The sequence below is a fragment of the Tursiops truncatus genome, chromosome 1 (genome assembly GCF_011762595.2).
Source record: "Tursiops truncatus isolate mTurTru1 chromosome 1, mTurTru1.mat.Y, whole genome shotgun sequence".
Taxonomy (NCBI): Eukaryota; Metazoa; Chordata; class Mammalia; order Artiodactyla; family Delphinidae; genus Tursiops; species Tursiops truncatus.
The window spans coordinates 2,833,094-3,092,284 of NC_047034.1; the positions used below are offsets into that span (position 1 = coordinate 2,833,094).

General features: G+C 37.5%; 2 long non-coding RNA genes across 7 annotated transcripts; one reads left to right on the plus strand and one right to left on the minus strand.

Moving 5' to 3' along the window:
* Positions 1-61,839: 61,839 nt before the first annotated feature.
* Positions 61,840-243,244, minus strand: LOC117309746 (uncharacterized). Of its 2 annotated transcripts, none has more exons than XR_004524059.2 (5): positions 243,106-243,244; positions 214,322-214,443; positions 186,883-186,977; positions 65,647-65,757; positions 61,840-64,371 (listed from the first exon to the last, which is right to left on the minus strand). It is a non-coding gene; the product is annotated as an uncharacterized lncRNA (long non-coding RNA). The 2 variants fall into 2 exon arrangements; XR_012329806.1 differs by lacking the exon at positions 243,106-243,244 and adding an exon at positions 221,908-222,259.
* On the plus strand, positions 122,025-139,383 carry LOC117309705 (uncharacterized). 5 transcript variants are annotated; one of them, XR_012329803.1, is made up of 6 exons: positions 122,032-122,158; positions 126,671-126,831; positions 130,474-130,610; positions 131,651-131,877; positions 132,349-132,468; positions 134,717-139,383. It is a non-coding gene; the product is annotated as an uncharacterized lncRNA (long non-coding RNA). The 5 variants fall into 5 exon arrangements; XR_004524047.2 differs by lacking the exon at positions 130,474-130,610 and adding an exon at positions 123,229-123,443 and having other exon boundaries at positions 122,035-122,158; positions 134,717-139,381; XR_004524041.2 differs by lacking the exon at positions 130,474-130,610 and having other exon boundaries at positions 122,033-122,158; positions 134,717-139,380.
* Positions 243,245-259,191: the final 15,947 nt, after the last annotated feature.

Below are 259,191 nucleotides of genomic sequence, written 5' to 3' on the forward strand. Positions count from 1 at the left end.
TGGCCTTTTGTCATCCCATTAACTATCTTCTCTCAGTTCATGGTGTTGATATTTTTCATTACTTGTTATTTCAGTGTCAGTGATAGGTTGCCTAACCAAAGCATTAAGATGTTAAGAAACATCTTCCTAGAGGACTAAAGTCCTAAAGTCCTAGAGGACTTTATAATGCAGTGTTTCAAATGTCCTAGTAAAACTCCATACCTTACCTCTATTGAGTTTGATATTTACCAACATTGCTTTTTCCCAACTTAAAGTCTATGAATGTTTGGTAAGTTTTGTATTTTAAAATTTCACTGCACTTTCTAATTTCTCATCCATCCCCTTTGTTCAAGGTTTTACCATGTTTTTCAATAATGATCTGATTCCTTTTGGAGAACCTAAAAAGTAACAAGGGCAGGCAAATTATATCAATGAAAGCTAGTGAGAGCTCTCCAAAAGCAATGTGAAAATATTTAGTGAGGTTTTTTTGGCCAATATAAAAGTAATGTGCATAAATAAATTGCCCTTAGACAAATCATCTTTGCCCATCTAGACATGGCACAGGCATATACATCAGGATGAATCAGATATCAAAACACTGCTAAGAATTGTACCTTGTAGTATAAGTCATCTGCCCCTTTCCCACCTCCACTACATTCCAAATCATTTCTAGTGTTGTATTATCTAATACACTTGTGATACACACACCAGAAAGAACTTCTGACTGCTTACCAGGTCCCGTGCAGCAGATTCAAAGATAAATGAGACACCCAAGTTGGCCCAACAATTTAATTCTCAGTCCTCACCTTTCCTGGCTGCTCAGTAGCCTGTCACAGTGACCACTCCACTTTCGAGACATGGCTTCTGTACACCACACTTTCTTTTTTTGTTGTTCTTGTTGTTTTTTAATTGAATTATGGTTGATTTACAATGCTGTGTTATTTTCTGGTGTACATCAAAGATATATATCTGCTTTTTATATTCTTTTCCATTATAGCTTATTATAAGATATTTAATACAGTTCTCTGTACTATACAGTAGGTCTTTGTTGTTTATCATTTTTATATAAAGTAGTGTGTATATGTTAATCCCAACCTCCTAATTTATTCCTCCCTCCCACCTTTCCCCTTTGGTAACCATAAGTTTGTTTTCTATGTCTGTGAGCCTGTGAATTGGAACATGAATTGTGTTTCAATAAATTTTCTTAAATTTACCAAGGTTTGCTTTGTGGTCCAGCATGTGATCTATCTAGGAGAATGTTCCATGTGCACTTGAGAAGAATGTGTATTCTGCTGCTTTTGGATGGAATGTTCTATAAATATCAATTAAGTTAATCTGTTCTAATGTGTCACTTAAGGCCTGTGTTTCTTTATTTTCTGTCTGGACAATCTGTCCACTGATGTAAGTGGGGTGTTAAAGTCCCCTACTATTATTGTGTTACTGTCAGTTTCTCCTTTTATGGCTATTAGCATTTGCCTTACATATTAAGGTGCTCCTATGTTGGGTATGTGTATATTTATGATTGATATATCTTCTTCTTGGATTGATCCCTTGATCATTATGTACTGTCCTTCTTTGTCTCTTGTAACAGTCTGTATTTTAAAGTCTATTTTTTCTGATATGAGTATTGCTACTCCAGCTTTCTTTTGATTTCCATTTGCATGGAATACCTTTTTCCATCCCCTCACTTTCAGTCTGTATGTGTGTCTCTAGGTCTGAAGTTGGTCTCTTGTAGACAGCATATATGTGGGTCTTGTTTACGTAACCATTCAAGCCAGTCTTTGTCTTTTGGTTGGAGCATTTGATCCATTTACACTTAAGGTAATTATCAACATGTATGTTCCTATTTCCGTCTTTTTTTTTTTTTTTTTTGTCCATGCTGCACAGCATGCAGGATCTTAGTTGCCTGAACCCATGTCCCCTGCAGTGGAAGCATGGAGTCTTAACCACTGGACCACCAGGGAAGTCCCCTTGTTTCCATCTTGTTAATGTTTTTGGATTTGTTTTTGTAGATCTTTTTTCTTCCCATCCTCTTTTGTTCTCTTCCTTGTGATTTAATGACTATCTTTAGTGTTGTGTTTGGATTCATTTTTCTTCTTTGTTGATTGTTTTAAGTTGCTGATCTTTTAATTTCAAATGCATTTCAAATATCCTGCTTTTGTACTCTTTTCCACTCATGGTTACTGGTTTTAGATATTTGTTTGCGGATGATTTCCTACCTTTATTGTAATTTGCCTTTACTGGTGAGAGTTCCCATTTCTTAATTTTCTTGTTTCTAGTTGTGGCCTTTCCTTTTCTGCCTACAGAATTTCCTTTAGCATTTGCTGTAAACCTGGTTTAGTGGTGCTGAATTCTTTTAGCTTTTACTCTTCTGTAAAGCTTTTGATTTCTCTGTCAAATATAAATGAGAGCGTTGCTGGGTAGAGTATTCTTGGTTGTAGATTTTTCCCTTCTTCACTTTAGATGTATCATATCACTCCTTTCTGGCCTGCAGAGTGTCTGCCGAAAAATCAGCTGATATCCTTATGGGGATTCACTTGAATGTTATTTGTTACTTTCCTCTTGTTACTTTTAATATTTTTACCTTATCTTTAATTTTTCTCAGTTTGATTACTATGTGTCTCAGCATGTTCCTCTTTGGGTTGATCCTGTATGGGACTCTCTGTGCTTCTTGGACTTGGGTGATTGTTTCCTTTCTCATGTCAGGGAAGTTTTCAGCTATTATCTCTTCAAATATCTTCTCAGACCCTTTCTCTCTCCCTTCTCCATCTAGGACCCCTATAATGCAAATGTTGGTATGTTTGACATTGTCCCAGTGGTCTCAGACTATCTTAATTTCTTTTCATTCTTTTTTCTGTTCTATGGCAGTGATTTCCACCACTCTGTCTTCCAGCTCACTTATCCATTCTTCTGCCTCATTTATTCTGCTATTGATTCCTTCTAGTGTGATTTTCATTTCAGTTATTATATTGTTACTCTCTGTTTGGTTGTTCTTTATATTTTCTAGCTCTTTGTTAAACATTACTTTTATCTTCTTGGTCTGTGTCTCCATTCTTTTTTGAGTTCTTGGATCATCTTTACAATCATTACTCTGAACTCTTTCTTGGGTAGATTGCCTATCTCCATGTCACTTAGTTGTTCTTCTGCCATTTTACCTTGTTCCTTCATCTGGAACATGTTCCTCTGCTGTCTCATTTTGTCTAAATTTCTACTTGTACTTTTACAAATGTGGAAGATTAGTTATGTTTCTTAGTTTTGGAGAAGCAGCCCTCTGTAGGGCACATTCTATGTGTCCCAGCAGTACACTCTCCCCTCATCATCCAAGGGCCAGGGACCAGCTGATCCCAGGGTAAGTTCTAATCTGTGTTTGCAGTCTAAGTTCTAATCTGTGTTCTGCAGGCTGCAGGATTATAGTTCCTCTTGCTTCTGATGTCTACCCCCTGGTGGCTGAGGCTGGTCTAGAGACTTGTGCAGGCTTCCTGGTGGGAGGGTCCAGTGCCTGCACACTGATGGATGGAGCTGAGTCTTGTCCCTCTGGTGGGCAAGACGCTGTCAAGGGGTGTGTTTAGAGGTGACTGTGGGCTCAGGAAGACTTTAAGCTTCCTGTCTGCTGATAGGTGGGGCTATGTTTCTGCCCTGTTGGTTGTTTGGCATGAGGCAACCCAGCACTGGAGCCTACAAGCTGTTGGGTGGGGCCAGGTCTTGGTGCCAAAATGATGGCTTCCAGGAGAGCTCACACTGATGAATATTCCCTGGGACCTCTGCCACCAGTGTCCTTGTCTCCACAGTGAGCCACAGCTGTCCCTGCCTCCCCAGGAAACACTGCAAGACCCGCAGTTAGGTCTGGCCCAGGCTCCTAGGTAGTCACTGCTTTTTCCCTTGGGTCCTGGTGTGCACAAGACCTTGTGTGCACCCTCCAAGAATGGAGTCTCTGTTTCCCTCAGTTCTGTGGACTTCCTGCAATCAAGCCCCACTGGGAGCTCTGAGGACTCGTCCTCCTGATGCCAAACTCCCAGCCTGGGGAAGCTGACATGAGACTCAGAACTCTCACTCTTGTGGGAGAACTTCTGTGATATAATTGTTCTCCAGTTTGTGGGTCGCCCACCTGGGAGGTATGGGATTTGTCTATATCACAAGTGCACCCCTCCTACCATCACACTGGGTTTCTTCTTTATGTCTGTAGATGTAGAATATATTTTCTGGTAGGTTCCAGTCATTCTATTGCTGGTTGTTCAGCAGTTAGTTGTGATTTTAGTGTGCTTGTGAGAGGAGGTGAGCTTAGGGTCCTTCTCTTCCACCATCTTGTCTCCCTTTAGTTTTCTTTGTGTATTATTTTTCATACAGTTGTTTATTTTACTTACCAAGTTTGTTCTTTCAGTGGCTCTAGTCATAGATGGCTCCAAGTATAGAGAAGTTTCACTATAATGGAAAAATGTGGATTATTACTATGGAAAAGGTCTTATGGGCATAACACGGAGCTAGAATTCAAAGTTTAAGATCACTTTTCTATTCCTCTTTTTTATGCATTTAACAATGTGTTTTAATCTCACTTTTCCATAAATAAAGTGGAAAAAATACTGAGTAACCTGGACACTGAAAAAATAATTTAGAAATGGCTTGAAAATATAGTTTGCTGCATAAAGCTAACATTTAAAACATTTTTAAATAAAAAGAAATGGGCATTTTTGAATAAATCTATTTTTCACTCCGTCTGTCAAAAATGGTCACATGTCATACCCACAAATAACCTTATTTAAAGAATACCCTGGAATTGCTACAAGTTCACTGAGGAGCAGTTGGGTGACAAAATTGAGTGTAAAGTATAAACATGTTTTCAATTTGAAACTGGCCTGGAAAATGACATTAGTGACACTTCCAGTGGCCTGAAATATTTCATCAATGTGAGGTAGAGCTAAATTTTACAAAGTTGTCAGAGTCTGCCAAGAAATACAAGGGAAGAGCAATTAATAGAATTGCAAATCCAAGGTAATTTGCTAATTTTAGTGTTGAAGTAAATTTCTCAATTTCCTTAATATGAAAAAGTATTTTAAAGAAACTGTAATAAGCTTGCATGAAGATTACAGCATATATGGAAAAGTGGTTTATGGGACAATAATTACCTAATAAGCTGCCTTCTTTAGGGTATTATTGTGGAATTTGGTTAATGAGAAGCCTATGCCATATTAGATATCACAGAGAGGTTGGGTTGTCTTGCCATAGTCCTAATCCAAATCTCAATAAAGGCAGCCATGTTTAACCCTTTTGTAAGTGTTTTCTATGTCTTTTATAAATACGTATATTGGGTTAAAGAGCAGTATGATGTTAGGAAGACTAAATTGATTATTTCATGGTGGATTTCACAGGTCTGTTGTTATATTTTGCAGTGTGTCGGAATGAGTCAGAACTGGGCTCATATGGAGAAGTCTGTTTGTCACCATCCAGGGGAATAAACCACAGAAAATATATTTTTAAAATATTTTTTTATTGAAGTATAGTTGCTTTACAAAGTTGTGCCAATCTCTGCTGTACAGCAAAGTGGCTCAGTTATACACATATAGACATTCTTTAAAAAATATTCTTTTCCATTATAGTTTATCACAGGAAACTGAATATAGTTCCCTGTGCTCTACAGTAACACCTTGTTGTTTATCCATCCTATATATACTGGTTTGCATCTGCTAATCCCAGTCCTTCCGGTTCTTCCCTCCCCGCTCCCCCTCTCCCTTGGCAACCACAAGTCGGTTCTCTATGTCTGTGAGTCTCTTTCTGTTTTGTAGATAGGTTCATCTGTGCCATATTTTAGATTCCATATATAAATTGTATCATATGGTATTTGTCTTTCTGACTTACTTCACTTAGTATGACTTACTTCACTTAGTATGATAATCTCTAGTTGCATCCATGTTGCTGCAAATGGCATTATTCCATTCTATGGCTGAGTAATATTCCATTGTCTATATGTAACAGATCTTCTTTATCCATTCATCTGTCCATGGGCATTTAGGTTGTTTCCATGTCTTGGCTATTCTGAATAGTGCTGCTATGAACATAGGGGTGCATGTATCTTTTTGAATTATAGTTTTGTCTGGGTACATGCCCAGGAGTGGAATTGCTGTATCATATGGTAATTCTTTTTTTAGTTCAGAAACTGTTTTATTCATTCATCTAGGGAGCACCCATCTTTGAGGGATTAATTCATTCTTTACCAGTAGATAAAAGATTGCTAGAAAAGCTAATAGACTAATATCTTCTCTGTTTTCCTTACCTGAAATTACATAGTAATTTGGAAGCTAAACAGGGAAAACTTCTTTGGCAATGAGGGTTGCTAAATGTTGGAAGGCACAGGCCATCTTGGTGTCCTTCCTGGAGATCTCTTAAACATGGGAGGAAGATGAATTATCTAGGGTGATTATGGACAAACCCATTTCCAACAGGAGGATGAATCATCATGGCCTTTCGTGGGGAATTGCTATGAGGAGATTACTGTGGATGGCATCTATCAATACCTATCACTGCTTTTACTGTCGCTCCTCCAATCATCACTCTATTAGACCTTAATACAGTTTTTTTTCCTTGCCTTTTGATAGAATAGGAACTCATTGGAGTGAAGATTTAAAAAGCAAATTTATCATATAAAATCTGACATTTCTATATTCATTTAAAAATAGTTTTTATATAGTTATTTATTTTTATTTATCAAGTTTGTTCTTTCAGTGGCTCAAGCTATAGACATATACTGGGAAAAACCCTTGTAGATTTTCTGAATCAATGAAGGTTTAGTATTCTGTTTTCATGATTATTTAGTACCCCACCACAAATCAGAGCAATGAGTCTCCCACCTTCAATACATCTTGATTAAATTGAAATAAATTAATAATTTGCTCTGTTTAGCATGTCATAGTAAAAAAGAGTTTCAATTACCTTTTATAAAAGTTAATGTTTAATAGAAATATGAAATTCACAATCCCCATTAATTGAATTTCAAGAGCCATATGAATATCTTGGCATTTTTTATCATCTGTTTTATGAATCCTCTTTTCTCTATGACTTGATTTATAATGAGATTACAGAATCTCCAGAAACCTTTGTAAATATCTGCTCTTCCAAGACAAGTTAGACTCATGAATTTAGCTACTAGGAGCTTTTTTTTTTTTATGTGCATTTCAAAGGCAGCATGAGTGAAATATGTTTTGTGTGGAATGGTAAATACTATGCTTATTAACAAAGATATCAAAGGGTTTTAACAAATACACATCTTGTCTTTGAATAATTTTAGATCTACAAAAAAGTTTTGGAGAAAGTGCAGAGAGTTCCCATACAACCTTCACCCAGTTTTCCTTGTTAACATCCTGTGATACCCTGGCATGTTTGGAAAAATTAAGAAACCAGCATTTGTACATTCCATTAACTGAATTCCAGACTCTTCAAATTTCTCCAGTTTTTTCACTAATATCCTTTCCCCATGATTTTATCTGTGATACCACATTGCATTTAGACAGAATTTTCATTAAAATAAAATTTTAGAATTAGGAACAAATGTCTGCTTTCCATAAAGAGTGCATTGTGTGTATGTAACCCCAGATCCAAGTCCAAGTGGAGGAAGAATACCTGTTCCTGTGAGAGGTAGCCTTGGAGGAAACGACTTGTACTGACTGTGAGATAATTTTAAACCTTTTTCTGGCTTTCCTTATTTCATTCATGTAAGTGAGCAGGAAGAAGAAGCTGCACACACGAGTGACTCTCTGAAGCCCTGAACTCTATCCCTCTTCTCCCATCCCTAATAACCCAGTAAACATTCTAACATTTTAAATTATTTTTCCATCGCCTATCCTCTCTAATCTGTAGTTTTCAAGAAGGTTCTTGCTGGAATATTGGTGGACTGCTCTAAAAGGGCATTAAACTGGTCCCCTATTAAACAAAGCTCAAGATATGCATGTTAGCAGTTCTTTTTGTGTCAGAATACTTTTTTTAGGCAGTGGAGTTCGGTAATGGCTTCTGGAAACTTCTGGAAAAAAAACCCATTCTTAAAAATTTCTAAATCATTTTTTCTTTTATTGCTACTACATTATACGCTGAAATAGAGGTTATTTTCTTCTCCCAAAATATTTTCTGGAAAGGATATGACTCTCTGGCATTCTGCAAAAGTGTCAAGGTTGTCTGACAGTTGTGTGAGAAACTTCCTTGTACTGGACTTTGGAGAAAGGACTGATCCACCAGCAAAGTTTTAAACTCAGGTGACAGTAGAAGAAGACAGCATTGCAAAAAGAATTACTTTGCAGGCTATTAGAGAATATCCTTAGAAGCTGTTTTCTTCACTTCTGAGTTAGATTTTCTGATAAATAAATCTATAGATATAGATCAAAAAATTTAAAGGCACATTTTTAAACACATAAAAATGAAGATAAAATTTAAAAGCTTAAGTTAATATTATTGATTTGAATAAGCAGTTTTATCATATAAGAATTAAAATTATATGTTCTAGAATCATATCAGAAACCTTATAGAATGTATATACTACCTTTGAATGATTTAACAGCATTTTTTTTCTGTAGGTCTTAAATATAGATATTTTGGAACAATACCATTATTTTAATATATTAGAATATGCAGTGAAATAAAACTGGGAATTTTATAAGGCTATACTCTGCTTATGTTGTATTTCTATAAGAGCTTCAATCTTACACATTTTTGAGAGAGATATTAGGATGTACCCTTGTTTTACTGAATTCATGCTGAGCTACGTGTAAGTTATTTCCAAACCAGTTTGTTCTTGGTCTCTTTGGTGCCTACCTAGCAGTTTATATTGACTTGCTGCCAACGCGGATTTGAGGTTGGCTGGTATTCTGAGACCTACCCCTGTACTTGGATTACAGCTTATAGAGAACCCCCAGCTCAGAGTCACTGGTGTTGTCTCCAGCCCTCATTCCTGGTACCCCACCCCTTTACTGCCCAGCATCCTGACATTTTGGTACTGATGCTCATTGCCTGAGTAACTGTTCTTCTTGTTTAAAGTCTACATTCATCAACCATTCCTAGATTCTGACCCAAGAGACCAATAGACCCTTCTTCCCTAAATAGAGCTGTACCCTCTGCCTGCTTGAACCTAAGCTACTACTCTGTCCTGTGGACTATAATCTCTTAATTAACATGTCTGAAAAAAACTAATTGGGCCCCTATCTTGCCTCTCTTAGCTCTCTTATATCTATTTTGTTCAATTCTTTTCCTAAGAAATTTTTTTTAATATTCTCTCTATAGTCCAGACACCTTGCTAATATTGATTACTGAATAACTTTTTTAAAAACAATTTTTTGTTGGAGTACAGTTGATTAACAATGTTGTATTAGTTTCAGGTGTACAGCACAGTGAATCAGTTATACATGTATCCACTCTTTTTTTGGATTCTTTTCCCTTATTGTGTTCAATTCTTGAGCCCCTACTGTGAGTCAGGAATTGGGTAGATATTATTGGGAACAAAGAAAAAGGCTCAGTTCCTGCACTCCTGTAGCTCTACTGGTGGGAATAAAAGACATGTAAATAGATTATTGTTTGGATGTGTCGTGAGAGCTCAGGGAGTTTTCCTGAACTCAACTCAAGTTGAGTCTGGAAGGATGGGATCTTCCTGGCTGCTGGGGGACATGGCAGAGACACACAGGTGTGAACCAATATGGCGTCCATGAGAATGAATAATGTTATTACTAGAGTGTGTTTAAACGCTTTGTTTGCTACCTCCCATTCCATGGTGTGACGTGGCAGAGAAATCAATATGTCAGGGCTCCAGGGAGGTTAATTCAATATTAAATCAAGGGATTTAGCAAATTGAAAGTACTGAACTCTATCTTGAGTTGCGGCTTAATTAGTTTGCTGTGTTCCCGGGGAGAACTGGGGTGAAACAAAAATCATCTTAGAGAGACAGTTTTGTTCCTCATTATGGTAAAAACTCACGGATTTAACTGAGATTCAACTAAAATTCATAAGGGTCTGCTATGGACCCAGATCTCATCATGACCAGTAGAATCCATTTTTGAACAGAAGTAATTGATCCTTACAGTTATTGAACGTATAACCTTGTCAATAGCAGGGTAGGTGGATAAACATTTTGGGATAAATAAATTTCTATTCAGTGATATACATTTTTCTTGAGTTGGATCCAATGAGGGAGGCAAATAAGACATTGCCACTGCCCTCAAAAAGTTATAGAAGATGGGAATTCCCTGGTGGTGCTGTTGTTAGGAGTCTGCCTGCCAATGCAGGGGACATGGGTTGGAGCCCTGGAGGATCCCACATGCCGTGGAGCAACTAAGCCCGTGTGCCACATCTACTAAGCCTGCACTCTAGAGCCTGTGAGCCACAACTACTGAGCCAGTATGCCACAACTACTGAAACCTGCATGCCTAGAGCCTGTGCTCAGCAACAAGAGAAGCCACCGCAATGAGAGGCCCGCACACTGCAATGAAGAGTAGCCCCCACTCGCTGCAACTAGGGAAAGCCCACGTGCAGCAACAAAGACCCAATGCAGCCAAAAATATAAAACAAATAAATAAATAAATTTTAAATTATTATAGAAGTTAAAGTCATTCAGTGCTAAATTGTGTAGTTGAAGGATGTAGTGGGAAATCTCCCAGCTGGAGTTAAGGGACATGCATTCTCTTTCTGGGTCACTTGTCATCTTGAGGGGTTCCTGCCACCTCATCTGTAAAATGTAAAATTTGTGTGATATTTTAAGTTCTTATCCAGCTTTAAAGTGCAGTGATTTTTAGAAAGTCTATACAAGAATTCTGGGTGTGGGTCTGGATATCCCAGTGTGTGGAGGGAGCCCGGTGGATCTGCAAGGGGATCCATCTGGTCTAGTACCTCTCCTTTCTGATGTCTGTAATAAGCATATGGTTTTTCTTTTTTGACATCTTTCTTGGAATATAATTGCTTTACAATGGTGTGTTAGTTTCTGCTGTATAACAAAGTGAATCAACTATACATACACATATACATATATCCCCATATCTCCTCCCTCTTGCGTCTCCCTCCCACCCTCCCTATCCCACCCCTCTAGGTGGTCACAAAGCACCAAGCTGATCTCCCTGTGCTATGCGGCTGCTTCCCACTAGCTATCTATTTTACACTTGGTAGTGTATATATGTCCATGCCACTCTCCCACTTCGTCCCAGCTTACCCTTCTCATTCCCTGAAGCATATGGTTTTATACCATACAAGACTCTTGATATGGAGGAGGAGATAAGTGAGGAGAAATGCTGTACATGTTAGTCAGACTCTACAGACAGGATTTGTTTGGACTCAGATACAGATGATTGCATTAATCATATTTTCCAGTTATGGAAAATTATCATAATTCTGTATAAGGATCCTCCCTTCCTTCTTTTTTATACCCACTTCCTACTTTTATTTTCCTCCCCTTCCCCATAGACAACTTTCTGTAGTGTTTAATGTGGCTGTTTTTGTTTGCCATCGTTGTTCCCAAATGGATACCGTGGTTTTGTGAGCCTCTATTTTTAACTTATGAAAATGGCGTTGCATTATTTATTTCATTCTGATAATTCCCCCCATATGTATGTATAAGATCTATTTATGTTAATATATGTACTTCTAATTTGTTGTTTAAATGAATGTGTGCATCCACTGTATTTTTCCTATTCACTCTCGTATCCCAATAGATACTCAAATTGCCATCAATTTCCTGACTCCCAATTTCCATGGAAATAGCTATCCCTGAAAGGACCTATATGGGATATATATGTATTTGTGTGTGTGTGTGGCATGTTTATATAATTGAAACCGAAGGGCTGTGTGGAATGTGTGTAATTTAAGTGCTCCCAGACTGTTCTCTAGAAAAGTTATACCATTCTGCACTCTCCCCATACCTCTGTATCTCTCTTTACTTAGCATTATCAGCTCTCCATTTTTGTTTTTGTCTAATAGGTGTAAAGTGCTTTCTCCTTGTTTTTACCAGCCAGGTCTGCAAGGGCCCTGACAGAAGAGTGGCAATAGTTGACCCAGCTGCCTCTCATTCTAATTTCCCTGAGGATGTCTCTCCTCTCATTCTGTGTGGCCATCAGAGAGGGGTGTGGTGTGGGAGGATTCTCTTTCTCTGGGCTCTGTCCCCTCACAAGCTTATTTGGGGGTGATTATGGCTTGCAGAGCATGGCTAGGAATCGCCCAGATGCTCTGGTTGAGTCATCATAGGCTACTCTTTGCCAGGCTGGTGTCACGTGCATAACACCTCCATAAAACCTCAGCGGCTGGTGAACTCTCTTCTGGGGACTTAGGTTAGTAATCAGAGCCGGAAATTCTGAGGAGACCTGGTGCTGAGTTTGGACCTGTCTGCAATAGGCCTCGGTGTTGTATGTTTCTCTAGTCACAGCTTAACTGCTTCTAGCACTACCTCTGCATCTGGGGTATCTGCTGTTCTAAACGCATCTTCAGGTGGAGAGTGTGTATGGGGATTCACGGGTGGAACATTCTGGTTATTTTCTCTCTAAAATCAGGGCGAACACCTGGTTTCCTTCTACTTGATCATGAAAAAAAATAAAAACAAAGGAGCAAATAGAATGGAGGATGGAGCCGTGGCTTGGGAAATGGAAACTGAACCTGGAATAATAGGATTTGATTCTTGGAACTATGTTGGGGAATCAAGTTTCGTGAGCCTAAGTATGAAGCATCATAAAACTGTGGAAGAAAACTCTAGGAACTAGAATTCGCCTCTTCTTTCTGTTGGATCTCCTTTCTGTTGATTTTGCTTTTGTGAGCCAGAAGTTTCAAAAGACGTTATGGGATCGTTGCAGACAGTGAGAGTGGAGAACTAGTCTTAACGACTGCCGAAGCTGGTCCTGTGATCAACTTTCAGAAATGGTGATGCTTTGCCATCATTCTCTAACTGTGGCAGATACTGTGGCTCCAGAAGCAGGATACAGATTCTCCACACGGGAGACTCATAATCAGCCCACAGTTAGTGTCCTTCACATAACACTCAGTAAATGGACTCTGAATAATTTGATTAATTCTTCTGACATTTGGAACTTGCCCTGGATCACATTTTTTCCTCCTGATAGAGAACAGAGTCTCTCTCAGGTGAAACCCTGATGTCTTCTGGACATGCTGGGGGTTAACTGCTCCTGCAACCCCTCTTTTCCTGACCAGAGACCATCTTGCTCTTTTACTGCCCTGCTATGTTCAGGCAGGGAAAGCTTTTCTCCAAAAGACCTACCTATGTTTCTGTTCTGAAATGAGGGATGGATGTTATGATGAAGAGAGGGAAAAATGCTTTTGGGGCTAAATTAGCTTATGCTGCCAGATACAATTTTATGTATTTGTATAGCTACTTCCCTTACCCTTTATCCTCTAAAGCCCCTTGCCCTTGCTTTCTCTATCAAATAAAAGCAATCACATCTGGTTCATACTTTAGAGTTAATACAAGTCATTTCATGTGCAATATCTCATTTAATTTCAACCTTTCTTGACATGTCCATGAACATATGTAAACAATGAAAATGTTTCAAGCATAAAGATGAGGAGTTCAATCACCCCAAGTCTGACTGACTACGTGACCAACATCTGGCACTAGGGCTAACCCTTGGAAAAATGATAAAGTGAATCAAGTTTGTCTTCTGCATTCTCCCACCTTGTTCAGCGTTTCTTTTCCTGATGAAGCCAAATCTCCCTGGCCTAACGAAGGGTTTTCACTTGGCCTCTGATCACTGGGGTTTCTCTCTGTGGGCTGCCTCCCCAAGGCAGCCCACTTCTCACTGAGTTTCTTTCTCTCTTACTCATCAGATGTATATGCCTAACATTTTCTCTCCTTAATCTCTTCTTGGCTCATGGCTTATCGCAGTAAACTCTCAAAGGATATTTGCATCTTGAAGGGGAAATCTCAGAGATAATGTCTTAACATGAAGACATCAACCAGTAATGGTAGAATTGCAGATAGAGTGACAGATATAATTTAGAAACAGAGAGTCCTCAAATCACAGCAGGTGGGCGACTGTCAAGGCACCCAATGGGAGGAGTCACTTCATGGAAGGCATGGCATTGAGAAAATACCTGCATTGTCCGTCGAATCCTTTACTTTTCACACACAGGTTTCAAAATCCTACAGATGGGTATGATATGCCTGTTATTTATCATTTTTACCTGAATAATAAGCTTTCAGGATCAGCTCGCTGCCACTGGCAAAGAAGCGTTTAAAAGATGCTTTGGGAGATGGTCATGATACTTGTTTTGGAATACTAAGTCTTTCCACTGAGGAAAGTTAAGTTGCTGAATTTAGAGATAGAAATGTATTTACCATTGATAATCCCTTCCCAGAATAAAGTAGAAAAAAATGTTTCGCCTTTGCCTAAATTAATTGGGGGGAACGCACAGACAACCTGATCCAAATTCTCTCACTTTACAGATGAGGAGACGGAGGAGGAAGCAGCCAAGTCACCTGCAGGTGAGCCCTGGCCCTGGGACCGGAGCCAGGTGTCCTTCCTCCTCGTTCAAAACTCCTGTGCAGTACGGTTTCCTGCCCATTGTCAACCACGACAGTGGTCGGGATGAAGAGTGGACGGTCTCCCGCAGGCCTGCTCACCTACACCCTGGACGGCCCACACCCACTGTAAGCTCAGTGTGTACCACCTCTGCTCTCTCTACTTGAAGCCCTGCAATTCGATTTCCTTCCTTCTGTCCTTAGCTCAAATGATCTGAATTAGGTGCTCTGTGTACTCCACCTTCTCATTCTAAGGACAAAACAGAGCACTTTGCACACAGAAGAACATAGTGAACACTTTTTATATAAACGTTTAAATAATAACATTTATGTATCCTTGGGTCAGAGACCATGATTTATGCTATATGCCCACTACTTTATCCTTAGGTGCTAGTGTTTAATAACTATTTGTGGGATGAATGAATAAATAAGTAGATGAATAAAACAAGGTATGTAAACTATCCCCACTTTCCTAATAATTCGGAACCCCGCCGAAGTGACATTTACAAATTATTGTTCATCCTTCATAGAGTCGTGTTTGGTGGTATTTTTTTTTAACATCTTTTTTGGAGTATAATTGCTTTACAATGGTGTGTTAGTTTCTGCTGTATAACAAAGTGAATCAGCTATATGTATACGTATATCCCCATATACCCTCCCTCTTTCCTCTCCCTCCCACCCTCCCTATCCCACCCCTCTAGGTGGTCACAGAGCACTGAGCTGATCTCCCTGTGCTATGTGGCTGCTTCCCACTAGCTATTTTACATTTAATAATGTATATATGTCAGTGCCACTCTCTCACTTTGTCTCAGTTTACCCTTCCCCCTCCCTGTGACCTAAAGTCCATTCTCTATGTCTTTATTCCTGTCCTGCCCCAGGTTCATCAGAAGTTTATTTTTTTATATTCCATATATATGTGTTAGCATGCGGTATTTGTTTTTCTCTTTCTGACTTACTTCACTCTGAATGACAGACTCTAGGTCCATCCACCTCATTACAAATAGCTCAATTTCGTTTCTTTTTATGGCTGAGTAATATTCCATTGTATATTTGTGCCACATCTTCTTTATCCATTCATCTGTCAGTGGACACCTAGGTTGCTTCTATGTCCTGGTTATTGTAAATAGTGTGGCAACAAACACTGTGGTACATGACTCTTTTTGAATTATGGTTTTCTCGGGGTATATTCCCAGTAGTGGGATTGCTGGGTCATGTGGTGGTTCTATGTTAAGTTTTTAAGGAACCTCCATACTGTTCTCCATAGTGGCTGTATCAGTTTACATTCCCACCAGCAGTGCAAGAGAGTTCCCTTTTCTCCACACCCTCTCCAGCATTATTGTTTGTAGATTTTTTGATGATGGCCATTCTGACCGGTGTGAGGTAATACCTCACTGTAGTTTTGATTTGCATTTCTCTAATGATTAGTGATGTTGAGAATCTTTTCATGTGTTTGTTGGCAATCTGTATATCTTCTTTGGAGAAATGTCTGTTTAGATCTTCTGCCCATTTTTGGATTGGGTTGTTTGTTTTTTTGATATTCAGCTGCATGAGCTGCTTATAAATTTTGGAGATTAATCCTTAGTCAGTTGCTTCATTTGCAAATATTTTCTCCCATTTTGAGGGTTGTCTTTCCTCTTGTTCATGGTTTCCTTTGTTGTGCAAAAGCTTTTAAGTTTCATTAGGTCCCATTTGTTTTTCTTTCCATTTCTCTAGGAGGTGGGTCAAAAAGGATCTTGATATGATTTATGTTAAAGCGTGTTCTTCCTATGTTTTCCTCTAAGAGTTTTATAGTGTCTGGACTTACATTTAGGTCTTTAATCCATTTTGAGTTAATTTTTGAGTACGGTGCTAAGGAGTGTTCTAATTTCATTCTTTTACATGTAGCTGTCCAGTTTTCACAGCACCATTTTTTGAAGAGGCTGTCTTTTCTCCATTATATACTCTTGCCTCCTTTATCAAAGATAAGGTGACCATATGTGCGTGGGTTTATCTCTGGGCTTTCTATCCTGTTCCATTGATTTATATTTCTGTTTTTGTGCCAGTACCATACTGTCTTGATTACTGTAGCTTTGTAGTATAGTCTGATGTCAGGGAGCCTGATTCCTCCAGCTCCGTTTTCCTTTCTCAAGACTGCTTTGGCTATTCGGAGTCTTCTGTGTTTCCATACAAATTGTGAAATTGTTTGTTCTAGTTCTGTGAAAAATGCCATTGGTAATTTGATAGGGATTGCATTGAATCTGTAGATTGCTTTGGGGAGTATAGTCATTTTCACAATGTTCATTCTTCTAATCCAAGAACATGGTATATCTCTCCATCTGTTTATATCAACATTAATTTCTTTCTTCAGTGTCTTATAGTTTTCCACATACAGGTCTTTTGTCTCCTTAGGTAAGTTTATTCCTGGGTATTTTATTCTTTTTGTTGCAATGGTAAATGGGAGTTTTTCCTTAATTTCTCTTTCAGATTTTTCATCATTAGTGTATAGGAATGTAAGAGATTTCTGTGCATTAATTTTGTATCCTGCTACTTTACCAAATTCATTGATTTGGTAAAATTTAGATTCTTCTGGTAGCATCTTTAGGATTCTCTATGTATAGTATCATGTCACCTGCAAACAGTGTCAGGTTTACTTCTTCTTTTCTGATTTGGATTCCTTTTATTTCTTTTCCTTCTCTGATTGCTGTGGCTTAAGCTTCCAAAACTATGTTGAATAATAGTGGTGAGAGTGGGCATCCTTGCCTTATTCCTGATCTTAGTGGAAATGGTTTCAGTTTTTTACCATGGAGAACGATGTTGGCTGTGGGTTTGTCATATATGGTCTTTATTATGTTGAGGTAAGTTCCCTCTATGCCTACTTTCTGGAGAGTTTTTTCATAAACGGGTGTGGAATTTTGTCGAAAGCTTTTTGTGCATCTGTTGAGAGTATCATATGTTTTTTATCCTCAGTATGTTAATATGGTGTATCACATTGATTGATTTGTGTATGTTGAAATATCTTTGCATTCCTGGGATAAACCCCACTTGATCATGGTGTATGATCATTTTAATGTGCTGTTGGATTCTGTTTGCTAGTATTTTGTTGAGGATTTTTGCTTCTATGTTCATCAGTGATATTGGTCTGTAGTTTTCTTTTTTTGTGACATCTTTGTCTTATTTTGGTATCAGGGTGATGCTGGCCTTGTAGAATGAGTTTGGGAGTGTTCCTCCCTTTGCTATATTTTCCAAGAGTTTGAGAAGGATAGGTGCTAGTTCTTTTCTAAATGTTTGATAGAATTCACATGTGAAGCAATCTGGTCCTGGGCTTTTGTTTCTTGGAAGATTTTTCAACACAATTTCAATTTCAGTGCTTGTGATTCATCTATTTATATTTTCCATTTCTTCCTGGGTCAGTCTTGGAAAGTTTTGCTTTTCTAAGAATTTGTCCATTTCTTCCAGGTGGTACATTTTTTTTGCTATATAGTTGCTTGTAGTAATCTCTCATGATCCTCTTTATTTCTGTAGTTCAGTTGTTACGTCTCCTTTTTCACTTCTAATTCTATTGATTTGAGTCTTCTCCCTTTTTTTCTTGATGAGTCTGGCTAATGGTTTATCAATTTTTTTATCTTCTCAAAGAACCAGCTTTTAGTTTTATTGATTTTTGCTATTGTTTCCTTCATTTCTTTTTTACTTATTTCTGATCTGATCTTTATGATTTATTCCTTCTGCTAACTTTGGGTATTTTTTGTTCTTCTTTCTGTAATTGCTTTTGGTGTAGGTTTGGTTGTTTATTTGATATTTTTCTTGTTTCTTAAGGTCGGAATGTATTGCTATAAACTTCCCTTTTAGAACTGCTTTTGCTTCATCCCATAGGTTTTAGGCTTCGTGTTTTCATTGTCATTTGTTTCTATGTAGTTTTTTATTTCCTCTTTGATTTCTTCAGTGATCTCTTGGTTATTTAGTAGCGTATTGTTTAGCCTCCACGTGTTTGTATATTTTACAGATTTTTTCCTGTAAGTGACATCTAGTGTCATAGCATTGTGTTTGAAAATGATTTCAGTTTTCTTAAATATACCAAGGCTTGTTTTCTGACCCAAGATATGATCTCTCCTGGAGAATGTTCCATGAGCACTAAAGAAGAATGTGTATTCTGTTGTTTTCACATGGAGTGTCATATAAATATCAATTAAGTCCATCCATTTAAAGCTTGTGTTTCCTTATTTATTTTCTTTTTGGATGATCTGTCCTTCAGTGAAAGTGGGTGTTAAATTCCCTTAATAGGAATGTGTTACTGTCGATTTCTCCTTTTATGGCTCTTAGCATTGACTTATGTATTGAAGTGCTCCTATGTTGGGAGCATAAATATTTACAATTGTTATATCTTCTTCTTGGATTGATCCCTTGATCATTATGTAGTGTCCTTCTTTTGCTCTTGTAATACTCTTTATTTTAAGTTTATTTTTTCTGATATGAGAATTGCTACTGCAGCTTTCTTTTGATTTCCATTTGCATGGAATATCTTTTTCCATCCCTTCACTTTCAGTCTGTATGTGCCCCTAGGTCTGAGGTGGGTCTCTCGTGGACAGCATATATATGGGTCTTGTTTTTGTATCCATTCAGCCAGTCTATGTCTTTTGGGTGGAGCATTTAATCCATTTAGATTTAAGGTAATTATTTATATGTATGTTCCTATTACCATTTTGTTAATTGTTTTGTGTTTGTTTCTGTACGTCATTTTGTTCTCTTGTGTTTCCTGCTTAGAGAAATGCATTAGCCTCTCATGCCTGTCTCTGGGGTCCAAGCTGATAGCCGCGGCTCACACGTGTCTCTGAAACTCGTTTAGGCTGTGCTCTGAATCCCCTCTCCTCACGCGCCCTGAAACAATGGTCTCTTGCCTCTTAGGCAGGTCCAGACTTTTTCCTGTACTCCCTCCTGGCTAGCTGTGGTTCACTAGCCCCCTTCAGGATGTGTTCACGCAGCCAACCCCAGTCCTTTCCCTGGGATCTGACCTCTGAAGTCCAAGCCTCAGCTCCCAGCCCCCACCCGCCCCTGAGGGTGAACAGACAGGCGTCTCAGGCTGGTGAGTGCTGGTCTGATCCTCTGTGTGAGAATTCCTCCGCTTTGCCCTCTGCACCCCCGTTGCTGTTGTCTCCTCCGTGGCTCCAAAGCTTCCCCCCCGCCACCGCCTGTCTCCACCAGTGAAGGGGCTTCCTAGTGTGTGGAAACTTTTCCTCCTTCACAGCTCCCTCCCAAAGGTGCAGGTCCCATCCCTATTTTTTGTCTCTGTTTTTTCTTTTCTCTTTTGCCCTACCCAGGTACGTGGGGAGTTTCTTGCCTTTTGGGAAGTCTGTGGTCTTCTGCCAGTGTTCAATAGGTGTTCTGTAGGAGTTGTTCCACATGTAGATGTATTTTTGATGTATTTGTAGGGAGGGAGATGATCTCCACGTCTTACTCCTCCACCATCTTGAAGGTCCCCCCCGGTAGTAATTTTGTATTGATTAAAAATACATAATTTTATATTGAAAACAAGTATTTTGTTACACGCACTGAAGGTCATGTCACAGTTTATTTCATTTCAAATTGTCTTTTATACCTTTCTTTCCCTGTTCGTATAATTGGGCATCAGAAGTTACTCACATTCACTAAAGAGATATGCAATTAACTTGGATAGAATTGAATGTTATTTTTCAAAGAAGATTTAAATATTCTTCTTTGTGGTTTTCACGTCACACATCATTTCACACTTTTCTCTTATTATTTTTTCTCTAGTTTTTGTTCAGACCCAGGCAACTTCTGGGAGGCATGTTAACAGGCTTAAAAGAGAATTGCCAATATAAATCACTCATTCTCTGAGTGAAGCACTATTCTATCATGCATTATTTTTGTTCCGGACTCAGCTGACTGTTGCTGCTGACTCTAGGAGCCTGTCATCTGGCTGACTGCAGGATGAGTTACAATTCTAGCTCTTCTATTTGGGTGCTGGGTAGGGGACGTGCCACTTGCCAGGAGGCTTTGGACAAGCATCTTCACCTCTTTGGCCTTTGTTGATTTCACCCGTGAGGTGGGAGAGGTTGGGAGGTTGGGAGAAGGTCATCAGTACTGATGCACTGCTAAGAGGAAGAGGTTAAGTTCTTAACTCAGTGCTTGATCCTAGGTACTCATTATACAGTCATCCTAATCATCACTGCTCTAGTTAGAGGAAAAAAGGCTCACGATTTGTTTAGTAGTAATTTCTTGAGTCTGATGAAGCGGTTTGTTTTCCTAACTCAGACTGCCACTGTGGCATGTGCTTCCGTGGAGTGGCCTGTCTCGGGGACAATTCCTTGTGGCAGCATTTCATTTTTGCAGTGTTTACAGGAGGGCAGCCAGCCAGAAAGCCAGATCAGGGCAGATTCCAGGCACAGGCAATAAAAGAAACATGCATAAAATTACTACCACAAACTGCCTTCAAAGAATTGTTCTGATTGTCTAAAAATATACAAATAGAATTTACTCTAATGATTTCATTCTTTTGAGGATTTCCTCTCTATTTCTGTCTGTGTTTTAAAAAAAACACTGACAATGAAGTGAAAACTGTTGCCAAAACTCTTTATAATATGTGTATTTAGCTGGTCAAATGTGGTGGAAAATTACATCTAGGATTTTGCGAATCAGCCCATCAATCTTGTGGACAGTGTTAGCATGGCCACAGTTTACATATAACAAAATCCATTGCTTTTTTCTATCTTTGATCAAGATACATAGATTTTAAAATGTAGCAGATTATATAAATATTCTGGAAAACCTTTTTAGGTTTAGGTTCACACAAAAGCTCATTTTCAATCCCAGGCACTAGAAGCTGGTACTCAAGTGATTTCTGTTCTGCTTTTCTTGGATGCTATTACTTGGGAGTTATCTATTACCTTCAAGATCAATTGTTTCTCACATGCTATTGAAATAGATCGTCTCATGATAGAGGCAGAGCTGACACAATGTTCCACTGGAGGTATTTGGTTTGGTGGCACATAGCCTGCGACTTGTCCTCTCAAATGACCAACTTCATTAACTATCTTCGTGGTAGATAATTCAGTGAAAGCAATAAGATATCCAACTGGACTTCTCACTGAGTGGGAGAGATGAATTATGTGCAATGGCCACTCTTCCCTTCATCTGAAATAGTTTTATCAGAACATTAGATGAAACAAATAGCCTCAAGATCCTTCCTTAAAATTTGTCTCACTGTTTTGAAAAAAATGCTATTAGAAACATTCACGAATTGCTCCTCCATACAACTTCTGCCTTAAAGAAAACAGCTACACACTACTATATATAAAATAAATAAAAAACAAGGACCTACTCTATAGCACAGGAACTCTACTCAATATTTTGTAATAACCTATAATGGAAAGGAATCTGAACAAGATTCTTTTATTCCTATCTATCTATCTATCTATCTAAATCACTGTGCTGTATACCTGACACTAACACAATGTTGTAAATCAACTATACGTCAGTAAAAAAAGAAACAACTAATAGACAGAATAGATGAATGAGGGTTTTGAAGCTTCTTTTCATGAATATTGCCTAATGTTAAAAAAATCAAATGAAGAGGGATGAAACAAATGTAATGTAGGAGCTTGAAAATGAAAATCTCGAGACTAAATTAAGGTTTCCTAGCCCTCATCTAACAACCTAAACAGCAAAGAGCTTTATTATTTTCTTCTAGTCCATTTGCAGAAGTCTACCCATCTTGTGAGGCATGGTGTAAAGAAATAATCTCTTGGAAACAGTAGACTAGGGATATAAACTTAACTGCAAATCTCACATGGTTCAAAAAATAAATATTATATATATTCATTCACAACTATCACAACATAGGTGTATAGAAATAACCAACAGATAAAAAGGGGACCATTGAAAGATTTTCTTTCTCAAACATGATCCATCCTTGGGTATAAACAAGAGCTTAAAAAATGACAACTACTTGAATTAATATAAATACAAATGTAGAACATATCTGAAGTGATGAAGACACATTGAATCTACCTAAATTCCTTGATCTTATTTTCTCCAAAAGGTATAATCTTCCTCTCTCCAAAGGTTTTTATTAGAGCAGCTATCAAGTAGCAAAATAGCCTACCTTTCCCCTACTCTTTTTTAGGATAACATTTCCTGACATATGAAAACAACAAGGGAGAGGAAGGGGAAAATGAGGCCAGGAATCCACCACCATATGAAACTTAGCCTGGGAACAATTTAGAATAGACACAGCAGTTTCCCTTCTGAAAGGGAAATATATTCCCATTTATCTTTCCATATGATATAATTACAAAATGCCCCAGGAATAGCTTATGCTTTTCCTTTTCAATGTGAAAAGCAGTGTTGTGTCTATTCTAACTTGTTACTGTCACAAAGGGCTACGTATTTTCCACATACACTGCTAGTTACATAAATCACTTAATTTCCCCTTTATTACATCAATGGCATGTATAATTAATTGTTGAGCTCTTTGGCTATTAACAATATGCTGAATAAAAAAATAATTATTCTTCAAGCAGAAAAGAGAGAGTTTATTTCAAGAGTTCTGAAAGGCTTCTGCTGCTTGGGAATGAAAGCCTCCCTATTGAAATAGCATGTGGATATTGAATGATTTAACATATTTTGATATATGCTTTTCTGATACATGTGCAAAATACAAGCGAACTGGAGTGACAGTATAGCATATAGTAAGCAGAGACATTCAGAAAAATTAATGGTGTCGGGAGACCTTTAATTTTCTTTAATTAGGAAAACAGATTTGGAGATCTGACTTCTTGATGGAACTATGCTAATAAGCATAACACTTTCCTGAATTATTCACCCTATAAATTTCTACTCCTCTGCAGAATAGCCCTCTACATCTCTCCACAGGAGTTGGTCTCACCCTGGAATCAATTCCATCCCGCCATCAGGTAATTTGCAGACATGGAAGCCCCTGCAGTGTATTTCTTAAAGTCCAAATTTAAGCAGATTAGAGTATCATCAATGGGTGAGTGTATTCTCTTTGTTCACTGTACCTCCAGCACCTAGAAGGATGCTTGGCACATGTACTTGCTAAATGAATGGTAATTCATGGATGGGAAGGCATTTCAGCAGAATGGTTCAGGTGGACTTGGGTATTTTTTACGGAGAGTCCATCAAGGTCTTTGCCAGAGTGATGAAAGATGTGCTGACTTATGTCTTCAATGATTGTATACACGCACACATACACACACATACCCCAAAGACAAAATACAATCATAGTAAGACAGTATAAATCTAACATCTGAGGGACTTCCCTGGTGTTCCAGGGGGTAAAACTCCATGATCCCAATGCAGGAGGCCCGGATTCGATCCCTGGTCAGGAACTAGATTCCGCATGCATGCGTGCCACCACTAAGAGTTCGCATGCTGCAACTAGGAGTCCGCATGCTGCAACTAAAGATCCCACAGGTCTCAAAAAAGATCCTGCATGCTGCAACTAAGACCCGGGTCAGCCAAAATAAAGAAATTAATTAACAATAAATAAATAACTAAATAGATAAATAAATAAATATTTAAATCTAACATCTGGGACAATGCTGAGATGAACTTCCCAAGGTTTGCAGACCTGGGAAGTGTTCATACCTTTCTTGATTATCTACTTGGAATCACAGCAGTGTTCATTTTATAGAATAATTTTTTTTCTTTCCATTTCAAAGTTTGTAAGTTTCCATATGAGAGGTACCTCAATATTGAGTTTATAACAGGAAGGAGGTCCTAACTAGAGCAGATATAGTATGTATCTTCAAAGTTCTGTTTTAATTTATTCTTATTGGATGCATAGGGAAGCTTTATTTCCTCGCATCCCCTTAAGTTGGGTTTGAACACAGGATGAACTCTGGTCCATGGGCTCAATGCAGCAGCTGTACGTGTCACTTTAGGATGAGAGCATGGTGACAGGTGTGCTAGGCTACCCCCAACCCCATGAAGGCTGAGAAGGTCAGTGCTCCCACTGGAGCAGCTGCTTCCCTGAGCACACTGACTCTTACTGGACATGAAGTATGGGCAAAAAGTAAACATTTGTTGTTAAATCAATGAGATCTTAAGGCTGTTTGTTACTTCCACACAGTCTAACCTCTTCTGACTAATGCATTTTGCAATCTAGAAATATTTTTCCTTAGCTGTTTGACCTAACGTTTCCAATCACACTGAGAGAAAAAGAACCATATTATTGATACATCTTTTTATTAACCATGAAGTAATTATTTTTCTCACCTATTTTGTAAAACTGCATTAAGAGATGCCTAGTAAAGGTATATGAAATCTTCATATATCCCCCTTTCTTAATTTTTAGTGACACAGAGTTCAGAGCCCATGAAGGACATTATAAAGACTCTATTTTTTCCTTATCTCACAATTCCTTTCTTAAAGTACTTTTAACTTCTTGAAAAGAAGGCAAACAAAATGCTTTTTTAGAATATTTTTTAGACTATTTATTATGGAATTTTCAAACCCACAAAAAATAAATGAATAGTAAAATAAAGCTGTATTTACCTATCATTCAGTTTTCCTAATTACCAACATCTTTCCAATATTGTTTCATTAATCCCTCTCACCCATGTATACTTTTCTTTCTGGATTATATTAAAGCAAGTTCCAGACATCATATTCTTCTCTAACCAATAAGAATAATTCTCTTTACATATATAAATACTATTTCATTATTTCACTTAACAGAGTTAATGATCTCTTAATTTCACGAAACAGCAAATAGAGTGTTCAAGTTTCTCTGAATATTTGAAAATTTGGCAGACAATTAATATTGTTTGCATCATAATCCCAACAATAACATACTGCATTTGGTTATTTTGTCTCAAAAGTTTCTTATTCTACAACCGTCCCTACTACCGTGCCCTTTTGTTCATGCCCATGATTTTTTGGGAGAAAAATGGGTCTTTCGTTTTTTAGAAAATCCCATGCTCTGCATTATGTTGATTGTTTCCTTGTTATGTCTTTCATCTTGCTCCTCCATTCCTGTATTTTATGTAAACTGGTAGTTAAGTCTATAGACTTGACTAGTTTCATTTCATTTCATTTTACGTTATTTCATTTTTCAAAAATGTATCTAATATCTTATGAGGAACACAATACCCGATTGTTCACTTTTAATGACACTGAGATGAAGCATGTTTTTTAGGTGTGGTCTGCCTGATCCTTCCATTTAAAATTCCTCAATTGTTGCCTCAACCCATTAACTCATCTGGGATTGCAAAATGGTTATTTTCTAATTCTACACACACACACATGTACACACACGCACACACTCCCTCACATACCTTCCTTTTCATAAAAGATAGCTGATTAGCTCTTAAGAAATCCAGCTGCCATGCTATGCACAGCCCTAAGGAAAGAGGTCCTTGTGTCACAGAAGTGATGTCACCAGCCAACAGCTAACAGGGATCAAAGGCCTGTGGACGATGTGAGTGAGCTTGGAAGTGGACCATCCCCAGCCCAGCCTTGAGATGACTGCCCACATCTCGAATGCAGCCTCATGAGGACTGGAAGCCACAGAGAGTCTAGGCTCTGTCCAGAGTCCTGACTCGGAGAGAAGCTGTGAAAGATTTGTGGGAAGCCAGCAGATTTGGGGGTAGTATTTCTTGTAGCAATAGATAGCTATAACAGATGTTGCTCCTGGAAATGAGATGCTGTTCTCCACGTTGCTTTTCCACTAGTGATGTAGCCTGGAGATCACTGCATATCACTTATAGAGGGTTTTCCTTCATTTTTTATATTGCATATTATGTCATTGGGTTGAGGTGCCATAGTTTATTCAACTAGTACCTTGCTGATGGACGTTCGGGTTGTTCCTAGCTTTTGCTATAGCTAATAGTGCTACAGTGAATAGCCTTGGGTATAGGTCATTTAGTATTTTTGCCAGTGAACTTTTAGGTAGATTACTGAAGGTGAGGAGATCTATCTGTCATCTATCTATCTATCTATCATCTACCTATATGTAATTATGCTAGATATTGCCAAATTCCCCTCCTTAAACTTGTACCATTTTTTATTCCCACCAACAATGTAAAAGAAGCTTCCACAGTCTCATCGATGGAGTATGATTTCATAGTTCATAGTCTCGCATTTTGTCAGTCTGACAGGGAGAGATATATCATTGTGTAGTTTTAAATAGTATTTTTCTTGTGAGTGAGATTGAACATCTTTTCACATATTTAATAGACATTTTAATTTATTTTCCAGTGATTTAGCTATACATACCTCCCCCCCCATTTAAAAATACTTTATTTTTTTAGAACAGTTTTAGCTTTACAACAAAATTGAGAGGGAGGCACGGGGATTTCCCATACACCCCCTGACCCACACATTCATAGATATGCCCACTATCAACATCACTCGTCAGAATGGTACATTTTTTACTAAGAATGAAGCTACATTGACAAATCATAATCACCCGAAGTCCATAATTTACCTTAGGGTTTGCTCTTGGTGTTGTATATTCTGTGGATTTGTACAAATGGATAATGACATAATATCATACAGAGTATGTTCACTGCCCTAAAAATCCTCTGTTCTGCCCATTATCTCTCTCCGCTCCCCCATCCTCAGCAACCCCTGACCTTTCTGCTGTCCCTGTGGTTTTGCATCTTCCAGGAAGTCATATACTTGGAATCATACAGTGCGTAGTCTTTGCAAATTGGCTTCTTCCATTTAGTAGTATGCATTTAAGGTTCCTCCACGTCTGTTCATGACTTGACCTTCATAGGTCCTTTATTTTAGCACTAAATAACATTCCATTGTCTGGATGTATCAGTTTATTTATCCATTCATCTACTGAAGGTCATCTTGGTTGCTCCCAGTTTTGGCAATGATGAATAAAGTTGCTATAAGCGCCCAAGAGTAAGTTTTTGTGTGGACGTAAGCTTTCTATTCCTTTGGGTAAATACCAAGGAGCATGACTGCTGGGTCAAATGCTAAGAGTGTGTTTAGTCTTGTAAGAAATCACCAAATTGTCTTCCAAAGTGGCTGTAGCATTCTGCATTCTCACTGGCAATGAATGAGAATTTCTGTTGCTCCACATTTTTGTCAGCCTCTGGTGTCATCAACGGTCTAGATTTTGGTCATTCTAAGAGGTGTGTAGTGGTATCTCACTGCTGTTTTAAATGACATTTCTCTCAAAATACATATGATATATTTTTTCATATACTTATTTGCCATCTGTATATCTTCTTTGATTAAGTGTCTGTTAAGGTCTTTGGCCCACTTTTTAATCAGGTTATTTTCTTACTGTTGAGTTTTATGAGCCCTTTGTACATTTTGGATAACAGTCCTTTACCGGAGGAATTTTTTGCAAATATTTTCTCCCAGTCTGTGACTTTTAATTTTCTTGCTATTATCTTACAGAGGAGAAGTTATTAATTTTAACGAAGTCCAGCATGTCAGTTATTTTTTTCATGGATCGTGTCTTTGGTATTGTATCTATAAAGACATCATCACCATCTAGGGCCTGGTACTTTCTGTTTTGGATGGTTATTAATTATTGATTCCATTTTTAAAATAGATATAGGCCTATTAAGATAGTCTATGTCAGTGTTGATCAGTGTTGGCATGGTATATGTTTATACATCCATTTACCTTTAATCTTTATGTGTCTATATATATAAACTGGGTTTCTTGTAGACAACATATAGTTGGGTCTTCTTTTTCAATCCACTCTGAAAATCTCTGTCTTTTAATAGGTGCATTTAGACCTTTGATGTTCAAAGTGATTTGGTTGGATTAATATTTACCATATTAGTTACTATTTTCTATTTGTTGCTTCTATTCTTTGTTTCAGTTTTGTTTCCCATTCTTTTACTACCATTTATGGTTTTAATTGAGCATTTTATATGATTCCATTTTCTCTCCTTTATTTTTTATACTTTTATTCTTTAATAAAAAAATAAAAGTATACTTTTATACTTTGTATGTTTCAATAAAAGTATACTTTTATACTCTTTTTTTCAGCGGTTGCCCTAGTTTTTACAATGTACATTTACAGCTAGTCCAAGTACACTTTCCAATAACACTATGGCACTTCACTGGTACTGTGAGTACCTTCCAATAACAAAATAATCCTAATGTCTTCCTCTCATTCCTCGTGTCATTGAGGTCATTCATTCCACTTACATACAAGTATAGAAAAACATATATATACACACACACATACACATATATAATGCATGCTTATACATAGTATACCTAATATATATATGTATACACATAAGCATATATAATCAGATACATTGTTGCTATTATTATTTTGGACAAACTGTTATTTGTTAGATAAATTAAGAATAAGAAAAATAAGTTTTTATTTTACCTTCACTTCTTCCTTGATGTTCTTCCTTTACTTATGAAGATCCAACTTTCTGATCTATATTATTATTTTCTCTTAAGAATTTTTTTTAACATTTCCTACAAGGCAGTTCTACTTATAATAATTACCCAATTTTTGTCTGAGAAAGTCTATTTCTCCTTCACTTTTGAAGGATAATTTCACAGAGTACAGAATTCTAGGTTGGTGCTCATTTTCTTTTCTCAACACTTTAAATATTTCACTCTACTTTCTTCTAGCTTGCATGGTTTCTCAGAAATCGGATATAATTCTTACCTTTCCTCCTCTATAGGTAAGTTTTATTTTCTCTCCTCTTTCTGAATATTTTCTTTATCTTTGGTTTTCTGTAGTTTGAAGATGATATTCTTAGGTGCAGGTTTTTTTGTTTATTTTTGTTTTGTTTTGTTCTACCAAGTTTTTGGTTGGTATTTTCTGAGCACCCTAGATCCACGGTTTGGTTTGGTGTCTGACATTAACTTAAGGAAATTCTCAGTCACTATCGTTTCAAATATTTATTCTCTTCCTTTCACTCTTTCTTATCCTTCTGATATTCCCATTACGTGTACTTTACACCGTTTGTAGTTGTTCTGCAGCCCTTGGATATTCTGGGGTTTTTGTTTTTTTTGTCTTTATTTTCTTTGCTTCTCAGTTTTTAAAGATTCTTTTCACATATCCTGTAGCTCAAAGATTCTTTCCTCAGCCATGTCTAGTTTACTTAGGCATTCTTAATTTCTCTTACAGTGTTTTTATGTCCAGCACTTCCTTTTGTTTCTTTCTAGGATTTCTATCTCTCTGCTTACACGGCCCACCTATTCCTGCATGTGGTCTACTTTATTTGTTGGAGTGCTGTGAATATTAATTATAGTTGTTTTAAATTCTTGATCTGATAATTCCAACATTCCTGCCATGTCTGGTTCTGACACTTGTTCTCTCCCTTCAAATACTGTTATTTGCCTTTGGTATGCCTTGTACTTTTTTCCTGATAGCTGGACACGACATACTGGGTGACAGTAACTGCTATAAATGTACCTTAATAAATACTGTGGTGAGGTGTTGGGGGAGGGTAAGCATATAATAGTATTAATATTATGACTAAGTCTAATAGTCCTGTAATTAGGTCTTGGTCTTTTAGTGAGCCTGTGCCCCTGGACTGTGAGCTTCACAGGTGTTGCCGTTTTTTTCTCCCCTGTAGATGGGAGAGGATGGCCAGAGGGGCTAGGGTTGTGTTTTTCCCTCCTCCCATGAGAAGGGTAGAGCTTGTTGGAGCTGGGTATTTCCCTTCCCCAGGTGAATTAGATTCTGATTACCCCCAGCAGGTTAGGCTCTGGTTAATTGGTTTCTCCTGAAACCAATTAAGCCTTGTTAGGAAGCGCAGAGCTCTCTGGGAACTTTCAAAACGGCTCCTTCTCTCCGCCCCCAGCCAGAAGCCAGAGGGGCCTTGATACGGACTGCGGCCGTCAAGTTGAGTCCTGCAGGTAAATCCCACAGGATTGCAGGGCCCCCCACGACTGGGTACCCCTGGAGTTTCCAACTCTCCGACGACGTGTCCTCCTGAGCCTCCAGCATCTCCTCAGTCGCACGTCAGCTGTCCCTGCCGCGGCCAGGGCCCCACAGTGATTTCCATTCCCGAGTCTCTGCTTAGGTGAGCTGTTACTCTTGTTTTTGCCTTTCTACCTTCAACCGGAGATGCAGTGGTTTTTCCTGTTTTTTCTTGTGAGCTGTTCCTCCTGTTTTTGCCTTTTTACCTTCAACCGGGGATGCAGTGGTTTTTCCTGTGTTTTCACGTCACCTATAGATCCACGAAGCGTTGTTGATTTTCAGTCTGTTTAGCTTTTTGTTGTTGTTAGGATGGAACGGCGTCTTCCAAGCTCCTTACGTGTAGAACCGGAAAACTGGCGTTCCCTACATTTTTGTTTTCCTTAGTTTTATGGGTTTATGGTATTATCTGTTTCACATGTGCAATATTGTTTTGACTCCTGTATACACTACCGTGTGCCCACCACCAAAAGTTTAGTTTCCATCCGTCCATACTGTTAAGCACCTTTACTCCCCTCCCATTTTTTGACAAGCTGTTTTCTCGGATTTTAGGAGTCCTTTATGCATGGAGGATATAATCCCTTTGTGATAAAATTACAATTTCTGCTTGTTTGTCACTGATAATTTAACTTTGGCCTTTATTCAATGGTATTTGTTTTATATGATCAGAGTGACTATTTTCCGTGGCTTTTGGATTTCAAAGCATGGTTAGAAATGTTTTTCCAATCAATTTTAAGGGGATATGTTCATGTTTTTTCTAGAACTTGTTTAGTTGTAATTATTTTACATTCACACCTGTGTTCCAGGTGGAGTTTATTCTGTTGTAGTGTGTGAAGATCAGATCCAATTTTAGGTTGGTTGGTTTATGACTTCTGTTCCTCTTATGGTTTCTGTTTTATTAATGTCATTTTGAAAATTTGTTCCTTTTGACCTTTATGGTTTATTTTGTTGGTTTTTTGGTCTTTTACTATTGTTTGAGGTGCTTTTTGTTAATGAATAATTATGAAAAATGTAAGTATTTCATTCTTTACTCTGAGCGCTGCTTTAGCAATGTCACACTAGATCCCAAAAGCTGTTTCATTGTCATTGTTTTTGAGAAATTCTGTAATTTCATTTTGTGTTTTTGATCCAAGGGTTCTTTAATATCATTTAATCTTTAATATCATTTAAAAAATTGCAAGTAGACGAGACTTAAAAATTTTTGTTATTAGTTCGTGGTTTATTGTATATCGTCAAACTATACTGTTTGTACTATTTATTTTGATATTTTACTCCTAGCTCTATTTTTGAATTTATTAATTTTTGTGTGTGGAATTATATGTAGTCCATTTTTATGAATGTTCTATGTTCATATGAAAGAACATATATTCTCTACTGTCAAAGTATCAGGTTACAGTATTTACGTATAATATACGTATAATATACACCTTATTACGTATAATATACACCTTATTGATTTTGATTTTTAGGTCTTCTCTATCTTTACTGATGTTCCCCTAAATCTGTCTTGGACTGAGAGAGGTACTTAAAATCTCTTATAATTAGCATTTCACTCCATTTTTTCCGTCTTCTGCAGTTGCTTCTGTATGTAAGTTGCTGTTGTGTTTGGGGTGTGTACATGTTGACTCATTTATCCTTCATTGTGAGTTGTAGTCTTCAACGTTATAATGTGTTTCATCGTCATTTAATACCTTCGTCTGTACTCTTTCTGTCTAATATTAATATAACAATCCCTGCTTCTTAAAAACTGCATTTGCCTGTTACATCTTTGCCCTACCGAGATGGCGGATTCATTAGATGGAAGAGGAACTCAGGCTGCCTTGAGTTCCTCTTGAAACAAGAGGAAGTCTGGCTCAAGAGCAGACTGCGAGAAGTGATGGAGTAAATACATGTCTCGTTCACATTTGGGATGTACATATCGAAGGCCTTCCCTGAGGTGACATTTTTTTCCAGTTCAGCCGGAGTACTCACAGGTTGCATTAGTTTCACCTCTAAAGATAATCTGTTTAGTTTCATGTTCTAACAAGACTACACAACTTCAGGACAGAAAGTCTTGTTTTCTCTCAGAAGAGCAAAACATTGGAAAAGTGAAGAGGAGAGAAAAATAATGAATTTTAAAAATTTAACATGTACAGTCTTTGGAGGATTCTAATTGATTATTTTCTTTGGATTCGGAAGGGAGATATAAATGGACTTTTGCAAATAATAGTGAGGTAATTTGCCCACCGGCCAGCAAGAGAGTCTGTTTTTGTTTCTGGAGTTTGACTTTACAATGATGAATCTAGTGTTCATTTTCATTACAAATATTTTTATCCAGCAATTTTATATATTTGTTTACAGCTAGGTAGAGCAAGAACAAATAGAGTATTGTGGTGGTTGACATACTAATATTCAAAAACACTTTTTTTCTTTTTTAAGTAGAAGTGAAATTTAATGACATAAAATCATAAATTTGGCAGTATTGATGACGCACATAAAAGGACTTTTCTCTTTTTCACTATAAGGTATTTTGGGAACTGGATTGGGTCAAAAGAGCAGAGGGAATATCTTTGTTGACTTGCTTATTTTTATTTTATTATTTTTTTTGGTGATATAATCAAATAGCATTTTTATTAGTTTGCTAGGGTTGCCATAACAATATCACAGACCGTGTCACTTAAACAACAGCTACTTTCTCAAAGTTCTGGAAGCTGGAAGTCCAAGATCAAGGTGTCGGCAGGTTTGGTATCTCTTGAGCCTCTGTCATTGGCTTGCAGATGGCCACTGGCTTGCTGTGTCCTCAAATGGCAATTTCTTTGTGTGCAGTTATCCTGGTATCTCTCCCTCTCTTCTTAAAAGGACAGAAGTGATACTGGATTTTGACTTGCTTATCTTCAGAAGGTATGTTTATTTTCTCATTTCTGTAGAAAATCCAGTGCAGTAAGAAACTCCAAGCTGCCTGTTAATGCAAAGCTTAAGTACTCCCAAGAGCAACACATTCATTTATTGGAGAAGAGGAAAGTTATTAAAAACCTCTAAGGCTCCGTGAATAGCTCATTTACCTACTTTGCTTAAATGCTAGTCTAGAATTAGTTCTTGACTAGAGAGCTGCTTATTTTGCAATTAGCAAAGAAGTGAGAATTTTCTGATGATTTTGCTAATATAGTCATACATTAGTTCAATGTCAGTAGTCTGCTTAAATGTGGTGCAATGTTTAGTGCTCACAATAACTATTTTTTCCCTGTGACACAATTGACAAGGTGTTGAATGCACCAGAAGCTTTATGGAAACGAGTGTGTATCCTCTTGAGAAAACCCTGAATGCACTACAATATACACATGATTTCATAATAATTAGGTTCAAGAGACAACTCTCTAGGGGATGAAGCACATACAGGTAATAATAGCTCCCATTTATTGAGTGATTTCTGTATTTGGCGTTATGCTAAGTGCTTCACATATGTTAACAATAGTGCATTAATCCTCACCATAGCTCCATAAGTCAGGTATTGGTGTAACTGTATTTATGTCAGATCGTGAGCCTCCAACAAGCTGATTAACTGGTTCAAAGTAACATGGTCATGATGGAGCTGGGATTCACACATTGATTCTAGATTATATGTTCTTTTTTATTGAAATATAGTTGATTTACAATGTTGTGTTAGTTTCAGGTATACAGGAAAGTGATTCAGATATACATACATATATATATACTCTTTATTTTTTTAATGAAAAAATTTAGATATAAAAAGGTGACAAAACTAATACTCATATAATCACAAAGTAGCTTAAGAGATAATTGAAACCCTCTTTGCTCTTGCTTCACTGCTAATCACATTGTTCCTTTTTATCCACTAGAAGTAGCCACTGTCTGAATTTTGTATCTTTCCCATATATTTATTTTCTTAAATGCATACCAATTTATTCCTAAACAATATATCCTATTGCTTTAAATTAAATATCTAAAAACATTATTTAAATTAGAATTTTGTATAAATACTGTATGTGTCTGGAATTTGCTCCATTATTTTTGTGAGATTTATCCATGTTGATACAAGAGTTGCTTTTCATCACTTTTAAATTATATATAATAGTGTGCTACAAGAATATGGTGTAAACTAGTTATCCATCCTCTATTTGGTAGGTATTCTTTTTTTTTTTTTTTTTTTTTGTGGTACGCGGGCCTCTCAGTGTCGTGGCCTCTCCCGTTGCGGAGCACAGGCTCCGGATGCGCAGGCTCAGCGGCCATGGCTCACGGGCCCAGCCGCTCCGCGGCATGTGGGATCCTCCCGCAACAGGGCGCGAACCCGTGTCCCCTGCATCGGCAGGCGGACTCTCAACCACTGCACCACCAGGGAAGCCCTGATAGGTATTCTTATTGACTCCATTTATTGGATATTATTGGGAACGTTTATGTGCTGGTTTTCTTCATGCATATCAAAGTTTCCTAGGGGTAGAATGACAAGTGGTAAAGTGTGCATCTTCAAATTTAAGAGACAGTCATCCCTCAGTATTGAAGACGGTTGGTTTCAGGACCCCCTGTGGATACCAAACCCCATGGATACTCAGATCCATTATAGAAAATGGTGCAGAATAGTCCGCCCTCTGTATCCGTGGTTTCCCCGTCTGTGGATAGGAAGGGCAGCTATAGGTCTAAATGAATTTCCAAAGCACTTGTATTGATGTATATTCACACTAGTATTCCTGTTGTTCTATAACGTACCTTTGTATTGTCAAACTTCTTTTTACATTTATTTTTGTAAATCTGACTGTGTGAAGTGATTCCTCAGTGTAATTTTTATTCACATTTTTCCTTGTCACCGGTTGAGCATCCTTTCGAAGGTATGTGCCATTTGTTTTCTTCCTCTGTGAATTGCCTTGTCATATATTTTGTTCATTTTCTGAATGAGAGCTCATTTTACATTATTTGTCCTTTTATTATTGATTTGTAGAAGTTCTTTACTTCTCCTATTAATTATATATATCCAAAATGTGTTTTTCAAGACTGGGGCTTATTTGTTCAATTTGAGTTTGATGTCTTTTGATGAACAGATATTTTAAAATATGAATACAGTCAAATCAGTCTTTCTCTTTATAAATGAAAATTTTTGTTTTTAAAAAAATTTTTCCTCCCTTACTTTAGAATCAAAAAGAAATTTTCTTACATTACTTCTTCTTTTTGAATTTTATTTTATTTATTTTTTTATACAGCAGGTTCTTATTAGTTATCCACTTTATACACATCAGTGTATACATGTCAATCCCAATCTCCCAATTCATCCCACCACCACCCCCCCTGCCACTTTCCCCCCTTGGTGTCCATACGTTTGTTCTCTACATCTGTGTCTCTATTTCTGCCCTGCAAACAGGTTCATCTGTACCATCTTTCTAGGTTCCACATATATGCGTTAATATACGATATTTGTTTTTCTCTTTCTGACTTACTTCACTCTGTATGACAGTCTCTAGATCCATCTACGTCTCAACAAATGACCCAATTTCGTTCGTTTTTATGGCTGAGTAATATTCCATTGTATATATGTACAACATCTTCTTTATCCATTTGTCTGTCGATGGACACTTAGGTTGCTTCCATGACCTGGCTATTGTAAATAGTGCTGCAATGAAGATTGGGGTGCATGTGTCTTTTTGAATTATGGTTTTCTCTGGGTATATGCCCAGTAGTGGGATTGCTGGGTCATATGGTAATTCTATTTTTAGTTTTTTAAGGAACCTCCATACTGTTCTCCATAGTGGCTGTATCCATTTACATTCCCACCAACAGTGCAAGAGGCTTCCCTTTTCTCCACACCCTCTCCAGCATTTGTTGTTTGTAGATTTTCTGATGATGCCCATTCTAACTAGTGTGAGGTGAAACCTCATGGTAGTTTTGATTTGAATTTCTCTAATAATTAGTGATGCTGAGCAACCTTTCATGTGTTTGTTGGCCATCTGTATATCTTCTTTGGAGAAATGTCTATTTAGGTCTTCTGCCCATTTTTGGATTGGGTTGTTTGTTTTTTTAATACTGAGCTGCATGAGCTGTTTACATATTTTGGAGATTAATCCTTTGTCAGTTGATTCATTTACAAATATTTTCTCCCATTCTGAGGGTTGTCTTTTCATCTTGTTTATGGTTTCCTTTGCTGTGCAAAAGCTTTGAAGTTTCATTAGGTCCCATTTGTTTATTTTTGTTTTTATTTCCATTACTCTAGGAGGTGGCTTAAAAAAGATCTTGCTGTGATTTATGTCAAAGAGTGTTCTTCCGAAGTTTTCCTCTAAGAGTTTTATAGTGTCCGGTCTTACATTTAGGTCTCTAATCCATTTCAAGTTTATTTTTGTGTGTAGTGTTAGGGAGTGTTCTAATTTCATTCTTTTACAAGTAGCTGTCCAGTTTTCTCAGAACCACTTATTGAAGAGACTGTCTTTTCTCCATTGTATATCCTTGCCTCCTCTGTCATAGATTAGTTGACCATAGGTGCATAGGTTTATCTCTGGGCTTTCTATCTTGTTCCATTGATGTATGTTTCTGTTTTTGTGGCAGTACCATATTGTCTTGATTACTGTAGCTTTGTGGTAGAGTCTGAAGTCAGGGAGTCTGATTGCTCCAGCTCCGTTTTTTTCCCTCAAGACTGCTTTGGCTATTTGGGGTCTTTTCTGTCTCCATACAGATTTTAAGATTTTTTTGTTCTAGTTCCATAAAAAATGCCATTGGTAACTGATAGGGATTGCATTGAATCTGTAGCTTTCTTTGGGTAGTACAGTCATTTTCACAATATTGATTCTTCCAATCCAAGAACATGTTATATCTCTCCTCTTACATTACTTCTTAAAAATTAACTTTGCTTTTCACATCTAGTTCTTTAATATTTTTGGAATTTATCTTTGCATAAGATAAGACCCTGAGGCCTAATATTTTATGTAGAAACAATTGTCCTGGCACTACTTACTGATTATTTCTTCCTTTTCTACACTGATTTGCAGTGCCAGAGCTATTGTGTGTCAAATATACATATATACATGAATATATTTCTGAACTTTTTCTTCTGTTTATTTCATCATTCATATGCCATTACCACTATATCTTAATTGTTTTAGTTTTATAATGAAATGTGGTTTCTGCAGAGGCTAAACCCCTAACATCTTCTTCTTCAGGAATACCTTGACTGTTGACTCTCATTCTTACATGTATATTTTATTTTATTTTTTAAGATTTTATTGGAGTATAGTTAATTTACAATGTTGTATTAGTTTGAAGTGTACAGCAAAGTGATTCAGTTTTACATATATTCATTCTTTTTCAGATTCTTTTCCAGTATAGTTTATTACAGAATACTGAGTAGAGTTCCCTGTGCTATACAATAGGTCCTTGTTGGTTATCTATTTTATATATAATAGTGTGTGTATGTTAATCTCAAGCTCCTAATTTATCCCTCCCCTGCACCCTTCCCCCTGATAACCATAAGTTTGTTTTCAAGGTCTGTAAGTCTATTTCTGTTTTGTAAATAAGTTCATTTATATCATTAAAAAAATTAGATTCCACATATGAGTGATATCATATGATATTTGTCTTTCTCTGTCTGACTACTTCACTTGCTATGATAATATCTAGGTCCAGCCATGTTGCTGCAAATGGCATTATTTCATTCTTTTTTATGGCTGAGTATTATTCCACTGTATATATGTACCACATCTTATTTATCCATCCCTCTGTCGATGGACATTTAGGTTGCTTCCATGTCTTGGCTTTTTTAAATAGTGCTGCAATGAACATTGGGGTTTGTGTTTCTTTTTGAAGTATGGTTTTATCTGGATATACACCCAGGAGTGGGATTGCAGAATCATATGGTAACTCTACTTTTAGTTTTTTGAGGACTCTCCATACTGTTCTCCATAGTGATTGTACCAATTTACATTCCCACCAAGAGTATAGGAAGGTTCTCTTTTCTCCACACCCTCTGCAGCATTTACTGTTTGTAGACTTTTTGATGATGGCCATTCTGACTGGTGTGAGGTGATACCTCATTGTAGTTTTTATTTGCATTTCTCTGATAGTTAGTGGTGTTGAGCGGCTTTTCATGTGCTTTTTGTACATCTGTATGTCTTCTTTGGAGAAATGTCTGTTTAGATCTTCTGCCCATCTTTTGATTGGGTTGTTTGTTTTTTTGAAATAGAGCCACATGAGCTGTTTGTATATTTTGGAGATTAATTCCTTGTCAGTCGCTTCATTTGCAAATTACATGTATATTTTAAAGTCAACTTGCAGAATTTCACAAAACCTTTATTGAGATTCTGTATTATAACTATAGACTAATTTTGAGGGAAATGATATATTATATATTACTGTCTATGAATATAATATATCACTCATAATATATCACTCATTTTATTTGTGTTCTTTAACAAAGTATTTAAATAAAGGTTTATATTTATTCCTTAAGATATAGCATATCTTTTGTTAGATTTTTCATACATTCTGTATGGTTTTAGACTGTATTAATATTGCATTTATTTGAATTATAGATATCTTGTGAACAATTCAACAATATTGTATATTCCAGTCCATGAACATGGTATATCTTGCCACTTATTTAGGGTCCATTAAAAAGAGAATTTTATTGTATAGGAATGCAATTTATTTTTATATACTTGTTTTTAAAATCAAATTTATTGTTGTATACTTTACATATGAATAAAACTTCTATAAATATTTGCATGAAGATTACTGTGTGAACCTAAGATTTCATATCAGTTGGGTAAATATTTTGGAATGTGATAACTGAATTGTATGATAAGACCATGATTAGCTGTATTTGATAGTGCAGATTTCCCTCTAAACACTGATTTCACTGCATTCAATACAAATTTAATTTAGTTTGTATTTTCTTTTAGTTTAAAATGTTTTTAATTACTTTTGAGATATTTTTTCAGTGACCCCTGTGTTATTTAAAAGTGTTTTGTAAAACCTGTAAATATTTGGGAATTTTACATTATCTTTCTGTTATTGATTCTTAGTTTAATTTTATTGTGGTCTGAGAACATATATTGTTTGAGTTTTATCTTTTACATCTGTTATTCTTTGTTGACAAAGATTATGGTTTATCATGGAATGTTCTATGTGAACTTGAAAAGAATGTGCATTCTGCTGTTCTTGGACTGAGTATTCCATAAAGGGCAATTAGATCAAATTGATTAGTAGTGTTCAGGTTTTCTATATCCTTACTGATTTTCTCACTGCTTGAGCTGTCAGTACTGATAGGGGTTGAAGTTTCCAACTATGTTAGTAGATTTGTTTATTTCTTCTTTCAGGTTTTTTCTAATATATTTTGACACTGTGTTGTTAGGTGCATACATATTTAGCATTCTTGTGTTTTTTTGGAGAATTATCTCCTTTATCATGATGTAGTGACACTCTTTATTCATGATAATGTTCCCTGTTCCAAAGTTTGCCTTAAATTAGTATAGTGCTTTCTTTGATTACTATTAGCATAGTATATCTTTCTTCATCCCTTTATTTTAACTTGCTTGAGTTATATTTAAAGTGGGTTTCTTGTAGACAAGATATAATTGTCCTTCTTAATCCACTCTGAAAATCTATGTCTTTTATTTTTTATTTATTTTTACATCTTTATTGGAGTATAATTGCTTTACAATGGTGTGTTAGTTTCTGCTTTATAACAAAGTGAATCAGTTATACATATACATATGTTCCCATATCTCTTCCCTCTTGCGTCTCCCTCCCTCCCACCCTCCCTATCACCCCTCCAGGTGGTCACAAAGCACCGAGCTGATCTCCCTGTGCTATGCGGCTGCTTCCCACTAGCTATCTACCTTACGTTTGGTAGTGTATATATGTCCATGACTCTCTCTCGCTTTGTCACAGCTTACCCTTCCCCCTCCTCATATCCTCAAGTCCATTCTCTAGTAGGTCTGTGTCTTTATTCCTGTCTTACCCCTAGGTTCTTCATGACATTTTTTTTTCTTAAATTCCATATATATGTGTTAGCATATGGTATTTGTCTTTTTCTCTCTGACTTACTTCACTCTGTATGAAAGACTCTAGGTCCATCCACCTCATTACAAATAGCTCAATTTCGTTTCTTTTTATGGCTGAATAATATTCCATTGTATATAGGTGTCACATTGTCTTTATCCATTTATCCAATGATGGACACTTAGGTTGTTTCCATCTCTGGGCTATTGTGAATAGAGCTGCAATGAACATTTTGGTACATGACTCTTTTTGAATTATGGTTTTCTCAGGGTATATGCCCAGTAGTGGGATTGCTGGGTCATATGGTAGTTCTATTTGTAGTTTTTTAAGGAACCTCCATACTGTTCTCCATAGTGACTGTGCCAATTCACATTCCCACCAGCAGTGCAAGAGTGTTCCCTTTTCTCCACACCCTCTCCACCATTTATTGTTTCTAGATTTTTTGATGATGGCCATTCTGACTGGTGTGAGATGATATCTCATTGTAGTTTTGATTTGAATTTCTCTAATGATTAATGATGTTGAGCATTCTTTCATGTGTTTGTTGGCAGTCTGTATATCTTCTTTGGAGAAATGTCTATTTAGGTCTTCTGCCCATTTTTGGATTGGGTTGTTTGTTTTTTTGTTATTGAGCTGCATGAGCTGCTTATAAATTTTGGAGATTAACCCTTTGTCAGTTGCTTCATTTGCAAATATTTTCTCCCATTCTGAGGGTTGTTTTTTGGTCTTGCTTATGGTTTCCTTTGCAAAAGCTTTGAAGTTTCATTAGGTCCCATTTGTTTATTTTTGTTTTTATTTCCATTTCTCTAGGAGGTGGGTCAAAAAGGATCTTGCTGTGATTTATGTCATAGATTGTCGTGCCTATGTTTTCCTCTAAGAGTTTGATAGTTTCTGGCCTTAAATTTAGATCTTTAATCCATTTTGAACTTATTTTTGTGTATGGTGTTAGGGAGTGATCTAATCTCATACTTTTACATGTAGCTGTCCAGTTTTCCCAGCACCACTTACTGAAGAGGCTTTCCTTTCTCCACTGTACATTCCTGCCTCCTTTATCAAAGATAAGGTGACCATATGTGTGTGGGTTTATCTCTGGGCTTTGTATCCTGTTCCATTGATCTATCTTTCTGTTTTTGTGCCAGTACCATGCTGTCTTGATTACTGTAGCTTTGTAGTATAGTCTGAAGTCAGGGAGCCTGATTCCTCCAGCTCCCTTTCTCTTTCTCAAGATTGCTTTGGCTATTTGGGGTCTTTTGTGTTTCCATACAAATTGTGAAATTTTTTGTTCTAGTTCTGTGAAAAATGCCAGTGGTAGTTTGATGGGGATTGCATTGAATTTGAAAAATCTATGTCTTTTAGATTATTCACATTTAAAGTGATTATTGACATAGTTGGATTAATATCTACCATGTTTGTAACTGTTTTCTGTTCATTGTCCTTATTCTTTGGTTCTTTTAAAAAGTCTTTTTTCTGACTTCTCTTGTTTTTACTGAGTATTTTATATAATTCCATTTTATCCCCTTATACAATATCAGTTATATGTACTTTAAAATTATGTAGTGATTGTCCTAAAGTTTACAATATACATTTTTGACTATTCTAAGCCCATCTTCAAATAACAGTATACCACTTCAAGTATAGTGCAGCTAACTTATAATCAAATATTCCCAATTTCTCCTTTTATTTCTTGTGCTATTGCTCTTTTATTTCATTACCCATATACTATAATGACCCAGTTATATTATCACTATTACTTTAAACAAATATTTATCTTTTAGATCAATTTAGAATAGAAAATTAATACAATCAATTTTACCTTTATTTATTCCTCCTCTGAAGCTGTTCCTTTCTTTATGTAGATTAAAGTTTCTAACCGATATTATTCTTTGACCTAATGAACTTCTTTTAATATTTCTTGAAGGGAAGATCTGATGGTGATGAATTCCCTCAGTTTTTGTTCGTCTGAGAAAGTCTCTAATTTTCCTTTACATTTAAAGATCATTTATAGATTGAGGAAATCTAGAAGTAATTTCTAGATATAGAACTCTAGACATGTTTATTCTCTTTCAACCTTTTAAAAATTTACTTTGCTTTCTTCTTGCTTTCATGGTTCTGACAAGAAATCTGCTGTAATTCTTCTCCATGTTCTTCTATAGATTAAATGTCTTTTTCCTCTCCTCTGTTTTCTTTAGGATATTCTCTTTTTTTTGACTTTCTGAACATTTAATATGATATGTCTAAGTGTGATGTTTTTGGTATTTATCCTGCTCAGTGTTCTCTGGGCTTCTTGGATCTGTGGCTTTTGTATCTGTTATTAGTTTTGGAAAGTTCTTGGTCACTATTATGTCAAGTATTTCTTCTACCCTTTTCTCTTTTCCATTTCATTTCTTTATTTCCAATTACATGCACCTTATAACTTTTGATAATCTCACATTAATATATTTTAAAAATCCCTTCTTCTCTCTATTAGTTTGGAATTTTCTCTCTCTCTCTCTTTTCTGTTCTGGTTGCATCAGTTGGCTTTACTGCACAACAAACTACCCCTCGTCTTAGTAAATTAAAGCAACACAAATTTATTATTTTTCATGATTCTACAAGTCAGCTGAGTAGTTTGCTAATTTGACCTGGTCTCAACTTAGCCAGCCTGGCTCACACTTCTAAAGTAAGTTGGTAGGTTGCTTGAGTGAGGGAGGAGAAAGCCTGGTTGGTCTGGTATAATTTTATTGGGGATGAATTGGTTTTTCTCCTTGAAGTTCTTACTTCTCTCCAACAGGCTAGTCTGAGCATATTTTCATGTTAGCTCGTGCATGTACTTATGGCAACTACAGAGAAGTCAGAGAGAGAGAGAGAAAGAGACATAGAGATAGAGGTGGTGGAGGCAAGGAAAAGAGGAGGAGGAGGAGGAAAATAAGAATAAGAATAATAAGAAACACTTGAGCCCATTTAAAGGCTCTGCTTTCATCAAATTTGTTATTGTCTCCTTGGCCAAAGAAAGTTACATGGAAAATCCAAAATAAGTATGGGAGGGTACTACCAAAGTTATGGATTTAGAGAGGTCTAAAAAATTAGAGGCCGTCAATCAATCTACCAAAGTGCTTATCCTTAAATTTTATTACTTGTGACATATGTATGTATATGTTGACAATGTCTGAAATTAGTAATTCTCCTCACTCTCCTCATGAACAATATAAGATTTTAAACTCTTAAATGAACCCCCATTTCTTGCATATATTTTTGTTTCAAGTTTTAATATCATCTTCATTTAGATCCCATGTTAATTGTTATTATTATTGTCTTAGGTAGTCAGCATTGTCTCCATCTTATCTACTTTTGTTTCTTTGTTCCATTCCTTCTTGTTTCTTATTCATTCTCTCTTGAATAATTTTCAATTTCCTGAAGTACTTCTTTAAAACTTATTTTAGGGGAGATCTGTTACAGGTAAATCTTCAGAGATGTTAACTGAATAAAAAGTATTTATTTTGTCCTTGTTCTTAAAGATGTTTCTATGGTCCTCTGGCTTGTATTTTTGCTGTTAAAAATTATGCTGTTGATTTAATTATCATACCTTTTTAGTAATATGTCTTCTCCCTCTGACTGCTTTAAAAATCTGTCTTTTTTGTTTTGGAGTCCTGCTGTATCACTCTAATTTGTCTAGATGTGGACTTTTTATTTTTCCTGCTTGTGTTTTACAGTGGTTCTTGAATCTGAATTCTCAGATATATGCTTTTTTTTTTTTTTGGCAGTATGCAGGCCTCTCACTGTTGTGGCCTCTCCCGTTGTGGAGCACAGGCTCTGGATGCGCAGGCTCAGCGGCCATGGCACATGGGCCTAGCCACTCCGCGGCATGTGGGATCTTTCCGGACCGGGGCGCAAACCCGTGTCCCCTGCATAGGCAGGCAGACTCTCAACCGCTGCGCCGCCAGGGAAGCCCTATGCTTTTTGAATATAGCCTGTCCCCCAGTTTATTCTATTCTATACTTCTGTTACTGCAGTTAGACATAATGTCCCTTTCTCCGTAACTATTAACTTCTTATTCATAATTTAAATCTTTTTGTCTCTGCGGTTCTCTGGGTTAGTATTTAGATTGATTGTAATTCATTACTTCTCAGCTAATGCAGTCTGCTGTATAATCTTCCACTAAGTTTTAATTTCAGTGATTGTATTTTTTCCTTTCTTTAGGGTTTTTCCCCTCTTAATGTAAATGGCATTCTAAGTAGTAGCTTAAGGCTTTTGTGTTTGTAAATAATCTCTGCTTTTAAAAAATATTTTAAGCATCTCTATTTTATGTTTTGCAACTGATTATCCATCATCTAAAATCTTTGGGAGTCAAAACCTGTTGTTTGCTTCTTGTGTTGATTTAAAGTTTTATTTGTTTTTCATAGGTCTTAGATTTATTGCTTTTGCAAATTTATAAACACTAAATATAAAATTATACAATACCTTAAGTTATTTTCACAATATTTTTCCTAAGTATACATTTTTGCTTTGTTAATGGATAATTTTATCAACCTCATTTTGCAAACATTTGAACCAGATGTGTGAACTTTTGCTTTTTCTAGTTAGGAGAATTTCTCTTTCAAATATGGTTGAGTATTTTCTGACCTTCTCACCATTTTGTGGCAAACAATATTGAAAGATAAAGAATCCTTTGGGCCAAACGTTGTACGGTTGAAAATATTTTTCCGGTGTAGGTATGATTCAAATTGCACCCTGCTGATCAGTGTGAAGATACTGATTGTATTTTGAGTTTTAATTATTGGAGGGGGGAAAACAGCAACAAAGCACCCAGCTGAATTAATTGTGACTCAAATGGATCTGTTTGTGGAGCACACACACTTAAGCACAAATAAAAACATTCATAACCTGATACATACACATCACATGTGTGTATACATATATACACAGACATATAGTTTAATAAAGTACAGGAAAATCATGTAATTTTAATTTTTAAAAATTATAGCTTAAAATTCCAGGAAGTAATCTTACACTTCCACTCTGTACACCAAACCCACTTCTTCCTCATATTTCTAAAACAAAATATATTACCTGTGGGCTTTTCATTCAGTTACAGTTGCTATACAGTATTCAAGATTTCATAGTACTTCCTTAATGATAAACTCTATGAGTGTGAAGTATTTCATACACTGAATTGCTGACAGGGTGTAGAATAAACTCTGTTGGGTGGTTTGAACTAGGGAAAACATGGATTAAATTTCGAGGTAAGTATAATGAGAGGCTCTGGTATTGAGGAATGAGATGTACTAAAAAAATCACTCTAAGGAAATGATAGGAGGGAAGATGCAGGAGGAATATAACAAATTCTTATTCATGGGGACCCATATTTTCAGTATGTGGTAAACATTCTTCATAGTTTTCTCTGGGCTATTGCTCAGGCTATATTATATTTAGATCATTTGTCTAGAGTAGGTTTTCAGGAAATTTGATGTTGATTACTGGTTTTCTTTTTCTTTGCTGCACAAACAATAATAAATCAGAAATAATGGAAATCTAAAAATAAAAAGGTAAACACGATTTTTCTCCTCTTGTTCATATGCATGCACAATTTTGCATAATTATAATTATAGTGCTTTCTGTATTTTTCTCTCTGCATTTCTCTTATTGTTCAATGTTGTCCTCATTTTTAGTGGCTTCATCATATTTTACCGTTGTGATGTAGAATCATTTACTTAACTCTCTGTTAGTGACGAACATTTATATTTTTAGGAAGTCTTCATTTTGCGCGAAGCACTACTGTTTGTTCATACAGCAACCATGTAGTTCTTTTTCCTTTCTAACAGAACCCCAATTTTGTACAAATATCCACACGTCTCTTGTGTGACTCAGGGGAAAATGTGTCCATCCCTAACCTCAGGGTGGAGATGGGTTTGACAAAGCTAATTGGCACCTGGCATTCCTTGGGTGAATATCACTGGTCTGGGGTGGCTTAGGGTGATGTAGTCAGACAGAAGGGGCTTGCATCCCCCTGTGTCATTTGCTAATTATACGACTCTAGGAATATTTTATCACTCTGTGTCTCATTTCCCTCTCTGTAAATTAATTATAATAGCACCAAAACAATGGTTATTTGAAATATAAATAAATGAATATATCTTCAGCTCTAAATTTATTTGTAAATGTATAGTACTGGCATATAGCAAGTATTCAATGTCACTTATATTCTTCAGAGTTCTATCACTTGTATAGTGTAATGTCATCAGAAAATAGCTCAAGATAGGATTTCTTCTATACTAAGCACACATTGTGTGTGTGTGTGTGTGTGTGTGTGTGTGTGTTTAGGTGCAAAAGCTGGAGACCTTGAACCATTAAAATTTTACAACTAGGGCCATTATTCATCCATATGACAAATAAGATCCAAAGGTAAAGAAAATTTACTCAAGCCTAACTCTTAGTGACCAGTTTTCACCTATTCTCCAAATTGAATGCTCTTTCTTTTAATATTTTGTACAGATAATACCTTAGTACATTCTTGTTCATCTATCCATAGATTCATTAAAGACTCATTTTTAAAGCACCTACTATGGGCCAGGCATAATTCTAGCTTCTGGGGAATCAGGGAACAAAACAGACTGAAATTTGTTCTAAATATGATGAGAAGCCATTGACTGGCTTTGTTGGGGGAAAGGCATGACGTTAGTCATATGTAAGAAGAATCACTGCCTGCTCTCTGAGACTGGACTCAAGGAAGATGATGAAGGACACAGGGAGAACAGTTAAGAGACCTGATGAGGGGCGACTGTAGCCTGGAAGAGAATGGTAGCTGGAGAGGAGGTGAGAAGTGCAGGGCTTCAGGATACAGCTTCTTTGTTAAAATTTTAAACTATGTCTCTGCTAAGTAAGGAGTGAAAATAATGGCTTCTATACCTTTGTCTCCAATGCCAATCTCCTTTTCAGAGGTAACCATTGTTAACAGTTTAGTGTGTATGTATCATCAAACCGTTTCCTATGTCATTTATAAATAACTTATAAATAATAATTAAAAAAAATATATATTTTTGCAATTTATTTTCAGTTTTTTTCCCCCTTATTTTATGTTGCTAACTTCTTTCCTGGAACTGAATTAAGAATTAATAATGATTTGGAACTCCTCAGAAACAACCCACCTCACAACCAATCTTTTGTATAATAGTTTATTAAGACAACAAGCAAGTAAACAAATAACATTAGCATAGGTAAGTCTCCCCGTTTTTTCCCCCATTTCGTTAGGATAGTGCAGTTTCCCAGGATTTGAATGACTGTTTCATCCCTTTTCTTCTTTTTCTCCATTTTAAACTTCAGGCTGCAAACCAGTAGAGGGCACTGATAACCCTGTAGATGCAAGAAGTCTCATGTAAAGATACAAACAAACAAAAAGTGGAATAGGGTTTTAAGACAGAGATCATAGTACAGTGCAACTTCAGAAATGCAGTTTGGGGTTTTCTTTTTGAAAGTCAAAACTATACTTCTAATGGGTAGGACCTCCCCATCCTGACTTTAGCGCATATGAATGTGGGCTTCTGAAAAACATTTTAATATACACAATAAATGATCTTGGTAGAGGTGAAAAATAGTAATTTAATAATATTTTCTCAACTAATTATAAACTATTTTATTTGATTCAAAATGTTCCCAGACTGAAATCTTTTGAGCTGTGTAAGTTGGTTAGAAAATTGAAGTAGGCTTGGTGAAGACACGTATTTTTACTCGGTTTATTTTTTCAGATTGTGTGTGTGTGTATGTGTATTCAATGTTTTAAAACATATTCAAAAGGTTATATCTATACCTGTCATGGGTGTGTAAAGTATCTGTGAATAGAAAATGTAATTTGGAGTCCTTATTTGTTCCTGTTGTTGAAAACCCAGACTGATGCATGTTTTGAATTTGGGTTTCTAACAAAACGTAAACAAGCAGAAATATTCTCGAGTTAGTGCATTTGTTTATTCATTTATTGACAGAGAGAACTCAGCCTATGGAATGGCTACAGAAACTTAAGTAGTCAAATAGTAATGTCCAATGATCAAGTCCTAGAAGAATAACATATTTTCTCTAAATCAGAGCCTGTATAGTAAGGAACTCTCTTGGTGTAATCCCAACACTTTTCAACTATGCAGAGTCCTTCAGGATTCTACTTGCTACTTCTACTAAAATTATTTACTGTATACACTGCAAATATTTTCTGGACGCTCATATTCAAAGGCTGAGCACCACTTTCTATGATAGGTATCCTAGTGTCCTGATAGACTTTTCATAGCCAGGAAGCCCTATATTTTAGCTCTGCTGAGTGTGATGGGCAGCCTTCATCAGACACTAGGAGCATCCATTTCAGTGTCTCCACGGAAGTATCGTATAGCTTCAAAACAAGAAAAATATAGATTTTCTAAGAAATGTACAAGAGTTCATTTTCAAGATATTTTATGCTTTTACACGTTGAGTCTGTGGAAATGGTTGGCCTTGTGTCACAGAAAGCTGTGTCCTCTTTCACTATGACTAGCTTTGAAGAATCCAAAGTATGTTCCCCCATTCATGAGGGCAGTGGGATTGCAGGCCCCGTGACACCTGGTTCTGGGTCTTAATTTCCCATTCTTTGATGATTGAATGAGCCAAACTGCAACAATGTGCACGTTTTTTCTTGGCTTACTTCCTTTATAGTAAAACTGTAACAGGGTATGGCAGCTCATGGCTTTCTGCCTCTGGATGGCAGTAACTCCTGCTTAAATGTTCACAACCCTTAATTTCAATATCCTGAAGGAAGGAGTTCCCGTCCTTTGTCAGTTTTCTATCCAAATAAAACACTAATTTTATTTAGTCTGAAAAAAATGTGTGTATATATATATATATATATATGCATGCATACATATATATCTTAAATTTATATATGTATAAGTTGAAAACTAAGAATAAGCTAAGAATCTGTTTAGTGTTAATAGTTGATAGCATAAATCCCAGGTTAGAAGGAAAATGAGGACGCAAAGAGCTAAACTAAAAAAAAAAAATTGGCATTTGGATATTTCCATATGTTTATATGTGATTCATTTTCCTTCTTACATAAATTAACAAATGCTGCTGAGCCAACCATATTTCTTACCTCGAGACAACGGGGCACTGCAAAGGCTCTAGGAATATATCCAGGATTTGGGAGTAAGCATGTCTACCACTAAAATTATGTGCTCTGATTAATATAGTCCATCTGGACTTTCTGACTGTGACTGTTCATAGACACAAAGAATTAAAGAGCTTAAACATTAAATAAAGTGAAATGCGCACATGTTAAATGTAGTTCACTAAACTCTCCATGCAGCGGCTACTGCAAGGCTGTAAACTGACATCTGGGTTGGGCTGTGGGCTGTAATTTATTGTCTGTATTATTTTTCTGGTCCTCCTCTTACTTGTTCTTTTAAACCCGCTATTCCTTTTCTGAGTCCCTGGTTTTCCTCCTCAGCCCCAGACACCCTTGCACTGCTTGCCCCCTAAGATCTCTGTGCTTGAAAGCCTGCTTAGACACTTTTCTAGATCTTGCCCTCTGTGTCGAGGTAGCTTAAGAGCTTCTGCTCCATGTTCAGCTCTATCAGTTGTGTGGCCTCCTGGTGAACCTACACAGCTTCCTTGCTGCGGAAGGAGGATAGATTGGCAAGTAAGAAAGGATGCTGTTAGAAAATCTTCTACATCAGGCACACCTTCTCTTTTTAACAAACATTCCTCTGAGAATTTAAGGTGTTTTGAAAGTGATACATTAAGACCAAAATTTACAGCATAAATTACATTCTTGGGTATGATGTCTTGGGACATCAACTTTTGATGTCTAATTGAAGTGACCTCAGCTTCTGAGGATTTCATGTAACTACCTTCAAACCACTGTTGATTTAGTAGACTTTCCTATGTACTCATGCATGTAATTTTTTTAACTGAGAAAAATGAATGTAATTTTTATGGCTTCTAGATGATAAAATTTTAAAGTAAATATTATTACAATGATAATTTTCTTTGCCTCAGATGATATAGTTTATTTATGAGGACAAGGGCCAGGTTTCCTTTGGGAAAGAATGGAGGATCTTCTCAAAGTAACAATGGACACAGAAATAGCTAGAACAGAAAAAGCCCCAAACCATAGGAGAATACGAACCTTGGTAGAAAAGGCAAGGAAGGAATTCAGAGTCACTAAATCCAGTAGTGTTAGAAGCAGGTATGGAATCTGGGATCAAGTTGACGGGAATAAGGACAGGAGTCCAGCAAATTGGAGGATGAAATGAGAGAAGGTCCCAAGGCTCAGCTTCCTGGGGAGCTTCCTTGTATCCTTTTCTAAGTTGCATATGTAAATCCGTGCGTTTGACTTGGTGCCATAACAGAGGAGTGACCCTCGGCAGTTCTTGTACATGGCATCATCTGGCTGGGGGTGATTTCCGGAACGCAGAGATAGCATCAATCTCCAGCTCAGTAAGAACTGATCGTGTTACCAATGAAAGGAATGTCATGGTTGGAATCCAACGTTGTGAAGATTTGTGTTGAGCTGGGTCAGTGCCCTTAATATTTTCCACTCTGCCCACTTCTGAAATTTCAGGATACATTTTTTACTTGTCCAGTTTTATTGTGACATATTTGCTGTACAGCACTTTAAAAGGTGTATAACATAATGACTTATGTACATCGTGAAATGATGACCACAGTAAGTTTAGTGAATATTCATCTTCTCATATAGATATAAAATGAAAACAAAAGAAACAATTTCTTATGATGAAAAACTCTTAGGGTTACTCCCTTAATGTTCGTCTATAACATACAGCCGTGTTAACTATATTTATCATTATTGTACATGACATCCCTAGTTCTTGTTTGTCTTATAACTGGAATTCTGTACCTTTTGGTTACCTTCATCCAACTCCTCCTTCCCCCACACCCCAATTATGATCTCTTTTTCTATGAGTGAGTTTGTTTGTTTTTGAAGTATAATTGACCTACAGCACTATGTTAGTTCCTGGTACATGGCATAGTGATTCGATATTTCTGTACATTTCAAAATGATCACCACAGTAAGTCTGGTTACCATACGTCACCATACAAAGATATACATTGTTATTGGCTATATTCTCCACACTCTACATTTCATCCCTGTGACTCTTTTATTTTGTAACTGGGAGTTTGTAACTCCTCATCTCCCTCACCTATTTCTTTCCTCCCTACCCCTGACAACCACCTGTTTGTTTTCTGTATCTTTGAGTCTGTCTCTCTTTTGTTCATTCACTTGTTTTGTTTTTTAGATTCCACATATAAGTGAAATTATGTAGTATTTGTCTTTTTCTGTCTGACTTATTTCGCTTAGGATAATACTCTGTAGGTCCATCCATGTTGTCACATTTGGCAAGATTTTGTTCTTTTTTATGGCCGAGTAATATTCCATTGTGTGTGTGTGTGTGTGTGTGTGTGTGTGTGTGTATCACATTTTCTTTATCCATTCATCTACTGATGGACACTTATGTTGCTTCCATATCTTGGCTATTGTAAATAATGCTGCAGTGAACATAGGGGTGCATATATCTTTTTGAATTAGGGTTTTTGTTTTCTTCATACATATACCCAGCAGTGGAACTGTTGCATTGTATGGTAATTCTATTTTTAGTTCTTTGAGGAATTTCCACTGTTTTCCACAGTGGATGCACCAGTTACATTCCCACCAGCAGTGCACTTTTAGTCTGTGTGTGTCTTTAGCTCTGAAGTAAGTCTTTGTAGGCAGCATATATACTGGTCTTGTTTTTGTATCCATTCAGCCACTCTGTGTCTTTTGATTGGAGCATTTAGTCCATTTACATTTAATTATTGATAGGTATGTATTTATTGCCATTTTGCAAATTGTTTTCATTTTGTTTTTGTAGTTCTTTTTTGTTCCTTCTTTTTTCTCTTCCCTTGTGATTTGATGACTATCTTTAGTGTTATGTTTGGATTTCCTTCTCTTTTGTGTGTGTACATCTGTTATAGATTTTTGGCCTGTGATTACCATTAGGTTTATACATAGCTCTCTCTCCCCCCTCCCTATATATATATACATATATATATATATATATATATATACACACATATATATATATAATCATATATATATATGATTTTTATACATTGATAATCTCTTAAGTTCAAATGCATTTTAAAAACCCTGAATATTTTACTCCCCCCCACATTTAATGTTTTTGCCATCATATTTTACATATTTTTCTGTTTTGTGTATCCCTTAACTGCTTATTGTGGATATAGATGATTTTACTACTTTTGTTATTTAACCTTTCTATTAGCTTTGTAGGTGGTTGATCTACTACCTTTATTGCCTTTACCAATGAGATTTTTTCTTTTGTAATTTTTATATTTCAAGTTGTGTGTTTTTCTCTTCCACTTAAAGAAGTCCCTTTAACATTTCTTGTAGAGCCAGTTTAGTGGTGATAAACTCTTTTATCTTTTGCTTGTCTGTAAAACTCTTTATCTCTCCATCACATCTAAATGATAGCTTTACTGGGTAGAGTATTCTTGATTATATGTTTTTTTTCTTTCATCACTTTAAATATATCATGCCACTCCCTTCTGCCCTTCAGAGTTTCCATTCAGCTGACAGTCTTATGGGAGTTCCTTTGTACATAACTGGTAGTTTTTCCCTTGCTGCTTTTAATATTCTCTCTTTATCTTTAATTTTTGCCATTTTAATAACAATGTGTCTTGATGTAGACCTCTTTGGGTTGATCTTACCTGGGATTTTCTGTGCTTCTTGGACCTGGATGTGTTTCCTTTCCCAGGTTAGGGAAGTTTTCAGCTATTATGTCTTCAAATATGTTCTCTGCCCCTTTCTCTCTCTCTTCTCCTTCTGGGACCCCTATAATGTGAATGTTTGTATGCTCAATGTTGTCCCAGAGGTCTCTTAAATTGACCTAATTTTTTATAACTCTTTTTTTTTCTTTTTTCTGTTCATCTTGAGTGATTTTCATTACTCTGTCTTCCAGTTTGCTGATCTGTTCCTCTGTATCATCTAATCTACTATTGATTCCTTCTAGTGCATTTTTTATTTCAGTTACTGTACTCATCAGTTGTGTTTGATTTGTCTTTATATTTTCTAACTCTTTGTTAAACTTCTTACTCTGTTATTCCATTCTTCTCCCAAGTTTGTTTAGCATCTTTTTGATCATTACCTTGAACTCTTTATCAGGTAAATTACTTACCTCTACTTCACTTAGATCTTCTTCTGGGGTTTTATCTTGTTCCTTCATTTCAAAAATACTACTCTGTTGCCTCATTTTGACTGTTTTCTCTGGTTTTATTTCTATGTATTAGGTAGGTCAACTGCATTTCTTGATCTTGGAGGAGTAGCCTTATGTAGAAGACGTCCTATGGGGCCCAGCAGCACACTCCCCTCTTGTGACCAGAGCTAAATTCTCTAGGGGTGCCCCCTATGTGGGCTGCATGGGCCCTTCTATTGTGGTGGGCTGACTACCGTGGGCACACTGGTAGGCATGAGTGGCTCCTGGCCTGCTTGGTTGCCAGGCCCCACCTAGTGCAGAGGCTGTCAGCCATTGGTGAGCAAAGCTGGGTCCTGGGGTGGCTGGCTGTGGTCCAGAGGTCCCAGAGCTGGTGTCAGCCTGCTGGTGGGTGGGACCAGGTCATGGGGTGACTGGATTTGGGGACCTGGGGGTTCTGAAGCTGGTGCTGACCTGCTGGTAGGTATAGCTGGGTCCCAGGGTGGCTGCCTGAGGGCACAGGGTCCTGTAGCTGGTGCTGGCCTGCTGGTGGGTGCATCTGGGTCCTAGGTCTGCTGGCTGAGGGGCCCAAGGTATCTTAGAGCTGATGTCCCCTCTCTGGTGGGCATGGCCAGGACCCAGGGGGATAGTGCCTGCTCACTAGTGGGTGAAGCCAGACGTGGAGCTAGTGCTGGTCCATTGGTGGGCAAGACCAGGTCCTGATACTCCGATGGGTGGGGCTGGGTCCTGGGGTGCCTGGGGTGCTCATGGGGGCCTATGGGTGCCGCCAGCCTACTGGCGAATGGAGCTGTGCCCCATGAAGCTAACTGCTTGGCCTGGGGGGAGCACCAGGACTGGTGCTGACTGGCTGGTGAGTGGGGTTAGGTCCTGGTGCTAATAAGCTAGAAGGAAGATTCCAAAATGTCACTTGCCAGCCGTAGTGTTCTTGTGGTAGAACAAGCTCCCCAAAATAGCTGTGCCAGCATCTGTGTCCCCCAGGGTAAGTCTCAGTTGCCTTCTACCTCTCTGGGAGACTCTCCAAGATCAGCAAGTGGGTCTGACCCAAGCTCCTTTCACATTACTCTTTCTGTCCCAAGTCTCAGAGTGTATGAGGTTCTGTTTGCACCCTTTATGAGTGATGTCTCTATTTCTCACAGGCTCTGGGACTCCTGAAAGCAAGCCTTGCTGGCCTTCAAAGCCAAAGGTTCTGGGGGCTCATCTTCCTGGTGCCAGACCTCTGGTCTGGGGAGTCTGATGTGGGCTTGGGCCCCTTGCTCCCTGGGGAGATTGTGATTATCCTCTCCTTTGCGGGTCACCCACTCAGGGGTGTGGGTCTTGACTGTACTGCATCTCTGTCTCTCTTACCTGTCTCATTGTGGTTTCTTCTTTATATCTTTAGCTGTAGATGATCTTTTCTGCTAGTCTTCATGTCATTCTCATCAATAGTTGCTCTGTAAATAGTTGTTATTTTGGTGTGCCCATGGGAGGAGGTGAGCTCAGGTCTTCTTACTCTGCCATCTTCTTTGTGATACCTTTTAAAAATGTCTGAAGAGTGTTTTTAATTCAGTGGAATTCTTCTAAGTTCTACCTGGGCCCTTCCTCCCAGGGTGCTCCCTTGATTGGTTTCCGTGGTTTTCATTCTCTTGCTTTGTGTCTAGATATCCATTCAATAAATATTTATTGAGTCCCTAAAAAATGCTAAGCATTGTGATAGATGATAGGCATACAACGGTGAAGAAATAGATGCAGACCCTTTCATCATGACATTTATAGTTTGCGGAGGGATGCAGACACACACACACAAAAAGAAATTTCAAATCAGAGGGATGAGGGCTGGATGGGAGTGTACATGGTGCTATGGAACCCCTAGCAGTATCATCCAACATAGATTTTGGTGGTGGTGGAGAGGTCAGGGAAGGTTTATTGAAGGAAGTGATGCCTACACTGATATCTGTTGTCTGTAGTCAAAGTGGTCAAAGTCAGCCAGAAAAAATACAAAAAAAAAAAAAGTCAAATCCAGCTAGGTCAGGGAGGATAGCTATTGGGGCAGGCAAATCAACACATTGAAAGGCCCAGAAATGAAAAATAGATAAAATGGATTATGCTTGCTGAGTCCTCCAGAATGCGGATGCCAAGATAGGAGTAGATATGAAACAGATTTATTGAGGGAAATTCTTGTGTAGGATAAAGAGGAGAGGAAGCAGGAGTCATGGGGAAGAGTCTCAGAGCTTGATGCAAACCTAACGCTTGTGAGAGTAAAGAGGAAGAAGGACAGAGCTGGAGAAGCTCCAACTGCATTGCAGCTCTGGGACCATCTTGACCAGGTCTGTGGGGGCTCCAGAGCACAGATACTTGTTGGAAGAGGCCCAGAGTCCCAATAGGGGGCAGAAATGGTCAGGATCCAGCACTCCCTGCCCAGCCACCTGCTGTGCTCAGTCGTTGGATGGAAGCAGCCCTGGGAGAGTGGGGCTTTAGTGAATGCTGTGGTGGACCCCTCAGGTGTAGCACTGGAGGCTGTGAACCAACTAGAAACTCTCCTTGCAGCAAATTCCATCTTGAAAGTAGAGCTGAGTGGCTACCCCATAGCTGCCTCAGTACACCCTTCCCACAGCAACATGTCCAAGGCCCTGTTCAGCCATGGAGGAGTACCTCTTCTCCCGACGGGGGAGACAGAGAGAGGGAGGTTACTGTGGAGAAAAGCAGCCTCCACCACTGTAGCTGGTCTCAGGGCTGTGCTGGGTTTTCATCATCTCCCTTGGCTGTTAGCCATTCCAAATTCTCCCTGACTCAGCCATCACCTCTGCAGGTCTTGGTGCTTTGCTTTATCGTGTAATCCTCACTATCATTCCTGAGGGGCTGAACCCCTGGTATTCATAACCTTCTTAGGTCAGGGATGTTGCACATTCACAGTTCGAACTGGGCAAAGAGTGGCTCATCCTAAGTGAACCAAGTGGGTCACTTGGATTCCACCTGTGTTCTTCAGTTCACCAACTGTGTGAAAAAAGCCCTGTGTTCTGATGGTGATCAAAATTGAATATCTCTGCCGCGATGATGACTCCTCCTCTTGCCCACTGGTCTTTGCGTGCAGCAAGCCCAGAGTGCACAGGGGCAACCATGATTTGTTGTTCAGTGGGACTCATGGTGTGTCCCTTGGCAAGAGTGTGTTCCTTTGGGAACCAGGACTTCTAGCCCGGAGTTGCCGTTGTGAGAATCATAAAGTCTCTCAGTGGGTCATTAGGAGTGAGGATAATTAAGGCTGCTCCTGCTTCTACTCCTTGGTTCCCTGACTCATGTATCCTTCCTATTAGAAGTAGCACTGTATTGAGGTTCTGTAATGAAGTGTGTATTCCTACAGAGTATTGCTTCTAAGGTGGCACTTCAGTCCCATTTTCAAGACAGTTCCAGTACTATATGAGGGTGGCTGCTTTTGGATGGTGCAGTAAATGATTTGACAAGATAACCTCATGGTCTTGAGTCTACTCTTCTTCACTGTTCAGTGAATCCCCTGCTAGATGCTGTGTTGCATGGGATCCCATAGCTGGGGATCAGGGACTCTGTAAGCATTCAAATTGTGGTGCTGGCTGAGGTTCTCTGGGCAGAAAAGGCAAAAACATACCCAGGAGAGGTATCTGTCCCCCTCAATACTGACCACTAGCCCTTTCAGGATGGAAGGGACCCAATGTAGTCAACTGGCCACCAATAGACCAGCTGATCTTCTTAGGCAAGAGTGTCATATTGGGGGTGGACTGTTGGTCTATATGGTTAGCAGGTTGGGCATTCAGAGCTCAATTGATCAGCAGCTAGATCAATCTTAGGAGGTGTAGGTCCATGCTGTTGGACCCATGCATAGCCTCCACCTCTCCTAACATGGCTGTTCCTGTCATTTGCCCTTGTTAGTTTTGGGGTTGCCAGTTATGATGACTAGATAGTATCAATGGGGTGAGTTGTTTTCTTAGTTCTTTACTGCCTCTCCCCTGGTGTATGATTTCTGGTGGACATTAAGGTTTGATACAAAAATCTTCACACTTTGATTGCATTTCCATGTGCCACACCCACATCTTCCATTTCTTCTTTCTACATCCTTGATCAGATAATCAGACTATTGGCTACTGCCCAGAAGCTGCATATATACTAACCTGACCCACTTTTGCTTCCACACAGCATGGATGACCAGATATACCACATTCTATTCCACCCACTAAGAAGAATCCCCCTCTTTACTCTCCTTCAAGGCCACCCATGAGTGTGGCTAGAATGAAGTCATTATCTGTTTTTGGCTTCTACTCACATACTTGGCCAATCACCATGTGAACAAAAGTTGTTCCCCCCCTCCCCACATTCCTCCATTGGCTTGTCTTATGGGATGCCCATACAGTTTTTGGTGTGAGCTGAGGGAAGAGCACTGGTGCAACTTCGGGATGTGACTTAGACGATTGGACTAACTGCTTGTGCTCTCTGGCCCTACTTGGGCTTGATTTCAGATGCAACATTTCTATCCTACAATGTACTGATTCTGGTTCCAGCCATTTCCATGACTGTTTGTGCCTGACAGAATTTGGGCCAAAATGGCTGGGCTTTTAATACTTCCACTTAGCCTAGGCACAAGCTGTAGGTTGCTTAAGGAAAGTTGTAACCTCAGGTGAGGTGGCTCTCTGCTGACTGCTCTCCCAAGAAGAAAGGACATTCCAAGCTAAGCTATTAGAATAGGTAAAGCTGTGGTGGTGTGGGAAAGCATGGCATTTTCTGGTGACTACAAATGTTTATATGTTACTAGAGCACAGAGTACAAGGCAGAGAGATGCTGGAGGACTTGTGCATGCAAAGCTAGAGAGCTTGAAATAATGATTTTGATTGAGTTTTTTATCGAGTGTTTTAATTGAGTGATTGCTATATGCCTTGTGTTTTATTTATAATATTCTCGTTTATCCCTGAAGGTGCCAAGGTATTATTATTGACAGTTTACAGTTCAGGAACAAGGCTCAAAGAGAACAACTAATGCCCAAGATCACGCATTTAATACATGGAAAATCCAGAATTTGAACTTCTTTTTGCGGCTAAATCCCATTTGTATCACAAAGACATTCATTAACTACTGAAAACATGAGATTGCATGGTCAGATATTCAACTTAGATGAATCTATGGAGAAAAATACGGGAATGGATCATATATTAGAGATAGGAAGACGGGACAAGAGGCCAATGAAAGTCTAGGTGAGAGATGACACAGGTCTGGCCAAAGGTGGTGAGAGTGTAGGTGGAAAAGAGGAGGTAGAGTTGAAAACATTTATGAAGTAAAATTATCAAGACATTGAGAATGACTGAAAGCAGAGGTTTCAGAGGGTAGGGAATCATTACCTCCAGATTTCTGCTTTAGGGGCATTATGGAGGGAGGTGCTGTCAACAGACACTATACGTTTGCATATAATCATCTTTCTGTAGGTGTGCCTCCTCCACTAGAATGTGGTCAGAGACTGTTAATAATTTCTGTCTTCCAGCACTTAGCATAGCACCTGACTCAATCCACACGTGTGGATAGGCATGGCATTTACTGATAACAGTTTAACCACCACTATCATGGTGTGAAATTTTTAATTGAGTTAGTATTATTCAAGGATAATGAGCTGATTGAGGAATACAAAATACATTGATGTCTTTATCATAACTTTTATTTTGCAGAAGTGTAATTTCTCTTTAGTGGGGATTCCTATATTTAACTTTTTTCTGGCATATCTACTTTTAAAATCATTTTAAAAGAAAAGCTCATTTCTGGAAAATAATTTTTACAAAGTTAGAAGACATGAATTAAACTTGATGAATATTTTTAATTTAGAACTCAACCAGGCAGTGGATAAAGTTAATGGGGCAAGGTTATGACACTTTGGTACACCAGGGTCTTGGTATAACAGGCCTGTCCCTGTCTGTTCACCGATATAAAGGGCCTTTCACTGCTCTTTTACCATCAGTTGCGTTCTAAATAAAAAAAACTTTAGGTTCTCTTAAAATTTCAGTAATTGAACCCTTAAGTTCCATTTGTCATACAATAAATTCTGCTCTTTAGAGAGAGATTAGTATATTTTTATCACTCAAAGGTCTAGGTTTGTAAAGCCATTTAACTAGCACAGGCACCTGTAATTGTAACAGGAGAATTTTAAACTGATCAGTAAACATTGTCCACTTGTGTTATCCAGACAGCCTCGTGGGAGAGGTGTGGAGTGTGGAGTAAGATCCAGTTTGAACCTACCTTGGTTAGTTACTGTTCAGGTAGCAAAGTCCGTCACATAGCTTCTCCAGGACTCAGTTTCTTGTTTCTAAAATGAAGATAATAACATCTTGCAGGACTGTTACCACGATTATAGCTAATGAAGATAACATACCTGGCATGCAACAGGTACTCAATAACAGGAATTGTTATTGTTGTTATTAATTACTAGTGGTCCAAGTGCAGGTTACAAGTTCTATGTGTCAGGAGCTCTCTGAATTCCTCCCATTCATTCTTCAGCCCTGCTAAAGGGTGTAAATTACATTTTAATTCTAGTATAAGTGCAACTGTGATGGTAAGTACAGTGGGTCCTAGAAACATGTCCATGTTACCTTCAGACAATCTAAAAGTCAACCCCTGATTTGATCGGGAGTTTTCTCGAAGAACTGTGAGAAAAACCTTGAAGTGCAATGTCTGTTGTGTTTTTATTTGCTGAGACCTAATGGAAGACTTGCCATTTGGGGATTGCCTGCATCAGTGCTTCCTTCCATTAGCAAGGAGAGGTGAAAGTTGCCTGTAATTAGCTGTAATTAGCGACTGATCTTTTTGGACAACCAGAAAATCTGGTTTTTCCTCCAGACATGACAAGGGCACTCAGAAAGGATAGAACTTCTGTAGTGGTTAATCTTGAAGCAGAGGATAGTGACTCTTTCAAAAGCAGCGCTTTTTACTGTTGTTGGTTCTGTATCTGTTTTTAGCATATTTATTAAGATGTATCATAGTCTAGTGGGAAAAAAAGAACAAAACACTAAGGAATTTTCCAAGTGGATGTATAGCGCCACATGTAAAACACTGAGGCTAATTGAATTGAATGGCTTTGAGCCCCTGGAAGTCACAAAGTGACAAGGTTGCTTGACAGCTAGTGAGCGATTATTTCCCGTCCCACTGATTAATTTGGTCAATTAGTGGCAAATAGGAATGTCACAAGTGGAAAGGGTAATGAGAGTCATTATAAATGTAGAAGTAAAATTGAGGGCAACCTTGTCACAAAAGGGATCTGCTTTGGCTAGCTTAGGTGCTGATGGGACCAATGGTTCATTCCTGTTTCTGTTCCTCCATGGAGACTGAATCTTACTTCAACTAGAACTTCCAGAACATCAAAGTGGACCCACAGCAGCATTTTCTTCTACTGTACACGGAGAAAACTGTTTTCAGAGTGGCATTTAAAAACTTCATCTGATATTTTTAAAAATTATTGTCCTCAAATTAAAACCTGCAGTTACATTTTAGGACAAGTCAGGCAGATTCAAGTCTGAACACCTCAAATGCCGAGCATAACTATGACTTCTCAATTGGGGAATGCTAACTGATGGCTTAGAACTGCACACTGTATTTGTTTTTTGTGGCTGCTGTGAAAAATTGCTGTAAAGTGGGTGACTTAACACGACAGAAATGTATTCCTTCTCAGTTCTGGAGGCCAGGAGTCCAAAATCAAGGTGTCTGCAGGGGTGGTTCCTTGCAGAGGCTCTGAGGGAGAGTCTGCTCCCTGCCTCTCTCCCAGCTCCCAGTGGCTGTGGCAATGCTCGCATTCCTGGGCACAGATGCATCCCTCCAACCTCTGCTCCGTCTTCGCAGGTTCTCTCTGTGTGTCTCCTTTCCTTCTCTTCCAAGGTCAGTTGTCATTGGATTTAGTGCTTACCTTAATCCAGGATAAGATTATCTTGAGGTCCTTAATTACATCTGCAAAGACCTTTTTTTTCCCCAAATAAGGTCCACATTTAAAGGGTTCAGGTAGACATATCTTTGGGGGAACCACCATTCAACCCACTACACGCATCTTTACAGTGAACAACTTCCAGTATGATCATGCCCAAGAGTGAAACTGAAAGGTTCTGGGAAGTAGGGAGGATGCTGTGTCTGTAAAGGCAAGAATTTAGGGTCTTTGTACAGTAAGTCCCCTACATATGAATGAGTTCCATTCCGAGAGTGCGTCTGGAAGTCCAGTTTGTTCCTAAGTTCAACAAAGTTAGCCTGGATACCCAACTAACACGATTGGCTATAAAGTACCATACTGTAATAGCTTTATAATACTTTTCACAAAACTAATACATAAAAAACAAACTCAAAAATAAAGAAAACATTTTTAATCTTACAGTACAGTCCCTTGAAAAGTACAGTCGTCCAGTACCACAGCTGGCACACAGGGGCTGGCATCGAGTGAACAGGCAAGAAGAGTTACTGACTGGAGGAGGGAGATGGTAGAGCTGAAGGATCATCATCAATAGGAGATGGAGGGCAAGCTGCAATTTCACTCATGCCTGACGATGGTGGCACAGGTTCTGGTTCCTTGCTGGATTCAGTTCTATCCACGCTCTTTAAAAAACGATCCAGGGATGTCTGGGTAGTAGCACGTTCACATCTTTGAAAGTTCGTATCTTGAAGGTTCATATGTAAGGTACTTACTGTACTATGACTTCAGCTCATTATGGCTGTGGGCCACCTGTGCCTACCAGACCCAGGATGATCAGCCTACAGACCATCAGCTCTGCATCCGACGGCTGCTCCCTCAACCCGTTTTCCTGTTCTTTTCTGCTCTGACCCACTGGCCTAATCGTCATTAACAGCTTCTGGTCATAGGGTGTACGCTTCTGATGTTTCTCCTCCTCCTTGTCTGTGGTTTGAATCTGAGATTTGCTCTAATCTTGCCATGACCCCAGGAGACAACATCCAGCCTAGCATCAGGCAGCCCTCAGCCCTCAGAGTGTTGCTACACCTCCCTGTCGTCCAAATTCATCACTAAGCATTTTGGAAATGGGTGAGCATTATTGAGAGTATCTTCCCTCGTTTTACACATTGATGTGAGGTGTCTAATTTGCATAACCCATCCCATCACTGCATCAGATGCTATAGCTTCCTGCCTCCCAGCATGATACTCTTACCTAAAACCTCTTCACATTCTGTTTTTCTAATGTTTTTATAATATCTTTTCTCCAAACAGTCTGCTCACACCACGTGGTACACTGTCATGGAGATGTCTTTATTTGGAAGAATGAAATCACATTCTTGGGAAAGGAGATTATTTTTTCTCTGAGTTCAGCTCTTACGTTCCTGTGCCTACTCTGAGCATGTCTGGTTGGGGCATCTCTTGCACTTATCTTGTACGTGGCTTCCTGATGTTGCTGTATCTCATTGGACTGTCTATTGCTGCCAACTACCTTTCCCGCACATGACAAAGCCCACTCTTGCTTAAGCTCTTTGGTGGTCCTGTGATGACCATAAGATAAAATTAAAAAGTTTTTCATGTAGAATAAGGTCCGACTCTAGCCTGCCTCTTTGGCTCTGTTTTCTGCATGATGTGAGCAGAGGCACAACGAACGAGCTCCTCCCCAGGCCACAAGCACGTTACCCCCTCGGGTTTTTGCTCAAACTGGTCCCTATGTGTGACATGTGCTGCCTCCGTCTTCTCCTTGAAGGACCTTATTAGTCCTTCAAGACCCATCGCATAGGTCACCCTTTCTCTGACCCCTTCTCTCACTCCTTGGGGCAGTAGTCTCTCCTCCCTCAGCACCGTATTTGTGCCTATATTATATCAAGTATGAAGTCGTATTAATAAATTATGGGTGGTCGTCCATTCAAAGACATGCTTGAGTACACTCGCTACATCAGGAATGGTGCACTGAAGTTACCTGAACATTCTAACGTCTTTCAGTAGTCAATGAGCCCCGTGGAGAAAATGATGGAGTCTGACTCTGGGGCCTCGCACAGTGACTACAAATTCTAAATAAGTACTTGGTGAATAGGTGAGTGAATAAATATGCAAATGAAGAGAGAGAGTGAATGTCACTGAAGGTTACTTTGGTCAATTCAGATACATTCTTAGGCTGTAGATGTCCAGGTCAACTTTCTTATGATTCTTTACACTCAAACATATCATTTGCTTAATATTATAAAATAAAACTAAGCCGGTATTCTAAGAGAAGCTACCTATTTGAAGCATAACTAACTACTTGAGAATGAAGGGAAGAGTATTAGCTTTTTGTCAGAAGTGATATCAATTCCTTTACCTTCAGCCTGTCTTGAGATCAATCTCTGTCTGCACATAAATTCCCTCTAAAAAGCAAAACCAGTGTCGGCTGGGCTCTTCAGTATTTCCCGGGGTGACTTGTCAACGTGACACATTATATACATTACGTCAGTGTGCCTTCTTGTCAACCTCGGATTTATCTGCTCTGTCCTCATGCATCATCCCTGGCAGAAAGGCAGCACAGCCTGCAAGTGTGTACTGGGGTGTTCTGTGACAAATGCAAGGGCATTGAAGACACATACCTTAGGTTGACACGGAATACCTGATTCAGAGTTTCATTATCACTAAAATAAAAGGGAAGAGGAGGTGAGCAGGAAGGGGAACGGTAATTCACAGCCTGGATGGCGTATTGGGCTTTCATGTTCTGCTTTACGGCAAGGCCAGCCTTTGAAGGCAACATTCTTCACTGTAACGCACTTGATTTTGACACCGCCCCTTGATGGATGCACGGCGAGAGCCATGAGTGCCCTGTTTCTCTGCCATCTATGTGGCTAGAATGAAGAGTAAGTTGTCCGTTTTTATGTCTCACACTTTATTAAGTGTGCCTCTGCGGATGTCCATCTGCAGAGCAAATTAACTGAAATGAATAAGAAAAGAATAGGTCTTTATTCAGGCAAAGCAATGAAATCAGAATCCCAGAAACACCAGACACCTGTCCCTCACTGACCTCATCGAGATAGTTAACAGGGTTTTAAAATATGATTGGGCTGGTGCACCATTCTCAGAGTCCTTCAGTTACATATCTGGAAACATTTACTACCTAGAGTGCGGTATATACTCAGGTGGACGAAGTTGGTTCTCATGTAGTGTACAGTTTTGGTTTCTTTCTTTTTTAACATTTGCTTTAATGAATGGAAAATATTTGATGTGTTAAAAGATAGGATATAAAAGGAAAGAAGATCCATGTTAAAAACAACTGGATTAAGAGTTGGCAGATGTTTATACACTAGATTTATGATGTTGGGCAAGTTACTTTACCTCTTTTTGTCAAGTTTCCTCATCTGTAAAATGACAGGGTTGGATACAGTCATAATAGCCCACCTGTATATAGCGTTTATTCTTTTCCTGGCACTGTTCTAAGTGCTTTTCATGTAATTTGTTGAATGCTCAGAGCATTCCTATGGAGTAGGATCTATTATCAATTCTCTTTTTTATAGCTGGAGAGAGAGAGAGGAAGGGGAAGAGAAGTAGCTTGTTCAAAGTCACACAGCTAGTAAGGGACAGAACTGAAATTTGCACTGGGGGATTCTGGCCTTAGGACCTATGTTCTTAATCCCTATCCTATACTCCTTTGAGCACTTCAGTGACTGTATTTTCACTGTTGTGTAGGAAGGGAAAATGTTATCTAAAAACTAGTACTTAATTTTGTATAAAATTCATTTTCTTGCCCAGAATTAGTAGGAAGTATACATTCATACACCAAGCCAGTATGAATCTGTGTCTAAGGTCTTTCATGAAACACTTTCTTGAAACTATGATGCATCATTGCAACAGAGAGGACAAAAATAGGACAGTGTGGCTGAACAGTCTCATCTCTAGTTAATCTTACAAAGAATTTCCATTTCTTAATGATTTTGGACTGATTCAGTCACAGTAGAAAAAATATTTTCTAGAGGTACTGATCATGAAGATTGAATGGAAAGCATAGAATGCCCACATATCTCTTGCATGTCAGTGTCTCTTGTATGGATTCTGTGGAAAAAATAAAAGCATATGTTTGGCTATGTTACCAAGAGCTGCACTTGGTCTGGCGTGGAGAGGATTCTAGAGTTATCTACTCATGATGATAACTGGGTGCTAAGAATGTGGCCACTGTGAAAACTTTAAAGTGATAGAAAAAAATGTTACTCACTAGTAGAATTTTTCTGAGCAAGCAGTGCTGTCTAGTAAGAAGTTTGTAACATAAGGACTCAAAAAAGCCAGATCTTCAATCCAGGATCCACCAGTTCATTGCTTCATGATCCTGGAAAAAGAAACATTTTATCCCTCAGGTTAGTCATCCATAAAAATGTGGTTAATAATAACTTATCTTAAACATCTTTATAATTAGTATGTGAGCATATTTTGTACACTGTAAGTGATTGCTGTGATTGTCATCACGTGTTCATCAGGCACCACCCGTGAAAGTGTGACACCCCCTTTTCCAGTGTTGAGCTTCACACTCTTTTTTTCTGTATCTTAAGGCTCGTGTGATAGTTTCCAGGTTTTTAATATTCTGATTAGAGACATGGTTTTAACAAACAACATATGCCCTAATAGAAGAGGGAACAAAATGAAATTAGGAAAAGGCTAATAGAAAAAAAATCAGAGGAATGAGAGAGTGGAGCGATCATCTTTTGATATTTCTAGCCCGTTCGATTCTATGATATTTTGGTGATACCACTTGGCCTGCATGTGGTTCCAATGAGGCTGTCAATCACAGGTTCTACCCTCCAGGAGGGTGGCCTTGTGACCCAGACACAGCCAATTGTTTTGTCCGTTGACCAAATGAATCAGAGTCCTTCCCTGGAATTCTATTGACCCCTAAAGAGAAAAGCTGTCTCTTCACTTTTGGATCAATAGATGGGACAAGATAAACATGGGACTCTCTGTGGCTCTGTCCACACCACACCCCCCCACCACACTACAAAAGAAATGTATCCGTGGTAGGAAGGAATGAGGCAGACACACAGCAGAGACAGGGGATGCAGAAAGCCTTCACAGACAACAAGGTTCTGATGTGGGACCAGTTGTCCCTGCAGCCCAGCCTACCTCTAATCTCCCCCCTCATCCATAGACACTTATCGAGTGCCTACTAGATCAAGGGCCAAACACTATTTAGGTTTTTGGGATTCAAAAGAGTTAAAAGCACTTACCTCATGGGGTTTACAATCTAGCAGGGAGAGGCAGACCATAAACATGATAATTAAGTAAATTACATCATGTGTTAGCTGGTGATAATCCTTTGGGGTGGGGGGAATAGAGGAAGGTAAAGAAATTAGCAAGGCTGGGGGAAGCTTTCAATTTAAATAAGAGTCAAGGTAGGTGTTTCAGCAAATACTGGAAACACTTGAAAGGGGATGGAGGCAGGCATCTGGGGGAAGAGTGGTCCGGGGAGATGAAACAGCAAGTGCTGCAACCAGCGGTGAGAGCGTGCCCGGTGTGGCCCAGTGACAAGGTACCCGGTGTGGCTGGAATTGATTGAGGGGAGAATTGAAAGAGAGAAGGTCAGAGAGGCAAAAGGGGGATAGATCCAGATGATGTGGGGCCATGCAGCCCTTGGGAGAGTTTTGTTTTTATCTTTGTGAAATGTGAAACCATTGCGAGGTTTTGAGTGGCAGAGTGAAATGATCCGGCTTATACATTTAAAGGATTTCTCGAGAAGGACTATGAAGGTGAACAACAGTGGAAGTAAAAAACTAATAAGGAAGTTATTACAATAATTCAGGGAAGGCATAATTACTGGTGACTCGGACACGGTTGTGAGAAGTGGTTGGATGACGGATCTGAATGCAGGGCCAGCAGCATTTCCCCAGGGATTGGATGGAAAAGGAAGGAAGGAAAGGGAAGGATCAATGATGATATCATGTTTTTCCCCTGAGCAACTAGCAAGTGGTACTGCTATCAGCTGAGGTGAGGAAGGCTGTGGCTGGAACAGGAGTTTGGTTTTGGACATGCTAAGAGTAAGGCATCTGTTAGATACGTGAGTGGCTATGATGGTAAGGAATTGGATATCTGAGTCTGGAGTTAGGAGAATGAGTCTCTGAGAGGAATGAATTTAGCATTTGATGACATGAAAATGGATGAGCTTGCCAAAGCAATACATGTAGGGAGAGAGGACAGGAGAACAGAGTCCTGGGGTCGTCCAAATTAAGAGGTCATGGAGCTGCAGGTTTCCTCTGAGAAGGAGTGAGCTGTGAAGTAGGAGGCAAGTGACCACAGTGGCTCAGAGAGGATGGAATAATCAGCTGTCATGTGGGGCAGTGTGGAAGCCACTGTTGACCTTGACTGAGACATTTCCTGGAAGTGGTTTTAGTGAAGTAGCCAGAGCAAAAGGTTGACTAAAGTGTACCTAAGAGATCATGGGAGGAGAGGGAGGCAGAGAGTGAGGATGGACAACTTTGTTGTAGATTTTTGCTGCAAAGGGAAACAAATAAGTCATCATTTGGCTGGTGACAAGGATTCAATATGAAAAGATTTCTTTTGTTTACTTTTTAAGACAAAAGAAATCATAGAATATTTTTAGGTCCATGGGGATGATCTAGAAGAAAGAAAAATTGGTGATACATGAGTGAGAAGGAAGAATTGCTGGATCTAGTTCCTTAAGCAGGAGAGAGAAGGATGGAATTGAGGGCATAAGCACAGAATGGTCTTATAAGGAAATATATAGTTCATCTCTAGTTTTATAAGAAAATAGATAGTAACAGGAAGGAGGGCAGAGTCTAGGGCAACAGATGCTGTTATGGTTTAGATATAGGAGTTTGCACTGTAGGGAAGTTCTCTTCACTATTACTTGAGCCAACAAATTTGACTTATGCCAGTTCTACTAGTTCCAGATATAACCAAGAGTCTCTTGAGAGAACAAGCAAGGGAAGTTAAATAATTTCCCCAAGGTCATAGAGTTCATGGTACAGCACAGTGTTAATGGAGCGGCAGTGGATTTAGCTGGATCTTGGAGCTTACTTTGGACCCCAAGTCTAACCTTACTCGAGCCTGTAAAGAGCTTCTTATTCATCATTCTTACAGTTGTTTGATGAGTGACTAACAGGCATTGCATGGTAAAAAGGAAACATGTGACAACATCAGTGAAGGAGAGCTACTTGGTGCATTGCTACATTATAGTAGGATTCCCTTAGGTCAGAAATATCTAGGGAGACGTCTTTGAAGAGTGACACCTAAGCCATACACAAAAATAAACTCAAAATGGATTAAACACCTAAATGTAAGACCGGACACTATAAATCTCTTAGAGGAAAACATAGGAAGAACATTCTTTGACATAAATCACAGTAAGATCTTTTTTGATCCACCTCCTAGAGTAATGGAAATAAAAACAAAAATAAACAAATGGGACCTAATGAAACTTCAAAGCTTTTGCACAGTAAAGGAAACTACAAACAAGATAAAAAGACAACCCTCAGAATGGGAGAAAATATTTGCAAACAAATCAACGGACAAAGGATTAATCTCCAAAATATTTAAACAAAACATGCAGCTCAGTATTAAAAAAACAAACAACCCAATCCAAAAATGGGCAGAAGACCTAAATAGACATTTCTCCAAAGACTATATACAGATGGCCAACAAACACATGAAAGGATGCTCAACATCACTATTTATTAGAGAAATGCAAATCAAAACTACCATGAGGTATCACCTCACACCAGTTAGAATGGGCGTCATCAGAAAATCTACAAACAACAAATGCTGGAGAGGGTGTGGAGAAAACGGAACCCTCTTGCACTGTTGGTGGGAATGTAAATGGATACAGCCACTATGGAGAACAGTATGGAGGTTCCTTAAAGAACTAAAAATAGAATTATCATATGACCCAGCAATCCCACTACTGGGCATATACCCAGAGAAAACCATAATTCAAAAAGACACATGCACCCCAGTGTTCATTGCAGCACTATTTACAATAGCCAAGACATGGAAGCAACCTAAATGCCCATCAACAGACAAATGGATAAAGAAGTTGTGGTACATATATACGATGGAATATTACTCAGCCATAAAAAGGAACGAAATTGGGTCATTTGTAGAGATGTGGATGGATCTAGAGACTGTCATACAGAGAGAAGTAAGCCAGAAAGAGAAAAACAAATATCGTATATTAATGCATATATGTGGAACCTAGAAAAATGGTATGGATGAACCAGTTTGCAGGGCAGAAATAGAGACACAGATGTAGAGAACAAACGTATGGACACCAAGGGGGGAACGTGATGGGGAAGGTGGTGGTGGTGGGATGAATTTGGAGATTGGGATTGACATGTATACACTAATCTGTCTAAAATAACTAATAAGAACCTGCTGTATAAAAAAATAAAAATAGATTTCAAAAAAAGAAAAAAATAGATTTGAAGAAAAATATTGATTATAAACAATAGTAATACATGCAACAAAAACTGTGACTATTGTAGGCAAATATCAGAAGTTTGCTGAGTACTGCCTTATAGCCTAACTAGTTTGGGACATTAGCCAAGTTAAAATCAACAAGTGCTATAAACCACTTTATGTTGTTCTTGTCAGATTTCACCACCAGGGCGATAGATGGTCTGTGTTTGGAATGTATACACAGCTGTGTAGAAAGGTTTGAATCAGCTTACAGCTTAAACCAACCCAAACAAGCCAAGTGGAGACTGAGTCCAGGTATGAACTCAGGAAGAGTGGACACCATCATGCTTTGAGAGTTACAGATCACTATCTACAACTTGGTCCTGAACTCGTGGCAAACATTCCTGGCAGCAAATGCAAAAACAATAAATGTTGTGTTCAACCATTAAAAAAAAAAAAAAGACACCTAAGCTGAGACTGAAAGGATGGGGAGGGATTAAGAAGGAAAAGGAGGGGCAGGGAAGCATTTGAGGCATTAAAAACAATATTGGCCATCGTGTGAGGGGGTAGTGAAGACCAGAGGACTGGGAAGAGACTCCAGAGGAACTTGACATGTGATGATCATCGAACACAGATGAAGCCAGATCACGGGGCTTCTAACTGTTATTTAAATACAAGTAGTTAATATATAAAATAGATAACCAACAAGGACCTACTGTATAGCACAGGGAATTATACTTAATATTTTGTAATAACCTATAAGGGAAAAGTATCTGAAAAAATATATATGTATAACTAAATCAATTTTCTCTACATTTGAAACTAACACAACATTGTAAATCAACTATACTTCAATCAATCAATACAAGTAGTGTCATGAGCACAAATACTGGGTGGGATGAGTGCATATTAATTTTGATTTTTTTATTTAAAATTTTTTAAAAATTTAATTTATTTTTTTATACAGCAGGTTCTTATTAGTCATCAGTTTTATACACATCAGTGTATACATGTCAATCCCAATCGCCCAATTCATCACACCACCACCCCCACCCCACCCGTGGATTTCCCCGCTTGATGTCCATAAGTTCTCTACATCTGTGTCTCAATTTCTTCCCTGCAAACCAGTTCATCTGTACCATTTTTCTAGGTTCCACATATATGCGTTAATATACAATATTTGTTTTTCTCTTTCTGACTTCTCTCTGTACGACAGTCTCTAGATCCATCCATGTCTCAACAAATGACCCAGTTTCATTCCTTTTTATGGCTGAGTAATATTCCATCGTATATATGTACCACAACTTCTTTATCCATTTGTCTGTTGATGGGCATTTAGGTTGCTTCCATGACCTGGCTATTGTAAACAGTGCTGCAGTGAACATTGGGGTGCATGTGTCTTTTTGAATTATGGTTTTCTCTGGGTATATGCCCAGTACTGGGATTGCTGGGTCATATGGTAATTCTATTTTTAGTTTTTTAAGGAACCTCTAAACTGTTCTCCATAGTAGCTGTATCCATTTACATTCCCACCAACAGTGCAAGAGGGTTCCCTGTTCTCCACACCCCCTCCAGCATTTGTTGTTTGTAGATTTTCTGATGATGCCCATTCTAACTGATGTGAGGTGATACCTCATTGTAGTTTTGATTTGCTTTTCTCTAATAATTAGTGATGTTGAGCAGCATTTCATGTGCTTCTTGACCATCTGTATGTCTTCTTTGGAGAAATGTCTATTTAGGTCTTCTGCCCATTTTTGGATTGGGTTGTTTGTTTTTTTAATATTGAGCTGTATGTGTTGTTTATATATTTTAGAGATTAATCCTTTGTCCATTGATTTGTTTGCAAATATTTTCTCCCATTCTGAGGGTTGTCTTTTCGTCTTGTTTATGGTTTCCTTTGCTGTGCAAAAGCTTTTAAGTTTCATTAGGTCCCAATTGTTTATTTTTGTTTTTATTACCATTACTCTAGGAGGTCTTGCTGTGATTTATGTCAAAAAGTGTTCTTCTGAAGTTTTCCTCTAAGAGTTTTATAGTGTCCAGTCTTACATTTAGGTCTCTAATCCATTTCAAGTTTATTTTTGTGTGTGGTGTTAGGGAATGTTCTAATTTCATTCTTTTACATGTAGCTGTCCAGTTTTCCCAGAATCACTTATTGAAGAGACTGTCTTTTCTCCATTGTATATCCTTGCCTCCTCTGTCATAGATTAGTTGACCATAGGTGCGTGGGTTTATCTCTGGGCTTTCTATCTTGTTCCATTGATGTATGTTTCTGTTTTTGTGGCAGTACCATATTGTCTTCATTACTGTAGCTTTGTGGTAGAGTCTGAAGTCAGGGAGTCTGATTGCTCCAGCTCTGTTTTTTTCCCTCAAGACTGCGTTGGCTATTTGGGGTCTTTTCTGTCTCCATACAAATTTTAAGATTTTTTTGTTCTAGTTCCATAAAAAATGCCATTGGTAATTTGATAGGGATTGCATTGAATCTGTAGAATGCTTTCAGAAGTATAGTCATTTTCACAATATTGCTTCTTCTAATCCAGGAACATGGTATATCTCTCGATCTGTTGTTATCATCTTTAATTTCTTTCATGAGTGTCTTACAGTTTTCTGCATACAGGTCTTTTGTCTCCCTAGGTAGGTTTATTCCTAGGTATTTTATTGTTTTTGTTGCAGTGGTAAATGGGAGGGTTTCCTTAATTTCTCTTTCAGATTTTTCATCATTAGTGTATAGGAATGCAAGAGATTTCTGTGCACTTATTTTGTATCCTGAAACTTTACCAAATTCATTGATTGGCTCTAGTAGTTTTCTGGTGGCATCTTTGGGATTCTCTATGTATAACATCATGTCATCTGAAAACAGTGACAGTTTTACTTCTTCTTTTCCAATTTGTATTCGTTTCATTTTCTTCTCTGACTGCCGTGGCTAGGACTTCCAAAACTATGTTGAATAATAGTGGTGAGTGTGGACATCCTTGTCTTGTTCCTGGTCTTAGAGGAAATGATTTCAGTTTTTCACCACTGAGAATGATGTTTGCTGTGGGTTTGTCGTATATGGCCTTTATTATGTTGAGGTAGGTTCCCTCTATGCCCACTTTCTGGAGAATTTTTATCATAAATGGGTGTTGAATTTTGTCAGTAGCTTTTTCTGCATCTATTGAGATGATCATATGGTTTTTATTCTTCAGTTTTTTAATATGGTGTATCACATTGATTAATTTGCATATATTGAAGAATCCTTGCATCCCTGGGATAAATCCCACTTGATCATGGTGTATGATCCTTTTAATGTGTTGTTGGATTCTGTTTGCTAGTATTTTGTGGAGGATTTTTGCATCTATATTCATCAGTGATATTGGACTGTAATTTTCTTTTTTTGTAGTATCTTTGTCTGGTTTTGGTATCAGGGTGATGGTGGCCACATAGAATGAGTTTGGGAGTGTTTCTTCTTCCACAATTTTTTGGAAGAGTTTGAGGAGGATGGGTGCTATCTCTTCTCTAAATGTTTGGTAGAATTCACCTGTGAAGCCGTCTGGTCCTGGACTTTGGTTTATCGGAATATCTTTTCACAATTTCAATTTCATTACTTGTGATTGGTCTGTTCATATTTTCTACTTCTTCCTGGTTCAGTCTTGGAAGAGTATACCTTTCTAAGAATTTGTCCATTTCTTCCAGGTTGTCCATTTTATTGCCATAGAGTTGCTTGTACTAGTCTCTTAGGATGCTTTGTATTTCTGCATTGTCTGTTGTAACTTCTCCCTTTTCATTTCTAATTTTATTGATTTGAGTCTTCTTCCTCTTTTTCTGATGAGTCTGGCTAATGTTTTATCAGTTTTGTTTATCTTCTCAAAGAACCAGCTTTTAGTTTTATTGATCTTTGCTATTGTTTTCTTTGTTTCTATTTCATTTATTTCTGCTCTGATCTTTTTGATTTCTTTCCTTTTGCTAACTTTGGGTTTTGTTTGTTCTTCTTTCTCTAATTCCTTTAGGTGTAAGGTTAGATTGTTTATTTGAGATTTTTCTTGCTTCTTGAGTTAGGCTTGTATAGCTATAAACTTTCCTCTTAGACCTGCTTTTGCTGCATCCCATAGGTTTTGGATCATCGTGTTTTCATTATCATTTTTCTCTAGGTATGTTTTCATTTCCGCTTTGATTTCTTCAGTGATCTCTTGGTTATTTAGTAACGTATTGTTTAGCCTCCATATGTTTTTGCTTTTTACTTTTTTTCTCCTGTAATTCATTTCTAATCTCATAGCATTCTGGTCAGAAAAGATGCTTGATATGATTTCAATTTTCTTAAATTTACTGAGGCTTGTTTTGTGACCCAAGATGTGATCTATCCTGGAGAATGTTCTGTGCGCACTTGAGAAGAAAGTGTAATCTGCTGTCTTTGGATGGAATGTCCTATAAATATCAGTTAAATCTATCTGGCCTATTGTGTCATTTAAAGCTTCTGTTTCCTTATTATTTTCGTTTTGGATAATCTGTCCACTGGTGTAAGTGAGGTGTTAAAGTCCCCCACTATTATTGCATTACTGTCGATTTCCTCTTTTACAGCTGTTAGCAGTTGCCTTATGTATTGAGGTGCTCCTATGTTGGGTGCATATATATTTATAACTGTTATATCTTCTTCTTGGATTGATCCCTTGATCATTATGTAGTGTCCTTCCTTGTCTCTTGTAACATTCTTTATTTTAAAGTCTATTTGATATGAGTATTGCTACTCCAGCTTTCTTTTGATTACCATTTGCATGGAATATCTTTTTCCATCCCCTCACTTTCAGTCTGTATGTGTCCCTAGGTCTGACGTGGGTCTCCTGTAGACAGCATATAGATAGGTCTTGTTTTTGTATCCATTCAGCAAGTCTGCATCTTTTGGTTGCAGCATTTATTCCATTCACGTTTAAGGTAATTATTGATATGTATGTTCTTATGACCATTTTCTTAATTGTTTTGTTTTTGTTTCTGTAGGTCCTTTTCTTCTCTTGTGTTTCCCACTTAGAGAAGTTACTTTAGCATTTGTTGTAGAGCTGGTTTGGTGGTGCTGAATTCTCTTAGCTTTTACTTGTCTGTAAAGCTTTTGATTTCTCCATCGAATCTGAATGAGATCCTTGCGGGGTAGAGTAATCTTGGTTGTAGTTTCTTCCCTTTCCTCACTTTAAGTATATCATGCCACACCCTTCTGGCTTGTAGAGTTTCTGCTGAGAAATCAGCTGTTAATCTTATGGGAGTTCCCTTTTATGTTATTTGTCATTTTTCCCATGCTGCTTTCAGTAATTTTTGTTTGTCTTTAATTTTTGCCAATCTGATTACTATGTGTCTCGGTGTGTTTCTCCTTGGATTTATCCTGTATGGGATTCTTTGTGCTTCCTGGACTTGTGTGGCTATTTCCTTTCCCATGTTATGGAAGTTTTCAACTATAATCTCTCCAAATATTTTCTCTGGCCCTTTCTCTCTCTCTCCTCCTTCTGTGAACCCTATAATGTGAATTTTGTTGCATTTAATGTTATCCCAGAGGGCTCTTAGGCTATCTTCAATTCCACAGTTCTGTCTTCCAGGTCACTTATCCATTCCTTTGCCTCAGTTATTCTGCTATTGATTCCTTCTAGTGTAGTTTTCACTTCAGTTATTGTATTGTTCATCTCTGTTTGTTTATTCTTTAATTCTTCTAGGTCTTTGTTAAACATTTCTTGCATCTTCTTGATCTTTGCCTCCATTCTTTTTCCGAGGTCATGGATCATCTTCACTATCATTATTCTGAATTCTTTTTCTGGAAGGTTGCCTAGCTCCACTTCATTTAGTTGTTTTTCTGGGGTTTTATCTTGTTCCTTCATCTGGTACATAGCCCTCTGCCTTTTCATCTTGTCTGTCTTTCTGTGAATGTGGTTTTTGTTCCACAGGCTGCAGGATTTTAGTTCTTCTTGCTTCTGCTGTCTGCCCTCTGGTGGATGAAGCTATCTATGGGGCTTGTGCAAGTTTCCTAATGGGAGGGACTGGTGATGAGTGCATATTTAAAACATTGATGATAATAAAAATATTTATGTGAGTTAAAATGCTTCCACATATACAATCTCATTTAGTTCTCACAGAGTAAATGATTTTTAATGCTTAAAATGTGCCATTTAAATTTATATGTTACAGTTAAGGAAACAACTCAAAGGGATTTGCTTGCCAAGATAGTACACCCAGTAAGTGGAGAGCAGCAGTCTAAATCCCAGCCTGTTTCCAAAACCCCTGTTCTTGCCACTAAACCAGGTTGTAGTACACGTCTAAACTGTGCAAAAATGACAGATGATTTGTGAATATAAGCTTTATAACACAACATAGAAATGTGTGAAATAATCTGAAAATCAGTGATAAATGGAAAAAGAAAATACAATCATGTGTTAAAATATTAGATATATATTTTGGTGGTAAATTTTTATTACAAATATAATTCTTTCTGTTTCCAAGATTTCTTCAACATATAAGAGCTTGAAGGTAATCATAGTTTGAAATATATATATATGTACTTTTGAAAATCAGTAGAAAGACCTACAGTTTAGGAGAGGAAGCTGAAAGATAATTTGTATTAGTAAATGCCTTACCCGAAAATAAAACATTCTCTGTCTTCAATTATATATATTTTGAAAGATGGAACTGGCTTGTTTTCTACTGTACTCTCTACTTATTCCAGTTTCTTTCAGAGAAAGAATTCTAAGTTCAGCCTTATCAATCATATTCTGAGTTACTGGGAGAGGAGAGAATACTGTGAGTCACTGTACTTGTATCCCTGTGTGTGAGATCCTCTCTATGTTATATGTGGCTGTAGATATGACAAATACAAACTGGGAGTATTTTTCAAGTATTCCTTAATTGCCTATTCTTTATTTTGTGGATTCATTTGAAGACTTGCTCTTAACAAAACTATATGCGTGGTGCTGTGGGGAATCAGATAATCCCTGTCCTCACTGGGATTATAACTAATTAATATAGACATAAAAATCAAACTACAATAATGTAAGACAATGTAATGATAATGAGTAGAACTTCTATTCATTGAGCAACCATACCAGACTATTTCCATATTTCTGTGTACTATCTCTAATCCTGTCAACAACACTGAATAGTAGAAATTCTTCTCAAAAATGAAGAAATAAAAGCCTTAGGCCATTAGACAGCTAGGCTATAGTTATGTGGTGAAAATGGCAAAGCTAGCACTAAACTGTCGTTCTATGAAGTAGAGACTTATAGATATATGCATACATATGTAAAGTGTATGTGTGTGTGTGCATATATATACACACAAAGTAGTTCTTCATGAAATAACCTTGGATGCTATTTCTGTCTATCTATGTATGTATCTATCTCCCTGCTTGGCAATAGAGACACAGACAAGTTCACAGCATAAATTAGTTTTTTATTTTCTAGCTCTTCAATGTAGTTTCTGATTTTGAATGTTTTCTTTTTATTTATAAAACTGTAGAAAATTAGAAATACATAAAAATGAAAGAGAAGAAAATACAAATTACCTGAGAGCTTGTCAGATACAGTCACCATTCATATTTTAGAATAATGTATTTGTCTTTATATGCTGGTGTCCATATAATTATGTTTTATATGCATATATTTTGTGGTTTAAAATCTTGGTCATGTTTATCTATAGAACCAGCATTTTATATATTGAAGTTCTTTTTCACTTAATGGTTTTTCATAAATTTTTTCAGTTATGAAATAAATTTTGAAGGCATCATTATAAAATTTTTATAATATCGCATGTTAAGGTGTTCCCACAATTTATGTACTCTTTTACTTTTGCTGGGTTTTATTTTTTTTAATTTTATATTGGAGTATAGTTGATTAACAATGTCGTGTTAGTTTCAAGTGTACAGAAAATTGACTTAGTTATACATATATATTTTTTCAGATTCTTTTCCCTTATGGGTTATTACAAAATATTGAGTATAATTCCCTGTGCTATACAGTAGGTATATGTTGTGTTAGTTTCAGGTGTACAGGAAAGTGATTCAGTTATATATATACATGTATCTATTCTTTTTCAAATTCTTTTCCCATTTAGGTTATTACAGAATATTGAGCATCATTCCCTGTGCTATGTAGCAGTGTGTACATGTCAATCCCAAACTCCATCTATCCTTCTACCCACCCTTCCCCCCTGGCGACCATAAGTTTCTTTTCTACATCTGTGACTCTATTTCTGTTTTCTAAATAAGTTCATTTGTATCACTTTTTAGATTCCACATATAAGTGATATCATATGATATTTGTCTCTGTCTGACTTACTTCACTTAGTAGGATAATCTCTAGGTCCATCCATGTTGCTGCAAATGTCATTATTTCATTCATTTTTATCGCTGAGTAATATTCCATTATATATATGTACCACATCTTCTTTATCCATTCATCTGTCGATGGACATTTAGGTTGCTTCCATGTCTTGGCTATTGTAAATAGTGCTGCAATGAACATTGGGATTCATGTATCTTTTTAAAGTATAGTTTTCTCTGGTTATATGCCCAGGACTGGGATTGCTGGATGATATGGTAGTTCTATTTTTAGTTTCTTAAGGAACTTCCATACTGTTCTCCATAACGGTTGTACCAATTTACATTACCACCAACAGTGTAGGAGGGTTCCCTTTTCTCCACACCCTCTCCAGATTTTTTGATTATGGCCATTCTTACTGGTGTGAGGTGATATCTCATTGTAGTTTTGATTTGCATTTTTCTAATAATTAGCAATGTTGAGCATCTTTTCATGTGCTCTTTGGCCATCTGTATGTCTTCTTTGGAGAAATGTCTTTATAGGTCTTCTGCCCATTTTTGGATTGGGTTGTTTTTTTGATATTGAGCCACATGAGCTGTTTGTATATTTTAGAAATTAATCCCTTGTTGGTCACATCATTTGCAAATATTTTATCCCATTCTGTAGGTTGTCTTTTCATTTTGAGTTTAATTAGGTCCCACTTGTTTGTTTTTGTTTTATTTCCATTACTGTAGGAGACGGATCCAAAAATGTATTGCTGCAATTTATGTCAAATTGTGTTCTTCCAATGTTTTCCTCTAAGAGTTGTATAGTATCAGGTCTTAGATTTCAGTCTTTAATACTTTTGAGTTCATTTTTTTGTATGGTGTTAAAGAATGTTCTAATTTCATTCTTTTATGTGTAGCTTGTCCAGTTTTCCCAGCACCATTTATTGAAGAGACTGTCTTTTCTCCATTGTATGATCTTGCCTTCTTTGTCATAGGTTAATTGACCATATGTTCATAGGTTTATTTCTGGGCTTCCTATCCTATTCCATTAATCATATGTCAGTTTTTGTGCCAGTACTGTACTGTTTGATTACTGTAGCCTTGTAGTATACTCTGAAATCAGGGAACATGATTCCTCCAGCTCCGTTCTTCTTTCTCAAGATTATTTTGGCTATTCAGGGTCTTTTGTGTTGCCATACAAATTAAACAATTTTTTATTCTAGTTCTGTGAAAAATGCCATTGGTAATTTGATAGGGATTGCACTGAATCTGTAGATTGCCTTGGGTAGTATAGTAATTTTGACAATATTGATTCTTCCAATCTAAGAATATGGTATATCTTTCCATGTGTTTGTGTCATTTTTGATTTCTTTCATCAGCATCTTATAGTTTTTGAAGTAAAGGTCTTTAGCCTCCTTAGGTAGGTTTATTCCTAGGTATTTTATTCTTTTTGATGAGATAGTAAATGGGTTGTTTCTTTAATTTCTCTTTCTGATTTTTTGTTGTTAGTGAATAGGAATGCAATAGATTTCTGTGTATAATTTTGTGTCATGCAACTTTACCAAATACACTGATGAGCCCTAGTGGTTTTCTGGTAGCATCTTTAGGATTTTCTGTGTATAGTATCATGCAATTTTTTGGAACAATTTCAGAAGCATAGGTGTTAACTCTTCTCTAAATGTTTGATAGAATTCACCTGTGAAGCCATCTGGTCCTGGACTTTGGTTTGTTGAAAGTTTTTAAATCACAGTTTCAATGTCAGCACTTGTGATTGGCCTGTTTATATTTTCTATTTCTTCCTGATTCAGTCTTGGGAGATTGTACCTATCTAAGAGTTTATCCATTTCTTCTAGGTTGTCCATTTTATCGGCATATAGTTTCTTCTGAACCTTTGTATTTCTATGGTATCTGCTGTAACTTCTCCTTTTTCATTTCTAATTTTATTGATTTGAGCCCTATCCCTGTTTTTCTTGATGAGTCAGGCTAATGGTTTATCAATTTTGTTTATCTCTTCAAAGAACCAGCTTTTAGTTTCATTGATCTTTCCTATTGTTTTCTTCATCTCTATTTCATTTATCCCTGCTCTGATTTTTTGATTTCTTTCCTTCTACTAACTTTGGGTTTTGTTTGTTCTTCATTCTCTAGTTGCTTTAGGTGTAAGGTTAGGTTGTTTGAGATTTTTCTTGTTTCCTGAGGTAAGATTTTATTGCTATAAACTTCCCTCTTAGAACTGCTTTTGTTGCATTCCACAGGTTTTGGGTCATCGTGTTTTCATGTCATTTGTTTCTAGGTAATTTTTGATTTCCTCTTTGATTTCTTCAATGATTCATTTGTTGTTTAGTAGCATATTGTTTAGCCTCCACGCGTTTGTGCTTTTTACGTTTTTTATTTTTTCCCTTGTAGTTGATTTCTAATCTCATAGTGTTGTGGTTGGAAAACATGCTTGGTATGATTTCAATTTTCTTAAATTTACCAAGGCTCACTTTGTGGCCCAGCATGTGATCTATCCTGGAGAATGTTCTATGTGCACTTGAGAAGAATGCATATTCTGCTGGTTTTGGATAGAATGCTCCATAAATATCAATTAAGTCCTGGTCTACTGTGTTATTTAAGTCCTATGTTTCCTTACTGTATTGATTTTCTGTCTGGATGATCTGTACATTGATGAAAGGTAGGTGTTTAAGTCCCCCACTATTATTGTGTTACTGCTGATTTCTCCTTCTATGGCTGTCAATGTTTACCTTATATATTGAGGTGCTCCTATGTGGGGTACATATATATTTACAATTGTTATGTCTTCTTTTTGGATTGATCCCTTGATCATTACATAATGTCCTTCTTTGTCTCTTGTAACAGGCTTTATTTTAAAGTCTATTTTGTCTTATATGAGTATTCCTACTCCAGCTTTCTTTTGATTTCCACTTGAATGGAATACCTTTTCCATCCGCCCACTTTCAGTCCATACCTGTCCCTAGATGTAAAGTGGGTCTCTTGTAGACAGCATATATACGGGTTTTGTTTTTTTATCCATTCAGCCAATTTATGTCTTTTGATTGGAGCTTTTAATCCATTTATATTTAAGGTAATTGTTGATATGTATGTTTTTACTGCCATTTTGTTCATTGTTTTGGATTTGTTTTTGTAGGTCTTTTTTTCCCCTTTCCTTTTCTGTTCTCTTGTGATTTGACAACTAACTTTAGTGTTGTGTTTGCATTCCTTTTTCCTTTTTGTGTGTGTATCTATTGTAGATTTTAGGTGTGCAGTTACCATGAGGTTTTCATATAGCAGTTTATATGTAAAGAAGATTGTTTAAATTGCTGGTCTTTTAATTTCAAATGCATTTCCAATATCCTGCATTTGTACTCTCCTCTTTTCATGATTGCTGGTTTTGATATCATATTTGTTTGTGGATGATTTCCTACCTTTACTGTATCTTTGCCTTTTCTGGTGAGCATTTCCATTAGTAGTTTTCTTATTTTTAGTTGTAGCCTTTTCTTTCCACCTAGAGAAGTTCCTTTAGCATATGTTGCAAAGCTGGCCTGGTGGTGCTTTTGCTTGTCTGCAAAGCTTTTAATTTCTCTGTTGGGTCTCTTAGCTTTTGGTTGTCTGTAAAGCTTTTGATTTCTCTATCAGGTCTGAGTGAGAGCCTTGCTGGGTAGGGTATTCTTTGTTGTAGAGCCTTCCTTTCATCACTTTAAATACATCATTCCACTCCCTTCTGGCCTGCAGAGTTTCTGCTGAGAAATCAGCTGATATACTTATAGTAATTCCTTTGTATGTTATTTGTTGCTTTTCTCTTGTTGCTTTTAATATTTTTTCTTTGACTTTAAATTTTTGTTAATTTTTTTTTTTTCTGGTACGCGGGCCTCTCACTGTTGTGGCCTCTCTGGTTGTGGAGCACAGGCTCCAGACGTGCAGGCTCAGTGGCCATGCCTCATGGGCCCAGCTGCTCTGCAGCATGTGGGATCTTCCTGGACTGGGGCACGAACCCATGTCCCCTGCATCAGCAGGCAGACTCTCAACTACTGTGCCACCAGGGAAGCCCAAATTTTTGTTAATTTGATTACTATGTTTCTCAACATGTTCTTCCTTGGGTTTATCCTGCCTGGGACTCTCTGTGATTCCTGGACTTGAGTGACTGTTTTCTTTCCCATGTTAGTGAAGTTTTTAGCTATGATCTCTTCAAACATTTTCTCAGGCCCTTTATCTCTCTCTTCTCCTTCTGAGACACCTATAATGTGAATGTTTGTGCATTTAATGTTGTCCCAGAGGTCTCTTAGACTGTTCTCATTTCTTTTCCTTCTTTATTTTGTTCCATGGCAGTGATTCCACCATTCTTTCTTCCAGCTCACTTACCTATTCTTCTGGCTCACTTATTCTGCTATTGATTCGTTCTAGTGTATTTTAAATTTTAGTTATTTTATTGTTCATCTCTGTGTGTTCTTTAGTTCTTCTAGGTCTTTGTTAAACATTTCTTGTATCTTCTCAATCTGTGTCTCCATTCTTTTTCTGAGATCTTGGATCATCTTTACTATAATTACTCTGAATTCTTTTTGGGTAGATTGCCTATCTCCACTTCAATTAGTCGTTGTTCTGGTTTATCTTGTTCCTTCATCTGGAATATTTTCCTCTGCGATGTCATTTTGTCTAAATTTCTGTGATTGTGGTTTCTGTTCTGCAGGCTGCAGGGTTGTAGTTCTTCTTGCTTCTGCTGTCTGCCCCCTTAGTGGATGAGGCTGATCTAGGAGGCTTGTGCAGGCTGCCTGGTGGGAGGGACTGGTTCCTGCCCACTGGTGGGTGGAGCTGAGTCTTTTCCCTCTGGTGGCAGGACCATGTCAAGGGGTGTGTTTAGTGGGCAGCTGTGTGCTCAGGAAGATTTTGAGCATCCCTTCTGCTGATGTGTGGGGTTTTGTTCCTGCCCTGTGGTTGTTTGGCCTGAGGCATCCCAGCACTGGAGCCTACAGGCTGTCGGGCGGGGCCAGGTCTTGGTGAGAAAATGGCAGCCTCCAAGAGGGCTCACCCCAATGAGTACTCCCCAGAACTACTGATGCCAGTGCTTTTGTCCCCACTCTGAGCCATAGCTACTCCCCACCTCTGCAGGAGACCCTCCAATACTAGCAGGTAGGTTTGGCCCTGGCTCTTATGCAGTCACTGCTTTTTCCTTGGGTCCTGGTGCACACCAGACCTTGTGTACACCCTTCAAGAGAGGACTTTCTGTGATCAAACCCCACTGGCCTTCAAAGCCAGATTCTCTGGGGGATCCTCCTCCCATTGCCAGACCTCCAGGCTGGGGAGCCTGATGTGGGGCTCAGAACTTTCACTCCTGTGGGAGAACTTCTGTGGTATAATTATTTTCCAGCTTGTGGGTCACCCACCTAGCAGGTATGGGATTTGATTTGATTGTGACTGTGTCCCTCCTAACATTTCACTGTGGCTTCTTCTTTGTCTTTGGCTGTAGGGGATCTTTTTTGGTAGGTTCCAGCATTTCTTTTGTCAGTGGTTGTTCAGTTGTGATTTTGTGTTTTCATAAGAAGCGGTGAGCTCACGTCCTTCTATTGCATCTTGTCTCAACTGTGTGCAGACCACTTTAAAACACTGCTTTACTGTGGGCTGTGAGAAGATTTCCGGTTCTCAGTAGGGGAAATACCCCCTATCAAAGCCATTCCTTTGTGCCCTGGATCTTTCTTGTCCTAATCATTGAAGTCCTTCTTCTCCAAACCCATCCAAAAATTCAGCTCAAACTTCCAGTCCTGTAGAGGAAATGCCTTTCTAATCAGCTCACCTCCAGGATCCAGGTCACAAAGATGATTTTAACATTTTTCACCTGGGAATGCCCTTAAATATTCAGTGTGTTCCAGAGATCAGTAGCATCAATATCCTGTGTTTTAGATTTTATTCTCTTTTAAGTAATTCTGCATGAAATACCCTTTTACAACAAATTTGGTTCACAACTGATTGTCTCTTTAAGAGTGTGTTTTGGGAAGAGACATGATTCTCTTAAAGTGTATGAATGCCTTTAAAAGTCTTAATGCAGATCACTAAATTGTACTGTGTTTAGGTATATTTAATCCTATCAGGGTGATTCAGGGACGCTCTCCTTAGGTCAGGGAATTTTGAACAGGATACTAAGCTTAGTACCCATCATCATAACTCCTAGTAGGTACCAAGGGCTCCGTTGGGCTTTGGCGATCATCCGAGATGAAAAGGCAGTTTTCCTCCCAGTCAGATGTGCTCAGGAGAGGTGCTGTGATTCTCCTCTCCTCCACTCATGCTCAGGGTCTGCCCTGATCCCCCATCCCAACTCCCAGTTAAAGCACCTCTTTCTTGATGAGGACTTGCTACATTTTGGTTATACATTCTGTTTCTTGGGTTATCAGACGTGGGTTGGAGCTTAACTCTTTGCTGCCTATTCATGGATAGGCTAACATTGAAAGCTTCTGCCTTTGTAAAGTGAGGATAATAATATCACTGACATCACATGAGTTTTGTTAGGATTAAATGACATAATGCACGTAAAGCAGTATTGTGTCTTACGCATAACAGACTTGTAGTAAGTGTCAGCTGTTATTACCCTGTTTTTGTGTGATAAGGACTGAAGTGTTAGTCTAATACTTATTCAGACCTGGAGCAGTTCTGGACCTTAATTCTCAATTATGGCTGAAGAGCCAAAGCAATTGTGGTGAGGAAATTAACATTAGTCTGTTCATGTCACAACAGATGGGAGGGATGGAGAGAAACTGTGCTAATATTAAGTGCCTTTTATTTATTTGTTTTGGGGGTCAGCCGTTGTTTCAACTGCTTTATATATATCAATTTTACCCTACAAGTCAGGTACTGATATTATTCCTATTTTGCAGATGAGAAAATGGGGCAAAGAGAAATGAAATCATTTGCTTAAAAATTTGCCAAGAGGAGTTAAATGTGACATTTCTCTGCTTGACATTTATAAACAGGTTCTTCATCAGTTCTTTCAGTAACTCTTCAAAGTAGTTATTGAAGTACATATTATCATCCTCACTTTACAAATGAGAAAACTAGGACTCAAATAGTATCAGAAAAGTGTCCCTGGTTCCAGGGCTAGAAAGATAGCTACCACCAAACTTGTGTGATTTCTTCCATTCCACACTGCCTCTTACTTTCAGGAGTAAAGAGTGAATTGTCTTAAGAGTTGTATAACTAATGTAATTAATAACATAATTATCATTAGTGTGTGTGTATGTATGTGTGTGTGTGTGTGTATATATATATATATATATATATATATATATATATATATATAGTTTGTTTTCTACCACTCACCCAGTAGATTACAATCTAAATGAGGACAAGGATATTATAAAGTAAACAAGGAGATTTTTCTCAATGAACTTTAAGGAACACATCACACAATTTGAAGACTTAAGGTTATTACAAGTTTGAATTTTCTTTAGCATAGAAACATGCAGAGATACAAACATTTAGACTTTTGACAGTTGTATAAGAGATGCTCTTAGCTTTCCACCCTCTTCAAAGCCACATTTAAATGAAGACAGCAATATCTGGTTTGAAAGTCTTCATTAGGACATTCCCCAAAGAATCTTAATTGCAGCAACCGCTCTACCTGCCAGCTGGAAGAGTTTTCCCATTGGAGTCGTGTGTTTATTCTACAATATGGAACATAATCCAGAAAGGAAGTTTAAGGCCTAGCATCGCTGTATGACTGGGCATGTAGAAGGCTGATAGGACTCCAGGAGAAGTGAACAGCAGGTACCCCATCTGTGGACCCCTCAGTAATGAGTGTGAACAAGTGAAGTGTCATTGCTCAGTTTCACTCTCCCAATCAGTAGGAAAGCTAACAAGCTATGATTTGGAGTGCAGGAGATGTGGTAGCGAGAAAAGGCTCTGGGCCTTTTCTTGAAGATGTAAATATTCAATATGAGGTTTATTAGACTCAGGTGTACTTTGAAGCTTTAAATGCTAAAGCACATTTTCTGTCTTTGAAGTACACCCAGTTTACCAAACCCAACTATGTATGGTTTGTCTGTGAAAAGTCAAACAGTCACTACGTATAGAAACACCAGGCCAGCAGTTCCTAGAAACAGAATTCCTCTGCGCTGCAGCACGTTTTTAACTTCTTCCATCAAAGGCAAGATTTGTCAGGAAATAAGCATTTAATACAGATCCGTAGTCCTTTACCTGCAATTCCAAACTCAAAACAACTCTGAAAGCAGAGTTTAAAAAATTGATACGAACAATAACTCAATTTTGTTCCTTTTTATTGCCAAGTAATATTCCATTGTATATAGTGCCACATCTCCTTTATCCATTCATCTCTCAGTGGACATTTAGGTTGCTTCCATGTCCTGGCTATTGTAAATAGTGCTGCAGTGAACATTGTGGTACATGTATCTTTTTGAATTATGGTTTTCTCAGAGTATATGCACAGTAGTGAGATTGCTGGGTCATATGGTAGTTCTATTTTTAGTTTTTTAAGGAACCTCCATACTGTTCTCCATAGTGGCTGTATCCATTTACATTCCCACCAACAGTGCAAGAGGGTTCCCTTTTCTCCACACCCTCTCCAGCATTTATTGTTTCTAGATTTTTTGATGATGGCCATTTTGAATGAGGGGATGGATCTAGAGTCTGTCATACAGAGTGAAGTAAGTCAGAAAGACAAAAACAAACACCATATGCTAACACGTACATATGGAATCTAAAAAAACGGTACTGATGAACCTAGTGGCAGGGCAGGAATGAAGACGCAAATGTAGAGAACTTTCTTGAGGGCACTGGGGGGAAGGGGAAGCTGAGATGAAATGAGAGAGTAGCATTGACATATATACACTACCAAATGTAAAATTGATGGCTAGTGGGAAGCTGCTGCATAGCACAGGGAGATCAGCTCGGTGCTTTGTGACCACGTAGAGGGGTGGGATAGGGAGGGTGGGAGGAAGGCTCAAGAGGGAGGAGATATGGGGATATATGTATACATATAGCTGATTCACTTTGTTGTACAGCAGAAACTAACACAACATTGTAAAGCAATTACACTCCAATAAAGATATTTTTTTAAAAATGATGGAATTTACATAAAATAACAGATCCTAAGTGTTCAGTTAGGATACACATGTGTAACTTCCCACACTTCCAAAACATGATATAAACCATCACCCTATAAAGTTTCCTTATCCTGTGAGCTGTTCCCTTTCCCCTACAATCCTCCCAGCAACCATATCCTGATTTCTATCACCACAGGTTGGTTTTGCCTGTTTTTGGACTTAACATAAATAGTCATAGAGCATGTTCTCTTTTGTGTCCAAATGCTTTCACTTAAGAAAAGTTTTGAGGTTCGACCTTATTGTACCAGAAATATGTTCCTTTTCTCCTGAGTTGCATTCCATCCTATAAATACAGGACACTTTGTATATCCTTGTTGGTGAACATTTGAGTTGTTTCTAATTATTGGCCATTATGCATAATGCTGATATGACCATCCTTGTATAGTCTTTTTTTTATAAAACTTTTATATATTTTATAAAAAATATAAATATTATTTTTTCTGGGATCAATGAGTAGGAATGGAATTGCTGGGTCATAAGGTAGTTTTTTAACAGTAAGAAAGTGCAGAACTGTTCTCTACAGTATAATAGTTGACCCATTTTTTCCTCTCACCAGCAAAATGGGAGAATACTGGTTCACTCCTTATCTCCAACCCTTGGCATGCTTGGTCTTGATCTTTTGGACTTCGGGGATTCTGGTGGATATGAAATGGTATCACATTGCTATTTCCAAGATTTTGGATCATCTTTACTATCATTAGTCTGAATTCTTTTTCAGGTAGACTGCCTTTTTCCTCTTCATTTGTTTAGTCTGGTGTTCCTGACTTCTTAATGAGACAAGCAGTTAGGATACGGGATCGGGAAAAGTTGAGAACCACCGACTCCATTATGTTGACATAGGCAAATGATGTTGGTTAAGTTGATTACCAAAAATTGTTTCAGCAGAGAAGTTATAAAAATAATTTAGATTTTTTTCTTTTTCAGTTTTAACTTAAATTATTTTCTCCGTCAAAAAGACCTCTATTTTGTTTGCATGTCTCTTTGTTGTCTGGAAAACAGTATGTATTCAATATATATTGTTGAGTTTTGACCATTTCTTTGGGCTGCTTTTTTTTTTTTTTTTTTTTTGTGGTATGTGGGCCTCTCACTGCCGTGGCCTCTCCCGTTGCAGAGCACAGGCTCTGGACGTGCAGGCTCGGCGGCCATGGCTCACGGGCCCAGCCGCTACGTGGCATGTGGGATCCTCCCGGACTGGGGCACGAACCCACGTCCCCTGCATCAGCAGGTGGACTCCCAACCACTGCGCCACCAGGGAAGCCTGCTTTTGAAAACTTTAATTAAGTATATCAGTTCTACACCATGAATCCATTTCATAAATTGCAAAATAGTACCACTGTGATTGTTAGAAAATGTTTTACTCTTTTTTGTACTTCACAATCATTATTTATTAATGTCAGAGAATCTCTGAAAAATTTGTAGGAAGAATTGAATAAGTGGTTGAAAAATATTATATTGATAGTGTAAATCCTTAAAGATACTCACACCTAATAAACCTACACTATTGGAATATCAGATGTTTACAGAAAATTTTGTTTCTTCCCTTAAGAAAATTTAATTTAAAATTATACAAGCTAGGCATATATATATTTTTAATTGTAGTTGATTTAAAATGTTGTGTTAGTGTCATGTCTACAGCAAAGTGATTCAGATATATCTATGTCTATTTATTTCTATCTGTATCTATTCTTTTCAGACTCTTTTCCATGGTACGTTATTACAAGAGACTGAGTATAGTCCCCTGTGCTATACAGTAGGTCCTTGCTGTTTATCTATTTTATATATAGTACTGTGTATCTGTTAATCCCAAACTCCTAATTTATCTCCCCCCTCGCCCTCGCTTTCCCCTTTGGTAATCATAAGTTTGTTTTCTATGTCTGTGTGTCTACTTCTGGTCTGTAAGTAGTTAGTTCATTTGTATCACTTTTTAAGATCCCGCACATAAGTGATGTCATATGATGTTTGTCTTTCTCTGACTTACTTTACTTGTCATGATAATCTCTAGGTCCATCCATGTTGCCTTAAATGGCATTATTTCATTATTTTTATGGCTGAGTAATATTCCATTGTATATTTGTACCACATCTTCTTTATCCATTCACCTGTTCATAGACATTTAGGTTGCTTCCATGTCTTGGCTATTGTAAATAGCGTTGCTATGAACACTGGGTTGCATGTATCTCTTTCAATTAGAGCTTTCATCTTTTCTGGATATATGCCCAGGAATGGGATGGCAGGATCATATGGTAACTATTTCTGGTTTTATAAGGAAACTCCATACAGTTCTCCATAGTGGCTGTACTAATATACATTCCCACCAACAGTGTAGGAGGGTTCCCTTTCCTCCACACCCTCTCCAGCATTTCTTATTTGTAGACGTTTTGAAGATGGCCATTCTGACAGGTATGAGGTGATACTTCATTGTAGTTTTGTTTGCATTTCTCTAATATTAGTGATGTTGAGCATCTTTTCATGTGTTTTTTGGCCATCTGTATGTCTTCTTTGGAGAAATGTCTGTTTAGGGCTTCTGCCCAGTTTTGGATTGGGCTGTTTGTTTTTTTTTTTTTGATATTGAGCTGCATGAGCTGTTTTGTACATTTTGGAAATTAATCCCTTGTCGGTAGCACCATTTGCAAATATTTTCTCTCATCCCATAGGCTGTCTTTTCATTTTGTTCATGGATTCCTTTGTTGTGCAAGGAGTTTTAAATTTATTTAGGTCCAATTTAGTTTTTTTGTTTTGTTTTTATTTCCATTACTCTAGGTGATTGATCCAAAAAGATATTGCTGTGATTTATGTCCAAGAGTATTCTGCCTATGTTTTCCTCTAGGAGTTTTATAATGTCAGGTCTTTCATTTAGGTCTTTAATCCACTTTGAGTTTATTTTTGTACATGGTGTTAGAGAATGTTCTACTTCCATTCTTTTACATGTAACCATCCTGTTCTCACAGCACCACTTATTGAAGAGATGGTCTTTTCTCCATTGTATAATCTTGCTTCCTTTGTCATAGATTAATAGACCATAGGTGTGTGGGTTTATTTCTGGGCTTTCTTTTCTGTTCCATTGATCTCTGTGTCTGTTTTTCTGCCAGTGCCCTACTGTTTTGATTACTGTAGGTTTGTAGTATACTCTGAAGTCAGGGAGTGTGATTCCTCCAATTCTGTTCTTCTTTCTCTAGTTCGTTTTGGCTATTTGGGGTCTTTTGTGTTTCCATACAAATTTTAAAATTATTTGTTGTAATTCTGTGAAACATGCCACTGGTAATTTGATAGGGATTGCATTGAATATGTAGATTACCTTGGGTAGTATGGTAATTTAAACAATATTGATTCTTCCAATCCAATCCAATATATTTTCCCATCTGTGTCATCTTCAGTTTCTTTCATCAGCGTCTTATAGTTTTGGGAGTAATGGTCTTTTGCCTTCTTACATAGCTTTATTCCTGGGTAGTTTATTCTTTTTGATGCCATGGTAAATGAGATTGTTTCCTTAATTTCTCTTTCTGATCTTTTGTAGTTAGTGTATAGGAATGCGAGAGATTCCTGTGTATTAACTTTGTATACTGCAACTTTACCAAGTTGATTGATGAGCTTTAGTAGTTTTCTGGTAGCATCTTTAGGATTTTCTATGCATAGTATCATGTCAACAGCAAACAGTGACAGTTTTTCTTTTCCAATTTGGATTCCTTTTATTTCTTCCTCTTTCCCTATGATTACACTGCTAATAAGTGGCAATGCTTGGATATGAATAAACTCTATTTAAACTCTAAATTCTATCATCTTTCCACTGTACCAAGAACTCCTTTGCTCTCTGATGGGTTTGCAATATTGAGGGCAATACACAGTGCACCACCAATGCAATAAAGGTTGGGTCCACAAAATGGAGCGTAGTACTGCCAGGCTTTTTGTAACAGGGTTTCCAGTTTTAAAGTCTGTGAATCTCCCAGTTTTAGGCTGTCTGCCTGGATTATCTCCATTGTCTCACTGGGAAAGTGATGATGTCCATGCGGATTTTTCTCTTGTGCCTACATGACCTCATCTTAGGCAGAGATCTCCCAACAATCTCAGGTGAATCAAGTCTGGAAAGCATAGAATTATGTAAAGCCTTCTTTCCTGAAATATACTTCTTTGACAGGGTTAAAATCAAAATCGGAAGTACCTGCATTTTATCTGAAGTAGTTAGAATTGCCTTCAAGAAATGAGATGGGACCATTGCAATCTTTACTTTGTGCTATTTCAAAATTCCCCCCCACAATCCTATGTTCTATCATACAACACAGTATATTCAAAATAGTGTGGGAGAACAGCTGTACTGATCAGACACAGATTCTAAAAGTGGATAAAATAGCAGTATTGTGTCATCAAATCTTCCAGCCCCAGGAGCAAGTGACAAGCCGTGCTTTTTTTTTCATTTGCAGGTGCAATCATTTACAACTAAATGGCAGGAATGTCTCTCACACAAGCAGTTAATACGGACTAGAATTTTCCCAGTAACCAGATGGCATGCATTTCATACCAAGCTTGTTGAAATAAGAACTAAAATCATCTGCCAATAAGTTGCATGGAAGTTTTCCACAGTCTCCTTAGGTGACCTCATTTAAGATTTTGAATTTTTTGAGGTCAGAAAGCTTATAAATATTCAGTCCTTGGTGACAATTTCAGGGCCATGGTGGAGTAATTATAGAATCATTCTAGTTAGCCATCTTTGAAGATATTCTGACTTTAACTTATGTTGGGTTATACTTTTTTTTTCTAACTACCTTCTCCTTGTCTATTGACTACTTCAATACAGTCCTTATTTAAAGAGCCACCTTTAGAAAAGTAGGTGAGTCTAAAAAACCATGGATGTTATTCTCTTTGACTAGAGACGTCATTACCATGAGTCCAGAATTTTGCAGAACAGATGAAAGTATTGAAATTATACTTAATTTTTTTTCAGTGTAGTAGACATTGTTTTGACTTAAACAGCATCTGTTACTCCATCATCTACTATTGACACTGATTTTCCTTAGGATGATATCCCTGCCCTCTCCCCACCCCTGGTTGGAGAGGGGGAGCATGTGATCTGGATCTGCCTAATGAGAATGCATCACAGGATGTATCCAGGACAGTCGTGTGTGTCCCAAGCCAGCCAATCAGAGCCAGTGAAACACAACTGTGGATTTTTTGTTGACTTTATTAGGAAGAAATGTCTTTTTCTTTAAAGTTTATGGAATGTAAACATGAGATGCTGGTGAACATCTTGGTACCATGTAAGGGAGCTTGTTTGAGAATAAAGCCAAAAGAGTAGAAAGAAGGTTTCAGAGATGAAGTGAGAGAGAGGGAGATGGAGAGAAGAAAAAGGACCCCTAGATGCTGTGGGAGCCTCATTCTACCCCCAAGATTTTTTAGTTGTAAGACACAAAACATTCTGTTTGCTTAAGTCAGTATAAACTGGGTTTTCTGCTACTTGGAACTAAGTCTTGAGTAATATATATATATATATATATATATATATATATATATATATAGCAAATCACATTTGTATTCTGACTCTGGAAAAAGAATATGTTCCCAGGCATTGATTAAACTATTTTATGGAATTTTCTGCTCACATTTAAAATAGAATTATTTTCCTTAGAAGTATGAGTCAAATTCTCATGCTATCTAAGAAAACCAACATACAGAGTGTTTGCTTGTCCAGTCTCACCTTAAGATATGGCCCAATGAAGATGGGTGGGACCACAGAGGAAAATTCTCGTACCCATGAAATGGTCTCCTTTTGAACATTTATGCACATGGAGAGAATATCATAAGATGCAGGGTTCTGGCTGTGGTTGTCGTCTCCAAACATGGAGGAAACCATATCACTTTAAAATGCCTTTCTTTTTTCCTAAGCAAAAAATGCAAGTAAGACACTATTTCAGGTGCCAGCTAGGCTTACAGTTTCTTCTGTCCTTTGGGGCTCGGCTTTCAGCTGCGTGTGCTCAGTGTGGCCCTGGCTGGGCTGACAAGGCATCGCCAGGCTCTCCAGTCCATTTCTCACAGTAACTGTTTCAGGTGTCTCTTCTCTCCTCACTCCAACGTTTCTCTTTATATACATCTCACTCTCACGGTCTCCAGGGTCTCAGAGGCTTGTCCATTCTCAGGCTGATCCATCACTGACACGTGCTTTTTTTATATTTACAATCTTTCCTATTTCAATCAACTGGCTCTTTTCCTTTTCCCTTCAAGTATCCAAAGCAAAAAGAAAATAAAACTTGCCTTTGGAAAAGAAAATCTTGGGTACTATCATCCCTTTTAGGTCCCATGTTATAAAGAGTTGCTAGGACCATCTGCCTATGTCTGGTTTGTGACCCCGGCTGAAAGGCTTATGATTAGGTGGGGCCGTGTGATGACCGTCACGTGGATCAGGAGTTGTGAGTGGAAGGGACATATGTCACTTCTGAGCCAGAATACACAGTTGTCCAAGCAAGACTGCCCAGAACCCACTTTCCATCTGCTGATACCTGTCAATACTTGAGACAGTGGATGTCCCATCAACTTGGGACCCAAAGTGAGGAGCCGTGGAGCAGGATGCCAGCCAAAGGACAGGTGGTGGGTGAAAACTTTGGTTAATCCATTAAGGTTTTTTTAAAAAAAATATTTTTGTTTTTGGCTGCATTGGGTCTTCGCTGCGGCACGTGGGATCTTTCGTTGTGGTGTGCAGGCTTCTTTCTAGTTGTGGCTCGCGGGCTTCAGTAGTTGTGGCACGTGGGCTTAGTTGCCCCGCCGCATGTGGGATCTTTAGTTCCCTGACCAGGGATAGAACCTTTAGTTCCCTGACCAGGGATAGAAGCTGCGTCCCCTGCATTGGAAGGCAGAGTTTTAACCACTGGACCACCAGGGAAGTCCCTAATCCATTGAGGTTTGAAGGCTATTTGTTACAGTGGCTTATTCTGATGGCTACACTTACTGTTCTGTTTTTTATTGTTTTGTTTTTAGTTTATTTAATTCCTAATCTCTTAAATGGAAGGTTTTTTAGATGTTACCACTATTTTCTGACTACCCTGCCACTTCTAAGGGTAAATATGGTTTTATTCACGTTGAAAATTGCAATCATGGTCTGTTGTTCCTGCCTTTATTTGGTGCTGTTTCACCTGCCATTGCTTCTCTCAGCACTGATCATGGCTTCCATCCTGAAGTTCCCCACAGCTTCCATTGCTCCCAACTTCTCTGCCTCTCCTACTTCCTCTAAGACTCTCCCCTGTTTTGCTTCTTCTGCTGCTGCCCAAGGCTCAGTCTTAAAGAGAGTATGATGAAAAAAGGCCAGATCATAGAATGAGATGACCTAGGTTTAAATTCCAGCTTGAACACTTATTCGCCATGTGACCTTGAGAAAGTCACTTAACCCCTTGAAGTCTTAATTTCTATCTCAGTATTTCAGAGATAATACAGAGGCACTGTCATAAGGATTAGCACTATAATGAATGTACAAGGCCTAGCTCAGAGTTAGAACTAAATAATGATGATTTTTATGCAATTCAAATGTCCCTCATCACTCCAGTTTTCAGAGTGTAATGTTTTTCTTTACACGGGGGAGGGGGCTGCATTATACAATTTTGGAGAGCAGCCCTCACACTGCATTCTAAATATTGGCTCTTTCTGAAGCACAAGGCCTATGTGAAGGCTGCCTTTAGAGCTGTGCTACGGTAGCACACCATTTTCAAAGTCTAAAACGGCAGGAAATCCGATCCTCTTGCTTTCCCCTTCTCATATAATTTCTGGGAATTCTCGCTACATCAGTGTTTACAATGTTACCCAAATTCAGATAGCTGTAGCTCTTATAGCCTAAACAATTACAGCCATAGGGTCCTGCAGACCCTTCAGCACCATCTGATAACTGGTTACTCCAGGCTGATGTTGCCTGGTGTACACCTGTATTATCCCACCCAAGGAAAGCCAAGACACACTGGGAGGTTTAACCTATTCCTCCAGAAGGCTTGGGGATGACCGAAGTACACATAGAGTAGCAATGGAAGTGGCTCTAAGAGAAGGCTCGTCCTAGGGCCCACTGTTCCAAGCCTAGCATTCGGGACTTTCACGTAGCTCAGCACCTACAATGGGAAAGAACTGAACTTCTTGGGACCCGAACTTGGGACATGCCTACTCCATGTCAAGGCCTCTTTCCTGCAGAAGAATGGTTAACAGAGAATGATGAACATGGATTGAGCTCAGATGAGTCTGAATCCCAGGCCTTCTGCTTATAATTGTGTGATGGTGAGGAAGTCATGGCAACTCCCTGGACCTCAGTGTCTCCACGACTAAAATGAGGAAATGATGTCATCCACATCATGGGGCTGATATGGAGGGTGAATGAGATAATGCACTTCAAGTACTTGGTATCGTGCCTGCTTGTTATAAGCCCTCTCTACCTATGAGGTATGACCAACAACCATAAGCGAGCGTTTGTGGAGCGCTCGTGCTGTGCCAGGCACAGTGTTAGAACTTCACACATGTTTGACCCTGTGAGGTAAATACCATTATTGATAGTACTGCAGGTACAGAGAAGAAGTTAAGCGGCTTTTGCAGGATTAGAGTTGAGATTAGAAAACAAAGCTCCCTGTTTAGATTTCCACCCTCTTCCTGAGAATGCAATCACAAAACCCACGAATCCATCCCAACGTTTAATATAGTTATTCAAAATCACAGTGTATTTGGGGCACAAGCAAATCACCCAGGTGAAGAGTCCAGGGCTGCTTGTCCAGCTTCTTGCTACCAGAATAAGTAGAAGATACATCTTCCACTTTTCTATCCTTTCCTGTTGGTCTATAAGCCCAATTTCCTGGGGTCTGCTGCTCAGAACACACACGTACACCTCTCCCCAAACTGTAATTTCCAGAGACACAGAAATATAAGCTCATATTTAAGAAAAGTATTTCTGCTGAGCAACCCAATATATATTACTAAGCAGAGGACTTGAATTACTAATTCTGAAGGAAGCTTTCCAAACCACTATGTACTTAACTTACAGCTGTCTGAAACCACATTCCGAAGGGACGTCTCCCAGAAAGGAAAAAAAATCAACGTGTACCCTAAAATGTAGAAACCTCCTGCAACCCGTAAAAAGGCAATGTTGTAAATATTTTCAGATCTAGTTTCCACCGACCTGTTTCTCCCACTTGCTTGAAAATACAATGCACACTTTCAACATCAAGTATCATCACCATATTGCTGACAACTAAAGGGAAAAGGCTTGTCTGAGCCCTTCAACCAGATATTCTGCTTCTCCCAGAATATCTCCGTTCGGATGCCTAGCTACCACCTAAGAACCGCGGGTGTAGGGGAGAACAGTGTCACACACTGGCTCAAAGTGTGGCTCTAGAATCATCTAGCTTGTTTTGAATCCCAGTCCTACCATAGCTCTGTCACCTTGGGCAATTTAGATAACCTCCAAGACTGAGTTTCCTCAAGGGCAAAATAGGACCAGTAAGAGAACCCACATCACTGAGCCATGGGAAGGAAATAATGTACATAAGGCACGGCAGAGTGAGGGGAATATTGCACATGTCTGATAAAGGTTTTTCTATTTTTTTACCTCATTATTATGCACAAATTAAATTTCTCTCTCCTCATTATTCACATGTAAATTTCTGTTCAGCACAGTGGCACTTTTCTCCCCAGGATCAAAACCCTGAAGCTTTCTTTTTTCTTTATTTTTTTTTGTTATCTATTTTATATATAGTAGTGTATATGTCAATCCCGGTCCCTCAATTCATCCCACCACCCCACTCCTTGGTATCCATACATTTGTTCTCTACCTCTGTGTCTCTATTTCTGCTCTGCAAATAAGATTATCTGTACCATTTTTCTAGATTCCACATATATGTGTTAATATACAATATTTGATTTTCTCTTTCTGACTTACTCTGTATGACAGTCTCTAGATCCATCCATGTCTCTGCAAATGACACAATTTCATTCCTTTTTATGGCTGGGTAATATTCCATTGTACATATGTACCACATCTTCTTTATTCATTCTTCTCTTGATGGACATTTAGGTTGCTTCCATGTCCTGGCTATTGTAAATAGTGCTGCAGTGAACATTGGGGTGCATGTATCTTTTTGAATTATGGTTTTCTCTGGGAAAACCTTGAAGCTTTCTTTAACTTATTTTCTGTTGTTCATATGTCACTTAAATTCTTTATTGAATGATATGGCATATTAATGAATAAATTGAAGAATTATGAGGAAATGAATGTAATCACCAAGTGCTATTTCTATAAAAATTTCTCTCACTCTTTATTCCTGCTCGAGACCCCAGCTTGAACTTCTACTGTCTAGTGCATAATCACCCCCGTGAAGCCCCCAAACTGAACACTCAACCTCTAGGCTCCTACCCCTATAATTCATTGTCTAATCAAGTTTTCTAAGACACATTTTCAATCTATCACCCTACAATGGCTTTCGCTTTCCTTATGTCAGTTTAGTTCAAACTGCTCATTTTGGCATTGAAAGATCACCACCAGCAGCCCCCCACCAAATGATCTCTCACTGCTACCAGCCCTGACCCCTCTGTTCCCGAACCTGGGGTCCTCACCCTACCACATCCCAAGGGCACTGGACGAAACCCTCAAACTTTGTGAAATAGAAATCTATTATAATTATGTGGCTCCCTGCACGTCATCCTACAATAGCCCCTTTGCCTTTAGAATAAGACAATCTCTTCATCAGTGTGATTATAGAGTCAACCATGTTTCAAGTGCTGGGCTGGGCAAAGACGAACAAGATATGGTCCTGGCTCCTCAGGGGTTCATAGTCTTAAACAAATGTCCTGTGAACTTGGCCCCTGCCTACCTCTGGCTCATTTGCCACTCTGCCTGACTCCTGTTCTCAGCCTTATTTAATTAATGACCACAGTTCTCTAAATGTGCCCTACTCTCTCACCTTCATGGGGAGACTGCCTGATACCTCCATCCTTGTCTGGCTCGGGGGTTCCCATTCTGTGTTCTCTTGGCACCCCATAATGGCTTCTTTCACAGCATTACTAGGCTGTGTGGGAGGTCTCCCCATCCACATGGTCAACAGGAACTGGGCTAGTTAACGCTTGCAGTAGCCAGTTATGTACCATATAACAATGGTGTGTTACTCTATCCTGATTATTGACATTTAAGCAATGATGGTTTGATTCTCTCCTTAAGAAAAAGGTCCACGTGTTTGAAAATTGTTATGAGCCATCCCTTTGTTGGGGGAATTCATCTTCCCTTGTGGACCTCACTTTGTCCTCACTTTGCCTTTTCCCACAGAGCTTGTGTCCCTACCCCATAGTAGTCTTAATTGTTCTCCTCTGGTCTCCTTCTTCCTAATCGTTTATGTTTCTCTCCTATTTAGGATTTTCCACCCTGGATCAAGTTTTCTGGGCATATAATTAGTTGACAATTAAACTGGCTCAGGGGGTCAAACAAATGTGGTTTCAAATTCTAACTCTGCTGTGGTGAAGTGTGGAAAGTTACCAACCCTTCTCAACCTCAGAGTTTTCATATATAAACTGGGATAGTAAAAGACTATCTTACAGAATTTTTGTGATATTAAAAATACACTCCATGGAAAACACCACAGTAGCCAGGACTTGTGAGGAAATCCAAGTCTGCGTACCCATCCATCCAATAATGCTTTTTTACTCAGCTCCTAGTTTTTAACCACAGTCACCATTATAAAGATCATAGAGCTTTTTTTTTTTTCATGCCTTACGCTTGGAGACAGATGGCACCAACAGAACTGGCCATCACAAAGACTCATATCAGAGACTTTTCAATCACTGAGCACATGAATAAATTATCAGCACATTCAGCGTCCTCCTGCACTCTCAGCAGAGACCTCGTCTCCTGCTTCCCAGAGAAAATAATGCCATCAGACAGGCACTTGCTCAGCCTCACTCCCCAAACCCCAAGCCTGTGCTGAGAGATGGTGCCTCCAACCTCCCTTTGGCCTCCTCAGAAACGTCTGCATCTGTTAACCTGCAATCTTTCTCTGCTGACTTTAACCACTCGCCCTGCTAAATTCTCCCATCAGTAGGAACTGTCACTTGGCTCTGCAGTATGAGTCCTCATCCTGTGCAGACCAATGGAGCTTGGTATATGGTATGAAAAAATAGATCAGAATCTCCGTTCACTGGAGATTGATCTCCTCCACAAAGATGGCCCAACTACTGCTGATTTTCCGTGTCTGTGAGGCTCTACTACATTTGTGTGACCACATCAACCTAAATTAAACCCTCCCAAAGCTCCCTGTTTCATTCAGAGTAAACACAAACACCCTTACGGTGGCCTAGGAACCGATCCAAAGATGGGCCCGCCCTCAGAGCACCCGTGCTCGCTCTTTCTTCTACCTGGAATGATCTTCCCCCAAATACCTGCTCAGCTACCTCCTCATCATTCTTGCTTCACTGTAATGTCATCATCTCAGAAAGGTCCACCACCACCACCATCATCACTCTCCCTATCCCTCTTTCCTGCTTTTTTTCCATCATACTGTTTATTGACCACTATCTAACCTATCTCTTTTATTGATTTATTTTATTGTCTGGCACACAAATGTACAAACATAAGCTTTATAGGCAGTTATTTTTGACCACTTTATTCCTTGCTTTATCTCCAGCATTTAGAATACCTGACACAGAGTTGGCGCTCAGTATACATTTGTTGAAGGAAGGAATAACCTGCAATTGTCTGTGTATTACCTTAGTGACACATTTTACAAATATTTATTGAGAACTTTCTGTGTGCAAAGCACAGTTCTAGGAGCTGAGAAAGTAAGGAACACAAAGGGCAAAGTCTCTGACTTTATGAAAATCTACATTATTGTTGGTTATTATACATTATTTTTTCTCTCTGTACAAATAGCAAGATTTCTGAAAGAAAGAAACCATGACTTTTGTACAGCCGCAAAGCACCTTGATGAGAATAAGACATTCAGAATTGTTGCACTAACTGATCGATTTATACGTCTGGAAGAAAATCATAAACTTCATGACTATATAAGATCTTTTGGTTCTAAAATCCTTGACTGTAGAAATGTGAAAATATCAGTGAATAGATTTTGGGGGCTGGAGGAGAACATGGAGATTAGTTAGGAGGCTACTGCAGTTGCCCAGGTTGGGAAGACAACTGTTTGAACTAAGAAGAGACCGTCGAGAGCAGATCCCATGACAAGATTAAACATGCAAGTATTTTATGAGGAAAATGCTGTGTAAGAGAAAATAGGGAGGGAGTCTGTCCAAGCACAATGCAAATCTGACCCCAGTTAAAGGAGAGAGGGAAGGGTGGTTGGTGAAATTGCCCTAAATAGCCATACAGTTTAATAAAAGTTCAGCAAGGCCGTCAAGAAGATCTCAAGCTAAAGCCAGCTCTCAGAGTTTTATTCTCAGGAATGGGCCCGACCGTGTATACGCAGCACTTAACGTTTGCTGGGAGCAGCGTGTGGAAAGCATGGATGCAGAATAAACCTGTATAGACATCTAAGATTTGGGAGTAAAGTTATGCCTTTGGAGATAATTATTCTACTTTTTAAAGATACAGTTTCTGACTTGCTACTGGATCCTACCGAAGACTGAACCCTTGATCACAGGTCAACGAGCTACCCTGCAATATGAGCTGCCCATCACCAAAGCCATAAAGTTGGGTGTGCATCACTGAACTTCTTCAAGAAGTGGTTCATATGAAATCACGTATGAGAAGATACTGAAAGCACAAGCAAGTTACTGAGAAAGTAGCCCAGATTTTCTTCTCTTTTTCAGCCTACACCTATGACCTCCAGGGGAATTTGCTATAACCAGTTGACTGAGAATAAAAAAGTCAGATTTAGTTTATAGATAGCTCTGCGTGATATGTTGGCACTACCCAAACCGAACAGCTGGAGCACTACAGCTCCAACCAGGAGTAACTCTTAAGGACAATTGTGAAGAGAAATCCTTCCAGTGGGCAGAATTTCAAGCAATACAGATATTTGTTCATTTTCCTGCAGGAAAAGGTGGCCAGAGGTACAGATCTATGCTGATTTATGTCCAGTGGCTAAAAGTTTGGCTGGATGGTCAAGAATCTGGAAAGAGCATAATTTGAAAATAGGTGGCAGTGGTGTCTGGCATATCCTTACAATTGATTACTTCCCAGAAATACAAAAAGAACTACTGACCCATGCAACATCATGGATGAATCCCAGAATCATTATGCTAAGGAAATCATGTGGAATCAAAAAGAAACATACTATGTGATTCCAGTTGTGGGACATTATGGAAAAGGCAAATTCTATGACAGAAAACTGGTCAGTTGTCACCAGATGCTGGTGGAAGGAAGAGGTGACTACAAAAAGCACATGGAGAAATTTTGGGAGGAACTATTGTAGGTCTTGATTATGGTGGAAATTACACAATTATATGTGCTTGTCAAAATTATGGAGCTGTACAATAAAATGTGTGAATTTTACTGTGGAATGAATTTTAGTGAATGGAAGAAAAGACAAGTGGATGACAAGGTCTATTTTACAAAGATTATTATAAAAGGGGATATTCTATAAGAGAAGTATCAATTCATCAAGAAGATACAGCAATCTTTATGTATACAAGGCTAATAACAGAGCTTCAACACACATGAAACAAAAACTAAAGAAATTTTTAAAATACACAATTATGGTAGAAAATTTCAGTATTCCTCTGTCAGTAATAGTTATGAGAAGTTGGCAAAAAAAATCTGTTAAGTGTATACAGAAGAATTGACCAACCACTATCAACCAAACTTATCTAATTGAGATTTACACAATTCTACCTCCAAAATAACAGGATATATATTCTTTTCAAGTACACCTGGAATAGCCACAAAATAGACCAAATTCTGGACCATCAAAGGTTTTAAAATAAGTTAAAAAATCGAAATCATTCAGAGTTTATCCTAAGACCACAATGGAAATAAACTAGAAATTAGTGATAGAATGTTACTGGGAAAATCACTAAATAATTGAAAATTAAGCAACACACATCTAAATAAGCCATAAATCAAAATATTTAGAAATCACAATGAAAATTAGAAAATATTTTGGACTGAGTGAAATAAAGAAACTACACATAAAAATTTGTGAAATGCAGCCAATGCAGTTCTTAGGGGAAAATCTATAAGCTTGAATGCTTAAAATCAATGATATAAGTTTCTATCTTGAGAAACTAGAAAAGTAGGATCAAATAAACTTAATATAAGAATATGGAAAGAAAAAATTAAAAAAATAGGAAACAGAAAAAATAACTGAAAAAAATCAATGAAAACAAAAACTAGTTCTTTAATGAGATCAATAATGTTAATAAACCTCTAGTCAGACTGGTCATAAAAAAAGAGAAGACACAATGAACCAATATCAGTAATGAAAACGGGATATTACCACAGATCCTCCAAACTGTAAGAAGAACTATAAATAATTTTATACCAATAAATTTGACAACTCAAATAATTGATGCATTTCTATAACAAAACACAAACTACCAAAGCTCAGTCAAGAAGGAATAGATCATCTGAATAGCTACATATCTAATAAGGAAATTGAATTCATAGTTAAAAATCTTCCAAAAAAGGAAATTTTAGGCTTTATTGGTGAATTTACCATGTTTTTATTTTTTTAAATTTATTTATTTTTAAAATTTATTTTATTTTACTTATTTATCTTTCGGCTGTGCCACATGGCATGTGGGATCCTAGTTCCCCAACCAGGGATTGAACCTGTGCCCTCTGCATTGGAAGGGTGGAGTCTTAACCACTGGACCTCCAGGGAAGTCCTGAATTTACTGTGTTTTTAAAGATGAAATGGTGCCATTTTTACAGAAATGCTTCCAGAAAATCAAAGAAGGCTAGTATTACCCTAATACAAAAACTAGATAGACATTACAAGAAAGGAAATTACAAATATTTCTCATGAATACAAATGCAAATATCTTTAACAAAATTTTAACAGTCACATCCAACAATATCTAAAATACCTAAATTATAATATTTAAAGACTGTGATGATTACTGTGATGCATCAACTTGACTGGGCCAGAGTATGCTCACATATCTGGTAAAATGTCATTTCTGGGTGCATTTATAAGAGCGTTTCCAGAAGAAATTAGCATTTGAACTGAGTAAAGCTATCGCCCTTCCCCGTATGTGGGAGCATCATCCGTGCACTGAGGGCACAAACAGAACAAAGAATGTGGAGGAAATTTGGAAGGCTGAATTCTCTCTCTGCCCGACTAGTTGAGCTGAAACATCGTCTTCTCCTGCCCTTGGCTGAAACTAACTTATACCATCCGCACTCTGATTCTCAGAACTACTACCATCAGCTTTCCTGGGACTCCAGCTTGCAGAAGGCAGATCATGGGATTTCTCAGACTACATAATTGTGTGAGCTAATTTCTTCTTATTTATATATATATATATATATATATATATATATGTCTTTTATTGTTCTATATGTCTTTTATTGATTCTGTTTTTCTGGAGAACCCTGACTAATAAAATGATCAGGTAGAGTTCAGTTGAAGAATGTGGGTTTAACATTTAAAACAGAATTTTAAAAATTAAATATGATCTCAAAGATGATGAAGCATTGGGCAAAATTTACACCCATTCATGATTTTAAATCACAAACACACACAAACACACAGAAGTATAGGAACAGAGTTAAACTTTCTAAAGTGGTCATCTATGAAAAACCTACAGCTAACACCACATTTAATGTTGAAAGGCTGACTGCTTTGTCCCTAATATCGGGAACAAAGCAATATGTTCTCATCACTTCTGTTCAACACTGTACTGGAAAAACTAGCTACTGCAATAAGGCAAAGCAAAAAGTAAAACTGACTTTATTCATAGACTTAGAAAATCTTGATAATTCTAAAACAAGCTACTAGATCTAATAAGTCCATTTAGCAAGGTCTCAGAACCCAAGGCCAATATACAAAAATTAATTGTATTTTTAGGTAGTAGCAATGGATGAATGGAAATGAAATTTAAAAACCAGTAACACAATATCAAAAATATCAAATACTTAACAGTAAATATAACAAAGATTTATAAGAACTCTGCCCTGGCAATTATTAAACATTATTAAGAAAATTAAAGACCTCAGTAAGTGGTAGTTTATTACTATGCTTGTGAATTAGAAGACTTAAAACTGTTAAGATGTTAGTTCTCTTCACATTGCTCTACTCAATACAATCCATGTGAAAGGCACAAGTGATTTTCTGTTGTTGTTTATTTTTGTGTCTTTTTTTGTGAAAATCCACAAGCTGTTTCTAAAATGTATATGGAAAGGCAAAGGACCTCGAACAGCAAAATCAGCATCAAAGAAGATAACAGTAGGATAGTTTACATTAGCACCTATCAAGACTGACTTACATCTACACTGATTAAAATAACAGGGACTGCCACAAGTATAGACGGATACACTAGTGGGACAAAATGGAGAGAAACACAAACACATCTACAGTTATCTGATTTATAAAAAAGGCTCCACTGCAATTCACTGAGGGAGAGGCTGCTCTTTCTAATAAATAGTGTTGTACCAATTGTACCTCCATGTGGAAAATAATGAACCTGATCACTACCTGAGCCCCCACCGCCCCCACCAAAACACAAATAGACCCATATCTGACCTCTTCTAAAATACAACATAGGATAATATTTTCATAACCTTGGAATGGGCACATTTTTTTTTTAAAACAGGACAAGGAAGGAATCAAGATGGCAGAGTAGGAGGATGCAGAGCTCACCTCCCCACAAAAATACATTAAACGTACATCTACATGTGGAACAATTCTCACTGAAAACGACCTGGAGACTGGCAGAAAGACTCCTGTACAACCGAGGCTGTAAGACAGTTACATGCTTGGTCAGGTAGGAAGGGAAGAGAAGCGATCAGGTGGGGACCTATGCCCCGGGGAGGGGACTCAGAGGAAAAGGGAGATTACACAGGTGGTGACCCTCCCTGGGCAGTGAGCAGTCAAGCCACATATTGGTCCCCACAGAGCTGGGGTCCAACCAGGGAACGGCGAGCCCCCTTGGCTGGTTGGAGGGCTAGTGGGACTAACAGGAGGTCTTCTGTGTGGGAAGCATGGATTCCACTTGTGTGGAGTGCACGGATGCATGTTTGCCCCCGAAGCAGGGAAAAGAGGGTGGAAAGGGTGGATTGAAACCACCTGGCTGTCTGACTGGTTTCCCACAACCGCTCCACTCACATCCAAGCCTGAGCTGAATGATTCTCCAGCAGCGTTTGCCTCGTGTTGCAGCTCCACACTGGAGTGGCGGCTGCCATGCCTGAGGGAAAAGCTTGACCATGAGACGCTGTGGCGGCACAAACCCTACGCAGCGTCTGAGCAGGGAGGGGCAGCCATTACTGGTGACTGCACAGGTGGTGCGTCAGAGGCAGACCAGATCTCTAACGGCAGACAGATCGCCGCACCCGGTGCCCCGACCCTTGCTGAATACACGCACCAGACCCTCCTGCCCTGGCACTGTTCCTCTCCAGAGCTGAGGATGCCGGTGCTGGGAGGGGCAAGAGCACACAATTAGAGGGAACTGAGTTAGTTAGGACCTGACCCTCAGGGTTTCTCCTGCTTCAGCAACTTGGGACCTGACCCTGCCTCCTAGAGGGCACTGATGGCCACTGAGTAGAGGAGAAGCCCTAGTTCACACCTGGATCCAGCCCTAGCCCCTCCTTCTCCAGCCCCACTCCTTACCAAGGTGATAGCTGCCAGCACACCCTGAGGAAAGGTGTGACTTGTGTTCATGTCAAATCCAGCTCTCCCACCACAGGCATTGGGCACACACAGTCTATATAGGGATGCTCCCACATAAGGACACCCTTAAGGAGCACCATAGGTAATAGTTTCTCCTAATTTCATAGAGATAGAGAAAGATGAGCAAAATGAAAAGACAGAGAAATTTGTCTCAATTGAAAGAGAGAAAACCCCTAAAAAAAACTAATGAAAGAAATACACAGTTTACTGGATAGAGACTTCAAAGTATGAGTAATAATAACGCTGACTGAATCAGGAAAAGAATAGATGAACACAGAATTTTAACACAGAACTAGAAAATATAGAAAAGAGCCAGCAGAACTTAAGAATACAATAACTGAAAAGAAAAACACACTAGAAGGAATTAACAGCAGACTAGATCAGACAGAACACATAAGTGATCTGAAAGGTAGAAGAATAGAAAACACCCAATCAAAAAGAAAAATTAAAAAATAATGAAAACTGTTTAAAGGATCTTTGGAATAACATCAAGTGTGCCAACATTCACATTACATGGGTCCCAGAAGGAGAAGAGAGAGAGAAGGTGGTTGAAAATGTATTTAATAGAATTCAGGCTGAAAACTAAGCATGAAGAAGGAAACAGATATCCAGGTACAGAAAGAACAGAGGGTCCTAAACAAGATGTACCCAAACAGACCCACACCAGGACATATCACAATTATAATGGCAAAAGTTAAAGAGAGAATTCTAAAGGTAGCAAGAATCATATATAACAAAGAGTCATATACAAGGAAACCCCCATAAGGCTATCAGCTGATTTTTCTGTAGAAACTTTGTATGCCAGAAGGGAGTACCATGATATACTTAAAGTGCTGAATGGGAAAAACCTACAATCTAGGATACTCTATCCAGCAAGATTATCATTTTGACTTGAAGGAGAGAGAAAAAACCACTCAATCCAAAACTAAAAGAGTTCATCAATACTAAACTGACCCTCAAAGAAATGTTAAAGGGTGTCATCTAAATGGAAAGGAAAATGGTATAACAAGAAGTATCTATATAAAAGGAAGGATTCCAGTAGTTAAGGCAAATGTATAGTAAAGGTTGAGGATCAGCCACTTAAATAAACTAGTATGGAGTTTAAATACAAAATTGTAAAATCAAGAATAACTACAATAATCAGTAAAGGCATAAAAATGAAGATGTAAAATATGACATCAAAAATACAAAATGTGAACAGCAAAGTCCTACTGTATAGCACAGGGAACCATATAAAAAATATAAAGTGTGGGGCTTCCCTGGTGGCACAGTGGTTGAGAGTCCGCCTGCCGATGCAGGGGACACGGGTTCGTACCCCGGTCCGGGAAGATCCCACATGCCGCGGAGCGGCTGGGACCGTGAGCTATGGCCGCTGCCTGCGTGTCCGGAGCCTGTGCTCCGCAATGGGAGAGGCCACAGCAGTGAGAGGCCCACGTACCGCAAAAAAAAAAAAAAAAATTTTATATATATATATATATATATATATATATATAAAGTGGGAACAACAAAGTCCTACTGTATACCACAGGGAACTATATTCAATATCCTATAATAAACCATAATGAAAAAGAACATGAAAAAGTATATATATACTTTTTTTTTTTTTTTTTGCAGCACGTGGGCCTCCCACTGTGTGGCCTCTCCTGCTGCAGAGCACAGGCTCCGGACGCGCGGCCCAGCAGTCATGGCCCACGGGCCCAGCCACTCTGTGGCACGTGGGACACCCCCGGACCAGGGCACGAACCCATGCCCCCTGCACCGGCAGGCAGACTCCCAACCACTGCGCCACCAGGGAAGCCCCTATATATACTTTTATATATATATAGTATAAACTTACTTCGCTGTTCACCAGAAACATAGCATTGTAAATCAACTATACTTCAATAAAAAGAAAAAAAAAAACTGTGGGGGAAAGGAATAAAAAATGTAGATCTTTTAGAATGTGTTTGAACTTAAAAGACTACCTGTTTAAAACAAATAGATATAGCTATAGGTCAACATATAGGAACCCCATTGTAACCACAAATCAAAAATCTACAACAGATACAAAAAAAAATAAGAGAGAAAGAAATTCAAGCATACTACTAAAGAAAATCATCAAACTACAAGGGAAGAAAGTAAAAGTAAGAGGAAAGAACAGAGAAGAGCTACAAAAACAAACAATAAACAAGAAAACAGTTAACAAAATGGCAATAAATACACACCTATCAATAATTATTTTAAATGTCAATAAACTCAGTGCGCCAATCAAAAGACAAGGTGGTTGATTGGATTAAAATAAACAAGACTCATCTATATGCTGCTTACAAGAGACTCACTTCAGAACTAAAGACACACACAGACTGAAAGTGAGGGGATAGAAAAATATATTTCATGCAAATCGAAATGACAAGAAAATAGCGGTAGCGATACTCATATCAGACAAAGAGACTTTAAAACAAAGTCTAGGGCTTCCCTGGTGGCACAGTGGTTGAGAGTCCGCCTGCTGATGCAGGGGACACGGGTTCGTGCCCCGGTCCGGGAAGATCCCACATGCCGCGGAGCAGCTGGGCCCGTGAGCCATGGCCGCTGAGCCTGCAGTCCGGAGCCTGTGCTCCGCAACGGGAGAGACCACAACAGTGAGAGGCCTGCGTACAGCAAAAAACAAAACAAAACAAAACAAAAAAGTCTATAAGAAAAGACAAAGAAGGGCATTATATAATGATAAAGGGATCAACACAAGGAGAGAACACTGCACTTGTTAACATGTATACACCCAATACAGGAGCACCTAATTATATAAAGCAAATATAAACAGATATAAAGGGAGAAACTGACAACAATACTGTAATCGTAGGGGACTTTAACACCCCACTTACATAAATGGACAGATCATCCAGACAGAAAATCAATAAAGCAACAGTGGTCTTAAATGATACAATAGACCAGTTGGACTTAATAGATATCTACAGGGCATTCCATCCAAAAAGAGAAGAATACACACTCTTTTCAAGTATACATGGAACTTTCTCCAGGGTATATCACATGCTAGGCCACAAAACAAACCTCAACAAATTTAAGATGATAGAAATTATATCAAGCATTTTTTCCAGCCACAATAGTATGAAACTAGAAATCAATTATATGAAGAAAAATGGGAAAAACACAAACATGTGGGGACTAAACAACATGCTCTAAAAAACCAATGGGTCAATAAAGAAATCAAAGAGGGAATCAGAAAATACCTCAAAACAAATGAAAATGGAACTTTCCAAAATCCATGAGATACAGCAAAAACAGTTCTAAGAGGGAAGTTTATAGTGATGCAGGCATACCTCAAGAAGCAAAAAAAATATCAAATAAGCAACCTAACCTTTCATCAAAAGGAATTAGAAAAAGAAGAACAAAGAACAAACCAAAATCAAACAAAGACACTACAGAAAAAGAAAATTAGAGGCCAATATCTCTGATGAATATAGATGCAAATATCCTCAACAAAATATTAGCAAATCGATTTGAACAATATATAAAAAGGATCATACACCATGAAGTGAGATTTATTTCAGGGATGCCAGGGTGGTTTAATATTCACATATCAATGTGATACACCCTCATTAACAAAAGGAAGGATAAAAAATCACATGATCATCTCAATAGACACAGAAAAAGCATCTCACATAGTTCAACATCCATTCATGATAAAAGCTCTCAACAAAGTGGATATAGAGGGAACATACTTCAACATAACAAAGGCCATATATGACAAACCCACAGCTAACATCATACTCAATGGTGAGAAGCTGAAAGCTTTTCCTCTAAAATCAGGAAAAACACAAGGATGCCCACTCTCACCACTTCTAGTTAACATAGTATTGGAAGTTCTAACCACAGCAATCAGACAATAAAAAGAAATAAAAGGCATCCAAATTGAAGGGAAGAAGTAAAACTGCCACTGGTTGCAGATGACACAATACTATACATAGAAAACCCTAAGGCCTCCACCAAAAAAACTGTTAGAACTAATAAATGAATTCATTAAAGTTGCAGAATACAAGATTCATATATGTTGCTTTTTTATACACTTATAATGAGCTATCAGAGAGAGAAATTAAGGAAACAATCCCATTAACATTCACATCAAAAAGAATAAAATATCTAGCAATAAACTTAACCCAGGAGGTGAAAGAACTATACTCTGAAAACTACAAAACATTGATAAAGAAGTTTGAAAATGATACAAAGAAATTGAAAGATATCTTGTGTTCTTGGCTAGGAAGAATTATTATTGTTAAAATGGCCACACTACCCAAAGCAATCTACAGATTAAATGCAATGTCTATCAAAATATCCATGATATTCTTCACAGATCTAGGACAAATAATCCAAATTTATATGGAACCATAAAAGACCTCAAACAGCCAAACCAAGAGAAAAAAGAACAAAGTGGGAAGTATCATGCTCTCTGATATCAGACTATACAATAAAGCTACAGTAATTAAAACAGCATAGTGTTGGTATAAAAACAGACACATAGATCAGTGGACCAGAAAACACAGCCTAGAAATAAACCCACACACTTATGGTCAATTAATCTATGACAAAGGAGGCAAGAAAATACAATGGAGAGAAGACAGTCTCTTCAATAAGTGGTGCTGGGAAAACTGGACAGCTACATGGAAAAAAATGGGACTAGAACATTTCTCACATATACAAAAATAAGTTCAAAATGTATTAAAGACCTAAACGTAAGACCTGAAACAATAACACTCTTACAAGAAAACATAGGTGGAACACTCTTTGATATAAATTGTAGCATGGTTTCTTGAATCTTTCTCCTAAGGCAAAAGAAACAAAAGCAAAAATAAACAAATGGGAGCTAATTAAACTTAAAAGCCTTTGCACAGCAAAGGAAACCAACAACAAACTGAAAAGGCCACCTACTTAATGAGAGAAAATATTTGCAAATGATATAACTGATAAGGCATCAATATCCAAAATCTATAGACAGCTCACACAACTCAATATCAAAAAAACAAAGAAACCAATTAAAAAACGGGCAGAAGTCCTGAAAAGACATTTCTCCAAAGAAGATATACAGATGGCCAAAAGGCACATGAAAACATGCTCAGTATTGCTAAACTTTAGAGAAATGCACATCAAAACCACAATGAGATATCACCTCACACCTGTCAAAGTGGCTATCATCAAAAGTCTACAAATAACAAATGTTGGTGATGACGTGCAGAAGAGGAAACCCTCATATACTGTTGGTGGGATTGTAAATTGGTGCAGCCACTGTTGAAAACAGTATGAAGTTTCCTTAAAAAACTAAAAATAGAAATACAATGTGATCCAGCAATTCTATGGCTAGGTATATATTCAAAGAAAAAAAAATACACAAATTCAAAAAGGTACATGCACCCCAATGTTCATAGCAGCATCATTTACAATTGCCAAGATATAGAAACAATGTAAGTGCCCACTGACAGATGAATGGATAAAGAAGATGTGGTACATACATACAATGGAATATTACTCAACCGTAAAAAAGAATAAAATTCTGCCATTTGCAACAGTTTGGATGGACCTAGAGAGTATTACACTTAGTGAAATAAGTCAGACAGAGAAAGGCAAATATTCTATGCTATCACTTATATGTGGAATCTAAGAAATAAAACAAATATATGTGACAAAACAGAAAAAGACTCACAAATATAGAGACCAAACTAGTGGTTATCAGTGGGGAGAGGACTGCGTGGGTGGAGAGGCAAGATAGGGGTATGGGATTAAGAGACACAAACTATTATGTATAAAATAAACAACAAGGATATACTCTATGGGACAGGAAAATATAGCTATTATTTTGTAATAAATTTAAATGGATTATAATGTATAAAAATATTAAATCACTATGTTGTACACCTGAAACTAATATTGTAAATCAACCATACTTCAATTTAAAAAAAGAAATAAGGGCTTCCCTGGTGGCCCAGTTGTTGAGTCTGCCTGCCGATGCAGGGGACGCGGGTTCGTGCCCCGGTCCAGGAAGATCCCACATGCCGCGGAGTGGCTGGGCCCGTGAGCCATGGCCGCTGAGCCTGCGCGTCCGGAGCCTGTGCTCCGCAATGGGATAGGCCACAACAGTGAGAGGCCCGCGTACGGCAAAAAAAAAAAAAAAAGAAAACAGTATAAAAAATAAAAATCACTAATGATAAAAGAAAATCAGTACACTGGACTTCATTAAAGTTAAAAATTTCTATTCATCAAAAACACTATTGGGGCTTCCCTGGTGGTTCAGTGGTTGAGAGTCCGCCTGCCGATGCAGGGGACACAGGTTCGTGCCCCGGTCCGGGAAGATCCCGCATGCTGCAGAGCAGCTGGGCCCGTGAACCATGGCCGCTGGGCCTGCGAGTTCGGAGCCTGCGCGTCCGGAGCCTGTGCTCCGCAACGGGAGAGGCCACAGCAGTGAGAGGCCCGCATACCACAAAACAAAACAAAACAAAACAAAACAAAACAAAACAATTAAAAAAGTAAAAGGCAAGCACATCACAGACCAGTAAAAGATATTTCAAATATTTATATAAAATACATAAAGCCATTTAGGATTGCTAAAAAGTAATTTTCAAATTAATAATAAAAAGATCATTCAAAAGAAATATAAGCAAAGATTAAAAAGACACTTCAGGAAGGAAGTTATAAAAATGGACTTTAAACATACGCAAGAATTCTCAGTATCATTCCGCATTAGGAAAATATGCAAATTAAAATCACGAGATACCACTATACATCCACTATGGCTAAAATTAAAAATCAGTATCAAGTTTGGTGTAAATTTGAATTAAATGAAGCTCCCTTACGTTGATTATAGGTGTGTAACTTGATACAAATGTTTCAGGAAACTCTTTGGTAGTACCAACTAAAATAAATATACCTATGTCCAAGAACGGAATTGAGCAATTCCTTTTTTTTTTTTTTGTAAGAATGGCTAACTTTTTTTTTTTTTTTAGATGTTGGGGGTAGGAGTTAATTAATTAATTTATTTTTGCTGTGTTGGGTCTTCGTTTCTGTGCAAGGGCTTTCTCTAGTTGTGGTGAGCGGGGGCCACTCTTCATCGCGGTGCGCGGGCCTCTCACTGTCGCGGCCTCTCTTGTTGCGGAGCACAGGCTCCAGAAGCGCAGGCTCAGTAGTTGTGGCTCACGGGCCTAGATGCTCCACGGCATGTGGGATCTTCCCAGAACTGGGCTCGAACCCGTGTCCCCTGCATTAGCAGGCAGATTCTCAACCACTGCGCCACCAGGGAAGCCCGAGCAATTCCTTTTTTGAACACATTCCCAACCAGAGTAAGTGCTTATATCCAACCAAACACATGGTCAATATTTATAGTATCTTTACTCATAATATCTCCAAATCATAACCTAAATTTTCATCAGCGATAGAGGAAATAAACTGGAATATTCATATAACAGAGTACTACACAACAGAGTAAAAGAATGAACTACTGATAATGCAACAAAAGCAGCAATGACTCCCAGTGCCATAATGATAAGTGAAAGAAATCAAGCAAATCTCGTCCTAAGTTTATATGACAGGTGTCAGAATAGTAGTGCCCTAATGTGGGAGAAATAGAAAGGAAGGACACAGTTGAATAAAATCATCTGTGAAGCCAGAGTAGATAAAGGGAGGATTCCCTAAAAGAATATTGACATGAAGCATTCAGTGAGGTCAGAGCACTTGCTTATGCAAAAGAAATGCTGACGAGTTTTTCATAAAGGAGTGATCCATTCTAGCAAGTGGTGCTTATGGTATATAATGTCAGCAACTGAGAATGAAACACTCAGATGGAGAATGTGGATATCGTTGGTGACCTTGAGCTCCGCAGAGCAGTTTCAGGGGTGCTGCAGGAACTAAAGTGTGATTGGTGGGTTAAAGAGGCTGCGGATGAAGAGAGCTGGGCACGAGGAACAGAGATAATATTTGTTATGAGTTTTGTAATGCAGGACAGAGAAATGGGGCAGAGGCTGGGTGGAGAATGGGAGGTCGAGGGACCTCCTCATGATAGAAACTATTATAAGGTTATATGCTGATTCAGCTAAAAGGGAAATTTTAAAGATCTATGCAGGGAGCAGATGGGACACTATCACAAGGAAAGCCCTGGTAGGGAATTTTTCTGGTGAAACCTTGTTTCAGTTACAAATACATATGATTCCTGTTGCCATTGACTTAATTTAGAAATTCCAGTCACCCAAATACTATAGCTTGTTTTAAGTTTCATAACTTTCTAAGCAGTGTGTTTAACTGATGGATTTTTCCATGCACGAGTCCAAAGGTGCATTGCTGTCTTACAAACACGAGTGTTGTGTTCTGCTTCTGCTCCATGAAGTGATGGGGCAGCAGAAATGCCCTTTTACCACAAAAATGTCTGAGAACACAAGGACCCCTGGAAAACTGTTGAATTACCAAGGGGGAAAATATATTGTTCTTTTAGAAATGGAAATTTCTCATAGGAAAATGCAGTGAGTTTTCTCTTGTTCTATTCAAAATAAATAAACATAACCATAGAATAAATGTTTTTTTAATCCAAAATATAACACCATAGATTTACTAACTTTAAGAAACTCCTGAGTATTTTTAGATCTATGGGGAGACATGAACACTGAACATTACTATTACAATGCAAAATAGTTATGATTTTTGCTCACTTTCCTCTGTAAAAGTAAAATAAATATTGGATCATCTATGGTTGTCTTATCTCTTTCTCTACTGGGTTTTCTTGTTAGCGGAGTGTTAATTTTATCACATTCCACTTATACAGTATGCTATAATAATTTTTACACTCTAATACGTAATTCCGTGAAGAGGCAGTGAACAATGTTCTCAATTGAACATTGCTCAAAATGACCTTAATGGTGATATTTCCTGAATACTTGAACATAAAACCTCTATCTTGTTTAATATCTTTTGCTCACATTTTCTATGATTTTATTCACATGTGTATGGAGAGATGAAAAGCCAACACCTATGTTCACTAACAATGGAAGTCAGTAGAGCATTAGCCCTAAAGCTCATTCTCAAAAACAAGTTGATTTGCTTCAGGTGGCTGCCTTTGTATGCACCGTCAACTGAGGCTGACTAGCTGGTAGCTTGTGCACATATTCACTGTTTCGTTCTTGAAGCTAATTGTTGGGAACTTAGGAGTCTTCATGCCAGAAAGCCTTCGTGGTGACACGCAAACTATTGCATTAAGAAAATAAGGGTCAGCTCAACTGAAATATATTCCTTACAGACATTTTCTCAATGGTGAGCTTTGGTGGGGATGTTTTACTTCGGGATGAACAAAACAGCAAAGAATCCCTTCGGCGTGATTTCAGGTTTCTCATGTGTTTTTAATGTAATGGTTTGTGCCTTATTTGCAGATGACACAATGAAGCAGGGTCCTCGGTTTTTAGCTGTATCCTGACAACAGCATTGTCATATAATAATTCCGGTCTATATTTACCTTGTTTCTTCTACTTTCCCTCTTCCTATTATGTATTTTGCTGAAAATCAGAACGTATTCCTTATTGTAGCATGGTATATATATTCAGCAGACTTACTTTAAAAATAGATATAATTCATGAAATGAAATTTTATTCAACACCCATATTTGTATTAAGCACACATATTGAGGTGATGGAATCTGCATTAGGGGACGTGTCAGAATTCTTATCTTTCTCATGTTCTATTTTTTTTAACCTCAAAATAGAGAACTTGACTCCAAAGATATGGTGTTACTCCGAATTAAATTTTAAATGATATATAATTAGGTTTGTATTTGACTTATAAATTAGTTATATTCTTGGCAACAGGAACCAGAGACTTGGCTGGTGGAAGGAAATAACAAATTCTTCCTTCCCTTGTTTTGTCCGAATTCCTTCCTTCCTCTGTCAAAAATCACAATGCCCTCTTCGAAAAGAACACATCATGAGTCAGAGAGATCCTGACTCTCCTGTTTTCATTATGTGTAAACCAGCGTCACACATGACACAGTTCAACGCCGGGGTCCTGCCTGCTTGTCTATTACCCTAAATGGCAGTGCCTGTGACACGTGTAGGCAGACCTCCTCTCTTAGCAGCTCACAGATTTGAGCAAATTGGGAGGGGTGGGGGAGGGAGAAACTTATCAATCTTACTCCTTCATCCCCAGAATAAAGCAAGCGCCAGCTTGACTGTTTGGGAACATGTCAGAAACTCAAGAAGACATTATTTTCAAGAAACCTACATGCAAGGAGAGGCACTTCCCGAGATGGACAATAGGATTTGTGAGAGCAGGTTTCCAAGGGCCTCCCATGTGGTCCGAGGCTCAGGATACAGCTGTGTGACTGAGCAACAAAGGAATTTTCAAAGGGTTCCTGGACAGTGATGAATAAAATTATTCATCTAAAGGCAGGTGCAGTAAAAAGGAGAAACACTGTTAACTCCCAAGATGGAGAATACATGTAAGGGTCCAAGAGAATGAGAGCAAGAAAATTGCAGAAAGCCAGCTCAGATGTGCATGGCAATGCTGCTAAATTAGTAATACAGCCTCAGGCTTTTTGCCAAGAAAACTGCCAACACCGTGGCTTAAATTGTCATGGGACGTGTTTGTCATGTAGTATGTTTAAAAAGTCAGATTTCACTCTCCTTATCTAGTGGAGAACAAGAAATATGTATATTTAAAATGCCCCATTGCAATCTAGCCCATAGGTTATATGAAACACACTATTTTTCAGATCATAGATTTTTCAGTTTACTACTAAGCTTTTCCTTGCTTATCAAGATGGAGGATTTAATTAACTAAAAAAAAAAAAATCTACTGATCAATCCCTCTTTGAAAGAGATCATGGAAAGTTCCCAAATTAAAAAGAGAGGAGCCCCGCTAAGTCGGTTGTCACTTTTGGATCCTTTCTTGCAAATTTTCAGACAGCAAGACAAACTCTGCCACAGGTCGGTCTAACCAGGCATTCTGGTGGGAAAGGCCCTCATGAACACTGTATGTATTAATGGTTCCTGCCAGTTTAAGCTCTGCAAAACTGTGCCTGTTCCTCAGAGATAAGGATTGGATTCCTCTGCGTCTTTACAAAATATTCATTCATTAATTTATCCAACTAATAGTTATTGAGTGTTTATTATGTGCCAGACCCTTTAAGAGAGCCTGGTTTACTGCTACTCAGTGTAAACTTTAGAAGAATGTGAACTATATATGAACCTAAAACTTTGCAGTTTTTTTGAATATGCTGAATTAATACCACCATTAAGATAAAAATTCTAAGGGTGATTATTGTTTTCTTCCTTTTTTTTTAATCTGTTTCTTCTATCTTAAATTATATGCTTCTGGGAGCAAGTATTGAATCCAGGTTGTTCTCATTTTTTTCTCCTGGACATTGCCTCTGTCGAAGGCCCTCAATATTTTCTGCAGATACTAACTCAGATACAAACAGATAAGTATACAAATATGATAATTATTTATTGCAAAAGGCAAAATGTTGATTGAATGACTATAATTAAGTAGCACATGCCTATTGTTTATAATCAGTTATTCTATCCATCCACCCATCCATCCTTCTATCCACCCATACATTCATTCATCCATTGATTTATTTCTTCATCACTTTTTACTGATGTCCTACCATGTGTCAAGAATAATGCCAGATGCTAAGGATAAAAGAATAAATAAAGCAGACATGGGCTCTGCAACTTCAGGGATATTGTATTCTTCTGAAGGAGAAAGTAAACCAATAATTACATGTTGTGATAAATGCAAAGAAAGAAGCCAAATAGATATACTATAGAGAATAATGAGAAGAGGTTCCCTTAGATTATACTCCTCTCTGAGGATGTGACATTTAGTATGTTCTGATAGAATTAGAGAATTTTAGTTATTTGCAGGTGCAAAGGCTCTAGGCAGAGAAGGAGTCTGGTGATACCTCATGTACTGGGTTGACAATGTCCCCACCAAAATTCATACGTGCCCAGAACCTCAGAATGTGACCTTATTTGGACATAAGGTCTTTACAGATAGAATCAAGTTAAAATGAGGTCATACTGGATTAGGGTGTGCCCTCATCCAATGACTAGTATCTTTGTAAGAAGAGAAAAATTTGGACATAGACACAGGAAAGAAGGCCATCTGATATCAGAGGCAGAGGCAGAGATTAGAGTTATGTTGCCACAAGCAAACGAACACCAGGAATCACCAGTAGTCAGAAGAGGCAAGGAAGGATGGTCTCCTAGACACTTCAGAGGGAACATGGCCCTGCCAGTACCTTGACTTTGGACTTCTAGCCTCCTAAACTATGAGAAAAATAAAATTCTATTGCTTAAAGCCATTCAGTTTGTGGTAATTTGTTATATCAGTCATAGGGAACTAATACACCTAGGAAATGTCAGAACACTTCTTCTAGAACCACTGGGAAAGGGAACCTTTTCTTGCTGAAGCTGCTAATCTGGGTGATGCAAACCAGACTATTATGCCATGACTAGGGGACACCTTGCCAAACAATAAAGTCATCATGGACAAAGTAGATGCAGTAGATGGAGAAAACCTCACTGCACATCTGGATTCAGCTTAAAGCCTTTTTTGTGCAAGTCAGTTTGAATTGAGTTCTGTCATTTACGTCTTTAAAAAACTTAAATAATACAGAAATTAGTACTTGGAAGTAGAATGTTACACATGATGACTTCTAAAATACAGGCTTGTCTACATCAAGATGAAGTTCTGGGCAGTGAGAATATTCCTGTCTCAAACTGGGAAATGGGCAGTTCCTTTATGTCAGGGGAGAAACGGATTCAGCTGATGCCTGCTATCTCTGGAGATACAAACCCTGTGTTTCACTGAGCCTGGCGCTTGAGTAATTTCATAAAGAGTGTCAGGTTTGTGATTATAATTCCTTGACGCTTTCAGTAAAAATCCGACGAGAAAGACAAAACGTAAGCTGAAGAACACCAAAATGGAAGAAAATACATTGTGTTACAAGTAAGTCTATCTGCCTTTGGCCAGAAGTTTTAAAAGTCATTGAAAACCTAGATAGATGTGTACGTTGTTGGATCAAAAAAGCCAAACTGTCCTAACCTGAAGGACACGGGAGCAAAGATGAGTGTGGAACAAAGTGGGAGGGGGTTCAGGAGGAGATACTTCCTGATGGCCCAGACGCTCTACTCACCAATGCCTGCTGTCTGTCCGTGGTGACAGTCACCCCATCATAAAGGGCCATTGCTGGGACTCAGCACGTAAGCAGGATAGACTGTCTTTCTTCCCAGAAGGCTTTCCATTGACCCGAGATGTTGGCTAACATAGGAGCCATTCATCTAAGGGCTTGAGGTTTGCACCGAGAGCGCTGAGCCTAGTTTTTAAGAGTTGGGTCATCCCAAGCCATTGTTTAAGGACAGCCATGGGATAAGATCTGACTTTGGTTAACATGAGTAAACAAATCAAAATTGACTAAAACCGCCAGGTAAACACAGAGCCTAGAAAACAAAGACCTATGCTTAATTATTTAAATGCTGAGATGTTCCCCAGACTTCCAAATCTGCGCCCAAAGAGGCACAGTCTTCAGACGAGCACCTTCTCAGTACCCAGCTCTCACGTGGACACAGAGAACAATGAACAAGAAGAAGACATATGAGAAGCAAGGTTGGTCAACTTTTGTTTGCTCGCTGTGGCAGAATATGCAATGATCTGTGGAGCTGTGAACTGCAAATGTGAGTTTCTATTTGCATATGCCTGCTTTCCCTCTACCAGGCGGTGGGTGTTTTGGAAGTGGCTGCACTGAGCTTCATCTCAGTGCAGGTCCCCAGACTCTGAGGAACTACACTGACTGTGATGAAGGTGGATAAACGTTCCCTTGAGTTCCTGGACTTGGAGTTCAATGCCCCTGGATATGACTTCGGTTTTCTCCTGCTTGGGAGGGAGTGAATACATAATCTCTTGTAGACCGCACAACTGCATAAAATTAGGTGGAAACGTTTTTGAAATTCTGTACGTTGAAAGAAGAATTCATGTGGATGGTAAGTGGTCAGGAGTTAGATCACATTAGATATGTATCGTTTTTTCCTTCCTAACATCCATTCCCATTTTTTCTAGTTGATTATTTATTATAAAGTCATTTCTTTCCCATTTATTGTCCATGTCGTCTGGGGTGAGATCGGCCTTATCCCAGGGACCATATAGCATCAGCATATAAACCAGACTCAGGCATGGAGAACACTGTGACCAGTTCAAAGATGGCCCGTGATTCAAGGGGAATCATTAAAATCTGATAAGCATGAGTGCCGGGGTTGTTTACAACGTTCTATTGGCTTAGCCATCCTGTGTCCAGCCTTATTGTCCCGGAAAACTCCTAATCTTTCAAAATCAAATGTAGATGCCTCCTTGTCTGTAAAACCTTCTCTGCTTCCTTCTCACCTTATAATCATCCTGGAGAATTTATAAACAATTTGTCAAGAAAGAAAATAAACTATCACTTGCAAGAGAGGATCAACCATGGTGTGATAGAATGTGCATTTCAAAACACACTGTTCAACTGATTACCAAATGGTGATTGACAGCAGGAACCACATTCTTGATGAAAGTATCACGCTTCATATGATGAATGCGAGTGTCAAGAGAAAGAAGCCACATTTGCATGAACCAGTGAGTCAGAGAGGCTGAGTGGAGAAGCATCTGTGCAGATGAGCCGTCAAGAGATCGGGGGAAAACAAAGTGATCACACACGTGAAGGCCACGTTAGCGTCAGCACAAAGGAGAAATGACACTGCCCCGAGCCAGGAAGACATGAGGGATTTTTAAAGGAAGTAAAACGGAAATGAACAAGAAGTTTAACAGAAGCAGCGAAAATAACAGCAGGTGAAAAATATACAGAAGTGATTCAATGTATATGAAATTGATATACCTGAGAAAGAAAACAAAAGTACTGAGACAGAAGACATATTTAAAGAGAACTAAAAGCAAACGTTGAAAAATGGACGTAGATACAAGTCTAATACATTGATTAGATGCCAAAGAGGAAGGAAAAGAAAGAGAGAGAGGGTGACAGAGCTCAAAGCTGTAATGACTTCTAAGGATGAATCGGAATATGTTTCACCAGTATGATTCTTGTTGGAGTCCATTCTAATAATGGTTACTGAATACTGCAGATAGTAAAGGGGGTCACTGAATCAGTTTAGGTGGAGCAGTTTGAAAATGCCAACCATGTGGTAGGGCTGCCTGAGGAAAACCACTCCCACCTTCCCCGGGAGAAATGCTGTCCCCAGGAGTTGTTCCTGCAGAAAGCTCCAGGGCCTCTGTCACGTGCAGAAAGAGAAACAAGCCCTGCATCCCTGTGAAGACTGATTAGCAGGGACTCCTGGTAGACTCAGAGGCAGTGAAATACAAGGGAGAGCAAAGATTTTTGCCTGAGAGCCCCGAAAATATGAAGTTATCGAAACAAAACCAATAATAAACATAAGCAAAACAAACTTAATTTCTCCCCTTCTCCTAGAACCCTCTTCAAATCTTAAAAAGAAAAAAAAAAGAGTCTAGCAAAACTCAGATTCATCCAAACTAATTTTACTCCAAAGAGATGGAAATATAAGTTCAATTAAGCAAGTGGTCCTTATGATTTTTGTGCTATGGGTCGCTGGAAAAAAAAATCACTAAATTTGAGCAATAAAAGCAAAGTTCCAACTTTTAAAACTAAATTCCCAGGAAAGTCGGCACCGCGTTCTTACCGGAGTATTTACTGAATGAATGTGGCTGGTTAATATGTTCACGACTAAGGAGGAATTCAATATAGAAAAATGTCTCTGGAGACTTTAATTGAAACGAGGTAGAGTTAGGTCCCAGTCCCCAGGATGACGGAGGAGGGATATCCATCAGCCTAAGGTTTCCAGAAAGTGTTCCCAAATGAGAAAACGCCTAATGAACCAAGTTCTTTAGGACAGAGTAATGTGATGTCGGGTGGGAGAAAGACTATTTCAAATGAAAAAAAAAAATAGCAAGGAATGGTGACATAAATAGCCCAGCATTTTTGAAAAACCACAAGTTATTTGGTCTGATGATACCCAAAGGATGAGTAAGACTTAGCTGGGGAAAACGTGGAGGGAAGAGTATTTTAGGCAGAGAAAACAGTGTGTGGGAAGACCCTGGGGAAAGGAGGAACCAGAGGCACATTTGCAGACCTGAAGGGAAGCATTGTGGCTGGAGTATCCCGAGGAGCTGGAGAGGGAACGCAGGTCAGATTGGGTGGCTGGGAGGGGCTGTATCATGCAGTGACTTGTGGGCAAGTTAAAGACTGTATTTTGTCCTTAGTTCACAGAGAAGCTATTAAGGGTTTTACAGAGGGATGATATTTTTAAATGATCACATTGGGCACCATGTGGAGGACAGATTAGGAAGAGAGAAGCACGACCACAGAGAAAACAAAAGCGAGACTTTATTTGCCCAGGCAAGATATGACAGTGATTTGGGCTAGGTTTGTGGTCTTGGCGTTGAAGACAGACAGATATATGATAGGAATGACAAAATGTAAGAGGATTTGGGTGGCAAGGATCAATTTATTTTACAGCTATAGGGAAATAACGGAATTTTAAGGTTTTAAGCTGGGATGTGACTTGATCTGACTGTTCTATGAGAACCATGTAGAAGACCAAAAGAGCAAAGGCAGTCTGGAGTTTTTAAAAATAAGTCAATGAGAAAGAGAAAGAGGGGATAGGATGACAGAAAATATATCAAGAAGATAGAATATTCAGCTCTCGGTGAGTGACGAGTAGGAACAACGGAGGGTGGAATGTCAGATGAGCAGATCTCTGGCTGAGGTACTAGACGGAGGGTTGTGACTTTAGCTGATGTAGAAACTGCAGGAGGAGACAGGAGATTTGGGGAATAAATACTATATGAATTTCCAGATGTGCTCAGTTTGTAGTGGTACCTGGGGGACATCCCAGAGCATGTAGAGATGGTTCTGGGGCTTGGGAGGAAGGTCTGGATGAGTCAGAGAGTCAGTCAGCAAGGTGTAGGTGGTATTTGAAGCCACAGGTTTGGATGATTGTTCTAGAAGCATATTTCAAAACAGGATTCTAAACCTCTTTTGTTGTTGTTGTTTTGCCCAATATGCTGGAAGCTTAAGGCATATGCCCCTCATCAGCAGCTCTTCCCTCCTGCCATGGTTTTGAGTGTGGCCGCAAGATCACCCCAGGGAATGTGAGGGGGGCAGCAACACCACCAAAACTAAATAGACACATTTTTCATAGTCTCCATCTCACCCCCAAGTTATTGAGCCACTAATGTCGATACATAAATGCAGGCATCCCTGAACAACACCAAAACTGCCTGAAATAGTAGCCTCACACAGTGGGCTCTCAGAAAATCGTGTGCTGAAAACAGACCAGAACCACAGAAAATGCCAAGAGAGGTTAAGATAGAAAATGGTTGAAGGGGAAGAAGGAAAACTAGGAAAGATGATACAAAGAAACCAAAAGAAGAGATAAAAACAAGATAAAAACTGTCAAAAATATGTGGGTGAGTTTCACACTTTTTTTTTTAGTGGGGTATAAGTTTTTTTCTGTTAGAGTATAGTTGGTTTATACCTTTGTGTTAGTTTCAGGTGTACAGCAAAATGATATTGAGTTATACAAGTGTGTATATATATATAATATATATTCTTTTTCAGATTCTTTTCCCTTATAGGTTATTACAAAATATTGAGTAGAGTTCCCTGTGCTATATGGTAGGTCCTTGTTGGTTATCCATTTTATATATGCTAGTGTGTATATGTTAATCCCAAATTCCCAGTTTATCCCTACTCCCTTTCCTCCTTGGTAACCATAAGTTTGTTTTCTCTGTCAGTGAGTCTATTTGTTTTTTTTGTTTTTCTGCGGTACGCGGGCCTCTCACTGCTGTGGCCTCTCCCATTGCGGAGCACAGGCTCCAGATGTGCAGGCTCAGCGGCCATGGCTCACGGGCCCAGCCGCTCCGCGGCATGTGGGATCTTCCCGGACCGGGGCACGAACCCGTGTCCCCTTCATCGGCAGGCAGACTCTCAACCACTGCGCCACCAGGGAAGCCCTATTTCTGTTTTGTAAATAAGTTGATTTCTGTCATTTTTAGATTCCACATATAAGTGATATCATATGGTATTTGTCTTTCTCTGTCTGGCTTATTTCACTTAGTATGATAATCTCTAGGTCCATCCATGTTGCCGTAAATGACATTATTTCATTCTTTTTAATGGCTGAGTAATATTCCATTGTCTATATGTACCACATCTTGTTTATCCATTCCTCTGTTGATAGACATTTAGGTTGCTTCCACGTCTTGGCTACTGTAAATAGTGCTTCAGTGAACTTCAGTGCTTCAGTGAACATAGGGGTGCATGTATATTTTCGAATTATGGCTTTCTGTGGATATATGCCCAGGAGTGGGGTTGCTGGATCACTCTATTTTTAGCTTTTTAAGGAACTCTATACTGTTCTCCATAGTGGTTGTACCAATTTACATTCCGCCCAAGAGTGTAGGAGGGTTCCCTTCTCTCCACACCCTCTCTGGCATTTATTGTTTGTACACTTCTTAATGATGGCCATTCTGACCGGTGTGAGGTTGTACCTCATTGTAGTTTTGATTTGCATTTCTCTAATAATTAGCGACGCTGAGCATGTTTTCATGTGCCTGTTGGCCATCTGTATGCCTCCTTTGAAGAAATGTGTATTTAGATCTTCTGCCCATACTCTATTTTAACTAATTATTATTTTTATTGAAGTATAGTTGATTTATAATGTTGCATTAGTTTCAGGTGTACAGCAAAGTGATTCAGTTATATATATTCTTTTTCAGAATGCTTTTGCATTATAGGTTATTACAAGACATTGAATACAGTTCCCTGTGCTATACAGTAGGTCCTTGTTGTTTATCTATTTTGTATATAGTAGTGTGTATCTGTTAATCCCAACCTCCTAATTTATCCCTCCCCCCGCAACTTTCCCCTTTGGTAACCATAAGTTTGTTTTCTATAATATGTCTGCAAGTCTATTTCCGTTTTATCACACTCTGTTTTAGTTGTCTCTCTCCCCTAATTTAAATAGATCTCAGGCTTTTGTCCACCAAAACTAATAATAAGCACTCGGGCAATCATCTCTGAGCTGTATCATAAATGAGGCAAATTTAGGATGAACCATGTTTCCCAGTAAGATAGCCTTCCTTGAACACCACCCCTTTACCCATCACTCAAAACAAATGTCAGAAAGCCAGGGAATGAGAATGATTTCACTCCAGGGATAACTTATTGGTAATAGTAAACCACTACCAAACATTTTTTAAAATGAAGTATTAGTAACAAATTGTGTAAGACAAACCCCACAAACAATCACGATATTACAATACACAAGTGTGGGGAGATGCTGAGACTGGGGATCGCTTAACTGGGCTGGGAGCTCGTTTGAACTTTTGTCTTCTGAGCACCTGGCATATGGCGGGCACTCAATAAATGTCCAACAAAGCAGAGCACATTGAATTTCCAAACTGAGGAACCGGAGTTTTCTTTACCTTCCGCTTTCAGGAATGCTTCTGATCTGGTATGTCTTCCCTCTGGCTGGCCACCACCTACTCGCTCTCAACACCTTTGCTTAGGCATCACCACCAAAAGCCTTCCTCCAGCCTCCGACCCCTCTCTTTCCCCCTGGATTGCCCCCTCCCCCACCATCATCTCGGGGCTGAGTTAGATGCCCCTTGTGCAAACTGCTAAGTGGTAGAGGTTCTCAAGGGAGAGCCATTTCACATCCCTCCTTTGTGACGTCTAGCGATGTCTGGAGACATTTTTGGCTGTCAAAATTTGGTAGGGAGGCAGTGCCCCTGGCATCTGTTGTGCAGAGGCCAGGGATGCTGCTAAACGTCTACAATGCACAGGACACGCCCCAGCAACTGAAAATTATCCAACTTAAAATGCCAGTAATACTACGGCAGAGAAGCCCTATGCTAAGCATTCTTTGTGTGTATCTGTCCTTATACTTACCATGTTGTATTATAGTTCTTTGTTTGTATCTATACTTTATACCCTTTAGAGAAAGAAACTTTTATCCACTTTATTCAAATTATCTGGCACCACAGATCACAATGTTGCACTTACAAACCAAGGGTCATGAATTAATTTGTTGCTGGAACCTTTTGTTTATTTCTCGTGTCTGGCCTCAAACCTAAAACGTGAATGACTGAATATATGCTAGTTAATTCTTGACTACTTCGAATTCATCTCTCATCTTCCAGCCCATTCACATGATTTGGAGAAATTTACCAGCTTGTTATCTTAGTATTTCAAATTAGAATCTGTTGTTGTGTGCGATGTGGAGTTTTTATTCCTTACAATTATGCATACAATGTTAAAACTGAAGTTTTTCCAAGCATTAATCCTTGGGATACCATACCACTCACATTTCTCCATGATATAAAGTATCTCCTTCTTTTCTCCACTGGCTTCCATCTTTGCTAAGGCTCCCTAGGCATGGCAAAATAGGCTGCAGGACTTATGGTAATTCTATTGCCCAACGGTTCTCACTGGAGACAGATTTTTGAAAGCCTCAAATCCATTTCCAACTAGGACCCCTTGTTCTCCCTTATCTGCATTTTATTTACCTACTCCACGAACTGACAGAGGTTAGTTTGGTGTAATTTCCTTTTACAGAGAGCCGCTGATGCCTATTCCTCTGTTAGTTTTGTGTTTAAATGTTCAGTGGATTTGTTTTCTGTTCCTTTTTCAGCTGGTAACTTGTGAGGCCCCCTCAAGGGATAACATTAGCTCCTCTGAACAATCTGGACAAGAGATATCAACCCACCAGGCAGGAGATGCTGGCAGTGGGGCTCCTGGGAGATGAGCATGTGTCTGATTTCCCACGGAGCTCATCTAACGCTGCACCCCAAGGTATACATATTCCCCTCAACTCGGTGTCTCTACTGTTAAGGTTATATTTACTACTACCCTGTCTTTAAGAAAAGGGAGAACGCAGCACAGTAGCACAAACAAGGACTTTGGAGTCCAAAAGACCTGCCTTTGAGACTCAGCATTGTTATTTGTTTGGTTCTGTGACCAGCAACATTCTTAACCCCATTTTCCTTATCTGTAAGCAGGAGGTAATATCTACTTCAGATGCGTAAGGAATTAACACGTGCAAATATTTAGCAAGGGATCTGACTTATACCAGGTATTCAATAAATTAGAGCCCCTCCTTTTCCCAATAACTTAGTTATAGATTATCACATAACAGTGAATTAGAGAGTTCAAGTATAAGAGCTACTCCGAAACCCTTTTTCTAATGACAGAGCAATGAGTGCATTGAATCACAGCAACAAATTTGATCTTCTGCATGAAAGACACAAAATGTAGTGAAAGCCACAGTGTGGCTTTTCTTCGGGGACTTCCTCTGTGGTCATGGAGCTCCGTGGACTCCTCTGATAAAGTATCCCCAGGCAGCTAGCTCTCTGTTGGATGGGCAACACACTAGGCTTCTATTATTCTCGATTTTCATGTGGTTGCCTCTTTTCTCTCAATCTCAAGGACCATAGATTCCAGCTGGTTAATACATTGCATACTGTGCAGTAGATGCTATTTTAAATTAAGGCACTATATGAGAACATGCAAGAAGCATATAAAACCCATTTGACTTTTTTGACATTTCCATACTTTTCTGCATAAATACTTAGAGGACACCTTTCAAATCTCCCCAGTGGTCCGTCACAGCTAATCTCAAGGGAAATACAAAACACAGCAGCCGAGTCCCGAGAAATACGATAAAAGCAAGTGACTCAAAACCTCAGGTGGCCCCATCCTGCATGTTTTCTTTTCCACAGGATTTTGTGCCTGGGTGATCACTTTTCCTTCAGTAAGGAGTAAATTGTATCTTAGCTGCTGCCCTTGCATATTCGGGACGCCACAGATCTTTGATTGCCGAGACATTGCATGTTGCATACAGAGCTGGCTTTAATGACGTGTTCACGGGAAATTAATCTGCCTCGTCAGGGAATTGACACTCATCTCAGCTGCTCTGGAGACGGGAGTTGCTGATTTGTTTGCCAAGTGGATGGCTTCTCTGAGATCAGCATTCAAATGCTGCATTGTTAGTAATAATAATATGCTAAAGCTCTTCTAACACTCAAATATGTTTCTCCTAAAGCCTGACAAATGCTTTCAATCTTCGATGGTCTGTATTTTAAGTAGGATCTTAGCTCTGGGAACTTAAAAACTTTGTTTTCATGATGGCAACTTAGACCTGTCTTCTCAGTTGATCTCATACCATTTTTACATAAATTAAATGCCTAAAACTCATTTAAGAGGAAAACATTCGGAGGCCCTTTGCATTCCTGTATCCACTCTTGTGAGTTTCTCTGTCAAAAAACATTGACTGTTTCTCAAATATCACTAAGAACATGTAGATTTAAAAAGATAATGAATGAGCCAAGTTGAGGAAATCCCTACTATCCTTTGTGCTCAATTCCCAAAGTAAGAGACGATTGTATGTTTGGATTTGTAACAAACAGACACGACTTGTAAACGTTTAGACATTTGCTTATGGCAGTATGTGTGTGTGAAAACAAATGTGGCAAGTCCAATTCTTAGCCCACAACTCAAAGGCATACGAAGTAGAACTTCCTTTCCTTCTCTGTCACTGAATTCACTTTCTATTTTTAACCTCAGTTGTCCTCAGTTTTCATTTTGGTTCTAGTTCTTTAAGAGGAGATCAAAGGTTGAGGGTGGGGGAGGTCTGATCTGTTCACTGGTTTTAAAATTGCTTATCCACTGTATTATGTATCCACTGTCACATCCTCATGCCCTCTGGTCCTTCATCCAGGACTCGTATTGTCCCTTTTAAGGCTGTAAGGCTGACTTGCATTGTCCCTCATTCCTAACCTCAAGGCCTGGTGGGCTTTTGCCCTTGCCATTTTGGTGCCTCTCCTTAGTGCATAAGCATCATTTTCTTGCTCCTAGATAACACTAGCCATGGGAATTCTGTGGAATTAACACCCTATTAACTTGTAGGTCACCCTTGAGCATGTGTATGACTGCCCTTGCTCTGTCTTTTGTAGCAGGCTGTAGGGGCATAGTTTCTGCTCCTGTTGGCTCTGCAAAACTACCTAGGATTCTGCATTTCTGCAATGGGTGTTGGACTCGCACCAAATGGAGAGAGCAGTTTCTCACAAATCCAGCAGTTTACTCTCTCCTGGCTTCCTTCTAACGAGCTTCCCACACCAATCTGGGAGAAGCAAAATTTGTCTCTAGACAGGGAACCCTCCTCTGAGTTTTTCAGAGGTGTTTTGAATCTGTTGTTTGGGCCACACCTCCCCTGGAGGCTTTTGCTTTCGGCAATAAAAAGGTAGAGATGGCTCTTTTTCCCTCCACTTGTATTATATTAAATCTCTTCCCTAAGGCATTGAGAGCTTAATGGCCTGAGTACTCAAATTGGAGAAAGGTTAAGTAGTAAAAGGAAACACAGGTATAAAACCTTGGTTCATATTTCCGAATATTGTCACACTTCACTAAATATTACTGTTTTAACTATGTGTCATGCTAAGTATTAAAATTTTAAGAGAGCTTTATATTTTATAGAACACCTTATTTTTAGCATATATATGATCCAGCAATCCCACTCCTGGGTATATATCCAAAAACAAAAACACTAATTCAAAAACATACATGCACCCCAATGTTCATAGCAGCATTGTTTACAATAGCCAAAATATGGAAGCAACCCAAGTGTCCATTAACAGATGAATGGATAAGGGAGATGTGGTGCACACACACACACACACACACACACGTGCACACACAATGGAATATTAGTCATAGCTAGTGGGAAGCAGCTGTATTGCATGGGGAGATCAGCTGGTGCTTTGTGACCACCTAGAGGGGTGGGATGGGGGGGTGGGAGGGAGATGCAAGAGGGAGCGGATATGGGGAAATATGTTTATGTAAAGCTGATTCACTTTGTTATACGGCAGAAGAAATTTTGACCTTTGCAACAACGTTGATGGACCCAGAGAGTATTATGCTTAGTGAAATAAGTCAGAGGAAGACAAATATTGTTTCATCACTTACATATGGAAACTAAAAAATAAAACAAACAAATGTATATAACAAAATGATACATAAAGAAAACAAATTAGTTGATACCAGGGAGGAGAGGGAAGAGGGGATGGGCAAATAGGGGTAAGAAATTAAGAGATACAAGCTACTGTGTACAAAATAAACAACAAGACTATATTGTACAGCACAGGGAAATACAGTCATTATTTTGTAATAACTTTAAATGGAGTATAATCTATAAAAATATTGAATCACTATGCTGTATAGCTGAAACTAATATAATGTTGTAAATCAACTACACTTCAATTAAAAATAAAAAAATGCAAAGCATAGAGTGAGGTACCCTAAGGAAGCACAGACATCTAAAAAAAGTCAGTATTTAGATACCTATAGGTAAAGGGAATCCTAAATATATATGTCTCTTAGGTCTTTATTCCAAATGACCTTGAAATTTTCTGACTCTGAAAATCAATTTTCCCAAATTAGGTCTCTTGAAAACGAGTCTCTGCAAATAACAAGCAGAAAGATGAAGAAGGAATAAAAGGATAGAAATCGGCCAAAGACCAAATTATATTTGGCTGCTTAGATTCCAGCACTGATTTTACTTTATTTTTCCAACTATGGTAAATATCATGAGACCCTATCAACCCTTACAAGCACGTAGAATGCCTTTTTATATCCTGTTTTCTCTGATTTTATATCCTATAACCATCTTCATCAACTGCCCTTTGCCAAATGTTTGTTCCTCTTAGGATCCTTCCTTCCTCAGGCTAAGTTAGTTATCTCTTTCCTTAGGCTTTCCAAGTACCTTGTCTCACTGTGAGAATGAATCACAAGTTGCATTTATTTCAATAGATGTCAATTTTCTCTACTATAGACTGTTTATAAATTTTTTGTATCACTGATGCCCAGCATAGCATTTGGATGTTCATTAAATGTTAAGTGTGGCGGAAAAGGCAGGTAAAGCGTAAACTGTGTCCTGGTAGAGCTGGGCCTTAAAGTTCATTCATTCATTCAATTAGTGAATCAGTCATCCAAAAATACTTCTTGAGCACCTACTATACGCTAAGCACTGCCTAGGCATTAGCTGTAGTACAGTGAACAGAAGAGAAAAATTCCCCATTCAGCTTACTTTCTAATAGAGGATGAAGACAATAAAAAAAATAAATAGAGAAAATATTAGGTTGTGATCAGTGATCTGAAGGAAATAAAGCAAAGTAGAGAAAGAGAGGGACCCTAGATTGGGAGGATATCGTCTTTTACAGAGAGCAGTTCCAAAAGGTCTGACCACCTCAAATAAGGTTATATTTGGGCAAAGATCTAAAAGGATGTGTGAAACAGATGATGCAGATATTAGGGCTGGAGGAGAGGAGGGACCACTCCATGCAGAGGAAACAATAAATGCAACGGTTCTGAGGCAAAATGGTTCCCACTGTGTTTAAGCAACAGTACTGAGGCAGTGTAGGCAAAGAAGGGGGATGGCAGCTAACTAGGTCTGAAAAGTCTTTTATGCAGGTATTTTTAGTCTATGACAAAGGTTTTGGATTTTATTCTAAGTGTCATGGAATTTCATTAGAAGGTTTTGGAACGTAAGATTGATATGATATTAAATCATGATTCACATGACTTTAGTGTTTAAAGTATCACTCTGAACACTGTGTAGAAAAGCCTGTATGGGAGCAGCGGTGACCGCGGGACCACTGGCCAGGAGGCTACTGCGACAGTGCAGGAGAGAGCTGCTGAGGGCTTAGACCCAGGCTGTGAGAAGTGGGCTGATTCTGGATTCATCTAGAAGACAGAGAACAAAGGATTTCCTAATGGAATGGAATGGATGGTGAGATGCACATCTGAATTAAAGACTCCTTTGGGATTTGGGGCTTGACAAACTTGGTAAGTGGCCCTGCTCCATCCTGTGTAGAGAACAGTGAGGGAAGAGCTGGTTTGGGGGTGTAAGGAAGGGAGCAGATGAATCAAGAGCTCTGCTCTAGACATTGTTGGGGAGGAAAAGCTTTCCTTGACCCTCTAAGCGTCTGGGTTGGGTCGGAAAATTAAACTGACAAAGACAGATTCACAGGAGAAAAGCATGTACATTGTATTAAATCTTTATGTATATGGGAGTTTTCACAAGACAATGAAGACCTGAAGAAGTGACCACAGCAGGAAGTTTTTATCCCTTCCAAACAAACAATCCATTTGTGAAGAATTGACAAGACTAAGGATTTGGTTGAGGGGTAGTAAGTGGTGAAGTGGTAGCTAGGAAGATGAAGGTTAGTTTAACAAGGTTTGCTAATCTTGTGAAAGCAAGATTTTTCAGCCCGCGATTCCCTGTCTCTGATGATAAGAATGTGTTCCCTCTTCCAGATACAGGGACGGTATCTTTCACGTAGGAGTTTCATGACCTGTTTCAGAGAAGAGGAGAGGGGGGAACAGGTCAGAGTGCCCTTCCTGCTTCTGCCTTTTAGAAAATTCCTGCGGTTTAAGGTATTTAATATGTCAAGATGCCCTATTTGGGGTAGCATGTCCTGAGCCCCATCAACATGTTTACTGTGAGGTGTCTATTTGACATACAGGTGGAAGTGTGGAGTAGGTGGTAAAAATGAGAGTCAGCAGTGTAGGGGAGAATGTGACACTGGGGATGTGAATCTGGAAGTCAAGAAAATGGGTGAGATGAGAGAGAGAGAGAGAGAGAGAGAGAGAGAGAGAGAGAGAGAGAGAGAGAGAGAGAGGGAGGGAGTGGGCAGAGAGGGAGGGAGGGGGAGGGAGAGAGGGAGGGAAAGGGAGAGAAAGAGAGAAAGGGAGAGAGAGAGAGAAAGGGAGAGAGAGAGAGAAAGGGAGAGAGAGAGAGAAAGGGAGAGAGAGAGAAAGGGAGAGAGAGAAAGGGATCCGAGGATTGAGGCCTGGGCACTTCAAAGTTTAGTCAAAATAAGTCGAAGAGAAGAGGATGGAGAAAAAGAAAAAGTGTTGCTCCTCTATCTCTGAAGTCCAGGTAGCCAGAGTATGTCAGAGTTTGTAGATGGCGGTCAGCTGTGTCACACGAGGCTGAAAGGCAGGATAGGATAAGGACTGAGAATTATGGATTGACTTTGGCAATAACGTGGCCATTGAAGACACTAACAGTCAGTTTCAACAGAGTAGTGGGGACTAAAGTCATTGGAGTGTGTTCAGGAGAATTGAAGGAGCAGTGGAAACAGTAAGTATGCACAGTTCTTTATAAGAGATTTACTATAAAAGGAGTAGATATAAATAAGGTGCCGCTAGACATAGATTTGGGTCAAGCGAAAGATTATTATATTTTTAAGTTTTAATCTTGAAATGACAGTTGATGCCTAAGATGCTGCAAAAGTATTACAGAGATCCCGTGTTCCCTTCACCCAGCCTCACGGTAATATTAAAAGGTTTAAAATGAGATGTATCACATTTTTGTGTTCTTGTGAGAATTATCCAGTGTATCGGGGAAAATGGATGATATAGGATAAATGGAGGTAATTGTATCTGTGAAGCCCTTTAGTAGGTGAAGGGATAAGATCTAGTACACAAGTGGAAAAGTTGGACTCAATTATGGTAAATATCATGAGACCCTATCAACCTTACAAGCACGTAGAATGCCTTTTTATATCCCGTTTTCTCTGATTTTATATTCTATAACCATCTTCATCAACTGCCCTTTGCCAAATGTTTGTTCCTCTTAGGATCCTTCCTTCCTCAGGCTAAGTTAGTTATCTCTTTCCTTAGGCTTTCCAAGTGCCTTGTCTCACTGTTAGAATGAATCACAAGTTGCATTTATTTCAATAGATGTCAGTTTTCTCTTTTTCTCTACTATAGACTGTTTATAAATTTTTACTGTTTTTTTTACTTTTGTATCACTGATGCCCAGCATAGCATTTGGATGTTCATTAAATGTTAAGTGTGGGGGAAAAGGCAGGTAAAGAGTAAACTGTGTACATATTTATTACATATTTATTGGTGGGAACGTGTATGAATTTATCAGATTGCTTCTGTTTTCTCCTGAAATAAGAAGTGGAACATGTGAAGATATGATGAGGTGTTGCTGGGTTGGAGATAAAGGGAAAGAGTCACCTAGAAGAGGGCCAATCTCTGGACTAAGAAAATGCAGTAGGATCACGATTAACCCTAAGGCCTCTATAGGGTTTGTGGTCATCATATGAAAGTGAGACTAATCAGTCTCATAGTTTGTTTTTCTTCAGTTATATTCAGTTGTTCGGCTGAAGGTGAAGAACAAACAGAGAGTTGAATTTTAGCCAGGGTTGGCGTTTCAACCAGAAAGTAGGACAAAGAGAGACAGGGGTAAGATAATCAGAGATGTGCTTTAAGGAGTGATTTCTTTGATGGATCACGGAATCTAAACTGAGTAAGGAAGGAAGAGAGGATATAAGGTAAAGAATGGTCAATGGCCTGGAAATCCCAGCAGAGTCAAACGTGTTTGGAGTTTAGATACTGGAGTGAATGTGCTTGAAGCGCAGGCAGTAGAAGTCAGAGAGGGGAATGCCTGGAGATTGTGGAACCAGTGCAGATGTTGGATAATAAGCACGGAAGGAAAAGTCTGAGGTGAAGAGTCACCAAGGTTATGATAGTGGTAGTTTTGGAGAGAGCAGCCATAAATCAGATCGTAAAAGATTTGAGGAGAGTGGGGGAGGGACCCAGACATCTCTGCATGACAAGCCAGAACCAGCAGCATACGATGCTTTTGTTTTTCTTTTTCTTTTTTTAGAAAAAAACAAACACCCCAGCACCCCCTCTGGACAGACACTGCCATGCAGAAGGTCAACTTGGAAGTGAATGGTTCCTTTGAACCCCTTAGAAACAGGAACCTCACTCAACAGGATGCATCCCTGAGCCAGGGCTTCTGGCTTAGCAAGAAGAGGTCCGGTGTTCCCGTCAGATTGGAAGTTACTGTGCAGGCACTCCTGTGCCCCTGCACAATCTGGCTGGAGTAGGTGACGAAAACTCAAAGTCTCTGGGCATTTTGCGGAAAAAGGAAGAAGCAACCTTCCAGAAGCAGCGACTAAGAATAAGAACACTAACTCCCTTCCCCCAACTCAACTGTATGTGAGTGTGAAAGGAAAGGAATCATTTTCTGTGGAATCAGTATCCTCAGGGAGTATCCACGCTCTAGTAGAAGAAGGTAAAGATACTTTCACAGACCCATCGTGATGAGCATATAGGGATTTTACCCGTGAAAAGTAATGTGTCTCATAGGCACAATGGAGGGGTCTGAGGATAAGACTGAATCTTGGGCTTCTTGTGAAGATTAAAATAATTTTGGATGAAGAGAATAATAGGGTTAATCCTGATTGCATCTTGAGATGAGATGAATAATCAATTCTAATTATTACCTCCTTTCATCAAGAATTCTGGGACTTCCTTGGTGGTGCAGTGGTTAAGAATCCACCTGCCAATGCAGAGGACACGGGTTTGAGCCCTGGTCTGGGAAGATCCCACATGCCACGGAGCAACTAAGCCTGTGTGCCACAAATACTGAGCCTGCGCTCTAGAACCTGTGAGCCACAACTACTGAGCCCACGTGCTGCAACTACTGAAGCCCGCGTGCCGAGAGCCTGTGCTCTGCAACAAGAGAAGCTACTGCAAAGAGAAGCCCGCGCACCGCAACGAAGAGTAGCCCCCGCTCGTTGCAACTAGAGAAAGCCTGCATGCAGCAACAAAGACCCAATGCAGCCAAAAATAAATAAATAAATTTAAAAGAAAAAGAATTCTGTGGCATTCTTGATGAAGTGGAAATGCTGGTGGAGTGAAAATGTGATTGACCCAAACGGGCTACCTTTGCCCACTTTTGCCTGATTTGGCTGAGTTTAGTGTGGAAGCTACAAGAGGGACTTACACAGAGAATTAAGGGTACACCAGAATATGAATCACTACTACCCTTAAAAAAAATCTCATTTATTCTGAATAAATTGATATAGAATTTGTCATATTTTGATCTGAGCTGAACGAGAGCTTACTATTTTATGCTATTTGAAGATAAGGTTTCCTCAGCAAATTATTAATACAAACGATATTGCAGATGTTTAACTTACTTAGAAGTACTCTTTCCATGACATTTGCACATAAATGTGTGAAACTGATACTGTTAATTACAAATGAGTCATTTAATGTGTTATAAATATATATATGAGTGCATTTTCACACAGTAAAACCCTATTTATGATAAATACTCCCCCAAAGTGTGCCTCTGTAAATATAAAAATGCATGCTTATTCTAGCTGGAAGTGTTTTCAATTTTGTCTCAACAACAGAAATCTTAATTTTCTGCCCAGTTTTACAATCGTAGATAGCTAGTAGCATCTAGTCTTGCTTCCTTACTTAATTCTAATGAACCCCTAAATCTTTAATTTAGTAATGGCCTATTAACCTATAAGTTACCTCCAGACCTCTTCAAAGAAGTACGCAGCTTGGAGTAGTATCAAAAAACTCTACAATGGAAATTAGCCCTGATTCTGCTATTAACTAACTATCAAACCTCCACGAAATCACTTTACTTCATAAAACATCAGTTACTTACAGAGATTGAACCAGACGAGCTTTTGAAGTTCCTGTCAACTCTGAAGTCCATGACCATTATTAAGTCTTAAATTAACAATGACCCAACTTTTCAAATGTGGCGTGTAGAGAAAAACTCCCTAAATTTAATAATTGAAATTCATAAGCATCTATTTATTTATTTAACGTCATGTCAATAATGCTTACTAAAAAGTGGATGATACAGAAAGACCATACCATATTCTATATCAAACAGAACTTTTAAAATAACATTTTTCTAGAGATTGTCATACTAAGTGAAGTAAGTTAGAGAAAGACAAATATCATAGGGTATCACTTATATGTGGAATCTAAAATAATGAGACAAATGAACTTATTTACAAAACAGAAATAGACTCACAGACATAGAAAACAAACTTAAGGCTACCAAAATGGAAAGGGGGGGAGGAATAAACTAGGAATTTGGGATTAACAGATACAAACTACCATGTATAAAACAGATAAACAACAAGGACCTACTGTATACCACAGGGAACTATATTCCACATCTTGTAATAACCTATAATGGAAAAGAATCTGAAAAATTATATATAACTGAATCACTTTGCTGTATACCTAAAAAACTGTAAATCAACTACATTTCCGTAAAAAAAAAAATCTTTCTAATTGAAAAATAAAGGCATATTGGCTATTGAAAAGTTGCAAAATAAAACTAAAGACAACAAAAATTTCACTACCAATCCCCACAATCATTATTTTTTATATACATGCTTCTTGTCTCCTTTCTATGAGTACATATTAATAAACTTATGCAAATGAACATACAGATTTATAAATTATTTTATTTCCCTCATAATAGTGTCATTAAAAGTATGTATTTCTAAAAGATAATTTTAACTTTCACCTCTAGTCATGATGGAGCAACTGTTACCAGATTTGCCTGATAGGAAATGATTGGAAAACTGGACTAAATATTCTAAAAAATTAATAAACAGAAACCTCAATTAAATAGTTGGGAGACCAGAAGGGGAAGCTCTCACACTCTGTGACAAGAGCAGAGCCTAACAGGAAGAAGAAAGACTCCTTACTTGCAAAAACTCAGCCAATGAAAATCCATGGACTACTTGTTTACTATAGCCCTCCCGACTTCCTTTTTCTCTCTACAAAATCAATCTCCTTAACCTTGTCATGTGGGGGCTTGCAAGTGGCTCACCATATTTGCAGATCCCAAATTGCAATTCTCTGCTGATCTCGAATAAAGCCATCTTTGCTGGAAAAATATCTGACAGTCTAATTGTTTCAGGTCAACAATATGAAACAATTGTTTACAGGCATTGAACAACAAGCAGCCCAAGTGTGTGATTACTAAGATGGGAGGAAAAACAAGCCCTAATATTACCCTGGCTTTCTGGCTGGAGGCACTTTCCAGTGCAATGCAAGGAAGCATGATCTAAGCAGAGCACGTTGCATATAGCAGAGTAATGAGTGTGTTGGGAGGCCAACATGGCTGGCATTTAAGGCAGAGCACCAGAAAGGAAAGCAGTACATAAAAAGGAAATTCCAAAATCACATGGAGGAAACTCTTGAGTCTGTGGCCAAATACTAAATAGAGGTTTTAAAAAGGTAAACCTAATAGGGCTAAACTATCTTTACAGACTACTATAGAACCTTCCTAATAGAGCTTAAAAATAAGCCTCAAAAAATTTGGGTGACCCACAATAAGTTACATGCCTACCAAACAAACAAAACCTATCTAGATCTTTAATAGCGAATAACATACAGATCTTCAACAATATAACATTCATAATGTCAGCCATCTAATCCAAAACTGCTAGACATGTGAGAAAAATCAGTCACTAGAAACAGACCCAAGTATAATGAAAGAATGTTTATATATTTCAAGGATTTAAAAGAAATTTAACATAATTAGGAGGAAAATGAAAGATTTAAAATAACCAAATGAAACTTTTAGAGCTGAAAAAAAAATAATCTGAAGTAAAAAATATTCTGGATGGGATTACTAGGAAATTAGACATTTCAAAAGAAAAGATCAGTTAACTTAAAGACTTTATGATAGAAATTATCCAAACTGAAGTGGGGTGGGGAAAAAACTGGAAAATATAACTAATAGAGTGTTGGTAGGCTCTGGAACAATATCAAGTGTTCTAATATATGTTGCTTCCCATATCAGGAATAAAAGATAGGACATCACTACAGATACTATGGACATGTAAAGATAAGAGATTTTATGACCAAATTTATGCCAATAAATTTGACAACTTAGATAAAATAAATGGATTTCTTGAAAGATACAAATTACCCAAACTGGAAGATTAAAAATTCTGACTAGCTTCATACCTAAGAGAAAAAATTGAATTCATAATATAAACCCTCTCAAAAATAACTTCTGGTCCAGGTTGGAATCACTGGTGAATTTATCAAACATTTAAGTAATAAATTATACAAATCTTTCTGCAACCCTTTCAGAGAGTAGAGGAGAAGGAAACATTTCTCAACCCTATATATCCCAGTATTAAAACCAGAGAAATATATTAAAAGAAAAGAAAATTAGAGGTCAACATCCTTCCTGAACACAGTTGCATAAATCCTTAATAAAATATTAGCAATACAATTTATGGTATCAAGACCAGATGGAATTTATCCCATTAATGCAATATTAACATTAAAAAAATAGGGCTTCCCTGGTGGCGCAGTGGTTGAGGGTCCACCTGCCAATGCAGAGGACGTGGGTTCGTGCCCCGGTCCGGGAAGATCCCACATGCCATGGAGCAGCTGGGCTCGTGAGCCATAGCCACTGAGCCTGCAGTCCGGAGCCTGTGCTCCGCAACGGGAGAGGCCACAACAGTGAGAGGCCCGCGTACCACCAAAAAAAAAAAAAAAATCATACATCAATAATTAATGTATTTTATCACCTTATCAGAATAAAGGCAAAATATAAATGAATAAATAAAAACAAACAAAAATTAATGTAATTCTTTACATTTAACAGAATGAACAGGAAACATAACCATCTCAACGGATATAGGGGCATTTGACAAAATTTAACATCCATTTAAGATAATATCTCTTGGTAAACTAGATAAAGAAATGAATTACATCAACCTCATAAGGAGTATCTATAAAAATCAAGAGACAACCCATATTTAAAGATGAAACTCTAATATTAAGAAAAATAAGAATGCTGTCCCTCACAACTGCTATTTAACATTGCACTGGATGCCCTTGAACAGTAAGACAAGAAAAAGAAAAAGCTTTCAGACTGGAAAGAAAGTAATACAACTCTCATTATTTATATATATAGCATGATCATGTATGTAGAAAATCTGCATAAGGGCTATTGTAACTAATTGTAACGAATAACTGAATTTTGCAAGGTCACAGCATATATGGTCAATAAACAAAAGCCAGTTTTTCTGTATCCTATCAACAAATAAAAAATTAAATGCATACAATAATTCCATGTACAATAGAGTCAAAAACATACAATTCTCAATGATAAATTAAGAAAGAAGTATAAGAACTCTACACTGAAAACTATAAAACACTGCTAAGAGGAGTTAAAGAAATCCTAAAGAAGTGGCAAGCTGTATCATGGTTAGATATTGGGAGATTATATTATTAAGGTACAGTTTCTCCAAATTAATCTTTAGATTCAATATAATTTCAGGGTTTTTTTGTTTTTTGTTTTTGTAGAATCAACTGGAAGGACCTCAAATAGCTTAAACAATTTTTAAAGAGAAAAGGAACATATTTGGAGGATTTACACTTCTAATTTTATGATTTATAATAAAGTTACAGTAATCAAAACAGTATGGTATTGGTGTAAGATAAAGTATAGCTCAATGGATCAGAGTAGAGAGTACCAAAATAAATTGATACTTATATTGATTTTAACAAAGTTACCAAGGTAATTTAATGGAGAAAAGAATAGGTCTTTTCAACAAATTAAGCTGGAACAACTACTAATTCACATGAGAAAAAATATTGGGCCCTTACCTCATGCCTTCACAAAACTAACTAGAATAGACCACAGACCTCAATGTGAAAGCTGAAACCATAAAACTTTTAAAAAGAAACATAGAATAAAATCTTTATAATTTTGGAGTAGGCACAGATTTCTTGGGACACAAAATGATTACTATAAAATAAAAAAAATGATAAATTGGTCATCATCACAATGAAAAACTTCTCCTTTTAGAAAGACACTGTTAAGACAAGGATAATACAAATCATAGACCAGAAGAAAACATTTATAGTAGATATAGCTCAAAAAGGACTTAAATTGAGACTATAGAGAGAACTCTTACAACTCAATAATAAGAAAACAAACAACCAAATTAATAAAATTTATCAAATGAGATACTACTACATATATAATGCTATTTAAAGAACTATCCTTTGTATGTAGAGTGACCAGACACAATTTCCCTGAGATCTTACAAGTTACTATTTGTTGCTGTTTTTTTAAATATCCTGGTTTTAATAAATAATATGGCAATCCTAATTATAACATTTTTAAAACTTTTTTAGAACATGATGGTCTATTGTTTCTCTTTAAAATAGTTCAGTATATACAGTATGTATAGATGTATAAGTTTTCTTTAATCTGTACCCTAGCTGAGGATCTGTATAAGTTGTTAGCATATAAAGTACCCTAATTCAGAATCGACACAACAAGGTGCATAGTTTGCTCTTGGCAATCAGGAATCCACAACACAGAGGAGTCTAGGGCAACTGTTTTAAATATGAATGACTGAATGAGAAGCCTTGTTAATTAAAGGATATTAGAAATAATTGGTCAACTGAGAAGTATTCAAGACATGTCATTGCCTGGGAAGATTGTGTAGGTATCTACATCTTTGCATGAAAAAAATATAAGAATAGCAAGTTCAGCAACCTAGTACCTTTAGAGAAAACTGGTTTTGGCTCCTTCCACCGAAGAGAGGATGAACAAGAAAAAGGTCCACTGGTCCTGCCAGAAGCATCATGTTGCTTCCGCCTTGGAGTAACCTTTGTTGCCAAGTGCTTATTGGAATTCTTGAAAAGCCAGAAAGCAGAGGGCTTTGCCCACCTCCTGGAACTGGCCTTATGATTGTTTGGGGGGCTGTTTACTAATAAATGTTTGCATTCATAGCAAGTTTATCCTTAGACTTTGGATTTATAACATCATAACAGGTGGTAAGGGTGTGGGCAAGGGGGCACATACTCCCTACTTGCTTCCAATTATCACAGGCTACCGACATTTATCAAAGGACCTGCAACTGTGAAAGGTCAAATTGGCATCGGGTTTTCAACATGAGATTTTTTCAAATTCTATCAAATTCTTGAAAAGGAATAGATATGTGTATATGTATAACTGAATCACTTTGCTATACACCTGAAACTAATACAACATTGTTAATCAACTATACTCCAATACAAACTAAAAATTTTTTTTAAAATCTAAAAAACCCAAGATTAAATTAAAAAAAAGAAATTGACAAAGGTAGATAGATGATTGTTTTTGGTTTTGTTTTTTCTGGTTTTATTTTATCTTATTCTACAGTTCAAAATAAAAGGTGGTAAAAATTTTGTCTGATTCATTTGTATTTTCTTTAGTTTATTCATAAATGGATAGATTTCATCCTTGTAGATTAGTAGAATAGAAACCAGTGGTCTAAAATGTTCATAAAACTACAAAGGAGGGGAACATAGTAAAATATCAGCAAGATCTGGTGAATGAAAGACTGTTGGTGAAGGTAAAGTTTCTGTGTCATGAATTAAATACTAGTCTTAAATTTTATAGACTGTGTGATTATATCATTGGATAAGATGATAAATTGAGGAAGAGAAACTGGGTTGGAAAGGGACAAGTATTCATTAATTAAATTGTAATATGTATACTCAACGCAATGGTGAGTTGTTCAACTGAAAAGTACAGAAGTACTAGAGCTTAAGTGAGTGTCAAGAATGTAATTTATTTGTTAAACAATTATTACTCAGACCTTGCCACATGTTAAAATAAGAAACTGGGTGTACATTGATGAAAAAAACAGAGGTAGTCCCCTCCTGCATAGAGGTTATAATTTGAGGTTAACAGTCTAGGATAAGAACTTGCTAATGATTACTTCAAGAATGTGTCAAATATTACAGAAAAGTCAAAGTAAAAATTAAGATCGAAAATGTACCAAATTTGGCAATAATGAAGTCATAAGTGAGTGCTGAGAAAGCAGTTTTTCAGAATGATGGGAACAGGAGCAAGATCACAGAAGGTTAAGGAAGGAGTAGAAAAGAGCACCCTAGTAGACGGCATCCTTAAAAAAAGGATTCTTACGAGGGAAATGTTGATTACTTGTTCTCTTAGGTTCATAAAGAATCAAAAGGAAAAATAAAAGTTGATTTTTAACTAAACCCAAGAAGGCTTCAAATGGTCATGAAAAAAATTAGCATAACAGTAGCATTTTCAAATGCCCGTAGTAAAATTTGTGAAATGTAGAAATTGTTGCCTTTAAGATTTTCACAGAGAGAATAGAAAATTGTCCTAAAACATTCTAAAAAATGTCCTCTAAGACCCCGGATCATATAACTCTCAAAGTGTCTTCGAAGCGATTTGATCTGAATATGGACAAGGAGAAGCTAAGGAAGGCCTGGCTTTGAGCCTAGAAACGGAGGATGATGGTCCATTCAGAGAAATGGGGGACGCAGAGGAGCAGCAGGTGAGCTGGAGATGAAAGGCAGAGTGGAGGTGCAGGTGGATGGACTATTCATACTGATTCTTAATGAGTAGAGCTTTCTTCCTTTGGTTATTTTCTAAGGTCACACAAATCTTTGCTAAATTTTTTCTCTAATATTTCTGAAGACAGAAAACCTATTCCTGATCTGTCATTTTCTAAACCCATCTATTCCTTTTTTGAAGCCTGTATGACACTGGCCCTTTTAAACACTTCTGGCAACTTCCACATTTATTCAGATACAAACAGCGGTCTTGCAATTCCATATCCAGGTTTTTTCCGTATCCTGGTGTATAATCTGCGTGGGCCTAGAGTCTTGAATTCATTTAAAACAACTGTCTCTTTTCATGTTCTTGCCTATTTTGAGCTTTAATTCCTCTCTTAATGATGTTCATTTCTTTAAAAAGATTGCAAGTTCAGACTAATTCAGTTTGGCCTTTGCCCCCTGTCATTTAGTTCAAGTTAGTAACATTGTTGTGTTTCATTTTAGACGCTATTTTCATTTGGCCACAGATTATCAGATAGGATTTTGAATGGCCTTGTTATGGGAGGGTTTACAGTAAAAGACTTTCTTTGAAAAGTGCAACTTCATGTCATTTAATCATTATTTTAACTAACAGACAGCAGTGGAGTGTTTTCATAGCCACCAGTTATCCAATAAATAAGCCAACCTATGGCCCTTGCTGGGTGGGAGGGATCCACGCTGATAGCATCGTCCCTGTTTTCTATAATTAAAAGAAGAAAGGCGTTTTATTATAAGAAAACACAAGACAGCTTTGAAACACCTAACTTCTAATGTTTCTAGAAATTCAATCCATTGAGATGCTTTTCTCCAAATTGAAGAAAAATAAAACTGCTCCCAGACTGAGGTTTTGGTGTGTCAAGTTTCAACCTACAGTAGATTTTTTATGGCAAATTTAGGAATCACTAGAACTGCTGACACAGCCTTTTTTATGGGCTGCTCCCTCCTGGCACTGGTAGGATTTTATCCAAGAGCTGGAGATGATGGGCCCAAGTTTCTTAGACTCAGAGGAAGCAGGATGAAAATCTGAGACAAAAAAGTGCCTTTTGTCAGTTAACACTTTCTCAATTTATTTGTTAGTAAATTTGTTAGTGAATACAGCATCCAAAAAAATCAATTCTCAATATTTAAGGGATTCTTGGGAACATATGTATAACTGATTCACTTTGTTATAAAGCAGAAACTAACACAACATTGTAAAGCAATTATACTCCAATAAAGATATAAAAAAATAAAAATAAATAAAAATATTAAAAAAATATTTAAGGGATTCTTAAGTTAGTTTTGGGGTTCAAAACAGGATTTTGTAGGTAATTATATTTTGAAAGCATGAATTGAAAAAGTAACTAAATAAATCCATCTTTGCCTCTTTTTTTAATTGGAATATAGTTGCTTTACAATATTTTGTTAGTTTTTGCTGTACAGCAAAGTGAATCAGCTATACGTATACATATGTTCCCTCTTTTTCTGGATTTCCTTCTCATTTAGGTCACCACAGAGCACTGAGTAGAGTTCCCTGTGCTATACATTAGGCTCTCATCAGTTATCTATTTTATACATAGTATCAATAATGTGTCAGTCCCAATCGCCCAATTCATCTCCCACTCCTGGCTTGCTTTTTTAAGAAATGGAATGAAAGTTCAGAAATTGAATGAATATCTTAATTGTAACATTGCAAAGTTTCCCTTGCCTCATTTTCCATTCCTGGGAAGGTAGGTCAATTAGTTCAGGACAGAGAAAATAGAAATTGATATTACTAGGAGAGAAATATAAGCTTTGATCTGGACAATGTTTTTTATTTTACTAGTAATAAAAGGACATAAAATTTGGAAATTTCACCTTCTTTGAACCAAAAGAAGAGTATTGAACTACAGAGTGCACAAAACTTTTAAATTAAAAAATGTCAAAGGTCTATATATGATAGTTTAATTATAACTTACACAAAAGAGGATTTAATTATGAGGAAATACTTCATTATTTATAAAATACATATCTTTATTCATGAAGAAACACTCCATTATGGACTTTCATTTAAAGTTATAATCAATGTCATTATGAAGATTATGTATTAAGTTAGTGTTCTATGGCTGACATAACAAATTACTACAAAGTTAGTGGCTTAAAAGAACGCATTTATTGCCCACCAGTGTGCCTGAAGCCAGGCCTCACTGCCAGACAGGATGGGGGCCAGCCCCACCCACCAATGCACCTGCAGTAACCACAGCACCACTTCAAAAGGGTGGGGGGTTGCATGCAACCCACTCAGGGGACACCCCTGGTGCCCCTGACTCTAGTGACCATGGGGATTGCTCTTCTGGGCCCCACAGAAAACCTACATAAGCCACTCCTTCAAGAACAGGAGATGCAGCTGATCTACTGAATACACAGAAATAAACATACAGAGTTAGGCAAAATGAGGTGACAGAGAAATATGTTCCAAGTGAAAGAACAAGACACAACCTCAGAAAAAAGAAGTAAACAAAATGGAAATAACTAATTTACCTAATAAAGGGGTCAAAATAATGGTCACTGAGCTTGGGGGAAAAATGGATAAACATGGTAAGAACTTCAACCAAGAGTTAAAAATATAAAAAAGAACCACCTAGAGTTGAAGAATAAAATAACTGAAATGAAAAATGCACTACATGGGATCAACAGCAGACTAGAAAATGCAGAAGAATGGATCAGCAATCTGGAAGAAAGGGAAGTGGAAATAACCAAACTGAACAGCAAAGAGAAAAGAAAAAAAATGGGGTAGTTTAAAGGATCTCTGGAATAACATCAAGTATACTAACATTCTCATCACAGTGTTCTTAGAGGAGAAGAGAGAGGGAAAAGTGCACAAAACTTATTTCAAGAAATAATGGCCTAATATGTCCCTAACCTGGTAAAGGAAACAGATAGCCAAGCCTAGGAAGCACAGAGTCCCAAATGAGCAGATCCTCAAGGTGATCCACTACAAGACACATTAAAATTAAAATTTTAAAGTTAAACATAGATATTCTTAAAAGCAGCAAGAGAAAAACAACTAGTTAGGTACAAGGAAACCCCCATACGATGATCAGCTGATTTTTAAGCAGAAACTTTACAGACTAGAAGGGAATGGCACCATATATTCAAAGTGCTGAAAGGAAAAACACTTACAAACAAAAGTAGTCTACCCAGAAAGATTATCATACAGAGTTAAAGGAAATATAAGGTACTTTCCTGAGGAACATAGCTAAGGATTTGATCACCACTAAATCAGCTATACAAGAAATGTTAAAGGGTCTTCTTTAAGCAGGAAAAAAGTGGCCATAATCAGAAACAAGAAAATATATGAAAGGGAAAATCTCACTGGTAAAAGCAAACAGACAATAAAGGTAGTGGATCAACCACTTACAAAGCTAATATAAGGTTAAGAGACAAAAGTAGTAAAATCAAGTATAACTACAATAATTAGTTAAGGGATACACAAAACAAAAACATGTAAACTATAACATCAAAAAATGTAAAACATGGAGGGAGATGTAAAAATGTAGTGTTTTTAGAATGTGTTCAAACTTAGGTTAAAATAGGCTAATATATACATAGGTCATTATACATGAACCTCATGGCAACCATAAACCAAAAACCTATAATAGATACATAAAAAATAAAGAGAAAGAAATTCAAATATAATATTAAAGAAAGTCATTAAATCACAAAAGGAAAGAGCAAGAGAAGAAAAAAGGAACAGAGAAAACTACAAAAACAACCAGAAAACAGTTAACAAAATGGCAATAAGTACATATATATCAAAAATTACATTAAGTGTAAATGGAATAAATGCTCTAATCAAAACACACAGGGTGGCTAACTGGATTAAAAAAAAAAACATGACCCACATATATGCTGCCTAAAAGAGACTCACTATAGACCTACAGACACATACAGACTGAAAATAAAAGTATGTGAAAAGATATTCAATGAAAATGGAAGCAAAAAGAAAGCTGGACTATTAATACTTAGACAAAATAGACTTTAAAACAAAGACTGTAAGAAGAGACATAGAAGGATGTTACATATTGATAAAGGGATCAATCCAACAATAAGATATCACAATTGTAAATATTTATTCACTGGACATCAGAGCACCTACACACATAAAACAAATATTAACAGACATAAAAAGAGAAATGGAAAGCAACACAACAATAGTAGGGGACTTAAATACCCCACTTACAATGGATAGATTATCGAGACAGGTAATCAATAAGGGAACACTGGCCTTAGATGATGTATTAGATCAAATGAACTTAATTGATATATACAGAACATTCCATCCCAAAACACCAGAATACACATTCTTTTCAAGTGCACATGGAACATTATCCAGTATAGATCAAATGTTAGGTCACAAAACAATTCTCAATAAATTTTAAAAGATTAAAATTATATCAAGCATCTTTTCTGACCATAACAGTATGAAACTGGAAAACAGCTATAAGTAGAAAACTGGAGACAAACACAAACATGTGGAGGCTAAATGATATACTACTAAATAATCAATGAATTGACAAATAAATCAAAGAGGAAATTTTTAAATGCCTGAAGATGGGCTTCCCTGGTGGCACAGTGATTGAGAGTCTGCCTGCTGATGCAGGGAACATGGGTTCGTGCCCCGGTCTGGGAAGATCCCACATGCCACGGCGTGGCTAGGCCCATGAGCCATGCCCACTGAGCCTGCGCGTCCGGAGCCTGTGCTCCACAACGGGAGAGGCCACAAGAGTGAGAGGCCCATGTACCACAAAGAAAAAAAACCAAGGCCTGAAGAAAAATGGAAACAAAACATTCCAGTGTATGTGGGACACAGCAAAAGCAGTTCAAACAGGGAATTTTATGGTGATACAAGCCTACTTCAATAAACAAGAAAAATCTCAAATAAACCATCTAAGTTTATATTTAAAGGAACTAGAAAAAGAATAAAAAACAAAGCCCAAAGTTAGTAGAAGGAAGGAAATAATAAATATCAGAATGGAAATCAATGAAATAGAGACTAAAAAAAAAGCAATAGAAAAGATCAATGAAACTAAGAGATGTTTCTTTGAAAAGATAAGCAAAGTTGGGAGAACTTTAACCAGACACATCAAGGGGGAAAAAAAAAAGAGAAAGAGACTAAATAAATGAGATCAGAAATGAAAGAGAAGTTACAACCACTACCACAGAAGTACAAAGATCATGAGACTACTACAAACAATTATATGCCAACAATGTAGAAAATGTAGAAGAAATGGGATGAAGTCCTAGAAACATACAATCTTCTAAGACTGAGTCAGGGAGAAATAGAAAATCTGAATAGATCTTTAACTAGTAATGAAATTGAATTGGTAATCAAAAAACTCTCAACAAACAAAAGTCCAGGTCAAGATGGCTTCACAGGTGAATTCTACAAAACAACTAAAGAAGAGTTAATACCTATCTTCAAACTATTCCAAAAAATTGAAGAAAAAAGGAAAGCTTCCAAACTCATTTTATGAGGCTAGCATTACCCTGATACCAAAACCAGACAAATACACTACAAAAATAAAATTACAGGCCAATATCCTTGATGAACAAAGATGCAAAAGTCCTAAACAAATATTAGCAAACTGAATTCAGTAATATTAAAAGAATCATACACCATGATCAAGTGGGATTTATTTCAGGAGTGCAAGGAGAGTTGAACATCTGCATATCAATCAACGTGATACACCAGATTAACAAAATGATTGACAAAAATCATATGATCATCTCAATAGATGCAGAAAAAGCATTTCACAAAATTCAATACCATTTATGATAAAAATTCTCATCAAAGTTAGTATAGAGGGAACGTATCTCAGCATAATAAAGGCCATTTTTGACAAACCCACAGCTAACATCATACTCGATGATGAAAAACTGAAAGGTTTTCCTCTAAAATCAGGAATAAGACAAGGATGCCTACTCTTACCACTTCTATTTAACATATTATTGGAAGTCCTAGACACAGTGGTCATAAAAGAAAAAGAAAATAAAAAACATCCAAATTGGAAGGGAAGAAGTAAAACTGACACTGTTTGCAGATGACATGATACTATATATAGGAAACCCTAAAGACTCCACCAAAAAACTATTAGAACTAATAAATGAATTCAATAAAGTTTGAGTACAAAATTAATTCACAGAAATGGGTTACATTTCTATACACTAATAACTATCAAAAAAGGAAATTAGGAAAACAATTCTATTTACAATTACATTCAAAAGAATAAAATACCTCAGAATAAATTTAAGGAGGTGAAAGACCTATACTCAGAAAACTATAAGATTTTGATGAAAGGAATCAAAGATGACACAAATAAATGGAAATATGTACTGTGCTAATGTATTGGAAGAATTAATATTGTTAAAATGTTTATACTGCACCAAGTAAATACAGAGTCAATGCAATCCCTGTCAGAATACCAAAAGCATTTTTCACAGAACTGAAACCAATAATCCTAATATTTGTATGGAAACACAAAACACCCTAAATAGCCAAAAGAATCTTGAGAAAGAAGTACACAACTGGAGGTATCATGCACCCTGACCTCAAGCTATATTACAAAGCTACAGTAGTCAAAACAATATGGTACTGCCACAAAAACAGACTCATAGATCAATGGAACAGAATAGAGATCACAGAGATGAACTCTCACTTATATGGACAATTAATCTATGACACAGGAAGCAAGAATATGCAATGGGGAAAAGACAGCCTCTTCAATAAATGGTGTTGTGAAAACTGGCAGCTACATACATAAGAGTGAATCTGGACCATTATCTCACACTATATAAGAAAATAAACTCAAAGTAGATTAAAGACTTGAATGTAAGACCTGAAACCATAAAACTAGAAGAAAGCACAGGCAGTATGCCCATTGACATCAGTCTTAGTGATATTTATTTGAATTTGACTCATCAGTCAAGGGCCATGAAAGAAAAAAAACTCACAAAAACCAAATGGGATTACATCAAACTAAAAAGGTTTTGCATAGAGAAGGAAAACAGCAACAAAACAAAGGCCACTTACTGAATGGGAGAAAATATTTGCAAACAATATATCTAATAAGAGGTTAATATCCAAAATATACAAAGAACTCATAGAACCTAATACTCAAAAAATCAATCTATAAAAAATGGGCAGAGGACCAGAACCAATGTTTTTCCAAAGACCTAGAGATGGCCAACAGGCACATGAAAAGATGTTCAACATCACTAATCAAGGAAATTCAAATCAAAACTACAAAGATATATCACCTCACACCAGTCAGAGTGGCTATTATCAAAAAGATAAATAACAAGTGTTAATGAGGGTGTGGAGAAGAAGGAACACTCTTGCACTGTTGGTAGGAATATAAATTGGTGCAGCCACTATGGAAAACAGTATGGAGGTTCCCGCCAAAATAAAAGTAGAACTACCATGCAATCCAGCAACTCCACTCCTGGGTGTTTCCCCAAAGAAAACAAAAACATTAATTTGAAAAGGTATGCACCCCCATGTTCATTGCAGCATTATTTACTATAGCCAAGATATGGAAGCAACCTAAGTGCCCACTGATAGATGAATGGATAAAGAAGATGTAATACATACACACACACACAAAATGGGATATTACTCAGCCATAAAAATGAATGAAATCTTGCCTTCTGCAACAACATGGATGGACCTAGAAGGTATTATGCTAAGTGAAATAAGGCAGACAGAGAAAGACAAATACCATATGATTTCACTTATATGTGCAATTTTATAAACAAATAAAATGAAACAGATTAATAGGTTAATAGATTAACCTATTTAATAGGTTAAACAGATTAATAGGTACAGAGAACAAACAAACAAAGGAAGGGGCAGGTTTGGGCAAAATAGGTGAAGGGGATTAAGAGGCACAAACTTCCAGTTATAAAATAAATAAGTCATGGGAATGTAAAATACAGAATAGGGAATATAGTCAATAATACGGTCATAACTTTAAATGGTGACAGATGATACTAGACTTATCATAGTGATCGTCTCGTAATGTATTGATATAAATGTGTAACTTCTACAGTGTACTCCGAAACTAATACAACTTTTTTTGCCAATTATACTTCAATTAAAAAACACACACATTTATTATCTTACAATTCTGGAGGTCAGAAGACAGAAACAGGTCTCGTTAGGCTAATATTAAGGTGACTGCAGAGTTGCATTTTATTCATTTACTTGTTCTTTCCAGCTTCCAGAGGCTGCCCACATTCCTTTGCTCATGACCCCCTTTCTTCATCTTTAAAGCCAGCAACAGTAGGTTGAGTCCTTCTCACATCTCACCACTCTGACCTCTTCACCTGCCTCTCTTCCACATTTAAGGACCCCTGTGATTACATTGGGCCCAGGTGGATAGTCCGGTAAAATCCACCTGTATTAAATTCAGCTGATTAGCCGCCTTAATCCAGCTGCTACCTCACTTCCCCTGTGCCATGTAACATACCAAAATCAAAACTCTGGGGATTAGTACGTAGCCATCTTTAGAGGGTCATTATTCTGTTTAGCACATGGAGTTAAATCAGAGAAAAAACACATCCATAAGAAATTTAGTGACCAAAACTGCCTTTCATCCCACAAAGTTTTGCTTTTATTAGAGATTCCTCATAAGAAATAATTTTCAAAACCTTCCCCAAGAGGATCTTTTGGTAGAATTTCACAAGTAGAACTAAATCTTGCTAAGTAAATATTGTTGTGAAGATATTTGTATTATTGATATCAGTGATTTATTCATAAATCTAAAGGAGAAGACATGTATCTATATTGATAGACTTTGTCTGCAGTGTATGTTTCCTGCTTTCACAGACGGTTAAGTAGATCTGGATTCCACACGTTTCCTTCTAAGACGTTAAAGGTCTTTAATTCAACAGACTGGATGCATGAATAAAACTAAAACATTAAAATGCAAAATGGCCACACAGTATAATAGAGAAAGAGTTGATAATGAATTATCACTGTGCTGCTATGTACGTTAGAAGCTTGGCTTTTCCACTTTGAGAAACAATACAAAGCCAAATGAATCCTAAACTTTTCACTTTACAATTGGACTCCGGTTTTGTAATACTCGGCGTTGGTTAAGGATCCCAAGAGCTTAGAATGGCAAACGGTGCCCGAAGTGCTCACAATGCTGCCTGAGCTCTGCTACATACCTTCTGAACCACCCGTTCTTTCCCAGAGATGCTTTCCTCATGCTCCCAAGGTCTGTACCCCTTGAACATCCTCCCTTTTCTCTGCCTGTGGGACACAGTTTCCTTTAAATATGGTTATTTCCTGGCTCCACTGTCTGCCTTAAGAACAACAAATTGAATCCAGGTCATATATAGATTTTAAAGCAGAGAAGGGAATGACCCATTTGAACACCTATCTTAAGCCTCACTTTTATATTACATGTCATTATTTAATATTCTAACTCTCTATCTGGTTGGTGTTGGGAGCTCGGGTGTTGCTATGGCAGGACACAGGGTGAATTACTAATCATTTTGTACTATATATCACAACCCTCCATTTTACTAAGTCAGGTATTCATTTACTGACTTCTGTTTGACCTAAAGTAAGTCCTTTAAGTCCTCTGTCACTCAACTTCTTTGGCTGCAAATAGGAATGTTATTGATGCATTGCTCCATGCATACATTGTAAAGAATGTTGCCCACGATTTGGGCCATATTGTCCTTATTTTCTATCTGATAAATGTATCTTTTGAAGCATTATTTTGATAATAAGAAAGAGGGGCGTACCGAACTAAGCATGGCTTAAGTGTTGCAAAGATCAGAAAAATTACATAAAAAGCAAATAAATGTCTCATGGTTAAAGGAGATGGAGCCTCATCCTTGAAAAATAGTAGGGCATCCTCTTTAAGACTAAATTAGAAATAGGAAAGAGAATGCATGAAGGAGATGGATGGGGAATGCCAATAGGGCACCCAATGTCCCACGGTCTCCTGTTTTAGACTTTATTCCTATCTCTATCACTATTATATTTACTCCAGAGAACCATGTAGACAGAGTAAAAAATAGCTGTCATCAGTTTAGGTTTGAAGACTGGAAAAGTGAGTGAACCAGTTCTCAGCTGATTTCTCATATGTGAAATTCCCACTGATATTAGCTATCATGTGCACTCAAAAGCCAGTTGCCTTCCGCAGGAATTGTAGAAGTCAGGCAAGGACTTTACAGTGGTTCTTTGCTCAGTGAGGTGTGCTAATGCTGGGACTGGAGCTGCATTTAGGGATGACACTGTGTGTTACCAGAAAGTATAAAACACAGAACAGCATTTCTCAAAGTGTATGCCTTGCAAATTACTCTTAATAATCGCTGCATGTTAAAAGAGTTCTATGGTCAAAATGTTTAGAAAAGATTACAAAGCATATTCCTCTCATGGCAATTTACCTCTAACCTGCTTGTATAGCAATCTTTTTATCTTAGATTAAAAAGATATTACATAATTATTGACTATATTCCCACATTGTACATTTCATACCCATGACTAATTGATTTGATAACTGGAAGTTTGTACCTCTTAATTTCCCTCACCTATTTCTCTAAGCCCCCCACCCCCTTCCCCTCTGGCAACCACTTGTTTGTTCTCTGTATCTATGACTCTGTTTCTGTTTGCTCATTTAAGATTCCACATATAAGTGAAATCATACGGTATTTGTTTTTCTCTGACTTATGTTCACTAAGCATAATATCCTCTAGGTCCATCCATGTTGTTACAAGAGGCACAATTTCATTCTTTTTTTATGACTGAATACTATTCTACTGTAATATATACCACATCTTCTTTATCCATTCATCTAATGATGGGCATTTAGGTTACTTCCATATCTTGGCTATTTTAAATAATGCTACAATAAACATAGGGATGCATCTATCTCTTTGAATTAGTGTTTGTTTTCTTTGAGTGAATATGCAGGAGGAAAATACCTAGATTATATGGCAGTTCTAGTTTTAATTTTTCGAGGAACCTCCATACTGTTTTCCATAGTGGCTGCACAAATTTACTTTTCCACCAACTGTGCACCAGGGTTCCCTTTTCTCTTCATCCTCGCCAATACTTGTTAATTGTTGTCTTTTTGATGATAACCATTCTGATAGGTGTGAGGTGATATCTCGTGATTTTGATTTGCATTTCCCTGATGATACTGATGTTGACCATCTTTTCATGTGCCCTTTGGCCATTCCTTTCTTCTTTGAAAAAAATATCTATTCAGGTTCCCTATCCAATTTTTAATTTTTTTTTAATGTTGAGTTGTATGAGTCCTTTATATATTCTGGATATTAACCCCTTATCAGATATATCATTTGCAAATATCTTCTCCCATTCAGTAGTTGGCCTCTTTGTTTTGTTCATAGTTTCCTTCACGGTTTAAAATTTTTTAGTTTGATGTAATCCCCCTTGTTCATTTTTGCTTTGCTTCCCTTGCCTGAGAAGACATATCCAAAACATATTGCTAAAACTGATGTCAAATAGCATATTGCCTGTTTTCTTTTAGAAGTTTTATGGTTTCAGGTCTACATTTAAGTCTTTATCCAATTTGAGTTTATTTTTGTATACGGTGTGATAAAGTAGCCCAGTTTTCCCAACACCATTTATTGAAGAGGCTGTCTTTTCCCCATTGTATATTCTTGCCTCCTTTGTCATAGTTTAATTGCCCCATATAAGTTTGGGTTCCTTTTTGGACTCTCTGTTCTGTTCCATTGATCTATGTGTCTGTTTTTCTGCCACTACCATACGGTTTTGATTACTTTAGCTGTAGTATAGTTTGAAATCAGGGAGCATGATACCTCCAGCCTTGTTCTTAATTCTCAAGAGTGTTTTGGCTGTCGGAGATCTTTTATGGTTCCACACAAATTTTAGAATCATTTGTTCTTGTTCTGTGAAAAATGCTTGTTATTTAAAAGAGATTGCATCTGTAGTTTGCCTTGGGTACTATGATCATTTTAACATTATTAATTCTTCCAATCCATACGTCTGATATATCTTTCAATTTGTGCAGCCTTCAATTTCTGACTACAGATCTAGGAATAAATCTAACTAAGAAGGTCGAAGACCTGTACTCAGAAATCGAAGGCTACACAAATTGAAAGATATACCATGCTTATGACATATATCTAATAAGCTAGAGGCAGGATTCCAAAATAGTACTTGCCAGCCCCAGTGTCCTAGTGGTAGACAAAGCTCCCCAAAAGGGCTGCCACCAGGACCCTGGCCCCCCAGCTGAGTCCCAGTTGCCTCCTGCCTCTCTGGGAGGCTCTCTAAGATCAACAAATGTGTCTGACCCAAGCTCCCTTCAAATTACTGCATCTACCTTGGATCTCAGAGTGCATGAGATTTTTGTGCACCTTTAAGATTGGAGTCTCTTTATTTCCCACAGCCCTCTGGGTCTCCCAAAAGCAAGCCCTGCTGGCCCCAAGTGCTCTGGGGGCTTGTCTTCCTAGTGCAGGACCTCCTGGCTGGAGAGCCCAATGTGGGGCTCATACTCCTCGCTCCCTGAAGGAACCTCTGCAATTGTGATTAGCCTCTCATTTGTGGGTCACCAACCCAGGGGTGTGGGTCTTGACTGTACTACATCTCCGCCCCTCCTACCCATCTCCCTGTGGTTTCTTCTTAATATCTTTAGCTGTAGAAGGTCTTTTCTGCTAGTCTTCGTGTGACTCTCATTGATAGTTGCTCTGTAAATAGTTGTAGTTTTGGTGTGTCCGTGGGAGGAGGTGAGCTCAGGGGCTTCCTGCTCCACCAGCTTGGCCTCTTTCCCTCTCTTTGATCTATTTTATCCACTAGTGTACCCTTAGTGTCAAAAAGAGTAGGCACTCAATAAATATTTGTGAGTTGAAACAAGAATAGCCTAAAAGTAGTTCCAAAATGGAAAGAATTAGAAAGAACGATAACTCATGTGTTACCCAGGGCAAACGGCCAAAATCAGTTACTTTTCAATGGGAAGAGGCAATGAATACTTGCTGGTAATTTAAGAAAACAGATGGAAGAACTTGAGTATGGCAGAATAACTCAAAAGTTATTGGAGACCTCTCAAGCCTTCGGTTTTAATTCCTGCTCCACCATTTAATAACTCCGTGGATTTGGTCCAGTCACTGACTAAACATTCCTGGGACCCACTTCCCTCTTAGTAGTAGCCTATCATCCTACTACTAACAGTAGCAGAGAGAGGCCCCAGGGGGACAAGCAATACCTCATATATTTGTTACATCACTGTGAACAGTGAGGAGAAGCAGTTTCCAATATTAACCAAGTGGAATATAGATTTGGGCCTACTGGTTTATTTCCTGACATCAGTGCTTATTAATTCTAACACATGTTAAAGAAAAAGTTATAGAATAGAGGTGTATGCTTATATTTGTTTAATGCCAAGGGAAATACACAAATATAATTTTATCTAGTTCAATGTTTAAATTTAGGAGGGTATCTCTGAACCAGAGGGAATATTTATTAACCTACAAGATGTCTCTTGGGCCTAAAACTACATTTTCTGGTATCTTTCCTAGTTCAAGTGCATATTAAACTCCTGGTGTTGAGTTCAGCATTGAGCAGACTTCCAAAGCTCTGTGTTTTCTGTTACTAATTTTAATGAACACTAAGTACTTGTGTGCATTCAGTGTTTAAATGCCACACTGTTTGGGAAGGGCATAAAAGTCTGACTTCTGAAGATACTTGTGCCAAAGAATGCTTCCATAGCCTCTGCATTTTAGCAGAAATATTTGCTTGGTGTCATTCCTTTGTTTTTGCACACATAGAATCATCAGAGGGTTATACCATTTAGCTCTCAGATGTAAAACGAAATTCAGAGAACCACTGAGACAAAGGCAGAAGAAAGGTCAAAAACCAGGAATAGTCCTAACCTCAATATTTCAAAACCAGATACTCCACAAGTATGGAGTATGAAATTTGCTTTTTAGTAAAACATTCTTTAAACAAAACCTCAGCTGTTCTTGGAATTCTGGGCAAATGGCTAGATCTTAAAATGTATTTTGTACCGGAAAACAGGAATAATGGTTTGGAAAGTGACATTAAAAAATTTTTACAAATCAAAGTTCAAAGCCTCTAGGGATCCAGAAGTTCCAAATTCTATCTCGGTGCGTTCTGGCTCTAATCTCTTCTCTCTCTCTCACACACACACACACACACACACACACCCCTACCCACCCATAGGGACAGAGTTTAGAGTCCAAACACAAAGCTCTAGTTGCGATCTTGACGTTTTTTAAGGTAAACAAACAAGGGATGAGTTGTACCTTCAGAACCTCAGTCTTCTCATCTGTAACATGTAATTACTGTTCTTTATACCTCACAGAAAACTAGTAAAATTTAAAGAAAATGAATATAAGGCATTTTGCAAATGGTAAAGCACTCTACAAATATATAAATGATTATCATATTCCTGTGCTGTAACAGTGTCAGCACTGTTATCAAGAGAAAGAGCATATTGGAGTTGAATTAGGATATATTTCATAAACAAGGATCATAGAATCTTAGTCTAGAATGTAATCCAAACATGATGTTTTCTAATCTTCAACACATTTGAGGAATTGCCCTCTACAGCATCCCTGACAAAGGGTCACTTAACTTCTGCTTCAATTATATCAGTGATGGGCAATTTGGTGATTTTTAGGTAGTTTATTCTGCTAATGGAAATAGAAATTTGCTCCTTAGGTTGAATTGAAATCTTCTCCTTAATTTCTAGTAAAACCAGACAAAATGCTGGAAAACCTTATCCCCTCATCTATCTGGCAGTGCTTTGAAAACTTGTGACACTTCACTTTTTGCATTTATTCAGCAATGTTATGTGTCAAGTACTGGGCTAAGTGCCAAGAATTAAAGATTAAACAGAGCTAATGCCTGTCCTCAAGTAGCGTACCAGCCAGGGGTTAGCCCCCTGAAGTAAAAAATTGAGACGGAAAGTAGAGTAGAAATTTCAAGCAAGTAGGATTTAATACAGGGAATTGACTACTAAGGGTTGAAAGGCTAAAAGGGTTAGGATGCTGAGGTCACCAGTTATTAGTATCTCCAGGAAGCAGTTACTACCCCTGCAGCTCAGCTAACTCAGACATTAGTAACTGCAGGAAGCCTTGGTCACCATTAGGAGAGGTGGAGCTAACAGAATTGTGCCACCTCGTGGTGGGCACTCAGACCTCTGCGGGCAGCACAGCATAGGTGGTGCTCAGCTTTCCATGGGGGTGAGGATGCTGTGTAGCTGGTGCATGGACCACCAAAAGCTGAGTGCCCAGCTGGCTCTGGAACTCAGAAGGGGCCTGGCACGACTGGTAATGAGGGTGCAATGAAGTTGGAGACTAAAGCCATAGCTGTCCTTGACTGCCTGCAGAAATCTGACAGAGCTCAGAACAGAACATAAACCCTTCTTCCTATTTTCTCTCCCTCCCGCCTGCCCTCAGGGACCACCATTTGCAAAAATCAACTGGAAAGAGGTTTACAAAGTAGTCTGGAAAATGTAACTTATAGAATCCCAACCCCAGTGTCAAAAAGTAAAGTATGTAAGGGTAAGCTTGGTCCTAAGGCACAATAGGTAGCTAACTAGTAAAATCTACTCTTTTGGGTCCTCAGCATCCCTATGTATTCTCTCACCTTTATTTAGACCTCTGTAGAGCAACAACAACTGCATACATCTTCCTAACAAGATGCAATGATCCTAAAGGCAAAAACTCTCTCATCTCCCCCCAAAGAGAAGATACAAAGTTCCAAGAGTTACCACTCCCATCTCTGGACGATGTTATTCCTCTTCTAATTCACTCATACACCCATCTGAATATTCTGTAACACAAAAACTAAGTTTGCCACTAAAAGCAACCACTACATAAAAGGATAGGGGAAAGGTTAATAAAAGAAACTTCTAGTTATTATATATGCAATATTATGAGGAAATCATGCGTAGCTGTTACAGTCATCAATCGCAAACCTGGTCTCAAGAACACAGATGATATTCATACCTTCCCTGCCCTTCTCTCTATTCCCTGTCCCTCTGCCCTCAGCCAGTCACAGTTTTATACCTGTTAGAGTGACACACAACTTTATTTGCAAGAATATGAATTATCAGAAGCAGTGTATTTATTTTGTTGCTCTAGTTTTCTTTTAAATTTTACTACAGAAAAAGGAAAATGGAAAGACTTAGAATTTCCCCACCCAGGATCTCCTGGAATCTGGATATAGTGTTCCTTACTCCCATTTTGCTCCAAGCACCCATTTTCTCCTTAATGATCAGGGTCAACAACCCCAGCCAGCAGAGACATTCCCTTCTTTGCCTGTGATTTCAGTGGCATGAGGAGACCAATATGGTCAGGTGGAGTATCAATCCCCCACTCAATGGAATTGAACTGTTGAGTCTGCTGGTAGAAGGTTTTCTCTCCTGAAGACTAAGATATATAAATCACTAGAACCTGAAGTTGCAGGTTTAGGAAGTCCAAGTTATTCAAATGGTCCATTTTGTGTAATAACAAGAGGTGCTTCTCCAACTTTCACTGTTTGCTTTCAGACCCCTGTATGCTTATTGGTTGCTTGTTAAAGGCATATCGTACGCAATAATGCCCCAATCCTGCAAATATTTCTTCTAATCAGCCTATTAACTGAATCTTCTATTAGTCGAACTATGGCTGGGTGATCAGGTATGTAATTGATATCAAGATATTTCTTGAGAATTAATCTATTGCTGTACTTCTTTTTCTGTTAAATGAGTTTCTTGGTTAGAAGCAATGTTGTGTGGAAGACCATGACACTGAATCAGAACTTCATCAAGTCCATGGGCAATTATGCTGGCAAAGAGTACTGCTAACAGGAAAGAAAATCTATATTCCAAATAAATGTCTATTACAGTAAGGAATTTCTTCCACTTGCATAATGGAAGTTGCTCAACCTGCCACCAGCTGGCTGCTTGGTTTCCTTAGAGAATGGTCCATACCAAGGATTGAGCACTGGTCTATGCTGTAGGCTAGTTAGGCACTTGGCAAGTGACAGTATTTGTATGAAGCCTTTGTGAAGGGATGCTCCTGTTGTTAAATACATACATGAACTTTATCCCACCTACAAAGAATAATTTGTACTTGAGCCCACTGAGCAACATGGGATTCTGAGGGAAAAGGTTACTGACATCCATAGAGAGGGTCACAAGTCCACAGGGAAACTGTAACTAACTAGCCAACGTGGAATTCCACTGAAGGTCACAAACTCTTTTTTACCATTTCATCCCTGCTTCCCTTTATGGTCAATGTGCCATCATGTTCCTGGCACCTAAGTGCTGCCACATTGCTCTTGGGCTCTCCAGGACCCCATGATCCCCATGAAGTAAAAGAGCCCATCCCCAAAGCAGACCCTCCCTCTACAGAGGACAGACCCTACACAGCCTTTCAAGAATGTCAGTGCCCTTGCCTGGTGCCTTCCTCGATGGCTTTGTGAAGTATCCTCTGGACCCTCTCAGGGAATTCATGTGGAGTGGGGAAGGGATAAGGGAGAGAGTAGAGTGAGTAGATGTGAGGTTGTACATGATAAATATACCCCAACATTCTTAAACCTTGGATTCCTTCTGATACATTGTGTATTTAGCATTTATGAACATAAGCTTCAACTTCTCATCATCCTTACTCCAGGATGTAATAGTCTAGACAAAGGGTCAGCAAACTTCAGCCTATGAGCCAAATATAACCCATTACCTATTTAAAGTTTTATTGGAACATAGCCATGCTCTTTCATTTACATATTATCTGTGGCAGTTTTCATATCCCTACTGAAGAACTGAGTGGTTGTGACAGAGACCTTACTGCAGGCTGGCAAGACTATTGATTATCTAGCCCTTTACAGAGACATTCTGCTACCCCCTGGCCTAGGCTGCTTCTGGTCTTGTCTCCACATGTCTGAACTCTGTTTTCTTGTCTTCTCTTTGCTTATCCACATTTTCTAGTTTTTCTTTAGCAAACATGCTGATTAGTCAATCAGGAAAACACAGTCATGAAGCTTCTGACACATGTCAGGGTATCACAAACCACAGACTAAACAGGCTGAACAAAATAAATGTGGGCCTCATGCAGCTTAGTCTATATCATGCTTTATTTCATGTAACAAAACAAAAAATGATACACACACACCAATGTTCATTTCAGCACTATTTACAATAGTTAGGACATGAAAGCAACCTAAATGTCCATTGACAGAGGAATGGATAAAGAAGATGAGGTATAATACATGTATACAATGGAATATTACTCAGCCATAAAAAAAGAATAAAATAATGCCATTTGCAGCAACAAGGATGGACCCAGAGACTGTCATACTAGTGAAGTAGATCAGACAGAGAAAGACAAATATCATATGATATTGCTTATATGTGGAATCTAAAAAAAGTATACAAATGAACTTATTTACAAATCAGAAATAGAGCCACAGATGTAGGAAACAAACTTATGGTTACCGGGGGGAAAGTGGGTTGTGGGGAGGGATACATTAGGAGACTGGGACTGACATATACACACTACTATATATAGAATAGATAACTAATAAGAACCCACTGTATAGCACAGGGAACTCTACTCAATACTCTGTAACGACCTATATGGGAAAAGAATCTAAAACAGAGTGGATATATGTATATGTATAACTGATTCACTTTGCTGTACAGCAGAAACTAATACAACATTGTAAGTCAACTATACTCCAATAAAAATTTTTTAAAAATAAAAGAATATATACGATATACATACATGTATACGTATGTACATGTGTGTATATATTATAATATATATATCAATGTGATCTAAAGGAAACCAGCAGTGTGTTCTGACCTACTACTTGGAAGACCCAGGGACTAACTCCTGTCATATCAAGGGGTGATCAGACCCTGACAGCCTGATTCATGAGCACAGAAACATATACAAGATGGGCTCAGACATCAGGATGCTAACTTACTGATTTACAGTGAGAAACTCCTGTCACATAGACCAGAAATATGTGCTGGCCATCTGCTCAGCAATGCTCTCCTGCAGTCAAGCTGCAAGGAAAGCCAAAACCTAATCAGAACCACTTTATTGATTTCTCAGGAAAAATTACTGTGAAGCAGGGCAAAAATACCTATATGATTAGTGCTTTTTTTCTTGTAGGTAAACGTGTGTGGGGATGAGAATTCTGTGTTGAGTGCAGAAACAGAATAAGGGAAGTACAAAGAACTGGATATTTTTTTCAGTATAAGTTCTTTTTTATTTTCTTTTTAATTTTTTAATACATCTTTATTGGAGTATAATTGCTTCACAATGCTGTGTTAGTTTCTGTTGTACCACAAAATGAATCAGCCATATGTTTACATATATCCCCATATCCCCTCCCTCCTGCATCTCCCTCCCACCTTCCCCATCCCACCCCTCTAGGTCGTCACAAAACACTGAGAGCTGATCTGTCTGTGCTATGCTGCTCTTCCCACTAGCTATCTATTTTACATTTGGTAGTGTATATATGTCAATACTACTCTCACTTCACCCCAGCTTCCCCCCCCCACCCCCGTGTCCTCAAGAATATTTAATGGCATCAAACCATTCAAAGACTCTGGATGCACCCATTATACCATAAAGGTGATTTTGTACGTGGGAGCAGAAACAATTGAAGGCTAATGCTGACAACTTTACATCATCTCTACCTTAATGAGAGCCTGAGCCATTGGGACAAGAAAATTCGAGACTTCCTCATTTCTGTAATATTTCTTTTCCTATACCTCTACAATCAAGCTTTCTTCTGACTGAAATTCCATCTCTTTAAGTGTGTTAATTGCGAAGTCCATATAACCCCCTACCTCTTTCAGATGATTTTGCTGATCTCAGTTCTAGTGTATTATGTGTTTATCCTATATTTGTATACTCAGAGAAAATCCATTCCATGACTGATTATTTATGATACTTTCCACATAAGTTTGCTATAGGAATTGGATACAATAATTTTTGTGAACCACCCATGACTATGTCAAGTATATAGTAGGTGCTCAGTAATGAAAAACAGGATTATAAAATACTGGAAGTGGCAGATACCAATGTAATTAACTACACCATAATGTGAGGTATGTTATATTATACAAGTGGTAGAAGCAAAGTGTTATGGGGATACATAGACCAAATACTCCCAGGACATTTAACTATGCAACATACACAACTGTAAATCACTTTCTCACTGTCTGCCACTTTTCTCTGGCTATTCCAGAGTGTAAATGCCAGACCTCACGTGGGGCCCAAAATTTCCAACACTGTACCTTAGAATGCAGTCCAGCTCAGGTCAAGGCCAGGGTAAACATCACTTGTCTATTAACTCAGACTAAACCAAGCCTCAGTGCTGCTCACAAAAGCTTGTGGTCACCCAACCCCTGTGGGTTTGTTATGTAAATTATTTTCACACCAAGACTCTTCAATCCTGGCCTTGTAGGAATGATCATAAAACAGAGACAAAAACAAATCTAAAATAGTACATTCAGCTGAACTTATTTTCATTCCTCTGAACCATGGATTCCCTGCTTTCCTTCTCATGTCCTGGTATCACAATCTATACTTGAAGCTAGAAAATTCAGTCATGGCCGTATCTACAAAATCAACAAATACTTTCCATTCTCCTGAAATTGCCCCATACCTGACTTCTTTAATATTTACTGCCTTATTTGTTTAGTTGTATTTATTTATACTTTGTTTAGCAAATGCATAACTCTTACTGAGTGCAAGCCACTCTTCCATGTGCTTTAAAAATAAACTCACACCCTCTTTCGAGAACACCGGAATCACAACTAACTGCTGAACAATCATCAACAGGAAGAAAATGGAACTCACCAAAAAAGATACCCCACATGCAAAGACAAAGGAGATGCTGCAGTGAGATGGTGTGGGGGGGGCACTATTACAATAAAATCAAATCCCATAACTGCTGGGTGGGTGACTCACAAACTGGAAAACACTTATACCACAGAAGTCTACCCACTGGAGTGAAGCTTCTGAGCCACACATCAGGCTTCCCAACCTGGGGGCCTGGCAATAGGAGGAGGAATTCCTAGAGAATCAGACTTTGAAGGCTAGCAGGATTTGATTGCAGGACTTCAGCAGGACTGGGGGAAACAGAGAATCCATACTTGGAGGGCACACACAAGGTAGTGTGTACATTGGGACCCAGGGGAAGGAGCAGTGACCCCATAGGAGACTGAAGCAGACCTACCTGCTACTGTTGGAGGACTCCTGCAGAGGCAGGGGGCAGCTGTGGCTCACCAAAAGACAAGGACACCGGCAGCAGAAGTTCTGGGAAGTACCCTTAGTGTGAGCCCTCCCAGAGTCTGCCATTAACCCCACAAAAGACCCCAGGTAGGCTGCAGTGCTGGGTTGCCTCAGGCCAAACAACCAACAGAGAGGGAACCCAGCCTGACCCATCAGCAGTCAAGTGGATTAAAGTTTTACTGAGCTCTACCCACCAGAGCAACAGTCAGCTCTACCCACCACCAGTCCCTCCCATCAGGAAACCTGCACAAGCCTCTTAGATAGCCTATTCCACCAGAGGGCAGACAGCAGAAGCAAGAAGAACTACAATCCTGCAGCCTGTGGAACAAAAAACACATTCACAGAAAGATAGACAAGATGAAAAGGCAGGGGGCTATGGACCAGATGAAGGAACAAGTTAAAACCCCAGAAAAACAACTAAATGAAGTGGAGATAGGCAACCTTCCACAAAAAGAATTCAGAATAATGATAGTGAAGATGATCCAGGGCCTCAGAAAAAGAATGGAGGCGAAGATCAAGAAGATGAAAGAAATGTTTAACAAAGACCTAGAAGAATAAAAGAACAAACAGAGATGAACAATACAATAACTGAAATGAAAACTACACTAGAAGGAATCAATAGCAGAATAACTGAGGCAGAAGAACGCGTAAGTGACCTGGAAGACAGAATGGTGGAATTCACTGCTGTGGAAGAGAATAAAGAAAAAAGAATGAAAAGAAATGAAGACAGCCTAAGAGACATCTGGGATAACATTAAACACAACAACATTCATATTATAGGGGTCCCAGAAGGAGGAGAGAGAGAGAAAGGACCAGAGAAAATATTTGAAGAGATTATAGTTGAAAACTTCCCTAACATGGGAAAGAAAATAGCCACCCAAGTCCAAGAAGAGCAGAGAGTCCAGTGGAGGATAAACTCAAGGAAAAACACCCCAAGACACATAGTAATCAAATTTGCAAAAATTAAAGACAAAGAAAAATTATTGAAAGCAGCAAGGGAAAAATGACAAATAACATACAAGGGAACTCCCATAAGGTTAACAGCTGATTTCTCAGCAGAAACCCTACAAGCCAGAAGGGAGTGGCATGATATACTAAAGTGATGTAAGGGAAGAACCTACAACCAAGATTACTCTACCCAGCAAGGATCTCATTCAGATTCGATGGAGAAGTCAAAAGCTTTACAGACAAGCAAAAGCTAAGAGAATTCAGCACCACCAAACCAGCTCTACAACAAATGCTAAAGGAAATTCTCTAAGTGGGAAATACAAGAGAAGAAAAGGACCTACAAAAACAAACACCCCAAATTAAGAAAACGGCAATAGGAAAATACATATCGATAATTACCTTAAATGTGAATGGATTAAATGCTGCAACCAAAAGACACAGGCTTGCTGAATGGATACAAAAACAACACCCAAGAGACCCACTTCAGACCTAGGGACACATACATATAGAAAGTGAAGGGATGGAAAGAGATATTCCATGCAAATGGAAATCAAAAGAAAGCTGGAGTAGCAATACTCATATCAGATAAAATAGACTTTAAAATAAAGAATGTTACAAGAAACAAGGAAGCACACTACATAATGATCAAGGGATCAAACCAAGAAGATATAACAATTATAAACATATATGCACCCAACATAGGAGCACCCCAATACATAAGGCAACTGCTAACAGCTCTAAAAGAGGAAATCAACAGCAACAAAATAATAATGGGGGACTTAAACACCTCACTTACACCAATGGAAAGATCATCCAAATAGAAAATTAATAAGGAAACACAAGCTTTCAATGACAAAATAGATCAGATAGACTTGATATTTATAGGACATTCCATCCCAAAACAGCAGATTACACTTCCTTCTCAAATGCACATGGAAAATTCTCCAGGATAGGTCACATCTTGGGTCACAAATCAAGCCTCAGGAAATTTAAGAAAATTGAAATCATATCAAGCATCTTTTCTGACCAGAACGCTATGAGATTAGAAATGAATTACCGGGAAAAAAACGTAAAAAACACAAACACATGGAGGCTAAACAATACGTTACTAAATAACCAAGAGATCACTGAAGAAATCAAACAGGAAATCAAAAAATACCTAGAGAAAAATGACAATGAAAACACGACGATTCAAAAACCTATGGGATGCAGCAAAACCAGTTCTAAGAGGGAAGTTTATAGCTATAAAAGCCAACCTCAAGAAACAAGAAAAATCTCAAGTAAACCGTCTAACATTACACCTAAAGGAAATAGAGAAGAACAAACAAAACCCAAAGTTAGCAGAAGGAAAGAAATCATAAAGATCAGAGCAGAAATAAATGAAATACAAACAAAGAAAACAATAGCAAAGATCAATAAAACTAAAAGCTGGTTCTTTGAGCAGATAAACAAAATTGATAATCCATTAGCCAGACTCATCAAGAAAAAGAGGGAGGGCTTCCCTGGTGGCGCAGTGGTTGAGAGTCTGCCTGCTGATGCAGGCGACACGGGTTTGTGCCCCAGTCCGGGAGGACCCACATGCCGTGGAGCGGCTAGGCCTGTGAGCCACGGTCACTGAGCCTGCACGTCCAGAGCCTGTGTTCCGCAATGGGAGAGGCCACAACAGTGAGAGGTCCGCGAACCGCCAAAAAAAAAAAAAAAAAGAAAAAAGAAAAAGAAAAAGAGGGAGAGGGCTCAAATCAATAAAATTAGAAATAAAAAAGGAGTAGTTACAACAGACACCACAGAAATAAAAAGCATCCTAAGAGACTACTACAAGCAACTTTATGCCAATAAAATGGGCAACCTGGAAGAAATGGACAATTCCTTAGAAAGATATAACCTTCCAAGACTGAACCAGGAAGAAATAGAAAAAATTAACAGACTGGTCACAAGTAATGAAATTGAGACTGTGATTAAAAATTTTCCAACAAACAAAAGTCCAGGACCAGATGGCTTCACAGGTGAATTCTATCAATCATTTAGAGAAGAGCTAACACCCATCCTTCTCAAACTCTTCCAAAAAATTGCAGAGGAAGGAAAACCCCTAAACTCATTCTATGTGGCCACCATCACCCTGATACCAAAACCAGATAAAGATACTACAAAAAATGAAAATTACAGACCTATATCACTGATGAATATAGATGCAAAAATCCTCCACAAAATACTAGCAAACAGAATCCAACAACACATTAAAAGGATCATACACCATGATCAAATGAGATTTATCCCAGAGATGCAAGGATTCTTCAATATATGCAAATCAATCAATGTGATACACCATATTAACAAATTGAAGAATAAAAACCATATGATCATCTCAATAGATGCAGAAAACGATTTTGACAAAATTCAACACCCATTTACGATAAAGACTCTCCAGAAAGTGGGCATAGGGGGAACCTACTTCAACATAATAAAGGCTATATATTACAAACCCACAGCAAACATCATTCTCAATGGCAAAAAACTGAAAACATTTCCTCTAAGAACAGGAAAAAGACAAGGATGTCCACTCTCACCACTATTATTCAACATAGTTTTGGAAGTCCTAGCCATGGCAATCAGAGAAGAAAAAGAAATGAAAGGAATACAAATTGGAAAAGAAGTAAAACTGTCACTGTTTGCAGATGACATGATACTATATGTAGAGAATCCTAAAGATGCCACCAGAAAACTACTAGAGCTAATCAATGAATTTGGTAAAGTTTCAGGATACAAAATTAATGCATAGAAATCTCTTGCATTCCTATACACTAATGATGAAAAATATGAAAGAGAAATTAAGGAAACACTCCCATTTACCATTGCAACAAAAAGAATAAAATACCAAGGAATAAACCTACCTAGGGAGACAAAAGACCTGTATGCAGAAAACTATAAGACACTGATGAAAGAAATCAAATATGATACAGAGATGTAGAGATATACCATGTTCTTGGACTGGAAGAATCAATATTGTGAAAATGACTATACTACCCAAAGCAATATACAGATTCAATGCAATCCCTACCAAATTACCAATGACATTTTTTATAGAACTAGAACAAAATATCTTAAAATTTGTATGGAGACACAAAAGACCCCCAATAGCCAAATCAGCCTTGAGGGAAAAAAACAGAGCTGGAGGAATCAGGCTCCCATACATCAGACTATACTACAAAGATACAGTAATCTAGAGAGTATGGTACTGGCCCAAAAACAGAAATATAGATCAGTGGAACAAGAGAGGAAGCACAGAGATAAACCCACGCACCTATGGTCAACTAAACTATGACAAAGGAGGCAAGGATATACAATGGAGAAAAGATAGTCTCTTCAATAAGTGGTGCGGGGAAAACTGGACAGCTACATATAGAAGAATGAAATTAGAACACTGAATAACACCATACACAAAAATAAACTCAAAATGGATAAGAGACCTAAATGTAAGACTGGACACTATAAAACTCTTAGAGGAAAACATAGGCAGAACACTCTTTGACATAAATCACAGCAAGATCTTTTTTGATCCACCTCCTAGAGTAATGGAAATAAAAACAAACATAAACAAATGGGACCTAATGAAACTTAAAAGCTTTTGCACAGCAAAGGAAACCATAAACAAGACGAAAAGACAACCCTCAGAATGGGAGAAAATATTTGCAAATGAATTTTCGGACAAAGGATTAATCTCCAAAATATATAAACAGCTCATGCAGCTCAATATTAAGAAAACAACCCAATCCAAAAATGGGCAGAAGATCTAAATAGACATTTCTCCAAAGAAGACATACAGATAGCCAAAAGCACATGAAAAGCTGCTCAACATCACTAATTATTAGAGAAATGCAAATCAAAACTACAATGAGGTATCACCTCACATCAGTTAGAATAGGCATCATCAGCAAATCTACAGACAACAAATGCTGGAGAGGGTGTGGAGAAAAGGGAACCCTCTTGCACTGTTGGTGGGACTGTAAATGGATACAGCCACTATGGAGAACAGTATGGAGGTTCCTTAAAGAACTAAAAACAGAATTACCATATGACCCAGCAATCCCACTACTGGGCATATACCCAGCGAAAACCATAATTCAAAAAGACACATGCACCCCAATGTTTATTACAGCACTGTTTACAATAGCCAGGTCATGGAAGCAACCTAAATGCCTATCGACAGATGAATGGATAAAGAAGATGTGGTATATATACACAATGGAATATTACTCAGCCATAAAAAGGAATGAAATTGGGTCATTTGTAAAGACGTGGATGGATCTAGAGACCGTCATACAGAGTGAAGTAAGTCAGAAAGAGAAAAACATTGTATATTATGTTAATATACATATAAACATATATGTGGAACCTAGAAAAATGGTACAGATGAACTGGTTTGCAGGGTAGATATTGAGACCCAGATGTAGAGAACAAACATATGGACACCAAGGGGGGAAATCTGGGGGTTGGGTGGTGGTGGTGGTATGAATTGGGAGATTGGGATCGACATGTATACACTAATATGTATAAAATGGATGACTAATGAGAAAATAAATAAATAAAAATGCTAACTCATTTTATCCTCCTAACAACCCCACAAGGAACAACCCTTTCATTATCCTCAAAGCACAGAGAGGCTACATGAGGCTCCCGCTGTCACAGTCTAATGTATGGATATAAGCCCAGGCAGTCTGCTCCTGAGCACATCTTAACCCTTATGCCCCATGACCTCTTAGTTCAGTTTCTCCTTATCCTCTCCCTCAGCTACTGAAGCAGCCTGAGTATCAACCTCCCTGCCTCCAGTCTGGTCTCTTCTCATTTGACCTTGACATCCACATTGTAGACAGAGCTACATTTCTAGGTTATAGATATATTTATATGATTCCTGGGCTTAAAAACTTGAGATGTCTCCCTAGGGATGTGAAGTCTTTATTATAAGGAATAATCTGTAATCATTGGCCAGGCTTCCACACCCTCTCACAATCTGCTTTTGATCTTTCTGTCCACCCTTATCTACTACTCAGGGTATGCTGCTCCCTGAGTATATCCTAAATGTTTCTGCCTCTACATCACTCACCCTACCTGAAATGTCTTCATCCCTGTTCTGAGCAGCTGCTCACCACACAGGTATTCACAGACACACACACACACACACAATACAACACCCACACCCATACTCATGGAATCTTAATGTGACATCAAAGTCTAGTCAAATGTCCTTGAGATAGACAAGGACAAATACTGTCATATACTTTGTTGTATCCATATCTGTATCTCTCCCATCAGATGGCAGAATCCTGGAGATTAGGAGCTGGGTTTTGCACATGTTTCCATTCTTAGTACTTAATATATTTGTACTTAAAAATATTAAAACAAATTAAATTGAACCAAGTTTTAATAAATATTAAAATTGTAAGAAAAATATTATCCCAATTTTTATAAACATGTAGCTGTAGGTATCTGAGTGTGTTTTTGTATTAGATAAACCTACTACAATATTAAGAACAATTTACTTAGCAAGATGAGATTATGGATTGTATCAAGTTTAATTTTTCTGTGTTTTGTAAATTTTCTATTAAGACTTTTAATAAGAAAAAAGTGTTGTTTTCACATAGAAAATTTTATTTTTGGTGATTTTGGCTATATTTCAAGCTCAGTCTGACATTTTAACATCTTTATACTGTTTATCAAACTTCTGCTTCCAGTTAGGATGTAGAATGTGAAATACCTGTGGCCCCACAGTAATCATAAGAAAATCCTGGACAACACAGAAATAATACTTTTCTATGAGAATAGCAAAGAATAGGATGCAAGGATCCTTGTCAAACTGAACTCTAGATAGAAATGAGCCCTTCATAGTGCAGAGAGAACCTCTGCTCCTTCTAAACCTGAGAGTTCTCAGAACTGTCAGGTCTGAGAACACCTGGATGGTAGTGGAATAAGTCTCACATAAACAAAGAGATTGTGTAGGAATGAGAAGAAATAAGCTGAACTTCAGAGGACAGTGTGGACTGGTGGGGCTTGGGAGAATCTGGAAGAGTGACAAATGTACAAATTATGTGTCCCAACTAGTCTCTTGCCCTAACCAATCACTGAATTTTGCCAGGAAAGGAGCAATGGAGGGCAGGATCAAAAGTAGAGGGAAATAGCAACACTTCTCCACAGTCTCAAAATTCTTGGATTGTGAGGAGTTGAATCCAGAGATGAGCAACAACAACAAAAAAAACTGATACCCAGTTGCCTCTCAGCTCAAATACTGACTTGTAGAAAAGGTGGCAATAGTGCTATAGGGGTTTCGTACAGCCAGTCACTGAGCTCAATCCAAGTGAAGGTCAGACCCAGACCCCAGAATGCTTGCTCTCCTAGACCCTCACCCTAACCACTAGACAAAAAGACTTGCGTTCTTTTATGAAATAAAGAGAACAAAGCAAAACTATACAGCAGTATCCACTATAATTTTATACACAATATAATTTAAAAATTATGAGACATACAAAGATCAGGAAAATGTGACCCATAAACAAGAGAAAACATAGTGATTAGAAGAAAACCCACCAGACAATAGAAATTACTCATACTGAAGCAAAGATAAAAAGAAAAGATTGAAGAAAACTAAGGGAGGTTCAGTGACATGTGAGATAATGTCACACCACCTAACATATTTGTAACTGCTGTCCCAGAAGGAGAGAAGAGACTGAATAGGAAGGAAAAGAGGACTTGAAGAAATGTAGGACAGAAGTTTTCCAAATTTAATTTAAAATCTCAACTCAGAAATTCAAGAAATGTAATAAACCTCAATTATGGTTAATGCAAAGAAAGCCTCATCCAGGCACATTATAATCAAGTTTCTGAAAATAAGATATAAAGAGTAAGTCTTAAAAGAATTCAGAGGAAAAAACACTTCACCTCCAGGTGAACAATGATAAAAATGATAGTTAACTTCTCATCAGAAAAATGCAAGCTAGAAGACAATGAAAATCATCTTTAAAGTGTCAAAGAAAGAAACTTTATCAACCTAGAAATCCATACCTAGCAAAAATATCCTTTGAAAATAAAGACGTTTTAAAGTCAATGCAACCTTAAAGAATTCATTGCCTGCCAAAAGAATATGCATATTACAAATATCTAATAAAGAACTTAAGTCTAAAATAAATAACTCCTGAGCAAATAAAGCACATAAACAGACACTTATTTAAAAATAAAAACATAAAATCACTACTAAGTGAGGTATACTGTAGTGTTAGTTATCAGGTAAATACAAATTAAAACCAAAATGAGATACTTCATGCCCACAAAAATGGCTAAATTTAAGAAAACTGACAATAGGATGTCAAGCAACTGGATTTTTCATATATTGCTGGTGGGAGTGCAATCACTTTGGAAACCTGTTGGGTAGATTCTTATAAAGTTAAACATGCACATGCCCTAGCAATTTTACTCCTGGAGAAGTGAAAACCTATGTCCACAAAAAGACTTGTACAAGAAGTACTATTCTTCAAAGTCAAAAAAATGGAAACAATTTCTGCATTCAACGATGGGAAAATTGAGAAACAAAATTTATAAGAATAGACTTCTTGGCAATAAAAATGAGTGAACAACTGATACACGGAATAATATGTATAAATCTCAAAAGCATTATGTTGAGAGAAAGAATCCAATACAAAAGAGTGCTTACATATATTTCCATTCATGTGCAGTTCAGAAACAGGCAAAACTAATCCATGGTGATGGAAATTGCAGAAGTGGCAGCCTCTCAGTATTGGAACTGAATGGATACAGGCAGAAGAGAACCTTTCTGGGTCAAGAAAGTGCTCTATATTTTGACCAAAATTTGAGGTATGTTTGTCAAAACTTATCAACCTGTATATTTAAGGTGTGTCCATTATCACTGTATTTATACTTTCATGAATAAATATCAGTCTCTAGTGACAAATGTAAAAATAAAGACTAGTATCTACAAGCACACTAGTTATGCCCCTCAATGTTTGTGGCTTCTGCAAATTATTCAAATACCTTTATTAATTCCACTGCAACTGGTAAAGTTTTGGAATCAGATTTGGTAAGCACTACATCATTTTGGTCACCACTAGAACTTAACCTCCAGCAGGTCATGAATCCTAATAACCACTTTTAGTGTACAATTACTATGTTAATCTCAAATACATCATGTTTAGTTATTGGCTGAGAACTCAATCATGCCTAGTTCTATTAGGAGGCTGTTTCTGTCCAAAATCTGCTCCTCTCCCTCTATAGCTGTGGTACTAAATGGAGCTGCAATACCTTTCCTCCACAGACACAAAGTTGAAGCACTGATCCAGGTCTAAGCAAAGCATTTAATTTCTCTGTCCAGTGATTGTGCCAGCATGCGCAGGTGACTCAGTCTAGGCCAAGAGAGTGCTTTTCCAGGATTGTTTTATCTAGAGTCGGAGGACAAGGGACTTTTTTGAGTATATTCTTGGAAAGATGAAAATTGGGGACTGCTAGCAGTCTTGTTTTTTTTTTTTTATTATATCAGGAAAATTTATACTGAGTACAAAGTCATGCAAAGGCAAATGTATAAAAGAGGGAGAGTTCTCTTTGCCTTGCGGCTCTGGTTCCCTTCTGTAAGATCCCTACAGGGACCTAGTTCACTGTAAGGAAAACCAATTTGGTTTCCTGAGCCAAAAAGTTTTTCTATTATGTTAGCTTGAGTTAAATTTCTGTCCACTGCAATTTAACAAATCTGGTCTAGTATATCATACTGTCGTTGAGATAATGAAATATTTTCTTTCTATATATTACTAAAAATATCAAGAACTTTGATGAAGGTATTTTAATAGTTTGATAACCATATTAAAAAATAAACTTAGTATGACAACTCCTGTCACCTATTAATTTCTACTTCTTTTGCTTTGTGCTTGGAAAAAATGTATTTAATGTTCAATTCTAAAATATCAATGGTTATTAATATTAAGTCCAGTAATAACTAATTTCCAGTGTCCTTTTTTTTTTAAATTGAAAATTCTGAAAAACATAGGAATGGCCATATCATTTTTTAATATTTCCAAGTTAACCATCAAAACAAACATATTAACTAGACTAGGGGTAGGTGTAGGGTAGAACCATATAGTTTCTGTGCATAAAAAAGAAGAGGGAAGCAATGGGATATCTGAAAAATATGAAAATTGGAGAACCCCAAATAGCCAAAGCTACACACTGTGTAAAGTGTGATGGGCCAATTTTAGTAGCAGCTAAAACTGTGAGTAAGGTGTGCAGAAATGAAAGCAGTATAGGCCCTATAATGTCCCCAAAACTAACTATCCAAATCTCCCCTCTAAGACAAAGTCTTACACTAAGAAGAAACTCATAGCAACAGAAAATAAATGGAATAGGACATTGATAAGGGGGTATATTAGTCAGCTGGGGCTGCCATAACAATATACCACAGATGAGGTGGCTTAACAACAGGAATTATTTTCTGGAGGATAGAAATCCAAGATCAAGATGCTGGAAAATTTGATTCTGATGAGAGTTCTCTTTCTGGCTTGTGTCCTCACATGACCTTTCTTTTCCTCTGTGTGCACATGAAGAAACACGGATCCTTAGTGTCTCTCTCACTTGGTATGAAAACACCAGTCCTACTGGAGTAAGGCCCCAATTATGACTTCACTTAACCATTATTACCTTCTTATAGGTCCTACATTTAAGTGCATTCATTTTGGGTGTTAGGGCTTCAAGAGACGAATTTGGGTGGGGGACATGATTCAGTCCATCAGTCAAATGAAATAGAAGTCCTAGAAAACACTTGGGAAGAAGAACAAGGACAAGAAATCTCAAGAAGTCCAGGATCATACATTTACATATTATATGAAGTTTAACATTTCATGAAAATAATAGAACACAGAATGGTCATACAGTTAAAATGGCTATCTTGGCCCATTCTCTCCCTTTTAAAAGTTTAGCAAGCAAAAATGAACAACAGAAAATAATTGTGATGACCTGGATGGGTGGGATGGGGGTGGGTGGGAGGAAGGTCCAGGAAGGAGGGGATATATGTATACATATAGCTGATTCACTTCATTGTACAGCAGAAACATAACATTGTAAAGCAACTATACTCCAATTAAAAATAAATAAACATGGTTGAATCCTAAGTAATTTCACTATAGGTAAAAGAATAATAAGAAACAAGATTAACACCCTTACAAGAAGAGAAAAATGCCAGAAAGGCACGCTCACAAAATAAATTAAAAACTGTAACCTCATATTTCAAAATTAGTTAAAGGAAATTAAGACAATTATAGAAGATATGAAAACAAAAACATAAATCAGAATTAAAAATAAATAAAGGTTTTATTTCTGGTTTTATCTCCAATACACAAAGATCTTAGAAGTCATCACTCCCTCACAGAAACAAAAATGCTGAACAAACTGAAAATCAGTGATTTTTTTAGATTCATCAGAGAACTGAGATTACAGGGCTGCCTAGCTAGAATCTGAAGAGATATGTGCACACAGAAAATCAAGCGGAGATCAGCATACCTGAAACAGAAGCTTTTGGAGCCAGCAACTGCCAGAAACAGTTAAATGGTAATTTTGATGAATTTCTGGAGGGTGAGAGTAGGCTAGCATGAGAGATTAAAAACTCCTGGGGCCAGTGTTAGGGGACTCCCACACTTGAGTGAGTTTAATGTCTAAAAACCCAACTAGGTTCTCATGGTTACAATTAGAGAAAAATCCTCTCCTGTTTCTGGCAGAAGAAGGGAAAAGTAATATTTTAAAATATACTCAGATCTTTCTCCATAACAAAGTCCTGCCCTCCAAGGAAAACTGTATCACCAGAGTCTTATCTACATGCAGGAGGGGCACCTGGTCAGCTCTAATCTCCTCCAGCTTTCCTATCTCAAATAAGGGGCGACACACACAAAAAAGGCTAAGAAGCACTTCTGAAGGTCAGGCCCACTAAATAACAGATTTAATCAGAAGATTCAATGTCATGATTTCTCCTTCCCGTCACCTTCCCACCATTTTGATAGGGCTCCAGGATAATTAGTCAGTGAGTTACAATGGAAAGAGCTGCAGGAAACACCCTTCAAGAAGTTCTCAGGCAAATCCAAAGACACCAGGGGAGAACACAAGAAAACTAGAGAATACTGACTCCTCTGGCATCTACAGTTACAGCAAACAGTAAACACAGCTCAACTCCTAGCCAGATTAACATAAAACCTCACACAAAAAGCCTAATTGCCTCAGTTTCTATTACATGTTATATTGTTTCCAGCTTTCAACAACAACAACAAAAAACTACAAGGCATGCTGAAAAGCATAAAACACTCAGTCTGAACAGACTAAGCAAGCATCAGAACCAGTCTTAGATTTGATATAGATTTCAGAATATCCAACAAGGAATTTAAAACAACCATGATTAATATAATAAGGACTCTGACAGAAAAAGTAAACAACATGCAAGAACAGATGGGTAATGTGGGCACAGAGGTGGAAACTTTAAAAAGGAAACAAAAAGAAGTGTTACAAATCAAAAACACTGTAATGACTGAAGAATGCCTTTTCTGGAATTTTATAAAAAATTAAAATTCTTCAGAAAGAAAGAAAAGGATACAGGTCAAAAATTCATATCTCTGAAAAGGAAGAACATTAGAGAAGGAATAAATAAAGGTAAAGGTAAATAAAATCTTTTTTTTTTTTTTTTGGATTCTTAACACATTATTGACCAAGGGATTTTTGAAGAAACTAATGCCTGTGGCCATAACAGGTCTCTGGTCAAAAATGTGTTAAGTGATGTAACAGATGGTGACTTGTTCATAGTAATGAGAGAAACAATGTATTGGGTGATTATATTACATGGATAAGTAATGACAGCAATATTGGGAGGGGAGGACTGTGAATATTCAGTTATAAAGTACCTACATTTCCTGTGAAATACTAGTGTCTTTGAAAGTGAACTTAGACTATTTGTAAATGTATATTGAAAACTCTAGGGCAGTGCTAACAAAATTTTAAAAAAGTATATTGCATTGCTAAGAGAACAGAGAAAATGGAAATATATTAAGTGTTCAAACAACATTAGAGAGGCAGATAATGGAAAGGCAAGGGGAAAAAATAAAGGACAAGAGCAATAAATATAAAATTATTATAATTATGGTGGATATCAACTCAACTATACAAGTAACTTTAAATGTCAATGGCCAAAATATACCAATTAAAAGGCAGAGACTGTCAAAGTGCATTAAAAATAAAGCCATATATTGTCTAAAAGAAACCCACTTTAAATATAAAGGCAGGGATAGCTTAAAAGTAAAGGAATGGAGAAAGATATACCATGTTAACACTATCAAAAGAAAGCTGGAATAGCTATATTAACTTCAGATAAAGCAGAATTCAGGACAAGGAAAAGTATCAGGAATAAAGAAAGGTGTTACATAATGTTAAAGGAGTCAATTCTCCAAGAGTAAGATACAATACTGAACATGCATATACCTAAAAACACAGCACTAAAATGCATGTGAATAAAACTGATAGAAATTCAAAGAGAAATAGGTAAATTTACCAAGTATAGTTGGAGTCTTCAATATGCTTCCTTTGATCTTAATAGATCCAGTAAGCAAAAAATAACTAAGGATATAATTGACCTTAACAACACCATCAATCAGCTAGATTCAACAACAATGGAATCACATGAAACATTCAGCAATATAGACCACATTCTGGGCCATAAAGCACACCTTAAGACACTAAAAAGAATAGAAATAATGCAAGAGATGCCTTCAGACCATAAGTAATTAAACTAGAAAACAATAACAAACATAGTTGTATCTGAATCACTTTGCTGTGCACCTGAAATGAACACATTATTAATCAACTATGCTCCAGTATAAAATAAAAATTAAAAAAAATCCCCAAATATTTGGAGATTAAACAACTTACTTCTAAGTAACATGTGGGTGGGAAAGAAGTTTCAAAAAAGTTTTAAAACATTTTTAACTGAATGAAAATGAAAATAAAACATATCTAAAATTGTGATATGCAGTGGAATCAGTGCTTAAAGACAAAGTGTGGCACTGAATGCACATATTACAAAAGAAGAGAAATCTAAAATCAGTAACATAAATTTCCACCTTAGGAAAATAGAGCAAGAAGAGCAATATAAACGTAAGCAAGTAGAAGAAGCAGTATGTTTAGAGCAAAAATCAATAACATTGAAAACAGAAACTCAATAGAGAAAATCAACTAAACCAAAAATCTGATACTTTGAAAAGATCAATAAAATTTATAAACTAAGAAAAAAGTGGAAAGACATAAATTACTAAAATTAGAAATGAAAGAGAGGAGATTACTACTGGTCCCATGGACATTAATGGAATATTATGAACAATTCTGTGATCACAAACTTGCTAACTTTGATGAAATGGACCTATCCTTGGGAGACACAAACTACTCAAACTGACACAGGAGAGGTAATCTGAATATATTTATATCTTTTTTTTTTACATCTTTATTGGAGGATAATTGCTTTACAATGGTGTGTTAGTTTCTGCTTTATAACAAAGTGACTCAGTTATACATATACATATGTTCCCATATCTCTTCCCTCTTGCATCTCCCTCCCTCCCACCCTCCCTATCCCACCCCTCTAGGTGGTCACAAACCACCGAGCTGATCTTCCTGTGCTATGCAGCTGCTTCCCACTAGCTATCTATTTTATGAAAGAAAGTAAATCAATAATTGGTAATCTTCCAAAAAGAAAGCACCAGGCCCAGATGATTTCACTGGTGATTAGACTAAATATTTAAGGAAGAAATGAAGTCAACTCTCTATAATCTCATCTAGACAATAGAAGCAGAGGATTACTTTCTAACTCATTTTATAAGGCCAGCATTACCAAAATACCAAAACCAGATCAAGACATTACAAGAAAGGAAAAGAAGGGGCCAATCTCCCATGAAGGTAGATGTGAAAATCCTCAACAAAATATTAAGAAATTGAATCAAACAATGTGTAAAAGGGATTATACAGCATGACCAAGTGGGGCTTATTTCAGGTATGCAAAGCTTGTTCAAAATTCAAAAATTAGTCAATGTAATCAATCACATCAACAGGCTAAAGAAGAAGAATCATAAACTTAATAGATACAGAAAAAGCATTTGACAAAATTAGACACCAATTCATTATAAAATCTCTCAATCAGCTAGGAACAGAGGAGAACTTCCTCAACTTGACAAAGAACACCTGAGAACAACCTATAGCTAACATCATACTTAGTGGTGAGAAATTAGATGCCTTTCCCTTAAATATGAGAATGAGGCAAGGATAACCCCTCTCACCATTCTTATTTAATACTGTGTGAGAAGTCCTAGCTAATACAATATGACTTTAAAAAAATACAAGGTGTACACATAGGGAAGGAAGATATAAACCTGTGTTTGCAGATGACATGAGTGTCCTATGAAGAAAAAAACCAAAGAATAGAAAAACAAAACAAAACCTACTGGAACTAATAAGCAACTATATAGAGGTTGCAGGAAATATGGTTAATATACAAAAGTCAATTTCTTTCTTATGTACCAGTAATAAAAAGTTAGAAGTTGATATTAAAATCATAATTAGTTACATTAGCATCAAAATAATTACTTAGCTATAAATTTAACAAAACTATACAGGAGCTATGTGAAGAAAACTGTAAACTCTAATAAAAGAAATTAAAGACATTTGAAAAAAATGGAGAGATACTCCATGTTCACTGGTAGAAAGATTCAATAATATTAGAGTGTCAATTATTCCTAACTAGATCTAATGTAATCTCAATCAAAAATCTCATTTTGTGGATATGACAAACTGATTTTGCAGTTTACATGGAAAGGCAAAATTCCCAGAAGAGTCAAAACAATGCTGAAAAAAAATTGGAGAATTAACTTGAAGACCTACTACAAAGTTAAATTAATCAAGACAACTTAGTACTCACTAAAGACTAGACAACTAGATCAATGGAACAGAATAGAGAGCCCAGAAATAAACTCACACAAGTTTAGTGTGACAAGTATAGTGTGACAATGTGTCTCCTTTGACAAAGGAGACAAGGTCATTCAATGGAGGAAAGGATAATCTTTTCAACAAATGATGCTAAAACAATTGGACATCCATAAGCAAAAAAAAAGTTGAATCTAGACACAGAACTTACACCTCTCACAAAAAATTAACTCAGAATATATCATAGAACATTATAGACCATGTAAAGCACAAAATTATAAAACTTCTAGAAAACAACACAGGAGAAAATTTAGATGACCTTGGATTTGACAATGTTTTTATATACAACAACAAAAGCCTTTTCCTTGAAAAAAATTAATAACTTACACATTTTACTAAAAATAAAAACTTCTGCTCTACTTAAAGACATTCTTAAGAGAATAAAAAGGCAAGCCATATAATGGATGAAAATATCTGCAAAACATACATATGATAAAGAACTTGCATCCAAAATATACAACAAACCCTTAAAATTCAATAATGAAAAAACAAACAGAAAACAAGCCAATTGAAAAATGGAAAAAAGAATTGAACACTTCAACAAAGAAGATGTATGGATTACAAATATGCATAAAAAAGATGCTCAACAGCATATACTAATTTGCAATTAAAACAACAGTGAAGTGCTACTACAAACCTATTAGAATGGCTAAATTCCAAAAACCTGACAGTGTTGGCCCTGATGCAGAGCTACAGGGACTGTCATCTTTGCTGGTACAAATATACAATGGTACTGACACTTTGGAAGACCATTTGACAGTCTCTTAGAAAGCTAAACATAGTTTTACTATCTAGCAGTTGTACTCCTAGATATTTGTCCAGTGCAGTTGAAATCTTACATCCACACAAAAGCCTACGCATGAATGTTTATAGCAGCTTTATTCATAATGGTCAGAGACTGGAAGCAACCGAGAAGTCCTTCAGTAAGTGACTGGATATACTAACTGGTATATCTATACAATGGAATATTACTCAACAATAAAAAGAAATGAGCTACAAAGCCATGAAAACACATGGAGTAACTTTAAAGGCATATTACTACATGAACAAAGTCATCTGAAAAGCTAAATACTCTTTAATTCCAACTACATGACCATTCTGGAGAGAGAACTTACTATAGAGAACGTAAAAGGTGAATGGTTTGGAAACCATTCCAAATCATTAGGGGAAGAAATGAGAGCTGAATAGGTGGAACACCCATTCATAGGGGATTTTTAGGGCAGAGAAACTATTCTGTAGGGTATTATAATGTAGGGTGCATGACATTATGCCTTTATTAAAACCCAAGACCTATAAAACACAAAGAATGAACCTTAATGTAAATTGTGGACATTAGTCATAATGTATTGATATTGGTTAATTATTTGTGATAGATATAACAAACTAATATTTGACGCTAATAAATGGAGGGGAGATTATGGGAACTCTCTGTATCATCTGCTCAGGTTTTCTGTTAATCTAAAAGTATTCTAAAAAAAAGTCTAATATAAATTGAGTGGTAGAACCCAGAAGAGAATTAAAATAAAAGAAAAAACATTCAGAAATAAAGACTAAACCAAAAGAACACAAGAGTAAATAAATACAATATGTAATAACTTAAGAGAAATAGGTGAAAAGAAAAAAAAAATGAAAGAAATGAAGAAAGAAATAAAAAGTATTAGAGAGAAATTGGTAAATTAGAAGCAAGTAAAGAAGCTCAACATATATAACAGGAGTCTCTGGAAAAGTAAAGCAATGCAGTGGAATAGAACAATAGTGACAATAAAAACCTGTAATTCAAAAAAATGTTTCAAACATAAGGTTAAGATTTGAAACTCCATATTGAAATGATCCACCATGTTCCCTGGGAAATTGACCCAGAACAAACAATATCAAGCGTGGTAGAAGAATAATGACCCCTTAAAGATGTCTGCACCCTAATCTTCAGAATTGTATGTTTCCTTGCATGACAAAGGGACTTTACAGCTGTGATTAAGGTTAAGGACCTTGAGACGAGATTATCCTGTGCTGAGTGGGCCCTATCTAATCACACGACTCCTGAATGGAGGAGAACTTTTCCTGGCTGTGGTGGGAGAGCAATGTGACTACCGAAAAAGGATCGAGGGAGATATGATGGTGCTGGCTTTGAAGAGGAAGGAAGGGGTCCATGATCCAAGGAATGTGGGCGGCATCTCGAAGCTGGAAAAGGTGAGGAAACATATTGTCCCTTAGAGCCTCCAGCAAGGAATACATCTTTGCTGATATGCTGGTTTTAGCCCACTGAGACCCTTTTTTGATATCTGACCTAGAGAACTGTAAGAGGATAAATTTGTGTTGCTTTAAGCTGTTAAGTTTGTGGTATTTTATTACAGCAACAATAAAAATCTAACGCACCAAAAACATTTAATAAAATCCTTGGACCTTAAAGATAAAAATTCCAAGCAAGAAAGAAATTCAGAATGCAATTAGACTTTACAATGGCAATGCTACTGAAGGGCAGCAATGACAGAAGACAATGGAGTAACTTTTTAAGATGACCAAAGAACAAAGTGTGAGACAAGATTTTATATTCAGTTACCAACAAATTGTTAACAACATACAAGTTCATGATGAATACCCTTACACCCTTCCTGAGGAATCTTTCAGAAAATGAACTTCAAAGAATAAAAATGACTAGAAACACATTGACATAAAAACTATTTTCCTTAAAATTGAGACTGATGGCATAGGAGAAAGAAAATACAAATGTAAAAACCTGAATATTAAAAGAAAATTTGATATAAGGCATGAAATACTTTCTCTTTAAAAAGCAAGAACTTATACCTAGTTCTGTCTACTGAAAAGGAAACAATGAGTGTGACAACCCAGGTGTGACACATGCAACTAGTACCTAAATCCATGCTCTGTTCTCTACGGATTGGACCATTTCCTATGGAAAAGAACCTGAGGATCCTTAGCAAAAAGGTTTTCCAGGTCTGGGACAGGAAACATGCAAAGATGGCTGAAATATCTTGTAATACAATATAGCCATGAATCTATCAAAAACTATTCAAGTAGTTTCAAAAGATCTCAAGAGTCAAATTGAAGAGCCTCCCATGGGCTAACATGATTTAATTTGAACACCAATGAAAATAATAGGTGCAATGTACAGAAATATATTAAATGTTTACTTCCATGACTTTATTATAATGCCAATAAAAAGACCTAACTGATCACCATCAGAATATGCTAAGAACTGAAATCATTATTTTGGAAATGGGTACATAAAGAATCAAACATTTACCCTGCGTTTCCCATACTAATATACCATTGGATAACCTAAGAGTAGATCAGAGGAAGTTTCACTTTATAATAGTATTCCACCTAATAAATGAAGAAGAAAGAATAGAGCTTGAATATTACTATTTTCTTCCCTAAAGAACTACTTGATCTAAGCATTGAATATCAATGTCCGCTAACATCACAAAAGAGAGAAAATCAGACATTTTTTGCCTTCTGATAAAACACCCCACCACCCATGAAATTGTATTGGAAAAATATCTAATCCAAATCTGATCAAAATTTTAGCTCCAACTACCAATATTCAGGATATACAGAAGACAGAGGAAGCTATTCAAGTACATTAAAAAAAAAACCCTGTGTTTCTTTAACAACAACGCAACAAAAAATAAAAGAGGGAGAAATAAAAGAGAAATAAAAGGGAGAAAGAAGTAGGGACAGAGAAGAAAACCAACAATTGAAAGAAACATAAAAAATCATCTTACTTGGGTTCTGATTCAAATAAACTATAAAATAAATCCATTTATAGCATTTATGAGATAGTGGGAAGTTTGCATGCTTACTGGATATTTGATAATATTTTTAAAATTGTTCAATTTTTTAGCTAGGATATTGATATTTTCACTATATTAATAAGTGAGTTGTTTTTACAGACATATACTGAAATGGAGAGATGAAATACTAGGATGTTTGGGACTTACTTCAAAAGTTTACAGGCTGGAGAAAGTAGATACATTATAGGCGATGGGGTAGAGTATAAGAGTGGATAATTGCTGAAGCTGTGTGATAAGTTTTCGGGATTTTGTTATATTATTTTCAAATATGTTTGAAATTCTCAATAATAAAAAAGATTTTAAAAAAATTCAATAGTATTTGCATTTCTCTAGCCTTCTGATGACTATTTCGCTCTTCAAGATTACTGTGTATTACTGAACAACATCACGAAGCATTTTAAGATCTCTAAGTAATTTGGAATATAATGATATGGAATGGAGATCCGAATACATGAAAATTTCCCTCTTAACTATGTTTCCTCCACCCCTTCCAGACTGACAATTATGGATGAGGAAGATGGGAACAAAGGACTGAGACAGGATTAGCTTAGCCTTGGCAGCGGGTCAAAGGGAAGAGCTGTCATAACCCAGCAGCCCTCCAGGAATTTCTCTTTTGAGACAGGTTAGCCTTGAATCTAAATTTGAAACAGACATGATTGATTTTCTTTCTACATTGAGTAAACCCAACCCTCATTTGGGCCAAGAGGGAAGCTACAGATAGATGTTGCAAATATTACAGATTTAGAGTGCTTAGTAGCTGAGTTCATTGCTTTGTTAATGGGACTACATCATTTGTTTCCTTTATATTGAATTTAAAAACCTACAATGCTTGCTTTTCTCATTTTCACTAATATTATCTCACAATAATTGTAAAGACATTTGATGTTTTCCACCTATACTCCCTAATCTCTGAATAATATTTCTTATGTGATCTTTGTGAAGAGAGAAATGTTAAAATTTATTAAAAGTTATATTCTACTGTCCCCTAATTTGAATTTAAGAGCTTAATAAGAAGCTGTTTGAATTTCTAGTTTCTCCCCTCCTGGGGATGAAACGGGATGTAGCAGTAGCATACATCCAGCTGCAGGATAGTATTGGCAAGCACAGCAATGAATTTTCACTGAAAACCCCACACACTGAATGCTTCATTTTTCTTTTCTTTCTTCTTTTTTTTCCAAGAAATCCCCAATCTATGAGATATGTGATGCCATTTGTGCCAGAATGCTTTGCATAATAATACTCTCCTTCAGTTTTCCAGGCTCACATAGAAGAATTACTAAGGAAACTAGGCAGTAACATCAACAAAAAAGAAAATTGCCCATTTTTCACTGATACTGCTCTTATTCTTCTAATTTTTTTTAGCAATTTTATCTTTTTAAATGTAAATACTTGTAAGAGTATTTACAGAAAAAGATATCCAGTTATTAACATTTCAGGTATAATTATTACTCTTCCTAATCTCTACCTTTTCCAAGGAGCAGTTTTCTTTAGAAGTATTACTACTTCTCCACTTGTGCGGGCCCTCAGACATCTTCAAATAAATGTCTGTAGGTGGGACTCTCTGATTATAAAGGCTGAGTGAAATTAATGTTTTTAATGTACCAAGGTGTGAAGTATGAACTTCAGCTGGGCTTCCATAAAGAACTCTGTTGACTCCGTGGTTGAAGCTACAGAAGATCTGTCTCAAATGTCGCTATTGAAGCCTTTTACTAGCTCTCGTGCTAATCAGCAAGGAGAGCCTGCAGCTTCGTATAACGTGGAGTCAGAGTGCTGACAAGCAGCTTATCAGCGTTAGTGATAACCGCTGTGTTTCAGCAGCCAGGATCAGAAGACGCTCTCCACATTTGCCTTCTCTTTTTCAGAACTGAATACTTAACAAATCAGTAGACTGTTGCCAGGAGCCTTGCCTGCAAGATGCTGCCTTTGAGGATGTTTGCAAGCCTTTAAAAGAGTAACCAGAATGCATTCCATTCCTTATGAATTTCTTAGTTTATGGGAAGGACAGAATTATAAGGTGTCCTCGTAGGGAACATTAGACACATCTAATATTCTAATCAATTTCTGTATATCTGCATATCTCTTAAGACTGTTATCATATTTTGAAGCATTTCAAAAGATGCAGCTTTCCGGGTGCTGATGTCAAGCTACACTTGACCCTGACAAGCGGGGTTCTGAGTTAAAACTTCAGAGCCCCTCCAGATCCTCCAGTTTATAAATCCTTGCTAAATTTAGAAGCCTTGACTTGGTGAACCATCTTCAACACACAGAAGTGGTTCCACTTATGAATCATTTATTAATTCATTTCCTCATTTACATCATGGGTCAGTCAATATTATTTACTGAGCATCTATTTTGTGCTGTAAGTACTGGCTTACATGCTGCTCATGTACAAGAGGATAAAACAATCTTGAAAGAACTCACAATCCATGGAGGATACAAACATAGAACCTTTGATCAAGTACCTCTGGCAGCAAGGGAAAAACAAAGAATACTCCTTGGGCAGCAAGGCAGGCTTCCCAGAGGAGGTAACACTTACCCTAGGCCTTAAAGAACGAGGATTCTGTGAAAAGGAGTATTGGTACCTTTTATAGTGTGTTCTTTATTGGGCCAATGGGGCCTCTCCCTTGTCCCCTGAAAAAAAATAAAATAAAATCATGATTATAAGCTATGAACAATGCTTTGATCTTGGGTGTCAAGAAATTCCATCTCCAGAAAGTCCCTGTTAAAATGTGAAGGAGGTTGGCTCATTAACTCACTTATAGGACTTTTAATAACTCTCCTGTTACATCACACAACTGATATGAGGTTCAAATGATAAGATATTTGGAAAATCACATTCTTTGTCAATTATAAAGTACAATGCAACTGTTAGATATTTGTGATTCTATCCCTATTGTCATGGTAATACCATTCCTACTGTAATAAGGATTATTTTATCAGTTTTCTGGATCTGACAATATAACTGGGAGAAAATTAAAAAATACAAATGGTTTTGAAATATTTTTGTTATACCATAGTGAATACTTCCAAACAGGTTTATTAGGGAAAACTTTGCCATGAAGAAAAGTCCTTTTGTGTTACTAGAGAGACAGGATAACAGGCTAGATTCTCCCATCTAGTTTAGAAATTACAATGATCTCCACCTGGTTGTGACGCTCTGGAATTTCAGGGTCCAGCCACCACTCCCTCTTTTCAACAAGGCGGCTTCATCCTTCATCTGCTTCTCCACCCACAGGTCGGCGCAAAAAGTTACCCAGCGGCTAGCCTACACCCAGACTTAGGGTGCCAACAAATTAAAGACCCCAAAACTATTTTTGAAGGATGTTATTTGATATTTCAATTAGAAGCATCAAAGCAGTTAAACATTTAAAAAACCTCCATTGCATTATCTCAGTCTTCATATATCTCAGTCTTCAATTCTTTATAAACTAAGAATTGTTTTTATTTTTAATACACGTGGGAGAAGAACCACAAATGTTTCTGTGCTTAAGGCTCCCAAAGGGTCGTCAATGCCCCACCTGGGAGTTTCAAAGCGCGTTCACAGTCTCCTGCGGTTCTAAACTCCAGTAAACCGAGGGAAGAGTGGACGCCACATTCTCTGAGCGTCTCTGCCCTGGACACCGAAGGCGGACACATGGTGCTGGACGGACAGGAAAGGATATTTGCAAACCTGAGGCCACTCCTGTGGACGCCGGCATCAGCATGCAGCAGCTTTCCGCCCGCTGGGCGGTTCCCGTCTCCTAATAAAACGTCCCACATTTGAAAGGGGCCTGGGCCCCAGCCTTCCCGTCTCCCCCATGCCACGCACAAAAGCACGGATTTGAGGTGCACCAGGGGTACCCAGAGTGTGCAAAGACCCCCTTCGTACCTTTCTCCTGGTCTGAAGTAGCCTCCGCTGAGGTCAGGGGAGACGGGGCGCATCAGCCCACAGAGCCCCGCGTCCACCTGAAGGGGCCTGCGTGGGAGGTGAGCAAAGAGGGCTCCACCCCCTCAGACGCGTCTGCGCAGAGCGGTCAGCAGGACGCGCCCAGGTGTAAACCCAACTGAAAAGGTGAGGGCGGGGCTTAATGCTGGTGTGGTGATGTAGTCAGAACACACCCTGGCCAATAGAGCAGGACGTTCAAAGTAGTAAGTCCCCCCACCTTACATCTCTGAATCCCCTGCAACGTTTCTCACAAGCCCCCTTTCCTCTTCCGTCTCTTCCTTTTGCACCACAGCTGCTCCTTGCCTTCGGCGGCAAAATTCTCCCAGTTCCGGCCATGACTCCTGCCTTTGCACAGACACCCCTTTCTCCTGCTTCACCACCACGCGCAGTCGCTTCATGATGACATCCTGTCACGGGAGCCCAAGCCGAGAGAGCTGGTGTCGAGCTGGCACATGCAGAAGGGGAGGGCCCTGAGTGGGACGCTCTAAACATTTGACGTTTTGGACAAAAAGTAATATTTGCCCCAGCACAGTTGTCACTTCCGAAAGCTGAACACAGAACCCTAAGTATTTGGGTGCAGGTGACACTGAGAATCTAGGGCAGAGTCTCTGTGGGTCCAGGAAAATCACCCACAGAGTCGTGACTACTCTCAGAGCCACCACGGATTGGAAACCTACTACGTGCCCGGGAGCTTTACGTATTTTAGTTTTCCTCCGAGCGATGTGATGGGATGGATCTTATTATCCCTGCCTTGCAGCTGAAGAACTAGAGAAAATCAGGGAGCCTAGATGATCTCCGGCTAATTACAGCAGGCAGCGTGCGGGCCCCATGTGTTTCCCCTAAAGGGGAGGGTGTTAGAGGCGGTGGTAGCTTCTCAGATAGACAGAGCTTTGCCAAAGACAGCAGGCCCCCCGTATCTCCCCCGGATGCCAGGCCTGGCCCAGCCTCTCTATAGATTCTAAGACTGTTGACATCAGCGCACTTTGACCTGCCCCGGGTGGGACGCGAGCTCTCCCCTCTCACAGCAGCCCTAGGCGTCTGCTCTCCAGTGAGGCTGCAAAGGGAACAGCCATCTGGGTGGCGGCCACCCACGCCAGCTTTGGGGCAGTTCATGCCAAGGACTAGAAAGCGATCTTTCTCTTCCTGACTCTTCCCCTCCCCCCTCCTTCAGATGGGAAGGTTCACATTTTTCTTAGAGGTAAAGGGGGTTAAATCTCCGTGGGCCATTCTTTGAGCTGTAAAACAAAACAATAAAAAGGTTCTGTAAGCTCTAACACCTTTTATACATTTTGCAGTTAAAAGAGAAGAAAGAATAGTGCGCCCCTAGCAAGACACTTAGATACTTTCCACCTGAACCTCTCACATTTCCATTTCTCTACACAGCCTCCAGCAATATTCTAGATTGGGGTCAATATTGCTTTCTTTTTAAAATAACAAGAAGTATAAACCCTCCCATGTTCCACGTTAATGGGAGGGACATAGAAACACGAGTTAAAGGCTGTTTGTATTCTGTTTTTCATGCTGAAGTGATCCTTGTAAAACCCAGTTCCCTGTAGAATTAATGGCCTTTTTCTCATGCTTTAGGGCAGAAGCTGATCACCAGTCTGGGTCAGGGAGAACACTTCCCGGTGTAGGATTGCAGAGTTAAATGTGTGGTGAGGAATGTGGGCTTTACTTTGATGCCCCGATGCAGGTGCCGTAGGACACGGCACTGCACCCTCTGTTTCTCCAAAGGTGCTGGTGGACAAGCTGAGACCACCGGAAACACCCACCCCACGAGCCCCTCTGATGGCTCTGAGTGGACAGCAGGTGTCTGTAAGTGAAAAGTCTGGACTCAACCAACTGGAACGATTTTTAACACTGTGTGAAAGACCATCTTTCTGGGCAGGGACAGATGCAGGAGGCACTCGGACCACATTTGCTTTCACTCAGAAGTTGCTGACATATTTTTGTGTACAGATTAAAACTTGTATGTCTATTTTAAACCCAAGCAGAGGGAAATCATATGTTCTCGGAAACAGGAAAAACTACAAGAAAAGTACACATCATACAGATATTTAATTACTTTAAATGGAGATGGCTGCTATAGCTATAAAGTTGGCCAAATTTTATATTCTAAAGCAGTGCTAGCAGAGCTTCCTGTGATAGTGGGAATGTTATATGGTAGCCACTGACCACATGTGGCTACTGAGTACTTAAAATATGGCTAGTGTGACCGAGGTGCTGAAACTTTAATAAAAGTAAATTTAAATTGATATCGTCACATCTGGCAAGTGACTACAATATTGGACAGTGCAATTTTGAAGTGTAGGGAGTATTTAACATTGGATGTGATGAGCTTATTAAAGGAACATTAGCAAATTCAGTGTGGTTTCTCTACTGTTGATGAATATATTTTGTCTCACACCAGGCAGGGGTTTGAAGTCTGATAAGGTTCACAAGGAAAGAAGAGGCATCAGATGTGTGCTTTCACTCCATCTACAGCCCTGCCTTAAGGTGATAAAAATTAGCCCAACAAGTATTGAGAAACACCGGTTCTGACTCTTTCACTCACTCTCACTTCTAACTTGCCTCATTACACTGTGAATGTAAGAGAGATTTTTTAGAAGAACTTACTAGTTGAGGGAAGACTTTGTGGTCCATTTCTACTCTCTCCACTATTTTTGAAAGACCAATAGTATGAAAGAGTTGAAAAGGCATATAACCAAACAATTGCCAAGATACTTTTTGGCCAACCCAGTATTTGCAGAATCCTAACCAGTGGACCTCCTTTTACTCCTCTAACACATCTGAAAACTTTCCAGGCAGTGTGCTTAGCATGTCTTTTTGCTCAATGGTAGCTTTGATGACTGCTGCTGGGGTGATCTCTTTCATCGAATGGAGCAATTCGGCTCTTGATGTGTCCACATCACAGAAAATATGGGAGTCGAAATCCCAAGAATACTGAACTATTCAATCAAGTGGTGACAAACATACTTATTCAATGTCACTGACCCACAGAGAGTACCATACTCTATCTTCAGAGAATAGGAATGGAACCCTCAATTATGGCAGCTGAGTAGTAACCTTGGCCAATACTGCAGTGGGAAACTCAGCTTGCAGTATACCTGATGAAGCCTTTATGTCAAGAAATGTGACGTGGAAGTCAAAACTAAATGGTAAGAAAACTTGAAAGGCCTGTAGCAACTTATTAACAGAGAAGACATTGTAAAGAGTATAACAAAATAAAGAGACCAGGGAAAATTGTTCTTGAGTATTAGCTATCTTTGAAGAGTATCATAAGACTGAATTTCCATAAATTGAACTGAATCTAATTCATCCTTGTTCTCCTGGTTCTTAATGCTTTTTTTCCCAGGAAATATTAAACAGACATATTATTAGAATAAAGAAAAGCAGAACGTCATTGTTGTATGGAAAGTGTTAAAAATAAAAATACTAACATCTTATTTACTTTGGAGATATCAATTTGCTTCTTAAACATTTAATTTTACTGTGTTAGATTCTAAATGGTGGTAATTTGTGATTTAAAGCATTTAGTTTCCCTTAACACCACTTTAACAGCTGATATTTGTGATTAATTATATATATATCTTTTAAATCAATGTTTTATCATTTTATTAAAATTATGTTTTTAAAGAGCTTATGGTCCCTTGGATAGAATTAGTTAATTTATACTAATGATGTTTTTGATTAAGATAATTTCTTTTTCTTTGGATTCATGTGGTTTTCGGAAATTTTGTTTAATAGTTCAATATTGAGGTTGCATTTTATTAATTGGATCTGGGATTTGATTTCTTACATGTTAAATGTTGTAGCTACCGGAAACATCACTTAAAACTTTGTTGGTTTATTGCACAGGTTGGATAAGGTCAAGGAGACCAAATCTCAGCTCAGGGATGACAGAACATATCTGTTTTGATTAGGGAAGTACCATGTGTATAAAGAAGTCCTCTCTCTGGGGTCACACCACTTTTATGTTTTAAGATCTTTAATATTTTATGCATTGTGCATTTGTCAGACAGGAAGATACTTTCCCCCATTGAAAAGGCATTTTTATTGAAGTTGTAGCCAAAAATAAGAGCTTATGTTCCAGTTAATAAAAGTTGACCAAAACTATAAAGATACAAAGGCCTATTTAGCAAGGAAAATAACTTAAACACAGCTCTAAACAATGAATTAGTTTTTTATCTTGATCTTTGTCATTATATTGCATGTTTTATTAAAAGCAGAATAATTTTGAAATTAAGTGTATTTTAAACAATCCTTTAGAGTTAAAAAAATCAATATTTAAGGCTGTTTTTAAGTCTGTAGTTTTCAATGTTTAATTGCACAATTTTCTAATTCTGCCTTCCATAGAAGTGTAGTTTGAATTTCTCATTCCATCCCAAGGTGAGTTCAGGCCAGGGATTGGGCAGAAAGACTAGTTATGACAAAAAGAAAGGAGAGGGAAAAAGAAAAAGTTGAACTTTCTCTTTCATACCCTTTCCCTGTTTACACCTCGCATAACTTCCTCCTTAGATTAAAAACCCTTGGACACATACACACTACTATATATAAAACAGAAAACTAACAAGGACCTACTGTATAGCACAGGGAACTCTACTCAATACTCTGTAATGGCCTGTATGGAAAAGAATCTAAAAAAGAGTGGATGTCTGTATAGGTATAACTGATTCAATTTGCTATACAGCTGAAACTAGCACAACATTGTAAATCAACTCTACTCCAGTAAAAATCTAAAAAAAAACACCCTTGAAACAGAACAGGGTTGATGTTCTGTGCCTTAGTCTACTGAATTGGCCTTATCTCATTCTCTGAAGACAGAAAGACAGCATAACAATAACAACACCCTTAGAAAATCTCACACATACACACAGCACACTCTCTCAGAGGTACATAAGGCTGGCTGACTGTTTCTAATATCAGATTGGCTTGGGTGGGAAAGTATGGATGATCAGAAGCAAAAGATGGGGGCTGGAGGAAGAGAAAGGTCCCCAGATAGTTACATAAGAAGCACATTCTGGGCACTTACTGGTACCTCTCCCTGGAGTACTTGTTCTCTCTTCTGCCTTCTGTTTCTTAACCTGCTCTCTCCATAACCTATACTCATCTCATTTTCTGTCTTTACTGATAAAGCATCCCCTTAGGTCCAGGAAGCCAGGGTTCCTGCCTCCTATTTGTTGGAAGGAGGGAAGAAGCAGAATGTTTTACCACTGTTTGTCACAACGTTTACATGAAGAAATGCTTGTGAGTTCCAACCAATGACCTACAAATCACAGAAGAACAAAACTTTTCACTTTTCTTTCACTAACCTTTTATTTCTCTCAGGAAGACCACTCCTGACCCCTATGTACATGATCTGAGTTATGTTATTGCCTGGCCTTATTTGAAACCATTGTACACTGAATGAAGTGTTACCAGTATTGACTTAGTACTAGTGACACCATGATATAAACAGTTGAACTTGTCTTGAAGACCTAAAGACACAAATCTCTAATAGCAAGACACTGAGACAGCATCTTCCTCCATGGATCAAAAACTTCTTCTTACGTTAACACTGTCTTACAGGTTATCTTTTACAGACAAAAAAGAAGCTTTTTAGCATGGCATCAAATATCTTTCACTGTCTCCTTTTCACCTCTCCAGCCTCATCTCTTATCTCTCCTTTATACTAAAAAATTTGCAGATCACTGAATATACCACATCTTCTTGTTCCTGGTGCTTCATACATACGGTTCCCCTTGCTTCCAGACTCTGTACCATTTTTCATTGCCTGGCTAAGTCTTACCCTTCAGATCAACTTAGATTTACTTCGTGTTATAAGACCTTGACTGATTAACATAAGAATATATTTAAGCACCACTGTTAGGGACTCCTCCAGTGCACACTGAGATCTGCTGTAATTTCACACTCTGTTTTCTTTTCTTTCTTCCCTCTTTGATTATGCATTACTTTTAGGGCCCGTGCTGTTGTATCTCTGATATTAAGGTATTCAGTAAGTATTTGTTTCTATGGTTGAAACTGGCTATGCCTAGGTATCAACTGATGGAAACGTGCATTATAAGTTCATCAGTGATTCCACAGCTAAATAGATGTTCCTAGAGATTCATAAGGCTGGAGGAAAAGTGAACCCTATAAGGATTCCACTCTACAATGCAGCTTCAGGCTATAGAGCATGGTTAGTTACTGCCTACTTTACAGTTGTTTGTGAAGAATCCCAATCCAAAAATGGGCAGAAGACCTAAATAGGCATTTCTACAAAGAAGACATACAGATGGCCAAGAAGCACATGAAAAGCTGCTCAACATCACTAATTATTAGAGAAATGCAAATCAGAACTACAATGAGGTATCACCTCACACCAGTTAGAATGGGCATCATCAGAAAATCTACAAACAACAAATGCTGGAGAGGGTATGGAGAAAAGGGAACACTCTTGCACTGTTGGTGGGAATGTAAATTGATACAGCCACTATGGAGGTTCCTTAAAAAACTAAAAAATAGAATTACCATATGATCCAGCAATCCCAGTACTGGGCATATACGCAGAGAAAACCATAATTCAAAAAGACACATGCACCCCAATGTTCATTGCAGCACTATTTACAACAGCCAGGTCATGGAAGCAACCTAAATGCCCATCGACAGATGAATGGATAAAGAAGTTTTGGTACATATATACAATGGAATATTACTCAGCCATAAAAAAGAATGAAATTGAGTCAATTGTTGAGATGTGGATGGATCTAGAGACTGTCATACAGTGAAGTAAGTCAGAAAGAGAAAAACAAATATCGTATATTAATACATATATGTGGAACCTAGAAAGATGATACAGATTAACTGGTTTGCAGGGCAGAAATTGACACCAGGATGTAGAAAAAAAGTATGGACACCAAGGGGGGAAAGCGGCGGGGTGGTGGTGGTGGTGGTGTGATGAACTGGGAGATTGGAATTGACATATATACACTAATATGTATAAAGTGGATAACTAATAAGAACTTGCAGTATAAAAAATAAATAAGATAAAATTAAAAAAAAAAAGTCTGTTCTCTGACCAGTATTTTGCTACGTATCTTAGTGGGAACAAATTAGGTAAGAATAGAGGACACTGGTGAGGAAGGAAGGTTGGAAACATGAGAATGAATTTGACTTAAATTAAAAACTTGGGTTGGAGAGTTGTTATAGATTAATTATTAGAAACATTTGAACACCAGGCTGAGAAATTCTACTGAATGAGAAGTCTAGTACCATTCAAGAATTTTAAGGAGAATTAAATGATTATAGTAGTGATAATGATGGATAAGATTTTTTTAAAAAAGACAGTGAGAACAGACTGATTTTTCTTGGAATTACTTCTGCTTTTCATGTACTTTCTTTTCTCCATAGTCTCCCTTTCTACACTTCTTCAAATGCTGAGTCAATGGCCTAAAATAAAATTCAAATTGGTCACTTTGACACTTAATGACTACAATTATGGAATCTTAGGGTCAAAAATGTCCTAGTTATCTACTTGAATCACCTTATTCAGTATTTTAGTTCTTCTCCCTATATGGTATTTATTACAATCTATGCTTTTATTTTAACTCACTATATCCTGATCTAGTTCATTCAATTTTGAAAAAAAAAATCCTCAGAGTTCATTTTTATTTTTAATTAAGATAGGTGTCTATTTTAGATCAACCACTAGTCTTCAATCCACTCCTTGAGATTATATAGAACAAATCATACCCCCTTATGATAAGTCAAGTATTTGAACACAGCTACCTTGTTTTACTGAGGTCTCTTTAATCCAGAATAAACGTTTGATTTCATTTTTCATTAAGTTTACTGTCCTGTGAAAACCCTCCTGTTTTTCACTTCTTTTAAGTTATGGCTCCCAGTACAAATTTCATGGATCTTTGAACTAGAACACAGTAGTGGAACACCAGCAGCACACTCTAGTTCTTCATACTGTATTTCTCTTAAAACATACTAATAAATATTATTATAATTTATTATTATTACTTTTTGGTATCTGCATCCCAATATTAACTCAAACTAGGCTGTCTTCAGATCAAAACCTCTAAAGATTTCATATGGTCATGTTAAATTTTAGGTACAGTGATAAAGCTTTCTGTCCTTAAGAAAATTACTGACACAGCAGAAATGCTGTTCACAGCTAATTGTATGGATTGTTCTCTTGCCTGCTTAGGGACCTGTATTTTGTCTTCTTATAGTTTGATCACTGATTTTCCTAGGGATTCTGATTCTGGGATTTCCAGCCTTCAGTTTGATATGTCTCTTTAAGGGAACACAGTATCTGACCAAACCAGCCTCTACTTCATCATTGACAAGGTTTTGGCTTCTTACCAAAGTCTATATCACCCCATTCCCTATAATCCAACACAATAGTTGCTATTTCTATCTTTGCTCTTAACCTTTCATCACTCACATTTTATAATGACCTTGCCTGGTGATGAAATAGGATATAAAAGACAGCATGTCTTCCCTACCTTGTTCTTGTTCAGTTGTGGGTTTTTTGGCCACAAGTGGACGTTTTTATATGTATTGCCATCAGATTACATCACATTAGGTTTGACTCATCATCTGTCTACCCTGATGACAACATATTAATCTGGTATATAACATATTCCTTTCCATTTATAACGTATTTTGGAGGTTTAAAGGAGAGACTCAAAATGCTATTTTATTATCATCTTACCAATCTTAGACTTAAATTTATTCTATCAAAGTATGTTCATACTTTTTGGTGTGAAAAATAATTTTATTTGACAGAGACATTAGAAGCAAAGTATTAAAAAACTCAGATATCTTTGTATAATCTCTTGTCAGTGAAAACAGCAGCTATGTCTTTTTTTTGCTATCAGCATACCTTTATTTTCTTCAGAGAACTTTATCATTAACTAGTTTTGTCTTATTTGTTTACTTGTTTATTGCCTTTATTCCCCACTAAAATATAGTTCATAGGAGTTAAAATTGTCAGCAAGACAAGGAAAGGATTTTTAAAATATTTTGATTTTTTCCAAAAGGAGTCATACGGCTAGTTTTGAATCTCAGCAACATTACATTAATTTGTGAAGTCTGTGCTTTGCATCCAGAAGATAACCTTTATTTTTTTGTATCTGGCTTTGTAGTGTATGCCTGAGGTACATTAGTCCTATTCATCTTTCCTTTTTTTTCCTCTCATAAATACCAGGCAAATACATCCATGCTTAGATTCATGGGGTTTCAACTGAAGACTTATAATTTCTTAAACTGAGCTACTGTAATGTTTCACCTACATTAATTATACGTCTTTGAATTAAGTTACACTCCTATCATTTCATGCTGACCAGCAGTCTAATCACATCAAGTTACAGTGAATCCTCTGAAGCTTTTTATTTTGCTGAACTAAAGCCTCAATGTATTTTAATTAACTGGCTTATTAATATTATTAATGCATTACTCATAATATATATATTGGTCTATAGACAACTTTGTCTACAAGGTAACGCCTCCTGAAACTGTGTCTTATTTTTTGCATATTTTGTTTTCAGAGTCCAGTGTATGTTTACTCAGCTGGGAATTTTTCTTCTCCATCTTCCCCTCTGATAAAAAATTTGATGGAAGAAAGTGAAAAATAACACCAATAAAATGTAAATTATCATCTCATCATAGCATTCTTTGTGCCTCATTAACTTAATTAAAACTGAATACATCCTAGTCATTACATGGAAAACCATAAGGGTCTCAGTTATGTTCACTCATTTTTGTCATTTTATTCCTTCCCCCTTGCTACTGTCTGCCACTTAGAAGGCCACTTGAGTGTTCTTCCTCATCACTGCTACCACAGTTGGTGGCTCTGTGAGACCCATGATGACATTGCCAAAGCTGCTGTTTCCTGGGACAGGTAGTTAAGGCACCTTGACAGCTGCATTCACTGGCATTCTGTGAAGATGCATACTGTCCTTGAAATTCATCAAGTGGTTGTTTGTATCAATAGTAATCCACTGTGTGAATCTATGTCTTTTAGTTGGTGTAATTAGACCATTTACACTTGATGTAATATGATTGATCTGTTAGGGTTTAAGTCTGACATTTCAGTTTCTTGTTTTCTGTTTGTTCCCTCTATTTTTCACTTCTCTATTTTCTTTATTCTGTGGGTTACTTGACCTTTTTATTGTATCTCTTTGTATAGATTATCTTAAAGTGATTGTTCTGGATATCTATATATATTACACACACACACACACACACACACACACACACACATATATATATATATATATATATATATATATATATATATATATCTCACATTTATCACATTTTACTTCTCAGAGTTGACATCTTACCCAGTTTGAATAAGCTATAGTAAGTTTATCTCCTTTAAGTCCCTTTTCCCTGTGACTATAATAAAATTGTCTTAAATATCTCCTCTACATACATGGAGCACCACTTCAGGCAGTGTTATAATATTTGCTTCCAACATAAAACATAATTTAGAAAACTTAAGAAGAGAAGGAAAGTCTATTGCATTTCCCCATATTTTTACTCTTTCTGTTGCTCTTTCCATTGCTCTGATGTTTCAAGATTTTTTTTAAAAAATTATTTCTTTCTATTTCAAGAACTTTCTTTAGCCATTTTTCCCCCAGCATAGTACTGCTGGCAACAAATTCTCTTAGTTTTCCTTCTAAGAATGTCTTGATTTATCTTTCATTCCTAAAGGATATTTTCAGTGGATATTGGATTCTATTTGACGGTACTTTTCTTTCAACACTTTGAATAATGTACTGCTTTCTTCTGGTGCCAATGAACTCTGATGAGAAATCTGCTGTTATTCAAATTGTTTTACCTTATAGCTAAGGTGTAGTTTCTCTTGCTGCTTTCAAGATTTTTTCTTTCTCTTTAATTTTAAGAGGTAATATTATGTTGTGTCTTGGCATAGAATTTGGTGGTGGGAGGTTATCTTGTTTAAGTTCCACCATGTTTCTCCAATCTGTAGTTCATATCTTTTGCCAAATTAGATACCCTTGCAGCCATTATTTCTTCAAGTACTCTTTTCAGTCCCACTTTCTTTCTCCATTCCTTCCTGGATTCTACTATAATGAAACAGAAGTTCAACCTTTGCTACAGCCCCACATATCCCTGTGGTTCTGTTCAGTTGGGCAGTGATTGCCTTTTCTCATTCAAGTTGAGATGTTCCTGGGTCTTGGTATGATGAGTAATTTTCTATTGTATTCTGGACATTTGGAGTACTATGCTATGAGACTGGGTCATATTTAAATCTTCTATTTGAGCAGGTCGACTCTGACACTGCCCTGGCAGAGGAAATGTAGCGATACCTCATTACTGCCAGGTGGGAATGTTTCACCACCTGGCCTTCATTGATACCCTGAGGAGGAAAGATGCCTTGTTACTGCTTCCCATGTGGTCTCTACTGATACAGGGATGGGGTGGCAGTCTTCCTTACCACTGGGAGGTCATGAAAGCCCTCAATTCCTATTCAACCTCCTCTGACACTAATTCAGCAAGGAGGGAATTGGGCATCTCATTACTCCCATGTCAGAGTGTAAGTCCAGCCTCTGCACATGGCCTCCATTGACACCACAGAGGGGTGGGGTGTTACTTTGGGGTGGGAATAAAATTTCCAGCTCCTTGCTACTCATCTTTCTCTGACACCCTAATGGGTGGGGAATTGGGACACTTTGTTATAGTCTGAGGATGGTGGAGTCCAGGCTCCCTTCTTAGCCTTTGCTGATAGAGTTGGCAGGGGATGCTGAAGAACTGTTTGTTTTGATGTTTCACTGGAGTGGGGGTATTATTGTCTAAAAGTGTTTGGTCTTGCCAGACCCCTTTCCTGGTCCTTTGGTTAGAGAGCAGGCTTTTCTTGGGATACCTGTGCCTGTATCTGATGGTATCTCTGGGCACTAGAGAATCTAGCACCCAATCCAGGATACATGAGACAACAAGTAAACCCAGGAAACTCAACACCATGTCATTCCTTGGTTCCCATGGTCCTTAGTCAGTCTTCTCTCCACGTACAGAGTCTTCTTATGTTTCTTTTACACATAATGTCCAAGGGTTTTTAGCTGTTCTTAGTAAGAGGAATAGGCAGAAGTAGGTATATTCCAATTCTGACATTAACTTACAATATGGTCAACACTTGACCATCTTTAGTCTAAACAATTGGTTTCATGTGTAGAGAGCAGTACTGTTAAAGCAACAGATGCACCTTTAATAACAATAAGGAGAAAGAAATTCTCATTACTCACAATACTGAAATGAGATACTATTAACCCTCCATATTTATATATGCACTAAGAGAGTTAACCTAACCTTAACAATTAATAATAAGAAACTGTTTTCAAGCAAGTAATTATAGATAAAAATCAAAAGGAGATATAAGTAATACCCATTTCCCATGAGATTTCAAAATAGAAAGCTTTTTAAAAAAATTTTGTTTACAGACAGTATTTGTGGAATTTGGCCTTTGAAATGAAAATACTCTCTATTCTACCACCCACTCATGTATAGCATTATCATTTCATAATAGACAAATTTTTCCTACTGTGATACAATACTTCAAATTATTTTACCTACATGCACATTTTTATTTCCAAACTGACTGCAAGATCTGCAAGTTACTGCATCTTATGGAAAGTAATTTGGTCCCACAGTTTGTGCTCAATAAATGTTTTAAGCTAAATAGGCCTGAAAAAGCAACATATTTTTTTCCTTGATCATAGGAGATTTACTTTAGGTCTTGGAATGTAGAATTTCAGAAATGAAAGGAATCTAAGTACTTTTTCATACCTACTAGCCGTCTTGAATTCAAGTCATAGTATAAATAAACCTTAAGAAATGTAAACTTTATAGGTCAATCTAGGACTACAGTGATGTGTCTCATTTGAACAGATGAGTGCTTAGCATTTAATACTTGGAAAAGTAATAGTAGAGAAATTTTTAATCTAAGGTATTAATTTGTGATTCAGAAGAAGCTTTGTAAAGACAATCTTCAAAACCTTGAATGAGTTGTTTCTATTCTGTTCTGGAAAAATAAATTTTTTTGGTAGTATGTGCTGATAAGTCAGAAACTTCTAAAGCAAAACAAACTTCTTTATTTCCTTTCTGTTTGTACAGGTTTTTGCTCATGTTAAATATAAATATTTCTGTTAAGAAAATAATAGCACACATTTCATGTTGGAAAAAATCCAGTAACTTCTAATCTTACTTTTTTTATCTGTATTAATATATCAAAAGGTTCCAGATCTAAAAATATAAACTACTGACAATACAGCTTTAACTAAGCTTATCTCTAAGACAGCTTTAGCTCTATTTGTAGGAAAGACTAAGCTTTTCACGGGAAGAAATTCATTGTAAGAGAGAGAAATGTATCCGCATCCAAGCACAGATGGAAAGATACTGAGAAAATCATACCGTGTATTACTCAGATTTAGTGTGGACCTTTTCCTCTCTTTTATTCATCATCCACAATTCAAGATCTGACCCAGTGCCTTGTAGAGAGGCAGTGGCCGTTTAAACAAATACCGCCATAATGAGGATTTCTGAGCAAGGAGCAGGCACTACTGTTTTGTGGAGGGACATTTTCCCTTGGGCCAGGCCTGGGACCTCTACAGGCAGTGGCCTGCGATCCCTGGAATCATCCCTAGGGATGATTAGATAGGAGCATAATAAGGGGCAAGTCGCTGGAGGTCTGTGATGGCCATTATGTGAGACATCCTTTGGGGTTTCTCACTGTTCTAGTGGGACCAGAACAGAGGGTAGGAGTGTCAGTGGAGACAGCAATTCCGAAGATGTGAGCTGAGCCAATGAGAACAGTTTGTTTCCATTACAATGACTTTAATATATTCTCTAGATTGATGCAGTCTGGAAAGACACCAATTACTTTTGAAACCTAACTTATTTTTAGAATTTATACTCCTTTGGAACTAATTTAGAGCCCACGTTTGAAAATTTGTTGTGTTACTTTCTAGCTACCTTTTGCCACTGACCAAATAAAAATAGTTTGATCAAAGCTTCTTTCCAGAAAGATTTGGTTCCAGGGACTTCTGCCAATCTACAAATATTTGCTGCTGTGTCTTAAAATACAGTTAAGTATTTTGAGCTATTATTATTTACACTGATAAATGGGAATTGTTTTATTTTTATTTACAAACCTGAAATATTTTTATTTTAAACCTGGTTGTTTCTGTTAAAGTCCTCAAGAATGTCCCTTCTGCTACTACTAAAAATGCTTTGACACCTTACTTCTGTCATTAACTGGCTCCATGGGCAAGTGAGGCATGAAACCTCTGATGGTAAGTCCCTGGGCTGTGACCTTCCAGGGTATTTCTTATCTTTTGTCTCCCCCGCCCCCCAATCACCCCTTAGGAAGGCTACAGGATGTTGAAGTGACCTTCTTGCCTACGTGAGATAAGGCTCTGGTAAAGTCGTTTTCAACGAAGAATCGACTTTGTTATGGAGTAGCACTGGTTATACTTCAAAATGGTTATTTTTACCACCCTCCTGCCAAAGATGGGAAGTGATTTCTCTTCATTCTTTAAACCTGGTGGGTTTTCTGGAGGTAAAAAATCTGTGAAAGTATTGGGAATTCTCTAAAATTACAGCCCTGAGAAGTTTTTCACTCTCAATGAAGTCCACGCTCAGATTCCAGCAATTCATCAAAATTTCCATTCAACTGTAAATTTACCTTTAAACTTATGGCTCCAGCAACTAAGCTAAACTCAGCTGTACTTCTCATCTCTCTAGATTTTTGGATGCCAGTCTGCCCTGCAACCTCAAGAATATTCTTTTTTTTTTTCTTCCAATTTGTTCAAATCTTTTCTTATTTTAAGATATGGAGTGACTACTTCAAAGCTCTTTATATGTTGGAGTTGAAACTGAAAGTCCCAATTTTTTAAAACATAAAACATATATTAACTACATTATCACCTGTCTTGTATTAGTCTATGAGTTACACTCCTAATAGCTACCATAATAGAGTCAATAGTGGCTAATGTGTGTAGTAAAATTGTTTTATGCACTTCTAATATTGTTTCTTGGCAACATTAACACATGTAGTTCACAGCAATGGTTCTTAAATCTGTACAGATGATATCTGTAGTATAAATTTTCAAGAACTCTCAAAGGGTTGGGGACAAGATTTTTTTTTATTGGAAGACTAGGAGAAAAAAATCTAAACTATTCAGACTGACATAATGAGTTTCTCTCAGCCATTGATATATTTAAGCATGTTTTAATCCAGATATATTCAGCCCACATTCATGTGAACTTTAATCAAAGTGGTCTAAAACCATCATCAATTTACCCAATAAGAGTGCTGCTATGGATATGATTTATCCTTACACAGCAGTATGTTTAGTAAGAGCTATGAGAAGCTGAATATAGCTGGGAGGGCTTAGGGTCCTTCAGTTGCACCATCTTTTCCAAGTCAGCAATTGAAAGTATAAAGTGAGAAAAAGTGTTATACTTCGCTCTTTTCTTCACATCTTGCTATGTCAGAAAGGAAATTAGGAGTCAGAGCTGAGTAATCCAAGGAGCGAATATTGGCCATACCCTGTGTTGTTTTGCCACTGATAAAAACTTATACATTTTCTCAAGTTCCAATGAAGACAAACAAGGTAGTTTAGCAGCAACACTTCTGGGATGGACAGGTAAGTATCTCTGTGAACCCTATTCTCAATGAAACAACCATATCTGGTGAAAATTATTTTAAAAATCAACTAAAGTCTCTGGAAGTTTTGCTAAGAATATAAGCAGACAGTGAAAATATTTATTGAGGAAAATCTACTAATCTGAGTAAGAACTGTGAAAGCATGCAATATTTAAGGCATGCCCCATACCCAGCTCAGTGAGATTGAAGCACTATTCTGGGTGGGTTTAGTCAAGAAGATGGAGCTCAGTTGATCCCTAGTTTCCAATCTAGGCCCACAATTTCTCCCTGGGAGAGTCAAGATACCAGAATTCTCATCACCCCTAGCCCCAAGTTGCAGAAACTCTATTTCAGGCAGGTGAGGTTGAGAGCTGTCTTCTTTCACCCAGACCCACTCATAGGGTGGAAGCTCCACCTCAGGCATGACAGACTGAGAACACTGGGGTCTGATTACACCTATCCCAGCCCCTTCTGAGGAACAACCTCAGAGGCCACACAAAGTTGGGGAGACAGACTTCACTGAACTAGTCCAGCTAAAGCACTAGACAAGAAAACAAACAAACAAAAATTCATGGGGAAATCAGCATCCAGAGTTGGCTACAATATATTATCTGAAATATCCAGTTTTTACCAAAAAATGTTAACTATCCAAAGAAAGTTTGAACTATACACAGGAAAAAAATTAGACAAGAGAAACTGCCTTTGAAGTGGCCTAGATGTTGGAGTTAGAAGATATAAAGACATCAAAGCAGCTGTTATAAACATGTTAGAAGAGCTAAAGGAAACTATGATTAAAGAATTTTAAAAAGGGTATGAATGACAATGTCTCATCAAGTAGACATAATTTCTATCTCTCTTTCTATTAAAGAGAGATAGAAATTATGATAAAGAACCAAATGGAAAGTCTGGCACTGAAAAGTATAATAATCAAAATGAAATATTCACAAGAGGGGATGAAGAATAGATCTAAGCTGACAGAAGAAAGAATCAGTGAACTTGGAAATATACAAAGATGCAATCTGAAGAACAGAGAACAGAAACAATGAACAAAAATGAACAGAGCCTCTGAGAAATGTAGTACACCAAAACTTGCATAGTACGAGTATCTGAAGATAAAGAAGGATATTTTATCATGAAAAAAAGGTCAATTCACCAGGAAGATATAGCCATTATAAACACATATGCATCTAACTACAAATCTCTCAAATACATAAAGCAAAACCTGACAAAACTGAGGGGGTGAAATAGATAATTAAACTAGTTGGAGACTTTAATAACCCACTTTCAATAACAAATAGAACAACTCTTTAGGACATCAGTAAGAATACAGAAGACTTTAAAAATACTATGAAACGATTAGAACTAATAGACATATATACAATACTCCACTCTGCAAAATGCACATCCTTCTCAAGCACACATGGAACATTATAAAGGATATACCCCATGCTGAGCTTTAAAACAAGCGTCAACAATTTTTTTTAAACATCTTTATTGGAGTATAATTGCTTTACAATGTTGTGTTAGTTTCTGATGTATAACAAAGTGAATCAGCTATACATATACATATATCCCCATATCTCTTCCCTCTTGCGTCTCCCTCCCTACCTCCCAATCTCACCCCTCTAGGTGGACACAAAGCACCGAGCCGATTTCCCTGTGCTATGCGGCTGCTTCCCATTAGCTATCGATTTTACATTTGGTAGTGTATATATGTCCATGCCACTCTCTCACTTCATCCCAGCTTACGCTTCCCCCTCCCTGTGTCCTCAAATCCATTCTCTATGTCTGTGTCTTTATTCCTGGGCTGCCCCTAGGTTCCTTAGAACCTTTTTTTTTTTAATTCCACATATATGTGTTAGCATACAGTATGTGTTTTTTGCTTTCTAACTTACTTCGGTCTGTATGACAGTCTCTAGGTCCATCCACCTCACTACAAATAACTCAATTTCATTTCTTTTTATGGCTGAGAAATATTCCATTGTATATATGTGCCACATCTTCTTTATCCATTCATCTGTTGATGGACATTAGGTTGCTTCCAAGACCTGGCTATTGTAAATATAGCTGCAGTGAACATTCTTGTACATGACACATTTTGAATTACAGTTTTCTCAGGGTATATGCCCAGTAGTGGGATTGCTGGGTCGTATAGTAGTTCTATTTTTACTTTTCTGAGGAACCGCCATACTGTTCTCAAAAGTGGCTGTATCAATTTACATTCCCACCAACAGTGCAAGAAGGTTCCATTTTCTCCACACTCTCTCCAGCATTTACTGTTTGTAGATTTTTTGATGATGACCACTCTGACCAGTGTGAGGTGATACCTCATTTTAGTTTTGCTTTGCATTTCTCTAATGATTAGTGATGTTGAGCATCCTTTCATGTGTTTGTTGGCAATCTGTATATCTTCTTTGGAGAAATGTCTATTTAGATCTTCTGCCCATTTCTGGATTGAGTTGTTTGTTTTTTTGATATTGAGCTGCATGTGTTTTTTGTATATTTTGGAGATTCATCCTTTGTCAGTTTCTTAATTGGCAAATATTTTCTCCCATTCTGAGGGTTGTCTTTTCGTCTTGTTTATGGTTTCCTTTGCTGTGCAAAAGCTTTTAAGTTTCATTAGGGCCCATTTTTTATTTTTGTTTTGATTTCCATTTCTCTAGGAGGTGGGTCAAAAAGGATCTTGCTGTGATTTATGTCATAGAGTGAGTGTTCTGCCTATGCTTTCCTCTAAGAGTTTTATAGTGTCTGGCCTTATATTTAGGTCTGTAAACCATTTTGAGTTTATTTTTTTGTATGGTTTTAGGGAGTGTTCTAACTTCATTCTTTTACATGTAGCTGTCCAGTTTTCCCAGCACCACTAATTGAAGAGACTATCTTTTCTCCATTGTATATTCTTGCCTCCTTTATCAGACATAAGGTGACCATATGCACATGGGTTTATCTCTGAGCTTTCTATTCTGTCCCATTGATTTATATTTCTGTTTTTGTGCCAGTACCATGCTGTCTTGATTACTGTAGCTTTGTAATATAGTCTGAAGTCTGTAAGTCTGATTCCTCCAGCTCTGTTTTTCTTTCTCAAGATTGCTTTTTCTATAAGAGGTCTTTTGTGTTTCCATACAAATTGTGAAATTTTTTGTTCTAGCTCTGTGAAAAATGCCATTGGTAGTTTGACAGCGATTGCATTGAATCTGTAGATTACTTTGGGTAGTAGAGTCGTTTTCACAATGTTGATTCTTCCAACCAAGAATGTGGTATATCTCTCCATCTGTTTGTATTATCATTAATTTATTTCATCAATGTCTTATCATTTTCTGCATACAGTCCTTTTCTCTCCTTATGTAGGTTTATTGTTAGGTATTTTATTTTTTTGGTTGCAATGGTAAATGGCAGTGTTACCTTAATTTCTCTTTCAGATTTTTCATCATTAGTGTATAGGAATGCAAGAGATTTCTGTGCATTAATTTTGTATCCTGCTACTTTACCAAATTCATTGATTAGCTCTAGTAGTTTTCTGGTAGCATCTTTAGGATTCTCTATGTATAGTATCATGTCATCTGCAAACAGTGACATTTTTACTTCTTTTCCAATTTGGATTCCTTTTATTTCTTTTTCTTCTCTGATTGGTGTGGCTAAAATTTCCAAAACTATGTTGAATAATAATGGTGAGAGTGGGCAGCCTTGTCTTCTTCCTGATCTTAGAAGAAATGCTTTCAGTTTTTCACCATTGAGAACAATGTTGGCTGTGGGTTTGTCATATATGGCCTTTATTATGTTGAGGAAACTTCCCTCTATGCCTACTTTCTGGAGGGTTTTTATCATAAATCAGTGTTGAATTATGTTGAAAGCTTTTTCTGCACCTATTGAGATGGTCATAGTGTTTTTCTCCTTCAATTTGTTAATATGGTTTATCACATTGATTGATTCGCATATATTGAAGAATCCTTGCATCTCTGGGATAAATCCCACTTGATCATAGTGTATGATCCTTTTAATGTGCTGTTGGATTCTGTTTGCTAGTATTTTGTTGAGGATTTATGCATCTATGTTCATCAGTGATATTGGCCTGTAGTTTTCTTTTATTGTGACATCTTTGTCTGGTTTTGGTATCAGGGTGATGGTGGCCTTGTAGAATGAGTTTGGGAGTGCTTCTCCCCCCTCTGCTAATTTTGCAAGACTGAGAAAGATAGGCGTTAGCTCTTTTCTAAATGTTTGATAGAATTCGCCTGTGAAGCCATCTGGTCCTGGGCTTCTGTTTGTTGGAAGATTTTTAATCACATTTTCAACTTCAGTGCTTGTGAGTTGTCTGTTTATATTTTCTATTTCACCCTGGTTCAGTCTCGGAAGGTTGTGCTTTTTAAGAATTTGTCCGTTTCTTCCAGGCTGTCCATTTTATTAGCATATAGTTGATTGTAGTAGTCTCTCATGATCCTTTGTATTTCTGCAGTGTCCATTGTTACTTCTTCATTTTCATTTCTAATTCTACTGACTTGAGTCCTCTCCCTTTTTTTCTTGATGAGTTTGGCTAATGGTTTGTTAATTTTGTTTGTCTTCTCAAAGAACCAGATTTTAGTTTTCTTAATCTTTGCTATCATTTTCTTCATTTCTTTTTCATTTATTTCTGTTCTGATCTTTATGAGTTCTTTCTTTCTGCTAACTTTGGGGTGTTTTTGTTCTTTCTCTAATTGCTTTAGGTATAAGGTTAGGTTGTTTATTTATGATGTTTCTTGTTTCTTGAGGTAGGAATGTATTGCTATAAACTTCCCTCTTAGAATGGATTTTGCTGCATCCCATAGGATTTGGGTCTACTTGTTTTCATTGTCATTTGTTTCTAGGTATTTTTTGATTTCCTCTTTGATTTCTTCAGTGATCTCTTGGTTATTTAGTAGTGTACTTTTTAGCCTCCATGTGTTTGCAGTGTTTACAGACTTTTTCCTGTAATTGATATCTAGCCTCATAGTGTTGTGGTCAGAAAAGATACATGATATGATATTTCAATTTTCTTAAATTTACCAAGGCTTGTTTTGTGACCCAGGATATGATCTATCCTGGAGAATATTCCATGAGCACTTAAGAAGAAAGTGTAATCTGTTGTTTTTGGATGGAATGTCCTATATATATCAATTAAGTCCATCTTGTTTAATGTATCATTTAAAGCTTGTGTTTCCTTATTTATTTTCATTTTCGATGATCTGTCCATTGGTGAAAGTGTGGTGCTAAAGTCCACTACTATGATTGTGTTACTGTTGATTTCCCCTTTTATGGCTGTTAGCATTTGCCTTATGTATTGAGGTGCTCCTATGTTGGCTGTATAAATATTAACAATTGTTATATCTTCTTCTTGGATTGATCCCTTGATCATTATGTAGTGTCCTTTGTCTTTTGTAATAGTTTTTATTTTAAAGTATATTTTGTCTGATATGAGAATTGCTACTCCAACTTTCTTTTGATTTCCATTTGCATGGAATATCTTTTTCCATCCCCTCACTTTCAGTCTGTATGTATCCCTAGGTCTGAAGTGGGTCTCTTGTAGACAGCATATATAGGGATCTTCTCTTTGTATCCATTCAGCCAGTCTGGTTGGAACATTTAATCCATTCACATTGAAGGTAGTTATTGATATTTATGTTCTTATTACCAGTTTCTTAATTGTTTTGGGTTTGTTATTGTAAGTCTTCTCCTTCTCTTGTGTTTCCTGCCTAGAGAAGTTCCTTTAGCTTTTGTTGTAGAGCTGGTTTGGTGGTACTGAATTCTCTTAGCTTTTGCTTGTCTGTAATGATTTTAATTTTTCCATTGAACCTGAATGAGATCCTTGCTGGGTAGAGTAATATTGGTTGTAGATTTTTCCCTTTCATCACTTTCAATATGTCCTGCCACTCCCTTCTGGCTTACAGAGTTTCTGCTGAAAGATCAACTGTTAACCTTATGGGGATTCCCTTGTATGTCAGTTGTTGCTTTTCCCTTGTTGCTTTTGATATTTTTTTCTTTGTATTTAATTTTTGATAGTTTGATTAATATGTGTCTTCATGTGTTTCTACTTGGATTTATCCTGTGTGGGACTCTCTGTGCTTCCTGGGCTTGATTGACTATTTCCTTTCCCATATTAGAGAATTTTTCAATTATAATCTCTTCAAGTATTTTCTCAGTCCCTTTCTTTTTCTCTTCTTCTTCTGGGATCCCTATAATTCGAATGTTGGTGCATTTAATATTGTCCCAGAGGTCGAGATTGTCCTTAGTTCTTTTCATTCTTTTTCCTTTATTCTGCTCTGTGACAATTATTTCCACTATTTTATCTTCCGGGTCACTTATCGATTCTTCGGCCTCAGTTATTCTGCTATTGATTCCTTCTAGAGAATTTTTAATTTCATTTATTGTGTTGTTCATCATTGTTTGTTTGCTCTTTAGTCCTTCTACGTCGTTGTTAAATGTTTCTTGTATTTTCTCCATTCTGTTTCCAAGATTTTGGATCATCTTTCTATCATTATTCTGAATTATTTTTCAGGTAGACTGCCTATTTCCTCTTCATTTGTTTGGTCTGTTGGGTTTTTGCCTTGCTCCTTCATCTGCTGTGTGTTTCTCTGTCTTCTCATTTTGCTTAAGTTACTGTGTTTGGGGTCTCCTTTTTGCAGACTGCAGCTTCATATTTCCCATTTTTCTTAGTGTCTGGCCCCAGTAGGTAAGTTTGGTTCAGTGGGTTGTGTAGGCTTCCTGGTGCAGGGTACAAGTGCCTGTGTTCTGGTGGATGAGGCTGGATCTTGTCTTCTGTTGGGCAGGACCATGTCCAGTGGTGTGTTTTCGGGAGGTGTCTGTGAACTTATTATGATTTTAGGCAGGCTCTCTGCTAATGGGTGGAATTGTGTTCCTGTCTTGCTAGTTTTTTGGCATATGGTGTCCAGCATGGTAGCTTGCTGGTTGTTGAGTGGAGCTGGTTCTTAGCATTGAGATGGACATCTCTGGGAGAGCTTTCACCATTTGATAGTACATTGGGTCTGGAGGTCTCTCGTGGTCCAACATCCTGAACTTGGCTCTTCCTTCTCCGAGGCTCAGGCCTGACTCTCGGTCAGAGCACTGAGACCCTGTTAACCACATGACTCAGAAGAAAAGGGATAAAAAGAAAGAAAGAATGAAAGAAACATAAAGAAATAAAATAGTTATTAAAATAGAAAAAGAATTATTAAAAATAAAAACTTTAGAAAAGGAAGAGAGAAAGAAAGAAGAGTGCAACCACAGCAAAGAAACAAATCCACCAATGATAACAAGTGCTAAAAACTAAACTAAAAAATAGAAAAAAACAGACAGTCAGAACCCTAGGAGAAATGGCAAAAGCAAAGCTATACAGACAATATCACACAAGAAGCATACACATACACACTCACAAAAAAGAAAAAGAGAAAAAAATATATATATAAAAGGAGGAGAGCAACCAAATCAATAAACAACTCTACCAATGATAATAAGTTTTGAATACTAAATTAAGATAAACATAAAACCAGAAACAAATTAGATGCAGAAAGCAAACCCTAGGTCTACAGTTGCTCCCAAAGTCCACCACCACAATTTTGGGATGATTCATTGTCTATTCAGGTATTCCACAGATGTAGGGTACATCAAGTTGATTGTGGAGATTTAATCTGCTGCTCTTGAGGCTGCTGGGAGAAATTTCCCTTTCTCTTCTTTGTTCGCAGAGCTCCTGGGGTCCAGCTTTGGGTTTGGCCCCGCCTCTGCATGTAGGTTGCCTGAGGGCATCTGTTTCCCGCCCAGACAGGATGGGGTTAAAGGAGTGGCTAATTAGGGGGCTCTGGCTCACTCAGGCTGGGGGAGAGAGGGGTACAGAATTTGGGTTAAGCCTGCGGCAGCAGAGGCCAACATGACATTGCAACAGCCTGAGGCATGCCGTGTGTTCTCCTGGGGAAGTTGTCTCTGGATCAAGGGACCCTGGCAGTGGCAGGCTGCACAGGCTCCCAGGAGGGGAAGTGTGGATAGTGACCTGTGCTTCCACATAGGCTTCTTGGTGGCTGCAGCAGCAGACTTAGCTGTCTCTGGGGTCTGTGCTGATAGCTGCAGCTTGAGCCCACCTCTGGAGCTCATGTAGGCAGTGTTCTGAACCCCCTCTCGTTGTGCACCGGAAACAATGGTCTCTTGCCTCTTAGGCAGATCCAGACTTTCCCCCAGACTCCCTCCCAGCTAGCTGTGGTGCACTAGCCCCCTTCAGGCTGTCTCCATGCAGCCAGTCCCAGTCCTCTCCCTGGGATCTGACCTCTGAAGTTGGAGGTTCAGCTCCCAACCGCCACCCATTCCGGCGGGTGAGCAGACAAGCCTCTCAGACTGGTGAGTGCTGGCTGGCACCGATCCTCTGTGCGGGAATCTCTCCACTTTGCCCTCTGCACCCCTGTTGCTGTGCTCTATCCCATGGCTCCAAAGCTCCCCACCCCGCCCACCCCCATCTCCACCCGTGAATGGGCTTCCTAGTGTGTGAAATATTTTCCTCCTTCACAGCTCCCTCCCAGAGGTGCAGGTCCCATCCCTATTCTTTTGTGTCTGTTTTTTCTTTTGCCCTACCCAGGTACGTGGGGGAGTTTCTTGCCTTTTTGAAAGTCTGAGGTCTTCTGCCAGCGTTCAGTAGGTGTTCTGTAGTTGTTCCACATGTAGATGTATTTCTGATGTATTTGTGGGGAGAAAGGTGATCTCCATGTCTTATTCCTCTGCCATCTTGAAGGCGACACCCCCCCCCCCGTTATTTTTTCAAGACCTAGTTCTTCTTCCCAAATTTTATTTTATTTTTTGAATTTTATTTTATTTATTTAACAAACTTTACAGTATTGGAATCATACAAAGTATGTTCTCCCAACACAATGGAACTAAACTAGAAATCAGTAACAGAAGGCAATTTGGGAAACTCACAAATATGTGGAAGTTAAAGAATGAACTCCTAAATAAACAATGAATCAAAGGAGAAATCACAAAGGAAATGAGGAAATATCAATGCTTTGAGATAAATGAAAATGAGATCACAACATGCCAAAAACTGTAGATTAAAACAATAGAGAAAATGAACAAAATCAAAAGATATTTACTTGAAAAGATCAACAAATTGACAACTGATTAGCTAGTATGACCATGCCAGAAAGAGAGGTCTCAAACTACTAAAATCAGGAATGAAAGAGTGGTTATCACTACTGCCTTCACTGAAATAAGTATGTTTACAAGGAAAAACTATGAACAACTGTATGTCAATAAATGAAATAATTTTGCTGAAATGGCCAAATGCTAGAAAGATGTTAACAATCGAAACAAACTCAATAAGAAATGTAACATGTAAACAAAACTATAATCAGTAAAGAAACTGAATTAGAAATTTAAAAACTTCTGCAAAGAAAGTCCCAGTTCCAGATAGCTTCACTGGTAATTTCTACCAAATATTTAAAAGATATATTACCAATACTTCACAGGCTCCTTTGAAAAAATAGGAGAAAGGGGAACACTTCCAAACTCATTCTGTGAGGTCAACATTAATCTGACACCAAAACCAGACAAAAAGACAACTGATGAAAATAAAACTACATACCAGTAGCTCTTATAATAATTGACACAAAAATTCTCAACACAATATGTGCAAACTAAAACTAGCAACATAAAATAATAAAGAAAATTATACACCATGGTCAAGTGGGATTTATCCCAGGTTGATTTAAAATGTGAAAATTAATTATATCATGTTAATAGAATAAAGGACAAATACACATAATCATGTCAATAGACAGAAAAATTGACAAAATTAAACACACATTCATGTTAAAAATCCTCAACAGTCAGGAATAGAAGGAGTTTTCCCAAGTGAAAAAGGGCATCTGTAAAAAACTGACAGCTAATATATTTAATAGTGAAAGACTGAATTCTTTCCCCATAAGATCAGGAATAGAAGAAAGATGTCCACTTACACCACCTCCATTCAATATTTTACTGGAAGTTCTAGCCAGGGCAATTAGACTAGTGATGGAAGTAAAAGACCCAGGTTGGAAAGAAAGAAGTAAACTATATCTCCATTTACAGATGATGTGATCTTGAATATAGAAAATAAGGAATTCACTAAAAGAACAATTAGAACTAGTAAATAGGTTCAGCAACATTTCAGGATACAAAATCAACATAAAAATTGTATTTCTACACATTAGCAATAAGCAATCTGAAAATGACTATTAAGAAAATCCCATGTACAATAGCATCAAAAAGAATAAAATACTTAGGAATAAATTTAACAAAAAAAAGTGCAAAATTCATACTCAGAAAACTATAGAACATTGTTGAAAGAAATTATAGAAGACCTAAAAGAATGGAAAAACATCCTGTGTTCATAGATCAGAGGACTTAAGTTGTCAAGATGTCAATACTCACCACATTGGTCTACAGACTCAACACCATTTTTGTCAAAATCTCAGCTTCCTTTCTTCATAAATTTACAAACTAGTTCTAAAATTCATATGAAGTTGCAAAGGACCTAGGTTAGCCAAAATGATCTGGAAAAAGAAGAACAAAAATGTAAGGACCAAACTTCATGATTTCAAGACTTTTTACAAAGCTGGAAAAATCAAGGTAGAATGGTATTGGTATAAGTATGGACATACGGATAAATGAAACAGAATTTAGAGCCCAGTAATAAACCGTTATCTTATGGTCAATTGATTTTCAACAAGGACGTCAAATGATTCAATGGGGAAAAATAATCTTTTCAACAAATGGTGCTGGAACTACTGGATATCCACATGCAAAGAATGAAAATGAACCTTTTCCAAACACCATACACAAAATTAATTCAAACTGGATCATAGGCCTACATGCAATAGCTAAAACTATAAAACTCTTAGAAGTAAGCATAGGAGTAAATCTTAGTGACCCTGAGTTAAATAATGGCTTCTTAAATACAGCACTAAGAGCCCAACCTACCAAAGAAAAAGTAGATAAATTGGATTTTAGCAAACTAAAAACCATTGTGCAACAAAAGAATACCATAATAGTGAAAATAGTATAAAGAAAAGCCACAGGATGGGAACAATTGTGAATCATTTATCTGATAAGGGACTTGTATCTAGAATATATTTATAACTCTTACAACTCAACAATAAAAAGACAACAGAATTTTAAAATGCACAAAAGATCTAAGCAGATATTTCTCTAAAGAAGATATACATATGGACAGTAAGCATTTGAAAAGATGTTCAACATCATTAGTCAACAGGGAAATACAAGCCAAAAGCACAAAGAAATGCCACTTTACACCTACGTGGATATTTATAATCAAATAGGTAGACAATATCATGTGTTGGTGAGGTGGAGAAAGGAGAACTCCTATATATTGCTGGTGGAAATTTAAAATTGTGCAGCTGCCTTGGAAAATAGTTTCACATTCCTCAGAATGTTAAACATAGATTTACTATAGCTATTTCACTCCTAGGGATATACCCAAGAGAAAGGAAAACCTACATTCATACAAAATCTTGTACATGAGTACATATAATACTAGTATTCATAATTGCCAAAAAGTGGAAACAACCCAAATGTTCATTAATTTATAAATGGATACATAAAATATTATATATCTGTAGCTATATACATATACACAATGGAATATTACTCAGCTACAAAATGGAATGAAATACTGATTCATATTGCAGCATAGATGAACCTGGAAAACATTGTGCTAAGTACAAGAAGTCTGTCACTAAAGACCACAAATAGTATGGTTTCATTATATAAAATGTCCAGAGTAGGCAAATCTATAGAAACTAATAAGTGGTTACCCAGGGATGGGGGATAGAATATGGGTGACTGCTAATGAGTATCTGGTTTCTTTTGGGGGGTAATAAAAATATTCTAAAATTAGATTGCAGTGACAGTTGCACAACTCTGTGAATATACTAAAAAACATTGAATTGTATACTTTTAATAGGTGAATTGTATGGTATTTGAATTATATCTCCATAAAACTGGTGAAAAGATGGTATTGCAGTATTTCGACTAATCTAAACTGGAAGAGTTTCTAGTAAATTACCAGACTGAATTATATTAAATACTGAAAAGTTATGGCTGAATAGAGAGAACAGCCATGGAAAGTTCAGATTTGGTTCATGGCTCTGAGAATGGACTTATGCTTTCAAGTTTTTACAAGTTAGCATCTGTCTCTCTGCCTATAAATGTCAATGAAAAATTGTGGTAAGTTTAAAAATCAAATCTACTCACTGGTCTCACTCCAAAAGTTGCTAACCTGCCAAAGGCCAAAAATCACCCTGTGTATAGTTTCATTATGCAAGGCCAAAGGAGAAGCATGAGAAACTAGAGTTCTTTCTTCCCTGGGGGTAATGCCCCCTCATACCTTCTCCCAATGGAAGGGCAAGCTTTTAATGTAGCAACTGTCTACATGAAGAAAAAGGAAAGAAGTTCTATGAAATATGTAAAAATCTAATCCCCCACCATTGCTTCTATTTGACTCTCTTTTTTTGTTTTGTTTTGTTTTTAACAGAATGCTCACTTCAAAATATCACAGTATTAGTGAAATGCATTTTGGGTCCAAAACAAGTTATTTGCTCTTATATTATAGAGTTCCATTTTTATATTTTACTATACTTTGTATAGTAATTAGACATTACTATAATTTGTATTTTCCTAAGAAAAGTAACTACTATCTGAACACAATTTTATTTTCAAAGTGGATTTGAAGAGTCATTAATTGGATTTCAAGATAAATTGATTTAGGAGGACAAGATGGGATATAGAAATACATCTGGGAAAGTAATGACATCAAAGGAAATAATAAATAGTATGTTCCCTTGGAAATGGACTGTAAACACCCTATGTCTGAATGATATTATACATCTGCAATTCCCAGCCCTGCCACCTAAGACCCAATTTTTCTGCCATTATAAACACAGCTGTTGTATGTTTTCTGCAACTGCAAAAAGAAAAAAAAAATCTTATTGGCTATTGATGTATTACTATTGGTGCTGCTTTTGTGAAGTCAATGGCTTTATTTGGCAAAATACTTCAGTGGCCAACACATAGGTTGAAATGATTCGAAGATGGAAATATTTTAGCCAGAAGAAGTAGGTAATGAAGGCAAATAGTGACCAAGGGCTCCCTTTGGGGCATTAATGCCACTGTGCCTAAGTGCTGTGAGTTAATTGTTATTACTTCTTCTGATAACTGGTATTTATTGGTTTATTTTTAAATCATGTTTCCCCATTTGACAATTATGAACAATTCCAAGCTTAAAGTGAGATGAGAGAATGCAAGAATTCATAACTGGACACGTGCAGGAAGAATCAGAGTTAGGGTCATCTCCTCCCACTCAACCACTAAGTTTACAGATTTGGATTCACACTGACCAGGGAAGCGTAAGTTCAGAATAACAATTTTCAGTTTCCTTAATGTTACCCAGGCTTCTCAAAATCACTTTAATTTTCTATATTGAATGTTCTGTATTTATCTCTCAAAACTAACCATATAAAGCCCAAATAAAACAAAAAAATGATAAACTGTTTTCCTTTTTGTGTGTATATTTTTGTATAATTTAACACAGGCTGGCACATTACAGGGTAAGTTTCAGGACAGCAGCCAGGACAACTCAGGTATTTTCTGAACTGCCAGGTCCATTTTTTGATCAGAGCCAACAAGATTTACATATACAATGAACAGGAACTTGGACTAACAAGTTTGCTCTTTGTTCCTTGTGTAAACTGGAAAACATTATATATTTAGATGGTTATACATCATTCTCTCACTACCTCCATCCCCATGAAAAAAAATGCATTATGGAAAGATTTATTTAGAAAGAAAAAGACATTTAATTATTATAAAAACAACACATGGGAATGCTCCTGCATGAATAGAATGGTAAACAGAATGAATTGTATAATTTTCAACATAATTATACTATAGGAACAGCTTTCTAATATATACTTCGTCCCCAACTAAATTTGTTGGCTGTGATTGCAAGATGATGTGAACTGTAAGGAATAAGAAGTTTAAACTTTGAAATTCCGGACTACTTTTTAAAGAATAAATATTCATTTACAAAACAAGAAAAAGAAAATCTGTGCAAACATTGCAGTCTTGTATCGGTTGCAGGCAAGGGCTTTGCAGTCAGACCCACTGGGTTTAGTCCTGTTCTCTCAGGTACTGACTCTTTCACCTTGAAGGTGTTAAAACTGGATAATAATTTGCCCGTTTCATAAAATGATTGTAAAATTAAAAATTTAAAAAGCTACTTTAAAAATTTCTATTATTACTAAACACTATTCTGCAAAATGCATTCAATTAAGTATCAATAAAATCACTTATTAAATTTGTATTATTTCTACCACTATACACAGTGACCTCAAAGTGAGGTAAAATGAAGGATGCATTAAATAGATGCTATTTAAGTTTAAAGATGGAAAGATTATAGTCATTAATTTTATTAGAGTATGTGTATTATATGCTTATTCAAGAATTGACTTACAGATAGAGATGCTCTTTAAATTGCATATGAGAAGCTTGTACCAAAAGGTACGTCACAGCCTTCCTAAGTTCAGAAACATGAGACAGCGCTTCAGCACTATACTTAGGAGTCATTTTAAACAGAAAAATCACCAACAAAACACAAAAAATGTGAAAAACGCGTCACTAAATAGACCAGGAAAAAGACCCTTGTTTACACTATGACACCTGAAACAAGAAGACAGAGTATCACCTTCTTTGACCTCAGCTGGGAACGTGCTCATTGGGCGACTCAGGTTTTTTGCCACTTACACATGTCCACCTGTGACCACGAAAGTATCATTGGTATAGATTTGGGGGTTACAAATATCTTTTAGTGAGAAAGCAAATTTTTAATTTTTTAATTATATTTATCAGAACTTTATTTTCATACAAATGACTGTAACAAACTCAGCTGGCTTTTTTTCTTTTTCTCTTGTTTTATCAAGGTATAATATTTTCCCTTTTTAAGAGTATAGTTCTGTGAATTTTCACAAATATTCAAGCAAAATCAAGATACAGACCAGTTACCACCCCTCAAAAATTCCCCCATGATCTTGCATTGTCACCCTCTCCCCTAATCCCAGTCTCTGGCAACTGATTTGATTTTTGTCCCCATAGTTTTGCCTTTTCCAGAGCATCATATGAACAGAATCCTACAGCATGAAGCCTTTTGAGTCTGCCTTCTTTCACTTACCATGATGCATCTGCTATGCATATTTGCATATACGCATATTTGCATACACGCATATATGCATAATTCATCTGTATTGTTATCCATATGAGTACTTTCTTTTTCTTTTTGCTGAGTAGTATTCCATTGTATGAAGTCATAATTTGTTTTCCCATTCTCCACATGAAGAACATTTTGGTTGTTTCCAGGTTTTGGCTACCATGGATAATGCTGTTATGAACAATGATGTGCAGATGTTTATATAGATGTAAATTTTCATTTCTCTAGAGTAAATACTGAGCAATAGGATTGTTGAAGTATATAATTAGTGTATGTTAATTTTACCAGAAACTGCAAAACTGTTCCCATAGTGGCTGTAACATTTTGTATTTCTACCAGCAATGTTTGAAAAGTTTCAGTTGCTCTAAACATATTTGCCAGCATTTGATATTGACAGTTTTTGTTCATTTGTTAATATTTCCACTCTAATAGTTATGTTGTGGTGTTTCATTGTGATTTTGGTTTGCATTTCTCTAATAACTATTAATATGTAGAATTTTTTTCATGTGCTTATTTACCATTGATATAACTTCTTTTGTAAACTGTACAAATCATTTCCCATCTTAAAATCAGATTGTTTCCTTTATTACTATTGTGTTTAGAGTATTTATATATTCTAGATATAAGTTCTTTATGAGATATATGAATTACAAATATTTTCTTCTAATCTGTGGCTTATCTTTTCATTCTCTACAAAGTATCTTTTGAAGAACAGAAGTTTTAAATCTTGATGAAGTCCAACTTAACTGTTTTTCTTTATGGCAAATGCTTTTACTCCTGTATATAAGAAAGCTTTGTCTAATATAAGGTCTTGAAGATTTTCTCTATATTAAGTTGAGATATGTATATGGTAGAAGAAGGCTCATTTAAAAAATATGTGAATTTCCAATTGATACAACATAATTTGTTGAAAAAACTATCCTCATTGAATTTCCTTTGAAACTTTGTTCCAAATCAATTTATCACGTATATGTGGATCTATTTCTGGACACTACTCTATTTCGTTGACCTATAAATCTTTACCTTCATCATATCAGGCTATCTTGCTTAATACAACTTTGTAATCTATCTTAAATGATTGAAGTTGGAGGTAGTGTGAATTCTCCAACTTTTCACTTTTACACAATTGTTTTGGTGCTTCTTATTCCTTTACCTTTTTATCTAAATATTTGAATTAACTCATCAACTTCCACCAAAAAGTTCTGCTGGAATTTTGATTGAATTTACATTGAATCTATAGATAATCATGGGAAGAATTGGCATGCTAATGATACTGGATTTTCTGATTCATGAACCAAGTATGTCTCTCCATTTATTTATAACTTTGATTGCCTTCATCAGTGTTTTGTAGTTTTCTGTGTACAGATTTTGCACAGAATTTGTTAGATTTATTCCAAAGTATGTCATATATTTTGATGCTCTTTTAATTTAAATTTCCAATTATCCATTGCTAGTACACAGAAATACTATTGAATTTTTACTTGACATTTTACCGTGAAAAATTTTTAACTAAGTCTAGAAGCAATTTTGTAATTTTTAAAAACAAATTCTACCTAGGCAACTGTTCCTCTACAAATAGAGATAATTCTATTTCTCACCAATTTGTCTGCCTTTTTCCTGCCTAGGACTCCCAGTACAATATTGAACAGGAGTAGTGAAAGATGATGTATTTGCTTTTTCCTGATCTTATTGGAAAATAATTGTCTTTCACAATTAAGTACGATATTAGATGTAGATTTTTTGCAAATTCTCTGTATAAAATTGTGGAAGCTTCTATTATCTTAGTTTGCTGACTGATTTTTTAATTTTCACTGGGTGTTGAATTTTGTCAGATGTTTTCTCCTCTTCCATTAGGCTGAAATTTTTTTGCCTTTAGGCTGTTGATACGGTGAATTATATTAATCAAGTTTTAAACATTGGGCTAGTCTTATATTCCACGACAAATCTCACTTGGTCATGAATATTATCCTTTCGGTATAATGCTGGATCCAATTTGCTAAATTTTAGTTTGGAATTTCTCTATCTTCATGAGGGCTAATGATCAGAAGTCTTATTTACCTGTGTTTTCTTTGATTCGTTTTGGTATCCAGTTAATTCTCTCCTTGGTGAATGGCTTGAAAAGTATTCTCTTATCTCAAACTTATGGAAGAGTTTGTATAGAATTGGTATAATTTCTTCCTTAGATATTTGACAGAATTCACTGATGAAACTATGTAGGCCAGGGGTTTCCATTTTGGGAAGTTTTTAATTATAGATTCAATTACTTTAACAGTTGTAATTGTAGGCTCTGTAGTAATGACCCCTCCTCATTACTGATATTGGCAATTTGCTTCTTTTTTATTTTTTAACATCTTGCTACTGGTTTATCAATTTTCTTGATCTTTTCAAAGAATCAACTGTAGGTTTTTTATTGATTTTCCTCTATAAACAACAGAGAACATTAGGTTTTATATTTTATTATATATAATGTATATTTATTTAAATATATAATTATTTAAATATATAATTAGGATAATCATTTATAACTATTAAATATATAATTAAATTTATTATACATTACAATATATAATTATATATAATTACTATCCCACCCCTCCAGGCTGTCACAAAGCACCGAACCAATATCCCTGTGCCATGCGGCTGCTTCCCACTAGCTATCTACCTTACTATGTTAGCGTTAACTGATTTTTTTGTCTACCAATTATTAAGGAAAGGATGTTGAAACTGTTGACTATACCTGCTGGCTGCCTCATGTCTTCTTATTTCTATCATGTATTCCATGATGCATTTCCTTCATATATTGTGATGCTCTGTTATAAAGCACATAAACATTTAGGATTATTATGTCCTCTTCACAAATTGATCTTTGTATTAAAATGAACTTCTTTATTTCTGGAAATATTCCATGATCTCAAATCAACTTTTTCTGATTAATATAGCCACTCCAGGCTTTTTTTTCTTTCTTTTTTATTAGTATTAGCATGATATATCTTTTTCCATCTTTTAACTTTATTTTTTTTAACATCTTTATTGGAGTATAATTGCTTTACAATGGTGTGTTAGTTTCTGCTTCATAACAAAGTGAATCCGCTACATATACATATAACCCCATATCTCCTCCCTCTTGCATCTCCCTCCCACCCTCCCTATCCCACCCTTCTAGCTGGTCACAAAGCACCGAGCTGATCTCCCTGTGCTATGCGGCTGATTCCCACTAGCTATCTATTTTACGTTTGGTAGTGTATATATGTCCATGCCACTCCCTCACTTTGCCAAGCTTACCCTTCCCCCTCCCCATATGCTCAAGTTCATTCTCTAATAGGTATGCATCTTTATTCCCGTCTTACCTCTAGGTTCTTAATGACCTTTTTTTTTTTTTTTTAGATTCCATATATACGTGTTAGCATATGGTATTTGTTTTTCTCTTTCTGACTTACTTCACTTTTATGACAGTCTCAAGGTCCATCCACCTCACTACAAATAACTCAGTTTCATTCCTTTATATGGCTGAGTAATATTCCATTGTATATATGTACCACATCTTCTTTATCCATTCATCTCTTGATGGACACTTAGGTTGCTTCCATGTCCTGGCTATTGTAAATAGAGCTGCAATGAACATTTTGGTACATGACTTTTTTGAATTATGGTTTTCTCAGGGTATATGCCCAGTAGTGGGATTGCTGGGTCGTATGGTAGTTCTATTTTTAGTTTTCTAAGGAACCTCCATACTGTTCTCCATAGTGGCTGTATCAATTTACATTCCCAACAACAGTGCAAGAGGGTTCCCTTTTCTCCACACCCTCTTCAGCATTTATTGTTTGTAGACTTTTTGATGATGGCCATTCTGACTGGTGTGAGATGATATCTCATTGTAGATTTGATTTGCATTTCTCTAATGATTAATGATGTTGAGCATTCTTTCATGTGTTTGTTGGCAATATGTATATCTTCTTTGGAGAAATGTCTATTTAATTCTTCTACCCACTTTTGGATTGGGTTGTTTGTTTTTTTGATATTGAGCTGCATGTGCTGCTTGTATGTTTTAGAGATTAATCCTTTGTCAGTTGCTTCATTTGCAAATATTTTTTCCCATTCTGAGGGTTGTCTTTTCGTCTTGTTTATGGTTTCCTTTGCTGTGCAAAAGCTTTTAAGTTTCATTAGGTCCCAGTTGTTTATTTTTGTTTTTATTTCCATTTCTCTAGGAGGTGGGTCAAACAGGATCTTGCTGTGATTTATGTCATAGTGTGAGTGTTCTGCCTATGTCTTACTCTAAGAGTTTGATGGTGTCTCGCCTTACATTTAGGTCTTTAATCCCTTTTGAGTTTATTTTTGTGTATGGTGTTAAGGAGTGTTCCAATTTCATTCTTTTACATGTAGCTGTCCAGTTTTCCTAGCACCACTTATTGAAGAGGCTGTCCTTTCTCCACTGTATATTCTTGCCTCCTTTATCAAAGATAAGGTGACCATATGTGCATGGGTTTACCTCTGGGCTTTCTATCCTGTTCCATTGATGTATATTTCTGTTTTTGTGCCAGTACCATATTGTCTTGAGTACTGTAGATTTGTAGTATAGTCTGAAATCCGGGAGCCTGATTTCTCCAGGTCTGTTTTTCTTTCTCAGGATTGCTTTGGCTATTCAGGGAATTTTGTGTTTCCATACAAACTGTGAAATTTTTTGTTCTAGTTCTGTGAAAAATGTCAGTGGTAGTTTGATAGGGATTGCATTGAATCTGTAGATTGCTTTGGGTAGTAGAGTCATTTTCACAATGTTGATTCTTCCATTTCAAGAGCGTGGTATATTTCTCCGTCTATTTGTATCATCTTTAATTTCTTTCATCAGTGTCTTATAATTTTCTGCATACAGGTCTTTTGTCTCCTTAGGTAGATTTATTCTTAGATATTTTATTCTTTTTGTTGCAATGGTAAATGGGAGTGTTTTCTTAATTTCTCTTTCAAATTTTTCATCGTTAATGTATAGGAATGGAAGAGATTTCTGTGCATTAATTTTGTATCCTGCTACTTTACCAAATTCATTGATTAGCTCTAGTAGTTTTCTGGTAGCATCTTTAGGATTCTCTATGTATAGTGTCATGTCATCTGCAAACAGTGACAGCTTTACTTCTTTTCAAATTTTGATTCCTTTTGTTTCTTTTTCTGCTCTGATTGCTGTGGCTAAAACTTCCAAAACGATGTTGAATAAGAGTGGTGAGAGTGGGCAAACTTGTCTTGGTCCTGATCTTAGTGGAAATGGTTTCAGTTTTTCACCACTGAGGACTATGTTGGCTGTGGGTCTGTCATATATGGCCTTTATTATGTTGAGGAAAGTTTCTTCTATGCCTACTTTCTGAAGGGTTTTTATCATAAGTCAGTGTTGAATTTTGTGGAAAGCTTTTTCTGCACCTACTGAGATGATCATTCGTTTTTCTCCTTCAGTTTGTTAATATGGTTTATCACATTGATTGGTTTGCATATATTGACGAATCCTTGCATTCCTGGGATAAACCTGACTTGATAGTGTATGATCCTTTTAATGTGCTATTGGGTTCTGTTTGCTAGTATTTTGTTGAGGATTTTTGTTTGTTTTGTTTTGTTTTGTTTTGTTTTTGCGGGACACGGGCCTCTCACTGCCATGGCCTCCCCTGTTACAGAGCACAGGCCCTGGATGCGCAAGCCCGGCGGCCATGGCCACGGGCCCAGCCGCTCCGCAGCACACGATATCCTCCCAGACCAGGGCATGAACCCGTGTCCCCTGAATCAGCAGGCGGACTCTCAACCACTGCTCCACCAGGGAAGCCCCTGTTGAGGATTTTTGCATCTATGTTCATCAGTGATATTGGCCTGTAGTTTTCTTTCTTTGTGACATCTTTGTCTGGTTTTGGTATCAGAGTGATTGTGGCCTCGTAGAATGAGTTTGGGAGTGTTCCTCCCTCTGCTATATTTTGGAAGAGTTTGAGAAGGATAGGTGTTAGCTCTTCTCTAAATGTTCGATAGAATTCGCCTGTGAAGCCATCTGGTCCTGGGCTTTTGTTTGTTGGAAGATTTTTAATCACAGTTTCAATTTCAGTGCTTGTGATTGGTCTGTTTATATTTTCTATTTCTTCCTGGTTCTGTCTCAGAAGGTTGTGCATTTCTGAGAATTTGTCCATTTCTTCCAGATTGTCCATTTTATTGGCATATGGTTGCTTGCAGGAATCTCTCATGATCCTTTGTATTTCTGCAGTGTCACTTGTTACTTGTCCTTTTTCATTTCTAATTCTATTGATTTGAGTCTTCTCCCTTCTTTTTTTGATGAGTCTGGCTAATGGTTTATCAATTTTGTTTATCTTCTCAAAGAACTAGCTTTTACTTTTATTGATCTTTTCTATCATTTCCTTCATTTCTTTTTCATTTATTTCTGATCTGATATTTATGATTTCTTTCCTTCTGCTAACTTTGGGGTTTTTTTGTTCTTCTTTCTCTAAGTGCTTTAGGTGTAAGGTTAGGTTTTTTATTTGAGATGTTTCTTGTTTCTTAAGGTAGGCTTGTATAGCTGTAAACTTCCTCTTAGAATTGCTTTTGCTAGATCCCATAGGATTTGGGTTGTTGTGTTTACATTGTCATTTGTTTCTAGGTATTTTTTCATTTCCTCTTTGATTTCTTCTGTGATCTCTTGGTTATTAAGTAGTGTGTTGTTTAGCCTCCAAGTGTTTGTATTTCTTACAGAATTTTTCCTGTAATTGATATCTAGTCTCATAGCAGTGTGGTTGTTAAAGATACTTGATATGATTTCAATTTTCTTAAATTTACCAAGGCTTGATTTGTGACCCAAGATATGATCTATCCTGGAGAATGTTCCATGAGCACTTGAGAAGAATGTGTATTCTGTTGTTTTTGGATGGAATGTCCTACAAATATCAGTTAAGTCCATCTGGTTTAATGTATTATTTAAAGCTTGTGTTTCCTTATTTATTTTCATTTTGGATGATCTGTCCATTGGTGAAAGTGGGGTGTTAACGTCACGTACTATGAATGTGTTACTGTCGATTTCCCCTTTTATGGCTCTTAGTATTTGCCTTATGTATTGAGGTGCTCCTATGTTGGGTGCATAAATATTTACAGTTATATATTTCTCTTGGATTGATCCCTTGATCATTATGTAGTGTCCTTCTTTGCCTCTTGTAATAGTCTTTGTTTTAAAGTCTATTTTTTCTGATATGAGAATTGCTACTCCAGCTTTCTTTTGATTTCCATTTGCATGGAATATCTTTTTCCATCCCGTCACTTTCAGTCTGTATGTGTCCCTAGTTCTGAAGTGGGTCTCTTGTAGACAGCATATATACAGGTCTTGTTTTTGTATCCATTCAGCCAGTCTATGTCTTTTGATTGTAGCATTTAATCCATTTACATTTAACGTAATTGTCTATATGTATGTTCCTATTACCATTTTCTTAATTGTTTTGGGTTTGTTATTGTAGGTCATTTCCTTCCCTTGTGTTTCCTGCCTAGAGAAGTTCCTTTAGCATTTGTTGTAAAGCTGGTTTGGTGGTGCTTAATTCTCTTAGCTTTTGCTTGTCTGTAAAGGTTTTAATTTCTCTGTCAAATCTGCATAAGATCCTTGCTGGGTAGAGTAATCTTGGTTGTCTTTTTTTCTCCTTCATCACTTTAAATATGTCCCGCCACTCCCTTCTGGCTTACAGAGTTTCTGCTGAAAGATCAGCTGTTAACGTTATGGAGATTCCCTTATGTGTTATATGTTGTTTTTCCCTTACTGCTTTTAATATACGTTCTTTGTATTTAACTTTTGATAGTTTGATTAGTATGTGTCTTGGCGTATTTCTCCTTGGATTTATCCTGTATGGGACTCTCTGTGCTTCTTGGACTTGATTAAGTATATCTTTGCCCATATTAGGGAAGTTTTCTACTAAACTCTCTTCAAATATTTTTTCTGTCCCTTTCTTTTTCTCTTCTTCTTCTGGAACCCCTATAATTCGAATGTTGGTGCATTTAATATTGTCCCAGAAGTCTCTGAGATTGTCCTCAATTCTTTTTATTGTTTTCTTTATTCTGCTCTGCAGCAGTTATTTCCACTATCTGATCTTCCAGGTCACTTATCCATTCTTCTGCCTCAGTTATTCTTCTATTGATCCCTTCTAGAGAATTTTCAATTTCATTTATTGTGTTGTTCATCACTGTTTATTTGCTCTTTAGTTCTTCTAAATCTTTGTTAAACATTTCTTGTATTTTCTCCATTCTATTTCCAAGATTTTGGATCATCTTTACTATCGTTATTCTGAATTCTTTTTCAGGTAGACTGCCTGTTTCCTCTTCATTTGTTAGGTCTGGTGGGTTTCTGCCTCGCTCCTTCATCTGCTGTTTCTCTGTCTTCTCATTTTTCTTAACTTACTGTGTTTGGGGTCTCCTTTTCGCAGGCTGCAGGTTCATAATTCCCATTGTTTTTGGTGTCTTTCCCCAGTGGCTAAGGTTGGTTCAGTCAGTTGTGTAGGCTTCCTAGTGGAGGGGACTAGTGCCTGTGTTCTGGTGGATGATGCTGGATCTTGTCTTTCTGGTGTGCAGGTCCACGTCTGGTGGTGTGTTTTGAGGTGTCTGTGGCCTTATTATGATTTTAGGCAGCCTCTCTGCTAACGTATGGGGTTGTGTTGATGCCTTGCTAGTTGTTTGGCATAGGGTGTCCCGCACTGTAGCTTGCTGGTCATTGAGTGGAGCTGGGTCTTGGCATTGAGATGGAGATCTCTGGGAGATTTTCGCCGTTTGATATTATGTGGAGTTGGGAGGCCTCTTTTGAACCAGTGTCCTGAACGTGGCTCTCCCACCTCAGTGGCACAGCCCTGACTCCTGGTTGGAGCACCAAGAGCCTGTCCTCCACGTGGCTCAGAATAAAAGGAGGAAAAAAAGAAAGAAAGAAGATAAAATAAAATAACATAAAATAATTAAAATAAAAAAATAATTATTAAGAAAAAATATTTTTTAAGTAATAAAAAAACAAAAATAAAAACAAAAATAAAAACAGACAGGACCCTAGGACAAACGGTAAAAGCAAAGCTATAGAGACAGAATTACACACAGAAGCATACACATACACTCACAAAAAGAGAAAGATGGAAAAATATATATATGCCGTTGCTCCCAAAGTCCACCTCCACAATTTGGGATGATTCGTTGTCTATTCAGGTATTCCACAGATGCAGGGTACATCAAGTTGATTGTGGGGATTTAATCCGCTGTTCCTGAGGCTGCTGGGAGAGATTTCCCTTTCTCTTCTGTTTTCTTTGTTTGCACAGCTCCCGGGGTTCACCTTTGGATTTGGCCCTGCCTCTGCTTGTAGGTCGCCTGAGGCCATCTGTTCTTCGCTCAGACAGGACGGGGTTAAAGGAGCTGCTGATTCGGGGGCTCTGGCTCACTCAAGCTGAGGGAAGGGAGGGGTACAGAGTGTGGGGTGAGCCTGCGGTGGCAGAGGCCAGCATGACGTTCCACCAGCCTGAGGCGCACCCTGCGTTCTCCCGGGGAAGTTGTCCCTGGATCACGGGACCCTGGCAGTGGCAGGTGGCACAGGCTCCTGGGAGGGGAGGTCCCTTAAGTAGAGCTCTGAATCCCCTCTCCTCGTGCACCAGGAAACAAAGAGGCAAGACAAAGTCTCTTGCCTCTTCGGCAGGTCCACACTTTTCCCCGGACTCCCTCCCAGCTAGCCGTGGTGCACTAACCCCCTGCAGGCTGTGTTCATGCCGCCAACCCCAGTCCTCTCCCTACGCTCAGACCGAAGCCCGAGCCTCAGCTCCCAGCCCCGCCCGCCCCGGTGGGTGAGCAAACAAGTATCTCGGGCTGGTGAGTGCCAGTCGGCCCTGATCCTCTGTGCGGGCATCTCCCTGCTTTGCCCTCTGCACCCCTGTTGCTGTGCTCTCCTCTGCAGCTCCGAAGCTTCCTCCTCCACCACCCGCAGTCTCCACCCGCGAAGGGGCTCCTAGTGTGTGGAAACCTTTCTTCCTTCACGGCTCCCTCCCACTGGTGCCTGTCTCATCCCTATCCTTTTGTCTCTGTTTATTCTTTTCTCTTTTGCTCTCCCCAGGTACATGGCAGGGTTTCTTGCCTTTTGGGAGGACTGGGGTCCTCTGCCAGCATTCAGTAGGTGTTCTGTAGGAGTTGTTCCACATGTAGATGTATTTCTGGTATATCTGTGGGGAGGAAGGTGATCTCCACGTCTTACTCTTCCACCATCTTGAAGCTCCTCCCCAGCTATAATGTTTTATTTTGTTGTTATCTTAGGATTTGAGGTGCACATATTTAATTCATCACAGTCTATTTGCATGCAATATTATATCACATTATGTACAGGATAAAAACCTTACAACAGTATACATTTCTTTTCCCACTGCAGTTCTTTGTGCTCTTGTCATACATTTTACTTCCACATCTGTTTTAAATCCTACAATAAAAATGTTGTATTTTTAGTTTTTAATAGCAAATGAACATTTCTTAACAAATTTGTTAATACATATTTTATATATCACAAAATCTATCCGTCTCAAGTGTTCAATTTAAGGATTTTTAGTAACTTTACCAAGTGATACAACCATTATAACACATAAATTTTAGAATATTTCCACATCCCAGTAATACCATTTATGCCAATTCACAGTTAATTGCTCTTCCACTCATAGCTCCAGGCAACCACAAATCAGCTTTCTTTCTGTATAAATTGTCTTTGCTGGATATTTTGTCTAAATGAAGTCATAGAATATTTGATCTCTTTTGTTTTTCTTATTACCAATTTCAATTTTATTACTGGTAATTGGTCTCTTCATATTTTCTATTTCTTCCTGATTCAGTCGTGGGAGATTGTACACTTCCAGGAATTTGTCCATTTCTTCTAGGTTGTCCATTCTATTGGTGTATAATTGTTTATAGTAATCTCTTATGATTCTTTGTACTTCTGTGGTATCATTTGTAATTTCTTTTTCATATATGATTTTATTTATTTGGGCCCTCTCTCTTTTTTTCTTGATAAGTTTGGCTAAAGGTTTATCAATTCTGTTTATCTTTCAAAGAACCAGCTCTTAGTTTCATTAATTTTTTCTATTGATTTTAGTCTCTAATTTATTTATTTCTGCTCTGATCTTTATGGTTTCTTTCCTTCCACTAACTTTGGATTTTGGTGTTTCTTCTGTATTTCTTTTAGGTTAAGGTTAGCTTGTTTACTTGAGATTTTTCTTGTTTCCTGAGGTAGTCTTGTATTGCTAAAAAATTATCTCTTTAAACTGTTTGGGCTTCATCCCATAGATTTTGGATTGTTGCGTTTCTTTTTTCATTTGTCTCTAGGTATTTTTGATTTCCTCTTTGACTTCTTCTGTGTTGCACTTGTTGTTTAGTAGTATATTATTTAGCATCCACATTTGTGTTCTCTGCAGTTTTTTTTTTCTTGTAGTTGATTTCTAATATTATAATGTTGTGGCCAGAAAAGATGCTTAATATGCTTTCAATCTTCTTAAATTTACTTTTACTCGAGCTTCATTGAGCTTCTTTGATTTGTGGGTTTAGAATTTTCATCAAATTTGGAGGAAAAAATTAACCATTATTTCTTCAAATATTTTTTTTTATGTACCCATCTCTATCTCTTCTTCAAGCCTCCCAATTACATGCATATGAGGCTGCTTGAAGTTGCCCCACATTTTACTCTTGCTCTATTTATTATTTTGTTTTTATTTTTCCAGGGCATGGTTAAGTTACTTAGACAGAGTTTGATTTATTTTAGACTTGCTTTTAAGTGTTTTTTTCTTTTTTTTCGGTGGGGGAGGGGCAAGACAACAGCAGCCTGTAGTCTTGGGATGATTTTTGTTTCATAACTGAGGTAATACCCTCTTAGTACTCTACCTGATACCCTATGCATTCCAAAGTTTATCCCACTCTGGCTGGTGGGAATACCAACTATTATAGGTCCTGTGTGAGCCCTGAGGACGACTTTCAGCTGATTCTTTACCTGGCTTCAGGTTGTTTCCTCATATGCATGTGATCATATCAGTGATCAGCTGAAAAGTAAAAGTGGAAAGTGCTCTGCAAATATCCAGAATTCTATTTCTGTGTGACTCTTTTCCCTCCATTCTGCTCTGCAAACACAGTTTCCTTTGTCTCTTTTACTTTCAACTCTGTCTCCTCAACTCAGGGATGGACCCATCTGGGTTCCCTCTCCCTGTACCGCAGCTTAGAATCTCTCAACACAGTAAGCTGGAGGAAGTTTAGGGCTCAATCTGCTTGTTCCTGTTTCTTAGAGACATTAAAAAATATTTATAAAATTTATTTGCAGATTGATTATAATCATCGTGATCAAGTATGACTTGATATACAAAATAAGTTATAAATACATTTTTAGGACTACATCTACCTCAATCATTAAGGTGAAAACCATTCCTGAAAAGAATCTGTAAAAGGATTAATTCTTGATATTAATCAAGAATACTATTACATACTAGGTAAAGCATATTTAAAAAGCCAAGAAAAGGCAGTTCATCTGTGGAGAGGAATCTGCTCTTCATATATATGCATATGTCCCATCTAGTTGCCATTAAACACAATTTGTGTCTGCTGTGATTGTTCCATCTGTTGGAATTCAACAAAAATGTTATTAGTGACTGTTGATAGTTTATATTGTCAATGCTTCTACAACGAATGTCATCAAAGAATGTTTAAACTTGAAAGACACCTTAGAGATCCTCTGGCAGTTCAACTTCCTTACTTTACACATGAGAAAGTCAAGACCTAATATGTTAGTCAATTTGTTTCACACCACAAAACAAAACAAACAAAACACCTTTTAGAGTTTATGTTTAGAGGACATAACCCAGAGAATCTATCTTAGAGCTCCGAAATGATCAAATTGACTCAGAACTGGAGATGATCCAAAATGATCAAATTGACTCAGAACTGGAGAACATTACTTACATGTGCTTCACTGGTGGAAAATCGTTTCAGTAGACATAGGCTTAGATCAGCCTAGATGGTAACTTGTCGTTTATACCTTAGTGGATCTTTTATGACTGAGAGCAGTAGCCACACATAAGCCACAGTCCTGGCATTTAAAAATTCATCTCACGTGGCTCAGCAAAGGCAATTTTAATAGTTGGATTTACAGAAGTATGAGGAGAAGTAAGAGAGAAAATAATGAATATTGAGACACTTGTAGACCAGCAACAATGGGAAGTTATTGCTCTACTTTTGAGTAATGATAATGTAGGGCTAAAATAGCAAGAAGAGAAATTATCTTCACAGGGACTCAGTGAGAGTGAAGTATTTAGGAGGCGTCTCTATAGGAGCTGAAGTTATGGAGGAAAGCACCTGCTCTCTGAGCCACTGAGGCAAACAGAGTGGGATCAAAGAAGAGATATCCTGGCTTCTTCTTCCTGCCCTTCAGGTCCCTGCCAGTACCCCTCAGTGTCTGAACCCAGCTGGAAACCAGTTTGTAAGGAGACCAGCTGACAGAGCCCAGAGTGGTGAGCTTCCTGTGCCACAGAGAAGAGCAGAAATAGGGAAAAACTGATCATGGAGACAGAGAATAACCAACACAGCTACATAGACTCAATTCCAAAGACAGTTCCTGGATGGACTTTGTTAAGATCAGTTTACTCTGCTGTTTTTGAGGAAGTAGTAATATCTTAGTTAACTAGAACTATTATTCACAGATAAGCATAAATAATTTTGAGCATCAGGGGTCATATCAGATAAAATAAGCCATCTTTTAAAAGAAGTTGGAATTTTAAACATATCCTATATCAACCTACTACATTCTTTCATTTCAGAGCCACTGAGAAGTATGGAGAAGTATGTGTGTTTGTCAGATGCTTCTATTAGGTTAATTAAGATGAGGATTAAAGTCTGATCATCGGATCTAGTTTGGAGATTGGTCACCTTGAAAAGAGAAATTTTGGTATATTGGTGATGGTGAAAATCTGTTATAATGTGTTTAAGAGAGAACTGTAAGAAAGTGTAGCAAATCTTCTGTGCATTTTTTTGTAAAAGGAAAAAGAAACGGCTCAGTAGCTGGCAAAGCAAGTTGTGTCAAAGGTTTCATTGTAATCAAGATAAGGGCATGTATCTATGTTATACTGATATATGTTAATGGCAATAATAATAAAGAGGAAAAGAGAAAAATTGCTGAAATTATCCTTGAAGAGAACATGGGAGATCTTGTGGAACAAGAAAATGATTACCAAAGATTGTCATTATTTATGCTCACGGGCATCGCTTTCCTGACCATTATCAAAGATCACCATTATTAAAGATTCTGGTAAGTGGGTCAAGAAGTTGGTAGGAGTCTGCTGTGCCACCTGGGGCTTGCGATTCCAGGACATTTTTAGGGCTTCAGTGGTTGGTGTGTGCTGGGACATCCCTCCAAAGTAAAAGGTAAATTGTTAAAACTTGTATTCCATAACACAAGAAAGGAAGCACAAAAGGGTGCTTTTGGTACAGGAGACAACACATTCTATATGTAGTAACGTCGATCTTGTCCTAGTGACATGAGCAATGGGGATTTGGGTCACTCCACCAGCTAAACCACTGAGACCAATGGAGGGGACAGCTGAGGAGAAAGGGAAATTAGAATGCGTGATGGAGGAGAAAGATAAAAGGTACCCCAACTGCACCAGCTACACTTCAGGGGTTCTACCTTGAAATGGAAACTCTCCTATCTTTTTTATGAACATTCTTGAAAAACCCATAAAGTGCTGCACAAATGTAAGATCAGCCATTGGGTTTGTGCAAACATTTCTATTAGCAAATCATTCCCAGATCAAAACACTTTCCTATTAGGTAAGATTACCCTGGATGTGTCTGAGAGCCAAAAGTAACTGACAAAATTCCTTAGATGAAAATTATAAAAAGTAGACTACAGAAATCCTCCCACGGGAAGCAGCAGTTGACGGAAATGTACAACTAAGTACTTGGTTAATTCCTCTGAGAGCAAATAAGAACTCCCCAATCAACTGTGCAAGTTTGAAAATGAATATGCTTCCCCTGCAAGCGTATTCCTCTTGCTATCTGTAGGACTGTCCTTGGGGAAGTTACCTCGACATTCACGTTGCAAATCAGAACAGCCTCATCATGTCACTTAACTGGGACCCTGGAGTATTATTGTAAAGGAGCTGCCCCCCTTGCAGACATCCATGTCCTGTTTGGTGGGAAGGTTGAGTCAGACAGTAATTGTGGGCCACAAGGAGACCCACCTGATTGGTCCCGGTGTCTGAAATTCAACTACTGTTCATTCATTTTATTTCACAACCATTTATTGTTTGCCTCTTACATGCCAACAACTCTGCTTGGCATTTTAGGGTTTAAAAATGAACAAGACACAGACCCTGCTGTCCTGAGACTTCAAGTTTTTAAGATTTTTTTTTTTTTAAAGCTGGTAGCTCTCAAATTGTAGAGGTGACTGAACTGGGCCAGGGCCCAGGAATCTGCATGTTTAGCCAGTTACCATGGTGACTCCGATGTTACTGATCCCACTTTGAGAAATACTTCTCTACCACTTATGGAAGGTTATTTGTAGCTGGAAACAAGACCTCTTGGGAGGAAAGAAATTACAAAGGGAAAAATAGAAGAATGCTATGAGAGCTATGGTTACCATTCCAAATTAGGTAGGGTTGGTTTGTTTGTTTGTTTTTAGCCCATTTAATGAAATGTGAGTAAAGCCTCAGGTCTAGATTCAAAGATAAGAGCTTGGACACACTCATGGGCAATACCAGGAACTGTCAGCTTCGCACCCTGGGAGGGTGGGTGGTGTGTGGTGAGGTCCTCTCCAAATGCTGCTTCCTCTCAGTCTTGGTTGAGGCTCAGTCCACACTCCCCACACCTGGGAGGACAGCACAGCAGTCTCAACGCCCTCTCCCTCCTTGCTTTTAAGAGCCTCCAGGGAATATATTCAATCAGTATATACTTTTTCTTTCTTTATTTTTTTGTTTTGAAAATGTTGGGGTCAAATCCCTGAGAGAAACCCTGGTAGTGCTGCAAGTGGTCAATGCTCAAAAGAAGCCATCAACAAAGTGGGTATTTTTAATTTTGTTTTTTTGTTATAATTTCGTTTAAATTTTTTTTTAATTTTTATTGGAATATAGTTGATTTACAATGTTGTGTTAGCTTCAGGTGTACAGCAAAGTGAATCAGATATATATATATATATCTCCACTCTTTTTTTTTAGATGCTTTTCCCACATAGGTCATTATAGAGTACTGAGTGGAGTTCCCTGTGCTATACAGTAGGTCCTAATTAGTTATCTATTTATATATAATAGTGTGTATATGTCAATTCCATTCTCCCAATTTACCCCTCCCTCCGCCCTTTTTGCTATGGTAACCATAAGTTTGTTTTCTACACCTGTGATTCTATTTCTGTTTTGTAAATAAGTTCATTTGTACCATTTTTTTAGATTCCACATATAAGCGGTATCATATGATATTTGTCTTTCTCTGACTGACTTCACTCAGTATGAGAATCTCTAGGTCCATCCATGTTGCTGCAAATGGCATGATTTCATTCTTTTTTATGGCTGAGGAATCTTCCATTGTCTATATGTGCCACACCTTCTTTATCCATCCATCCATCGATGGACATTTAGGTTTTGAGTGCTAACACCTTCTTGCTGGCTCTTGGTGAATCCCGCCCACAATTTCCTGCACTGGATCTACCACATCCTGGAGGCCTCTCATCGTTCTCTCAGGGTTGCTGGAAGCCTATAAGCTCATAGATTATCTCAGCCTCTGAGCAGTTTTCTCATTATGAAAAAAAAAAAATATTTTTATCTTTCTAAGCCTTTTTATCCTGTTATACCTTTTAAATAAAAATGATTGTCTATCTATGTATTTCTTGGAACTTTTAAAACATGATCCTGCTATTACAAGAGCTGCACGTTTTGTTCAGAACACAGCTCACATACTTTAAAACATTTATGGCCAGTTAATAAAGCCTCTGCTTGTTTCTAATATCAATCCTGTGGTTAAAACACTTGTCAGAGTAATAAACAACAGCATAATTAGAACGACTTCAATGAATTTAGGTCAATGTATCACTCTCTTAGAACACATTTTAAATTTATCACAATTACAGCCTGGGGAAAATTTGGCTTTTTGGCATTCACTAGTTTGTCATTATTTTGAGAGCAAATTGTTCTCAACCCAGAGTTCAAGTGCAGAGACAATAAAGCACAATGGCTGAATAAATGGGTTTTGACTGCCCTGAAAGGGTTTAGTTTGTATTCCTCCCATATCAAATAATAATTATTTCAGGATTTCTTGAGATTATACACAATGGTACTGTTTTTCCCCTAAAGTTGCCTATTGAAGCATATAAAAATTACAGTTTATATTGATTTATGCTCACTCTGTACCAGGAACTGTGCTGAACACCTTATGTGTGTTACACCACCAAGTAGTTGTTTCATTTTATATAAGTGAGAATGTTGAGTCAGAGTGTTTAAGTACCTTTCTCAAGGTCATACATTTAATAAGTGATAGAACTAGACATAAAACCCAGCAGCTCTGGCAGAAAAATTCTCAACATGGTAAGTTTCCTCTGATATTCAAAGCCATCAAGTTCCCCCTAACCTCATAAAAGGAGTTTCTGAAGGACAGAGGTATACAAGAACATCCATTGCTTCAGTAAGGCCTAAGAAGGATGCAAATTGAAAGAAATGGACATTAAATATGATGATGATGTGAGCAAAAGTGACACTGGAGAGAGAAATGCTCGAGAACTGTGTGCTCAGAGTTGGACAGAAAAAGACAAAAGTGTGATGGCTGTACAGAGTTTGTTTCGTCTCGAGTTCTGATTGGTTTCAATTCCTGGAAATGCTTAGGATCTAAGGAAGCAAAACGTCAGAATGGAAAGACAAGGGGGCTCTAACAAATGAATGAGAGGGAGAATAGAACAGAAGGAAGCTGAAGAGCTGAGTTAGTTTCATGGAGGGCATTGTAGGCTGTGCTCAGGGGGCTGGATTTATTCTGAGTAGAGGAAAGACATCACCCCGAATGCTGCCTGATGAATGTGTTGTAGAGCAGCAGTGCTCAACCTTTTTGGCACCAGGGACTGGTTTTGTGGAAGACAATTTTTCCACAGACCAGGGGGCGGGGGATGGTTTTGGAATGATTCAAGTGCATTACATTTATTGTGCACTTTATTTCTATTATTATTACATTGTAATATATAATGAAATAATTATACAACTCACCATAATGCTGACAGGAGGCGGAGCTCAGGCAGAAATTCGAGCAATGGGGAGCGGCTGTAAATACAGATGAAGCTTCGCACTCTAGCCCGCCACTCACCTCCTGCTGTGCGGCTCAGTTCCTAACAGGCTGTGGACTGGTACTGGTCCATGGCCTGGAGGTTGGGGACCCCTGTTGTAGAGGTACAAGGCAGGGAGCAGAGAGCCCAGTGGGGAGGCTATTGCATGCATCTAAGACGATGGGTTTCACTAAAGAGGAGATGGTGAACTCAAGATACATTCTGGGAGTCAAGCCAATAGGAATTGGCAATGGATTGGATGTAAGGCATCAGAGGAAGATAAAAGTCAAGGATGAGTCGTTGAGATGACAGTAAAGGGCTGCTGGTGCCTTCTATTGAGATGGGAAAGATTAGGATCAGGAGAAGCTCAGGGAAAATCAAAAGCTCTGATTTTGGACATTTTGGGGGTGTTTTTTAAAACATCCAAGAGAAGATTTTTAAGTAGTACATGGCTGAAACACAGAAGCTAGGATTCTGTATCTCCCTGAAAGAAGTCACAGAAATGGTGGTTGGGGTATGAGTCTTGGTTAGCAGGAGTGAAGGGCCCTGCAGGGTAGGCTGTCCGTCAAGATCAGGTCCTGGAATTCAAAGTGGAGGTGAGAGCTCCTTCACAGCCGTTTTTATGGAGGAAGAAAAAGAATGCCCAGGACCAAGTTCAATACAAGTGAAGCAAGAAAATTTTCAGCTGTAGCATCAGCTATTTCTGTTTGGGTATAGCTTTTGCTCAGGTTGGAAACTGCCGCAAGGGCTGGTGACACAGTTGAATCTGGTACCAGACACCTCATAGACTCAGACAGGCCATCCCTTTAAACTCACTGGTAACCCCCAGATACTCAGGTGGTGTTTCTTTTCCTGGCAGAGCTTCTAGTCCAGTGTTTACCCCCTTCAATGGTCACCAGTGGCCTTTCCTCCCAGAAAAAGCTTCCCTAGGTGATTCCAAGGTGAAGTTCTTTCTTTTTATTCTGTCATGTTGCCATGGCATCTCTGGACAATGAGCATTTATTTCTGTCAGGATGCCCTATCCCTCTGGTAGGGCATCCACCACAACAGGAACTGAGTAAATGATTCTAACAACATTGCCTTTAAAATAAGCCTATCATTTTTAGTTGTACAAATTATTCTAGGAGCAATAGAACCATTCTGTTACTGTGAAGACTTTATTCTTTTTTTTTTTTTTCCATTTTAGACATAAGGGGTGGCATCAGCTGTTTGTGAATCCAGAACATTCTCTTTGGACTGTTCTCAAAGGAACACGTCACTCAAAGCTGTATCAGTAGAGAATTAAAGCTTCCACATGACTAGGTATTCAAAATGTAAATACAGCCAGCTATGGCATTTTAGAAACCTCAAAGTAAAAACTTTACCACTGAAGGAAAAAAATAACTTGAAAAGAGGACAGCAGGACAAATGAGGACAGCTAGTCTTTTTTCAGCTTATTTTTGTTGGATTCATTTTGAGTTTTGTAAACCGAGCTCCAGTTAGATCTTGAAGAGAAAAATCTAACTGACATAATTCACTAAGTCAACCCTCACACAAAAAGGTTTTGAACGTCAAGGCACCATCAGCAGCTTTCTAGCCTCATGTCTTGATTGATCGGTTTAAACAGGGCTAAATATATAACTTTGTAAAGACATCAAATAAGAGCAGGGAAAATAAAAGTTCATGTGTTCTTTAGTGCTAAAACCAAAACAACAACAACAACAAAATCTATTCTTCTCTTTTAAGTAATGTCTTAAAAAAATCAAACCTAAAATTGTATTTGCTTGATTTCTTTCTACCAAATATATACTGTCTTTCTACAAAACTTATACTATTTTAAATTCTAAATTACACAACAAACGTGCTATAAAATTACATAAAGCAGAAGATGCCACAAGGAAACTTTTTCCTGAGTAAAAATGTATAAAAACCATCTTTTTCCCTGAATGTCACAATCCTTTCTCATCTTCAATACTACTGCTCTAATCTCAACCATATATTATGTGCTCAACCAAAAGACAGATGGAATTCTTTTGGGAACTAAAATTACTCCTTTTGGGTGAGAATGCCTAAGTTCTTCGCTAATTTTATACAACATTTGCCAGCTGGGCTTTGCATGTTTGACTATTTGTGGGCATCTACCATGCCACAATACAGCATACTGTTTTTCACCCATTGGTTCATAGATGCTGCTTTATGGCCAACGATTTTGAGTCAATATGTAACTCATGAGAAGTTGAAGGATTAACTTTGAGTATTCGTATGTATCCTTATAGTATTTAAATAATCTTCACCACATCATTTGGTTCTCAATGTCAAACTCACAATAAAAATTGTGTTGTAAAATCTAATAAGAAAGCAACTCAATTCCTAATAAGAGGCCACAAAAGCTTCTCTGTGATTTCATTATAAAGTATTATTTTGTGTGACTTTCATAGAGGAACAAATCACTTCTCTGTAAGAAGAAATGAAAATAGCCAATTGAAATCAGTGTCTTCAAACGGATTGTTTTAACTGCACATATTTCTTTTTTTAAAATTAATTAATTAATTAGCTACATTGGGTCTTTGTTGCTGCGTGCGGGCTTTCTCTAGTTGCGGTGAGTGGGGGCTCATCTTCATTGCGGTGCGTGGGCTTCTCATTGCAGTGGCTTCTCTTGTTGGGGAGCACGGGCTCTAGGTGTGCAGGTTTCAGTAGTTGCGGTGTGTGGGCTCAGCAGTTGTGGCTCGTGGGCTATAGAGAGCAGGCTCAGTAGTTGTGGTGCACGAGTTGCTCCGCAGCATGTGGGATCTTCCCGGGCCAGGGATCCAACCTGTGTCCCCTGCGTTGGCAGGTGGATTCTTAACCACTGTGTCACCAGGGAAGTCCCAACTGCACATATTTCTATATACTCCTCAAAGTGTAATAAAAATGCCAAAGATGGTAGATAAATTTCAAGTAGTAGAGTCCTGCTCCATGCATTAAGTGAATAATTACAATTGCTTGGTTACTTTGAAGTTTCACATAGAATGACCTTGATGAGTGAGATAAAGACAACTTTTGAGACAAAAAATGTGAAGCCATCAGTAGATTTTATACTCCAAAGAAATTTGGGAGTTGGTTCTTTCTCCCCCCCCACCTTTTTTTTCCTTGAAAATATTTCCTTCAGTGTCTTTTATTTCTAAATAAATATTAGGGCTGGATTTTTAAGTAAAGAGGCAATTATAAGCATATTAACATTTCTACCAGACAGCAAAGATAGGGCTGGTCAGTCAACCCCAAACAGAATGCAGCTTGGCACTGGGCTGGGTCCACTGCAGTGACTCACTCTCCTGTCCGTCACCCAGTGAGGGCAAGAAGCTCCCCATCCTGCTGTGAACTTTCATTTAGGACAACGTCGTGGTGCTGCAAACCCAGAGGTGTGCTTTTATTTCAGTCCCACATTTCAAAGCCGAAGCCAAAGCCGAGGCGTGGTCTACATTAGGACTTTAAATAAAGTCAAACAGAATAAAATTCCCTTACTAGCATTTATTCTAAACTGCCTTGGCCAGATGGCTTCTTACAGGGAAAGGGAAAAAGAAGGGATACACTCGGCTTCCTTTCCTGCTGGCGGGCTGTGATTATTGCTAATGACCCACAGCTGTACACCCTCCCCCTCCCCACCTCTACCCTCTGCCACCCCCATCTTCCAGTTGCCTTCTTATTTAAGCTTTTCTCCAGTCAGCCTTGCAAGAGGGAGATGGGAGGAAGCTTTATGATGGATCAACCTTCAAGACACCCTGAGTCGCGCTTCTCATGAAACCTGAACACGGCATCAGGCTCTGTTCCCAAGCTCAGAGCCCTGCAAAACCGAGCAAACCTACAGGTTCCAATTTTTCTAAATGTCCCAACAAACATTTGTGAATTGATTAAAGAAAAGCAATTTAGACATTGCCCTTAATCTTTTGAATATATCAGCCACTCCATATATGGCTAAAAAATTAGATGAGCTCTGAATTCAGTACTGTAAAGAGCACTAGTCCTTTCTATAATTCTGCACACATAGAATTTCATATAATTCTGCATACATGGCTAAAAAAATTAGATGAGTTCTGAATTCAGTATTGTAAGGAGCACTACTCCTTTCTATAATTCTACACACATAGAAAGAGGGACGGGCAGACAGAGAGAGAATTTTTACTATAAATATTCTTATGAATAAATCCCTTGTGCTTGCTGCCCCTGTTACCTTCATCACCTAAATTGGTTTATACAGCCTGGGTTGGGAACGGCTTCCAATGAGAGCCTTTACGTAAAGGTCTTGAAATGTCTTTAAGATGCTTACTGGTCTACACTTGTGCCTATATTGTAAAACATATCAGTCTAGCCAGCTGCCCTCACCTCTGACATTATGTGCCCCCTGCACACGCTCTAGTGGTCCATCCTCAGAAGACAGGCTATGGCTGTTGCCAGGCAATGCTTTGGTTTGTTAACCATCATTAATATTAATGTTATGATGCTTACTGCTGTCATTAATAGTATTAAACTAATGCTATCAACTCTAATATTAAAATTAATATTATTGATAGTAATATTTATTATTACTATCAATAATAATGAGTTTCTATTGCCATGATTTTTGAAGTCTCTGATGGAACTTTTCTCAATTTTAAGGGCCCATGGTCCTATGGTGTTGTTGCTCCTGGTGTCTACTGCTCTCCAAGCTGTGGGAGAGGACAGTTCAAAAAGTGTGACAGTAATTTGCACTGTCCACATGTTGGCCATCATCTTGCTTGTTGTTATTTCATTCTTTCTTTTTAATGTTCAATTGACTCCCACTCAAAATACCCTTTTGTGGAAATAATGTAAAATATGAAAATATATGTTCTTGGAATTCTTCAATGTCCTCTTTTTATAGCTTTTTCATCTCTTGTGTTCTATGAAACGTTTCTCCTTTACCTGGAATAAAATAAGTCCACGACCTGTACTTCCAAATCCTAGTTTTCATCCAGTCCAAAGGCAAAGGTCACTTCTCCCAGGAAAGTTTCTCTGACCACCCCAGCTCTCCCTCTCTAAACTCAATAGCATTTACTATGCACTTCTTACTCATTACCTTGTATTAAACTTATTAATGTATATTCCCTATGTCCCTGCATTTCCTATATTCTTCTTCTAGATTAGAAACCCCATGATACAGAAGATACACTACTGAAGTCCCTATTGATTTCTTGTAACACAGTGCTTTACTAGGCATTTGTCTTCAGTCTTTTTTGAATGACATGTCCTGATTGATCCTGATATATATATATATATATATATATATATATATATATATATATATATATATATATATATCTATCTCATATATCTCACCTATTTCAAATCAGGACATGTATATTTATATATACATTTATAAAAGAGAGAGACAAATGTTTTCTTATACCTTACAAGGCAGTTATGTTAACCATTTATTTCACAGAAATACTCCACCTGTATTTTCCTGAACCTGCAAGTTTGTATTGGGTTATTTTTACCACAATCTACCTAAAATATGTGCAAATAAAATGAGTTGTTATTTGTAAAACACCTAAGAAAAGATACTCAATCTATCAATAGTCTCTCCCGTTTACAAAACAAAACACAAAGTACAACCCTCAGTCTGCCCACCATTCTCCTTCAGCTATCATACTCTCTTCTTTCAGAGTCAAACTTTTTGAGTGAATTATCTATTATACCTACCTCTACTTCTTCCATTTCTTTTGTTCACTTCTCAGTCTGCTGAATTGGTGTTATAACTACTGCTTCCCAGACCACAAAACCCCCTTTTCCCTAAATTCAGGGAGTAATTTCCATTGCTCATCTTTCTTGATGTTGCGGGTACATTCAGTACTATTGACTCACTTCCTTCTGGAAACACCCTTCCCTTGGGTCCCATAACTATCTACTCCTGTGTGTGTGTGTGTGCACATTTTCCTACCTCTCCGGCAGCTTTTCTTTTTTTTTTTTTTAACATCTTTATTGGAGTATAATTGCTTTAAATGGTGTGTTAGTTTCTGCTTTATAACAAAGTGAATAAGTTATACATATACATATATCCCCGTATCTCCTCCTTCTTGCGTCTCCCTCCCTCCCACCCTCCCTATCCCACCCCTCTAGGTGGTCACAAACCATTGAGCTGATCTCCTTGTGCTATGCAGCTGCTTCCCACTAGCTATCTATTTTACGTTTGGTAGTGTATATATGTCCACGCCATTTTCTCACTTTGTCACAGCTTACCCTTCCCTCTCCCCATATCCTCAAGACCATTCTCTAGTAGGTCTGCATCTTTATTCCCGTCCTGCCCCTCGGTTCTTCATGACCATTTTTTTTTTTAAGATTCCATATATATGTGTTAGCATACGGTATTTTCTCTTTCTGACTTACTTCACTCTGTATGACAGACTCTAGGTCCATCCACCTCACTACAAATATCTCAATTTTGTTTCTTTTTATGGCTGAGTAATATTCCATTGTATATATGTGCCACATCTTCTTTATCCATTCATCCAATGATGGACACTTAGGTTGCTTCCATGTCCTGGCTATTGTAAATAGAGCTGCAATGAACATTTTGGTACATGACTCTTTTTGAATTATGGTTTTCTCAGGGTATATGCTCAGTAGTGGGATTGCTGGGTTGCATGCTAGTTCTATTTTTAGTTTTTTAAGGAACCTCCATACTGTTCTCCATAGTGGCTGTATCAATTTACATTCCCACCAACAGTTCCAGCAGCTTTTCTTAAGTTTCTTGTACAGGCTTCTTTCTCATCCCCACCCCCCCCACCTCCTTTTACCTGTCCTTTAAATTTTTGCATGTACACACTACTATATTTAAAATGGATAAGCAACAAGGACCTACTATACAACACAGGAAACTGCTCAATATTATGTAACAACCTAAATGGGAAAAGAATTTGAAAAAGAATAGATACATGTATATGTATATGTATAACTGAATCACTGAAACTATCACAACATTGTTAATCAACTATACTCCAATATAAAATAAAAAGTTAATAAAATAAAATATTTAAAAAATATAAATCTCTGTTCTCTAGGCATTTGTTTTTGATAATAGTCGAAGACAACAAAATTAACAATTGCTTATTTTGTGTCAGGGACTACACTTTTATGTGTATTGTCATTCAATTGTCACAACCTATATGAATAGGTACTATAGTTACTGTGAATTGTCTAATGTCTCAAAGAGGATACTTAAGGAAAGAAGATATAGGAAAAGTCACAGATCTAGTAAGTGGTAAAGCTGGGATGTGAACCAGGTTGTCTACACTCCCCTACCCTTTTTTATCCTCATGTACACCCTAGGTGACACTACCCCCTTGTGTAGCAAGACAGCTAATTCAAATTAACTTGAAAATATTTGTTCAGCTTATACACAGTGCCAAATATTGTGCTAAATGTTGAAAAGAAATATGAAAAAGTATGGTTTCTTACCTAGCTCTACATCACTAGTTTGGTGGAAGAAAGAAAGGAAAGTACATTATTTTGGGGACTTTTTAAGATGAGGTAGGTAATGATAAAATTGAAGTTTAAATGACTTATGTGGACATTTGAGACTTGCAACACAGAAGAAAGAATTGAAAAGTTACATGTGCAATGTAACCTTTTATAGGGAAGAAAATAGTGAGAAGTGAAAGTGACTGAGGAAAGAACCATAAAAACACAAATTTTAGAGGTAAGTAGAGGAAGAGGAGCTGACAAAGGGTATTTAGAGAGGAAAGAAGAGAAATAAGAGCAAGCAGAGTCATAGAAGCCAAGGGATGAATGAGATTAACAACAGGCATGAGTCAGTAGCATCAGATCATGTAGATAAGCCCACATGATTGTAGACTGGAACAAGGCCATTGGCTAGGCAATCATGAAGAAAGCCTTTGGTGACTTTGATGAGGTAGGACGTTAAAATATTTTTCCTATGGGAGAGATTTGAGTATGATTAAAGCCTGAGTAGGAGATAAAGTAAATGAAGAAAGTAAGTGCAGATGGCAGGGTTAATGTGGGAAGAAGTTCACAGTACTTCTGGCAATGGTAATTGGAACAATGGTTCAGAACAAACTTCTGCTGAGAACTTAACAAGCTGCCTAAGTAATGAAGTGATGTCCTTTGTATTTATACTACTTAGAGGCCATGGTACTTCTTGAATTTATGGCTTGATGTCTTTCATCAGTTTTTGAGAAACCACACCTTCATGATAAATTGTTGAAAACCAAAGACAAAGAGTTAAAAGCTGACAGAGAAGAAAAGACATATTGTCCTCAAAATAGCGATTTTGGACTTCTCAGCAGGATCTATAGAAACCAGGGAACAGTGGAATGATAATTTCAAGGGGCTGAAAGGAATTAACTGTCAACATTGAATTGTTAATGCAGAATTCTATGTAAAAATGTATCTCAAAAATTAATGTAAAATAAAGGCATTTTTAGAAAATAAAAAATAAAGAAAATTGCTTCCAGTAGATGTGCAATACAGAAATACTGAAAAATGTATTTAGGCAGAAGAAAACAATCCCAGATGAATGCTCAGAGATATAAAAAGACCTAAAGAACACTGAAAAAGTAAAGAGGTGTTTAAATCTAAGTAAATATAAGAAATAATGTCTGGGGAGTTTCAGGGAAGCAATAGTATGCAAGTTGGGAGACACATAAATGATTATTCTAAGATTTTTGCATTGCCTGAGAAGTGGAAATATACTAATTCATATTAGACTTCGATAAGTAAAGACTTTATACAAAATCTCCACGACAACCCAAAAAGAATTGTAAAAAGGTGTGTAAAATGATGGTAGAGAAGAAAATTAGAATAATAAAATATATATTCCTAAAGAAGGCAAGAGCAGGAGGGAGATAAAAGCAGATAGGATAAAAATAAGAAGTAAGTGGCAGATTTAAGCCTCAATATTTTAGAAATTAAGTTAATACTTCAATTGAAGACAAAGACTGAGAGATTGTAAAAAATTCAAAACTAAACTCATGTCACAGGACATGTAACTTTAATGTAAGTTGAATATAGTTGAATGGTAAAAGTTACCCATGCAAACACTAATCAAAAGGAAGCTGGTATACCTACATTAACTTTTAAAAAAAAAACACTTCAAACCTAAGAAGCATTACTAATGTTAAAAACAGACATTCATTATAATACAAAACTTCCATTTACCAGGAAGATATAATAATTCTAAATTCAGAAAAAAGTTCATGTGCTTCTGAAATTAAAGAGAAGGTTAGGAAGAATGAAGATTTAGGTCAAATCTGCATAACCTTTCTTGGGTCACAGATTCCTTTGGAGAATCTAATAAATACTATTGGCTTTTTCTTAAAAAAAAAAAAAGAAACTGTACATAAACCGAAATTTCTGCTTACTGTTTAGTAAGAAGAAGTCCCTGAAGCAGGGGTTAAGAATTCCTGATAGCCTCTATTTTAAGTTTTAGAGGAAGAAAGAAAGTTTATGGACTTCCTAGCTAAAAAAATTTTTTTTTAAGTTAAGAACCCAAGTTCTTCTAAGAGTAAGATAAGTTGGTGCAGAATTGGAGGTCTTGAGAAACTTGTAGATTTTGGACAGCTGGCATGGAGCATGAGAAAGGGAAGTAGCTTAAAATTAGTGAAAATGTTGCTGTGTATATTTAAGCCTCTAACTGGAGTTTGAAATAATATTTTTATAACATAGCCTTTGAACACAGGAACTTCATTTTCTCTAACATTTCTCAGGAGCTGAGAGCAAAAGCAGAGAAAACAAATGGGTTGATCTAGGATTTGAGAGTAGTGCAATAGTGGGTCTTTGAAAAGAAAAGAGAAAAACTTGAAGATACTATAAATTGTGTTGGTGAGCTGATTGTGACATCAGGGATGGATAGGGATGAAAGTAAAAATGACAGAGAGCATATTTTGTGGTGGCATAGAACATGAGCTTTGTAGATGGGCAGACCTAATGCATAGAGAGAGCATTGCTGATAAACTTAACCTCTCTGCCGCAATGTTTCTCCACTGGCCAAATGGGGAAAATTAAAATACAAAACTTTGAATATTAAATGAGGAAATATATATAAAATTCTTAGTAAAAGTCATTATTGCCATCATATCAACTAGCTAGACAGGTCAAACAACTGGACATAATGAAAGATTAAAGAACAATTTTTATACAAGAGAGGATATGGAAGATGTGGACAGGAAGAAGTTGAAATCAAAAGGGGAATTTCAGAAGTGGGGCTATTTTGAATAAAAAAATTCAGAATTTGGCACTAGGAGTAAAATCCCAAACTGCAAATAAAAGCCACTGGAATCACATGGTCAAAAACACAGCGACCATCCCAGGGGGTTAGGAAGCATATCAACTCTTTTCAGGATTCTTGGCCTCCTTTAGGTTGTATAAACTCATTTTTTACTAAATTTAAAAAAATGTTTTAAGTTCTTAACCTTCCATATCTTAGTGTTGTTATTTATATTCATCAATCTTCTTGGTGTATCAATTAATCACTTATAGACACTAAGCATGAGGAAAATGATGGAGGTCAAAAGGCAAGAAGCTTGAAATACTGCATCGAACTGCGCTTTTCTGACACATGCCTGGTTAATACAGAATGATGACAATGAACTACTTCTGATAGCCATTGTAATTAAAAACAGCACATTTTTCAAAGTTCTAAGAAGAAGTGAATTCCTATGAACCCTTTTAGGGTTCAGTTCAGTTCAGGGAAAGGTTCAGTTTGATGTTATTCTCTGAATTAGCTTTCCAAGCCCTAATTACAATAATAGACATTATTTTACAAACTTGGAAAAGGTTCATTTATATGACAGGTCCAAGAATCAAATGATCTTATTATCTTTCTTTTCATTTTGTCTTTCAAATGCTGACTTGAAAAGGCAGAAATAAGAAGTAATTATAAAGAAAAGTTTAAGGAGAGGAAACACTACATTCTTTACTAAATTATTTTATTAATTACATGACCCTATATTGATTAAAGCAACGCAAAATTCTTTCCAAAATTTAACTCTTGACAAATTAGAGAATATGTTCTCATCTAAGGATGCAATTTACCAAAAAAATTCTGATTCTACGATGATACAGAGCTCAATTAATGGGTGAACAACATGTTCCTGGAAGGAAATATCTTATATTTTAATTTGTAGATTTTTTTTTACATTTGTTTACCAAATGTGAGATGGTTTTTGTTGTTACTATTGTCCCTTAGCTATAAACAAAATGTGTCAGGAAGGCTGAAGATATACAGAAATGCTTTGACAAAACTCTTTGTCCCCTATCTTTGCAACTTCTGCCCATGATTCATTTCAAAATGGAATGCAATCAGTTCTGTCACTTCTCCTCTCCTTGACCTTCTTTTTCCCTTTGTTTAGAGCTTACTGTATAGCAAAAGGATTTCCTATACATTATTGATGAAATCACAGAACATGTCATGTTAACTTGCATAATTTTATTCATTTTAAAATGGAGATTAATTTAAAAAGAGGGAGAAGTGGAGAATGTGTGCAAACATCTTGGTTTTAATATGTGGTTATGCTTTGACAACCTTCATTAATCTTTGTGTGACCTCATGTAATAAGCCTTGTGGAGTCATCCTGCTGTAATTTAAAGACCAATCTGGACATTTCCATTCATTGCAGTCCACATCACACCCAAACCACAAATCTGATGCTAAGCCCTTGAAAACTGGCATTGATCATTACAGTAGGTTTCTTGGAGTGCTGATAAGGGTGTTTACCTGACAAATCATAAAGATTTCAAAATTTCTCCTTAAATAACTGTCTCCTTCCTTTTAAGTTCTAGTCTTCAGCACTCCCATATTTCCATGCCTCTTTTTCCTTTATCTTGAACTTGACTATTGAAATCCTGATTCTATCCTATACTAGAAATCTAGCCTTCGGCAAGTTCCTTACCTTTCTCAGTTTCCATGTTTGTAAAAGAGAGATATTAATAATACATACTTCATATGTATGGTGGTGATAACTAGGTGAGGTAATAAATGTAAATTTAGAACATTGCTTGTCATACATTATAAACTTAATAAATGTTAGCTGCCATTTTTTTTGAGGGATTTTCAAACATACAAGGTTAAGTCATTCCTATCATTTAAAAGAGGGACTAAGCTGTGGGCGATATCCCAGCTTAAAGAGTTGTGAAGAAGAGTTTAAAAATACTGGAATAGTACTTCTGCTTATTTCACTCTGTGGGTAGCTTGTTTTAGTCTTACATTTTCGCATCCTAAAGGGTTTTTTCATAATTTTAGCTCAAATCTATATCTTTTAGTTTGTCTCAATTTTTCTTAGCTTCTTTCATCTTTGATTTTATCTTGGTGTTTATTTTTTTCCTATGGCTTTAATTACCTTATTTATCTATCTGTCTACCTATTTATTACATTTCAGTTGCTCATCACTTGCTTTGTGGTATTTTTGAAAACATATTAAAACAACAGAGGCAATGCATGCTAACATTTGCTGATGGTTATCTATCTGCAAGATACTAGTCTACGGGCTTCCCTGGTGGAGCAGTGGTTGGGAGTCCGCCTGCCGTTGCAGGGGACACGGGTTCGTGGCCCGATGCGGGAAGATCCCACATGCCGCAGAGCGGCTGGGCCCGTGAGCCATGGCCGCTGAGCCTGCGCATCCAGAGCCTGTGCTCCACAACGGGAGAGGCCACAACAGTGAGAGGCCCGCGTACCACACACACACACAAAAAAGATACTAGTCTAAGGGCTTCAAATGGATGATCTCATCAATCCTCACAACACTCTTTTGAAGTGGATATTATTATTTTCATGATACAGATGAGGAAATATAGAGGCTTCAATAACTTGTCCAAGTTTATGTGGCCAGTAAGAAAAGGAAGTGGGATTTATAGTGTTTTATTTTGTAGTTTATTTTGATAATTCTTTCATTTTAATCTATCATCTTATCTTAGTGTATTATTTTCTGTCATAGCCTTATTTCCTAGTTAACAGTGGTAAGCAGCAAGTGGTATGGTGGTAGTGTTGTAGCTCTGTCCATATTCTAACTGGAAGATATTAGATGCTTATAACTCTTCCAGGTGACCCTGCAGTGACCACTTTTGGATCCACCATCTGGGTGAAGTGGGAAGAATCTTGGGATTTGGAGTCAGACAAAGCCTGCTGACAGTATTACAGGAGAATTTTTACCCATAGGTTGCCCCAAATCTGTATTCTTATGTGGACTAAGAAGTTTACTAGCTCTGAACTTCAGGTAGCAGAATTTTAGGATAAAATTAATTAATCCTGCTGATAGACACTAACAGATCTTTCATGGAGAGCTTAGAGCTATAGATAATGCTGAAACTTCACACGAAATAGTTCCCCTTTCTGACTACAAGTTTCAGACCTTGAAAAAAAAAAAACCTAGTTTTAAAAATGTTTTTACCATCTTCCTAAGAGAATTGGATTATAGATCATTGTGTACATTTCTCCCCATTTTTGTCATCTCTCAGTTCCCAGTCCTCTATGATGAGACCTTATTTTTGTGAAAGCTTTCTCTATTGAGTAAAATCCTTCTAACAGGAAATCCTACCAGTCAATCAACTTGGGCCTATATTATGATTACTCTCCAAATCATATCCAAGTTTTCTCTTGCTTTATCTAATTACATTGGAAGATTTCACAATTAGTGTTCCCCTCTGTAGGAATCTTGACTGAGAAAGCCTGAAGAAGACTTTTCTACCAAAAACTAGGTTGGAATCCTTCTATTCTTGCTTACATAAACTAGATTTGCCTGTTTGGGATTGAATTAATCAACTAGTATCTATAATTTTGTGTAATTCTAAACTCTGTAAGGCTAATATTTTCAGGATTACTAACCCAGTATATTTTCTGGAGAGAGATTTTCCTCTTGGAATGTAACTGCATCGAAACCTAAATGTAAAGATACACTTTTTGTCATTTTTCTGTGAATGAACATCCTTCAGTTTGCACATCTTTTAAAGCATAATTCAAAGACATGTGAGTATAATCTGATGTTATTGGATATCACTTTTGTTAACAATGCCTAATAACCAATTAGTTTTTTTTTTTTTTTTGGCAGTCATATCCCAGTGTCAACTAGCTTAAACTTAGACTACAGTTATACATTATTTTCTCAATATGTCACTTATAATCCACGTTTCTATAGTTAGGTAGTTATTAACTTTTCTACCCAAGTCAAGGGCTATGTGTTTATTCATTCTAAACTTTAATGAGTCAAATCTGGTTCATATTCAAATGCTGTGTTAGTTTATGTCCTAATTTTATCAAACAATATACTAGAAATCGCTACTAAATACATTAATATTGGCTGCAGGTAAGAACAACAGGTCATCTGTATTTTCACCCGAAGTGTTGAGTCCACCCTCAAAATTGCCTTGATGCACACGACTGTTTCCCTCACTGCCTCAGGCCTTTGCTCAAGTGTCATCTTAGATGGGTCCTCCTTGAACATTCTTTTAAAAATGACAGCCTATCACTCCAAACCCTTGGTACTCCTTACCCTCTTTAATGCTTTATTTTTTTTCCATAATACTGATTATCTGGCTCATACTCTAGTTTACTTATTACTATTTCTGTTGGCTGTGTCCCGCCACTAAACATCCCCACGAAGGTAGGAGTCATTTTTCCTCTTTTATTCCTGCTGTATTCCTAGACCCCCACACAGTAGCTGGGCTACAGTAGATGCTCAGTAACCAAGTACTGAATGGATGAATTAGAACTCTTTGGTTATGAAAGCTTACAAAGTTTTAACTCTACCTAGTTATGCTATTGACTCCATGGAGTTTATAAGGTATTCATAAAATATTATAGCAGATATCTTGATGAAGTATAAAATATATATATATTTAATTTATATATATTTAAAATATAAATAAATAATAAATAATAAAAATAAATAATAAATAAATAATAAATAATATATATATATTTAATTTATATATATTGATTGGTTAACATTATGTATCATTGAAGCTTTTTATTTATAAATAAATAATAAATAAATAATAAATAAAAAATATATATATTTAATTTATATTATAAATAATAAATAATTAAATTATAAAATATATAAAATTTATATAAAATATATAAAATTTATATATAAAATTTATATAAAATATAAATATAAATTATAAAAAATATAATTTATAAATAAATAATAAATAAATATATATATATTTAATTTATATATATTGATTGGTTAACATTATGTATCATTGAAGCTTCAAATAAAGTCAGACTGATTAGATTCAAATCCTGGTTCTATTACTTACAAGCCATGTGCACTTGGATAAGCTTCTAATCTGTTCTTTTCTCTCTCTCTCTCTCTCTCTCTCCCTCCCTCCCTCCCTCCCTCCCTCCCTCTCTTCCTCCATCTTCTCTTTTGGTAAAACTTTTCTCATTTGTAATGCAGGAAAAGGTCATTTTCCAGTCTTATAGAGTTTTGAAATTAAATCAAGTGCCTGAAATATAATAAGAAGGTAAAATATACACAGTAAGAAGATAAAATATATACAATAAAAAGGTAAACTTCCTGGAAAATGGTAATAACTCAATAAATGGTAGTAGGAGAGACTACTACTTTAACACCTTTTACTGGAAAAAAAAATCAGATGTATGCCTGTTTTAAAAAGTACCAATACATAATCATTCTTGTGTTATTCTTGTACAGTATTCCAGAACTTAAGCTTTTATGCTTGATTATGATTTTGATACCTAAGAAAAGTAATAGAAGTGTTAGATTTTTCAATTAATGTTATTCCATATACCATATAATGAAAAATATTCTTCCATCGCACAAGCTTCCCTTTGGTAGCCAGAAGGGTCATTTAGAAGTATGGTCATGAAACTCTGGTTACTTCCCAAAGCTTGTTACTCACTCTCAAGTAAAAGCTTCCATAACTCTTAGGATTTTGCTTAATAAGAATAGTATTCTGAAACCACATAGTCCTGTGAGTTAAACATGCAGAACACAACTGACAAACATTTAGCTAGACTAACCAAGAAAGACCTGACCTCAGTGTGCTTGTTATCATCTAGCTGACAAGTCAAAAAGGAAAAAAAATGAGATTTTTTCACCCTCACCTGTGTTTACCCAAAGCTGCTGGGATTTCTGGAAATTTTAATTATCTTAAAAATAATTCCAGATATCTAATCAATAATGTTTAAGTTCCCCCAGTCTCTCCTAACATTTATATCATAACTTCATTTGAAAATGTTTGTGGTGATCTGTTCCTAAACTATAGGAACTTCAAGTAAAACAAGAAAATAACAATGCATTTAGGACTTTCAAAGCCACTAGGTAAGAGCAAAGATATATGTGAAACCTATGACACAAGAAACTCCAACAGAAAAAGCAAAAGAAAATTAAAAAAAAAAAAAAAACAACCAACAACCAATCTGTTGAATATGATTACACATGAAACAATTTACCAATCTTATATGTAGAATAAAACACCCAAAGGGCAGTCAGATTATTCATTAGGCTCCCCAAATCTCCAAATAATGGAGCAAATTTAGAGAGGTTATAAAATTATAATGTTTAAAGTGATTAAAGAGATAAAACAAGGGCTTGAAAACATAACTATAAAATTAGAATGAAAATAAGACAAAAAATAGAGCTTGTAGAAAAGGAACATATAGTTACTAAAATTAAAGTGTACTGAGTATATTTAAGGGCAGATTAAACACAGTTTAGAATATTACTGGATTAAAGCATAAATCTGTGAAAGAATCACTCAGAATTAAGCACAGAAAGATAAAGGTCAGAAAATCTGAATGAAACACTAATAGAGATGACAGAAAGAATGAGAAATCATGTATTTCTAAAAGAAGTTTCAGGATGAGATAATGAAAAAATTTTGGAGGAGGCAATATTTGAAGGAAAAATGGTTAAGAATTATTATACTTGAAGAAAGACATGGATCTTCAGATTGAAGTACAGTGTATGCTGAGAGGTTAGAAACGAATCTTTACTAAGGTAGGCATCTTCTCAGAGCATGTGTGTAATTTCCCAATTAGGGAGGTTCCCTGCTTCTTCTTCAGGAGCTTGTAGTCTCTTCTTCACTCTGGTGCTTGTTTGCAGTACTGCAGGTCCTCTGGTGCAACCACAGCTACTGAACCTACTTTTGTTCTGAATGACTCCCAGACATCCAAAGTATGCTGGTTCCCTGTCAGTACTCCAAGTCAGGTGAGACAGGAACCCCCCAGAAAAGCTGGAGTGTTGATGTTTCACTCTTCCGTTTACCTCCAATGGGAGCAGATGTGGTGACTTGAGGGAAGGACTGATATAGATGAAATTAAATGGCTTTTATTACGCTTTCAATGTTGTTGCTCTCAGTTTTGAGCTTACCTGGGGTCTGTGAATTCCTAAGTGGTTTCTGGCATTCTTATAAAGGCTTTTGAATGGTACATTTTTTTTCAGTTTGTGTTTCAGAGAAGGAGCAGGTCCTGGTTCTTCTTACTCTGCCATCTTGCTGATGTCACATTCCAAAACATATCATTTTGAAAGGACCAACATTTAGATCAAAAGCAGATCCAGCCTTCTAATCCTAGCTAAACTGATCATTCAATAGTAGAGAAAACAATAATAAAGACAAAGAATTTGCTACTGACAAACTTTTCCCAAAAGAGTGAGTTTTAGTAAGAAAAAAGTTCCACCCAACAGAAAAAAATAGGATATGAGAAGTAATGGGACCAGGGGTTGGGGGTGGGGGGAGGATTGTTAGACATATTTGGCAATCTAAGTAGATTTTAAGTGGAAATTCAACCATAGGGGAAGGGGTAAAATGTTAAAAATTAAGTCTTCTCTGAAGTGACAGATAATACTAAGTGGATATGGGAAAGAAGGGGAAATCACAGTTAAAATGTTCTAAATTCATCATAAGTTTAGGAAGGAGGATGAGGCTAGAGATTAACTTTGTTCTTTGTTAATTGTATGTGTTTATAATTTGAGGTTGTGATTGAAAAGTTAAAAAGAATATATATAACTTTCATATCCACAGTGTGGAAAGGGGCATAGAAAAGAAAAGTCAGTATAATTTTTAAGAAAGGAAAGAAATAAAAGAAAATATGGTCTTAATAAGTAGAAATCCTAAAATAGGATGACAAAGTGTATTAGTAATTACAATAAATATAAATGGATGACATTCATCTGTAAATAAGTGGAGATTCTGGGACTGGTTAATAAAACATAATGGCAGAGAAGTGAAAGGAAAGCATGGAAAATGGTAGTAAGCAAACTATCCAAAAGAAACTTTGTTTCATAATACTAATGTGTAATACATTTGATTTGAAACAATGACTATATTGTAAATAGATTCATTACTTGATAATAAAAGTAACATCTTAACAGGAAGCTATCTCAGTCTTAACATGTATACTTGGTATCAGTCAGATACACTGAGGAGACAGAAATAACATGGTAATTTTTTTTTTTTTTTTTTTTTGCTGTATGCGGGCCTCTCACTGTTGTGGCCTCTCCCATTGCGGAGCACGGGCTCCGGATGCACAGGCTCAGCGGCCATGGCTCACGGGCCTAGCTGCTCCGTGGCATGTGGGATCTTCCTGAACTGGGGCACAAACCCATGTCCCCTGCATTGGCAGGTGGACTCTCAACCAGTGCGCCACCAGGGAAGCCCAACACGGTAATTTTAACATGGAAGATTTATTATAAAAAAATTAGTTAAGAGGGAATAAAATCTAATTTCCTTTAAGAATACCCTGGCACTGAGGAAGAATACCCAAGGAAGAAATAATCTTGGAAGATGGGGGATACATGGGAGTGGATCCTCCCATGGCTGACATTTAAACTTCACTAGAAAGGGGATGGTTACAGGAGAAGTTCACCGGGTTGTCCTTGAGCTGGTCCAAAGTCAAAGAAGCACAGCTGGAGGGCAGAGAATTGCTGTGAGGGAGCCCGCAAGATTCCCTGGGAAGCTGCCTGTGGACGGGTGCTGTACCCTCTGGAAAGCTGCTTGGAACCTGCCAACAGTGGGGGTAGTGGGTGCTATTCAACTCACTGCAAGCTGTTGCTGGAAAACTTATTTGGGCACCCACAGAACTCTCCAGAAACTGTCCCCAGGGATGCCACTTGCTGCTGGGAATACACCCGTGGTGTAGGACCAAACTCAGCTGGAGTGGGGAGTGAGCTTACGGAGTGTCCTGCACACCAGCCTGTCACTCAGGAGCAAAAGGAGTAAAGCATAGGGAACCAGGAGAAGAAACTCCTCTGATAGTTGTCCACTTCCCTCTACTGATAAAGCTTGACATCATTCATCTGGCAAGGTAAACATGTCCCAGAATCACAAGCACACAGTGAAAGGTGGGTTCAGAGTTCAGAGGCAATAAATTGATAACTGGTACAGTACCTAACCAGAAAACTTAAAAATTAAAAAAAAAAGGACAGAAAAGATATTAGTAGATTAATAAATTGTGAGGTGTTATTGCACACAGCTCTGTCAGAAATTGATAGATCAGATAGAAATCAGTTACAATATAGAGTATTGCACAATAAAGTTAACTAGTTTGAAGTAACAGATGCTTAGAAACATGAATTCTTTCCAATCCATATAGAATATCTTCAAAAATTGGCCATAGGTCACAAGAAATCTCAATTCATTATAAAACTAATCAATAGAGATAAACTATTTTATAGAACATTAAGGCAATAAAATTGAAAACCAATAACCAAAATATAACCAAAAATAAATACCTGAAAAATAAAAAATGGAAAACTAAAATAAAGAATAATGTAAGTATTATGAAGACATATTAAAACTGAACAAGAGTTTAAGGAATACATATTCAAATTTGTGAAATGCAGCTTAAGTGATATTTACAGGAAAATTTATTAACTGAGATGCATGTATCAAATAGAAGAAAAGAGTGTGTTCGACCAAGTCAACCACTGCAAATTTAAAATACAAAGATTCTATCACTATTTTACTTCAAACCCCAGAGATTTTAGTTGTTGATGTTATCATTTTGCTAATCTGTTTGAGAGTTCACAGAGAGAAATGCCTCTTTTCACCCGGGAGAATCTACACATGTATCGAGGTGCATGTGGAAAACAGTTCCTTGTCTTTTCTATATAGTTTGTTTTCTGTCAGGGCATTTAATTTCTATATAATTAAATACTCCGGTAAAGCAGTGGAATGTGTTAATATTTTAGTGCTGAAATATAGAAATCTAATACTCATGGTCTTAAGATTGCCAATCCTAAAAAAAATTTACAGAGAGAGAATAGCAAAATTTCCTACTCATTTATTCATTCATTCATTTCACAAATATTTATTAAGTGCTCTTTATGTGTCATATGTTTTTCTAGCCTATGGGGATTCATTAGTGAACAAAATCCCAGCTCTTATAGCTCTTCTATTCAAGTAGAGGAAACAGACGAAAGAAAAGAAGTAAAATATATAGTGGAAAGTACCACTGGGAGAAATAAGCAATAAAGAAGATATAAAAATGTAATTAGAATCACTATATGAGATAAGTTGGCCAGAGAAGTCTTCATTGAGAAGGTGACTTTGAAACACAATCTGAGCACCTGAATAGTGAACTATTTGGACCTGGGGAGGAAGAACGTTCCAAGCAGAGGGTAAATCCAGGTGGCCAGGTGTGGTTACTGCTGTCAAGGGGGAAAGCAGTAAATGAGGTCAGAGAGGTAGTGAAAGCCCAGCTTATACAGCGTCATATCATTTTGTACGGAGTAGCCCAAATTTAAGCTCATCGTTCTGGAGTAATTAATAGTAGTCAGCCTTTACCATTCAGCAAGGCTCTGGTTTGGATAATAAAATATAGAGTTACTATACTTTTTGTAAAGACTTGGGGTTTTGCTTATGTAAATGGAAAGCCATCAGAGGACTTTCAACATGGGGGTAACATGGTCTGATTTAATTTTAACAAGATCACTTAGACTGTTTTGTTAAGAAGAGACTATAAGGGAAAAAAAATAAAAGGAAAATCTCTCCAGAATCTGACCAGTCCTTCTCACCACCTTGTTACTACCATCCTGGTCCAAACCACCACCATTTCTTACCTGGATTGCCTAAATAGCTTCCAGATGAGTCTTCTGTGCTATATTTGGGTACACATACAAGCAAAATTTTTAAAGAAAAACACCTTGAAAAAAGTGCATTTTCTCCCTATGTTTCTAATGTTCATAACTTTTCTCTTTTATGCCTGTATAGTTATAAAAGAAAACAACGATTAATACTTCTTTTCTATTCCACTTAGTACCAAAAATATCCATTTTATTCAAGATTTGTCCTTGGACGCATTTGGAATGAAAACCATTATGTTGTTTCCTTTACAGAAATAATGATGAATTAATTATACCTCAGTTTCCCTTTTTCTCAGGTAGAAAGATAAAGATCCAGAATCAGAGCTGAAAACTCACATCTTACTTCTGCTCTATGAATGATACTTAGCTCCAATTTTTATAGAAGTGACCCTAAGATATACTAGTCATGTAACTCTATCAGAGCTGGTAAATAACTTTAATTTCTTTTTCTTGATCATGTCTCCCTGACAGTTAATGTTTTTGAGATAAAAACTGAAAAACACCCCTTTGTCATGACTTTTTTTTTAAACTTCCCTTGCTGGGTCTTGGGCAAGCTAGAAGTTTCCAGCCAATAGTTCCTTTTGGTACTAACAACGTCTCCGACAGAAAGCTTAAGGTTCTAGGTATCATTTTATTCAGAAACTGGACCAGAAGAGGATTTTACATTTCTCTAGTAAAAATTCCCTACGGTGAACATTGAAGCAGAAAACTCAAAAAAACA